The sequence below is a fragment of the Heterodontus francisci genome, unplaced genomic scaffold (genome assembly GCF_036365525.1).
Source record: "Heterodontus francisci isolate sHetFra1 unplaced genomic scaffold, sHetFra1.hap1 HAP1_SCAFFOLD_562, whole genome shotgun sequence".
Lineage (NCBI taxonomy): Eukaryota > Metazoa > Chordata > Chondrichthyes > Heterodontiformes > Heterodontidae > Heterodontus > Heterodontus francisci.
Window position 1 is genome coordinate 455,965 of NW_027140184.1, and position 288,358 is coordinate 744,322.

General features: G+C 38.2%; 1 protein-coding gene across 1 annotated transcript; it reads left to right on the top strand.

Annotated features, from left to right (window-relative positions):
- Positions 1-22,899: 22,899 nt before the first annotated feature.
- LOC137359048 (cytochrome P450 2K6-like) lies at positions 22,900-232,521 on the top strand. Its single transcript, XM_068025163.1, has 9 exons — positions 22,900-23,176; positions 31,470-31,632; positions 37,983-38,132; positions 42,525-42,685; positions 195,592-195,765; positions 196,978-197,119; positions 201,273-201,457; positions 222,288-222,429; positions 223,105-232,521. The coding sequence occupies exons 1-9, from the start codon at positions 22,979-22,981 to the stop codon at positions 223,284-223,286; spliced, it is 1,497 nt and encodes a 498-aa protein (XP_067881264.1). The 5' UTR covers positions 22,900-22,978; the 3' UTR covers positions 223,287-232,521.
- The last annotated feature ends 55,837 nt before the right edge of the window (positions 232,522-288,358 follow it).

A 288,358-nucleotide genomic window follows, 5' to 3' on the forward strand; every position in this document is an offset into this window, starting at 1 on the left:
CTGTTAGTGTAATGTCTCTTTGCACTGTGACATTGTCAGTTTAAGAGTCCCTTTATCCTGTGACACTGTCAGTTTAAAAGACCCTTTACACTGTTACACTTTTCGTGTCATGCCTCTTTACACTGTGACAGTGTCAGTTTAAGAATCCCTTTACACTGTTGCAATGTGAGTGTAATATCCCTTTACACTGTGACACTGTCAGTTTAAAAGTCCCTTTGCACTGTCACACTGTTAGTGTAATGTCTCTTTGCACTGTGACATTGTCAGTTTAAGAGTCCCTTTATCCTGTGACACTGTCAGTTTAAAAGACCCTTTACACTGTGACTTTGTCAGTTTAAAAGACCCTTTTCACTGTTACATCTTTCGTGTCATGCCTCTTTACACTGTGACAGTGTCAGTTTAAGAATCCCTTTACGCTGCTACACTGTGAGTGTAATCCCTCTTTACACTGTGACACTGTTAGTTTAAGAGTCACTTTAAACTCTGGCACTGTCAGTTTAAAAGCCCCTTTACACTGTTACACGATGAGTGTAATGTCTCTTTCCACTATGAATATATCAGTGTAAGAGTCCCTTTGCAATGTTAACACTGTGAGTGTAATGTCTCTTTGCACTGTGCCACTGTTAGTTTAAGAGTCTCTTTAAAGTGTGACACTATCAGTTTTAGAGTCCCTTTACACTTTTGCAATGTGAGTGTAAAATCTCTTTACACTGTGACACTGTCAGTTTAAAAGACCCTTTGCACTGTTACACTGTTAGTGTAATGTCTCTTTGCACTGTGACACTGTCAGTTTAAGAGTACCTTTACACTGTGACACTGTTAGTATCATGCCTCTTTACACTGTGCCACTATTAGTTTAACTGTCCCTTTACACAGTTACACTGTTAGTGTAATGCCTCTTTACACTGTGCCACTGTTAGTTTAAGAATCCCTTTACGCTGCTACACTGTGAGTGTAATGTCTCTTTACACTGTGACACTGTTAGTTTAAGAGTCCCTTTGCACTGTTACACTGTTAGTATCATGCCTCTTTACACTGTGCCACTATTAGTTTAACTGTCTCTTTACACAGTTACACTGTTAGTGTAATGCCTCTTTACACTGTGCCACTGTTAGTTTAACGGTCCCTTTACACTGTTACACAGTTAGTGTAATGCCTCTTTACACTGTGCCACTGTTAGTTTAACTGTCCCTTTACACTGTTACACTGTTAGTGTAATGCCTCTTTACACTGTGCCACTGTTAGTTTAACTGTCCCGTAACACTGTTACACTGTTAGTATCATGCCTCTTTACACTGTGCCACTGTTAGTTTAACTGTCCCTTTACACTGTTACACTGTTAGTATCATGCCTCTTTACACTGTGCCACTGTTAGTTTAACTGTCCCTTTACACTGTTACACTATTCGTGTAATGCCTCTTTACACTGTGCCACTGTTAGTTTAACTGTCCCTTTACACTGTTACACTGTTAGTATCATGCCTCTTTACACTGTGCCACTGTTAGTTTAACTGTCCCTTTACACTGTGCCACTGTTATTTCATGCCTCTTTACACTGTTACACTGTCAGTGTAATGCCTCTTTACACTGTGCCACTGTTAGTTTAACTGTCCCTTTACATTGTTACACTGTTAGTATCATGCCTCTTTACACTGTGCCACTGTTAGTTTAACTGTCCCTTTACACTGTGCCACTGTTATTTCATGCCTCTTTACACTGTTACACTGTCAGTGGAATGCCTCTTTACACTGTGCCACTGTTAGTTTAACTGTCCCTTTACACTGTTACACTGTTAGTGTAATGCCTCTTTACAGTGTGCCACTGTTAGTTTAACTGTCCCTTTACACTGTTACACTGTTAGTGTAATGCCTCTTTACACTGTGCCACTGTTAGTTTAACTGTCCCTTTACACTGTTACACTGTTAGTGTAATGCCTCTTTACACTGCGCCACTGTTAGTTTAACTGTCCCTTTAAACTGTTACACTGTTAGTATCCTGCCTCTTTACATTGTGACACTGTTAGTTTAACTGTCCCTTTACACTGTTACACTGTTAGTGTAATGCCTCTTTACACTGCGCCACTGTTAGTTTAACTGTCCCTTTAAACTGTTACACTGTTAGTATCCTGCCTCTTTACATTGTGCCACTGTTAGTTTAACTGTCCCTTTACACTGTTACACAGTTAGTGTAATGCCTCTTTACACTGTGCCACTGTTAGTTTAACTGTCCCTTTACACTGTTACACTGTTAGTGTAATGCCTCTTTACACTGTGCCACTGTTAGTTTAACTGTCCCTTTACGCTGTTACACTGTTAGTATCATGCCTCTTTACACTGTGCCACTGTTAGTTTAACTGTCCCTTTACACTGTTACACTGTTAGTGTAATGCCTCTTTACATTGTGCCACTGTTAGTTTAACTGTCCCTTTACACTGTTACACTGTTAGTGTAATGCCTCTTTACACTGTGCCACTGTTAGTTTAAGAATCCCTTTACGCTGCTACACTGTGAGTGTAATGTCTCTTTACACTGTGACACTGTTAGTTTAAGAGTCCCTTTACACTGTTACACTGTTAGTATCATGCCTCTTTACACTGTGCCACTATTAGTTTAACTGTCTCTTTACACAGTTACACTGTTAGTGTAATGCCTCTTTACACTGTGCCACTGTTAGTTTAACGGTCCCTTTACACTGTTACACAGTTAGTGTAATGCCTCTTTACACTGTGCCACTGTTAGTTTAACTGTCCCTTTACACTGTTACACTGTTAGTGTAATGCCTCTTTACACTGTGCCACTGTTAGTTTAACTGTCCCGTAACACTGTTACACTGTTAGTATCATGCCTCTTTACACTGTGCCACTGTTAGTTTAACTGTCCCTTTACACTGTTACACTGTTAGTATCATGCCTCTTTACACTGTGCCGCTGTTAGTTTAACTGTCCCTTTACACTGTTACACTATTCGTGTAATGCCTCTTTACACTGTGCCACTGTTAGTTTAACTGTCCCTTTACACTGTTACACTGTTAGTATCATGCCTCTTTACACTGTGCCACTGTTAGTTTAACTGTCCCTTTACACTGTGCCACTGTTATTTCATGCCTCTTTACACTGTTACACTGTCAGTGTAATGCCTCTTTACACTGTGCCACTGTTAGTTTAACTGTCCCTTTACATTGTTACACTGTTAGTATCATGCCTCTTTACACTGTGCCACTGTTAGTTTAACTGTCCCTTTACACTGTGCCACTGTTATTTCATGCCTCTTTACACTGTTACACTGTCAGTGGAATGCCTCTTTACACTGTACCACTGTTAGTTTAACTGTCCCTTTACACTGTTACACTGTTAGTGTAATGCCGCTTTACAGTGTGCCACTGTTAGTTTAACTGTCCCTTTACACTGTTACACTGTTAGTGTAATGCCTCTTTACACTGTGCCACTGTTAGTTTAACTGTCCCTTTACACTGTTACACTGTTAGTGTAATGCCTCTTTACACTGCGCCACTGTTAGTTTAACTGTCCCTTTAAACTGTTACACTGTTAGTATCCTGCCTCTTTACATTGTGACACTGTTAGTTTAACTGTCCCTTTACACTGTTACACTGTTAGTGTAATGCCTCTTTACACTGCGCCACTGTTAGTTTAACTGTCCCTTTAAACTGTTACACTGTTAGTATCCTGCCTCTTTACATTGTGCCACTGTTAGTTTAACTGTCCCTTTACACTGTTACACAGTTAGTGTAATGCCTCTTTACACTGTGCCACTGTTAGTTTAACTGTCCCTTTACACTGTTACACTGTTAGTGTAATGCCTCTTTACACTGTGCCACTGTTAGTTTAACTGTCCCTTTACACTGTTACACTGTTAGTGTAATGCCTCTTTACAGTGTGCCACTGTTAGTTTAACTGTCCCTTTACACTGTTACACTGTTAGTGTAATGCCTCTTTACACTGCGCCACTGTTAGTTTAACTGTCCCTTTAAACTGTTACACTGTTAGTATCCTGCCTCTTTACATTGTGACACTGTTAGTTTAACTGTCCCTTTACACTGTTACACTGTTAGTGTAATGCCTCTTTACACTGTGCCACTGTTAGTTTAACTGTCCCTTTACACTGTTACACTGTTAGTGTAATGCCTCTTTACACTGTGCCACTGTTAGTTTAACTGTCCCTTTACACTGTTACACTGTTAGTGTAATGCCTCTTTACACTGTGCCACTGTTAGTTTAACTGTCCCTTTACGCTGTTACACTGTTAGTATCATGCCTCTTTACACTGTGCCACTGTTAGTTTAACTGTCCCTTTACACTGTTACACTGTTAGTGTAATGCCTCTTTACATTGTGCCACTGTTAGTTTAACTGTCCCTTTACACTGTTACACTGTTAGTGTAATGCCTCTTTACACTGTGCCACTGTTTGTTTAAGAGTCCCTTTACACTGTGCCAATGTTAGTGTAATGCCTCTTTACACTGTGCCACTGTTAGTTTAACTGTCCCTTTACACTGTTACACTGTTAATATCATGCCTCTTTACACTGTGCCACTGTTAGTTTAACTGTCCCTTTGCACTGTTACACTGTCAGTGGAATGCCTCTTTCCATTGTGACACTGTTAGTTTGAGAGTCCCTTTGCACTGTTACACTGTTAGTGACATGCCTCTTTACACTGTGCCACTATTAGTTTAACTGTCCCTTTACACAGTTACACTGTTAGTGTAATGCCTCTTTACACTGTGCCACTGTTAGTTTCACGGTCCCTTTACACTGTTACACTGTTAGTGTAATGCCTCTTTACACTGTGCCACTGTTAGTTTAACTGTCCCTTTACACTGTTACACTGTTAGTGTAATGCCTCTTTACACTGTGCCACTGTTAGTTTAACTGTCCCTTTACGCTGTTACACTGTTAGTATCATGCCTCTTTACACTGTGCCACTGTTAGTTTAACTGTCCCTTTACACTGTTACACTGTTAGTGTAATGCCTCTTTACATTGTGCCACTGTTAGTTTAACTGTCCCTTTACACTGTTACACTGTTAGTGTAATGCCTCTTTACACTGTGCCACTGTTTGTTTAAGAGTCCCTTTACACTGTGCCAATGTTAGTGTAATGCCTCTTTACACTGTGCCACTGTTAGTTTAACTGTCCCTTTACACTGTTACACTGTTAATATCATGCCTCTTTACACTGTGCCACTGTTAGTTTAACTGTCGCTTTGCACTGTTACACTGTCAGTGGAATGCCTCTTTACATTGTGACACTGTTAGTTTGAGAGTCCCTTTGCACTGTTACACTGTTAGTGACATGCCTCTTTACACTGTGCCACTATTAGTTTAACTGTCCCTTTACACAGTTACACTGTTAGTGTAATGCCTCTTTACACTGTGCCACTGTTAGTTTAACTGTCCCTTTACACTGTTACACAGTTAGTGTAATGCCTCTTTACACTGTGCCACTGTTAGTTTAACTGTCCCTTTACACAGTTACACTGTTAGTGTAATGCCTCTTTACACTGTGCCACTGTTAGTTTAACTGTCCCGTAACACTGTTACACTGTTAGTATCATGCCTCTTTACACTGTGCCACTGTTAGTTTAACTGTCCCTTTACACTGTTACACTGTTAGTGTAATGCCTCGTTTCACTGTGCCACTGTTAGTTTAACTGTCCCTTTACACTGTTACACTGTTAGTATCATGCCTCTTTACACTGTGCCACTGTTAGTTTAACTGCCCCTTTACACTGTTACACTATTCGTGTAATGCCTCTTTACACTGTGCCACTGTTAGTTTAACTGTCCCTTTACACTGTTACACTGTTAGTATCATGCCTCTTTACACTGTGCCACTGTTAGTTTAACTGCCCCTTTACACTGTGCCACTGTTATTTCATGCCTCTTTACACTGTTACACTGTCAGTGGAATGCCTCTTTACACTGTGCCACTGTTAGTTTAACTGTCCCTTTACACTGTTACACTGTTAGTATCATGCCTCTTTACACTGTGCCACTGTTAGTTTAACTGTCCCTTTACACTGTGCCACTGTTATTTCATGCCTCTTTACACTGTTACACTGTCAGTGGAATGCCTCTTTACACTGTGCCACTGTTAGTTTAACTGTCCCTTTACACTGTTACACTGTTAGTATCATGCCTCTTTACACTGTGCCACTGTTAGTTTAAGAGTCCCTTTGCACTGTTACACTGTTAGTGGAATGCCTCTTTACATTGTGCCACTGTTAGTTTAACTGTCCCTTTACACTGTTACACTGTTAGTGTAATGCCTCTTTACACTGTGCCACTGTTAGTTTAACTGTCCCTTTACACTGTTACACTGTTAGTATCAGGCCTCTTTCCATTGTGACACTGTTAGTTTAAGAGTCCCTTTGCACTGTTACACTGTTAGTGGAATGCCTCTTTACATTGTGCCACTGTTAGTTTAACTGTCCCTTTACACTGTTACACTGTTAGTGTAATGCCTCTTTACACTGTGCCACTGTTAGTTTAACTGTCCCTTTACACTGTTACACTGTTAGTATCATGCCTCTTTACATTGTGACACTGTTAGTTTAAGAGTCCCTTTGCACTGTTACACTGTTAGTGTAATGCCTCTTTACACTGTGCCACTGTTAGTTTAACTGTCCCTTTACACTGTGCCACTGTTAGTGTCATGCCTCTTTACACTGTTACACTGTCAGTGGAATGCCTCTTTACACTGTGCCACTGTTAGTTTAACTGTCCCTTTACACTGTTACACTGTTAGTATCATGCCTCTTTACATTGTGACACTGTTAGTTTAAGAGTCCCTTTACACTGTTACACTGTTAGTGACATGCCTCTTTACACTGTAACGCTGTTAGTTTAACTGTCCCTTTGCACAGTTACACTGTCAGTGGAATGCCTCTTTACATTGTGACACTGTTAGTTTAAGAGTCCCTTTGCACTGTTACACTGTTAGTGACATGCCTCTTTACACTGTGCCACTGTTAGTTTAAGAGTCCCTTTGCACTGTTACACTGTTAGTGGAATGCCTCTTTACATTGTGCCACTGTTAGTTTAACTGTCCCTTTACACTGTTACACTGTTATTTCATGCCTCTTTACACTGTTACACTGTCAGTGGAATGCCTCTTTACACTGTGCCACTGTTAGTTTAACTGTCCCTTTACACTGTTACACTGTTAGTATCATGCCTCTTTACACTGTGCCACTGTTAGTTTAAGAGTCCCTTTGCACTGTTACACTGTTAGTGGAATGCCTCTTTACATTGTGCCACTGTTAGTTTAACTGTCCCTTTACACTGTTACACTGTCAGTGTAATGCCTCTTTACACTGTGCCACTGTTAGTTTAACTGTCCCTTTACACTGTTACACTGTTAGTATCAGGCCTCTTTCCATTGTGACACTGTTAGTTTAAGAGTCCCTTTGCACTGTTACACTGTTAGTGGAATGCCTCTTTACACTGTGCCACTGTTAGTTTAACTGTCCCTTTACACTGTTGCACTGTTAGTGTAATGCCTCTTTACACTGTGCCACTGTTAGTTTAACTGTCCCTTTACACTGTTACACTGTTAGTGTAATGCCTCTTTACATTGTGCCACTGTTAGTTTAACTGTCCCTTTACACTGTTGCACTGTTAGTGTAATGCCTCTTTACACTGTGCCACTGTTAGTTTAACTGTCCCTTTACACTGTTACACTGTTAGTATCATGCCTCTTTACATTGTGACACTGTTAGTTTAAGAGTCCCTTTGCACTGTTACACTGTTAGTGTAATGCCTCTTTACACTGTGCCACTGTTAGTTTAACTGTCCCTTTACACTGTGCCACTGTTAGTGTCATGCCTCTTTACACTGTTACACTGTCAGTGGAATGCCTCTTTACACTGTGCCACTGTTAGTTTAACTGTCCCTTTACACTGTTACACTGTTAGTATCATGCCTCTTTACATTGTGACACTGTTAGTTTAAGAGTCCCTTTACACTGTTACACTGTTAGTGACATGCCTCTTTACACTGTAACGCTGTTAGTTTAACTGTCCCTTTGCACAGTTACACTGTCAGTGGAATGCCTCTTTACATTGTGACACTGTTAGTTTAAGAGTCCCTTTGCACTGTTACACTGTTAGTGACATGCCTCTTTACACTGTTACACTGTCAGTGGAATGCCTCTTTACACTGTGACGCTGTTAGTTTAAGAGTCAATTTACACTATGACAGTGTCAGTTTAAGAATCCCTTCACACTGTTAGACTTTTACTGTAATGCCTCTTTACACTGTTACACTGTCAGTGTATTGCCTCTTTACATTGTGACACTGTTAGTTTAAGAGTCTCTTTACACAGTTACACTGTTACTGTAATGCCTCTTTACACTGTTACACTGTCAGTGTAATGCCTCTTTACACTGTGACAGTGTCAGTTTAAGAATCCCTTTACACTGTTGCATTGTTACTGTAATGCCTCTTTGCACTGTTACACTGTTCGTGTGTTGCCTCTTTACATTCTGACACTGTTAGTTTAAGAGTCTCTTTACACTGTTACACTGTCAGTGGAATGCCTCTTTCCACTGTGACTCTGTCAGTTTAAAAGTCCCTATAAGCTGTTACATTATCAGTGTTATGCCGCTTTACACTGTGACGGTGTTAGTTTAAGAGTCCATTTACACTGTGACCGTGTCAGTTTAAGAATCCCTTTACACTGTTACAGTGTTACTGTAATGCCTCTTTACACTGTGACACTGTTAGTTTAACTGTCCCTTTACACTGTTAGTGTCATGCCTCTTTACACTATGACACTGTTAGTTTAAGAGTCCCTTTATACTGTGACACTGTTACTTTAAGAGTACCTTTACACTGTGACACTGTTAGTTTAAGAGTCCCTGTGCACTGTTACACTGTTACTGTAATGCCTCTTTACACTGTTACACTGTCAGTGTATTGCCTCTTTACACTGTGACACTGTTAGTTTAACTGTCCCTTTATACTGTTACACTGTTAGTGTCATGCCTCTTTACATTGTGACACTGTTAGTTTAAAAGTCCCTTTGCACTGTTACACTGTTAGTGTAATGTCTCTTTGCACTGTGACACTGTCAGTTTAAGAGTCCCTTTATCCTGTGACACTGTCAGTTTAAAATTCCCTTTGCACTGTTCCACTGTTAGTGTAATGTCTCTTTGCACTGTGACACTGTCAGTTTCAGAGCCCCTTTATCCTGTAACACTGTCAGTTTAAAAGACCCTTTACACTGTGATATTGTCAGTTTAAAAGACCCTTTTCACTGTTACACTTTTCGTGTAATGCCTCTTTACACTGTGACACTGTCAGTTTAAAAGACCCTTTGCACTGTGACTTTGTCAGTTTAAAAGACCCTTTTCACTGTTACACTTTTCGTGTCATGCCTCTTTACACTGTGACAGTGTCAGTTTAAGAATCCCTTTACGCTGCTGCACTGTGAGTGTAATCCCTCTTTACACTGTGACACTGTTAGTTTAAGAGTCTCTTTAAACTCTGGCACTGTCAGTTGAAAAGCCCCTTTACACTGTGACACGATGAGTGTAATGTCTCTTTCCACTGTGAATCTATCAGTGTAAGAGTCCCTTTGCAATGTTAACACTGTGAGTGTAATGTCTCTTTGCACTGTGCCACTGTTAGTTTAAGAGTCTCCTTAAACTGTTGCACTGTGAGTGTAATGTCTCTTTACAATGTGACACTGTTAGTTTCAGAGGACTTTTAAACTGTAACACTGTCAGTGTGATGCCTCTTTACATTGTGACACTGTCAGTTTAAGAGTCCCTATAAGCTGTTACATTATCAGTGTAATGCCGCTTTACACGGTGACACTGTTAGTTTAAGAGTCCCTATAAATTGTTACACTGTCAGTTTAAGAGTCCCTTTACACTGTTTCACTGTTAGTGTAATGTCTCTTTACACTGTGACACTTTTAGTTTAAGATTCCCTTTATACTGTGACACTGTTACTTTAAGAGTACCTGTGCACTGTTACACTGTTACTGCAATGCCTCTTTACACTGTTACACTGTCAGTGTATTGCCTCTTTACACTGTGACACTGTTAGTTTAACTGTCCCTTTACACTGTTACACTGTTCGTGTCATGCCTCTTTACATTGTGACACTGTTAGTTTGAGAGTCCCTTTGCACTTTTACACTATTAGTGTCATGCCTCTTTACACTGTTTACATTGTTGGTTTAACTGTCCCTTTACACTGTTACAATGTTCGTGTCATGCCTCTTTACATTGTGACACTGTTAGTTTGAGAGTCCCTTTGCACTTTTGCACTATTAGTGTAATGCCTCTTTACACTGTTACACTGTTAGTGTAATGCCTCTTCACACTGTGACACTGTTAGTTTTAGGGCCCCTTTCCACTGTTACTCTGTTAGTTTAATGCCTCTTCACACTGTGACACTGTCAGTTTAAGAGTCCATTTACACTGTTACACTGTTAGTTTCAGAGGACCTTTAAACTGTAACACTGTCAGTGTGATGCCTCTTTACACTGTGACACTGTCAGTTTAAGAGTCCCTATAAGCTGTTACATTATCAGTGTAATGCCGCTTTTCACTGTGACACTGTTAGTTTAAGAGTCCCTTTACACTGTTACACTGTCAGTGTAATGCCTCTTTACACTGTGACACTGTCAGTTTAAGAGTCCCTATAAGCTGTTACATTATCAGTGTAATGCAGCTTTTCACTGTGACACTGTTAGTTTAACTGTCCCTTTACACTGTGACACTGTTAGTATCATGCCTCTTTTCACTGTGACACTGTTAGTTTAACTGTCCCTTTACACTGTGCCACTGTTCGTGTCATGCCTCTTTACACTGTTACACTGTCAGTGTAATGCCTCTTTACACTGTGCCACTGTTAGTTTAACTGTCCCTTTACACTGTTACACTGTTAGTATCATGCGGCTTTACATTGTGACACTGTTAGTTTAAGAATCCCTTCGACTGTTACACTGTTAGTGTCATGCCTCTTTACACTGTGCCACTGTTAGTTTAACTGTCCCTTTACACTGTTGCACTGTTAGTGTAATGCCTCTTTACACTGTGCCACTGTTAGTTTAACTGTCCCTTTACACTGTTACACTGTTAGTATCATGCCTCTTTGCACTGTGACACTGTTAGTTTAAGAGTCCATTTACACTGTTACACTGTTAGTGTAATGCCTCATTACACTGTGACACTGTTAGTTTAAGAGTCAATTCACACTGTTACACTGTTAGTGTAATGGCTCTTTACACGGTGACACTGTTTGTTTAAGAGAGCCTTTACACTGTTACACTGTTAGTGTAATGCCTCTTTACACGGTGACACTGTTAGTTTAAAAGTTCATTTACACTGTTACACTGTTAGTGTAATGCCTCTTTACACGGTGACACTGTTAGTTTAAGAGTCCATTTACACTGTTACACTGTTAGTGTAATGCCTCTTTACACGGTGACACTGTTTGTTTAAGAGAGCCTTTACACTGTTACACTGTTAGTGTCATGCCTCTTTACACAGTGACACTGTTAGTTTAAGGGTCCATTTACACTGTTACAGTATTAGTGCAATGCCTCTTTACACTGAGACGCTGTTAGTGTAATGCCTCTTTACACTGTGACACTTTTAGTTTAAGAGTCCCTATAAATTGTTACACTGTCAGTTTAAGAGTCCCTTTACACTGTTACACTGTTAGTGTAATGTCTCTTTACACTGTGACACTTTTAGTTTAAGATTCCCTTTAAATTGTTACACTGTCAGTTTAAGTGTCCCTTTACACTATTGCACTGTTAGTGTAATGTCTCTTTACACTATGACACTGTTAGTTTAAGATTCCCTGTGCACTGTTACACTCTTACTGTAATGCCTCTTTGCACGGTTACACTGTCAGTGTATTGCCTCTTTACACTGTGACACTGTTAGTTTAACTGTCCCTTTACACTGTTACACTGTTAGTGTAATGCCTCTTTACACTGTGACACTGTTAGTTTAAGAGTCCATTTACACTGTTACACTGTTAGTGTAATGCCCCTTTACATTGTTACACTTTGAGTTCCAGAACCCTTTATATTGTGACAGTTCGTGTTCAATATTGGGAAGCCATTGTTTTCATTCTCTGCTCGAAACTCTGCTTCCTACTTACCGACTCCAAGACTCCCCCTCGCAACATTCTGAGACTAAACCCGACTTTTTGGAACCTTGGTATCATATTCGACCCTGTGATGAGCTTCTGACCACATATCTATGCCAGCACTAAACCGCCTATTCCCCCCTCCATTACATCACCTGTCTTCGTCATACCTCAGCTCTGATGCTGAACCCCTCATTCTTGTCTTTGCTACTTCTTGACTTGACTATTCCTACACTGTCCTGGCTGGTCTCCCACATTCTACCCTTTGTAAACTTGAGGTTATCCAAAATTCTGCTGTCCATGTCTTAACTCACACCAAGTCCCGTTCACCTATCACCACGTGCTCGCTGACCTACACTGGCTGACAGTCACACAATGTCTTGATTTAAAAATTGGCACATGTATAAGACGTGCGACAATTAAAAAGTTATGGACAAAATCTGAAGAGTGATAAAAACTGACTGCCTTTTAAAAAAAATTGACCTTTCTTTTAAAAAGTGAACAATGTGCTCATGAAATAGCCACTGAAGGAAAAGGACTTAGTATTTGTATATTCAAATTGTCTGCCAGGGACAAAGGAAAATCTTCAAAGCAAAAAGGTGGCAATTGCACCCATCCCACACCCATGCTAAAATATTCCAGAATGAATTGGGTTCTTCTGAAACAAAGAATGTGTTCTGGATCAGAGCGGCAGCAGCAGTCGACGGGCTCTCTCTCTCTCTCTTTCTCTGTTCCAGTGTGTGCTGAGTTTCAAAGGAGGAAATAAAGATTTGCAGTGACATCAAGGGAAATCTGTAAGCGGATTGATTGGGTAAGTAACAGCTGTTAGTGCCTGTAAAGAGCTTTAAAAAATCAAGGGACAGAAAGTTATTTTTGAAAAAAACTCAAAACCTTCCTCATAAGTGAAATACTACCAAATTGTATTTTTGTTTTTAATTCTTGTAATTTATTGATAATTATGAGTAATTATGACCAAATGTTTTATATAGTAAGTAGTGTTTTTTAGGGAATCAAGGTCCCTAGTATAAATAATCTCAAATTTTTGAGTAAATTAAGGGTAGGTCATGGCAGGGCAGCTCGGCAGTATGGAGTGCTCCTCCTTTGCAATGTGGGAAGTCAGGGACACTTCCAGTGTCCAGGACAAACACGTATGCAGGAAGTGTCTCCAGCTGCAGTGACTCGAAATCCGTGTTTCAGATCTGGAGTGGCGGCTGGAGACACTGTGGAACATCTGTGAGGCTGAGATCATCGTGAAGAGCATGTACAGGGAGGTAGTCACACCGCAGGTGATGACAGCTCAGGCAGAAAGGTGACCGACAGACAGGGTAGAAGAACAAGGCAGGTAGTGCAGGAGTCCCCTGGGTCCATCTCCCTATCTAACAGATTTTCCACTTTGGATACTGTTGGGGGAGATAGCGTCTCAGGGGAATGCAGCAAGAGCCAAGTCTGAGGCACATGAGGGGAGGGAAACGCATGGAAGAGCTATCGTGATAGGGGATTCTATCGTCAGGGGTACAGATCGGTGTTTCTGTGGCCGCAAACGTGATACCAACATGGCATGTTTCCTCCCTGGTGCTAGGGTCAAGGATGTCACAGAGTGGCTGCAGGACATTCTGAAGGGGGAGGGTGAACAGTCAGAGGTTGTGATACACATTGGTACCAACGACATAGGTAGAAAGAGGGATGAGGTCCTACAACAAGAATTTAGGGAGCTCGGTAACAGATTAAAAAGCAGGACCTCAAAGGTTGGAATCTCTGGATTACTCCCAGTGCCACACGCTAATGAGTTTAGAAATAGGAGGATAGAGCAGATGAATGCATGGCTGAAGAGATGATGCAGGAGGGAGGGATTTGGTTTTCTGGATCACTGGGACTGTTTCTGGCAAAGGTGGGACCTGTACAAGTTGGACGTGTTGCACCTGAACCGGAACGGGACCAACATCCTTGCTGGGAGGTTTGCTAGTGCTGCTGGGTGAGGGGGGGTTGGTGGTTGAAACTAATTTGGTGGGAGAGGGGGGGGGGTGGATACAGAGTGGAGGTACAGTAGGGAGTGATGCACAGTCAAGTATCGAAGAGAAACTGAGTCGGTCTGGAAGGCAGAGCAAATATCGACCTGTTAAGGCACAAGTGAATAGTGCAAGACGAGATTGCATTTACTTTAATGGAAGGAGTATTACAAGTAAGGCAGATGAATTGAGGGCATTGATTAACACATGGAATTGTGATATTATTGCTATCACAGAGACATGGCTGAGGAAGGGATAGGACAAGCAACTCAATATTCCAGGGTACAGAATCTTCAGCTGTGATAGGGGAGGGGATAAAAGAGGAGGTGGTATTGCATTGTTGATTAAGGAGTCAATTACTGCAGTAAGGAGGGATGATATCTCAGAACGTTCTTCAAATGAGGCCATATGGGCAGAACATAAAAATACAAAACGGGGCAATCACTTGGCTGGGAGTGTACTACAGGCCTCCAAACAGTCAGGGAGAGATAGAGGAGCAGATATGTAGGCAAATCTCAGAGAGGTGTAAAAATAATAGGGTAATAATTGTAGGGGATTTCAACTTACCGAATAGTAACTGGGATAGTCTTAGTGCAAAAGGGTAAAAGGGGAAGGAATTCTTAAAATGCATACAGGAGAGATTTTTGAGCCAGTATGCAGAAAGTCCGACAAGAGAAGGGGCAGTACTGGACATAATCCTAGGAAATGAAGCCGGACAAGTGGTAGAAGTGTCAGTGGGGGCGCATTTCGGGGATAGTGACCATAACACTCAGATTTAAGGTAGTTATGGAAAAGGACAAAGAGAGACTGGAAATAAAGGTACTGAATTGGGGGAAGGCTGATTTCCATTTGATAAAACAGGATCTGGCCAAAGTGGACTGGGAGCTGCTACTTCTAGGAAAGTCTACATCAGACCAGTGGGAGTCATTCAAAGAGGAAATAGTGAGAATTCGGAGCCAACATGTACCAGTTAAGGTGAAGGGTAGGACCAACAAGTCCAGGAAACCCTGGATGTCAAGGGATATAGAGGATTGGATAAGGGAAAAAAAGGAGGCTGATGGCAGATTCAGAGTGCTGAAAACAGCGGAGGCACTAGAGGAGTATGGAAAGTGTCGAGGGGTACTTAAAAAAGTAATTAGGAGAGCGAAGAGGGGAGATAAGAAAACACTGGCGAGCAAGATAAATGAAAATCTAAGGCATTTTATAGTATATTACAGGCAAGAGGATAACCAGGGAAAGAGTAGGGCACATTACGGACCAAAGTGGCAATCTGTGTGTGGAGCCGGAGGACATAGGTGAGGTTTTAAATGATTACTTTTCATCTGTGTTCACTATGGAGAAGGATGATGCAGGTATAGAGATCAGGGAGGGGGATTGTGATATACTTGAACATATGAGCATTGAAAAGGAGGAAGTATTAGATGTTTTATCGGGCTTAAAAGTGGATAAATCCCCAGGCCCAGATGAGATGTATCCCAGGCTGTTATGTGAGGCAAGGGAGGAGATAGCAGGGGCTCTGACACAAATTTTCAGATCCTTTCTGGCCACAGGAGAGGTACCAGATGACTGGAGGATAGTGAATGTGGTACCATGATTCAAGAAGGGTAGTAGGGATAAACCAGGTAATCACAGGTCAGTGAGTCTCACATCAGTGGTGGGAAACTATTGGAAAAAATTCTGAGGGACAGGATTAATCTCCACTTGGAGAGACAGGGATTCATTGAGAATTGAGATCACGTCTATCAAATATGATTGATTTTTCGAGGAGTAGTTATTTGAGAAGCATTTAGATGAGCACTTGAAATGCCATAGCATACAAGGCTATGGGCCGAGAGCTGGAAAATGGGATTCAAATAGATAGCTACTTGATGGCCGGTACACAATGGGCCGAAGAGCCTGTTTCTCTACTGTATAACTGTATGACTCGATGAGGAGGTGACTAAGTATGTAGATGAGGATAAAGCAGTTGATGTAGTCTACATGGACTTCGGTACATATTTTGATAAAGTCCTGCATGGGAGATTGGTCAAGAAGGTAAGAGCCCATGGGATCCAGGGCAAATTGGCAAATTGGATTCAAAATTGGATTAGTGGCAGAAGGCAGAGGGTGATGGTCGAGGGTTGTTCTTACGAGTGGAAGCCTGTGACCAGTGGTGTACCAGGGATCGGTGCTGGGACCCTTACTGTCTGTAGTGTACATTAATGATTTAGACGTAAATATAGGAGGTATGATCAGTAAGTTCACAAATGACATGGAAATTGGTGGTGTTGTAAATACTGACGAGGAAAGCCTTAGATTACAGGACGATATAGATGGGCTGGTAAGATGGGCAGAGCAGTGGCAAATGGAATTTAATCCTGAGAAGTGTGAGGTGATGCATTTTGGGAGGAATACCAAGTCAAGGGAATATACAATGGATGGTAGGACCCTAGGAAATACAAAGGGTCACTTGGTGTACTTGTCCATAGATCACTGAAGGCAGCAACACAGGTAGATAAGGTGGTTAGGAAGGCATATGGGATACTTGCCTTTATTAGCCGAGGCATAGAATATAAGAGCAGAGAGGTTATGATGGAACTGTATAAAACACTAGTTAGGCCACAGCTGGAGTACTGTGTACGGTTCTGGTCACCACACTATAGGAAGGATGTGATTGCACTGGAGAGGGTGCAGAGGAGATTCACGAGGAGGGTGCCTGGGTTGGAGCATTTCAGCTATGAAGAGAGGCTGGAGAGGCTGGGGTTTGTTTCGATAATGTCCCAAATAAGAGATTCGCGTGCCAAATTAAAGGACATGGGATTGGGAGTAAGGTACTGAGATGGATAGAGAACTGGTTGGCAGACAGGAAACAAAGAGTAGCAATAAACAGATCTTTTTCCAGGTGGCAGGCAGTGACCAGTGGGGTACTGCAGGGATCAGTACTGGGACTCCAGCTATTCACAATATATATTAATGATATAGATGAGGGAATTAAATGTAATATATCCAAGTCTGCAGATGACACAAAGCTGGGTGGGAGTGTGAGCTGTGAGGAGGATGCAGAGAAGCTCCAGTGTGATTTGGACAGGTTGAGTGAGTGGGCAAATACATGGCAGATGCAGTCTAATGTGGATAAATGTGAGGTTATCCACTTTGGTGGCAAAAACAAAACAGCAGATTATTATCTGAACGGTGATAGATTGGGAAAGGGGGAGGTGCAACGAGACCTGGGTGCCCTTGTGCACCAGTCACTGAAAGTAAGCATGCAGGTGCAGCAGGCAGTTAAGAAGGCAAATGGTATGTTGGCCTTCATAGCGAGAGGATTCTAGGACAGGAGCAAGGATGTCTTGCTGCAATTATACAAGGCTTTGGTGAGACCACATCTGGAGTATTGTGTGTAATTTTGGTCTCCTTATCTGAGGAAGGATGTTCTTGCTATGGAGGGAGTACAGTGAAGGTTCACCAGACTGATTCCTGGGATGGCAGGACTGACATATGAAGAGAGTTTGGGTTAATTAGGCTTGTATTTGCGAGAGTTTAGAAGAATGAGAGGGGATCTCATAGAAACCTACAAAATTCTAACAGGATTGGACAGACTAGATGCAGGAAGGTCATTCCTGAAGGCGGGGGAGTCCAGGACAAGGGGTCACAGTCTAAGGATAAGGCATTTAGGACTGAGATGAGGAGGGAATTCTTCACCCAGAGAGTGGTGAACATGTGGAATACTCTACCACAGAAAACAGTTGAGGCCAAATCATTAAATATATTCAAGAAAATGTTAGATATAGAGTTCTTAGGGCTAAAGAAAAGTAGGGCTAAAGGGATCAAGGGAAACGGGGGGAAAGCGCAAACAGGGGACTGAGTTTGGACGATCAGCCTTGATCTATTTAATGGCGGTGCAGGCTCGAAGGGCCAAATGGCCGACTCCTGCTCCAATTCTTCGATGTTTCTATGTTTCATAATACCTCCACCCTTGGAGAAATGCATTAACTTTTCTGTAGTCTCTGCAAAGTCTAGTTTTAATGTCAAGCTTAGGCAGTAATACCACTGGTGAACTCCAGCTGCGTTGACTGGGTTCAATTAGGTGGTTTTCCAGCCTGTGTATTGGATTTCTGCTTTTACCTGGGCCTGTTTTTCCGGATTTAAATGATAAGGATGCTGTTTTATGGGAAAGGATTCCCCTATATCAATATTATGTGTGGTTAAGGTTGTACCTCCTGGCTTATCCCTACAGACAGTTTTAAATGCTATGAATAGACTTGATAGATCTTCTCATTGTTCTGCATCTAAATATGAAAGCACAGTGTCCAATCCCCCTAACAATTCAGTATTAACTAACCGGATAGTAGAAGGTTCAATTTGAGAATTATCGAGGCCTCCTTCTGCCTCATCCTCACTATCAGTTTCATTCTACACTGTCCCTACTACCTGACATACTTGTGATTGCTAATCCTCCTCCCGGCGATGATGTGGTAGTAACATATTGAAATGACACAGTCAATTCTTCTTCCGGCAATCTGGGGAGGTCAATCAAATAATTTACTTCCCCAATTCTCTTGACCAATTTATATGGACAACTGAATCATGCTTTCAGCGGTTCACCCTGTAAAGGCAGTAATATTAACACATCATCTCCTGGTTGAAAAAGTTCTGGTCTTAGCGTGCTTGTCTGCCCATTTCGTCATCATTGTTTGGGAAGCTTTAAGGTGTTCCTGAGCCACTTTGCAAGCTCTTGGGAGGCAAAGAAGAGAAATAAAAATACAGGACTATGGAGAAAGGGCAGGGGAGTGGGAGTAACTGATTTGTTCTTGCAGAAAGCCAGCATGAACATGACAGGCCAAATAGCCTCCTTCTGGGGTAACCATTCTATGATTCTATAATTGTATAACTATTTTTAAGCTTCCAGTTCTGATGAAGAATCGGTACCTGCTCCATTAACCTGCCCTGTTACAGATGTTAATGTCATTTTCTCTTTATTTGGGATTCCTATCGTCACAATTATATTTCTTTTCTATCCATCTCTGCAGTTTTTAAGTCATCTATTGAGAAATTACAGACAAGTAGATCAAGCAACAAGAACATTTATTGAAAGATAAAACTCACTTTTCTCTCCACCTGCTTCTGTGTCCCATGATCATCAAGGGATTTTTACACTCAGCAGTGATCTGACCATGATACCATCACCTGTCGACACCTGGCCTTCTCCCTCGTCTAGTTCGACTTGGTGAAAGATGTCCAACCCTGACCAGGAAGTTGTCTAAGAGAGGGAGAATAGGTCAGATGTGACAACAGTGTCATATATCAGGATGGTTTTGGGGTAGTCATGGTGGTGGTGTTGGTGTGGTGGGTGTTGGTGTGCATAGATGTGAGGCTCCCAGACTGTACAAAAGTAGCTCATTCCCTGATATCATTTCAGTGTTCAGATCATGTGGCATTACACTGCGAATGGAAGTAGGTGGTGTTGGCGAAAGAAAGGCTAGTTCTTTGTCTCAAACAGCCTTGAGCTTGGGTAAGATAAAAGGAAGCAGTAAGTCTTAGGCTTGGAAGTTTAGATAATCATTAGCAACAAGTGTCATATGAGTGAAAACTATGATAAGAACAAGTAACGGTTAAATCTTAAGACTAAATCTTGGGTAAGAATTAGCAACGAGAATACTCTGAGAGCTTAGATAAGAACAAGAAACCGTTAAATCTTATGACTAGAACTCAGGTCAGAATTTGCAACAAGGCCTCTTTGAGACCTTAGATAGATCTAGGAACCTTTAAATCTTATGACTAAATCTTGGGTAAGAATTAGCAATGAGGATCCTTTGAGAGCTTAGATAAGAACGAGGAACCGTTAAATCTTATGACTAAAACTCAGGTCAGAATTTGCAACAAGTTTATTATGCCTGAGGGCTTGGATTAGAATGAGAAAATGTTAAATCATTTGAGTGAGGATTGGATAAGAATTGGACACTAATATGTTGTATGCCCATGGGAATTGTGCAATGAGAGGTTTTCACTATGTTACTGTATAATGTACTATCTTGCTCAATGTCCCTCCTCTGACAGTTACAACAATAGAACATAGAACATAGAACAGTGCAGCACAGTACAGGCCCTTCGGCCCATGATGTTGTGCCGAACCTTTAACTTACTCTAAGATCAAACTACCTACATACCTTTCATTCTACTATTATCCATGTACCTATCCAAGAGTCGCTTAAATGTCCCTAATGTATCTGCTTCTACTCCCACCGCTGGCTGTGCATTCCACGCACCCACCACTCTCTGTGTAAAGAACCTACCTCTGACATCTCCCCGAAACCTTCCTCCAATCACCTTAAAATTATGCCCCCTGGTGATAGCCCTTTCCACCCTGGGAAAAAGTCTCTGGCTATCCACTCTATCTATGCCTCTCATCGTCTTGTACCCCTCTATCAAGTCACCTCTCATCCTTCTTCGCTCCAATGAGAAAAGCCCTAGCTCCCTCAACCTTTCTTCGTAAGACACGCCCTCCAGTCCAGGCAGCATCCTGGTAAATCTCCTCTGCACCCTCTCTAAATCTTCCAGATCATTTCTATAATGAGGCGACCAGAACTGAACACAATATTCCAAGTGTGGTCTAACCAGGGCTTTATAGAGCTGCAGCATAACCTCGCGGCTCTTAAACTCAATCCCCCTGTTCATGAAAGCCAACACACCATACGCTTTCTTAACAACCCTATCAACTTGGGTGGCAACTTTGAGCGATCTATGGACATGGACCCCAAGATCCCTCTGTTCCTCCACACTACCAAGAATCCTGTCTTTAAGCCTGTATTCTGCATTCAAATTCAACCTTCCAAAATGAATCACTTCACACTTTTCCGGGTTGAACTCCATCTGCCACTTCTCAGCCCAGCTCTGCATCCTGTCAATATCCCGTTGCAACCTACAACAGACTTCCACACTATCCACAACTCCAGCAACCTTTGTGTCATCGATAAACTTGCTAACCCAGCCTTCCACTTCCTCATCCAAGTCATTTATAAAAATCACAAAGAGCAGAAGTCCCAGAACAGATCCTTGTGGAACACCACTGGTCACCGAGCTCCAGGCTGAATACTTTCCATCTACTACCACCCTCTCTCTTCTATGGGCCAGCCAATTCTGTATCCAAACAGCCAACGTTCCCTATATCCCATGCCTCGTTACTTTCTGAATGAGCCTACCATGGGGAATTTTATCAAACGCCTTGCTAAAATCCATATACATCACAACCACTGCTCTTCCTTCATCAACGTGTTTTGTCACATCTTCAAAGAATTCAATAAGGCTTGTGAGGCATGACCTGCCCCTCACAAAGCCATGCTAACTATCTCTAAACAAAGTATGCTTTTCCAAATAATCATAAATCCTGTCTCTCAGAATCCTCTCCAATAATTTGCCCACTACCGACGTAAGACTGACTGGTCTATAATTCCCAGGGTTATCCCTATTCCCTTTCTTGAACAAGGGAATAACATTTGCCACCCTCCAATCATCTGGGACTGCTTCAGTGGACAGTGAGGACGCAAAGATCTTCACCAAAGGCGCAACAATCTCTTCCCTCGCTTCCCGTAATATCCTTGGGTATATCTCATCAGGCCCCGGGGACTTATCTGTCCTCATGTCTTTCAAAATTTCCAGCACATTCTCCCTCTTAACATCAACCTGTTCGAGCATATCAGCCTGTTTCACACTGTCCTCACAAACGACCAGGTCCCTCTCACTAGTGAATACTGAAGCAAAGTATTCATTTAGGACCTCATTTAGAAACAGATGTTCTCAGGGAACTGCACGACAGAAATGTGGAGGTTGTTTAGGGAGCACTTACTGCGACTGCTGGATCGGTTTGTCCCGATGAGGCAAGGAAGGGATGGTAGAGTGAAAGAACCTTGGATGACAAGAGATGTGGAACAGCTAGTCAAGAGGAAGAAGGAAGCTTACTTTAGGTGGAGGAAACAAGGATCAGACAGGGCTCTAGATGGTTACAAGGTAGCCAGGAAGGAACTGAAGAATGGAATTAGGAGAGCTAGAAGGGGACATGAAAAAGTCTTGGCGGGTAGGATTAAGGACCTGCTGAGTATTTCCAACACTATCTGTTTTTATTGCAAACCCAACTCTCGGGATCTTCTGACCTTCCCACAAACACATCATGACAACATTGCTTGTTAATGTATTTAGTGATTTGTCCAATCTCTGGCCAATTCCTGTTACTTCGGTCTAGAAGTTGGGGACTTGGAGAAACTCTCCCTAATTCACACAATTATACTTCAGCTCAGGAAACTGATTTTCTCAGCAATTGATAATATATAACATGACTTCTATTTGGAAAACCAAGGGAAGCAAGCTCGATTTCTGCTAAGTATAGCTAGTGATGAGACTCCATACAACAGTGGGGCCATTCCAAGTTAACCCGATATTTTTAGACAATGTAGTCATGGAATAAAATTATCCTGATTAAATTGTACACATTAGACAGTGTCACAGAAACTGTGTGTTTGTCAATAGCAAACACAAGGAAAAATTTTAATCATCTACTTTTCTGCTGCTGCTTTCAACCACCAGCTGTGTATCTCAGAAATTTTGGTCTCCAGTGATTTTCTGACCATCAAGTGTGCAATCAAATTGTTGATATGTGAGAATAGTTTTCACTGGCCATGAGGACTGGTAAAATTTCCCTCTAATCTTTGTTTGGTTTTGTTGGTGTAGAACAGGGTGTGAGTGAATGAGTGAACAAATGAGGAGAAAGAGGAGGATCCTGCTCTTTATAAAGCTGTGACCACTGAACTGGGCTGGCAAAAAGTGAAAGGGTAGCTGCAGGGTTTTTTCTGAAGTCGCAGGTTAGTTTATTCACAATGAATCTTTTGAACATCTTCCCTTTGAGCTCCAGCTCAATTTTGCTGCTGATCATTCTGGTTTTCCTTATAATTTTCTTCATCAATGGGTCGAGCACAAGATCTTCATTCAACGCTCCTCCCTCTCCAACTCCTCTTCCATTGATTGGGAATCTGCACCAACTGGACCTAAAGAACTTTTACAAATCTCTGGTGAAGGTAAGAGAGGATTGTCATTTACTGAATGGTGGTGCAAGAGTCTTATAAACAGGGAATGAATAGATAAACAATAATATTCAGTGAAGATTGTGGTGAAAGTCTGATTAAAATACAGAATAAATATAAAAAACCTAAAACTCAATATAGATTGATAAGTGTGAGTAACACCGAGTAAATATATAACCCATAATATTCACTGATTACTGCTGAGTGTCTCAGTAACAGTGTAAATATATAACCCACAAGATTCACTGAATATTGCTGTGGATTTCAGTAACAGAGTACGTATATGAACTGCGAGGAGGATAGTGCAGAACTGCAAAAGGACAAAGAGAAGTTGGTGCAATGGGCAGACAGGTGGCAGATGAAGTTCAATGCTGAGAAATGTGAAGTGATTCATTTTGGTCGGAAGAACGTGGAGAGACAATATAGAATAGAGGGTACAATTCTAAAGGGGGTGCAGGAGCAGAGGAGCCTGGGTGTATATGTGCATAGGTCATTGAAGGTGGCAGGACAGGTTGAGAGAGCGGTTAATAAAGTATACAGTATCCTGGGCTTTATTAATAGCGGCATAGAATACAAAAGCAATGATATTATGTTGAACTTGTATAAGGCACTCGTTCAGCCTCAGCTGGAGTATTGCGTCCAATTCTGGCCACTGCACTTTAGGAAAGACATGAGGGCATTGGAGAGAGTAGGGTTAGTATAAATGAATGGTTGATGGTTGGCACAGACTCGGTGGGCTGAAGGGCTTGTTTCAGTGCTGTATCTCTCTATGACTCAAAGTTAGGATTCTTTTCTTGGAGAAGGCTGAGAGGTGATTTGATGGAGGTATTCAAAATCATGAGGGGTCTGGACAGAGTAGATAGAGAGAACCTGTTCCTGCTCGTGAAAGGATCGAGGACAAGAGGGCACAGATTTAAAGCATTTGGTAAGAGAAGCAAAAGTGACATGAGGAAAAACTTTTTCACGCAGAGTGGTTAAGGTCTGGAATTCACTGCCTGAGAGTGTGGTGGAGGCCGGTTCAATTGAAACACTCAAAAGGGAATTAGATTGTAATCCGAAAAGGCAAAGTGTACAGGGTTACGGGGAGAGCTGGTGCAGACGCGATGGGCCAAATAGCCTCATTCTGCACTGTACCAATTCTGTGATACTGTGATTCTATATAACTCATAATATTCTCTGATTATTGCTCTATCATAGTAACAGAGTTAATATATGATGTATAATATTCACTGAAATTGCCAGTATCTATTTAGCAACAAATATTAAATCAGTCAAGAAACTATCCAAACTGTAAGGCTTGTGGTTGACAATAACTTTCTTCAGCCTCCTGATCAGAAAGATACCTTTATGTAGGTCAGGCAATGTGGCTGATTTCCACATGCAGCTCAACCAACAGTTACCTGTAGTGAAGATATTACAAGAAGCATGCTAATTATAATTGAAACCCAGTAACTTCTCAACACAGAGTTACTAATCAATTACATTCAAAGGTTCAGCATTGCACCTTGCTGAAGAAATTAATTGACAAAAAATATCTATATCTATGTTGGGTGTCATTTCTCCATGAATGCTTTTTTCAGTTTGGGAGCCCTGTCTGACAGATGTCATTCTGCTTGGAGTTCTCTCTGCTATGTTCATTTCCCCTATACATACCCAGTGTATATTGTCCGCCCAGGCCTTGTAGACTATGCAATGGTAGTTGTTGGTGTTGCCTGTGCCCATTACTTACCTTTTTCCTTCTGACAAACTAGTTCACTCAGTCATATCTTCCCAATGACAGTGGCTATACAACCCTGTATCACTGTTGTCTAGTGAGTGCGACCACTCCTCCGAGGAGCTTACTCTGAACAAAGAAAGAACAAAGAAAATTACAGCACAGGAACAGGCCCTTCGGCCCTCCAAGCCTACGCCGATCCAAATCCTCTATCTAAACCTGTCGCCCATTTTCTAAGGGTCTGTATCTCTTTACTTCCTGCCCATTCATGTATCTGTCTAGATACATCTTAAAAGACGCTATCGTGCCCGCGTCTACCACCTCCGCTGGTAATGCGTTCCATGCACCCACCACCCTCTGCGTAAAGAACTTTCCACGCATATCCCCCCTAAACCTTTCCCCTTTCACTTTGAACTCGTGTCCCCTTGTAATTGAATCCCCCACTCTGGGAAAAAGCTTCTTGCTACCCACCCTGTCTATACCTCTCATGATTTTGTACACCTCAATCAGGTCCCCCCTCAACCTCCGTCTTTCTAATGAAAATAATCCTAATCTACTCAACCTCTCTTCATATCTAGCGCCCTCCATACCAGGCAACATCCTGGTGAATCTCCTCTGCACCCTCTCCAAAGCATCCACATCCTTTTGGTAATGTGGCGACCAGAACTGCACGCAGTGTTCCAAATGTGGCCGAACCAAAGTCCTATACAACTGTAACATGACCTGCTAACTCTTGTACTCAATACCCCGTCCAATGAAGGAAAGCATGCCGTATGCCTTCTTGACCACTCTGTTGACCTGCGTTGCCACCTTCAGGGAACAATGGACCTGAACACCCAAATCTCTCTGTACATCAATGTTCCCCAGGACTTTTCCATTTACTGTATAGTCTGCTCCTAAGGAATCTGCAAACTATATGTTCCCCCTGCAGTGTATTTTTGACTGAAATACAGTGGAAACCTCGATTATGTGTGATTAGTCACCAAAATTATATGTGCTGATTGATCAAGCCTTAAAAAGCATTGCAGGCTTTATTAATAGTGGCCTAGAATACAAAAGTTAAAAAAATGTTAGGCCACAAGACGAATATTGTGTGTATTGTGGGCATCATTATAGAAACAAGACTAAAGTCATGGTGAGCGTACAGTGTGAAATTCCCCAGGATGAGGCGTGGGATGGGAAACTATATTTATCAGGAGACACTTGAGATACTGGGACTGTTTCAATTGGAGCAGAGAAGATGAAGCCAGGATCTGAGGGAGGTTTTCAATTTCTAAAGAAATTTGAATAATTGACTAGGGAAAGACCACTGGTTGGGGAGTTGAAATTTCAATAATTGAAATAAAAAGGATATAAGCACAAGCAGGACTTGAGGCATTAATTAAAATTCAATGTAACAATTAATTAATTATTTAATTAAAACACAATAGGCATGCAGGACAGGTGATGTGTTGCAGCTGTAGTATGTGGGAGCTGGTGGATGCCAGTGTGATCCACAACAAACACATCTGCAGTAAGTGTCTGTGGCTCGAGGAGCTTCAGCTCAGAGTTAATTAGCTGGAGGCCGAACTTCAGACACTGCGATGCATCAGGGAGGGAGAAAGTTTCATGGGCACTTTGTTCAAGAAGGCAGTCACAGCCCTTAGGCTAGGATCTTCCGATTTGGTCAGGGACAGGAGGGTGTGACTGCAAGTGTAGCAGAGAAGGGGATTCAGAAGGCAGAAGTGGAGGAACCTCAGCCCCTGCAGTTGTACAACAGTTTTGAGATTCTGTCATCTTGTATGGATGAGAGCGAGGGCTGCAGGGTGGATGAGCAGACTGATCATGGCACTGTGGTACAGGAAGCCATTCAAATAGAGAATAGGAACATAGTGGTAGTAGGAGATAGTACAGTCAGAGGGATAGGCACAGTTCTCTATGGCCAACAGAGAGAGTCCAGACGGCTGTGTTGTCTGTCCGGTGCCAGGGTTTGGGACATCTGCTTGGGGCTCGAGAGGAACTTGCAGCGGGAGGGGGAGGATCCAGTTGTCATTGTCCATGTAGGTACCAAAGACATAGATAGGACTAAGAAAGAGGTTCTGATGGGAATATGAACAGCTCGGGACTAAATTAAAAGGCAGAGCCACAAAGGTAATAATCTTTGGATTATTACCTGAACCATGAGCAAATTGGTGTCGGGTAAATAAGATTACAGTTAAATGCATGGTTCAAAGATTGGTGTTGGAGAAATGGGTTTCAATTCCTGGGGCACTGGCACCAGTACTGGGGAAAGTGGGAGCTGTACCATTGGGGCGGTCTTCACCTGAACCGTACTGGGACCAGTGTTCTGGTGAGTCATATAACTAGGGCAGTAGCGAGAGCCTTTTAACTAAATGACTGGGGGAAGGGATCATGTGAGAGGAGATGTGGTAAATTAAAGAGAAAGGACAAGGCAATAGAACAGGGTAGCGATATGGGAAATAATGACCAGAGTTTAATAGGAAGGGACAGAGTGAATAAACTGAAGAATGCATCAGCAGATAAGGCCAGAGTTTGCAAGAATGCTAAAAAGATGGAATTAAAGGCTCTGTACCTCAATGCGTGCAACATTTGTAACAAAATGAATGAATTGAGAGCACAAATAGAAATACATATGCATGACCTGATAGCCATTACAGAGACATGGTTGCAAGGTGACAAAGGCTTGGAACTAAACATTTAAGGGTATTTAACATTTCAGAAGGACAGGAATCTAGGAAATGGCAGTGGGGTAGCTCTGTTAATTTGAGATGATATTAGTGTAGTAGTGAGAGATGACCTTTGTTCAGAAGCTCAAGATGTAGATCAGCTTGGGTAAAGATAAGAACTAGCAAAAGTAAGAATCCACTTGTGTGAGTAGTTTCTAGGTAAGTTAAAAATAGCTACTCTGTAAGCAGAGTATACAGGAAAAAATAATGGGGGCTTGTTAAAAAGGGACTGCAATAGTTATGGGTGATTTTAATCTTCATATAGATTGGATGAATCAGATTGACAAAGGTAGCCTGAAAGATGAGTTCCTCGAGTGTATTCGGGCCAATTTCTTAAAGAAGTACATTCTAGCGCCAACGAGAGAGCAGGCTATTTTCCTGGTAATGTGAAATGAGACAGGATTAATTAATGATCTCATCGTAAAGGAGTCTCTAGGCAACAGTGATCATGACATGAGGGTACATAATGTGGGTCTAAGATTAGTTTCTTAAACTTAAATACGGCAATTATAAAGGTATGAGGACAAAGTTGGTGAAAGTAAACTGGGAAAATATGTTAGAAGGTAAGACAATAGAGAAGCAGCAGCAGATATTTAAGTAGATATTTCATAACTCGCAGCAAAGATATGCTCTATTGAGAAAAAAAGACTATGAGAACGATGTGTCATCTTTGGCTAACTAAGGAAGCTACGGATACTATCAAACTGAAAGAAAATTCATACAGTACTGCGAGGATAAGTGGTAGGTCAAAAGATTGGACAGATTTTAGAAACTAGCAAAGAATACTTAACAAAATAATAAGGAGGGAGAAATTAGAGCGTGAGTGAAAGCTAGCTAAAATATAAAAACAGATAATAAGAGGTTCCACAAGTATTTAATAAAGGAAAAGAGTAACTAAAGTGAGCGTTGGTCCCTTGCAAGGTGAAACTGGGAAATTAATAATAGCAAACAAAGAAATGTCAGAAGCCTTGAACAGATATTTTGTGTCTGTCTTCACTGACACAAAAAAAATCCCAAGAATAACAGAAAATAATGAAGTAAAAGAGAGGGAAGAACTTAAAGCAATCATAATCACCCAGGAAAAGGTACTGGCTGAAGGTACTGAACTCAAGGCTGACAAGTTCCCAGGACCTGATGAATTGCATCCTACTAGCTGCAGACTTAGTAGGTGCATGAGTAGTGATCTTCCAAAATCTCCTAGATTGTGGAAAGGTCCCAATGGATTGGAAAATCACAAATGTAATACCTCTCTTCAAGAAAGGAGGCAGACAGAAACTACTGGTCAGTTCGACTAGCATCTGTCAGTGGGAAAGTGCTGGAATCCATTATTAAGGAAGTAATAGCTGGACATTTGGAAAATCATAATACAATCAGGCACAGCCAACATGGTTGTGCTAAAGGGAAATCGTGTTTGACTAATCTATTAGAGTTCTTCGAGGAAGTAACACGTAAGGTGCATAAAGGGGAACCTATAAATGTGGCGTACTTGGATTTCCAAAAGGTATTTGACAAGGTGCCACATCAAAGGTTACTCATCAAAATAAGAGGTCATGGTGTTGGGTGGATGGATAGAGAATTAGCATGGATAGAGAATTGGTTAGCTAACAGGAAGCAGAGAATAGGGATAAATGGGTTACTTGTGGGTTGGCAAGCCGTTACTAGTAGATCAGGGATCAGTGCAGGGCCTCAACTATTTACAATCTATTTCAATGACTTAGATGAAGGGACTGAAGGTATGGTTGCTACATTTGCTGATGACACAAGGATAGGTAGGGAAGTGAGCTGTCAGGAGGACATGAAGAGTCTACAAATGGATTTCGATAGGTTAAGTGAGTGGGCATAAATTTGGCAGATGGAGTATAAATTAAAGGCCTGCTCGGGTCCACAAATGAGACCCAACCCGAGCCCGACAGAACCCCATCCGAACCTGAGCCTGACCCGACCCGAGTCCTTCCATCTTTTTCCCGCTCCCGACCCAACCCGACCATCAGTTAACCTACCTTCCATTTTTCACTTTGTTCCTTAGCTGCACAAGCTTCAAATAACTGTAACTAAAACCATCTTTAAAGTTCAAAAAATAAATTAACATTAAAGTCACTTACCTGATGTGGTGATAGAGTGTGTCTGATCGGGCCCGGCCCGACCTAAGCCCCAATGCCAGACCCGGACGTGCGACCTGACCCGACCTTTACCCGACACATGTCATCAGGTCCCGTTGGGTTCGGGTTGGGTATCAGGCCTTTAATGCAAGTGGAATCTTGGTATTTATTGAAAAGGGGGCTTGAGTATAAAAGTAGGGAAGTGTTGATACAGCTGTGTAGGGCCTGAGTTGGACCACATCTGGAATACTGTGGATAATTTTGGTCTCCTCACTTAAGAAAGAATATAGTTGCATTAAAAGCAGTTCAGAGAAGTTTCAGTCGACTGATTCCTGGGATGAAGGGGTTATCTTATGAGGAAAGGTTGGACAGGTTGTGCCTATACTACTGGAGTTTAGAAGAATGAAAGGTGATTGTATTAAAACGTATAAGATCCTGAGGAAAGTGGACAGGGTGAATGCTGAAAGGATATTTCCCCTTGTGGGGGAATCTAGAACTAGGGGACACAATTTAAAAATAAGGTGTCTCCCATTCAAGACATAGATGAAGAGAATTTCTTTCTCTCAGAGGGTTGTTAGTCTATGGAATTCTCTTCCCCAGACAGCAGCAGAGGCTCGGTCATTGAATATGTTCACGGCTGATTTAGACAGATGTTGGATCAACAAGGGAGTCAAGGATTATGGGGGGCAGACAGGAAAGTGAAGTTAAGGCCACTATCAGATCAGCCATGGTCGTATTGAATGGCAGAGCAGGCTCGAGGGGCTGAATGGTCTACTCCTGCTCTTATTTCTTATGTTCTTATGAATGTGTGTCGTCTGCCATGGGCTTAACAACCAACATTTTACTGAGAGAGTTCAGTTCATAGGATTTCAAAAGCCTTTTTACCATGTTTTCTGATAGGTATAAAAACACCACATTGTGAGAAGATATTATTCAGGTTAAAACAAAAAAATTGAATTTAATTTGTGAATGAGAATTATGTAGAAGGAAAATAATGAGAATGCTAGTCCATCTTAAAAAAAACCTCTATTCCCTTAGTGCAGCTCTCACACACTCAAAAACGGAGGCAGTAAATACAAGAAGCAGGCCAGTGCTAGAGAAATGGAGGGTTCATGGTGGGACATATTGAGGGAGAAGATCTGGATTTATGCAGAGGGTAATGGAATCGGGGCCATGGAGGGAGCTGAAGGTCAGGGAAATAATGTTAGATTTGATGCTCTCGGGTAGAGGGAGCCAGCGGAACTTGGAAAATGCAGATGTAATGGGATGAGAGGAACTTAGTATGGTTGAGAACATGGGCTCTGTTCAACTGCTTAGTGAATAACAGTGCAGTGAAGAAAGATTAGGTGTCTCTCTGTTGGACAAATTCAATTTCATTTTGTTGTGAAAGCAAGTCCACTTCATTTGACACAAAATACTGCAGCTGCTGAAAACCTGAAAATGCTGGAAATACTCAGGAGCTCAGGTAGTGTCTGTGGAGCAGAGTTAACCTTTCAGGTCGATGTTCTAAAGAAAAGTCATCGACGTCAAACGTTAACTCTGTTTCTCTCTCCACGGATGCTGATTGGCCTGCTGAATATTTCCAGCATCTTCTGTTTCGATTTCCCCTCATGTTATGTTCTTCTCACACAATTAATACAGAATACATTGCATGACCACCTGATGTACATCCTCCATATAAATTAACTAGGAAATCTCTCAATGATCAAGGAATGTTAATAATGTATTTTTTTCCACTTTGTGTTTAGCTGGCAGACAAATATGGCAGCATTTACACCTTGCATTTAGGATTGCAAAAATGCGTGGTACTGGCAGATTATAAGTCGATGAAGAATGCATTGGCTGATCAGGGTGACATATTTTGTGTAAGATATGCAACAGCATCCGACCAATCAGTCTCTGCAAAATTGGGTAAGTCCTTGATATTTTTGGCTCACTGTTCTATTTGTGTTTTATTGTGCCTTCCCCCAACTTACCAACATTCTACTCCTCTGTGTTTCTCATTTCATTGTCCCTGGGCTCTGCATAATGTTAGTCTTAACTTCCATTCAGATGTCTCCATTCAATGTACTGATTATTCCACAGGTTTTATACAGATAAATGTGTTCTCTAAAATAGGGAATAGAATAATGTCAGAGAAACATGTTCGGTGATAATATGCGGATATCCCACAGCAATTCCATGGCTAATGCTCTTATTCCAGGATTTTCCAACAGTAGCGTATCACCATTCACCAGGAACTAGTTGGATCAAGTCTTTTTCTATATGAACACTAGGCAGACAGTTACACTGCAGGCAACCTTTATAGCCGATAAATGCCAGTTTCTGACAATGAGCTGAATTCGACAAGGCCACGACAAAACAGCAGACAGTCCATTCGGACCACACGCCAAAGAGCTGCTGCAATTCCAAGCTGGCAGCTCATTTAAATAGCTGGGCAGGGCCCCAAACCCGATCGCGTAGAGGGGCAGGCTGTCTGTCCCCTGCCTTGGTGTCAGCTGTCTGTGCGCAGGTGCTGACGCCATTTTTAAAGGACTGTTTGCCCTGGCAACAAATTTAAATATTTAAAGTAAGATGAAATTAAATTAAATAAATACATCTCTCTTGCCCCTCTCCCACCGCACCCCCAATAGAGATTAAATTAAATATTTGCCCTTCCTCCCACAAAAACACTTCCCTTTACATCTGACCATCCCCCCCCACCAAACTGCACAAACTTTAAACTCTAACCCTTCCCACCATCCCATACACCCATGATACTAATTTGACCCCATTCCCAACCCTCCACAGCTCCGCACCAGAAAATGACCACCTTCCCACGCCACCAACTCATCCCCCCACCCCCCGCCCCCGCACCAGTATTCCAAAGGCACAGGAGTGCCGGGGTGAAGACCTGGCGGGACATCAGGTGTGACGGGAGAGTAATTAATGCAGGTATTTGAAGTTATTTAAATTGTGGTTCCTTTGCCCAGTGGCGGGGCCACCGCCCATGAGGCCTCACCATGGCAGGCAATATCAGGCTGGGCCCTGTCAGTGTCGAGGTCCGTGTCGGGCCCGTCTGGAGATTCGTGAATAACCAACCACCTCCACCGTTGCTGGGGATCCCTATATCGAGGGCTCTGTAGAATCCAGCCCAGTAACTTTCAAATGTTTAATCTGCTTGACTAACTTTTCATAACACACTCTAATGACTTTCCTTCATGTGCTTGTATGATCTCCCATAACAAGATTAAATGATATTCCTCAAAATGTTCCTCTATCCTTCCCAAACCTCTAATCTAGTGTTCATTGATGCACTTGGCATAACCCATTAAAACTTAGAATACAATCCTCAATATTGAGGGATGAAATTTACTGACTGATGTCAGTACAAATATGTTCATGTAATGATTATTCATGTTCCGATAATATTTCTGAACAGCCGGGATGGCATTCCTTAACATTCATGGATAACAGTCCCTTTCAATGTCACCTTAACATGCTGGGATAGCATGTTTTAATTTACTGAAATGTCATTCCTTAACATGTTGGGTGGTGTTTAACATCTGTTATCGGGAAATTGCTGGAGTCAATAAGTAATGTGACTGAACAGCTTGAACATTTTCAGTTGATCAGAGAGGGCCAACATGGATTTTTAAAGGGTAGATCATACTGATAAATCTGATTGACTTTTTTCAAGAGCTGACTAAAGTAGTTGACAGGAGAATGTCCATGGGTGTTATTTATTTGGACTTCCAGAAGGCGTTTGATAAAAGTCTCTCCTAAGAGATTGTTAGCTAAAGTTGAAACTCATGGAATTGAAGGCAAATTATTGACTGGGTTTGGAAATTCGGTTGAGCGGAAGGAGACAGGGAGCAGGGATAATGGTCAGGTACTCTAATTGGCAGGATGTGACCAGTAGATATCTCACAAGCATCTTTGTTGGGGCTCAACTATCCACTGTATTCATTAACGACCTTTGATGGTGGAACAGAAAACCACATATCCTAATTTCTTAACATACTGAGATTACATTCCTTAAAGCACAAAACTAACATTCTTAAGATTCTCGAATGTCATTTCTTAATTGTTACGATCGAGGTTGGAGGAGTGCGCTGTTTTTCTAGTTCCACTTCTCCACAGGTCACAGCATATATTTACATTTTTTCCCAGTTCCCGTTACGGTCCATCATTGACTCTAATTTAATCCCAGAATAAAATACACCAACCATGTTTTATTGAATAAACAACAAAATTGATCAGTTTATTATAAAATGAGACATAGCCAGTAATGAAGCAAAACATTAACACACAGAGTGAAATATGAAAGTTCCCTTTTACCTTAGCCCCTCACACACACACACACACACACACACATCGGTTAACCAAAAAATAAAACGGTTTTCTCTTTAGAGCTCGATTAAGAAAAATACTTTGGCCAAATACTTGCTAATATTTGAAGAATAAAGAGAAGATATGGAAAGATGTCAGATGTCCTTTGTTTCGATTTGGCATCTCAAATACACATAGATGGCTGTCACTGGGATCTTACCAGAACAGTTCTTTACAGACGGCGTTGAAGATGAGTTTGGGCTGTCTTTTCAGGAGAAATGTGGCAACAGTTTCAGTTTGTTTCTTCTGCTTGCTTCTCAGGGCTTCTTAAAGAGATGAAAAAAACAGGAAGGCTTTTCAAAGAAATGGGACAAGTTGAGCAGGGGTTTGCTCCCTTGGCAAGTTTTCTCCAACTGTCTTTTTAACACTGTCCATACTCAAAACACACAGTCTAAAGCGAAACCAAAAATAATGCGCTGGATTTTAAGGAGCCCTCGATGTCGAGATCTATGGTGGGGAGGTGACTGAAGATGGCTCAGGATGAGGCCCGCCAAGGACCTCGCTGGCAGGGCCCAGCCCGATATTACTCACGGCGGCCGGGGCCTCCCCCATCCCCCCCACCACCGCCCCCCACCGGCCGCTCGGCAACTGGACCACAATTTAAATATTTAAATTAACTCAAATACCTGAATTAATCTTATGTCACCTCCAGATGTCCCGCCAGGATGTTCACTCCGGCAGCCTGCACTGCCATGCCTTCAGATCCCCGTCTGGGGTAAGGAGGTGGGAAACTTGTAGGGAGGGGGTCGGTAAATGTATCAGTGTGGGAGGGGGGAATGGAGTCAAATTAGCACCATGGGTGCAGGGGATGGTGGAAAGGGTTGTAGATGAAAGATTGTGCAGCTTGCGGTGGAGGGGAGTGAGGGAAGGTCAAATGGTAAAGGTAAGTGTTTTGGGGAGAAAGGGCAAGTAATTAATTTAATTGCTATTGTGGGGGTGTGGGAGAGGGGCAAATGAGAATACTTAAATATTTTAATTTCCCAGTACAGCTGACTGTCCTTTAAAAATGGCGTCAGTGCCTGTACACAGGCAGCTGATGCCAATGCCAGGGACGGATAGTCTGCTCTCTCCATGTAATTGGATAGGGGGTGGCGTGGCTGCCTGCCCTGGCTTTTTAAATGAGCTGCCATGTTTGGAATGACAGCGGCTCTCTGGTGTTCTGCCCACATGAGCGGGCTGACATTCTTTTCGCCCGCCATCAATTTCAGCAGCGGGCTTATAAAATTCAAGCCTCGTCACCTCGAAAAGTCTTGACCTGTCAATTCTTTGTAAACATCTTTCCCCAAATCAAAAAAAACCCTCCCCAGCAATTATCTGAAGACAGGTGACTTCCAGTAAAGACTTCTTTTGAACCCCTTGCTTTTTCCAGTATTTGTTTTCAAACCAAGTCCAGAAGACCTTCCAATGACCTCGTTTTAAACAAAACATGAAGTCAAGCTGCTTCATCTGTAACTGAATTGTAGCTCGTCCAACTGCACTCACATCTGGTTTACCGCCTTCTTCCAATTTCAAATGGTACGCTATTACTTCAATTATGTCTGCTTTCTTAGCTCCTGGTATTAACGCCAACACCAACAGGTCTGCCAAATTCTTTAGTTTATTTTTTTTCAAATTTTTTTTTATTTAGAGATACAGCACTGAAACAGGCCCTTCGGTGCACCGAGTCTGTGCCAACCAACAACAACCCATTTATACTAACCCTACACTACCCCCATATTTTCTACCACATCCCCACCATTCTCCTACCACCTACCTGCACTGGGGGCAATTTATAATGGCCAATTAACCTATCAACCTGCAAGTCTTTGACATGTGGGAGGAAACCAGAGCACCCAGAGGAAACCCACGCAGACACAGGGAGAACTTGCAAACTCCACACAGGCAGTACCCAGAATCGAACCCGGTCGCTGGAGCTGTGGGGCTGTGGTGCTAACCACTGCGCCACTGTGCCGCCCATAACTTAGTTAAGTTTAACCTTGGTTAAGTTTCTCAAATCATTCAGGGATACATCCTCCTTCCCCAGAAAGGTTGCAACAACTAATAAAGACATTCTGGTCAAGTAAACTTTAATCAACTGCACACGAAACCTGTTTTTATTTTTATTTTTCTCTTTTCAATTATTATTACCCCACTTACAATTGTACATCCTCAGCATTGGGTTATCCTGCACAGAGCCCCCAATTATATGATACAACCAGGGCGGGAAGAGTGCACTGTTCATTTTAGTTCCATTTCTCTAGTAGCTAGTATGCAGGTACAGCAGGTAATAAGGAAGGCAAATGGAATGTTGGCATTTATTGCTAAAGGAATAGAGTATAAACGTAGGGAAGTGTTGCTGCAACTGTACAAGACATTAGTGAGACCGCACCTGGAGTATTGTGTACAGTTTTGGTCGCCTTAGTTGAGGAGGGATGTAGTTGCATTGGAGGCAGTTCAGAGGAGGTTCACTGGATTGATTCCAGGGATGAGGGGTTTGTCTTATGAAGAGAGATTGAGCAGTTCAGGCCTTTACTCTCTAGAGTTTCGAAGAATGAGAGGAGATCTAATTGAGGTATATAAGATGATTAAGGGGATTGACAAAGTAGACGTAGAGAGGATGTTTCCTCTTGTGGGGCAATCTAGAATGAGAGGTCATATTTTAGGATAAGGGGTAGCAGATTTAAAACAGCGATAAGGAGAAATTATTTCTCTCAAAGGGTCGTGAGTCTGTGGAATTCACTACCCCAGAGTGCGGTAGATGCCGGGGCATTTTGAGTAAATTTAAGGAGGCGATAGACAGATTTTTAACTAGTAATGGGTTGCAGGGTTGTGGAGAACGGGCACGAAAGTGGAGTTGAGGCTGAGATGAGATCAGCTATGATTGGTTCTTATGTTCTCCCCGGGTCACAACATATATTTAAATCTGTTCCACGGACCAATACGGTAAGCATTAACACACAGAGTGAAATATGAAAGTTCCCTTTTACCTTAGCCCCTCACACGTACACACAAACACGCACACACACATGCAAACACACGTACACTGGTTAACCCAAAAAATAAAGAGATTTTTCTCTTTAGAGCTTGATTGCAAAAAGAAACAAAAAAACCCCTCTTTGGCCAAATACTTGCTAATCCTCGAAGAAAAAAAATATGAAAATATGTCAGGTATCCTATGTTTTGTTTTGGCCTCCCAAGTACACATAGACAGCTGTCACTGGGATCCTCCAAGAACAGTTCTTTTCAGGCAATATTGCGGATCAGTTTTGCAGCCTTTCAGGAGAAATGCGACAACAGTTTCAGTCTGTTTCTTATACTTGCTTCTCAGGGCATCTTGAAGAGATGGAAAAACTGACAGGCTTTTCAAAGAGTTGGAAAGAGCTGAGCTGGGTTTTTTTTCCCTTGGCAAGTCTTTTTAACACTGCCCACACACACCCAACTCACTGTCCAAAGCAGAACCAAAAACAATGTCACAAGAGTCAAGCCTCCTGACCCCTATAAAACTTGATCTGTCACTTCTTTCCCCAAGTCAAACAACCCCTGCTGCATAATTATCTGAAGACAGGTGACTTCCAGTTTTGAGCACTCCTTGATTCTTCCAGTGACTGTTTGTTTTCAAACCAAGTCCAGAAGACCTTCCAATGAAATTTCTTTTAATACAAAGTCCAGCATCTATGGAATCCTTTTTAGTTTTATGACCCAAGTTCTCAAGAAAAAAAATAACAAACGAGATGGAAGCTCTCATAACATAATATACTTGGATTAAGTTTCTTAAGATGCTGGAGTAACAGTCCTTACTGAGGTCTGAGATAATGCAGAAAATCACACTGATAGGTTTGTTTTTTGATCTCTAAAGCGTGGGCTGTTATCTGAGCAACCAGATTAACCATTGATTTTTGGTACAATTATAGGCATGACTCTCAGTGAGGGTGAAATGTGGAAACAACTTCGCAGATTCACATTATCAACTTTTCGCGATCTCGGACTGGGCAAGAACTCGTTTGAAGAGAAAATAATTGAAGAAGCAGAATTCCTGGTCAATGTATTTAAATCTTACAATTGTGAGTTTAACCTCTTTTATTAGAAATATTCATTCATCCACATGTTTCAAATCTCACTCACCGGGATTGTGCTTTGTTTGATTTCAAACATTTTATAAACATTGAGTAACCAGATATGGGAGCAAGGCAGTTGGTTTAGGAAGCCAGGAATATTGATTAGGGTTAGGAGAGAAGGTGAGATGAAGCAGGAAGTTGGGTTAGGTCATGCAAACTGGGTTATAAATGTGAAGAGAGAGAAGAGGCTTCAGAAAACAAAGAATTCTAAGCTTTGAATCCCCGGGAAAAGAACAGAGTGGGAGAGCTGGCCCTGAGTCTCGATTTTTATAGAGAATGTCACAGCCATGCAATCTGAAGTTATGGATTCTAAAATAAACTAATGAAATAAACACAAAACAAACACTTTTCTTTTAAAGCAAAATGGAGTTAAGAGGTCAGGTGACCTTTCCTCTCCTGCCAATACACATATAATTGCAAGAACCATGAGCTAATTTGCATGTCTGGACAAGTCTTGGAAAAGTCATTAAAATACAACTGATCTCTCTGGACACATCTCTGGGAAATTATTAAAATACAAATGACCCTTTCTGTTGTAATGGCTGTTTTTTTCCAACTGATTGAGTTAACAATGCTGTCGCAGGCTTTTGACTCTGAACTCAAATCCCAACGAATTGGTGTGAAAAACCCTGCTTCATCGAGGTCAGATGAGGATGAATGATACCCGGACTCTATTGTCTAACAATGGCCTCACCATCAGAAATCATTTATGAAGGCCATGTGACAGAAACTAGGTTTCTGATGGGAGCTTTAATAAAGGTACATTCTGGGCAGACAACTGAGATCCATCAAGGCCATTGAAGAGAAAGGACCCTGCCTAAGATTCCCAGCATTGAACGACATGGAGACAGACTGGAGTTTGTAAAGAATTCTCTAACTGAAAGTTCATACCAGGACTTCGCCATTCACCTTTGGCTGGAATACAGCAAGAGCAGCCTGCAACAGCGCATCCGTCTTCCTGAATTTACCAAGTCTTTCTTCAGTGAACAAGGAAAATGTTTACAGGCCTGCACCGTTTCAAGTCTTCATCCTGGGGAAAAGTACGTTTAACTGACAGCTCCTTAAAATCATCAGACCATATTGACTATTGATCAAGGAGTCAATTACTGCAGTAAGGAGGGATGATATCTTCGAAGGTTCCTCGAATGAGGCTATATGGGTAGAACGTAAAAACAAAAAGGGGGCAATCACTTGGCTGGGAGTGTACTACAAGCCTCCAAACAGTCAGGGAGAGATAGAGGAGCAGATATGTAGGCAAATCTCAGAGAGGTGTAAAAATAATAGGGTAATAATAGTAGGGGATTTCAACTTCCCAAATAGTAACTGGGATAGTCTTAGTGCAAAAGGCTTAAAGGGGGTGGAATTCTTAAAATGCATACAGGAGAACTTTTTGAGCCATCATGTAGAAAGTCCGACAAGAGAAGGGGCAATACTGAACCTAATCTTCGGGAATAAAACCAGAAAAGTGGTAGATGTGTCAGTGTGGGAGCATTTTGGGGATAATAACCATAACCCTGGAAGATTTAAGGGAGTTATGGAAAAGGAAAAAGAGACACCAGAAACAAAGGTACTGAATTGGGGGAAGGCCAATTTCAATGTGATAAAACAGGTTCTAGCCAAAGTGCACTGGGAGCAGCTACTTGTCGGAAAGTCTACATCAGACCAATGAGAGTCATTCAAAAAGGAAATATTAAGAGTTCAGAGCCAACATGTACCCGTTAAGGTGAAGGGAAGGACTAACAAGTCCAGGGAACCCTGGATGTCAAAGGATATAGAGGATTGGATAAGGAAAGAAAAGAAGGCTGAAGGCAAATTCAGAGTGCTGAAAACAGCGGAGGCCCAAGAGGAGTATAGAAAGTGTGCATAGAACATAGAACATACAGCACAGTACAGGCCCTTCGGCCCACGATGTTGTGCCGAACCTTTAACCTACTCTAAGATCAAACTACCTACATACTCTTCATTCTACTATCATCCATGTACCTATCCAAGAGTCGCTTAAATGTCCCTAATGTATCTGCTTCTGCTACCACCGCTGGCAGTTCATTCCACGCACCCACCACTCTCTGTGTAAAGAACCTACCTCTGACATCTCCCCGAAACCTTCCTCCAATCACCTTAAAATTATGCCCCCTGGTGATAGCCCTTTCTGCCCTGGGAAAATGTCTCTGGCTATCCACTCTATTTATGCCTCTCATCATCTTGTACCCCTCTATCAAGTCACCTCTCATCCTTCTTCGTTCCAATGAGAAAAGCCCTAGCTCCCTCAACCTTTCTTCGGAAGACATGCCCTCCAGTCCAGGCAACATCCTGGTAAATCTCCTCTGCACCCTCTCTAAAGCTTCCACATCCTTCCTATAATGAGGCGGCCAGAACTGAACACAATATTCCAAGTGTGGTCGAACCAGGGCTTTATAGAGCTGCAGCATAACCTCTCGGCTCTTAAACTCAATCCCCCTGTTAAAGAAAGCCAACACACCATATGCCTTCTCAACAACCCTATCAACTTGGGTGGCAACTTTGAGCAATCTATGGACATGGAACCCAAGATCCCTCTGTTCCTCCACACTACCAAAAATCCTGTCTTTAAGCCTGTATTCTGCATTCAAATTCGACCTTCCATACTTAGAAAAGTAATTCGGAGAGCGAAGAGGGGGCATGAAAAAACACTGGCGAGCAAGATAAAGGAAAATCTGAAGGCACTTTATCAGTATATTAAGGGCAAGAAGATAACCAGGGAAAGAGTAGGGATACTTTTCTCAGTATCCATTAGGGACCAATGTGGCAATCTGTGTGTGGAGCCAGATTGCATAAGTGAGGTTTTAAATAATTACTTTTCATCTGTGTTCATTATCGAGAAACAGTATCAGAGAATTTGTAAATGGTGCTGAACATCATATAATCATCAGCGAACATCGCCACTTCTGGCCTTAACATGGAGGGAAGGTCATTGATGGAGCAGCTGAAGATGGTTGGGCCTAGACACTACCCTGAGGAAATCCTGCAGTGATGTCCTGGGGCTGAGATGGTTGACCTGCAACAACCACAACCATCTTCATTGTGCTCGTTTTGACTTCAACTCAATCAAATGCTGCCTTGATGTCAAGTGCAATCACACGCACCTAACCTCTGGAGTTCTGCTGTCTGTGTTTGGACCAAGGCTGTAATGAGGTCTGGAGCCGAGTGGGCCTGGCGGAACCCAAACTGAGCATCGGTGAGAGGTTTTTGCTGTTTAAGTGCCACTTGTTAGCACATTCATCACTTTGCTGATAATAGAGAATAGCCTGACGGAACAGTAACTGGATTGATTGGGTTTGTCCTGCTTTTTGTGTACAGGACATACCTGGGCAATTTTCCACATTGCTGGGTAGATGCCAGTGTTGTAGCTGTACTGGAACAGGGGTGCTCAGGGTGCAGCAAGTTCTGGAGCACAAGTCCTCAGTACTATTGCCGGAATGCTGTCAGGGCCCATAGCCTTTGCAGTATCCAGTATGTGTGGTCATTTCTTGATATCACGTGGGGTGAATCAAATTAACTGAAGACTGGCATCTATGATGCTGGGGACCTTGGGGAGACCGTGAGGATCATCCACTCAGCACTTCTGGCTGAAGATTGTTACAAATGGTTCAGCCTTTTACACTGATGTGCTTGGCTCCTCTATTAATGAGGATGAGGATATTTGTGGAGCCTCCTGCTCTGGGTAGTTGTTTAATTGTCCACCACCATTCATAACTGGATGTGGCAGGACTGCAGAGATTTGGTTTGTGGTTGAGAATTTCACATTCTAAGTACCGTTCAGGCGGATTTCCAATAGATGCTCTTGGTGGTCAGAATGTAGGTAAGGCCTTTAGCCGTGTAATAACTTGTCTAAAAGGAGGACCTCACGTTTCTGGGGCAAACAACACTGAACAAAGTTCCTCATCACCTTCACATATATCATTTCAGGGACTGCAAGAGCCCCTACACAGAGAGCACGAATGCAGGCCATACAAATACAAGGTGAACTGGGGGATTGAGTGACTGAAAGACCTCGTCCCAGATCTTACGACTCTGAACACTGGCTGAGTCCATAGAGTCCCATCATGTTAGAACAGAGAGCCAGGTTACACAGCCAGTGATTCCCTCCATGAGCCAGTGGGGATGAAATTCAATTACAGCAGAGGTGCAAACAGGTTGTTAATAGATCATCTGCCCATTATACAGCCCGTCTACTTCCCCTTCTCTTGACTCAATGGGTGTATCATGGGCAGCTGATCCACATGGTGGATAATCTATCTGTATCTGGACAGATGACAAAGCTCACAATTATTTATTCCAATAGCTGCTCTTGTTTTCCAGGTCAGCCTTTCCTACCGAACGAACACCTGGGTGTAGCCGCTTCTAATCTCATTGCCATGATGCTGTTTCAGCAACGATTTGAACATGAAGATGAAATATTCAAGCGGTTCTTCAAAGTACTGGAGAAATATAATGAAATCAATGCGACTGAGATGATTCAGGTAAGTCTGATATGTCAACATTTTTCAGCACAATACTGTACCTACCTGAACAAGTAGTAATGATGTTTACGTCACAGTGAAAGCAAAGATAGAGCAATTCAGACCTGCTCTGGTCCCACATTGATTTAAGCACCTTACTCAAATAAGATAATATAATGTGTATCAGGAACTTATTGAAAGGATATTACAATGGGATTGAGGTCCCAGTTAAAGGATAATACAATGGGTTTCACATCCTTGCACGAAGAGGATAACACAACAGGGATCAGGAACTAATAGGAGTGTTACAGTGGGATTCAGCATCTTATTCAAATACAGAAATATAATGTCAATCGGAATCTTATTCGAATACTGAAATATAATGTCAATCGGCAACTTATTCGAATACTGAAATATAATGTCAATCGGAATCTTATTCGAATACTGAAATATAATATCAATCGGCATCTTATTCAAATACTGAAATATAATGTCAATCGGCATCTTATTCGAAGACTGAAATATAATGTCAATCGGAATCTTATTCGAATACTGAAATATAATGTCAATCGGAATCTTATTCGAATACAGAAATATAATGTCAATCGGAATCTTATTCGAATACTGAAATATAATGTCAATCGGAATCTTATTCGAATACTGAAATATAATGTCAATCTGAATCTTATTCGAATACAGAAATATAATGTCAATCGGAATCTTATTCGAATACTGAAATATAATGTCAATCGGAATCTTATTCGAATACTGAAATATAATGTCAATCGGCATCTTATTCGAATACTGAAATATAATGTCAATCGGAATCTTATTCGAATACTGAAATAAAAAGTCAATCGGCATCTTATTCAAATACAGAAATATAATGTCAATCGGAATCTTATTCAAATACTGAAATATAATGTCAATCGGCATCTTATTCAAATACTGAAATATAAAGTCAATCGGCATCTTATTCAAATACAGAAATATAAAGTCAATCGGCATCTTATTCAAATACTGAAATATAAAGTCAATCGGAATCTTATTCGAATACTGAAATATAATGTCAATCGGAATCTTATTCGAATACTGAAATATAAAGTCAATCGGATTCCTATTCAAATACTGAAATATAATGTCAATCGGCATCGTATTCAAATACAGAAATATAATGTCAATTGGCATCTTATTCAAATACAGAAATATAATGACAATCGGCATCTTATTCAAATACTGAAATATTATGTCAATCGGAATCTTATTCGAATACTGAAATATAATGTCAATCGGCATCGTATTCAAATACAGAAATATAATGTCAATCGGCATCTTATTCAAATACTGAAATATTATGTCAATCGGAATCTTATTCGAATACAGAAATATAATGTCAATCGGAATCTTATTCGAATACTGAAATATAATGTCAATCGGCATCTTATTCAAAAACTGAAATATAATGTCAATCAGCATCTTATTCAAATACAGAAATATAATGTCAATCGGAATCTTATTCGAATACTGAAATATAATGTCAATCGGAATCTTATTCGAATACTGAAATATAATGTTAATCGGAATCTTATTCGAATACTGAAATATAATGTCAATCAGAATCTTATTCGAATACTGAAATATAGTGTCAATCGGAATCTTATTCAAATACTGAAATATAATGTCAATCGGAATCTTATTCAAATACTGAAATATAATGTCAATCGGCATCTTATTCAAATACTGAAATATAAAGTCAATCGGAATCTTATTCGAATACTGAAATATAATGTCAATCGGAATCTTATTCAAATACTGAAATATAATGTCAATCGGCATCTTATTCAAATACTGAAATATAATGTCAATCGGAATCTTATTCGAATACTGAAATATAAAGTCAATCGGCATCTTATTCAAATACAGAAATATAATGTCAATCGGAATCTTATTCAAATACTGAAATATAATGTCAATCGGAATCTTATTCGAATACTGAAATATAATGTCAATCGGCATCTTATTCAAATACTGAAATATAATGTCAATCGGAATCTTATTCGAATACTGAAATATAAAGTCAATCGGCATCTTATTCAAATACAGAAATATAATGTCAATCGGAATCTTATTCAAATACTGAAATATAATGTCAATCGGAATCTTATTCGAATACTGAAATATAAAGTCAATCGGCATCTTATTCAAATACAGAAATATAATGTCAATTGGCATCTTATTCAAGTACTGAAATATAATGTCAATCGGAATCTTATTCAAATACTGAAATACAAAGTCAATCGGCATCTTATTCAAATACAGAAATATAATGTCAAACGGCATCTTATTCGAATACTGAAATATAAAGTCAATCGGCATCTTATTCAAATACAGAAATATAATGTCAATCGGCATCTTATTCAAATACTGAAATATAATGTCAATCGGCATCTTATTCAAATACTGAAATATAAAGTCAATCGGAATCTTATTCGAATACTGAAATATAAAGTCAATCGGCATCTTATTCAAATACAGAAATATAATGTAAATCGGAATCTTATTCAAATACTGAAATACAAAGTCAATCGGCATCTTATTCAAATACAGAAATATAATGTCAAACGGCATCTTATTCAAATGCTGAAATATAATGTCAATCGGAATCTTATTCAAATACTGAAATACAAAGTCAATCGGCATCTTATTCAAATACTGAAATATAATGTCAATCGGAATCTTATTCAAATACTGAAATACAAAGTCAATCGGCATCTTATTCAAATACTGAAATATAATGTCAATCGGCATCTTATTCAAATACTGAAATACAAAGTCAATCGGCATCTTATTCAAATACTGAAATATAATGTCAATCGGAATCTTATTCAAATACTGAAATACAAAGTCAATCGGCATCTTATTCAAATACTGAAATATAATGTCAATCGGCATCTTATTCAAATACAGAAATATAAAGTCAATCGGAATCTTATTCGAATACTGAAAAATATAGTCAATCGGCATCTTATTCAAATACTGAAATATAATGTCAATCGGCATCTTATTCAAATACAGAAATATAAAGTCAATCGGAATCTTATTCGAATACTGAAATATAAAGTCAATCGGCATCTTATTCAAATACAGAAATATAATGTCAATCGGAATCTTATTCATATACTGAAATACAAAGTCAATCGGCATCTTATTCAAATACTGAAATATAATGTCAATCGGAATCTTATTCAAATACAGAAATATAAAGTCAATCGGAATCTTATTCGAATACTGAAATATAAAGTCAATCGGCATCTTATTCAAATACAGAAATATAATGTCAATCGGCATCTTATTCAAATACTGAAATATAAAGTCAATTGGAATCTTATTCGAATACTGAAATATAAAGTCAATCGGCATCTTATTCAAATACAGAAATATAATGTCAATCGGAATCTTATTCAAATACTGAAATACAAAGTCAATCGGCATCTTATGCAAATACTGAAATATAATGTCAAACGGCATCTTATTCAAATACTGAAATATAATGTCAATCGGAATCTTATTCAAATACTGAAATACAAAGTCAATCGGAATCTTATTCAAATACTGAAATATAATGTCAATCGGAATCTTATTCAAATACTGAAATACAAAGTCAATCGGCATCTTATTCAAATACTGAAATATAATGTCAATCGGAATCTTATTCAAATACTGAAATACAAAGTCAATCGGCATCTTATTCAAATACTGAAATATAATGTCAATCGGAATCTTATTCGAATACTGAAATACAAAGTCAATCGGCATCTTATTCAAATACTGAAATATAATGTCAATCGGAATCTTATTCAAATACTGAAATACAAAGTCAATCGGCATCTTATTCAAATACTGAAATATAATATCAATCGGAATCTTATTCAAATATTGAAATACAAAGTCAATCGGAATCTTATTCAAATACTGAAATACAAAGTCAATCGGCATCTTATTCAAATACTGAAATATAATGTCAATCGGCATCTTATTCAAATATTGAAATACAAAGTCAATCGGAATCTTATTCAAATACTGAAATACAAAGTCAATCGGCATCTTATTCAAATACTGAAATATAATGTCAATTGGCATCTTATTCAAATACTGAAATACAAAGTCAATCGGCATCTTATTCAAATACAGAAATATAATGTCAATCGGAATCTTATTCAAATACTGAAATACAAAGTCAATCGGCATCTTATTCAAATACTGAAATATAATGTCAATCGGCATCTTATTCAAATACTGAAATATAATGTCAATCGGCATCTTATTCAAATACAGAAATATAAAGTCAATCGGAATCTTATTCGAATACTGAAATATAAAGTCAATCGGCATCTTATTCAAATACAGAAATATAATGTCAATCGGCATCTTATTCAAATACTGAAATATAAAGTCAATTGGAATCTTATTCGAATACTGAAATATAAAGTCAATCGGCATCTTATTCAAATACAGAAATATAATGTCAATCGGAATCTTATTCAAATACTGAAATACAAAGTCAATCGGCATCTTATGCAAATACTGAAATATAATGTCAAACGGCATCTTATTCAAATACTGAAATATAATGTCAATCGGAATCTTATTCAAATACTGAAATACAAAGTCAATCGGCATCTTATTCAAATACTGAAATATAATGTCAATCGGAATCTTATTCAAATACTGAAATACAAAGTCAATCGGCATCTTATTCAAATACTGAAATATAATGTCAATCGGAATCTTATTCAAATACTGAAATACAAAGTCAATCGGCATCTTATTCAAATACTGAAATATAATGTCAATCGGAATCTTATTCGAATACTGAAATACAAAGTCAATCGGCATCTTATTCAAATACTGAAATATAATGTCAATCGGAATCTTATTCAAATACTGAAATACAAAGTCAATCGGCATCTTATTCAAATACTGAAATATAATGTCAATCGGAATCTTATTCAAATATTGATATACAAAGTCAATCGGAATCTTATTCAAATACTGAAATACAAAGTCAATCGGCATCTTATTCAAATACTGAAATATAATGTCAATCGGCATCTTATTCAAATATTGAAATACAAAGTCAATCGGAATCTTATTCAAATACTGAAATACAAAGTCAATCGGCATCTTATTCAAATACTGAAATATAATGTCAATCGGCATCTTATTCAAATACTGAAATACAAAGTCAATCGGCATCTTATTCAAATACAGAAATATAATGTCAATCGGAATCTTATTCAAATACTGAAATACAAAGTCAATCGGCATCTTATTCAAATACTGAAATATAATGTCAATCGGCATCTTATTCAAATACTGAAATATAATGTCAATCGGAATCTTATTCCAATACTGAAATACAAAGTAAATCGGCATCTTATTCAAATACAGAAATATAATGTCAAACGGCATCTTATTCGAATACTGAAATATAAAGTCAATCGGCATCTTATTCAAATACTGAAATATAATGTCAATCGGCATCTTATTCAAATACTGAAATATAAAGTCAATCGCTTCTTAATCAAATACAGAAATATAACGTCAATCGGCATCTTATTCAAATACTGAAATATAAAGTCAATCGGCTTCTTATTCAAATAAAGAAATATAATGTCAAACGGCATCTTATTCGAATACTGAAATATAAAGTCAATCGGCATCTTATTCAAATACTGAAATACAAAGTAAATCGGCATCTTATTCAAATACAGAAATATAATGTCAATCGGCATCTTATTCGAATACTGAAATATAATGTCAAACGGCATCTTATTCGAATACTGAAATATAATGTCAATCGGCATCTTATTCAAATACAGAAATATAAAGTCAATCGGCATCTTATTCAAATACTGAAATATAATGTCAATCGGCATCTTATTCAAATACTGAAATATAAAGTCAATCGCTTCTTAATCAAATACAGAAATATAACGTCAATCGGCATCTTATTCAAATACTGAAATATAAAGTCAATCGGCTTCTTATTCAAATAAAGAAATATAATGTCAAACGGCATCTTATTCGAATACTGAAATATAAAGTCAATCGGCATCTTATTCAAATACTGAAATATAAAGTCAATCGGCATCTTATTCAAATACTGAAATATAAAGTCAATCGGCATCTTATTCAAATACTGAAATATAAAGTCAATCGGCATCTTATTCAAATACAGAAATATAACGTCAATCGGCATCTTATTCAAATACAGAAATATAATGTCAATCGGCATCTTATTCAAATACTGAAATATAAAGTCAATCGGCTTCTTATTCAAATAAAGAAATATAATGTCAATCGGCATCTTATTCAAATACAGAAATATAATGTCAATCGGCATCTTATTCAAATACTGAAATATAAAGTCAATCGGCATCTTATTCAAATACTGAAATATAAAGTCAATCGGCATCTTATTCAAATACAGAAATATAATGTCAATCGGCATCTTATTCAAATACTGAAATATAAAGTCAATCGGCTTCTTATTCAAATAAAGAAATATAATGTCAATCGGCATCTTATTCAAATACAGAAATATAATGTCAATCGGCATCTTATTCAAATACTGAAATATAAAGTCAATCGCTTCTTATTCAAATACAGAAATATAACGTCAATCGGCATCTTATTCAAATACTGAAATATAAAGTCAATCGGCTTCTTATTCAAATAAAGAAATATAACGTCAATCAGCATCTTATTCAAATACTGAAATATAATGTCAATCGGCATCTTATTCAAATACTGAAATATAATGTCAATCGGCATCTTATTCAATAACAGAAATATAACGTCAATCGGCATCTTATTCAAATAAAGAAATATAATGTCAATCAGCATCTTATTCAAATACTGAAATATAATGTCAATCGGCATCTTATTCAAATACCGAAATATAAATCCAATCGCGATCTAATTCAAATACAGAAATATAAAGTCAATCGCGATCTAATACAAATACAGAAATATAAAGTCAATCGGCATCTTATTCAAATACTGAAATATAAAGTCATTCGGAATCTTATTCAAAATCAGAAATATAAAGTCAATCGGCATCTTATTCAAATACTGAAATATAAAGTCAATCGGAATCTTATTCAAATACAGAAATATAAAGTCAATCGACATCTTATTCAAATACAGAAATATAAAGTCAATCGGCATCTTATTCAAATACTGAAATATAAAGTCAATCGGCATCTTATTCAAATACAGAAATATAAAGTCAATCGGCATCTTATTCAAATACTGAAATATAAAGTCAATCGGAATCTTATTCAAATACTGAAATATAAAGTCAAGCGGCATCTTATTCAAATACTGAAATATAAAGTCAATCGGCATCTTATTCAAATACCGAAATATAAAGTCAATCGGCATCTTATTCAAATACAGAAATATAAAGTCAAACGGCATCTTATTCAAATAATGAAATATAATGTCAATCGGAATCTTATTCAAATACTGAAATACAAAGTCAATCGGCATCTTATTCAAATACTGAAATATAATGTCAATCGGAATCTTATTCAAATACTGAAATACAAAGTCAAGCGGCATCTTATTCAAATACTGAAATATAAAGTCAATCGGCATCTTATTCAAATACTGAAATATAATGTCAATCGGAATCTTATTCAAATACTGAAATACAAAGTCAAGCGGCATCTTATTCAAATACTGAAATATAAAGTCAATCGGCATCTTATTCAAATACCGAAATATAAAGTCAATCGGCATCTTATTCAAATACAGAAATATAAAGTCAAACGGCATCTTATTCAAATACTGAAATATAATGTCAATCGGCATCTTATTCAAATACTGAAATATAAAGTCAATCGGCATCTTATTCAAATACTGAAATATAATGTCAATCGGAATCTTATTCAAATACTGAAATACAAAGTCAATCGGCATCTTATTCAAATACTGAAATATAATGTCAATCGGAATCTTATTCAAATACTGAAATACAAAGTCAATCGGCATCTTATTCAAATACTGAAATATAATGTCAATCGGAATCTTATTCAAATACTGAAATACAAAGTCAATCGGCATCTTATTCAAATACTGAAATATAATGTCAATCGGAATCTTATTCAAATACTGAAATACAAAGTCAATCGGCATCTTATTCAAATACTGAAATATAATATCAATCGGAATCTTATTCAAATATTGAAATACAAAGTCAATCGGAATCTTATTCAAATACTGAAATACAAAGTCAATCGGCATCTTATTCAAATACTGAAATATAATGTCAATCGGCATCTTATTCAAATATTGAAATACAAAGTCAATCGGAATCTTATTCAAATACTGAAATACAAAGTCAATCGGCATCTTATTCAAATACTGAAATATAATGTCTATTGGCATCTTATTCAAATACTGAAATACAAAGTCAATCGGCATCTTATTCAAATACTGAAATATAAAGTCAATCGGAATCTTATTCGAATACTGAAATATAAAGTCAATCGGCATCTTATTCAAATACAGAAATATAATGTCAATCGGAATCTTATTCATATACTGAAATACAAAGTCAATCGGCATCTTATTCAAATACTGAAATATAATGTCAATCGGAATCTTATTCAAATACAGAAATATAAAGTCAATCGGAATCTTATTCGAATACTGAAATATAAAGTCAATCGGCATCTTATTCAAATACAGAAATATAATGTCAATCGGCATCTTATTCAAATACTGAAATATAAAGTCAATTGGAATCTTATTCGAATACTGAAATATAAAGTCAATCGGCATCTTATTCAAATACAGAAATATAATGTCAATCGGAATCTTATTCAAATACTGAAATACAAAGTCAATCGGCATCTTATGCAAATACTGAAATATAATGTCAAACGGCATCTTATTCAAATACTGAAATATAATGTCAATCGGAATCTTATTCAAATACTGAAATACAAAGTCAATCGGAATCTTATTCAAATACTGAAATATAATGTCAATCGGAATCTTATTCAAATACTGAAATACAAAGTCAATCGGCATCTTATTCAAATACTGAAATATAATGTCAATCGGAATCTTATTCAAATACTGAAATACAAAGTCAATCGGCATCTTATTCAAATACTGAAATATAATGTCAATCGGAATCTTATTCGAATACTGAAATACAAAGTCAATCGGCATCTTATTCAAATACTGAAATATAATGTCAATCGGAATCTTATTCAAATACTGAAATACAAAGTCAATCGGCATCTTATTCAAATACTGAAATATAATATCAATCGGAATCTTATTCAAATATTGAAATACAAAGTCAATCGGAATCTTATTCAAATACTGAAATACAAAGTCAATCGGCATCTTATTCAAATACTGAAATATAATGTCAATCGGCATCTTATTCAAATATTGAAATACAAAGTCAATCGGAATCTTATTCAAATACTGAAATACAAAGTCAATCGGCATCTTATTCAAATACTGAAATATAATGTCAATTGGCATCTTATTCAAATACTGAAATACAAAGTCAATCGGCATCTTATTCAAATACAGAAATATAATGTCAATCGGAATCTTATTCAAATACTGAAATACAAAGTCAATCGGCATCTTATTCAAATACTGAAATATAATGTCAATCGGCATCTTATTCAAATACTGAAATATAATGTCAATCGGCATCTTATTCAAATACAGAAATATAAAGTCAATCGGAATCTTATTCGAATACTGAAATATAAAGTCAATCGGCATCTTATTCAAATACAGAAATATAATGTCAATCGGCATCTTATTCAAATACTGAAATATAAAGTCAATTGGAATCTTATTCGAATACTGAAATATAAAGTCAATCGGCATCTTATTCAAATACAGAAATATAATGTCAATCGGAATCTTATTCAAATACTGAAATACAAAGTCAATCGGCATCTTATGCAAATACTGAAATATAATGTCAAACGGCATCTTATTCAAATACTGAAATATAATGTCAATCGGAATCTTATTCAAATACTGAAATACAAAGTCAATCGGCATCTTATTCAAATACTGAAATATAATGTCAATCGGAATCTTATTCAAATACTGAAATACAAAGTCAATCGGCATCTTATTCAAATACTGAAATATAATGTCAATCGGAATCTTATTCAAATACTGAAATACAAAGTCAATCGGCATCTTATTCAAATACTGAAATATAATGTCAATCGGAATCTTATTCGAATACTGAAATACAAAGTCAATCGGCATCTTATTCAAATACTGAAATATAATGTCAATCGGAATCTTATTCAAATACTGAAATACAAAGTCAATCGGCATCTTATTCAAATACTGAAATATAATGTCAATCGGAATCTTATTCAAATATTGATATACAAAGTCAATCGGAATCTTATTCAAATACTGAAATACAAAGTCAATCGGCATCTTATGCAAATACTGAAATATAATGTCAAACGGCATCTTATTCAAATACTGAAATATAATGTCAATCGGAATCTTATTCAAATACTGAAATACAAAGTCAATCGGAATCTTATTCAAATACTGAAATATAATGTCAATCGGAATCTTATTCAAATACTGAAATACAAAGTCAATCGGCATCTTATTCAAATACTGAAATATAATGTCAATCGGAATCTTATTCAAATACTGAAATACAAAGTCAATCGGCATCTTATTCAAATACTGAAATATAATGTCAATCGGAATCTTATTCGAATACTGAAATACAAAGTCAATCGGCATCTTATTCAAATACTGAAATATAATGTCAATCGGAATCTTATTCAAATACTGAAATACAAAGTCAATCGGCATCTTATTCAAATACTGAAATATAATATCAATCGGAATCTTATTCAAATATTGAAATACAAAGTCAATCGGAATCTTATTCAAATACTGAAATACAAAGTCAATCGGCATCTTATTCAAATACTGAAATATAATGTCAATCGGCATCTTATTCAAATATTGAAATACAAAGTCAATCGGAATCTTATTCAAATACTGAAATACAAAGTCAATCGGCATCTTATTCAAATACTGAAATATAATGTCAATTGGCATCTTATTCAAATACTGAAATACAAAGTCAATCGGCATCTTATTCAAATACAGAAATATAATGTCAATCGGAATCTTATTCAAATACTGAAATACAAAGTCAATCGGCATCTTATTCAAATACTGAAATATAATGTCAATCGGCATCTTATTCAAATACTGAAATATAATGTCAATCGGCATCTTATTCAAATACAGAAATATAAAGTCAATCGGAATCTTATTCGAATACTGAAATATAAAGTCAATCGGCATCTTATTCAAATACAGAAATATAATGTCAATCGGCATCTTATTCAAATACTGAAATATAAAGTCAATTGGAATCTTATTCGAATACTGAAATATAAAGTCAATCGGCATCTTATTCAAATACAGAAATATAATGTCAATCGGAATCTTATTCAAATACTGAAATACAAAGTCAATCGGCATCTTATGCAAATACTGAAATATAATGTCAAACGGCATCTTATTCAAATACTGAAATATAATGTCAATCGGAATCTTATTCAAATACTGAAATACAAAGTCAATCGGCATCTTATTCAAATACTGAAATATAATGTCAATCGGAATCTTATTCAAATACTGAAATACAAAGTCAATCGGCATCTTATTCAAATACTGAAATATAATGTCAATCGGAATCTTATTCAAATACTGAAATACAAAGTCAATCGGCATCTTATTCAAATACTGAAATATAATGTCAATCGGAATCTTATTCGAATACTGAAATACAAAGTCAATCGGCATCTTATTCAAATACTGAAATATAATGTCAATCGGAATCTTATTCAAATACTGAAATACAAAGTCAATCGGCATCTTATTCAAATACTGAAATATAATGTCAATCGGAATCTTATTCAAATATTGATATACAAAGTCAATCGGAATCTTATTCAAATACTGAAATACAAAGTCAATCGGCATCTTATTCAAATACTGAAATATAATGTCAATCGGCATCTTATTCAAATATTGAAATACAAAGTCAATCGGAATCTTATTCAAATACTGAAATACAAAGTCAATCGGCATCTTATTCAAATACTGAAATATAATGTCAATCGGCATCTTATTCAAATACTGAAATACAAAGTCAATCGGCATCTTATTCAAATACAGAAATATAATGTCAATCGGAATCTTATTCAAATACTGAAATACAAAGTCAATCGGCATCTTATTCAAATACTGAAATATAATGTCAATCGGCATCTTATTCAAATACTGAAATATAATGTCAATCGGAATCTTATTCCAATACTGAAATACAAAGTAAATCGGCATCTTATTCAAATACAGAAATATAATGTCAAACGGCATCTTATTCGAATACTGAAATATAAAGTCAATCGGCATCTTATTCAAATACTGAAATATAATGTCAATCGGCATCTTATTCAAATACTGAAATATAAAGTCAATCGCTTCTTAATCAAATACAGAAATATAACGTCAATCGGCATCTTATTCAAATACTGAAATATAAAGTCAATCGGCTTCTTATTCAAATAAAGAAATATAATGTCAAACGGCATCTTATTCGAATACTGAAATATAAAGTCAATCGGCATCTTATTCAAATACTGAAATACAAAGTAAATCGGCATCTTATTCAAATACAGAAATATAATGTCAATCGGCATCTTATTCGAATACTGAAATATAATGTCAAACGGCATCTTATTCGAATACTGAAATATAATGTCAATCGGCATCTTATTCAAATACAGAAATATAAAGTCAATCGGCATCTTATTCAAATACTGAAATATAATGTCAATCGGCATCTTATTCAAATACTGAAATATAAAGTCAATCGCTTCTTAATCAAATACAGAAATATAACGTCAATCGGCATCTTATTCAAATACTGAAATATAAAGTCAATCGGCTTCTTATTCAAATAAAGAAATATAATGTCAAACGGCATCTTATTCGAATACTGAAATATAAAGTCAATCGGCATCTTATTCAAATACTGAAATATAAAGTCAATCGGCATCTTATTCAAATACTGAAATATAAAGTCAATCGGCATCTTATTCAAATACTGAAATATAACGTCAATCGGCATCTTATTCAAATACAGAAATATAATGTCAATCGGCATCTTATTCAAATACTGAAATATAAAGTCAATCGGCTTCTTATTCAAATAAAGAAATATAATGTCAATCGGCATCTTATTCAAATACAGAAATATAATGTCAATCGGCATCTTATTCAAATACTGAAATATAAAGTCAATCGGCATCTTATTCAAATACTGAAATATAAAGTCAATCGGCATCTTATTCAAATACAGAAATATAATGTCAATCGGCATCTTATTCAAATACTGAAATATAAAGTCAATCGGCTTCTTATTCAAATAAAGAAATATAATGTCAATCGGCATCTTATTCAAATACAGAAATATAATGTCAATCGGCATCTTATTCAAATACTGAAATATAAAGTCAATCGCTTCTTATTCAAATACAGAAATATAACGTCAATCGGCATCTTATTCAAATACTGAAATATAAAGTCAATCGGCTTCTTATTCAAATAAAGAAATATAACGTCAATCAGCATCTTATTCAAATACTGAAATATAATGTCAATCGGCATCTTATTCAAATACTGAAATATAATGTCAATCGGCATCTTATTCAATAACAGAAATATAACGTCAATCGGCATCTTATTCAAATAAAGAAATATAATGTCAATCAGCATCTCATTCAAATACTGAAATATAATGTCAATCGGCATCTTATTCAAATACCGAAATATAAATCCAATCGCGATCTAATTCAAATACAGAAATATAAAGTCAATCGCGATCTAATACAAATACAGAAATATAAAGTCAATCGGCATCTTATTCAAATACTGAAATATAAAGTCATTCGGAATCTTATTCAAAATCAGAAATATAAAGTCAATCGGCATCTTATTCAAATACTGAAATATAAAGTCAATCGGAATCTTATTCAAATACAGAAATATAAAGTCAATCGACATCTTATTCAAATACAGAAATATAAAGTCAATCGGCATCTTATTCAAATACTGAAATATAAAGTCAATCGGCATCTTATTCAAATACAGAAATATAAAGTCAATCGGCATCTTATTCAAATACTGAAATATAAAGTCAATCGGAATCTTATTCAAATACTGAAATATAAAGTCAAGCGGCATCTTATTCAAATACTGAAATATAAAGTCAATCGGCATCTTATTCAAATACCGAAATATAAAGTCAATCGGCATCTTATTCAAATACAGAAATATAAAGTCAAACGGCATCTTATTCAAATACTGAAATATAATGTCAATCGGAATCTTATTCAAATACTGAAATACAAAGTCAATCGGCATCTTATTCAAATACTGAAATATAATGTCAATCGGAATCTTATTCAAATACTGAAATACAAAGTCAAGCGGCATCTTATTCAAATACTGAAATATAAAGTCAATCGGCATCTTATTCAAATACTGAAATATAATGTCAATCGGAATCTTATTCAAATACTGAAATACAAAGTCAAGCGGCATCTTATTCAAATACTGAAATATAAAGTCAATCGGCATCTTATTCAAATACCGAAATATAAAGTCAATCGGCATCTTATTCAAATACAGAAATATAAAGTCAAACGGCATCTTATTCAAATACTGAAATATAATGTCAATCGGCATCTTATTCAAATACTGAAATATAAAGTCAATCGGCATCTTATTCAAATACTGAAATATAATGTCAATCGGAATCTTATTCAAATACTGAAATACAAAGTCAATCGGCATCTTATTCAAATACTGAAATATAATGTCAATCGGAATCTTATTCAAATACTGAAATACAAAGTCAATCGGCATCTTATTCAAATACTGAAATATAATGTCAATCGGAATCTTATTCAAATACTGAAATACAAAGTCAATCGGCATCTTATTCAAATACTGAAATATAATGTCAATCGGAATCTTATTCAAATACTGAAATACAAAGTCAATCGGCATCTTATTCAAATACTGAAATATAATATCAATCGGAATCTTATTCAAATATTGAAATACAAAGTCAATCGGAATCTTATTCAAATACTGAAATACAAAGTCAATCGGCATCTTATTCAAATACTGAAATATAATGTCAATCGGCATCTTATTCAAATATTGAAATACAAAGTCAATCGGAATCTTATTCAAATACTGAAATACAAAGTCAATCGGCATCTTATTCAAATACTGAAATATAATGTCTATTGGCATCTTATTCAAATACTGAAATACAAAGTCAATCGGCATCTTATTCAAATACTGAAATATAAAGTCAATCGGAATCTTATTCGAATACTGAAATATAAAGTCAATCGGCATCTTATTCAAATACAGAAATATAATGTAAATCGGAATCTTATTCAAATACTGAAATACAAAGTCAATCGGCATCTTATTCAAATACAGAAATATAATGTCAAACGGCATCTTATTCAAATGCTGAAATATAATGTCAATCGGAATCTTATTCAAATACTGAAATACAAAGTCAATCGGCATCTTATTCAAATACTGAAATATAATGTCAATCGGAATCTTATTCAAATACTGAAATACAAAGTCAATCGGCATCTTATTCAAATACTGAAATATAATGTCAATCGGCATCTTATTCAAATACTGAAATACAAAGTCAATCGGCATCTTATTCAAATACTGAAATATAATGTCAATCGGAATCTTATTCAAATACTGAAATACAAAGTCAATCGGCATCTTATTCAAATACTGAAATATAATGTCAATCGGCATCTTATTCAAATACAGAAATATAAAGTCAATCGGAATCTTATTCGAATACTGAAAAATATAGTCAATCGGCATCTTATTCAAATACTGAAATATAATGTCAATCGGCATCTTATTCAAATACAGAAATATAAAGTCAATCGGAATCTTATTCGAATACTGAAATATAAAGTCAATCGGCATCTTATTCAAATACAGAAATATAATGTCAATCGGAATCTTATTCATATACTGAAATACAAAGTCAATCGGCATCTTATTCAAATACTGAAATATAATGTCAATCGGAATCTTATTCAAATACAGAAATATAAAGTCAATCGGAATCTTATTCGAATACTGAAATATAAAGTCAATCGGCATCTTATTCAAATACAGAAATATAATGTCAATCGGCATCTTATTCAAATACTGAAATATAAAGTCAATTGGAATCTTATTCGAATACTGAAATATAAAGTCAATCGGCATCTTATTCAAATACAGAAATATAATGTCAATCGGAATCTTATTCAAATACTGAAATACAAAGTCAATCGGCATCTTATGCAAATACTGAAATATAATGTCAAACGGCATCTTATTCAAATACTGAAATATAATGTCAATCGGAATCTTATTCAAATACTGAAATACAAAGTCAATCGGAATCTTATTCAAATACTGAAATATAATGTCAATCGGAATCTTATTCAAATACTGAAATACAAAGTCAATCGGCATCTTATTCAAATACTGAAATATAATGTCAATCGGAATCTTATTCAAATACTGAAATACAAAGTCAATCGGCATCTTATTCAAATACTGAAATATAATGTCAATCGGAATCTTATTCGAATACTGAAATACAAAGTCAATCGGCATCTTATTCAAATACTGAAATATAATGTCAATCGGAATCTTATTCAAATACTGAAATACAAAGTCAATCGGCATCTTATTCAAATACTGAAATATAATATCAATCGGAATCTTATTCAAATATTGAAATACAAAGTCAATCGGAATCTTATTCAAATACTGAAATACAAAGTCAATCGGCATCTTATTCAAATACTGAAATATAATGTCAATCGGCATCTTATTCAAATATTGAAATACAAAGTCAATCGGAATCTTATTCAAATACTGAAATACAAAGTCAATCGGCATCTTATTCAAATACTGAAATATAATGTCAATTGGCATCTTATTCAAATACTGAAATACAAAGTCAATCGGCATCTTATTCAAATACAGAAATATAATGTCAATCGGAATCTTATTCAAATACTGAAATACAAAGTCAATCGGCATCTTATTCAAATACTGAAATATAATGTCAATCGGCATCTTATTCAAATACTGAAATATAATGTCAATCGGCATCTTATTCAAATACAGAAATATAAAGTCAATCGGAATCTTATTCGAATACTGAAATATAAAGTCAATCGGCATCTTATTCAAATACAGAAATATAATGTCAATCGGCATCTTATTCAAATACTGAAATATAAAGTCAATTGGAATCTTATTCGAATACTGAAATATAAAGTCAATCGGCATCTTATTCAAATACAGAAATATAATGTCAATCGGAATCTTATTCAAATACTGAAATACAAAGTCAATCGGCATCTTATGCAAATACTGAAATATAATGTCAAACGGCATCTTATTCAAATACTGAAATATAATGTCAATCGGAATCTTATTCAAATACTGAAATACAAAGTCAATCGGCATCTTATTCAAATACTGAAATATAATGTCAATCGGAATCTTATTCAAATACTGAAATACAAAGTCAATCGGCATCTTATTCAAATACTGAAATATAATGTCAATCGGAATCTTATTCAAATACTGAAATACAAAGTCAATCGGCATCTTATTCAAATACTGAAATATAATGTCAATCGGAATCTTATTCGAATACTGAAATACAAAGTCAATCGGCATCTTATTCAAATACTGAAATATAATGTCAATCGGAATCTTATTCAAATACTGAAATACAAAGTCAATCGGCATCTTATTCAAATACTGAAATATAATGTCAATCGGAATCTTATTCAAATATTGATATACAAAGTCAATCGGAATCTTATTCAAATACTGAAATACAAAGTCAATCGGCATCTTATTCAAATACTGAAATATAATGTCAATCGGCATCTTATTCAAATATTGAAATACAAAGTCAATCGGAATCTTATTCAAATACTGAAATACAAAGTCAATCGGCATCTTATTCAAATACTGAAATATAATGTCAATCGGCATCTTATTCAAATACTGAAATACAAAGTCAATCGGCATCTTATTCAAATACAGAAATATAATGTCAATCGGAATCTTATTCAAATACTGAAATACAAAGTCAATCGGCATCTTATTCAAATACTGAAATATAATGTCAATCGGCATCTTATTCAAATACTGAAATATAATGTCAATCGGAATCTTATTCCAATACTGAAATACAAAGTAAATCGGCATCTTATTCAAATACAGAAATATAATGTCAAACGGCATCTTATTCAAATACAGAAATATAAAGTCAATCGGCATCTTATTCAAATACTGAAATATAATGTCAATCGGCATCTTATTCAAATACTGAAATATAAAGTCAATCGCTTCTTAATCAAATACAGAAATATAACGTCAATCGGCATCTTATTCAAATACTGAAATATAATGTCAATCGGCATCTTATTCAAATACTGAAATATAATGTCAATCGGCTTCTTATTCAAATAAAGAAATATAATGTCAAACGGCATCTTATTCGAATACTGAAATATAAAGTCAATCGGCATCTTATTCAAATACTGAAATACAAAGTAAATCGGCATCTTATTCAAATACAGAAATATAATGTCAAACGGCATCTTATTCGAATACTGAAATATAATGTCAATCGGCATCTTATTCAAATACAGAAATATAAAGTCAATCGGCATCTTATTCAAATACTGAAATATAATGTCAATCGGCATCTTATTCAAATACTGAAATATAAAGTCAATCGCTTCTTAATCAAATACAGAAATATAACGTCAATCGGCATCTTATTCAAATACTGAAATATAAAGTCAATCGGCTTCTTATTCAAATAAAGAAATATAATGTCAAACGGCATCTTATTCGAATACTGAAATATAAAGTCAATCGGCATCTTATTCAAATACTGAAATATAAAGTCAATCGGCATCTTATTCAAATACTGAAATATAATGTCAATCGGCATCTTATTCAAATACTGAAATATAATGTCAATCGGCATCTTATTCAAATACTGAAATATAGTGTCAATCGGCATCTTATTCAAATACTGAAATATAAAGTCAATCGGCTTCTTATTCAAATAAAGAAATATAATGTCAATCGGCATCTTATTCGAATACTGAAATATAAAGTCAATCGCTTCTTATTCAAATACAGAAATATAATGTCAATCGGCATCTTATTCAAATACTGAAATATAAAGTCAATCGGCATCTTATTCAAATACTGAAATATAATGTCAATCGGCATCTTATTCAAATACTGAAATATAATGTCAATCGGCATCTTATTCAAATACTGAAATATAAAGTCAATCGGCATCTTATTCAAATACAGAAATATAACGTCAATCGGCATCTTATTCAAATACTGAAATATAAAGTCAATCGGCTTCTTATTCAAATAAAGAAATATAATGTCAATCGGCATCTTATTCAAATACTGAAATATAAAGTCAATCGCTTCTTATTCAAAGACAGAAATATAAAGTCAATCGGCATCTTATTCAAATACTGAAATATAAAGTCAATCGGCATCTTATTCAAATACTGAAATATAATGTCAATCGGCATCTTATTCAGATACTGAAATATAAAGTCAATCGCTTCTTATTCAAATACAGAAATATAACGTCAATCGGCATCTTATACAAATACTGAAATATAATGTCAATCGGCATCTTATTCAAATACTGAAATATAATGTCAATCGGCATCTTATTCAGATACTGAAATATAAAGTCAATCGGCTTCTTATTCAAATAAAGAAATATAATGTCAATCGGCATCTTATTCAAATACTGAAATATAAAGTCAATCGCTTCTTATTCAAAGACAGAAATATAAAGTCAATCGGCATCTTATTCAAATACTGAAATATAAAGTCAATCGGCATCTTATTCAAATACTGAAATATAATGTCAATCGGCATCTTATTCAGATACTGAAATATAAAGTCAATCGCTTCTTATTCAAATACAGAAATATAACGTCAATCGGCATCTTATTCAAATACTGAAATATAAAGTCAATCGGCATCTTATTCAAATACTGAAATATAAAGTCAATCGGCTTCTTATTCAAATAAAGAAATATAATGTCAATCGGCATCTTATTCAAATACTGAAATATAAAGTCAATCGCTTCTTATTCAAATACAGAAATATAACGTCAATCGGCATCTTATTCAAATACTGAAATATAAAGTCAATCGGCTTCTTATTCAAATAAAGAAATATAACGTCAATCAGCATCTTATTCAAATACTGAAATATAATGTCAATCGGCATCTTATTCAAATACTGAAATATAATGTCAATCGGCATCTTATTCAATAACAGAAATATAACGTCAATCGGCATCTTATTCAAATAAAGAAATATAATGTCAATCAGCATCTTATTCAAATACTGAAATATAATGTCAATCGGCATCTTATTAAAATACCGAAATATAATGCCAATCGCGATCTAATTCAAATACAGAAATATAAAGTCAATCGCGATCTAATACAAATACAGAAATATAATGTCAATCGGCATCTTATTCAAATACTGAAATATAAAGTCAATCGGCATCTTATTCAATAACAGAAATATAAAGTCAATCGGCATCTTATTCAAATACTGAAATATAAAGTCATTCGGAATCTTATTCAAAATCAGAAATATAAAGTCAATCGGCATCTTATTCAAATACTGAAATATAAAGTCAAGCGGCATCTTATTCAAATACTGAAATATAAAGTCAATCGGCATCTTATTCAAATACCGAAATATAAAGTCAATCGGCATCTTATTCAAATACAGAAATATAATGTCAATCGGCATCTTATTCAAATACTGAAATATAAAGTCAAACGGCATCTTATTCAAATACTGAAATATAATGTCAATCGGAATCTTATTCAAATACTGAAATACAAAGTCAATCGGCATCTTATTCAAATACTGAAATATAATGTCAATCGGAATCTTATTCAAATACTGAAATACAAAGTCAATCGGCATCTTATTCAAATACTGAAATATAATGTCAATCGGAATCTTATTCAAATACTGAAATACAAAGTCAATCGGCATCTTATTCAAATACTGAAATATAATGTCAATCGGAATCTTATTCAAATACTGAAATACAAAGTCAATCGGCATCTTATTCAAATACTGAAATATAATATCAATCGGAATCTTATTCAAATATTGAAATACAAAGTCAATCGGAATCTTATTCAAATACTGAAATACAAAGTCAATCGGCATCTTATTCAAATACTGAAATATAATGTCAATCGGCATCTTATTCAAATATTGAAATACAAAGTCAATCGGAATCTTATTCAAATACTGAAATACAAAGTCAATCGGCATCTTATTCAAATACTGAAATATAATGTCTATTGGCATCTTATTCAAATACTGAAATACAAAGTCAATCGGCATCTTATTCAAATACAGAAATATAATGTCAATCGGAATCTTATTCAAATACTGAAATACAAAGTCAATCGGCATCTTATTCAAATACTGAAATATAATGTCAATCGGCATCTTATTCAAATACTGAAATATAATGTCAATCGGCATCTTATTCAAATACAGAAATATAAAGTCAATCGGAATCTTATTCGAATACTGAAATATAAAGTCAATCGGCATCTTATTCAAATACAGAAATATAATGTCAATCGGCATCTTATTCAAATACTGAAATATAAAGTCAATTGGAATCTTATTCGAATACTGAAATATAAAGTCAATCGGCATCTTATTCAAATACAGAAATATAATGTCAATCGGAATCTTATTCAAATACTGAAATACAAAGTCAATCGGCATCTTATGCAAATACTGAAATATAATGTCAAACGGCATCTTATTCAAATACTGAAATATAATGTCAATCGGAATCTTATTCAAATACTGAAATACAAAGTCAATCGGCATCTTATTCAAATACTGAAATATAATGTCAATCGGAATCTTATTCAAATACTGAAATACAAAGTCAATCGGCATCTTATTCAAATACTGAAATATAATGTCAATCGGAATCTTATTCAAATACTGAAATACAAAGTCAATCGGCATCTTATTCAAATACTGAAATATAATGTCAATCGGAATCTTATTCGAATACTGGAATACAAAGTCAATCGGCATCTTATTCAAATACTGAAATATAATGTCAATCGGAATCTTATTCAAATACTGAAATACAAAGTCAATCGGCATCTTATTCAAATACTGAAATATAATGTCAATCGGAATCTTATTCAAATATTGAAATACAAAGTCAATCGGAATCTTATTCAAATACTGAAATACAAAGTCAATCGGCATCTTATTCAAATACTGAAATATAATGTCAATCGGCATCTTATTCAAATATTGAAATACAAAGTCAATCGGAATCTTATTCAAATACTGAAATACAAAGTCAATCGGCATCTTATTCAAATACTGAAATATAATGTCAATCGGCATCTTATTCAAATACTGAAATACAAAGTCAATCGGCATCTTATTCAAATACTGAAATATAATGTCAATCGGAATCTTATTCAAATACTGAAATACAAAGTCAATCGGCATCTTATTCAAATACTGAAATATAATGTCAATCGGCATCTTATTCAAATACTGAAATATAATGTCAATCGGAATCTTATTCCAATACTGAAATACAAAGTAAATCGGCATCTTATTCAAATACAGAAATATAATGTCAAACGGCATCTTATTCGAATACTGAAATATAATGTCAATCGCTTCTTCATCAAATACAGAAATATAATGTCAATCGGCATCTTATTCAAATACTGAAATATAAAGTCAATCGCTTCTTCATCAAATACTGAAATATAAAGTCAATCGGCTTCTTATTCAAATAAAGAAATATAATGTCAATCGGCATCTTATTCAAATACTGAAATATAATGTCAATCGGCATCTTATTCAAATACTGAAATATAAAGTCAATCGCTTCTTCATCAAATACAGAAATATAATGTCAATCGGCATCTTATTCAAATACTGAAATATAAAGTCAATCGCTTCTTCATCAAATACTGAAATATAAAGTCAATCGGCTTCTTATTCAAATAAAGAAATATAATGTCAAACGGCATCTTATTCGAATACTGAAATATAAAGTCAATCGGCATCTTATTCAAATACTGAAATACAAAGTAAATCGGCATCTTATTCAAATACAGAAATATAATGTCAAACGGCATCTTATTCGAATACTGAAATATAATGTCAATCGGCATCTTATTCAAATACAGAAATATAAAGTCAATCGGCATCTTATTCAAATACTGAAATATAATGTCAATCGGCATCTTATTCAAATACTGAAATATAAAGTCAATCGCTTCTTAATCAAATACAGAAATATAACGTCAATCGGCATCTTATTCAAATACTGAAATATAAAGTCAATCGGCTTCTTATTCAAATAAAGAAATATAATGTCAAACGGCATCTTATTCGAATACTGAAATATAAAGTCAATCGGCATCTTATTCAAATACTGAAATATAATGTCAATCGGCATCTTATTCAAATACTGAAATATAAAGTCAATCGCTTCTTATTCAAATACAGAAATATAACGTCAATCGGCATCTTATTCAAATACTGAAATATAAAGTCAATCGGCTTCTTATTCAAATAAAGAAATATAATGTCAATCGGCATCTTATTCAAATACAGAAATATAATGTCAATCGGCATCTTATTCAAATACTGAAATATAAAGTCAATCGCTTCTTATTCAAATACAGAAATATAACGTCAATCGGCATCTTATTCAAATACTGAAATATAAAGTCAATCGGCTTCTTATTCAAATAAAGAAATATAATGTCAATCAGCATCTTATTCAAATACTGAAATATAATGTCAATCGGCATCTTATTCAAATACCGAAATATAATGCCAATCGCGATCTAATTCAAATACAGAAATATAAAGTCAATCGCGATCTAATACAAATACAGAAATATAATGTCAATCTGCATCTTATTCAAATACTGAAATATAAAGTCAATCGGCATCTTATTCAATAACAGAAATATAAAGTCAATCGGCATCTTATTCAAATACTGAAATATAAAGTCATTCGGAATCTTATTCAAAATCAGAAATATAAAGTCAATCGGCATCTTATTCAAATACAGAAATATAAAGTCAATCGACATCTTATTCAAATACTGAAATATAAAGTCAAGCGGCATCTTATTCAAATACTGAAATATAAAGTCAATCGGCATCTTATTCAAATACTGAAATATAAAGTCAATCGCTTCTTAATCAAATACAGAAATATAACGTCAATCGGCATCTTATTCAAATACTGAAATATAAAGTCAATCGGCTTCTTATTCAAATAAAGAAATATAATGTCAAACGGCATCTTATTCGAATACTGAAATATAAAGTCAATCGGCATCTTATTCAAATACTGAAATATAATGTCAATCGGCATCTTATTCAAATACTGAAATATAAAGTCAATCGCTTCTTATTCAAATACAGAAATATAACGTCAATCGGCATCTTATTCAAATACTGAAATATAAAGTCAATCGGCTTCTTATTCAAATAAAGAAATATAATGTCAATCGGCATCTTATTCAAATACAGAAATATAATGTCAATCGGCATCTTATTCAAATACTGAAATATAAAGTCAATCGCTTCTTATTCAAATACAGAAATATAACGTCAATCGGCATCTTATTCAAATACTGAAATATAAAGTCAATCGGCTTCTTATTCAAATAAAGAAATATAATGTCAATCAGCATCTTATTCAAATACTGAAATATAATGTCAATCGGCATCTTATTCAAATACCGAAATATAATGCCAATCGCGATCTAATTCAAATACAGAAATATAATGTCAATCTGCATCTTATTCAAATACTGAAATATAAAGTCAATCGGCATCTTATTCAATAACAGAAATATAAAGTCAATCGGCATCTTATTCAAATACTGAAATATAAAGTCATTCGGAATCTTATTCAAAATCAGAAATATAAAGTCAATCGGCATCTTATTCAAATACAGAAATATAAAGTCAATCGACATCTTATTCAAATACTGAAATATAAAGTCAAGCGGCATCTTATTCAAATACTGAAATATAAAGTCAATCGGCATCTTATTCAAATACCGAAATATAAAGTCAATCGGCATCTTATTCAAATACAGAAATATAATGTCAATCGGCATCTTATTCAAATACTGAAATATAAAGTCAATCGGCATCTTATTCAAATACTGAAATATAAAGTCAATCGGCATCTTATTCAAATACTGAAATGTAAAGTCAATCGGCATCTTATTCAAATACCGAAGTATAAAGTCAATCGGAATCTTATTCAAATACTGAAATATAAAGTCAATCGGCATCTTATTCAAATACAGAAATATAAAGTCAATCGGCATCTTATTCAAATACTGAAATATAAAGTCAATCGACATCTTATTCAAATACAGAAATATAAAGTCAATCGGCATCTTATTCAGATACTGAAATATAAAGTCAATCGGCATCTTATTCAAATACTGAAATATAAAGTCAATCGGCATCTTATTCAGATACTGAAATATAAAGTCAATCGGCATCTTATTCAAATACTGAAATATAAAGTCAATCGGCATCTTATTCAAATACAGAAATATAATGTCAATCGGCATCTTATTCAAATACTGAAATTTAAAGTCAATCGGCATCTTATTCAAATACTGAAATATAAAGTCAATCGGCATCTTATTCAAATACTGAAATATAAAGTCAATCGACATCTTATTCAAATACTGAAATATAATGTCAATCGGCATCTTATTCAAATACTGAAATATAAAGTAAATCGGAATCTTATTCAAATACTGAAATATAATGTCAATCGGCATCTTCTTCAAATACTGAAATATAATGTCAATCGGCATCTTCTTCAAATACTGAAATATAAAGTCAATCGGCATCTTATTCAAATACAGAAATATAATGTCAATCGGCATCTTATTCAAATACTGAAATATAAAGTCAATCGGCATCTTATTCAAATACTGAAATATAAAGTCAATCGGCATCTTATTCAAATACTGAAATATAAAGTCAATCGACATCTTATTCAAATACTGAAATATAATGTCAATCGGCATCTTATTCAAATACTGAAATATAATGTCAATCGGCATCTTATTCAAATACTGAAATATAAAGTCAATCGACATCTTATTCAAATACTGAAATATAAAGTCAATCGGCATCTTATTCAAATACTGAAATATAAAGTCAATCGGCATCTTATTCAAATACTGAAATATAAAGTCAATCGACATCTTATTCAAATACTGAAATATAAAGTCAATCGGCATCTTATTCAAATACTGAAATATAATGTCAATCGGCATCTTCTTCAAATACTGAAATATAAAGTCAATCGGCATCTTATTCAAATACAGAAATATAATGTCAATCGGCATCTTATTCAAATACTGAAATATAAAGTCAATCGGCATCTTATTCAAATACTGAAATATAAAGTCAATCGGCATCTTATTCAAATACTGAAATATAAAGTCAATCGACATCTTATTCAAATACTGAAATATAATGTCAATCGGCATCTTATTCAAATACTGAAATATAAAGTCAATCGGCATCTTATTCAAATACTGAAATATAAAGTCAATCGACATCTTATGCAAATACAGAAATATAAAGTCAATCGGCATCTTATTCAAATACTGAAATATAAAGTCAATCGGCATCTTATTCAAATACTGAAATATAAAGTCAATCGGCATCTTATTCAAATACTGAAATATAATGTCAATCGGCATCTTATTCAAATACAGAAATATAAAGTCAATCGGCATCTTATTCAAATACTGAAATTTAAAGTCAATCGGCATCTTATTCAAATACTGAAATATAATGTCAATCGGCATCTTCTTCAAATACTGAAATATAAAGTCAATCGGCATCTTATTCAAATACAGAAATATAATGTCAATCGGCATCTTATTCAAATACTGAAATATAAAGTCAATCGGCATCTTATTCAAATACTGAAATATAAAGTCAATCGGCATCTTATTCAAATACTGAAATATAAAGTCAATCGACATCTTATTCAAATACTGAAATATAATGTCAATCGGCATCTTATTCAAATACTGAAATATAAAGTCAATCGGCATCTTATTCAAATACTGAAATATAAAGTCAATCGACATCTTATGCAAATACAGAAATATAATGTCAATCGGCATCTTATTCAAATACTGAAATATAAATTCAATCGGCATCTTATTCAAATACTGAAATATAAAGTCAATCGACATCTTATTCAAATACAGAAATATAATGTCAATCGTCATCTTATTCAAATACTGAAATATAAAGTCAATCGGCATCTTATTCAAATACAGAAATATAATGTCAATAGACATCTTATTCAAATACAGAAATATAATGTCAATCGGCATCTTATTCAAATACTGAAATATAATGTCAATCGGCATCTTATTCAAATACAGAAATATAATGTCAATCGGCATCTTATTCAAGTACTGAAATATAATTTCAATCGGCATCTTATTCAAATACAGAAATATAATGTCAATCGGCATCTTATTCAAATACTGAAATATAAAGTCAATCGACATCTTATTCAAATACAGAAATATAATGTCAATCGGCATCTTATTCAAATACTGAAATATAAAGTCAATCGACATCTTATTCAAATACAGAAATATAATGTCAATCGGCATCTTATTCAAATACTGAAATATAAAGTCAATCGGCATCTTATTCAAATACTGAAATATAAAGTCAATCGTCATCTTATTCAAATACTGAAATATAAAGTCAATCGACATCTTATTCAAATACAGAAATATAAAGTCAATCGGCATCTTATTCAAATACTGAAATATAAAGTCAATCGGCATCTTATTCAAATACTGAAATATAAAGTCAATCGACATCTTATTCAAATACAGAAATATAATGTCAATCGGCATCTTATTCAAATACTGAAATATAAAGTCAATCGTCATCTTATTCAAATACTGAAATATAAAGTCAATCGACATCTTATTCAAATACAGAAATATAAAGTCAATCGGCATCTTATTCAAATACTGAAATATAAAGTCAATCGGCATCTTATTCAAATACTGAAATATAAAGTCAATCGACATCTTATTCAAATACAGAAATATAATGTCAATCGGCATCTTATTCAAATACTGAAATATAAAGTCAATCGGCATCTTATTCAAATACTGAAATATAAAGTCAATCGACATCTTATGCAAATACAGAAATATAAAGTCAATCGGCATCTTATTCAAATACTGAAATATAATGTCAATCGGCATCTTATTCATATACAGAAATATAATGTCAATCGGCATCTTATTCAAATACTGAAATATAAAGTCAATCGGCATCTTATTCAAATACTGAAATATAAAGTCAATCGACATCTTATGCAAATACAGAAATATAAAGTCAATCGGCATCTTATTCAAATACTGAAATATAATGTCAATCGGCATCTTATTCAAATACAGAAATATAATGTCAATCGGCATCTTATTCAAATACTGAAATATAAAGTCAATCGGCATCTTATTCAAATACTGAAATATAAAGTCAATCGACATCTTATTCAAATACTGAAATATAAAGTCAATCGGCATCTTATTCAAATACTGAAATATAATGTCAATCGGCATCTTCTTCAAATACTGAAATATAAAGTCAATCGGCATCTTATTCAAATACAGAAATATAATGTCAATCGGCATCTTATTCAAATACTGAAATATAAAGTCAATCGGCATCTTATTCAAATACTGAAATATAAAGTCAATCGGCATCTTATTCAAATACTGAAATATAAAGTCAATCGACATCTTATTCAAATACTGAAATATAATGTCAATCGGCATCTTATTCAAATACTGAAATATAAAGTCAATCGGCATCTTATTCAAATACTGAAATATAAAGTCAATCGACATCTTATGCAAATACAGAAATATAAAGTCAATCGGCATCTTATTCAAATACTGAAATATAAAGTCAATCGGCATCTTATTCAAATACTGAAATATAAAGTCAATCGGCATCTTATTCAAATACTGAAATATAATGTCAATCGGCATCTTATTCAAATACAGAAATATAAAGTCAATCGGCATCTTATTCAAATACTGAAATTTAAAGTCAATCGGCATCTTATTCAAATACTGAAATATAATGTCAATCGGCATCTTCTTCAAATACTGAAATATAAAGTCAATCGGCATCTTATTCAAATACAGAAATATAATGTCAATCGGCATCTTATTCAAATACTGAAATATAAAGTCAATCGGCATCTTATTCAAATACTGAAATATAAAGTCAATCGGCATCTTATTCAAATACTGAAATATAAAGTCAATCGACATCTTATTCAAATACTGAAATATAATGTCAATCGGCATCTTATTCAAATACTGAAATATAAAGTCAATCGGCATCTTATTCAAATACTGAAATATAAAGTCAATCGACATCTTATGCAAATACAGAAATATAATGTCAATCGGCATCTTATTCAAATACTGAAATATAAATTCAATCGGCATCTTATTCAAATACTGAAATATAAAGTCAATCGACATCTTATTCAAATACAGAAATATAATGTCAATCGTCATCTTATTCAAATACTGAAATATAAAGTCAATCGGCATCTTATTCAAATACAGAAATATAATGTCAATAGACATCTTATTCAAATACAGAAATATAATGTCAATCGGCATCTTATTCAAATACTGAAATATAATGTCAATCGGCATCTTATTCAAATACAGAAATATAATGTCAATCGGCATCTTATTCAAGTACTGAAATATAATTTCAATCGGCATCTTATTCAAATACAGAAATATAATGTCAATCGGCATCTTATTCAAATACTGAAATATAAAGTCAATCGACATCTTATTCAAATACAGAAATATAATGTCAATCGGCATCTTATTCAAATACTGAAATATAAAGTCAATCGACATCTTATTCAAATACAGAAATATAATGTCAATCGGCATCTTATTCAAATACTGAAATATAAAGTCAATCGGCATCTTATTCAAATACTGAAATATAAAGTCAATCGTCATCTTATTCAAATACTGAAATATAAAGTCAATCGACATCTTATTCAAATACAGAAATATAAAGTCAATCGGCATCTTATTCAAATACTGAAATATAAAGTCAATCGGCATCTTATTCAAATACTGAAATATAAAGTCAATCGACATCTTATTCAAATACAGAAATATAATGTCAATCGGCATCTTATTCAAATACTGAAATATAAAGTCAATCGTCATCTTATTCAAATACTGAAATATAAAGTCAATCGACATCTTATTCAAATACAGAAATATAAAGTCAATCGGCATCTTATTCAAATACTGAAATATAAAGTCAATCGGCATCTTATTCAAATACTGAAATATAAAGTCAATCGACATCTTATTCAAATACAGAAATATAATGTCAATCGGCATCTTATTCAAATACTGAAATATAAAGTCAATCGGCATCTTATTCAAATACTGAAATATAAAGTCAATCGACATCTTATGCAAATACAGAAATATAAAGTCAATCGGCATCTTATTCAAATACTGAAATATAATGTCAATCGGCATCTTATTCATATACAGAAATATAATGTCAATCGGCATCTTATTCAAATACTGAAATATAAAGTCAATCGGCATCTTATTCAAATACTGAAATATAAAGTCAATCGACATCTTATGCAAATACAGAAATATAAAGTCAATCGGCATCTTATTCAAATACTGAAATATAATGTCAATCGGCATCTTATTCAAATACAGAAATATAATGTCAATCGGCATCTTATTCAAATACTGAAATATAAAGTCAATCGGCATCTTATTCAAATACTGAAATATAAAGTCAATCGGCATCTTATTCAAATACTGAAATATAAAGTCAATCGACATCTTATTCAAATACAGAAATATAATGTCAATCGGCATCTTATTCAAATACTGAAATATAAAGTCAATCGACATCTTATTCAAATACAGAAATATAATGTCAATCGGCATCTTATTCAAATACTGAAATATAAAGTCAATCGGCATCTTATTCAAATACTGAAATATAATGTCAATCGGCATCTTATTCAAATACTGAAATATAAAGTCAATCGGCATCTTATTCAAATACTGAAATATAAAGTCAATCGGCATCTTATTCAAATACAGAAATATAAAGTCAATCGGCATCTTATTCAAATACTGAAATATAAAGTCAATCGGCATCTTATTCAAATACTGAAATATAAAGTCAATCGGCATCTTATTCAAATACAGAAATATAATGTCAATCGGCATCTTATTCAAATACTGAAATATAAAGTCAATCGGCATCTTATTCAAATACTGAAATATAAAGTCAATCGGCATCTTATTCAAATACAGAAATATAAAGTCAATCGGCATCTTATTCAAATACTGAAATATAAAGTCAATCGGCATCTTATTCAAATACTGAAATATAAAGTCAATCGGCATCTTATTCAAATACAGAAATATAATGTCAATCGGCATCTTATTCAAATACAGAAATATAATGTCAATCGGCATCTTATTCAAATACAGAAATATAAAGTCAATCGGCATCTTATTCAAATACTGAAATATAAAGTCAATCGGCATCTTATTCAAATACTGAAATGTAAAGTCAATCGGCATCCTATTCAAATACCGAAGTATAAAGTCAATCGGCATCTTATTCAAATACTGAAATATAAAGTCAATCGACATCTTATTCAAATACTGAAATATAAAGTCAATCGGCATCTTATTCAAATACTGAAATATAAAGTCAATCGGCATCTTATTCAAATACTGAAATATAAAGTCAATCGGCATCTTATTCAAATACAGAAATATAATGTCAATCGGCATCTTATTCAAATACTGAAATTTAAAGTCAATCGGCATCTTATTCAAATACTGAAATATAATGTCAATCGGCATCTTATTCAAATACTGAAATATAAAGTCAATCGGCATCTTATTCAAATAAAGAAATATAATGTCAATCGGCATCTTATTCAAATACTGAAATATAAAGTCAATCGGCATCTTATTCAAATACAGAAATATAATGTCAATCGGCATCTTATTCAAATACTGAAATATAATGTCAATCGGCATCTTATTCAAATACTGAAATATAATGTCAATCGGCATCTTATTCAAATACTGAAATTTAAAGTCAATCGGCATCTTATTCAAATACTGAAATATAATGTCAATCGGCATCTTATTCAAATACTGAAATTTAAAGTCAATCGGCATCTTATTCAAATGCAGAAATATAATGTCAATCGGCATCTTATTCAAATACTGAAATATAATGTCAATCGGCATCTTATTCAAATACAGAAATATAAAGTCAATCGGCATCTTATTCAAATACTGAAATATAAAGTCAATCGGCATCTTATTCAAATACTGAAATTTAAAGTCAATCGGCATCTTATTCAAATACAGAAATATAATGTCAATCGGCATCTTATTCAAATATTGAAATATAATGTCAATCGGCATCTTATTCAAATACAGAAATATAATGTCAATCGGCATCTTATTCAAATACTGAAATATAATGTCAATCGGCATCTTATTCAAATACAGAAATATAAAGTCAATCGGCATCTTATTCAAATACAGAAATATAAAGTCAATCGGCATCTTATTCAAATACTGAAATATAAAGTCAATCGGCATCTTATTCAAATACTGAAATTTAAAGTCAATCGGCATCTTATTCAAATACTGAAATATAATGTCAATCGGCATCTTATTCAAATACTGAAATATAATGTCAATCGGCATCTTATTCAAATACTGAAATTTAAAGTCAATCGGCATCTTATTCAAATACAGAAATATAATGTCAATCGGCATCTTATTCAAATACTGAAATATAAAGTCAATCGGCATCTTATTCAAATACTGAAATATAAAGTCAATCGGCATCTTATTCAAATACAGAAATATAATGTCAATCGGCATCTTATTCAAATACTGAAATATAATGTCAATCGGCATCTTATTCAAATACTGAAATATAATGTCAATCGGCATCTTATTCAAATAAAGAAATATAATGTCAATCGGCATCTTATTCAAATACTGAAATATAAAGTCAATCGGCATCTTATTCAAATACAGAAATATAAAGTCAATCGGCATCTTATTCAAATACAGAAATATAAAGTCAATCGGCATCTTATTCAAATACAGAAATATAATGTCAATCGGCATCTTATTCAAATACTGAAATATAATGTCAATCGGCATCTTATTCAAATAAAGAAATATAATGTCAATCGGCATCTTATTCAAATACTGAAATATAAAGTCAATCGGCATCTTATTCAAATACAGAAATATAAAGTCAATCGGCATCTTATTCAAATACTGAAATATAATGTCAATCGACATCTTATTCAAATACTGAAATATAATGTCAATCGGCATCTTATTCAAATACTGAAATATAATGTCAATCGGCATCTTATTCAAATACTGAAATGTAATGTCAATCGACATCTTATTCAAATACTGAAATATAATGTCAATCGGCATCTTATTCAAATACTGAAATATAATGTCAATCGGCATCTTATTCAAATACTGAAATATAATGTCAATCGGCATCTTATTCAAATACTGAAATTTAAAGTCAATCGGCATCTTATTCAAATACAGAAATATAAAGTCAATCGGCATGTTATTCAAATACTGAAATATAAAGTCAATCGGCATCTTATTCAAATACTGAAATATAAATTCAATCGGCATCTTATTCAAATACTGAAATATAAAGTCAATCGGCATCTTATTCAAATACTGAAATATAAATTCAATCGGCATCTTATTCAAATACTGAAATATAATGTCAATCGGCATCTTATTCAAATACTGAAATATAAATTCAATCGGCATCTTATTCAAATACTGAAATATAAAGTCAATCGGCATCTTATTCAAATACTGAAATATAAATTCAATCGGCATCTTATTCAAATACTGAAATATAATGTCAATCGGCATCTTATTCAAATACTGAAATATAAAGTCAATCGGCATCTTATTCAAATACTGAAATATAAAGTCAATCGGCATCTTATTCAAATACTGAAATATAAATTCAATCGGCATCTTATTCAAATACTGAAATATAAAGTCAATCGACATCTTATTCAAATACAGAAATATAATGTCAATCGTCATCTTATTCAAATACTGAAATATAAAGTCAATCGGCATCTTATTCAAATACAGAAATATAATGTCAATCGACATCTTATTCAAATACAGAAATATAATGTCAATCGGCATCTTATTCAAATACTGAAATATAAAGTCAATCGGCATCTTATTCAAATACTGAAATATAAAGTCAATCGACATCTTATTCAATTACAGAAATATAATGTCAATCGACATCTTATTCAAATACAGAAATATAATGTCAATCGGCATCTTATTCAAATACTGAAATATAAAGTCAATCGGCATCTTATTCAAATACTGAAATATAAAGTCAATCGGCATCTTATTCAAATACTGAAATATAAAGTCAATCGGCATCTTATTCAAATACAGAAATATAATGTCAATCGGCATCTTATTCAAATACTGAAATATAAAGTCAATCGGCATCTTATTCAAATACTGAAATATAAAGTCAATCGACATCTTATTCAAATACAGAAATATAATGTCAATCGGCATCTTATTCAAATACTGAAATATAAAGTCAATCGACATCTTATTCAAATACAGAAATATAATGTCAATCGGCATCTTATTCAAATACTGAAATATAAAGTCAATCGGCATCTTATTCAAATACTGAAATATAATGTCAATCGGCATCTTATTCAAATACTGAAATATAAAGTCAATCGGAATCTTATTCAAATACTGAAATATAAAGTCAATCGGCATCTTATTCAAATACAGAAATATAATGTCAATCGGCATCTTATTCAAATACTGAAATATAAAGTCAATCGGCATCTTATTCAAATACTGAAATATAAAGTCAATCGGCATCTTATTCAAATACTGAAATATAAAGTCAATCGGCATCTTATTCAAATACAGAAATATAAAGTCAATCGGCATCTTATTCAAATACTGAAATATAAAGTCAATCGGCATCTTATTCAAATACTGAAATATAAAGTCAATCGGCATCTTATTCAAATACAGAAATATAATGTCAATCGGCATCTTATTCAAATACAGAAATATAAAGTCAATCGGCATCTTATTCAAATACTGAAATATAAAGTCAATCGGCATCTTATTCAAATACTGAAATGTAAAGTCAATCGGCATCTTATTCAAATACCGAAGTATAAAGTCAATCGGCATCTTATTCAAATACTGAAATATAAAGTCAATCGACATCTTATTCAAATACAGAAATATAAAGTCAATCGGCATCTTATTCAAATACTGAAAAATAAAGTCAATCGGCATCTTATTCAAATACTGAAATATAAAGTCAATCGGCATCTTATTCAAATACAGAAATATAAAGTCAATCGGCATCTTATTCAAATACAGAAATATAATGTCAATCGGCATCTTATTCAAATACTGAAATATAATGTCAATCGGCATCTTATTCAAATACAGAAATATAATGTCAATCGGCATCTTATTCAAATACTGAAATATAAAGTCAATCGGCATCTTATTCAAATACAGAAACATAATGTCAATCGGCATCTTATTCAAATACTGAAATATAAAGTCAATCGGCATCTTATTCAAATACTGAAATATAAAGTCAATCGGCATCTTATTCAAATACTGAAATATAATGTCAATCGGCATCTTATTCAAATACTGAAATATAAAGTCAATCGGCATCTTATTCAAATACTGAAATATAAAGTCAATCGGCATCTTATTCAAATACTGAAATATAAAGTCAATCGACATCTTATTCAAATACAGAAATATAATGTCAATCGGCATCTTATTCAAATACTGAAATATAAAGTCAATCGACATCTTATTCAAATACAGAAATATAATGTCAATCGGCATCTTATTCAAATACTGAAATATAAAGTCAATCGGCATCTTATTCAAATACTGAAATATAATGTCAATCGGCATCTTATTCAAATACAGAAATATAAAGTCAATCGGCATCTTATTCAAATACTGAAATATAAAGTCAATCGGCATCTTATTCAAATACAGAAATATAAAGTCAATCGGCATCTTATTCAAATACTGAAATATAAAGTCAATCGGCATCTTATTCAAATACTGAAATATAAAGTCAATCGGCATCTTATTCAAATACAGAAATATAATGTCAATCGGCATCTTATTCAAATACAGAAATATAAAGTCAATCGGCATCTTATTCAAATACTGAAATATAAAGTCAATCGGCATCTTATTCAAATACTGAAATGTAAAGTCAATCGGCATCTTATTCAAATACCGAAGTATAAAGTCAATCGGCATCTTATTCAAATACTGAAATATAAAGTCAATCGACATCTTATTCAAATACAGAAATATAAAGTCAATCGGCATCTTATTCAAATACTGAAATATAAAGTCAATCGGCATCTTATTCAAATACTGAAATATAAAGTCAATCGGCATCTTATTCAAATACAGAAATATAATGTCAATCGGCATCTTATTCAAATACTGAAATATAATGTCAATCGGCATCTTATTCAAATACTGAAATTTAAAGTCAATCGGCATCTTATTCAAATACAGAAATATAATGTCAATCGGCATCTTATTCAAATACTGAAATATAAAGTCAATCGGCATCTTATTCAAATACAGAAATATAATGTCAATCGGCATCTTATTCAAATACTGAAATATAAAGTCAATCGGCATCTTATTCAAATACAGAAATATAATGTCAATCGGCATCTTATTCAAATACTGAAATATAATGTCAATCGGCATCTTATTCAAATACTGAAATATAATGTCAATCGGCATCTTATTCAAATACTGAAATTTAAAGTCAATCGGCATCTTATTCAAATACTGAAATATAATGTCAATCGGCATCTTATTCAAATACTGAAATTTAAAGTCAATCGGCATCTTATTCAAATACAGAAATATAATGTCAATCGGCATCTTATTCAAATACTGAAATATAAAGTCAATCGGCATCTTATTCAAATACAGAAATATAATGTCAATCGGCATCTTATTCAAATACTGAAATATAAAGTCAATCGGCATCTTATTCAAATACTGAAATATAAATTCAATCGGCATCTTATTCAAATACTGAAATATAAAGTCAATCGACATCTTATTCAAATACAGAAATATAATGTCAATCGTCATCTTATTCAAATACTGAAATATAAAGTCAATCGGCATCTTATTCAAATACAGAAATATAATGTCAATCGACATCTTATTCAAATACAGAAATATAATGTCAATCGGCATCTTATTCAAATACTGAAATATAAAGTCAATCGGCATCTTATTCAAATACTGAAATATAAAGTCAATCGACATCTTATTCAAATACAGAAATATAATGTCAATCGACATCTTATTCAAATACAGAAATATAATGTCAATCGGCATCTTATTCAAATACTGAAATATAAAGTCAATCGGCATCTTATTCAAATACTGAAATATAAAGTCAATCGGCATCTTATTCAAATACAGAAATATAATGTCAATCGGCATCTTATTCAAATACTGAAATATAAAGTCAATCGGCATCTTATTCAAATACTGAAATATAAAGTCAATCGACATCTTATTCAAATACAGAAATATAATGTCAATCGGCATCTTATTCAAATACTGAAATATAAAGTCAATCGACATCTTATTCAAATACAGAAATATAATGTCAATCGGCATCTTATTCAAATACTGAAATATAAAGTCAATCGGCATCTTATTCAAATACTGAAATATAATGTCAATCGGCATCTTATTCAAATACTGAAATATAAAGTCAATCGGAATCTTATTCAAATACTGAAATATAAAGTCAATCGGCATCTTATTCAAATACAGAAATATAAAGTCAATCGGCATCTTATTCAAATACTGAAATATAAAGTCAATCGGCATCTTATTCAAATACTGAAATATAAAGTCAATCGGCATCTTATTCAAATACAGAAATATAAAGTCAATCGGCATCTTATTCAAATACTGAAATATAAAGTCAATCGGCATCTTATTCAAATACTGAAATATAAAGTCAATCGGCATCTTATTCAAATACAGAAATATAATGTCAATCGGCATCTTATTCAAATACAGAAATATAAAGTCAATCGGCATCTTATTCAAATACTGAAATATAAAGTCAATCGGCATCTTATTCAAATACTGAAATGTAAAGTCAATCGGCATCTTATTCAAATACCGAAGTATAAAGTCAATCGGCATCTTATTCAAATACTGAAATATAAAGTCAATCGACATCTTATTCAAATACAGAAATATAAAGTCAATCGGCATCTTATTCAAATACTGAAAAATAAAGTCAATCGGCATCTTATTCAAATACTGAAATATAAAGTCAATCGGCATCTTATTCAAATACAGAAATATAATGTCAATCGGCATCTTATTCAAATACTGAAATATAATGTCAATCGGCATCTTATTCAAATACTGAAATTTAAAGTCAATCGGCATCTTATTCAAATACAGAAATATAATGTCAATCGGCATCTTATTCAAATACTGAAATATAAAGTCAATCGGCATCTTATTCAAAGACAGAAATATAATGTCAATCGGCATCTTATTCAAATACTGAAATATAAAGTCAATCGGCATCTTATTCAAATACTGAAATATAAAGTCAATCGGCATCTTATTCAAATACTGAAATATAATGTCAATCGGCATCTTATTCAAATACTGAAATATAAAGTCAATCGGCATCTAATTCAAATACTGAAATATAAAGTCAATCGGCATCTTATTCAAATACTGAAATATAAAGTCAATCGACATCTTATTCAAATACAGAAATATAATGTCAATCGGCATCTTATTCAAATACTGAAATATAAAGTCAATCGGCATCTTATTCAAATACTGAAATATAAAGTCAATCGACATCTTATTCAAATACAGAAATATAATGTCAATCGGCATCTTATTCAAATACTGAAATATAAAGTCAATCGGCATCTTATTCAAATACAGAAATATAATGTCAATCGACATCTTATTCAAAGACAGAAATATAATGTCAATCGGCATCTTATTCAAATACTGAAATATAAAGTCAATCGGCATCTTATTCAAATACTGAAATATAAAGTCAATCGACATCTTATTCAAATACTGAAATATAATGTCAATCGGCATCTTATTCAAATACTGAAATATAAAGTCAATCGGCATCTTATTCAAATACAGAAATATAATGTCAATCGGCATCTTATTCAAATACTGAAATATAAAGTCAATCGGCATCTTATTCAAATACAGAAATATAATGTCAATCGGCATCTTATTCAAATACTGAAATATAATGTCAATCGGCATCTTATTCAAATACTGAAATATAAAGTCAATCGGCATCTTATTCAAATACAGAAATATAATGTCAATCGGCATCTTATTCAAATACTGAAATATAAAGTCAATCGGCATCTTATTCAAATACAGAAATATAATGTCAATCGGCATCTTATTCAAATACTGAAATATAATGTCAATCGACATCTTATTCAAATACAGAAATATAACGTCAATCGGCATCTTATTCAAATACTGAAATATAAAGTCAATCGACACCTTATTCAAATACAGAAATATAATGTCAATCGGCATCTTATTCAAATACTGAAATATAAAGTCAATCGGCATCTTATTCAAATACTGAAATATAATGTCAATCGGCATCTTATTCAAATACTGAAATATAAAGTCAATCGGAATCTTATTCAAATACAGAAATATAAAGTCAATCGGCATCTTATTCAAATACAGAAATATAAAGTCAATCGGCATCTTATTCAAATACAGAAATATAAAGTCAATCGACATCTTATTCAAATACAGAAATATAAAGTCAATCGGCATCTTATTCAAATACTTAAATATAAAGTCAATCGGCATCTTATTCAAATACTGAAATATAAAGTCAATCGGCATCTTATTCAAATACTGAAATATAATGTCAATCGGCATCTTATTCAAATACTGAAATATAAAGTCAATCGGAATCTTATTCAAATACAATAATATAAAGTCAATCGGCATCTTATTCAAATACAGAAATATAATGTCAATCGGAATCTTATTCAAATACAGAAATATAATGTCAATCGGAATCTTATTCAAATACAGAAATATAAAGTCAATCGGCATCTTATTCAAATACCGAAGTATAAAGTCAATCGGCATCTTATTCAAATACCGAAATATAAAGTCAATCGACATCTTATTCAAATACAGAAATATAAAGTCAATCGGCATCTTATTCAAATACTGAAATATAAAGTCAATCGGCATCTTATTCAAATACTGAAATATAAAGTCAATCGGCATCTTATTCAAATACAGAAATATAATGTCAATCGGCATCTTATTCAAATACTGAAATATAATGTCAATCGGCATCTTATTCAAATACTGAAATTTAAAGTCAATCGGCATCTTATTCAAATACTGAAATATAAAGTCAATCGGCATCTTATTCAAATACAGAAATATAATGTCAATCGGCATCTTATTCAAATACTGAAATATAAAGTCAATCGGCATCTTATTCAAATACTGAAATATAAAGTCAATCGGCATCTTATTCAAATACTGAAATATAAAGTCAATCGACATCTTATTCAAATACTGAAATATAATGTCAATCGGCATCTTATTCAAATACTGAAATATAAAGTCAATCGGCATCTTATTCGAATACTGAAATATAAAGTCAATCGGCATCTTATTCGAATACTGAAATATAAAGTCAATCGACATCTTATTCAAATTCAGAAATATAATGTCAATCGGCATCTTATTCAAATACTGAAATATAAAGTCAATCGGCATCTTATTCAAATACTGAAATATAAAGTCAATCGACATCTTATTCAAATAGAGAAATATAATGTCAATCGGCATCTTATTCAAATACTGAAATATAAAGTCAATCGGCATCTTATTCAAATACAGAAATATAATGTCAATCGGCATCTTATTCAAATACAGAAATATAATGTCAATCGGCATCTTATTCAAATACTGAAATATAAAGTCAATCGACATCTTATTCAAATAGAGAAATATAATGTCAATCGGCATCTTTTTCAAATACTGAAATATAAAGTCAATCGGCATCTTATTCAAATACTGAAATATAAAGTCAATCGGCATCTAATTCAAATACTGAAATATAAAGTCAATCGGCATCTTATTCAAATACTGAAATATAAAGTCAATCGACATCTTATTCAAATACAGAAATATAATGTCAATCGGCATCTTATTCAAATACTGAAATATAAAGTCAATCGGCATCTTATTCAAATACTGAAATATAAAGTCAATCGACATCTTATTCAAATACAGAAATATAATGTCAATCGGCATCTTATTCAAATACTGAAATATAAAGTCAATCGGCATCTTATTCAAATACAGAAATATAATGTCAATCGACATCTTATTCAAAGACAGAAATATAATGTCAATCGGCATCTTATTCAAATACTGAAATATAAAGTCAATCGGCATCTTATTCAAATACTGAAATATAAAGTCAATCGACATCTTATTCAAATACTGAAATATAATGTCAATCGGCATCTTATTCAAATACTGAAATATAAAGTCAATCGGCATCTTATTCAAATACAGAAATATAATGTCAATCGGCATCTTATTCAAATACTGAAATATAAAGTCAATCGGCATCTTATTCAAATACAGAAATATAATGTCAATCGGCATCTTATTCAAATACTGAAATATAATGTCAATCGTCATCTTATTCAAATACTGAAATATAAAGTCAATCGGCATCTTATTCAAATACAGAAATATAATGTCAATCGGCATCTTATTCAAATACTGAAATATAAAGTCAATCGGCATCTTATTCAAATACAGAAATATAATGTCAATCGGCATCTTATTCAAATACTGAAATATAATGTCAATCGACATCTTATTCAAATACAGAAATATAACGTCAATCGGCATCTTATTCAAATACTGAAATATAAAGTCAATCGACACCTTATTCAAATACAGAAATATAATGTCAATCGGCATCTTATTCAAATACTGAAATATAAAGTCAATCGGCATCTTATTCAAATACTGAAATATAATGTCAATCGGCATCTTATTCAAATACTGAAATATAAAGTCAATCGGAATCTTATTCAAATACAGAAATATAAAGTCAATCGGCATCTTATTCAAATACAGAAATATAAAGTCAATCGGCATCTTATTCAAATACAGAAATATAAAGTCAATCGACATCTTATTCAAATACAGAAATATAAAGTCAATCGGCATCTTATTCAAATACTTAAATATAAAGTCAATCGGCATCTTATTCAAATACTGAAATATAAAGTCAATCGGCATCTTATTCAAATACTGAAATATAATGTCAATCGGCATCTTATTCAAATACTGAAATATAAAGTCAATCGGAATCTTATTCAAATACAATAATATAAAGTCAATCGGCATCTTATTCAAATACAGAAATATAATGTCAATCGGAATCTTATTCAAATACAGAAATATAATGTCAATCGGAATCTTATTCAAATACAGAAATATAAAGTCAATCGGCATCTTATTCAAATACCGAAGTATAAAGTCAATCGGCATCTTATTCAAATACCGAAATATAAAGTCAATCGACATCTTATTCAAATACAGAAATATAAAGTCAATCGGCATCTTATTCAAATACTGAAATATAAAGTCAATCGGCATCTTATTCAAATACTGAAATATAAAGTCAATCGGCATCTTATTCAAATACAGAAATATAATGTCAATCGGCATCTTATTCAAATACTGAAATATAATGTCAATCGGCATCTTATTCAAATACTGAAATTTAAAGTCAATCGGCATCTTATTCAAATACTGAAATATAAAGTCAATCGGCATCTTATTCAAATACAGAAATATAATGTCAATCGGCATCTTATTCAAATACTGAAATATAAAGTCAATCGGCATCTTATTCAAATACTGAAATATAAAGTCAATCGGCATCTTATTCAAATACTGAAATATAAAGTCAATCGACATCTTATTCAAATACTGAAATATAATGTCAATCGGCATCTTATTCAAATACTGAAATATAAAGTCAATCGGCATCTTATTCGAATACTGAAATATAAAGTCAATCGGCATCTTATTCGAATACTGAAATATAAAGTCAATCGACATCTTATTCAAATTCAGAAATATAATGTCAATCGGCATCTTATTCAAATACTGAAATATAAAGTCAATCGGCATCTTATTCAAATACTGAAATATAAAGTCAATCGACATCTTATTCAAATAGAGAAATATAATGTCAATCGGCATCTTATTCAAATACTGAAATATAAAGTCAATCGGCATCTTATTCAAATACAGAAATATAATGTCAATCGGCATCTTATTCAAATACAGAAATATAATGTCAATCGGCATCTTATTCAAATACTGAAATATAAAGTCAATCGACATCTTATTCAAATAGAGAAATATAATGTCAATCGGCATCTTTTTCAAATACTGAAATATAAAGTCAATCGGCATCTTATTCAAATACTGAAATATAATGTCAATCGGCATTTTATTCAAATACTGAAATATAAAGTCAATCGGCATCTTATTCAAATACTGAAATATAAAGTCAATCGACATCTTATTCAAATACAGAAATATAATGTTAATCGGCATCTTATTCAAATACTGAAATATAACGTCAATCGGCATCTTATTCAAATACAGAAATATAATGTCAATCGGCATCTTATTCAAATACTGAAATATAAAGTCAATCGGCATCTTATTCAAATACTGAAATATAAAGTCAATCGACATCTTATTCAAATACAGAAATATAATGTCAATCGGCATCTTATTCAAATACTGAAATATAAAGTCAATCGACATCTTATTCAAATACAGAAATATAATGTCAATCGGCATCTTATTCAAATACTGAAATATAAAGTCAATCGGCATCTTATTCAAATACTGAAATATAATGTCAATCGGCATCTTATTCAAATACTGAAATATAAAGTCAATCGGAATCTTATTCTAATACAGAAATATAAAGTCAGTCGGCATCTTATTCAAATACAGAAATATAAAGTCAATCGGCATCTTATTCAAATACTGAAATATAAAGTCAATCGGCATCTTATTCAAATACAGAAATATAAAGTCAATCGGCATCTTATTCAAATACTGAAATATAAAGTCAATCGGCATCTTATTCAAATACCGAAATATAAAGTCAATCGGCATCTTATTCAAATACTGAAATATAATGTCAATCGGCATCTTATTCAAATACTGAAATATAAAGTCAATCGGAATCTTATTCAAATACAGAAATATAATGTCAATCGGCATCTTATTCAAATACTGAAATATAAAGTCAATCGACATCTTATTCAAATACAGAAATATAATGTCAATCGGCATCTTATTCAAATACTGAAATATAAAGTCAATCGGCATCTTATTCAAATACTGAAATATAATGTCAATCGGCATCTTATTCAAATACTGAAATATAAAGTCAATCGGCATCTTATTCAAATACAGAAATATAATGTCAATCGGCATCTTATTCAAACACAGAAATATAAAGTCAATCGGCATCTTATTCAAATACTGAAATATAAAGTCAATCGGCATCTTATTCAAATACAGAAATATAAAGTCAATCGGCATCTTATTCAAATACTGAAATATAAAGTCAATCGGCATCTTATTCAAATACTGAAATATAAAGTCAATCGGCATCTTATTGAAATACTGAAATATAAAGTCAATCGGAATCTTATTCAAATACTGAAATATAAAGTCAATCGGCATCTTATTCAAATACTGAAATATAAAGTCAATCGGCATCTTATTCAAATACAGAAATATAATGTCAATCGGCATCTTATTCAAATACTGAAATATAAAGTCAATCGGCATCTTATTCAAATACTGAAATATAAATTCAATCGGCATCTTATTCAAATACTGAAATATAAAGTCAATCGACATCTTATTCAAATACAGAAATATAATGTCAATCGTCATCTTATTCAAATACTGAAATATAAAGTCAATCGGCATCTTATTCAAATACAGAAATATAATGTCAATCGACATCTTATTCAAATACAGAAATATAATGTCAATCGGCATCTTATTCAAATACTGAAATATAAAGTCAATCGGCATCTTATTCAAATACTGAAATATAAAGTCAATCGACATCTTATTCAAATACAGAAATATAATGTCAATCGACATCTTATTCAAATACAGAAATATAATGTCAATCGGCATCTTATTCAAATACTGAAATATAAAGTCAATCGGCATCTTATTCAAATACTGAAATATAAAGTCAATCGGCATCTTATTCAAATACTGAAATATAAAGTCAATCGACATCTTATTCAAAAACAGAAATATAATGTCAATCGTCATCTTATTCAAATACTGAAATATAAAGTCAATCGGCATCTTATTCAAATACTGAAATATAAAGCCAATCGGCATCTTATTCAAATACAGAAATATAAAGTCAATCGGCATCTTATTCAAATACTGAAATATAAAGTCAATCGGCATCTTATTCAAATACTGAAATATAAAGTCAATCGGCATCTTATTCAAATACTGAAATATAAAGTCAATCGACATCTTATTCAAATACAGAAATATAATGTCAATCGGCATCTTATTCAAATACTGAAATATAAAGTCAATCGACATCTTATTCAAATACTGAAATATAAAGTCAATCGGCATCTTATTCAAATACTGAAATATAAAGTCAATCGGCATCTTATTCAAATACTGAAATATAAAGTCAATCGACATCTTATTCAAATACAGAAATATAATGTCAATCGACATCTTATTCAAATACTGAAATATAATGTCAATCGGCATCTTATTCAAATACTGAAATATAAAGTCAATCGGCATCTTATTCAAATACTGAAATATAAAGTCAATCGACATCTTATTCAAATACAGAAATATAATGTCAATCGGCATCTTATTCAAATACTGAAATATAAAGTCAATCGACATCTTATTCAAATACAGAAATATAATGTCAATCGGCATCTTATTCAAATACTGAAATATAAAGTCATTCGGCATCTTATTCAAATACTGAAATATAATGTCAATCGGCATCTTATTCAAATACTGAAATATAAAGTCAATCGGAATCTTATTCAAATACTGAAATATAAAGTCAATCGGCATCTTATTCAAATACAGAAATATAAAGTCAATCGGCATCTTATTCAAATACTGAAATATAAAGTCAATCGGCATCTTATTCAAATACTGAAATATAAAGTCAATCGGCATCTTATTCAAATACTGAAATATAAAGTCAATCGGCATCTTATTCAAATACAGAAATATAAAGTCAATCGGCATCTTATTCAAATACTGAAATATAAAGTCAATCGGCATCTTATTCAAATACTGAAATATAAAGTCAATCGGCATCTTATTCAAATACAGAAATATAATGTCAATCGGCATCTTATTCAAATACAGAAATATAAAGTCAATCGGCATCTTATTCAAATACTGAAATATAAAGTCAATCGGCATCTTATTCAAATACTGAAATGTAAAGTCAATCGGCATCTTATTCAAATACCGAAGTATAAAGTCAATCGGCATCTTATTCAAATACTGAAATATAAAGTCAATCGACATCTTATTCAAATACAGAAATATAAAGTCAATCGGCATCTTATTCAAATACTGAAAAATAAAGTCAATCGGCATCTTATTCAAATACTGAAATATAAAGTCAATCGGCATCTTATTCAAATACAGAAATATAATTTCAATCGGCATCTTATTCAAATACTGAAATATAAAGTCAATCGGCATCTTATTCAAATACAGAAATATAATGTCAATCGGCATCTTATTCAAATACAGAAATATAAAGTCAATCGGCATCTTATTCAAATACTGAAATATAAAGTCAATCGGCATCTTATTCAAATACTGAAATGTAAAGTCAATCGGCATCTTATTCAAATACCGAAGTATAAAGTCAATCGGCATCTTATTCAAATACTGAAATATAAAGTCAATCGACATCTTATTCAAATACAGAAATATAAAGTCAATCGGCATCTTATTCAAATACTGAAAAATAAAGTCAATCGGCATCTTATTCAAATACTGAAATATAAAGTCAATCGGCATCTTATTCAAATACAGAAATATAATGTCAATCGGCATCTTATTCAAATACTGAAATATAATGTCAATCGGCATCTTATTCAAATACTGAAATTTAAAGTCAATCGGCATCTTATTCAAATACAGAAATATAATGTCAATCGGCATCTTATTCAAATACTGAAATATAAAGTCAATCGGCATCTTATTCAAAGACAGAAATATAATGTCAATCGGCATCTTATTCAAATACTGAAATATAAAGTCAATCGGCATCTTATTCAAATACTGAAATATAAAGTCAATCGGCATCTTATTCAAATACTGAAATATAATGTCAATCGGCATCTTATTCAAATACAGAAATATAAAGTCAATCGGCATCTAATTCAAATACTGAAATATAAAGTCAATCGGCATCTTATTCAAATACTGAAATATAAAGTCAATCGACATCTTATTCAAATACAGAAATATAATGTCAATCGGCATCTTATTCAAATACTGAAATATAAAGTCAATCGGCATCTTATTCAAATACTGAAATATAAAGTCAATCGACATCTTATTCAAATACAGAAATATAATGTCAATCGGCATCTTATTCAAATACTGAAATATAAAGTCAATCGGCATCTTATTCAAATACAGAAATATAATGTCAATCGACATCTTATTCAAAGACAGAAATATAATGTCAATCGGCATCTTATTCAAATACTGAAATATAAAGTCAATCGGCATCTTATTCAAATACTGAAATATAAAGTCAATCGACATCTTATTCAAATACTGAAATATAATGTCAATCGGCATCTTATTCAAATACTGAAATATAAAGTCAATCGGCATCTTATTCAAATACAGAAATATAATGTCAATCGGCATCTTATTCAAATACTGAAATATAAAGTCAATCGGCATCTTATTCAAATACAGAAATATAATGTCAATCGGCATCTTATTCAAATACTGAAATATAATGTCAATCGGCATCTTATTCAAATACTGAAATATAAAGTCAATCGGCATCTTATTCAAATACAGAAATATAATGTCAATCGGCATCTTATTCAAATACTGAAATATAAAGTCAATCGGCATCTTATTCAAATACAGAAATATAATGTCAATCGGCATCTTATTCAAATACTGAAATATAATGTCAATCGACATCTTATTCAAATACAGAAATATAACGTCAATCGGCATCTTATTCAAATACTGAAATATAAAGTCAATCGACACCTTATTCAAATACAGAAATATAATGTCAATCGGCATCTTATTCAAATACTGAAATATAAAGTCAATCGGCATCTTATTCAAATACTGAAATATAATGTCAATCGGCATCTTATTCAAATACTGAAATATAAAGTCAATCGGAATCTTATTCAAATACAGAAATATAAAGTCAATCGGCATCTTATTCAAATACAGAAATATAAAGTCAATCGGCATCTTATTCAAATACAGAAATATCAAGTCAATCGACATCTTATTCAAATACAGAAATATAAAGTCAATCGGCATCTTATTCAAATACTTAAATATAAAGTCAATCGGCATCTTATTCAAATACTGAAATATAAAGTCAATCGGCATCTTATTCAAATACTGAAATATAATGTCAATCGGCATCTTATTCAAATACTGAAATATAAAGTCAATCGGAATCTTATTCAAATACAATAATATAAAGTCAATCGGCATCTTATTCAAATACAGAAATATAATGTCAATCGGAATCTTATTCAAATACAGAAATATAATGTCAATCGGAATCTTATTCAAATACAGAAATATAAAGTCAATCGGCATCTTATTCAAATACCGAAGTATAAAGTCAATCGGCATCTTATTCAAATACCGAAATATAAAGTCAATCGACATCTTATTCAAATACAGAAATATAAAGTCAATCGGCATCTTATTCAAATACTGAAATATAAAGTCAATCGGCATCTTATTCAAATACTGAAATATAAAGTCAATCGGCATCTTATTCAAATACAGAAATATAATGTCAATCGGCATCTTATTCAAATACTGAAATATAATGTCAATCGGCATCTTATTCAAATACTGAAATTTAAAGTCAATCGGCATCTTATTCAAATACTGAAATATAAAGTCAATCGGCATCTTATTCAAATACAGAAATATAATGTCAATCGGCATCTTATTCAAATACTGAAATATAAAGTCAATCGGCATCTTATTCAAATACTGAAATATAAAGTCAATCGGCATCTTATTCAAATACTGAAATATAAAGTCAATCGACATCTTATTCAAATACTGAAATATAATGTCAATCGGCATCTTATTCAAATACTGAAATATAAAGTCAATCGGCATCTTATTCGAATACTGAAATATAAAGTCAATCGGCATCTTATTCGAATACTGAAATATAAAGTCAATCGACATCTTATTCAAATTCAGAAATATAATGTCAATCGGCATCTTATTCAAATACTGAAATATAAAGTCAATCGGCATCTTATTCAAATACTGAAATATAAAGTCAATCGACATCTTATTCAAATAGAGAAATATAATGTCAATCGGCATCTTATTCAAATACTGAAATATAAAGTCAATCGGCATCTTATTCAAATACAGAAATATAATGTCAATCGGCATCTTATTCAAATACAGAAATATAATGTCAATCGGCATCTTATTCAAATACTGAAATATAAAGTCAATCGACATCTTATTCAAATAGAGAAATATAATGTCAATCGGCATCTTTTTCAAATACTGAAATATAAAGTCAATCGGCATCTTATTCAAATACTGAAATATAAAGTCAATCGGCATCTAATTCAAATACTGAAATATAAAGTCAATCGGCATCTTATTCAAATACTGAAATATAAAGTCAATCGACATCTTATTCAAATACAGAAATATAATGTCAATCGGCATCTTATTCAAATACTGAAATATAAAGTCAATCGGCATCTTATTCAAATACTGAAATATAAAGTCAATCGACATCTTATTCAAATACAGAAATATAATGTCAATCGGCATCTTATTCAAATACTGAAATATAAAGTCAATCGGCATCTTATTCAAATACAGAAATATAATGTCAATCGACATCTTATTCAAAGACAGAAATATAATGTCAATCGGCATCTTATTCAAATACTGAAATATAAAGTCAATCGGCATCTTATTCAAATACTGAAATATAAAGTCAATCGACATCTTATTCAAATACTGAAATATAATGTCAATCGGCATCTTATTCAAATACTGAAATATAAAGTCAATCGGCATCTTATTCAAATACAGAAATATAATGTCAATCGGCATCTTATTCAAATACTGAAATATAATGTCAATCGGCATCTTATTCAAATACTGAAATTTAAAGTCAATCGGCATCTTATTCAAATACTGAAATATAAAGTCAATCGGCATCTTATTCAAATACAGAAATATAATGTCAATCGGCATCTTATTCAAATACTGAAATATAAAGTCAATCGGCATCTTATTCAAATACTGAAATATAAAGTCAATCGGCATCTTATTCAAATACTGAAATATAAAGTCAATCGACATCTTATTCAAATACTGAAATATAATGTCAATCGGCATCTTATTCAAATACTGAAATATAAAGTCAATCGGCATCTTATTCGAATACTGAAATATAAAGTCAATCGGCATCTTATTCGAATACTGAAATATAAAGTCAATCGACATCTTATTCAAATTCAGAAATATAATGTCAATCGGCATCTTATTCAAATACTGAAATATAAAGTCAATCGGCATCTTATTCAAATACTGAAATATAAAGTCAATCGACATCTTATTCAAATAGAGAAATATAATGTCAATCGGCATCTTATTCAAATACTGAAATATAAAGTCAATCGGCATCTTATTCAAATACAGAAATATAATGTCAATCGGCATCTTATTCAAATACAGAAATATAATGTCAATCGGCATCTTATTCAAATACTGAAATATAAAGTCAATCGACATCTTATTCAAATAGAGAAATATAATGTCAATCGGCATCTTTTTCAAATACTGAAATATAAAGTCAATCGGCATCTTATTCAAATACTGAAATATAATGTCAATCGGCATTTTATTCAAATACTGAAATATAAAGTCAATCGGCATCTTATTCAAATACTGAAATATAAAGTCAATCGACATCTTATTCAAATACAGAAATATAATGTTAATCGGCATCTTATTCAAATACTGAAATATAACGTCAATCGGCATCTTATTCAAATACAGAAATATAATGTCAATCGGCATCTTATTCAAATACTGAAATATAAAGTCAATCGGCATCTTATTCAAATACTGAAATATAAAGTCAATCGACATCTTATTCAAATACAGAAATATAATGTCAATCGGCATCTTATTCAAATACTGAAATATAAAGTCAATCGGCATCTTATTCAAATACTGAAATATAAAGTCAATCGACATCTTATTCAAATACTGAAATATAATGTCAATCGGCATCTTATTCAAATACTGAAATATAAAGTCAATCGGCATCTTATTCAAATACAGAAATATAATGTCAATCGGCATCTTATTCAAATACTGAAATATAATGTCAATCGGCATCTTATTCAAATACTGAAATTTAAAGTCAATCGGCATCTTATTCAAATACTGAAATATAAAGTCAATCGGCATCTTATTCAAATACAGAAATATAATGTCAATCGGCATCTTATTCAAATACTGAAATATAAAGTCAATCGGCATCTTATTCAAATACTGAAATATAAAGTCAATCGGCATCTTATTCAAATACTGAAATATAAAGTCAATCGACATCTTATTCAAATACTGAAATATAATGTCAATCGGCATCTTATTCAAATACTGAAATATAAAGTCAATCGGCATCTTATTCGAATACTGAAATATAAAGTCAATCGGCATCTTATTCGAATACTGAAATATAAAGTCAATCGACATCTTATTCAAATTCAGAAATATAATGTCAATCGGCATCTTATTCAAATACTGAAATATAAAGTCAATCGGCATCTTATTCAAATACTGAAATATAAAGTCAATCGACATCTTATTCAAATAGAGAAATATAATGTCAATCGGCATCTTATTCAAATACTGAAATATAAAGTCAATCGGCATCTTATTCAAATACAGAAATATAATGTCAATCGGCATCTTATTCAAATACAGAAATATAATGTCAATCGGCATCTTATTCAAATACTGAAATATAAAGTCAATCGACATCTTATTCAAATAGAGAAATATAATGTCAATCGGCATCTTTTTCAAATACTGAAATATAAAGTCAATCGGCATCTTATTCAAATACTGAAATATAAAGTCAATCGGCATCTAATTCAAATACTGAAATATAAAGTCAATCGGCATCTTATTCAAATACTGAAATATAAAGTCAATCGACATCTTATTCAAATACAGAAATATAATGTCAATCGGCATCTTATTCAAATACTGAAATATAAAGTCAATCGGCATCTTATTCAAATACTGAAATATAAAGTCAATCGACATCTTATTCAAATACAGAAATATAATGTCAATCGGCATCTTATTCAAATACTGAAATATAAAGTCAATCGGCATCTTATTCAAATACAGAAATATAATGTCAATCGACATCTTATTCAAAGACAGAAATATAATGTCAATCGGCATCTTATTCAAATACTGAAATATAAAGTCAATCGGCATCTTATTCAAATACTGAAATATAAAGTCAATCGACATCTTATTCAAATACTGAAATATAATGTCAATCGGCATCTTATTCAAATACTGAAATATAAAGTCAATCGGCATCTTATTCAAATACAGAAATATAATGTCAATCGGCATCTTATTCAAATACTGAAATATAAAGTCAATCGGCATCTTATTCAAATACAGAAATATAATGTCAATCGGCATCTTATTCAAATACTGAAATATAATGTCAATCGGCATCTTATTCAAATACTGAAATATAAAGTCAATCGGCATCTTATTCAAATACAGAAATATAATGTCAATCGGCATCTTATTCAAATACTGAAATATAAAGTCAATCGGCATCTTATTCAAATACAGAAATATAATGTCAATCGGCATCTTATTCAAATACTGAAATATAATGTCAATCGACATCTTATTCAAATACAGAAATATAACGTCAATCGGCATCTTATTCAAATACTGAAATATAAAGTCAATCGACACCTTATTCAAATACAGAAATATAATGTCAATCGGCATCTTATTCAAATACTGAAATATAAAGTCAATCGGCATCTTATTCAAATACTGAAATATAATGTCAATCGGCATCTTATTCAAATACTGAAATATAAAGTCAATCGGAATCTTATTCAAATACAGAAATATAAAGTCAATCGGCATCTTATTCAAATACAGAAATATAAAGTCAATCGGCATCTTATTCAAATACAGAAATATAAAGTCAATCGACATCTTATTCAAATACAGAAATATAAAGTCAATCGGCATCTTATTCAAATACTTAAATATAAAGTCAATCGGCATCTTATTCAAATACTGAAATATAAAGTCAATCGGCATCTTATTCAAATACTGAAATATAATGTCAATCGGCATCTTATTCAAATACTGAAATATAAAGTCAATCGGAATCTTATTCAAATACAATAATATAAAGTCAATCGGCATCTTATTCAAATACAGAAATATAATGTCAATCGGAATCTTATTCAAATACAGAAATATAATGTCAATCGGAATCTTATTCAAATACAGAAATATAAAGTCAATCGGCATCTTATTCAAATACCGAAGTATAAAGTCAATCGGCATCTTATTCAAATACCGAAATATAAAGTCAATCGACATCTTATTCAAATACAGAAATATAAAGTCAATCGGCATCTTATTCAAATACTGAAATATAAAGTCAATCGGCATCTTATTCAAATACTGAAATATAAAGTCAATCGGCATCTTATTCAAATACAGAAATATAATGTCAATCGGCATCTTATTCAAATACTGAAATATAATGTCAATCGGCATCTTATTCAAATACTGAAATTTAAAGTCAATCGGCATCTTATTCAAATACTGAAATATAAAGTCAATCGGCATCTTATTCAAATACAGAAATATAATGTCAATCGGCATCTTATTCAAATACTGAAATATAAAGTCAATCGGCATCTTATTCAAATACTGAAATATAAAGTCAATCGGCATCTTATTCAAATACTGAAATATAAAGTCAATCGACATCTTATTCAAATACTGAAATATAATGTCAATCGGCATCTTATTCAAATACTGAAATATAAAGTCAATCGGCATCTTATTCGAATACTGAAATATAAAGTCAATCGGCATCTTATTCGAATACTGAAATATAAAGTCAATCGACATCTTATTCAAATTCAGAAATATAATGTCAATCGGCATCTTATTCAAATACTGAAATATAAAGTCAATCGGCATCTTATTCAAATACTGAAATATAAAGTCAATCGACATCTTATTCAAATAGAGAAATATAATGTCAATCGGCATCTTATTCAAATACTGAAATATAAAGTCAATCGGCATCTTATTCAAATACAGAAATATAATGTCAATCGGCATCTTATTCAAATACAGAAATATAATGTCAATCGGCATCTTATTCAAATACTGAAATATAAAGTCAATCGACATCTTATTCAAATAGAGAAATATAATGTCAATCGGCATCTTTTTCAAATACTGAAATATAAAGTCAATCGGCATCTTATTCAAATACTGAAATATAATGTCAATCGGCATTTTATTCAAATACTGAAATATAAAGTCAATCGGCATCTTATTCAAATACTGAAATATAAAGTCAATCGACATCTTATTCAAATACAGAAATATAATGTTAATCGGCATCTTATTCAAATACTGAAATATAACGTCAATCGGCATCTTATTCAAATACAGAAATATAATGTCAATCGGCATCTTATTCAAATACTGAAATATAAAGTCAATCGGCATCTTATTCAAATACTGAAATATAAAGTCAATCGACATCTTATTCAAATACAGAAATATAATGTCAATCGGCATCTTATTCAAATACTGAAATATAAAGTCAATCGACATCTTATTCAAATACAGAAATATAATGTCAATCGGCATCTTATTCAAATACTGAAATATAAAGTCAATCGGCATCTTATTCAAATACTGAAATATAATGTCAATCGGCATCTTATTCAAATACTGAAATATAAAGTCAATCGGAATCTTATTCTAATACAGAAATATAAAGTCAGTCGGCATCTTATTCAAATACAGAAATATAAAGTCAATCGGCATCTTATTCAAATACTGAAATATAAAGTCAATCGGCATCTTATTCAAATACAGAAATATAAAGTCAATCGGCATCTTATTCAAATACTGAAATATAAAGTCAATCGGCATCTTATTCAAATACCGAAATATAAAGTCAATCGGCATCTTATTCAAATACTGAAATATAATGTCAATCGGCATCTTATTCAAATACTGAAATATAAAGTCAATCGGAATCTTATTCAAATACAGAAATATAATGTCAATCGGCATCTTATTCAAATACTGAAATATAAAGTCAATCGACATCTTATTCAAATACAGAAATATAATGTCAATCGGCATCTTATTCAAATACTGAAATATAAAGTCAATCGGCATCTTATTCAAATACTGAAATATAATGTCAATCGGCATCTTATTCAAATACTGAAATATAAAGTCAATCGGCATCTTATTCAAATACAGAAATATAATGTCAATCGGCATCTTATTCAAACACAGAAATATAAAGTCAATCGGCATCTTATTCAAATACTGAAATATAAAGTCAATCGGCATCTTATTCAAATACAGAAATATAAAGTCAATCGGCATCTTATTCAAATACTGAAATATAAAGTCAATCGGCATCTTATTCAAATACTGAAATATAAAGTCAATCGGCATCTTATTGAAATACTGAAATATAAAGTCAATCGGAATCTTATTCAAATACTGAAATATAAAGTCAATCGGCATCTTATTCAAATACTGAAATATAAAGTCAATCGGCATCTTATTCAAATACAGAAATATAATGTCAATCGGCATCTTATTCAAATACTGAAATATAAAGTCAATCGGCATCTTATTCAAATACTGAAATATAAATTCAATCGGCATCTTATTCAAATACTGAAATATAAAGTCAATCGACATCTTATTCAAATACAGAAATATAATGTCAATCGTCATCTTATTCAAATACTGAAATATAAAGTCAATCGGCATCTTATTCAAATACAGAAATATAATGTCAATCGACATCTTATTCAAATACAGAAATATAATGTCAATCGGCATCTTATTCAAATACTGAAATATAAAGTCAATCGGCATCTTATTCAAATACTGAAATATAAAGTCAATCGACATCTTATTCAAATACAGAAATATAATGTCAATCGACATCTTATTCAAATACAGAAATATAATGTCAATCGGCATCTTATTCAAATACTGAAATATAAAGTCAATCGGCATCTTATTCAAATACTGAAATATAAAGTCAATCGGCATCTTATTCAAATACTGAAATATAAAGTCAATCGACATCTTATTCAAAAACAGAAATATAATGTCAATCGTCATCTTATTCAAATACTGAAATATAAAGTCAATCGGCATCTTATTCAAATACTGAAATATAAAGCCAATCGGCATCTTATTCAAATACAGAAATATAAAGTCAATCGGCATCTTATTCAAATACTGAAATATAAAGTCAATCGGCATCTTATTCAAATACTGAAATATAAAGTCAATCGGCATCTTATTCAAATACTGAAATATAAAGTCAATCGACATCTTATTCAAATACAGAAATATAATGTCAATCGGCATCTTATTCAAATACTGAAATATAAAGTCAATCGACATCTTATTCAAATACTGAAATATAAAGTCAATCGGCATCTTATTCAAATACTGAAATATAAAGTCAATCGGCATCTTATTCAAATACTGAAATATAAAGTCAATCGACATCTTATTCAAATACAGAAATATAATGTCAATCGACATCTTATTCAAATACTGAAATATAATGTCAATCGGCATCTTATTCAAATACTGAAATATAAAGTCAATCGGCATCTTATTCAAATACTGAAATATAAAGTCAATCGACATCTTATTCAAATACAGAAATATAATGTCAATCGGCATCTTATTCAAATACTGAAATATAAAGTCAATCGACATCTTATTCAAATACAGAAATATAATGTCAATCGGCATCTTATTCAAATACTGAAATATAAAGTCATTCGGCATCTTATTCAAATACTGAAATATAATGTCAATCGGCATCTTATTCAAATACTGAAATATAAAGTCAATCGGAATCTTATTCAAATACTGAAATATAAAGTCAATCGGCATCTTATTCAAATACAGAAATATAAAGTCAATCGGCATCTTATTCAAATACTGAAATATAAAGTCAATCGGCATCTTATTCAAATACTGAAATATAAAGTCAATCGGCATCTTATTCAAATACTGAAATATAAAGTCAATCGGCATCTTATTCAAATACAGAAATATAAAGTCAATCGGCATCTTATTCAAATACTGAAATATAAAGTCAATCGGCATCTTATTCAAATACTGAAATATAAAGTCAATCGGCATCTTATTCAAATACAGAAATATAATGTCAATCGGCATCTTATTCAAATACAGAAATATAAAGTCAATCGGCATCTTATTCAAATACTGAAATATAAAGTCAATCGGCATCTTATTCAAATACTGAAATGTAAAGTCAATCGGCATCTTATTCAAATACCGAAGTATAAAGTCAATCGGCATCTTATTCAAATACTGAAATATAAAGTCAATCGACATCTTATTCAAATACAGAAATATAAAGTCAATCGGCATCTTATTCAAATACTGAAAAATAAAGTCAATCGGCATCTTATTCAAATACTGAAATATAAAGTCAATCGGCATCTTATTCAAATACAGAAATATAATTTCAATCGGCATCTTATTCAAATACTGAAATATAATGTCAATCGGCATCTTATTCAAATACTGAAATTTAAAGTCAATCGGCATCTTATTCAAATACAGAAATATAATGTCAATCGGCATCTTATTCAAATACTGAAATATAATGTCAATCGGCATCTTATTCAAATACTGAAATATAAAGTCAATCGGCATCTTATTCAAATACAGAAATATAATGTCAATCGGCATCTTATTCAAATACTGAAATATAAAGTCAATCGGCATCTTATTCAAATACTGAAATATAAAGTCAATCGGCATCTTATTCAAATACTGAAATATAAAGTCAATCGGCATCTTATTGAAATACTGAAATATAAAGTCAATCGGAATCTTATTCAAATACTGAAATATAATGTCAATCGGCATCTTATTCAAATACTGAAAGATAATGTCAATCGGCATCTTATTCAAATACTGAAATTTAAAGTCAATCGGCATCTTATTCCAATACTGAAATATAAAGTCAATCGACATCTTATTCAAATACAGAAATATAATGTCAATCGGCATCTTATTCAAATACTGAAATATAAAGTCAATCGGCATCTTATTCAAATACAGAAATATAATGTCAATCGGCATCTTATTCAAATACTGAAATATAAAGTCAATCGGCATCTTATTCAAATACAGAAATATAATGTCAATCGGCATCTTATTCAAATACTGAAATATAAAGTCAATCGGCATCTTATTCAAATACTGAAATATAAATTCAATCGGCATCTTATTCAAATACTGAAATATAAAGTCAATCGACATCTTATTCAAATACAGAAATATAATGTCAATCGGCATCTTATTCAAATACTGAAATATAAAGTCAATCGACATCTTATTCAAATACAGAAATATAATGTCAATCGGCATCTTATTCAAATACAGAAATATAAAGTCAATCGGCATCTTATACAAATACTGAAATATAATGTCAATCGGCATCTTATTCAAATACTGAAATATAAAGTCAATCGGAATCTTATTCTAATACAGAAATATAAAGTCAGTCGGCATCTTATTCAAATACAGAAATATAAAGTCAATCGGCATCTTATTCAAATACTGAAATATAAAGTCAATCGGCATCTTATTCAAATACAGAAATATAAAGTCAATCGGCATCTTATTCAAATACTGAAATATAAAGTCAATCGGCATCTTATTCAAATACCGAAATATAAAGTCAATCGGCATCTTATTCAAATACTGAAATATAATGTCAATCGGCATCTTATTCAAATACTGAAATATAAAGTCAATCGGAATCTTATTCAAATACAGAAATATAATGTCAATCGGCATCTTATTCAAATACTGAAATATAAAGTCAATCGACATCTTATTCAAATACAGAAATATAATGTCAATCGGCATCTTATTGAAATACTGAAATATAAAGTCAATCGGAATCTTATTCAAATACTGAAATATAATGTCAATCGGCATCTTATTCAAATACTGAAAGATAATGTCAATCGGCATCTTATTCAAATACTGAAATTTAAAGTCAATCGGCATCTTATTCAAATACAGAAATATAATGTCAATCGGCATCTTATTCAAATACTGAAATATAAAGTCAATCGGCATCTTATTCAAATACAGAAATATAATGTCAATCGGCATCTTATTCAAATACTGAAATATAAAGTCAATCGGCATCTTATTCAAATACTGAAATATAAATTCAATCGGCATCTTATTCAAATACTGAAATATAAAGTCAATCGACATCTTATTCAAATACAGAAATATAATGTCAATCGGCATCTTATTCAAATACTGAAATATAAAGTCAATCGACATCTTATTCAAATACAGAAATATAATGTCAATCGGCATCTTATTCAAATACTGAAATATAAAGTCAATCGGCATCTTATACAAATACTGAAATATAATGTCAATCGGCATCTTATTCAAATACTGAAATATAAAGTCAATCGGAATCTTATTCTAATACAGAAATATAAAGTCAGTCGGCATCTTATTCAAATACAGAAATATAAAGTCAATCGGCATCTTATTCAAATACTGAAATATAAAGTCAATCGGCATCTTATTCAAATACAGAAATATAAAGTCAATCGGCATCTTATTCAAATACTGAAATATAAAGTCAATCGGCATCTTATTCAAATACAGAAATATAAAGTCAATCGGCATCTTATTCAAATACTGAAATATAATGTCAATCGGCATCTTATTCAAATACTGAAATATAAAGTCAATCGGCATCTTATTCAAATACTGAAATATAATGTCAATCGGCATCTTATTCAAATACTGAAATATAAAGTCAATCGGCATCTTATTCAAATACAGAAATATAATGTCAATCGGCATCTTATTCAAACACAGAAATATAAAGTCAATCGGCATCTTATTCAAATACTGAAATATAAAGTCAATCGGCATCTTATTCAAATACAGAAATATAAAGTCAATCGGCATCTTATTCAAATACTGAAATATAAAGTCAATCGGCATCTTATTCAAATACTGAAATATAAAGTCAATCGGCATCTTATTGAAATACTGAAATATAAAGTCAATCGGAATCTTATTCAAATACTGAAATATAATGTCAATCGGCATCTTATTCAAATACTGAAAGATAATGTCAATCGGCATCTTATTCAAATACTGAAATTTAAAGTCAATCGGCATCTTATTCAAATACAGAAATATAATGTCAATCGGCATCTTATTCAAATACTGAAATATAAATTCAATCGGCATCTTATTCAAATACAGAAATATAATGTCAATCGGCATCTTATTCAAATACTGAAATATAAAGTCAATCGGCATCTTATTCAAATACTGAAATATAAATTCAATCGGCATCTTATTCAAATACTGAAATATAAAGTCAATCGACATCTTATTCAAATACAGAAATATAATGTCAATCGTCATCTTATTCAAATACTGAAATATAAAGTCAATCGGCATCTTATTCAAATACAGAAATATAATGTCAATCGACATCTTATTCAAATACAGAAATATAATGTCAATCGGCATCTTATTCAAATACTGAAATATAAAGTCAATCGGCATCTTATTCAAATACTGAAATATAAAGTCAATCGACATCTTATTCAAATACAGAAATATAATGTCAATCGACATCTTATTCAAATACAGAAATATAATGTCAATCGGCATCTTATTCAAATACTGAAATATAAAGTCAATCGGCATCTTATTCAAATACTGAAATATAAAGTCAATCGGCATCTTATTCAAATACTGAAATATAAAGTCAATCGACATCTTATTCAAAAACAGAAATATAATGTCAATCGTCATCTTATTCAAATACTGAAATATAAAGTCAATCGGCATCTTATTCAAATACTGAAATATAAAGCCAATCGGCATCTTATTCAAATACAGAAATATAATGTCAATCGGCATCTTATTCAAATACTGAAATATAAAGTCAATCGGCATCTTATTCAAATACTGAAATATAAAGTCAATCGACATCTTATTCAAATACAGAAATATAATGTCAATCGACATCTTATTCAAATACTGAAATATAATGTCAATCGGCATCTTATTCAAATACTGAAATATAAAGTCAATCGGCATCTTATTCAAATACTGAAATATAAAGTCAATCGACATCTTATTCAAATACAGAAATATAATGTCAATCGGCATCTTATTCAAATACTGAAATATAAAGTCAATCGACATCTTATTCAAATACAGAAATATAATGTCAATCGGCATCTTATTCAAATACTGAAATATAAAGTCATTCGGCATCTTATTCAAATACTGAAATATAATGTCAATCGGCATCTTATTCAAATACTGAAATATAAAGTCAATCGGAATCTTATTCAAATACTGAAATATAAAGTCAATCGGCATCTTATTCAAATACAGAAATATAAAGTCAATCGGCATCTTATTCAAATACTGAAATATAAAGTCAATCGGCATCTTATTCAAATACTGAAATATAAAGTCAATCGGCATCTTATTCAAATACTGAAATATAAAGTCAATCGGCATCTTATTCAAATACAGAAATATAAAGTCAATCGGCATCTTATTCAAATACTGAAATATAAAGTCAATCGGCATCTTATTCAAATACAGAAATATAATGTCAATCGGCATCTTATTCAAATACAGAAATATAAAGTCAATCGGCATCTTATTCAAATACTGAAATATAAAGTCAATCGGCATCTTATTCAAATACTGAAATGTAAAGTCAATCGGCATCTTATTCAAATACCGAAGTATAAAGTCAATCGGCATCTTATTCAAATACTGAAATATAAAGTCAATCGACATCTTATTCAAATACAGAAATATAAAGTCAATCGGCATCTTATTCAAATACTGAAAAATAAAGTCAATCGGCATCTTATTCAAATACTGAAATATAAAGTCAATCGGCATCTTATTCAAATACAGAAATATAATGTCAATCGGCATCTTATTCAAATACTGAAATATAATGTCAATCGGCATCTTATTCAAATACTGAAATTTAAAGTCAATCGGCATCTTATTCAAATACAGAAATATAATGTCAATCGGCATCTTATTCAAATACTGAAATATAAAGTCAATCGGCATCTTATTCAAATACAGAATTATAATGTCAATCGGCATCTTATTCAAATACTGAAATATAAAGTCAATCGGCATCTTATTCAAATACTGAAATATAAAGTCAATCGGCATCTTATTCAAATACTGAAATATAAAGTCAATCGGCATCTTATTGAAATACTGAAATATAAAGTCAATCGGAATCTTATTCAAATACTGAAATATAATGTCAATCGGCATCTTATTCAAATACTGAAAGATAATGTCAATCGGCATCTTATTCAAATACTGAAATTTAAAGTCAATCGGCATCTTATTCAAATACAGAAATATAATGTCAATCGGCATCTTATTCAAATACTGAAATATAAAGTCAATCGGCATCTTATTCAAATACAGAAATATAATGTCAATCGGCATCTTATTCAAATACTGAAATATAAAGTCAATCGGCATCTTATTCAAATACTGAAATATAAATTCAATCGGCATCTTATTCAAATACTGAAATATAAAGTCAATCGACATCTTATTCAAATACAGAAATATAATGTCAATCGGCATCTTATTCAAATACTGAAATATAAAGTCAATCGACATCTTATTCAAATACAGAAATATAATGTCAATCGGCATCTTATTCAAATACAGAAATATAAAGTCAATCGGCATCTTATACAAATACTGAAATATAATGTCAATCGGCATCTTATTCAAATACTGAAATATAAAGTCAATCGGAATCTTATTCTAATACAGAAATATAAAGTCAGTCGGCATCTTATTCAAATACAGAAATATAAAGTCAATCGGCATCTTATTCAAATACTGAAATATAAAGTCAATCGGCATCTTATTCAAATACAGAAATATAAAGTCAATCGGCATCTTATTCAAATACTGAAATATAAAGTCAATCGGCATCTTATTCAAATACCGAAATATAAAGTCAATCGGCATCTTATTCAAATACTGAAATATAATGTCAATCGGCATCTTATTCAAATACTGAAATATAAAGTCAATCGGCATCTTATTCAAATACTGAAATATAAAGTCAATCGGCATCTTATTCAAATACCGAAATATAAAGTCAATCGGCATCTTATTCAAATACAGAAATATAATGTCAATCGGCATCTTATTCAAATACTGAAATATAAAGTCAATCGGAATCTTATTCAAATACAGAAATATAATGTCAATCGGCATCTTATTCAAATACTGAAATATAAAGTCAATCGACATCTTATTCAAATACAGAAATATAATGTCAATCGGCATCTTATTGAAATACTGAAATATAAAGTCAATCGGAATCTTATTCAAATACTGAAATATAATGTCAATCGGCATCTTATTCAAATACTGAAAGATAATGTCAATCGGCATCTTATTCAAATACTGAAATTTAAAGTCAATCGGCATCTTATTCAAATACAGAAATATAATGTCAATCGGCATCTTATTCAAATACTGAAATATAAAGTCAATCGGCATCTTATTCAAATACAGAAATATAATGTCAATCGGCATCTTATTCAAATACTGAAATATAAAGTCAATCGGCATCTTATTCAAATACTGAAATATAAATTCAATCGGCATCTTATTCAAATACTGAAATATAAAGTCAATCGACATCTTATTCAAATACAGAAATATAATGTCAATCGGCATCTTATTCAAATACTGAAATATAAAGTCAATCGACATCTTATTCAAATACAGAAATATAATGTCAATCGGCATCTTATTCAAATACTGAAATATAAAGTCAATCGGCATCTTATACAAATACTGAAATATAATGTCAATCGGCATCTTATTCAAATACTGAAATATAAAGTCAATCGGAATCTTATTCTAATACAGAAATATAAAGTCAGTCGGCATCTTATTCAAATACAGAAATATAAAGTCAATCGGCATCTTATTCAAATACTGAAATATAAAGTCAATCGGCATCTTATTCAAATACAGAAATATAAAGTCAATCGGCATCTTATTCAAATACTGAAATATAAAGTCAATCGGCATCTTATTCAAATACAGAAATATAAAGTCAATCGGCATCTTATTCAAATACTGAAATATAAAGTCAATCGGCATCTTATTGAAATACTGAAATATAAAGTCAATCGGAATCTTATTCAAATACTGAAATATAATGTCAATCGGCATCTTATTCAAATACTGAAAGATAATGTCAATCGGCATCTTATTCAAATACAGAAATATAAAGTCAATCGGCATCTTATTCAAATACAGAAATATAATGTCAATCGGCATCTTATTCAAATACTGAAATATAAAGTCAATCGGCATCTTATTCAAATACAGAAATATAATGTCAATCGGCATCTTATTCAAATACTGAAATATAAAGTCAATCGGCATCTTATTCAAATACAGAAATATAATGTCAATCGGCATCTTATTCAAATACTGAAATATAAAGTCAATCGGCATCTTATTCAAATACTGAAATATAAATTCAATCGGCATCTTATTCAAATACTGAAATATAAAGTCAATCGACATCTTATTCAAATACAGAAATATAATGTCAATCGGCATCTTATTCAAATACTGAAATATAAAGTCAATCGACATCTTATTCAAATACAGAAATATAATGTCAATCGGCATCTTATTCAAATACTGAAATATAAAGTCAATCGGCATCTTATACAAATACTGAAATATAATGTCAATCGGCATCTTATTCAAATACTGAAATATAAAGTCAATCGGAATCTTATTCTAATACAGAAATATAAAGTCAGTAGGCATCTTATTCAAATACAGAAATATAAAGTCAATCGGCATCTTATTCAAATACTGAAATATAAAGTCAATCGGCATCTTATTCAAATACAGAAATATAAAGTCAATCGGCATCTTATTCAAATACTGAAATATAAAGTCAATCGGCATCTTATTCAAATACCGAAATATAAAGTCAATCGGCATCTTATTCAAATACTGAAATATAAAGTCAATCGGCATCTTATTCAAATACTGAAATATAATGTCAATCGGCATCTTATTCAAATACTGAAATATAATGTCAATCGGCATCTTATTCAAATACTGAAATTTAAAGTCAATCGGCATCTTATTCAAATACAGAAATATAATGTCAATCGGCATCTTATTCAAATACTGAAATATAAAGTCAATCGGCATCTTATTCAAATACAGAAATATAATGTCAATCGGCATCTTATTCAAATACTGAAATATAAAGTCAATCGGCATCTTATTCAAATACTGAAATATAAAGTCAATCGGCATCTTATTCAAATACTGAAATATAATGTCAATCGGCATCTTATTCAAATACTGAAATATAAAGTCAATCGGCATCTAATTCAAATACTGAAATATAAAGTCAATCGGCATCTTATTCAAATACTGAAATATAAAGTCAATCGACATCTTATTCAAATACAGAAATATAATGTCAATCGGCATCTTATTCAAATACTGAAATATAAAGTCAATCGGCATCTTATTCAAATACTGAAATATAAAGTCAATCGACATCTTATTCAAATACAGAAATATAATGTCAATCGGCATCTTATTCAAATACTGAAATATAAAGTCAATCGGCATCTTATTCAAATACAGAAATATAATGTCAATCGACATCTTATTCAAAGACAGAAATATAATGTCAATCGGCATCTTATTCAAATACTGAAATATAAAGTCAATCGGCATCTTATTCAAATACTGAAATATAAAGTCAATCGACATCTTATTCAAATACAGAAATATAATGTCAATCGGCATCTTATTCAAATACTGAAATATAAAGTCAATCGGCATCTTATTCAAATACAGAAATATAATGTCAATCGGCATCTTATTCAAATACTGAAATATAAAGTCAATCGGCATCTTAATCAAATACTGAAATATAATGTCAATCGACATCTTATTCAAATACAGAAATATAATGTCAATCGGCATCTTATTCAAATACTGAAATATAAAGTCAATCGACATCTTATTCAAATACAGAAATATAATGTCAATCGGCATCTTATTCAAATACTGAAATATAAAGTCAATCGGCATCTTATTCAAATACTGAAATATAATGTCAATCGGCATCTTATTCAAATACTGAAATATAAAGTCAATCGGAATCTTATTCAAATACAGAAATATAAAGTCAATCGGCATCTTATTCAAATACAGAAATATAAAGTCAATCGGCATCTTATTCAAATACTGAAATATAAAGTCAATCGACATCTTATTCAAATACTGAAATATAAAGTCAATCGGCATCTTATTCAAATACTTAAATATAAAGTCAATCGGCATCTTATTCAAATACAGAAATATAAAGTCAATCGGCATCTTATTCAAATACTGAAATATAATGTCAATCGGCATCTTATTCAAATACTGAAATATAAAGTCAATCGGAATCTTATTCAAATACAGTAATATAAAGTCAATCGGCATCTTATTCAAATACAGAAATATAATGTCAATCGGAATCTTATTCAAATACAGAAATATAATGTCAATCGGAATCTTATTCAAATACAGAAATATAAAGTCAATCGGCATCTTATTCAAATACCGAAGTATAAATTCAATCGGCATCTTATTCAAATACCGAAATATAAAGTCAATCGACATCTTATTCAAATACAGAAATATAAAGTCAATCGGCATCTTATTCAAATACTGAAATATAAAGTCAATCGGCATCTTATTCAAATACTGAAATATAAAGTCAATCGGCATCTTATTCAAATACAGAAATATAATGTCAATCGGCATCTTATTCAAATACTGAAATATAATGTCAATCGGCATCTTATTCAAATACTGAAATTTAAAGTCAATCGGCATCTTATTCAAATACTGAAATATAAAGTCAATCGGCATCTTATTCAAATACAGAAATATAATGTCAATCGGCATCTTATTCAAATACTGAAATATAAAGTCAATCGGCATCTTATTCAAATACTGAAATATAAAGTCAATCGGCATCTTATTCAAATACTGAAATATAAAGTCAATCGACATCTTATTCAAATACTGAAATATAATGTCAATCGGCATCTTATTCAAATACTGAAATATAAAGTCAATCGGCATCTTATTCAAATACTGAAATATAAAGTCAATCGGCATCTTATTCGAATACTGAAATATAAAGTCAATCGACATCTTATTCAAATACAGAAATATAATGTCAATCAGCATCTTATTCAAATACTGAAATATAAAGTCAATCGGCATCTTATTCAAATACTGAAATATAAAGTCAATCGACATCTTATTCAAATAGAGAAATATAATGTCAATCGGCATCTTATTCAAATACTGAAATATAAAGTCAATCGGCATCTTATTCAAATACAGAAATATAATGTCAATCGGCATCTTATTCAAATACAGAAATATAATGTCAATCGGCATCTTATTCAAATACTGAAATATAAAGTCAATCGACATCTTATTCAAATAGAGAAATATAATGTCAATCGGCATCTTATTCAAATACTGAAATATAAAGTCAATCGGCATCTTATTCAAATACAGAAATATAATGTCAATCGGCATCTTATTCAAATACTGAAATATAAAGTCAATCGGCATCTTATTCAAATACTGAAATATAAAGTCAATCGACATCTTATTCAAATACAGAAATATAATGTTAATCGGCATCTTATTCAAATACTGAAATATAACGTCAATCGGCATCTTATTCAAATACAGAAATATAAAGTCAATCGGCATCTTATTCAAATACTGAAATATAAAGTCAATCGGCATCTTATTCAAATACAGAAATATAATGTCAATCGGCATCTTATTCAAATACTGAAATATAAAGTCAGTCGACATCTTATTCAAATCCAGAAATATAATGTCAATCGTCATCTTATTCAAATACTGAAATATAATGTCAATCGGAATCTTATTCAAATACTGAAATATAATGTCAATCGGCATCTTATTCAAATACTGAAATATAAAGTCAATCGGAATCTTATTCTAATACAGAAAAATAAAGTCAGTCGGCATCTTATTCAAATACAGAAATATAAAGTCAATCGGCATCTTATTCAAATACTGAAATATAAATTCAATCGGCATCTTATTCAAATACAGAAATATAAAGTCAATCGGCATCATATTCAAATACTGAAATATAAAGTCAATCGGCATCTTATTCAAATACCGAAATATAAAGTCAATCGGCATCTTATTCAAATACTGAAATATAATGTCAATCGGCATCTTATTCAAATACTGAAATATAAAGTCAATCGGAATCTTATTCAAATACAGAAATATAATGTCAATCGGCATCTTATTCAAATACTGAAAAATAAAGTCAATCGACATCTTATTCAAATACAGAAATATAATGTCAATCGGCATCTTATTCAAATACTGAAATATAAAGTCAATCGGCATCTTATTCAAATACTGAAATATAATGTCAATCGGCATCTTATTCAAATACTGAAATATAAAGTCAATCGGCATCTTATTCAAACACAGAAATATAAAGTCAATCGGCATCTTATTCAAATACTGAAATATAAAGTCAATCGGCATCTTATTCAAATACAGAAATATAAAGTCAATCGGCATCTTATTCAAATACTGAAATATAAAGTCAATCGGCATCTTATTCAAATACTGAAATATAAAGTCAATCGGCATCTTATTCAAATACTGAAATATAATGTCAATCGGCATCTTATTCAAATACTGAAATATAAAGTCAATCGGAATCTTATTCAAATACAGAAATATAAAGTCAATCGGCATCTTATTCAAATACAGAAATATAATGTCAATCGGAATCTTATTCAAATACAGAAATATAAAGTCAATCGGAATCTTATTCAAATACAGAAATATAAAGTCAATCGGCATCTTATTCAAATACCGAAATATAATGTCAATCGGCATCTTATTCAAATACCGAAATATAATGTCAATCGGCATCTTATTCAAATACTGAAATACAATGTCATTCGGCATCTTATTCAAATACTGAAATATAAAGTCAATCGGAATCTTATTCAAATACAGAAATATAAAGTCAATCGGCATCTTATTCAAATACAGAAATATAAAGTCAATCGGAATCTTATTCAAATACTGAAATATAATGTCAATCGGCATCTTATTCAAATACTGAAATACAATGTCATTCGGCATCTTATTCAAATACTGAAATATAAAGTCAATCGGAATCTTATTCAAATACAGAAATATAAAGTCAATCGGCATCTTATTCAAATACTGAAATATAAAGTCAATCGGAATCTTATTCAAATACAGAAATATAAAGTCAATCGGCATCTTATTCAAATACTGAAATATAATGTCAATCGGAATCTTATTCAAATACTGAAATATAATGTCAATCGGCATCTTATTCAAATACTGAAATATAATGTCAATCGGCATCTTATTGAAATACTGAAATATAAAGTCAATCGGAATCTTATTCAAATACTGAAATATAATGTCAATCGGCATCTTATTCAAATATTGAAATATAATGTCAATCAGCATCTTATTCAAATACTGAAATATAAAGTCAATCGGAATCTTATTCAAATACAGAAATATACTGTCAATCGGCATCTTATTCAAATACTGAAATATAATGTCAATCGGCATCTTATTCAAATACTGAAATATAAAGTCAATCGGAATCTTATTCAAATACAGAAATATAATGTCAATCGGAATCTTATTCAAATTATGAAATATAAAGTCAATCGGCATCTTATTCAAATACTGAAAAATAAAGTCAATCGTCATCTTATTCAAATACAGAAATATAATGTCAATCGGCATCTTATTCAAATACTGAAATATAAAGTCAATCGGCATCTTATTCAAATACTGAAATATAACGTCAATCGTCATCTTATTCAAATACTGAAATATAAAGTCAATCGGAATCTTATTCAAATACAGAAATATAAAGTCAATCGGCATCTTATTCAAATACAGAAATATAAAGTCAATCGGCATCTTATTCAAATACAGAAATATAATGTCAATCGGCATCTTATTCAAATACTGAAATATAAAGTCAATCGGCATCTTATTCAAATACTGAAATATAAAGTCAATCGGCATCTTATTCAAATACTGAAATATAATGTCAATCGGCATCTTATTCAAATACTGAAATATAATGTCAATCGGCATCTTATTCAAATACAGAAATATAATGTCAATCGGCATCTTATTCAAATACTGAAATATAAAGTCAATCGGCATCTTATTCAAATACTGAAATATAAATTCAATCGGCATCTTATTCAAATACTGAAATATAAAGTCAATCGACATCTTATTCAAATACAGAAATATAATGTCAATCGTCATCTTATTCAAATACTGAAATATAAAGTCAATCGGCATCTTATTCAAATACAGAAATATAATGTCAATCGACATCTTATTCAAATACAGAAATATAATGTCAATCGGCATCTTATTCAAATACTGAAATATAAAGTCAATCGGCATCTTATTCAAATACTGAAATATAAAGTCAATCGACATCTTATTCAAATACAGAAATATAATGTCAATCGACATCTTATTCAAATACAGAAATATAATGTCAATCGGCATCTTATTCAAATACTGAAAGAAAAGTCAATCGGCATCTTATTCAAATACTGAAATATAAAGTCAATCGGCATCTTATTCAAATACTGAAATATAAAGTCAATCGGCATCTTATTCAAATACAGAAATATAATGTCAATCGGCATCTTATTCAAATACTGAAATATAAAGTCAATCGGCATCTTATTCAAATACTGAAATATAAAGTCAATCGACATCTTATTCAAATACGGAAATATAATGTCAATCGGCATCTTATTCAAATACTGAAATATAAAGTCAATCGACATCTTATTCAAATACAGAAATATAATGTCAATCGGCATCTTATTCAAATACTGAAATATAAAGTCAATCGGCATCTTATTCAAATACTGAAATATAATGTCAATCGGCATCTTATTCAAATACTGAAATATAAAGTCAATCGGAATCTTATTCAAATACTGAAATATAAAGTCAATCGGCATCTTATTCAAATACAGAAATATAAAGTCAATCGGCATCTTATTCAAATACTGAAATATAACGTCAATCGGCATCTGATTCAAATACTGAAATATAAAGTCAATCGGCATCTTATTCAAATACTGAAATATAAAGTCAATCGGCGTCTTATTCAAATACAGAAATATAAAGTCAATCGGCATCTTATTCAAATGCTGAAATATAAAGTCAATCGGCATCTTATTCAAATACTGAAATATAAAGTCAATCGGCATCTTATTCAAATACAGAAATATAATGTCAATCGGCATCTTATTCAAATACAGAAATATAAAGTCAATCGGCATCTTATTCAAATACTGAAATATAAAGTCAATCGGCATCTTATTCAAATACTGAAATGTAAAGTCAATCGGCATCTTATTCAAATACCGAAGTATAAAGTCAATCGGCATCTTATTCAAATACTGAAATATAAAGTCAATCGACATCTTATTCAAATACAGAAATATAAAGTCAATCGGCATCTTATTCAAATACTGAAAAATAAAGTCAATCGGCATCTTATTCAAATACTGAAATATAAAGTCAATCGGCATCTTATTCAAATACAGAAATATAATGTCAATCGGCATCTTATTCAAATACTGAAATATAATGTCAATCGGCATCTTATTCAAATACTGAAATTTAAAGTCAATCGGCATCTTATTCAAATACAGAAATATAATGTCAATCGGCATCTTATTCAAATACTGAAATATAAAGTCAATCGGCATCTTATTCAAATACAGAAATATAATGTCAATCGGCATCTTATTCAAATACTGAAATATAAAGTCAATCGGCATCTTATTCAAATACTGAAATATAATGTCAATCGGCATCTTATTCAAATACTGAAATATAAAGTCAATCGGCATCTAATTCAAATACTGAAATATAAAGTCAATCGGCATCTTATTCAAATACTGAAATATAAAGTCAATCGACATCTTATTCAAATACAGAAATATAATGTCAATCGGCATCTTATTCAAATACTGAAATATAAAGTCAATCGGCATCTTATTCAAATACTGAAATATAAAGTCAATCGACATCTTATTCAAATACAGAAATATAATGTCAATCGGCATCTTATTCAAATACTGAAATATAAAGTCAATCGGCATCTTATTCAAATACAGAAATATAATGTCAAGCGACATCTTATTCAAAGACAGAAATATAATGTCAATCGGCATCTTATTCAAATACTGAAATATAAAGTCAATCGGCATCTTATTCAAATACTGAAATATAAAGTCAATCGACATCTTATTCAAATACAGAAATATAATGTCAATCGGCATCTTATTCAAATACTGAAATATAAAGTCAATCGGCATCTTATTCAAATACAGAAATATAATGTCAATCGGCATCTTATTCAAATACTGAAATATAAAGTCAATCGGCATCTTATTCAAATACTGAAATATAATGTCAATCGACATCTTATTCAAATACAGAAATATAATGTCAATCGGCATCTTATTCAAATACTGAAATATAAAGTCAATCGACATCTTATTCAAATACAGAAATATAATGTCAATCGGCATCTTATTCAAATACTGAAATATAAAGTCAATCGGCATCTTATTGAAATACTGAAATATAAAGTCAATCGGCATCTTATTCAAATACTGAAATATAAAGTCAATCGGAATCTTATTCAAATACAGAAATATAAAGTCAATCGGCATCTTATTCAAATACTGAAATATAAAGTCAATCGACATCTTATTCAAATACAGAAATATAAAGTCAATCGGCATCTTATTCAAATACTTAAATATAAAGTCAATCGGCATCTTATTCAAATACTGAAATATAAAGTCAATCGGCATCTTATTCAAATACTGAAATATAATGTCAATCGGCATCTTATTCAAATACTGAAATATAAAGTCAATCGGAATCTTATTCAAATACAGTAATATAAAGTCAATCGGCATCTTATTCAAATACAGAAATATAATGTCAATCGGAATCTTATTCAAATACAGAAATATAATGTCAATCGGAATCTTATTCAAATACAGAAATCTAAAGTCAATCGGCATCTTATTCAAATACCGAAGTATAAAGTCAATCGGCATCTTATTCAAATACCGAAATATAAAGTCAATCGGCATCTTATTCAAATACAGAAATATAAAGTCAATCGGCATCTTATTCAAATACTGAAATATAAAGTCAATCGGCATCTTATTCAAATACTGAAATATAAAGTCAATCGGCATCTTATTCAAATACAGAAATATAATGTCAATCGGCATCTTATTCAAATACTGAAATATAATGTCAATCGACATCTTATTCAAATACTGAAATTTAAAGTCAATCGGCATCTTATTCAAATACTGAAATATAAAGTCAATCGGCATCTTATTCAAATACAGAAATATAATGTCAATCGGCATCTTATTCAAATACTGAAATATAAAGTCAATCGGCATCTTATTCAAATACTGAAATATAAAGTCAATCGACATCTTATTCAAATACTGAAATATAATGTCAATCGGCATCTTATTCAAATACTGAAATATAAAGTCAATCGGCATCTTATTCAAATACTGAAATATAAAGTCAATCGGCATCTTATTCGAATACTGAAATATAAAGTCAATCGACATCTTATTCAAACACAGAAATATAATGTCAATCGGCATCTTATTCAAATACTGAAATATAAAGTCAATCGGCATCTTATTCAAATACTGAAATATAAAGTCAATCGACATCTTATTCAAATAGAGAAATATAATGTCAATCGGCATCTTATTCAAATACTGAAATATAAAGTCAATCGGCATCTTATTCAAATACAGAAATATAATGTCAATCGGCATCTTATTCAAATACAGAAATATAATGTCAATCGGCATCTTATTCAAATACTGAAATATAAAGTCAATCGACATCTTATTCAAATAGAGAAATATAATGTCAATCGGCATCTTATTCAAATACTGAAATATAAAGTCAATCGGCATCTTATTCAAATACAGAAATATAATGTCAATCGGCATCTTATTCAAATACTGAAATATAAAGTCAATCGGCATCTTATTCAAATACTGAAATATAAAGTCAATCGACATCTTATTCAAATACAGAAATATAATGTTAATCGGCATCTTATTCAAATACTGAAATATAACGTCAATCGGCATCTTATTCAAATACAGAAATATAATGTCAATCGGCATCTTATTCAAATACTGAAATATAAAGTCAATCGGCATCTTATTCAAATACTGAAATATAAAGTCAATCGACATCTTATTCAAATACAGAAATATAATGTCAATCGGCATCTTATTCAAATACTGAAATATAAAGTCAATCGACATCTTATTCAAATACAGAAATATAATGTCAATCGGCATCTTATTCAAATACTGAAATATAAAGTCAATCGGCATCTTATACATATACTGAAATATAATGTCAATCGGCATCTTATTCAAATACTGAAATATAAAGTCAATCGGAATCTTATTCTAATACAGAAATATAAAGTCAGTCGGCATCTTATTCAAATACAGAAATATAAAGTCAATCGGCATCTTATTCAAATACTGAAATATAAAGTCAATCGGCATCTTATTCAAATACAGAAATATAAAGTCAATCGGCATCTTATTCAAATACTGAAATATAAAGTCAATCGGCATCTTATTCAAATACCGAAATATAAAGTCAATCGGCATCTTATTCAAATACTGAAATATAATGTCAATCGGCATCTTATTCAAATACTGAAATATAAAGTCAATCGGAATCTTATTCAAATACAGAAATATAATGTCAATCGGCATCTTATTCAAATACTGAAATATAAAGTCAATCGACATCTTATTCAAATACAGAAATAGAATGTCAATCGGCATCTTATTCAAATACTGAAATATAAAGTCAATCGGCATCTTATTCAAATACTGAAATATAATGTCAATCGGCATCTTATTCAAATACTGAAATATAAAGTCAATCGGCATCTTATTCAAACACAGAAATATAAAGTCAATCGGCATCTTATTCAAATACTGAAATATAAAGTCAATCGGCATCTTATTCAAATACAGAAATATAAAGTCAATCGGCATCTTATTCAAATACTGAAATATAAAGTCAATCGGCATCTTATTCAAATACTGAAATATAAAGTCAATCGGCATCTTATTCAAATACTGAAATATAATGTCAATCGGCATCTTATTCAAATACTGAAATTTAAAGTCAATCGGCATCTTATTCAAATACAGAAATATAATGTCAATCGGCATCTTATTCAAATACTGAAATATAAAGTCAATCGGCATCTTATTCAAATACAGAAATATAATGTCAATCGGCATCTTATTCAAATACTGAAATATAAAGTCAATCGGCATCTTATTCAAATACTGAAATATAATGTCAATCGGCATCTTATTCAAATACTGAAATATAAAGTCAATCGGCATCTAATTCAAATACTGAAATATAAAGTCAATCGGCATCTTATTCAAATACTGAAATATAAAGTCAATCGACATCTTATTCAAATACAGAAATATAAAGTCAATCGGCATCTTATTCAAATACTGAAATATAAAGTTAATCGGCATCTTATTCAAATACTGAAATATAAAGTCAATCGACATCTTATTCAAATACAGAAATATAATGTCAATCGGCATCTTATTCAAATACTGAAATATAAAGTCAATCGGCATCTTATTCAAATACAGAAATATAATGTCAATCGACATCTTATTCAAAGACAGAAATATAATTTCAATCGGCATCTTATTCAAATACTGAAATATAAAGTCAATCGGCATCTTATTCAAATACAGAAATATAATGTCAATCGGCATCTTATTCAAATACTGAAATATAAAGTCAATCGGCATCTTATTCAAATACTGAAATATAATGTCAATCGACATCTTATTCAAATACAGAAATATAATGTCAATCGGCATCTTATTCAAATACTGAAATATAAAGTCAATCGACATCTTATTCAAATACAGAAATATAATGTCAATCGGCATCTTATTCAAATACTGAAATATAAAGTCAATCGGCATCTTATTCAAATACTGAAATATAAAGTCAATCGGAATCTTATTCAAATACAGAAATATAAAGTCAATCGGCATCTTATTCAAATACAGAAATATAAAGTCAATCGGCATCTTATTCAAATACTGAAATATAAAGTCAATCGACATCTTATTCAAATACAGAAATATAAAGTCAATCGGCATCTTATTCAAATACTTAAATATAAAGTCAATCGGCATCTTATTCAAATACTGAAATATAAAGTCAATCGGCATCTTATTCAAATACTGAAATATAATGTCAATCGGCATCTTATTCAAATACTGAAATATAAAGTCAATCGGAATCTTATTCAAATACAGTAATATAAAGTCAATCGGCATCTTATTCAAATACAGAAATATAATGTCAATCGGAATCTTATTCAAATACTGAAATATAAAGTCAATCGGCATCTTATTCAAATACTGAAATATAAAGTCAATCGGCATCTTATACAAATACTGAAATATAATGTCAATCGGCATCTTATTCAAATACTGAAATATAAAGTCAATCGGAATCTTATTCTAATACAGAAATATAAAGTCAGTCGGCATCTTATTCAAATACAGAAATATAAAGTCAATCGTCATCTTATTCAAATACTGAAATATAAAGTCAATCGGCATCTTATTCAAATACAGAAATATAAAGTCAATCGGCATCTTATTCAAATACAGAAATATAAAGTCAATTGGCCTCTTATTCAAATTCCGAAATATAAAGTCAATCGGCATCTTATTCAAATACTGAAATATAATGTCAATCGGCATCTTATTCAAATACTGAAATATAAAGTCAATCGGAATCTTATTCAAATACAGAAATATAATGTCAATCGGCATCTTATTCAAATACTGAAATATAAAGTCAATAGACATCTTATTCAAATACAGAAATATAATGTCAATCGGCATCTTATTCAAATACTGAAATATAAAGTCAATCGGCATCTTATTCAAATACTGAAATATAATGTCAATCGGCATCTTATTCAAATACTGAAATATAAAGTCAATCGGCATCTTATTCAAACACAGAAATATAAAGTCAATCGGCATCTTATTCAAATACTGAAATATAAAGTCAATCGGCATCTTATTCAAATACAGAAATATAAAGTCAATCGGCATCTTATTCAAATACTGAAATATAAAGTCAATCGGCATCTTATTCAAATACTGAAATATAAAGTCAATCGGCATCTTATTCAAATACTGAAATATAATGTCAATCGGCATCTTATTCAAATACTGAAATATAAAGTCAATCGGAATCTTATTCAAATACAGAAATATAAAGTCAATCGGCATCTTATTCAAATACAGAAATATAATGTCAATCGGAATCTTATTCAAATACAGAAATATAATGTCAATCGGAATCTTATTCAAATACAGAAATATAAAGTCAATCGGCATCTTATTCAAATACCGAAATATAATGTCAATCGGCATCTTATTCAAATACCGAAATATAATGTCAAACGGCATCTTATTGAAATACTGAAATATAAAGTCAATCGGAATCTTATTCAAATACTGAAATATAATGTCAATCGGCATCTTATTCAAATACTGAAAGATAATGTCAATCGGCATCTTATTCAAATACTGAAATATAAAGTCAATTGGAATCTTATTCAAATACAGAAATATAAAGTCAATCGGCATCTTATTCAAATACTGAAATATAATGTCAATCGGAATCTTATTCAAATACTGAAATATAATGTCAATCGGCATCTTATTCAAATACTGAAATATAATGTCAATCGGCATCTTATTGAAATACTGAAATATAAAGTCAATCGGAATCTTATTCAAATACTGAAATATAATGTCAATCGGCATCTTATTCAAATACTGAAATATAATGTCAATCAGCATCTTATTCAAATACTGAAATATAAAGTCAATCGGAATCTTATTCAAATACAGAAATATAATGTCAATCGGCATCTTATTCAAATACTGAAATATAATGTCAATCGGCATCTTATTCAAATACTGAAATATAAAGTCAATCGGAATCTTATTCAAATACAGAAATATAATGTCAATCGGAATCTTATTCAAATTATGAAATATAAAGTCAATCGGCATCTTATTCAAATACTGAAAAATAAAGTCAATCGTCATCTTACTCAAATACAGAAATATAATGTCAATCGGCATCTTATTCAAATACTGAAATATAAAGTCAATCGGCATCTTATTCAAATACTGAAATATAACGTCAATCGTCATCTTATTCAAATACTGAAATATAAAGTCAATCGGAATCTTATTCAAATACAGAAATATAAAGTCAATCGGCATCTTATTCAAATACAGAAATATAAAGTCAATCGGCATCTTATTCAAATACAGAAATATAATGTCAATCGGAATCTTATTCAAATACTGAAATATAATGTCAATCGGCATCTTATTCAAATACAGAAATATAATGTCAATCGGCATCTTATTCAAATACTGAAATATAATGTCAATCGGCATCTTATTCAAATACTGAAATATAAAGTCAATCGGAATCTTATTCAAATACAGAAATATAAAGTCAATCGGCATCTTATTCAAATACAGAAATATAAAGTCAATCGGCATCTTATTCAAATAAAGAAATATAATGTCAATCGGCATCTTATTCAAATACTGAAATATAAAGTCAATCGGCATCTTATTCAAATACTGAAATGTAAAGTCAATCGGCATCTTATTCAAATACCGAAATATAAAGTCAATCGGCATCTGATTCAAATACTGAAATATCGAGTCAATCGGCATCTAATTCAAATACTGAAATATAAAGTCAATCGGCATCTTATTCAAATACTGAAATATAATGTCAATCGGCATCTTATTCAAATACTGAAATATAATGTCAATCGGCATCTTATTCAAATACTGAAATATAAAGTCAATCGGCATCTTATTCAAATACTGAAATATAATGTCAATCGGCATCTTATTCAAATACTGAAATATAATGTCAATCGGCATCTTATTCAAATACTGAAATATAATGTCAATCGGCATCTTATTCAAATTCTGAAATATAAAGTCAATCGGAATCTTATTCAAATACTGAAATCTAAAGTCAATCGGCATCTTATTCAAATACCGAAATATAATGTCAATCGGCATCTTATTCAAATACTGAAATATAAAGTCAATCGGAATCTTATTCAAATACTGAAATATAATGTCAATCGGCATCTTATTCAAATACTGAAATATCGAGTCAATCGGCATCTAATTCAAATACTGAAATATAAAGTCAATCGGCATCTTATTCAAATACTGAAATATAATGTCAATCGGCATCTTATTCAAATACTGAAATATAATGTCAATCGGCATCTTATTCAAATACTGAAATATAATGTCAATCGGCATCTTATTCAAATACTGAAATATAATGTCAATCGGCATCTTATTCAAATACTGAAATATAAAGTCAATCGGAATCTTATTCAAATACTGAAATCTAAAGTCAATCGGCATCTTATTCAAATACCGAAATATAATGTCAATCGGCATCTTATTCAAATACTGAAATATAAAGTCAATCGGAATCTTATTCAAATACTGAAATATAATGTCAATCGGCATCTTATTCAAATACTGAAATATAACGTCAATCGGCATCTTATTCAAATACTGAAATATAATGTCAATCGGCATCTTATTCAAATACTGAAATATAAAGTCAATCGGCATCTTATTCAAATACTGAAATATAAAGTCAATCGACATCTTATTCAAATACAGAAATATAATGTCAATCGGCATCTTATTCAAATACTGAAATATAAAGTCAATCGACATCTTATTCAAATACAGAAATATAATGTCAATCGGCATCTTATTCAAATACTGAAATATAAAGTCAATCGGAATCTTATTCAAATACTGAAATATAAAGTCAATCGGCATCTTATACAAATACTGAAATATAAAGTCAATCGGCATCTTATACAAATACTGAAATATAATGTCAATCGGCATCTTATTCAAATACTGAAATATAAAGTCAATCGGCATCTTATACAAATACTGAAATATAATGTCAATCGGCATCTTATTCAAATACTGAAATATAAAGTCAATCGGAATCTTATTCTAATACAGAAATATAAAGTCAGTCGGCATCTTATTCAAATACAGAAATATAAAGTCAATCGTCATCTTATTCAAATACTGAAATATAAAGTCAATCGGCATCTTATTCAAATACAGAAATATAAAGTCAATCGGCATCTTATTCAAATACAGAAATATAAAGTCAATTGGCCTCTTATTCAAATTCCGAAATATAAAGTCAATCGGCATCTTATTCAAATACTGAAATATAATGTCAATCGGCATCTTATTCAAATACTGAAATATAAAGTCAATCGGAATCTTATTCAAATACAGAAATATAATGTCAATCGGCATCTTATTCAAATACTGAAATATAAAGTCAATAGACATCTTATTCAAATACAGAAATATAATGTCAATCGGCATCTTATTCAAATACTGAAATATAAAGTCAATCGGCATCTTATTCAAATACTGAAATATAATGTCAATCGGCATCTTATTCAAATACTGAAATATAAAGTCAATCGGCATCTTATTCAAACACAGAAATATAAAGTCAATCGGCATCTTATTCAAATACTGAAATATAAAGTCAATCGGCATCTTATTCAAATACAGAAATATAAAGTCAATCGGCATCTTATTCAAATACTGAAATATAAAGTCAATCGGCATCTTATTCAAATACTGAAATATAAAGTCAATCGGCATCTTATTCAAATACTGAAATATAATGTCAATCGGCATCTTATTCAAATACTGAAATATAAAGTCAATCGGAATCTTATTCAAATACAGAAATATAAAGTCAATCGGCATCTTATTCAAATACAGAAATATAATGTCAATCGGAATCTTATTCAAATACAGAAATATAATGTCAATCGGAATCTTATTCAAATACAGAAATATAAAGTCAATCGGCATCTTATTCAAATACCGAAATATAATGTCAATCGGCATCTTATTCAAATACCGAAATATAATGTCAAACGGCATCTTATTGAAATACTGAAATATAAAGTCAATCGGAATCTTATTCAAATACTGAAATATAATGTCAATCGGCATCTTATTCAAATACTGAAAGATAATGTCAATCGGCATCTTATTCAAATACTGAAATATAAAGTCAATTGGAATCTTATTCAAATACAGAAATATAAAGTCAATCGGCATCTTATTCAAATACTGAAATATAATGTCAATCGGAATCTTATTCAAATACTGAAATATAATGTCAATCGGCATCTTATTCAAATACTGAAATATAATGTCAATCGGCATCTTATTGAAATACTGAAATATAAAGTCAATCGGAATCTTATTCAAATACTGAAATATAATGTCAATCGGCATCTTATTCAAATACTGAAATATAATGTCAATCAGCATCTTATTCAAATACTGAAATATAAAGTCAATCGGAATCTTATTCAAATACAGAAATATAATGTCAATCGGCATCTTATTCAAATACTGAAATATAATGTCAATCGGCATCTTATTCAAATACTGAAATATAAAGTCAATCGGAATCTTATTCAAATACAGAAATATAATGTCAATCGGAATCTTATTCAAATTATGAAATATAAAGTCAATCGGCATCTTATTCAAATACTGAAAAATAAAGTCAATCGTCATCTTACTCAAATACAGAAATATAATGTCAATCGGCATCTTATTCAAATACTGAAATATAAAGTCAATCGGCATCTTATTCAAATACTGAAATATAACGTCAATCGTCATCTTATTCAAATACTGAAATATAAAGTCAATCGGAATCTTATTCAAATACAGAAATATAAAGTCAATCGGCATCTTATTCAAATACAGAAATATAAAGTCAATCGGCATCTTATTCAAATACAGAAATATAATGTCAATCGGAATCTTATTCAAATACTGAAATATAATGTCAATCGGCATCTTATTCAAATACAGAAATATAATGTCAATCGGCATCTTATTCAAATACTGAAATATAATGTCAATCGGCATCTTATTCAAATACTGAAATATAAAGTCAATCGGAATCTTATTCAAATACAGAAATATAAAGTCAATCGGCATCTTATTCAAATACAGAAATATAAAGTCAATCGGCATCTTATTCAAATAAAGAAATATAATGTCAATCGGCATCTTATTCAAATACAGAAATATAATGTCAATCGGCATCTTATTCAAATACTGAAATATAAAGTCAATCGACATCTTATTCAAATACTGAAATATAATGTCAATCGGCATCTTATTCAAATACTGAAATATAAAGTCAATCGACATCTTATTCAAATACTGAAATATAAAGTCAATCGGCATCTTATTCAAATACTGAAATGTAAAGTCAATCGGCATCTTATTCAAATACCGAAATATAAAGTCAATCGGCATCTGATTCAAATACTGAAATATCGAGTCAATCGGCATCTAATTCAAATACTGAAATATAAAGTCAATCGGCATCTTATTCAAATACTGAAATATAATGTCAATCGGCATCTTATTCAAATACTGAAATATAAAGTCAATCGGAATCTTATTCAAATACAGAAATATAAAGTCAAACGGCATCTTATTCAAATACAGAAATATAATGTCAATCGGAATCTTATTCAAATACAGAAATATAATGTCAATCGGAATCTTATTCAAATACAGAAATATAAAGTCAATCGGCATCTTATTCAAATACAGAAATATAATGTCAATCGGAATCTTATTCAAATACAGAAATATAATGTCAATCGGAATCTTATTCAAATACAGAAATATAAAGTCAATCGGCATCTTATTCAAATACAGAAATATAATGTCAATCGGCATCTTATTCAAATACTGAAATATAATGTCAATCGGCATCTTATTGAAATACTGAAATATAAAGTCAATCGGAATCTAATTCAAATACTGAAATATAATGTCAATCGGCATCTTATTCAAATACTGAAATATAATGTCAATCGGCATCTTATTCAAATACTGAAATATAAAGTCAATCGGAATCTTATTCAAATGCAGAAATATAAAGTCAATCGGCATCTTATTCAAATACAGAAATATAAAGTCAATCGGCATCTTATTCAAATAAAGAAATATAATGTCAATCGGCATCTTATTCCAATACTGAAATATAAAGTCAATCGGCATCTTATTCAAATACTGAAATGTAAAGTCAATCGGCATCTTATTCAAATACCGAAATATAAAGTCAATCGGCATCTGATTCAAATACTGAAATATCGAGTCAATCGGCATCTAATTCAAATACTGAAATATAATGTCAATCGGAATCTTATTCAAATACAGAAATATAATGTCAATCGGAATCTTATTCAAATACAGAAATATAAAGTCAATCGGCATCTTATTCAAATACAGAAATATAATGTCAATCGGCATCTTATTCAAATACTGAAATATAATGTCAATCGGCATCTTATTGAAATACTGAAATATAAAGTCAATCGGAATCTTATTCAAATACTGAAATATAATGTCAATCGGCATCTTATTCAAATACTGAAATATAATGTCAATCGGCATCTTATTCAAATACTGAAATATAAAGTCAATCGGAATCTTATTCAAATACAGAAATATAATGTCAATCGGCATCTTATTCAAATACTGAAATATAATGTCAATCGGCATCTTATTCAAATACTGAAATATAAAGTCAATCGGAATCTTATTCAAATACTGAAATCTAAAGTCAATCGGCATCTTATTCAAATACCGAAATATAATGTCAATCGGCATCTTATTCAAATACTGAAATATAATGTCAATCGTCATCTTATTGAAATACTGAAATATAAAGTCAATCGGAATCTCATTCAAATACTGAAATATAATGTCAATCGGCATCTTATTCAAATACTGAAATATAATGTCAATCGGCATCTTATTCAAATACTGAAATATAAAGTCAATCGGAATCTTATTCAAATACAGAAATATAATGTCAATCGGCATCTTATTCAAATACTGAAATATAATGTCAATCGGCATCTTCTTCAAATACTGAAATATAAAGTCAATCGGAATCTAATTCAAATACAGAAATATAATGTCAATCGGAATCTTATTCAAATACTGAAATATAAAGTCAATCGGCATCTTATTCAAATACTGAAAAATAAAGTCAATCGGCATCTTATTCAAATACAGAAATATAATTTCAATCGGCATCTTATTCAAATACTGAAATATAAAGTCAATCGGCATCTTATTCAAATACTGAAATATAACGTCAATCGTCATCTTATTCAAATACTGAAATATAAAGTCAATCGGCATCTTATTCAAATACAGAAATATAATGTCAATCGGCATCTTATTCAAATACTGAAATATAAAGTCAATCGGCATCTTATTCAAATACTGAAATATAAAGTCAATCGGCATCTTATTCAAATACAGAAATATAATGTCAATCGGCATCTTATTCAAATACTGAAATATAAAGTCAATCGGCATCTTATTCAAATACAGAAATATAATGTCAATCGGCATCTTATTCAAATACTGAAATATAATGTCAATCGGCATCTTATTCAAATACTGAAATATAAAGTCAATCGGAATCTTATTCAAATACAGAAATCTAAAGTCAATCGGCATCTTATTCAAATACCGAAATATAATGTCAATCGGCATCTTATTCAAATACTGAAATATAATGTCAATCGGCATCTTATTGAAATACTGAAATATAAAGTCAATCGGAATCTCATTCAAATACTGAAATATAATGTCAATCGGCATCTTATTCAAATACTGAAATATAATGTCAAACGGCATCTTATTCAAATACTGAAATATAAAGTCAATCGGAATCTTATTCAAATACAGAAATATAATGTCAATCGGCATCTTATTCAAATACTGAAATATAAAGTCAATCGGAATCTTATTCAAATACTGAAATATAATGTCAATCGGAATCTTATTCAAATACTGAAATATAAAGTCAATCGGCATCTTATTCAAATACTGAAAAATAAAGTCAATCGGCATCTTATTCAAATACAGAAATATAATGTCAATCGGCATCTTATTCAAATACTGAAATATAAAGTCAATCGGCATCTTATTCAAATACTGAAATATAACGTCAATCGTCATCTTATTCAAATACTGAAATATAAAGTCAATCGGCATCTTATTCAAATACAGAAATATAATGTCAATCGGCATCTTATTCAAATACTGAAATATAAAGTCAATCGGCATCTTATTCAAATACTGAAATATAAAGTCAATCGGAATCTCATTCAAATACTGAAATATAATGTCAATCGGCATCTTATTCAAATACTGAAATATAATGTCAATCGGCATCTTATTCAAATACTGAAATATAAAGTCAATCGGAACCTTATTCAAATACAGAAATATAATGTCAATCGGCATCTTATTCAAATACTGTAATATAATGTCAATCGGCATCTTATTCAAATACTGAAATATAAAGTCAATCGGAATCTTATTCAAATACAGAAATATAATGTCTATCGGAATCTTATTCAAATACTGAAATATAAAGTCAATCGGCATCTTATTCAAATACTGAAAAATAAAGTCAATCGGCATCTTATTCAAATACAGAAATATAATGTCAATCGGCATCTTATTCAAATACTGAAATATAAAGTCAATCGGCATCTTATTCAAATACTGAAATATAACGTCAATCGTCATCTTATTCAAATACTGAAATATAAAGTCAATCGGCATCTTATTCAAATTCAGAAATATAATGTCAATCGGCATCTTATTCAAATACTGAAATATAAAGTCAATCGGCATCTTATTCAAATACTGAAATATAAAGTCAATCGGCATCTTATTCAAATACAGAAATATAATGTCAATCGGCATCTTATTCAAATACTGAAATATAAAGTCAATCGGCATCTTATTCAAATACAGAAATATAAAGTCAATCGGCATCTTATTCAAATACAGAAATATAATGTCAATCGGCATCTTATTCAAATACTGAAATATAATGCCAATCGGCATCTTATTCAAATACTGAAATATAAAGTCAATCGGCATCTTATTCAAATACTGAAATATAAAGTCAATCAGCATCTTATTCAAATACCGAAATATAAAGTCAATCGGCACCTTATTCAAATAAAGAAATATAATGTCAATCGGCATCTTATTCAAATACTGAAATATAAAGTCAATCGGCATCTTATTCAAATACTGAAATGTAAAGTCAATCGGCATCTTATTCAAATACCGAAATATAAAGTCAATCGGCATCTTATTCAAATACTGAAATATAGAGTCAATCGGCATCTTATTCAAATACTGAAATATAAAGTCAATCGGCATCTTATTCAAATACTGAAATATAATGTCAATCGGCATCTTATTCAAATACTGAAATATAAAGTCAATCGGAATCTTATTCAAATACAGAAATATAAAGTCAATCGGCATCTTATTCAAATACAGAAATATAATGTCAATCGGCATCTTATTCAAATACAGAAATATAATGTCAATCGGAATCTTATTCAAATACAGAAATATAATGTCAATCGGAATCTTATTCAAATACAGAAATATAAAGTCAATCGGCATCTTATTCAAATACAGAAATATAATGTCAATTGGCATCTTATTCAAATACTGAAATATAATGTCAATCGGCATCTTATTGAAATACTGAAATATAAAGTCAATCGGAATCTTATTCAAATACTGAAATATAATGTCAATCGGCATCTTATTCAAATACAGAAATATAATGTCAATCGGCATCTTATTCAAATACTGAAATATAAAGTCAATCGGCATCTTATTCAAATACTGAAATATAAAGTCAATCGGAATCTTATTCAAATACAGAAATATAATGTCAATCGGCATCTTATTCAAATACTGAAATATAATGTCAATCGGCATCTTATTCAAATACTGAAATATAAAGTCAATCGGCATCTTATTCAAATACAGAAATATAATGTCAATCGGCATCTTATTCAAATACTGAAATATAAAGTCAATCGGCATCTTATTCAAATACTGAAATATAAAGTCAATCGGAATCTCATTCAAATACTGAAATATAATGTCAATCGGCATCTTATTCAAATACTGAAATATAATGTCAATCGGCATCTTATTCAAATACTGAAATATAAAGTCAATCGGAACCTTATTCAAATACAGAAATATAATGTCAATCGGCATCTTATTCAAATACTGTAATATAATGTCAATCGGCATCTTATTCAAATACTGAAATATAAAGTCAATCGGAATCTTATTCAAATACAGAAATATAATGTCTATCGGAATCTTATTCAAATACTGAAATATAAAGTCAATCGGCATCTTATTCAAATACTGAAAAATAAAGTCAATCGGCATCTTATTCAAATACAGAAATATAATGTCAATCGGCATCTTATTCAAATACTGAAATATAAAGTCAATCGGCATCTTATTCAAATACTGAAATATAACGTCAATCGTCATCTTATTCAAATACTGAAATATAAAGTCAATCGGCATCTTATTCAAATTCAGAAATATAATGTCAATCGGCATCTTATTCAAATACTGAAATATAAAGTCAATCGGCATCTTATTCAAATACTGAAATATAAAGTCAATCGGCATCTTATTCAAATACAGAAATATAATGTCAATCGGCATCTTATTCAAATACTGAAATATAAAGTCAATCGGCATCTTATTCAAATACAGAAATATAAAGTCAATCGGCATCTTATTCAAATACAGAAATATAATGTCAATCGGCATCTTATTCAAATACTGAAATATAAAGTCAATCGGCATCTTATTCAAATACTGAAATATAAAGTCAATCAGCATCTTATTCAAATACCGAAATATAAAGTCAATCGGCATCTTATTCAAATAAAGAAATATAATGTCAATCGGCATCTTATTCAAATACAGAAATATAAAGTCAATCGGCATCTTATTCAAATACAGAAATATAATGTCAATCGGCATCTTATTCAAATACTGAAATATAAAGTCAATCGGCATCTTATTCAAATACTGAAATATAAAGTCAATCAGCATCTTATTCAAATACCGAAATATAAAGTCAATCGGCATCTTATTCAAATAAAGAAATATAATGTCAATCGGCATCTTATTCAAATACTGAAATATAAAGTCAATCGGCATCTTATTCAAATACTGAAATGTAAAGTCAATCGGCATCTTATTCAAATACCGAAATATAAAGTCAATCGGCATCTTATTCAAATACTGAAATATAGAGTCAATCGGCATCTTATTCAAATACTGAAATATAAAGTCAATCGGCATCTTATTCAAATACTGAAATATAATGTCAATCGGCATCTTATTCAAATACTGAAATATAAAGTCAATCGGAATCTTATTCAAATACAGAAATATAAAGTCAATCGGCATCTTATTCAAATACAGAAATATAATGTCAATCGGCATCTTATTCAAATACAGAAATATAATGTCAATCGGAATCTTATTCAAATACAGAAATATAATGTCAATCGGAATCTTATTCAAATACAGAAATATAAAGTCAATCGGCATCTTATTCAAATACAGAAATATAATGTCAATCGGCATCTTATTCAAATACTGAAATATAATGTCAATCGGCATCTTATTGAAATACTGAAATATAAAGTCAATCGGAATCTTATTCAAATACTGAAATATAATGTCAATCGGCATCTTATTCAAATACAGAAATATAATGTCAATCGGCATCTTATTCAAATACTGAAATATAAAGTCAATCGGCATCTTATTCAAATACTGAAATATAAAGTCAATCGGAATCTTATTCAAATACAGAAATATAATGTCAATCGGCATCTTATTCAAATACTGAAATATAATGTCAATCGGCATCTTATTCAAATACTGAAATATAAAGTCAATCGGAATCTTATTCAAATACAGAAATATCATGTCAATCGGAATCTTATTCAAATACAGATATATAAAGTCAATCGGCATCTTATTCAAATACAGAAATATAATGTCAATCGGCATCTTTTTCAAATACCGAAATATAAAGTCAATCGGCATCTTATTCAAATGCAGAAATATAATGTCAATCGGCATCTTTTTCAAATACCGAAATATAAAGTCAATCGGAATCTTATTCAAATACTGAAATATAATGTCAATCGGCATCTTATTCAAATACCGAAATATAAAGCCAATCGGAATCTTATTCAAATACTGAAATATAATGTCAATCGGCATCATTTTCAAATACCGAAATATAAAGTCAATCGGCATCTTATTCAAATACTGAAATATAATGTCAATCGGCATCTTATTCAAATACCGAAATATAAAGCCAATCGGAATCTTATTCAAATACTGAAATATAATGTCAATCGGCATCATTTTCAAATACCGAAATATAAAGTCAATCGGAATCTTTTTCAAATACCGAAATATAATGTCAATCGGAATCTTATTCAAATACTGAAATATAAAGTCAATCAGCATCTTATTCAAATACAGAAATATAATGTCAATCGGCATCTTATTCAAATACTGAAATATAAAGTCAATCGGAATCTCATTCAAATACTGAAATATAATGTCAATCGGCATCTTATTCAAATACTGAAATATAAAGTCAATCGGAACCTTATTCAAATACAGAAATATAATGTCAATCGGCATCTTATTCAAATACTGTAATATAATGTCAATCGGCATCTTATTCAAATACTGAAATATAAAGTCAATCGGAATCTTATTCAAATACAGAAATATAATGTCTATCGGAATCTTATTCAAATACTGAAATATAAAGTCAATCGGCATCTTATTCAAATACTGAAAAATAAAGTCAATCGGCATCTTATTCAAATACAGAAATATAATGTCAATCGGCATCTTATTCAAATACTGAAATATAAAGTCAATCGGCATCTTATTCAAATACTGAAATATAACGTCAATCGTCATCTTATTCAAATACTGAAATATAAAGTCAATCGGCATCTTATTCAAATTCAGAAATATAATGTCAATCGGCATCTTATTCAAATACTGAAATATAAAGTCAATCGGCATCTTATTCAAATACTGAAATATAAAGTCAATCGGCATCTTATTCAAATACTGAAATATAAAGTCAATCGGCATCTTATTCAAATACTGAAATATAAAGTCAATCGGCATCTTATTCAAATACTGAAATATAAAGTCAATCGGCATCTTATTCAAATACCGAAATATAAAGTCAATCGGCATCTTATTCAAATACTGAAATATAAGGTCAATCGACATCTTATTCAAATACTGAAATATAAAGTCAATCGGCATCTTATTCAAATACTGAAATATAAAGTCAATCGGCATCTTATTCAAATACTGAAATATAAAGTCAATCGGCATCTTATTCAAATACCGAAATATAAAGTCAATCGGCATCTTATTCAAATAAAGAAATATAATGTCAATCGGCATCTTATTCAAATACTGAAATATAAAGTCAATCGGCATCTTATTCAAATACTGAAATGTAAAGTCAATCGGCATCTTATTCAAATACCGAAATATAAAGTCAATCGGCATCTTATTCAAATACTGAAATATAGAGTCAATCGGCATCTTATTCAAATACTGAAATATAAAGTCAATCGGCATCTTATTCAAATACTGAAATATAATGTCAATCGGCATCTTATTCAAATACTGAAATATAAAGTCAATCGGAATCTTATTCAAATACAGAAATATAAAGTCAATCGGCATCTTATTCAAATACAGAAATATAATGTCAATCGGCATCTTATTCAAATACAGAAATATAATGTCAATCGGAATCTTATTCAAATACAGAAATATAATGTCAATCGGAATCTTATTCAAATACAGAAATATAAAGTCAATCGGCATCTTATTCAAATACTGAAATATAATGTCAATCGGCATCTTATTGAAATACTGAAATATAAAGTCAATCGGAATCTTATTCAAATACTGAAATATAATGTCAATCGGCATCTTATTGAAATACTGAAATATAAAGTCAATCGGAATCTTATTCAAATACTGAAATATAATGTCAATCGGCATCTTATTCAAATACAGAAATATAATGTCAATCGGCATCTTATTCAAATACTGAAATATAAAGTCAATCGGCATCTTATTCAAATACTGAAATATAAAGTCAATCGGAATCTTATTCAAATACAGAAATATAATGTCAATCGGCATCTTATTCAAATACTGAAATATAATGTCAATCGGCATCTTATTCAAATACTGAAATATAAAGTCAATCGGAATCTTATTCAAATACAGAAATATCATGTCAATCGGAATCTTATTCAAATACAGATATATAAAGTCAATCGGCATCTTATTCAAATACAGAAATATAATGTCAATCGGCATCTTTTTCAAATACCGAAATATAAAGTCAATCGGCATCTTATTCAAATGCAGAAATATAATGTCAATCGGCATCTTTTTCAAATACCGAAATATAAAGCCAATCGGAATCTTATTCAAATACTGAAATATAATGTCAATCGGCATCATTTTCAAATACCGAAATATAAAGTCAATCGGCATCTTATTCAAATACTGAAATATAATGTCAATCGGAATCTTTTTCAAATACCGAAATATAATGTCAATCGGAATCTTATTCAAATACTGAAATATAAAGTCAATCAGCATCTTATTCAAATACTGAAAAATAAAGTCAATCGGCATCTTATTCAAATACTGAAATATAACGTCAATCGGCATCTTATTCAAATACTGAAATATAAAGTCAATCGGCATCTTATTCAAATACTGAAATATAAAGTCAATCGGCATCTTATTCAAATACTGAAATATAATGTCAATCGGCATCTTATTCAAATACTGAAATATAATGTCAATCGGCATCTTATTCAAATACTGAAATATAATGTCAATCGGCATCTTATTCAAATACTGAAATATAAAGTCAATCGGAATCTTATTCAAATACAGAAATATAATGTCAATCGGCATCTTATTCAAATACTGAAATATAATGTCAAGCGGCATCTTATTCAAATACTGAAATATAAAGTCAATCGGAATCTTATTCAAATACAGAAATATAATGTCAATCGGAATCTTATTCAAATACTGAAATATAAAGTCAATCGGCATCTTATTCAAATACTGAAAAATAAAGTCAATCGGCATCTTATTCAAATACAGAAATATAATGTCAATCGGCATCTTATTCAAATACTGAAATATAAAGTCAATCGGCATCTTATTCAAATACTGAAATATAACGTCAATCGTCATCTTATTCAAATACTGAAATATAAAGTCAATCGGCATCTTATTCAAATACAGAAATATAATGTCAATCGGCATCTTATTCAAATACTGAAATATAAAGTCAATCGGCATCTTATTCAAATACTGAAATATAAAGTCAATCGGCTTCTTATTCAAATACAGAAATATAATGTCAATCGGCATCTTATTCAAATACTGAAATATAAAGTCAATCGGCATCTTATTCAAATACTGAAATATAAAGTCAATCCGCATCTTATTCAAATACCGAAATATAAAGTCAATCGGCATCTTATTCAAATACAGAAATATAATGTCAATCGGCATCTTATTCAAATACTGAAATATAAAGTCAATCGGCATCTTATTCAAATACTGAAATATAAAGTCAATCGGCATCTTATTCAAATACTGAAATGTAAAGTCAATCGGGATCTTATTCAAATACCGAAATGTAATGTCAATCGGCATCTTATTCAAATACAGAAATATAAAGTCAATCGGCATCTTATTCAAATACAGAAATATAATGTCAATCGGCATCTTATTCAAATACAGAAATATAATGTCAATCGGAATCTTATTCAAATACAGAAATATAATGTCAATCGGAATCTTATTCAAATACAGAAATATAAAGTGAATCGGCATCTTATTCAAATACAGAAATATAATGTCAATCGGCATCTTATTCAAATACTGAAATATAATGTCAATCGCATCTTATTGAAATACTGAAATATAAAGTCAATCGGAATCTTATTCAAATACAGAAATATAAAGTCAATCGGCATCTTATTCAAATACAGAAATATAAAGTCAATCGGCATCTTATTCAAATACTGAAATATAAAGTCAATCGGCATCTTATTCAAATACTGAAATATAAAGTCAATCGGCATCTTATTCAAATACTGAAATATAAAGTCAATCGGCATCTTATTCAAATACTGAAATATAATGTCAATCGGCATCTTATTCAAATACTGAAATATAAAGTCAATCGGCATCTTATTCAAATACAGAAATATAATGTCAATCGGCATCTTATTCAAATACTGAAATATAAAGTCAATCGGCATCTTATTCAAATACTGAAATATAATGTCAATCGGCATCTTATTCAAATACTGAAATATAAAGTCAATCGGCATCTTATTCAAATACAGAAATATAATGTCAATCGGCATCTTATTCAAATACTGAAATATAATCTCAATCGGCATCTTATTCAAATACTGAAATATAATGTCAATCGGCATCTTATTCAAATACTGAAATATAAAGTCAATCGGAATCTTATTCAAATACAGAAATATAAAGTCAATCGGCATCTTATTCAAATACAGAAATATAATGTCAATCGGAATCTTATTCAAATACAGAAATATAATGTCAATCGGAATCTTATTCAAATACAGAAATATAAAGTCAATCGGCATCTTATTCAAATACAGAAATATAATGTCAATCGGAATCTTATTCAAATACAGAAATATAATGTCTATCGGAATCTTATTCAAATACAGAAATATAAAGTCAATCGGCATCTTATTCAAATACAGAAATATAATCTCAATCGGCATCTTATTCAAATACTGAAATATAATGTCAATCGGCATCTTATTGAAATACTGAAATATAAAGTCAATCGGAATCCTATTCAAATACTGAAATATAATGTCAATCGGCATCTTATTCAAATACTGAAATATAATGTCAATCGGCATCTTATTCAAATACTGAAATATAAAGTCAATCGGAATCTTATTCAAATACAGAAATATAATGTCAATCGGCATCTTATTCAAATACTGAAATATAATGTCAATCGGCATCTTATTCAAATACTGAAATATAAAGTCGATCGGTATCTTATTCAAATACAGAAATCTAAAGTCAATCGGCATCTTATTCAAATACCGAAATATAATGTCAATCGGCATCTTATTCAAATACTGAAATATAATGTCAATCGGCATCTTATTGAAATACTGAAATATAAAGTCAATCGGAATCTCATTCAAATACTGAAATATAATGTCCATCGGCATCTTATTCAAATACAGAAATATAATGTCAATCGGCATCTTATTCAAATACTGAAATATAATGTCAATCGGCATCTTATTGAAATACTGAAATATAAAGTCAATCGGAATCTTATTCAAATACTGAAATATAATGTCAATCGGCATCTTATTCAAATACAGAAATATAATGTCAATCGGCATCTTATTCAAGTACTGAAATATAAAGTCAATCGGCATCTTATTCAAATACTGAAATATAAAGTCAATCGGAATCTTATTCATATACAGAAATATAATGTCAATCGGCATCTTATTCAAATACTGAAATATAAAGTCAATCGGAATCTTATTCAAATACTGAAATATAATGTCAATCGGAATCTTATTCAAATACAGAAATATCATGTCAATCGGAATCTTATTCAAATACAGATATATAAAGTCAATCGGCATCTTATTCAAATACAGAAATATAATGTCAATCGGAATCTTATTCAAATACAGAAATATCATGTCAATCGGAATCTTATTCAAATACAGATATATAAAGTCAATCGGCATCTTATTCAAATACAGAAATATAATGTCAATCGGCATCTTATTCAAATACTGAAATATAAAGTCAATCGGAATCTTATTCAAATACAGAAATATCATGTCAATCGGAATCTTATTCAAATACAGATATATAAAGTCAATCGGCATCTTATTCAAATACAGAAATATAATGTCAATCGGCATCTTTTTCAAATACCGAAATATAAAGTCAATCGGCATCTTATTCAAATACTGAAATATAAAGTCAATCGGCATCTTATTCAAATACTGAAATATAACGTCAATCGGCATCTTATTCAAATACTGAAATATAAAGTCAATCGGCATCTTATTCAAATACTGAAATATAAAGTCAATCGGCATCTTATTCAAATACTGAAATATAATGTCAATCGGCATCTTATTCAAATACTGAAATATAATGTCAATCGGCATCTTATTCAAATACTGAAATATAATGTCAATCGGCATCTTATTCAAATACTGAAATATAAAGTCAATCGGAATCTTATTCAAATACAGAAATATAATGTCAAGCGGCATCTTATTCAAATACTGAAATATAAAGTCAATCGGCATCTTATTCAAATACTGAAATATAAAGTCAATCGGCATCTTATTCAAATACTGAAATATAATGTCAATCGGCATCTTATTCAAATACTGAAATATAATGTCAATCGGCATCTTATTCAAATACTGAAATATAATGTCAATCGGCATCTTATTCAAATACTGAAATATAAAGTCAATCGGAATCTTATTCAAATACAGAAATATAATGTCAATCGGCATCTTATTCAAATACTGAAATATAATGTCAATCGGCATCTTATTCAAATACTGAAATATAAAGTCAATCGGCATCTTATTCAAATACTGAAATATAAAGTCAATCGGCATCTTATTCAAATACTGAAATATAAAGTCAATCGGCATCTTATTCAAATACTGAAATATAATGTCAATCGGCATCTTATTCAAATACTGAAATATAATGTCAATCGGCATCTTATTCAAATACTGAAATATAAAGTCAATCGGCATCTTATTCAAATACTGAAATATAATGTCAATCGGCATCTTATTCAAATACTGAAATATAATGTCAATCGGCATCTTATTCAAATACTGAAATATAATGTCAATCGGCATCTTATTCAAATACTGAAATATAATGTCAATCGGCATCTTATTCAAATACTGAAATATAATGTCAATCGGCATCTTATTCAAATACTGAAATATAATGTCAATCGGCATCTTATTCAAATACTGAAATATAAAGTCAATCGGAATCTTATTCAAATACAGAAATATAATGTCAATCGGAATCTTATTCAAATACTGAAATATAAAGTCAATCGGCATCTTATTCAAATACTGAAAAATAAAGTCAATCGGCATCTTATTCAAATACAGAAATATAATGTCAATCGGCATCTTATTCAAATACTGAAATATAAAGTCAATCGGCATCTTATTCAAATACTGAAATATAACGTCAATCGTCATCTTATTCAAATACTGAAATATAAAGTCAATCGGCATCTTATTCAAATACAGAAATATAATGTCAATCGGCATCTTATTCAAATACTGAAATATAAAGTCAATCGGCATCTTATTCAAATACTGAAATATAAAGTCAATCGGCTTCTTATTCAAATACAGAAATATAATGTCAATCGGCATCTTATTCAAATACTGAAATATAAAGTCAATCGGCATCTTATTCAAATACTGAAATATAAAGTCAATCCGCATCTTATTCAAATACCGAAATATAAAGTCAATCGGCATCTTATTCAAATACAGAAATATAATGTCAATCGGCATCTTATTCAAATACTGAAATATAAAGTCAATCGGCATCTTATTCAAATACTGAAATATAAAGTCAATCGGCATCTTATTCAAATACTGAAATGTAAAGTCAATCGGGATCTTATTCAAATACTGAAATGTAATGTCAATCGGCATCTTATTCAAATACAGAAATATAAAGTCAATCGGCATCTTATTCAAATACTGAAATATAAAGTCAATCGGCATCTTATTCAAATACTGAAATATAAAGTCAATCGGCATCTTATTCAAATACTGAAATATAATGTCAATCGGCATCTTATTCAAATACTGAAATATAATGTCAATCGGCATCTTATTCAAATACTGAAATATAAAGTCAATCGGCATCTTATTCAAATACAGAAATATAATGTCAATCGGCATCTTATTCAAATACTGAAATATAAAGTCAATCGGCATCTTATTCAAATACTGAAATATAATGTCAATCGGCATCTTATTCAAATACTGAAATATGAAGTCAATCGGCATCTTATTCAAATACAGAAATATAATGTCAATCGGCATCTTATTCAAATACTGAAATATAATGTCAATCGGCATCTTATTCAAATACTGAAATATAAAGTCAATCGGAATCTTATTCAAATACAGAAATATAAAGTCAATCGGCATCTTATTCAAATACAGAAATATAATGTCAATCGGAATCTTATTCAAATACAGAAATATAATGTCAATCGGAATCTTATTCAAATACAGAAATATAAAGTCAATCGGCATCTTATTCAAATACAGAAATATAATGTCAATCGGAATCTTATTCAAATACAGAAATATAATGTCAATCGGAATCTTATTCAAATACAGAAATATAAAGTCAATCGGCATCTTATTCAAATACAGAAATATAATCTCAATCGGCATCTTATTCAAATACTGAAATATAATGTCAATCGGCATCTTATTGAAATACTGAAATATAAAGTCAATCGGAATCCTATTCAAATACTGAAATATAATGTCAATCGGCATCTTATTCAAATACTGAAATATAATGTCAATCGGCATCTTATTCAAATACTGAAATATAAAGTCAATCGGAATCTTATTCAAATACAGAAATATAATGTCAATCGGCATCTTATTCAAATACTGAAATATAATGTCAATCGGCATCTTATTCAAATACTGAAATATAAAGTCGATCGGTATCTTATTCAAATACAGAAATCTAAAGTCAATCGGCATCTTATTCAAATACCGAAATATAATGTCAATCGGCATCTTATTCAAATACTGAAATATAATGTCAATCGGCATCTTATTGAAATACTGAAATATAAAGTCAATCGGAATCTCATTCAAATACTGAAATATAATGTCCATCGGCATCTTATTCAAATACAGAAATATAATGTCAATCGGCATCTTATTCAAATACTGAAATATAATGTCAATCGGCATCTTATTGAAATACTGAAATATAAAGTCAATCGGAATCTTATTCAAATACTGAAATATAATGTCAATCGGCATCTTATTCAAATACAGAAATATAATGTCAATCGGCATCTTATTCAAGTACTGAAATATAAAGTCAATCGGCATCTTATTCAAATACTGAAATATAAAGTCAATCGGAATCTTATTCATATACAGAAATATAATGTCAATCGGCATCTTATTCAAATACTGAAATATAAAGTCAATCGGAATCTTATTCAAATACTGAAATATAATGTCAATCGGAATCTTATTCAAATACAGAAATATCATGTCAATCGGAATCTTATTCAAATACAGATATATAAAGTCAATCGGCATCTTATTCAAATACAGAAATATAATGTCAATCGGAATCTTATTCAAATACAGAAATATCATGTCAATCGGAATCTTATTCAAATACAGATATATAAAGTCAATCGGCATCTTATTCAAATACAGAAATATAATGTCAATCGGCATCTTATTCAAATACTGAAATATAAAGTCAATCGGAATCTTATTCAAATACAGAAATATCATGTCAATCGGAATCTTATTCAAATACAGATATATAAAGTCAATCGGCATCTTATTCAAATACAGAAATATAATGTCAATCGGCATCTTTTTCAAATACCGAAATATAAAGTCAATCGGCATCTTATTCAAATGCAGAAATATAATGTCAATCGGCATCTTTTTCAAATACCGAAATATAAAGTCAATCGGAATCTTATTCAAATACTGAAATATAATGTCAATCGGCATCATTTTCAAATACCGAAATATAAAGTCAATCGGCATCTTATTCAAATACTGAAATATAATGTCAATCGGAATCTTTTTCAAATACCGAAATATAATGTCAATCGGAATCTTATTCAAATACTGAAATATAAAGTCAATCGGCATCTTATTCAAATACTGAAAAATAAAGTCAATCGGCATCTTATTCAAATACAGAAATATAATGTCAATCGGCATCTTATTCAAATACTGAAATATAAAGTCAATCGGCATCTTATTCAAATACTGAAATATAACGTCAATCGGCATCTTATTCAAATACTGAAATATAAAGTCAATCGGCATCTTATTCAAATACTGAAATATAATGTCAATCGGCATCTTATTCAAATACCGAAATATAATGTCAATCGGCATCTTATTCAAATACTGAAATATAATGTCAATCGGCATCTTATTGAAATACTGAAATATAAAGTCAATCGGAATCTCATTCAAATACTGAAATATAATGTCAATCGGCATCTTATTCAAATACTGAAATATAATGTCAATCGGCATCTTATTCAAATACTGAAATATAAAGTCAATCGGAATCTTATTCAAATACAGAAATATAATGTCAATCGGCATCTTATTCAAATACTGAAATATAATGTCAATCGGCATCTTATTCAAATACTGAAATATAAAGTCAATCGGAATCTTATTCAAATACAGAAATATAATGTCAATCGGAATCTTATTCAAATACTGAAATATAAAGTCAATCGGCATCTTATTCAAATACTGAAAAATAAAGTCAATCGGCATCTTATTCAAATACAGAAATATAATGTCAATCGGCATCTTATTCAAATACTGAAATATAAAGTCAATCGGCATCTTATTCAAATACTGAAATATAACGTCAATCGTCATCTTATTCAAATACTGAAATATAAAGTCAATCGGCATCTTATTCAAATACAGAAATATAATGTCAATCGGCATCTTATTCAAATACTGAAATATAAAGTCAATCGGCATCTTATTCAAATACTGAAATATAAAGTCAATCGGCTTCTTATTCAAATACAGAAATATAATGTCAATCGGCAACTTATTCAAATACTGAAATATAAAGTCAATCGGCATCTTATTCAAATACTGAAATATAAAGTCAATCCGCATCTTATTCAAATACCGAAATATAAAGTCAATCGGCATCTTATTCAAATACAGAAATATAATGTCAATCGGCATCTTATTCAAATACTGAAATATAAAGTCAATCGGCATCTTATTCAAATACTGAAATATAAAGTCAATCGGCATCTTATTCAAATACTGAAATGTAAAGTCAATCGGCATCTTATTCAAATACCGAAATGTAAAGTCAATCGGCATCTTATTCAAATACTGAAATATAGAGTCAATCGGCATCTTATTCAAATACTGAAATATAAAGTCAATCGGCATCTTATTCAAATACAGAAATATAATGTCAATCGGCATCTTATTCAAATACTGAAATATAAAGTCAATCGCAATCTTATTCAAATACAGAAATATAAATTCAATCGGCATCTTATTCAAATACAGAAATATAATGTCAATCGGCATCTTATTCAAATACAGAAATATAATGTCAATCGGCATCTTATTCAAATACTGAAATATAAAGTCAATCGGAATCTTATTCAAATACAGAAATATAAAGTCAATCGGCATCTTATTCAAATACAGAAATATAATGTCAATCGGCATCTTATTCAAATACAGAAATATAATGTCAATCGGCATCTTATTCAAATACTGAAATATAAAGTCAATCGGAATCTTATTCAAATACAGAAATATAATGTCAATCGGAATCTTATTCAAATACAGAAATATAATGTCAATCGGAATCTTATTCAAATACAGAAATATAAAGTCAATCGGCATCTTATTCAAATACAGAAATATAATGTCAATCGGAATCTTATTCAAATACAGAAATATAATGTCAATCGGAATCTTATTCAAATACAGAAATATAAAGTCAATCGGCATCTTATTCAAATACAGAAATATAATCTCAATCGGCATCTTATTCAAATACTGAAATATAATGTCAATCGGCATCTTATTGAAAAACTGAAATATAAAGTCAATCGGAATCCTATTCAAATACTGAAATATAATGTCAATCGGCATCTTATTCAAATACTGAAATATAATGTCAATCGGCATCTTATTCAAATACTGAAATATAAAGTCAATCGGAATCTTATTCAAATACAGAAATATAATGTCAATCGGCATCTTATTCAAATACTGAAATATAATGTCAATCGGCATCTTATTCAAATACTGAAATATAAAGTCGATCGGAATCTTATTCAAATACAGAAATCTAAAGTCAATCGGCATCTTATTCAAATACCGAAATATAATGTCAATCGGCATCTTATTCAAATACTGAAATATAATGTCAATCGGCATCTTATTGAAATACTGAAATATAAAGTCAATCGGAATCTCATTCAAATACTGAAATATAATGTCCATCGGCATCTTATTCAAATACAGAAATATAATGTCAATCGGCATCTTATTCAAATACTGAAATATAATGTCAATCGGCATCTTATTGAAATACTGAAATATAAAGTCAATCGGAATCTTATTCAAATACTGAAATATAATGTCAATCGGCATCTTATTCAAATACAGAAATATAATGTCAATCGGCATCTTATTCATGTACTGAAATATAAAGTCAATCGGCATCTTATTCAAATACTGAAATATAAAGTCAATCGGAATCTTATTCATATACAGAAATATATTGTCAATCGGCATCTTATTCAAATACTGAAATATAATGTCAATCGGCATCTTATTCAAATACTGAAATATAAAGTCAATCGGAATCTTATTCAAATACAGAAATATCATGTCAATCGGAATCTTATTCAAATACAGATATATAAAGTCAATCGGCATCTTATTCAAATACAGAAATATAATGTCAATCGGCATCTTTTTCAAATACCGAAATATAAAGTCAATCGGCATCTTATTCAAATGCAGAAATATAATGTCAATCGGCATCTTTTTCAAATACCGAAATATAAAGTCAATCGGAATCTTATTCAAATACTGAAATATAATGTCAATCGGCATCATTTTCAAATACCGAAATATAAAGTCAATCGGAATCTTATTCAAATACTGAAATATAAAGTCAATCGGCATCTTATTCAAATACTGAAAAATAAAGTCAATCGGCATCTTATTCAAATACAGAAATATAATGTCAATCGGCATCTTATTCAAATACTGAAATATAAAGTCAATCGGCATCTTATTCAAATACTGAAATATAACGTCAATCGGCATCTTATTCAAATACTGAAATATAAAGTCAATCGGCATCTTATTCAAATACTGAAATATAACGTCAATCGGCATCTTATTCAAATACCGAAATATAATGTCAATCGGCATCTTATTCAAATACTGAAATATAATGTCAATCGGCATCTTATTGAAATACTGAAATATAAAGTCAATCGGAATCTCATTCAAATACTGAAATATAATGTCAATCGGCATCTTATTCAAATACTGAAATATAATGTCAATCGGCATCTTATTCAAATACTGAAATATAAAGTCAATCGGAATCTTATTCAAATACAGAAATATAATGTCAATCGGCATCTTATTCAAATACTGAAATATAATGTCAATCGGCATCTTATTCAAATACTGAAATATAAAGTCAATCGGAATCTTATTCAAATACAGAAATATAATGTCAATCGGAATCTTATTCAAATACTGAAATATAAATTCAATCGGCATCTTATTCAAATACTGAAAAATAAAGTCAATCGGCATCTTATTCAAATACAGAAATATAATGTCAATCGGCATCTTATTCAAATACTGAAATATAAAGTCAATCGGCATCTTATTCAAATACTGAAATATAACGTCAATCGTCATCTTATTCAAATACTGAAATATAAAGTCAATCGGCATCTTATTCAAATACAGAAATATAATGTCAATCGGCATCTTATTCAAATACTGAAATATAAAGTCAATCGGCATCTTATTCAAATACTGAAATATAAAGTCAATCGGCTTCTTATTCAAATACAGAAATATAATGTCAATCGGCAACTTATTCAAATACTGAAATATAAAGTCAATCGGCATCTTATTCAAATACTGAAATGTAAAGTCAATCGGCATCTTATTCAAATACCGAAATATAAAGTCAATCGGCATCTTATTCAAATACTGAAATATAAAGTCAATCGGCATCTTATTCAAATACTGAAATATAATGTCAATCGGCATCTTATTCAAATACTGAAATGTAAAGTCAATCGGCATCTTATTCAAATACCGAAATATAAAGTCAATCGGCATCTTATTCAAATACTGAAATATCGAGTCAATCGGCATCTTATTCAAATACTGAAATATAAAGTCAATCGGCATCTTATTCAAATACTGAAATATAATGTCAATCGGCATCTTATTCAAATACTGAAATATAATGTCAATCGGCATCTTATTCAAATACTGAAATATAAAGTCAATCGACATCGTATTCAAATACAGAAATATAAAGTCAATCGGCATCTAATTCAAATACTGAAATATAATGTCAATCAGCATCTTATTCAGATATTTAAATATAAAGTCAATCGGCATCTTATTCAAATACAGAAATATAAAGTCAATCGACATCGTATTCAAATACTGAAATATAATGTCAATCGGCATCTTCTTCAAATACTGAAATATAAAGTCAATCGACATCTTATTCAAATACAGAAATATAAAGTCAATCGACATCGTATTCAAATACTGAAATATAATGTCATTCGGCATCTTATTCAAATACAGAAATATAAAGTCAATCGACATCGTATTCAAATACAGAAATATAAAGTCAATCGACATCGTATTCAAATACTGAAATATAATGTCAATCGGCATCTTATTCAAATACTGAAATATAAAGTCAATCGACATCTTATTCAAATACAGAAATATAAAGTCAATCGACATCGTATTCAAATACTGAAATATAAAGTCAATCGACATCTTATTCAAATACAGAAATATAAAGTCAATCGACATCGTATTCAAATACAGAAATATAAAGTCAATCGGCATCTTATTCAAATACTGAAATATAATGTCAATCGGCATCTTATTCAGATACTGAAATATAAAGTCAATCGGCATCTTATTCAAATACAGAAATATAAAGTCAATCGACATCGTATTCAAATACTGAAATATAATGTCAATCGGCATCTTATTCAAATACTGAAATATAAAGTCAATCGACATCTTATTCAAATACAGAAATATAAAGTCAATCGGCATCTTATTCAAATACAGAAATATAAAGTCAATCGACATCTTATTCAAATACTGAAATATAAAGTCATTCGGCATCTTATTCAAATACAGAAATATAAAGTCAATCGACATCGTATTCAAATACTGAAATATAATGTCATTCGGCATCTTATTCAAATACAGAAATATAATGTCAATCGGCATCTTATTCAAATACTGAAATATAAAGTCATTCGGGATCTTATTCAAATACAGAAATATAAAGTCAATCGACATCGTATTCAAATACTGAAATATAATGTCAATCGGCATCTTATTCAAATACTGAAATATAAAGTCATTCGGCATCTTATTCAAATACAGAAATATAATGTCAATCGGCATCTTATTCAAATACTGAAATATAAAGTCAATCGACATCGTATTCAATTACAGAAATATAAAGTCAATCGGCATCTTATTCAAATACTGAAATATAATGTCAATCAGCATCTTATTCAGATACTGAAATATAAAGTCAATCGGCATCTTATTCAAATACAGAAATATAAAGTCAATCGACATCGTATTCAAATACTGAAATATAAAGTCAATCGACATCGTATTCAAATACTGAAATATAATGTCAATCGGCATCTTATTCAAATACTGAAATATAATGTCAATCGGCATCTTATTCAAATACTGAAATATAAAGTCATTCGGCATCTTATTCAAATACAGAAATATAAAGTCAATCGACATCGTATTCAAATACAGAAATATAAAGTCAATCGGCATCTTATTCAAATACAGAAATATAATGTCAATCGGCATCTTATTCAAATACTGAAATATAAAGTCAATCGACATCGTATTCAAATACAGAAATATAAAGTCAATCGACATCGTATTCAAATACAGAAATATAAAGTCAATCGGCATCTTATTCAAATACAGAAATATAAAGTCAATCGACATCGTATTCAAATACAGAAATATAAAGTCAATCGGCATCTTATTCAAATACAGAAATATAAAGTCAATCGGCATCTTATTCAAATACTGAAATATAATGTCAATCGGCATCTTATTCAAATACTGAAATATAAAGTCAATCGACATCTTATTCAAATACAGAAATATAAAGTCAATCGACATCGTATTCAAATACTGAAATATAAAGTCAATCGGCATCTTATTCAAATACTGAAATATAAAGTCATTCGGCATCTTATTCAAATACAGAAATATAAAGTCAATCGACATCGTATTCAAATACAAAAATATAAAGTCAATCGGCATCTTATTCAAATACAGAAATATAATGTCAATCGGCATCTTATTCAAATACAGAGATATAAAGTCAATTGGCATCTTATTCAAATACAGAAATATAATGTCAATCGGCATCTTATTCAAATACTGAAATATAATGTCAATCAGCATCTTATTCAAATACTGAAATATAAAGTCAATCGACATCTTATTCAAATACAGAAATATAAAGTCAATCGACATCGTATTCAAATACTGAAATATAAAGTCAATCGGCATCTTATTCAAATACTGAAATATAAAGTCAATCGGCATCTTATTCAAATACTGAAATATAATGTCAATCGGCATCTTATTCAGATACTGAAATATAAAGTCAATCGGCATCTTATTCAAATACAGAAATATAAAGTCAATCGGCATCTTATTCAAATACTGAAATATAAAGTCAATCGACATCTTATTCAAATACAGAAATATAATGTCAATCGGCATCTTATTCAAATACTGAAATATAATGTCAATCGACATCGTATTCAAATACTGAAATATAATGTCAATCGGCATCTTATTCAAATACTGAAATATAATGTCAATCGACATCGTATTCAAATACTGAAATATAATGTCAATCGGCATCTTATTCAAATACTGAAATATAATGTCAATCGACATCTTATTCAAATACAGAAATATAATGTCAATCGACATCGTATTCAAATACTGAAATATAATGTCAATCGGCATCTTATTCAAATACTGAAATATAAAGTCATTCGGCATCTTATTCAAATACAGAAATATAAAGTCAATCGACATCGTATTCAAATACTGAAATATAATGTCATTCGGCATCTTATTCAAATACAGAAATATAAAGTCAATCGGCATCTTATTCAAATACTGAAATATAAAGTCATTCGGCATCTTATTCAAATACAGAAATATAAAGTCAATCGACATCGTATTGAAATACTGAAATATAATGTCAATCGGCATCTTATTCAAATACTGAAATATAAAGTCATTCGGCATCTTATTCAAATACAGAAATATAATGTCAATCGACATCTTATTCAAATACTGAAATATAAAGTCAATCGGCATCTTATTCAAATACTGAAATATAAAGTCATTCGGCATCTTATTCAAATACAGAAATATAAGGTCAATCGACATCGTATTCAAATACAGAAATATAAAGTCAATCGGCATCTTATTCAAATACAGAAATATAATGTCAATCGGCATCTTATTCAAATACTGAAATATAATGTCAATCGGCATCTTATTCAAATACAGAAATATAAAGTCAATCGGCATCTTATTCAAATACAGAAATATAATGTCAATCGGCATCTTATTCAAATACTGAAATATAATGTCAATCGGCATCTTATTCAAATACAGAAATATAAAGTCAATCGGCATCTTATTCAAATACAGAAATATAATGTCAATCGGCATCTTATTCAAATACTGAAATATAATGTCAATCGGCATCTTATTCAAATACAGAAATATAAAGTCAATCGGCATCTTATTCAAATACAGAAATATAATGTCAATCGGCATCTTATTCAAATACTGAAATATAATGTCAATCGGCATCTTATTCAAATACAGAAATATAAAGTCAATCGGCAACTTATTCAAATACAGAAATATAATGTCAATCGGCATCTTATTCAAATACTGAAATATAATGTCAATCGGCATCTTATTCAAATACAGAAATATAAAGTCAATCGGCATCTTATTCAAATACAGAAATATAAAGTCAATCGGCAACTTATTCAAATACAGAAATATAATGTCAATCGGCATCTTATTCAAATACTGAAATATAATGTCAATCGGCATCTTATTCAAATACTGAAATATAATGTCAATCGGCATCTTATTCAAATACTGAAATATAATGTCAATCGGCATCTTATTCAAATACTGAAATATAATGTCAATCGGCATCTTATTCAAATACAGAAATATAATGTCTATCGGCATCTTATTCAAATACTGAAATATAATGTCAATCGGCATCTTATTCAAATACTGAAATATAAAGTCAATCGGCATCTTATTCAAATACTGAAATATAATGTCAATCGGTATCTTATTCAAATACAGAAATATAATGTCAATCGGCATCTTATTCAAATACTGAAATATAATGTCAATCGGCATCATATTCAAATACTGAAATATAATGTCAATCGGCATCTGTTTCAAATACTGAAATATAAAGTCAATCGGCATCTTATTCAAATACTGAAATATAATGTCAATCGGCAACTTATTCAAATACAGAAATATAATGTCAATCGGCATCTTATTCAAATACTGAAATATAATGTCAATCGGCATCTTATTCAAATACAGAAATATAAAGTCAATCGGCATCTTATTCAAATACAGAAATATAAAGTCAATCGGCAACTTATTCAAATACAGAAATATAATGTCAATCGGCATCTTATTCAAATACTGAAATATAAAGTCAATCGACATCTTATTCAAATACAGAAATATAAAGTCAATCGGCAACTTATTCAAATACAGAAATATAATGTCAATCGGCATCTTATTCAAATACAGAAATATAAAGTCAATCGGCAACTTATTCAAATACAGAAATATAAATTCAATCGGCATCTTATTCAAATACAGAAATATAAAGTCAATCGGCATCTTATTCAAATACAGAAATATAATGTCTATCGGCATCTTATTCTAATACTGAAATATAATGTCAATCGGCATCTTATTCAAATACTGAAATATAAAGTCAATCGGCATCTTATTCAAATACTGAAATATAATGTCAATCGGCATCTTATTCAAATACAGAAATATAATGTCAATCGGCATCTTATTCAAATACAGAAATATAATGTCAATCGGCATCTTATTCAAATACAGAAATATAATGTCAATCGGCATCTTATTCAAATACTGAAATATAATGTCAATCGGCATCATATTCAAATACTGATATATAATGTCAATCGGCATCTTATTCAAATACTGAAATATAAAGTCAATCGGCATCTTATTCAAATACTGAAATATAATGTCAATCGGCATCTTATTCAAATACAGAAATATAATGTCAATCGGCATCTTATTCAAATACTGAAATATAATGTCAATCGGCATCATATTCAAATACTGAAATATAAAGTCAATCGGCATCATATTCAAATACTGAAATATAATGTCAATCGGCATCTTATTCAAATACTGAAATATAATGTCAATCGGCATCTTATTCAAATACTGAAATATAAAGTCAATCGGCATCTTATTCAAATACTGAAATATAATGTCAATCGGCATCTTATTCAAATACAGAAATATAATGTCAATCGGCATCTTATTCAAATACTGAAATATAAAGTCAATCGGCATCATATTCAAATACTGAAATATAAAGTCAATCGGCATCATATTCAAATACTGAAATATAATGTCAATCGGCATCTTATTCAAATACTGAAATATAATGTCAATCGGCATCTTATTCAAATACAGAAATATAAAGTCAATCGGAATCTTATTCAAATACAGAAATATAAAGTCAAACGGCATCTTATTCAAATACAGAAATATAATGTCAATCGGCATCTTATTCAAATACTGAAATATAAAGTCAATCGGCATCTTATTCAAATACTGAAATATAATGTCAATCGGAATCTTTTTCAAATACCGAAATATAATGTCAATCGGAATCTTATTCAAATACTGAAATATAAAGTCAATCGGCATCTTATTCAAATACTGAAAAATAAAGTCAATCGGCATCTTATTCAAATACAGAAATATAATGTCAATCGGCATCTTATTCAAATACTGAAATATAAAGTCAATCGGCATCTTATTCAAATACTGAAATATAACGTCAATCGGCATCTTATTCAAATACTGAAATATAATGTCAATCGGCATCTTATTCAAATACTGAAATATAAAGTCAATCGGCATCTTATTCAAATACAGAAATATAAAGTCAATCGGCATCTTATTCAAATACTGAAATATAATGTCAATCGGCATCTTATTCAAATACTGAAATATAAAGTCAATCGGCATCTTATTCAAATACCGATATATAAAGTCAATCGGCATCTTATTCAAATACAGAAATATAAAGTCAATCGGCATCTTATTCAAATACTGAAATATAATGTCAATCGGCATCTTATTCAAATACTGAAATATAATGTCAATCGGCATCTTATTCAAATTCTGAAATATAAAGTCAATCGGCATCTTATTCAAATACTGAAATATAAAGTCAATCGGCATCTTATTCAAATAACGAAATATAAAGTCAATCGGCATCTTATTCAAATACTGAAATATAAAGTCAATCGGCATCTTATTCAAATACTGAAATATAATGTCAATCGGCATCTTATTCAAATACTGAAATATAAAGTCAATCGGCATCTTATTCAAATACTGAAATATAATGTCAATCGTCATCTTATTCAAATACTGAAATATAAAGTCAATCGGCATCTTATTCAAATACTGAAATATAAAGTCAATCGGCATCTTATTCAAATACTGAAATATAACGTCAATCGGCATCTTATTCAAATACTGAAATATAATGTCAATCGGCATCTTATTCAAATACTGAAATATAATGTCAATCGGCATCTTATTCAAATACTGAAATATAAAGTCAATCGGCATCTTATTCAAATTCTGAAATATAACGTCAATCGGCATCTTATTCAATTACTGAAATATAAAGTCAATCGGCATCTTATTCAAATACCGAAATATAAAGTCAATCGGCATCTTATTCAAATACTGAAATATAAAGTCAATCGGCATCTTATTCAAATACTGAAATATAATGTCAATCGGCATCTTATTCAAATACAGAAATATAAAGTCAATCGGCATCTTATTCAAATACTGAAATATAAAGTCAATCGGCATCTTATTCAAATACTGAAATATAATGTCAATCGGCATCTTATTCAAATACAGAAATATAAAGTCAATCGGCATCTTATTCAAATACTGAAATATAAAGTCAATCGGCATCTTATTCAAATACTGAAATATAATGTCAATCGGCATCTTATTCAAATACTGAAATATAAAGTCAATCGGCATCTTATTCAAATACTGAAATATAAAGTCAATCGGCATCTTATTCAAATACTGAAATATAATGTCAATCGGCATCTTATTCAAATACTGAAATATAATGTCAATCGGCATCTTATTCAAATACAGAAATATAATGTCTATCGGCATCTTATTCAAATACTGAAATATAATGTCAATCGGCATCTTATTCAAATACTGAAATATAAAGTCAATCGGCATCTTATTCAAATACTGAAATATAATGTCAATCGGTATCTTATTCAAATACAGAAATATAATGTCAATCGGCATCTTATTCAAATACTGAAATATAATGTCAATCGGCATCATATTCAAATACTGAAATATAATGTCAATCGGCATCTGTTTCAAATACTGAAATATAAAGTCAATCGGCATCTTATTCAAATACTGAAATATAATGTCAATCGGCAACTTATTCAAATACAGAAATATAATGTCAATCGGCATCTTATTCAAATACTGAAATATAATGTCAATCGGCATCTTATTCAAATACAGAAATATAAAGTCAATCGGCATCTTATTCAAATACAGAAATATAAAGTCAATCGGCAACTTATTCAAATACAGAAATATAATGTCAATCGGCATCTTATTCAAATACTGAAATATAAAGTCAATCGACATCTTATTCAAATACAGAAATATAAAGTCAATCGGCAACTTATTCAAATACAGAAATATAATGTCAATCGGCATCTTATTCAAATACAGAAATATAAAGTCAATCGGCAACTTATTCAAATACAGAAATATAAATTCAATCGGCATCTTATTCAAATACAGAAATATAAAGTCAATCGGCATCTTATTCAAATACAGAAATATAATGTCTATCGGCATCTTATTCTAATACTGAAATATAATGTCAATCGGCATCTTATTCAAATACTGAAATATAAAGTCAATCGGCATCTTATTCAAATACTGAAATATAATGTCAATCGGCATCTTATTCAAATACAGAAATATAATGTCAATCGGCATCTTATTCAAATACAGAAATATAATGTCAATCGGCATCTTATTCAAATACAGAAATATAATGTCAATCGGCATCTTATTCAAATACTGAAATATAATGTCAATCGGCATCATATTCAAATACTGATATATAATGTCAATCGGCATCTTATTCAAATACTGAAATATAAAGTCAATCGGCATCTTATTCAAATACTGAAATATAATGTCAATCGGCATCTTATTCAAATACAGAAATATAATGTCAATCGGCATCTTATTCAAATACTGAAATATAATGTCAATCGGCATCATATTCAAATACTGAAATATAAAGTCAATCGGCATCATATTCAAATACTGAAATATAATGTCAATCGGCATCTTATTCAAATACTGAAATATAATGTCAATCGGCATCTTATTCAAATACTGAAATATAAAGTCAATCGGCATCTTATTCAAATACTGAAATATAATGTCAATCGGCATCTTATTCAAATACAGAAATATAATGTCAATCGGCATCTTATTCAAATACTGAAATATAAAGTCAATCGGCATCATATTCAAATACTGAAATATAAAGTCAATCGGCATCATATTCAAATACTGAAATATAATGTCAATCGGCATCTTATTCAAATACTGAAATATAATGTCAATCGGCATCTTATTCAAATACAGAAATATAAAGTCAATCGGAATCTTATTCAAATACAGAAATATAAAGTCAAACGGCATCTTATTCAAATACAGAAATATAATGTCAATCGGCATCTTATTCAAATACTGAAATATAAAGTCAATCGGCATCTTATTCAAATACTGAAATATAATGTCAATCGGAATCTTTTTCAAATACCGAAATATAATGTCAATCGGAATCTTATTCAAATACTGAAATATAAAGTCAATCGGCATCTTATTCAAATACTGAAAAATAAAGTCAATCGGCATCTTATTCAAATACAGAAATATAATGTCAATCGGCATCTTATTCAAATACTGAAATATAAAGTCAATCGGCATCTTATTCAAATACTGAAATATAACGTCAATCGGCATCTTATTCAAATACTGAAATATAATGTCAATCGGCATCTTATTCAAATACTGAAATATAAAGTCAATCGGCATCTTATTCAAATACAGAAATATAAAGTCAATCGGCATCTTATTCAAATACTGAAATATAATGTCAATCGGCATCTTATTCAAATACTGAAATATAAAGTCAATCGGCATCTTATTCAAATACCGATATATAAAGTCAATCGGCATCTTATTCAAATACAGAAATATAAAGTCAATCGGCATCTTATTCAAATACTGAAATATAATGTCAATCGGCATCTTATTCAAATACTGAAATATAATGTCAATCGGCATCTTATTCAAATTCTGAAATATAAAGTCAATCGGCATCTTATTCAAATACTGAAATATAAAGTCAATCGGCATCTTATTCAAATAACGAAATATAAAGTCAATCGGCATCTTATTCAAATACTGAAATATAAAGTCAATCGGCATCTTATTCAAATACTGAAATATAATGTCAATCGGCATCTTATTCAAATACTGAAATATAAAGTCAATCGGCATCTTATTCAAATACTGAAATATAATGTCAATCGTCATCTTATTCAAATACTGAAATATAAAGTCAATCGGCATCTTATTCAAATACTGAAATATAAAGTCAATCGGCATCTTATTCAAATACTGAAATATAACGTCAATCGGCATCTTATTCAAATACTGAAATATAATGTCAATCGGCATCTTATTCAAATACTGAAATATAATGTCAATCGGCATCTTATTCAAATACTGAAATATAAAGTCAATCGGCATCTTATTCAAATTCTGAAATATAACGTCAATCGGCATCTTATTCAATTACTGAAATATAAAGTCAATCGGCATCTTATTCAAATACCGAAATATAAAGTCAATCGGCATCTTATTCAAATACTGAAATATAAAGTCAATCGGCATCTTATTCAAATACTGAAATATAATGTCAATCGGCATCTTATTCAAATACAGAAATATAAAGTCAATCGGCATCTTATTCAAATACTGAAATATAAAGTCAATCGGCATCTTATTCAAATACTGAAATATAATGTCAATCGGCATCTTATTCAAATACAGAAATATAAAGTCAATCGGCATCTTATTCAAATACTGAAATATAAAGTCAATCGGCATCTTATTCAAATACTGAAATATAATGTCAATCGGCATCTTATTCAAATACTGAAATATAAAGTCAATCGGCATCTTATTCAAATACTGAAATATAAAGTCAATCGGCATCTTATTCAAATACTGAAATATAATGTCAATCGGCATCTTATTCAAATACTGAAATATAAAGTCAATCGGCATCTTATTCAAATACTGAAATATAACGTCAATCGGCATCTTATTCAAATACTGAAATATAAACTCAATCGGCATCTTATTCAAATACCGAAATATAAAGTCAATCGGCATCTTATTCAAATACTGAAATATAAAGTCAATCGGCATCTTATTCAAATACTGAAATATAATGTCAATCGGCATCTTATTCAAATACAGAAATATAAAGTCAATCGGCATCTTATTCAAATACTGAAATATAAAGTCAATCGGCATCTTATTCAAATACTGAAATATAATGTCAATCGGCATCTTATTCAAATACAGAAATATAAAGTCAATCGGCATCTTATTCAAATACTGAAATATAAAGTCAATCGGCATCTTATTCAAATACTGAAATATAATGTCAATCGGCATCTTATTCAAATACTGAAATATAAAGTCAATCGACATCGTATTCAAATACAGAAATATAAAGTCAATCGGCATCTTATTCAAATACTGAAATATAATGTCAATCAGCATCTTATTCAGATATTTAAATATAAAGTCAATCGGCATCTTATTCAAATACAGAAATATAAAGTCAATCGACATCGTATTCAAATACTGAAATATAATGTCAATCGGCATCTTATTCAAATACTGAAATATAAAGTCAATCGACATCTTATTCAAATACAGAAATATAAAGTCAATCGACATCGTATTCAAATACTGAAATATAATGTCATTCGGCATCTTATTCAAATTCAGAAATATAAAGTCAATCGACATCGTATTCAAATACAGAAATATAAAGTCAATCGGCATCTTATTCAAATACTGAAATATAATGTCAATCAGCATCTTATTCAGATATTTAAATATAAAGTCAATCGGCATCTTATTCAAATACTGAAATATAATGTCAATCGGCATCTTATTCAAATACTGAAATATAAAGTCAATCGACATCGTATTCAAATACAGAAATATAAAGTCAATCGGCATCTTATTCAAATACTGAAATATAATGTCAATCAGCATCTTATTCAGATATTTAAATATAAAGTCAATCGGCATCTTATTCAAATACAGAAATATAAAGTCAATCGACATCGTATTCAAATACTGAAATATAATGTCAATCGGCATCTTATTCAAATAGTGAAATATAATGTCAATCGGAATCTTTTTCAAATACCGAAATATAATGTCAATCGGAATCTTATTCAAATACTGAAATATAAAGTCAATCGGCATCTTATTCAAATACTGAAAAATAAAGTCAATCGGCATCTTATTCAAATACAGAAATATAATGTCAATCGGCATCTTATTCAAATACTGAAATATAATGTCAATCGGAATCTTTTTCAAATACCGAAATATAATGTCAATCGGAATCTTATTCAAATACTGAAATATAAAGTCAATCGGCATCTTATTCAAATACTGAAAAATAAAGTCAATCGGCATCTTATTCAAATACAGAAATATAATGTCAATCGGCATCTTATTCAAATACTGAAATATAAAGTCAATCGGCATCTTATTCAAATACTGAAATATAACGTCAATCGGCATCTTATTCAAATACTGAAATATAAAGTCAATCGGCATCTTATTCAAATACTGAAATATAATGTCAATCGGCATCTTATTCAAATACTGAAATATAATGTCAATCGGCATCTTATTCAAATACTGAAATATAAAGTCAATCGGCATCTTATTCAAATACCGATATATAAAGTCAATCGGCATCTTATTCAAATACAGAAATATAAAGTCAATCGGCATCTTATTCAAATACTGAAATATAATGTCAATCGGCATCTTATTCAAATACTGAAATATAATGTCAATCGGCATCTTATTCAAATTCTGAAATATAAAGTCAATCGGCATCTTATTCAAATACTGAAATATAATGTCAATCGGCATCTTATTCAAATACTGAAATATAAAGTCAATCGGCATCTTATTCAAATAACGAAATATAAAGTCAATCGGCATCTTATTCAAATACTGAAATATAAAGTCAATCGGCATCTTATTCAAATACTTAAATATAATGTCAATCGGCATCTTATTCAAATACTGAAATATAAAGTCAATCGGCATCTTATTCAAATACTGAAATATAATGTCAATCGTCATCTTATTCAAATACTGAAATATAAAGTCAATCGGCATCTTATTCAAATACTGAAATATAAAGTCAATCGGCATCTTATTCAAATACTGAAATATAACGTCAATCGGCATCTTATTCAAATACTGAAATATAAAGTCAATCGGCATCTTATTCAAATACTGAAATATAAAGTCAATCGGCATCTTATTCAAATACTGAAATATAAAGTCAATCGGCATCTTATTCAAATACTGAAATATAATGTCAATCGTCATCTTATTCAAATACTGAAATATAAAGTCAATCGGCATCTTATTCAAATACTGAAATATAACGTCAATCGGCATCTTATTCAAATACTGAAATATAAAGTCAAACGGCATCTTATTCAAATACCGAAATATAAAGTCAATCGGCATCTTATTCAAATACTGAAATATAAAGTCAATCGGCATCTTATTCAAATACTGAAATATAATGTCAATCGGCATCTTATTCAAATACAGAAATATAAAGTCAATCGGCATCTTATTCAAATACTGAAATATAAAGTCAATCGGCATCTTATTCAAATACTGAAATATAATGTCAATCGGCATCTTATTCAAATACAGAAATATAAAGTCAATCGGCATCTTATTCAAATACTGAAATATAAAGTCAATCGGCATCTTATTCAAATACTGAAATATAATGTCAATCGGCATCTTATTCAAATACTGAAATATAAAGTCAATCGACATCGTATTCAAATACAGAAATATAAAGTCAATCGGCATCTTATTCAAATACTGAAATATAATGTCAATCAGCATCTTATTCAGATATTTAAATATAAAGTCAATCGGCATCTTATTCAAATACAGAAATATAAAGTCAATCGACATCGTATTCAAATACTGAAATATAATGTCAATCGGCATCTTATTCAAATACTGAAATATAAAGTCAATCGACATCTTATTCAAATACAGAAATATAAAGTCAATCGACATCGTATTCAAATACTGAAATATAATGTCATTCGGCATCTTATTCAAATTCAGAAATATAAAGTCAATCGACATCGTATTCAAATACAGAAATATAAAGTCAATCGGCATCTTATTCAAATACTGAAATATAATGTCAATCAGCATCTTATTCAGATATTTAAATATAAAGTCAATCGGCATCTTATTCAAATACTGAAATATAATGTCAATCGGCATCTTATTCAAATACTGAAATATAAAGTCAATCGACATCGTATTCAAATACAGAAATATAAAGTCAATCGGCATCTTATTCAAATACTGAAATATAATGTCAATCGGCATCTTATTCAGATATTTAAATATAAAGTCAATCGGCATCTTATTCAAATACAGAAATATAAAGTCAATCAGCATCTTATTCAGATACTGAAATATAAAGTCAATCGGCATCTTATTCAAATACAGAAATATAAAGTCAATCGACATCGTATTCAAATACTGAAATATAATGTCAATCGGCATCTTATTCAAATACTGAAATATAAAGTCAATCGACATCGTATTGAAATACTGAAATATAATGTCAATCGGCATCTTATTCAAATACTGAAATATAAAGTCAATCGACATCGTATTCAAATACTGAAATATAATGTCAATCGGCATCTTATTCAAAAACTGAAATATAAAGTCATTCGGCATCTTATTCAAATACAGAAATATAAAGTCAATCGACATCGTATTCAAATACTGAAATATAAAGTCAATCGGCATCTTATTCAAATACTGAAATATAAAGTCATTCGGCATCTTATTCAAATACAGAAATATAAAGTCAATCGACATCGTATTCAAATACAGAAATATAAAGTCAATCGGCATCTTATTCAAACACAGAAATATAAAGTCAATCGGCATCTTATTCAAATACAGAAATATAATGTCAATCGGCATCTTATTCAAATACAGAAATATAAAGTCAATTGGCATCTTATTCAAATACAGAAATATAATGTCAATCGGCATCTTATTCAAATACTGAAATATAATGTCAATCGGCATCTTATTCAAATACTGAAATATAAAGTCAATCGACATCTTATTTAAATACTGAAATATAAAGTCAATCGACATCGTATTCAAATACTGAAATATAAAGTCAATCGGCATCTTATTCAAATACTGAAATATAAAGTCAATCGGCATCTTATTCAAATACTGAAATATAATGTCAATCGGCATCTTATTCAAATACTGAAATATAAAGTCAATCGACATCGTATTCAAATACAGAAATATAAAGTCAATCGGCATCTTATTCAAATACTGAAATATAATGTCAATCAGCATCTTATTCAGATATTTAAATATAAAGTCAATCGGCATCTTATTCAAATACAGAAATATAAAGTCAATCGACATCGTATTCAAATACTGAAATATAATGTCAATCGGCATCTTATTCAAATACTGAAATATAAAGTCAATCGACATCTTATTCAAATACAGAAATATAAAGTCAATCGACATCGTATTCAAATACTGAAATATAATGTCATTCGGCATCTTATTCAAATTCAGAAATATAAAGTCAATCGACATCGTATTCAAATACAGAAATATAAAGTCAATCGGCATCTTATTCAAATACTGAAATATAATGTCAATCAGCATCTTATTCAGATATTTAAATATAAAGTCAATCGGCATCTTATTCAAATACTGAAATATAATGTCAATCGGCATCTTATTCAAATACTGAAATATAAAGTCAATCGACATCGTATTCAAATACAGAAATATAAAGTCAATCGGCATCTTATTCAAATACTGAAATATAATGTCAATCAGCATCTTATTCAGATATTTAAATATAAAGTCAATCGGCATCTTATTCAAATACAGAAATATAAAGTCAATCAGCATCTTATTCAGATACTGAAATATAAAGTCAATCGGCATCTTATTCAAATACAGAAATATAAAGTCAATCGAAATCGTATTCAAATACTGAAATATAATGTCAATCGGCATCTTATTCAAATACTGAAATATAAAGTCAATCGACATCGTATTGAAATACTGAAATATAATGTCAATCGGCATCTTATTCAAATACTGAAATATAAAGTCAATCGACATCGTATTCAAATACTGAAATATAATGTCAATCGGCATCTTATTCAAAAACTGAAATATAAAGTCATTCGGCATCTTATTCAAATACAGAAATATAAAGTCAATCGACATCGTATTCAAATACTGAAATATAAAGTCAATCGGCATCTTATTCAAATACTGAAATATAAAGTCATTCGGCATCTTATTCAAATACAGAAATATAAAGTCAATCGACATCGTATTCAAATACAGAAATATAAAGTCAATCGGCATCTTATTCAAACACAGAAATATAAAGTCAATCGGCATCTTATTCAAATACAGAAATATAATGTCAATCGGCATCTTATTCAAATACAGAAATATAAAGTCAATTGGCATCTTATTCAAATACAGAAATATAATGTCAATCGGCATCTTATTCAAATACTGAAATATAATGTCAATCGGCATCTTATTCAAATACTGAAATATAATGTCAATCGGCATCTTATTCAAATACTGAAATATAAAGTCAATCGACATCTTATTTAAATACTGAAATATAAAGTCAATCGACATCGTATTCAAATACTGAAATATAAAGTCAATCGGCATCTTATTCAAATACTGAAATATAAAGTCAATCGGCATCTTATTCAAATACTGAAATATAATGTCAATCGGCATCTTATTCAAATACTGAAATATAAAGTCAATCGGCATCTTATTCAAATACTGAAATATAATGTCAATCGGCATCTTATTCAAATACTGAAATATGAAGTCAATCGACATCTTATTTAAATACTGAAATATAAAGTCAATCGACATCGTATTCAAATACTGAAATATAAAGTCAATCGGCATCTTATTCAAATACTGAAATATAAAGTCAATCGGCATCTTATTCAAATACTGAAATATAAAGTCAATCGGCATCTTATTCAAATACAGAAATATAAAGTCAATCGGCATCTTATTCAAATACTGAAATATAAAGTCAATCGACATCTTATTCAAATACAGAAATATAATGTCAATCGGCATCTTATTCAAATACTGAAATATAATGTCAATCGACATCGTATTCAAATACTGAAATATAATGTCAATCGGCATCTTATTCAAATACTGAAATATAATGTCAATCGACATCTTATTCAAATACAGAAATATAATGTCAATCGACATCGTATTCAAATACTGAAATATAATGTCAATCGGCATCTTATTCAAATACTGAAATATAAAGTCATTCGGCATCTTATTCAAATACAGAAATATAAAGTCAATCGACATCGTATTCAAATACTGAAATATAATGTCATTCGGCATCTTATTCAAATACAGAAATATAAAGTCAATCGGCATCTTATTCAAATACTGAAATATAAAGTCATTCGGCATCTTATTCAAATACAGAAATATAAAGTCAATCGACATCGTATTCAAATACTGAAATATAATGTCAATCGGCATCTTATTCAAATACTGAAATATAAAGTCATTCGGCATCTTATTCAAATACAGAAATATAATGTCAATCGGCATCTTATTCAAATACTGAAATATAATGTCAATCGGCATCTTATTCAAATACTGAAATATAAGGTCAATCGACATCGTATTCAAATACAGAAATATAAAGTCAATCGGCATCTTATTCAAATACTGAAATATAATGTCAATCAGCATCTTATTCAGATACTGAAATATAAAGTCAATCGGCATCTTATTCAAATACAGAAATATAAAGTCAATCGACATCGTATTCAAATACTGAAATATAAAGTGAATCGGCATCTTATTCAAATACAGAAATATAATGTCAATCGGCATCTTATTCAAATACTGAAATATAAAGTCAATCGACATCGTATTCAAATACTGAAATATAATGTCAATCGGCATCTTATTCAAATACTGAAATATAAAGTCAATCGGCATCTTATTCAAATACTGAAATATAAAGTCAATTGGCATCTTATTCAAATACTGAAATATAAAGTCATTCGGCATCTTATTCAAATACAGAAATATAAAGTCAATCGACATCGTATTCAAATACAGAAATATAAAGTCAATCGGCATCTTATTCAAATACAGAAATATAATGTCAATCGGCATCTTATTCAAATACTGAAATATAATGTCAATCGGCATCTTATTCAAATACAGAAATATAAAGTCAATCGGCATCTTATTCAAATACAGAAATATAATGTCAATCGGCATCTTATTCAAATACTGAAATATAATGTCAATCGGCATCTTATTCAAATACTGAAATATAATGTCAATCGGCATCTTATTCAAATACAGAAATATAAAGTCAATCGGCATCTTATTCAAATACTGAAATATAATGTCAATCGGCATCTTATTCAAATACAGAAATATAAAGTCAATCGGCAACTTATTCAAATACAGAAATATAATGTCAATCGGCATCTTATTCAAATACTGAAATATAATGTCAATCGGCATCTTATTCAAATACAGAAATATAAAGTCAATCGGCATCTTATTCAAATACAGAAATATAAAGTCAATCGGCAACTTATTCAAATACAGAAATATAATGTCAATCGGCATCTTATTCAAATACTGAAATATAATGTCAATCGGCATCTTATTCAAATACAGAAATATAAAGTCAATCGGCATCTTATTCAAATACAGAAATATAATGTCTATCGGCATCTTATTCAAATACTGAAATATAATGTCAATCGGCATCTTATTCAAATACAGAAATATAAAGTCAATCGGCATCTTATTCAAATACTGAAATATAATGTCAATCGGCATCATATTCAAATACTGAAATATAAAGTCAATCGGCATCTTATTCAAATACTGAAATATAAAGTCAATCGGCATCTTATTCAAATACAGAAATATAATGTCAATCGGCATCATATTCAAATACTGAAATATAAAGTCAATCGGCATCTTATTCAAATACAGAAATATAATGTCAATCGGCATCATATTCAAATACTGAAATATAATGTCAATCGGCATCTTATTCAAATACTGAAATATAAAGTCAATCGGCATCATATTCAAATACAGAAATATAATGTCAATCGGCATCTTATTCAAATACTGAAATATAAAGTCAATCGGCATCTTATTCAAATACAGAAATATAATGTCAATCAGCATCTTATTCAAATACTGAAATATAATGTCAATCGGCATCTTATTCAAATACAGAAATATAATGTCAATCGGCATCTTATTCAAATACAGAAATATAAAGTCAATCGGCATCTTATTCAAATACAGAAATATAAAGTCAATCGGAATCTTATTCAAATACAGAAATATAAAGTCAATCGGAATCTTATTCAAATACAGAAATATAATGTCAATCGACATCGTATTCAAATACTGAAATATAAAGTCAATCGGCATCTTATTCAAATACTGAAATATAATGTCAATCGGCATCTTTTTCAAATACAGAAATATAAAGTCAATCGGAATCTTATTCAAATACAGAAATATAAAGTCAATCGGAATCTTATTCAAATACAGAAATATAATGTCAATCGACATCGTATTCAAATACTGAAATATAAAGTCAATCGGCATCTTATTCAAATACAGAAATATAATGTCAATCGGAATCTTATTCAAATACAGAAATATAATGTCAATCGGCATCTTATTCAAATACTGAAATATAACGTCAATCGGCATCGTATTCAAATACAGAACTATAAAGTCAATCGGCATCTTATTGAAATACTGAAATATAAAGTCAATCGGCATCTTATTCAAATACTGAAATATAAAGTCAATCGGCATCTTATTCAAATACAGAAATATAAAGTCAATCGGCATCTTATTCAAATACTGAAATATAATGTCAATCAGCATCTTATTCAAATACTGAAATATAAAGTCAATCGGCATCTTATTCAAATACTGAAATATAAAGTCAATCGGCATCTTATTCAAATACAGAAATATAAAGTCAATCGGCATCTTATTCAAATACTGAAATATAATGTCAATCAGCATCTTATTCAAATACTGAAATATAAAGTCAATCGGCATCTTATTCAAATACTGAAATATAAAGTCAATCGGCATCTTATTCAAATACTGAAATATAAAGTCAATCGGCATCTTATTCAAATACTGAAATATAATGTCAATCGGCATCTTATTCAAATACAGAAATATAAAGTCAATCGGAATCTTATTCAAATACAGAAATATAATGTCAATCGACATCGTATTCAAATACTGAAATATAATGTCAATCGGAATCTTATTCAAATACAGAAATATGATGTCAATCGGCATCTTATTCAAATACTGAAATATAATGTCAATCGGCATCTTATTCAAATACTGAAATATAAAGTCAATCGGCATCTTATTCAAATACAGAAATATGATGTCAATCGGAATCTTATTCAAATCTGAAATATAATGTCAATCGACATCTTATTCAAATACTGAAATATAAAGTCAATCGACATCGTATTCAAATACTGAAATATAATGTCAATCAGCATCTTATTCAAATACAGAAATATGATGTCAATCGGCATCTTATTCAAATACAGAAATATAATGTCAATCGACATCTTATTCAAATACTGAAATATAAAGTCAATCGGCATCTTATTCAAATACTGAAATATAATGTCAATCAGCATCTTATTCAAATACAGAAATATAAAGTCAATCGGCATCTTATTCAAATAGAGAAATATCATGTCAATCGGCATCTTATTCAAATACAGAAATATAATGTCAATCGGCATCTTATTCAAATACTGAAATATAAAGTCAATCGGCATCTTATTCAAATACAGAAATATAATGTCAATCGGCATCTTATTCAAATACAGAAATATAATGTCAATCGGCATCTTATTCAAATACAGAAATATAATGTCAATCGGCATCGTATTCAAATACAGAAATATAATGTCAATCAGCATCTTATTCAAATACAGAAATATAATGTCAATCGGCATCATATTCAAATACTGAAATATAAAGTCAATCGGCATCTTATTCAAATACTGAAATATAAAGTCAATCGGCATCTTATTCAAATACTGAAATATAAAGTCAATCGGCATCTTATTCAAATACTGAAATATAAAGTCAATCGGCATCTTATTCAAATACAGAAATATAATGTCAATCGGCATCGTATTCAAATACAGAAATATAATGTCAATCGGCATCTTATTCAAATACAGAAATATAATGTCAATCGGAATCTTATTCAAATACTGAAATATAATGTCAATCGGCATCTTATTCAAATGCTGAAATATAAAGTCAATCGACATCGTATTCAAATACTGAAATATAAAGTCAATCGGCATCTTATTCAAATACTGAAATATAATGTCAATTGGCACCTTATTCAAATACTGAAATATAAAGTCAATCGGCATCTTATTCAAATACTGAAATATAAAGTCAATCGTCATCTTATTCAAATACTGAAATATAATGTCAATCGGAATCTTATTCAAATACAGAAATATAATGTCAATTGGCATCTTATTCAAATCTTTTTTTTTTATTCATTCATGGGATGGGGGTGTCGCTTGCCACACCAGCATTTATTGCCCATGCCTAATTGTCCTTGAGAAGATGCTGGTGATCTGCCTTCTTGAACCGCTGACGTCTGTTTTGCGTGGGTACCCCCACAGTGCTGTTAGGAAGGGAGTTCCAGGATTTTGACCCTGCGACAGTGAACCAACGGCGATATGGTTCCAGGTCAGGTTGGTGTGTGACTTGGAGGGGAACTTGCAGGTTGTTGTGTTCCCATGTATTTGCTGCCCTTGTCCTTCTCATTGGTTGTAGTAGCGGGTTTGGAAGGTGCTGTCTGAGGTGCCTTGGTGCATTGCTGCAGTGCATCTTGTGGACGGTAAACACTGCTGCTACTGTGCATCGGTGGTTGAGGGAGTGAATGTTTGTAGATGGGGTGCCAATCAAGCGGCTGCTTTGTCCTGGATGGTGTCGAGCTTCTTGAGTGTTGTTGGAGCTGCACCCATCCAAGCAAGTGGATTGTATTCAATTACACTCCTGACCTGTGCCTTGTAGATGGTGGAGGGTCTTTGGGGAGTCAGGAGGTGAGTTACTCGCCTCAGGATTCCTCGCCTCTGATCTGCTCTTGTAGCCACGGTATTTATATGGCTACTCCAGTTCAGTTTCCGGTCAATAGTAACCCCCGGGATGTTGATAGTGGGGGATTCAGCGATGGTAATGCCATTGAATGTCAAGGGGAGATGGTCTGATTCTCTTTTGTTGGAGATGGTCATTGCCTCTGCACTTGTGTGGCGCGAATGTTACTTGCCACTTATCAGCCCAAGGCTGGATATTGTCCAGGTCTTGCTGCATTTCGACACGAACTGCTTCAGGATCTGAGGAGTCACGAATGGTGCTGAACATTGTGCAATCATCTGCGAACATCCCCACTTCTGACCTTATGATTGAAGGAAGATCATTGATGAAGCAGCTGAAGATGGTTGGGCCTAGGACACTACCCTGAGGAACTCCTGCAGTGATGTGCTGGAGCTCAGATGATTGACCTCCAACAACCACAACCATCTTCCTTTGCTCTAGGTATGACTCCAGCCAGTGGAGGGTTTTCCCCCTGATTCTCATTGATCTCAGTTTTGCTAGGGCTCCTTGATGCCATACTCGGTCAAATCCTGCCTTGATGTCAAGGGTAGTCGCTCTCACCTCACCTCTTGAGTTCAGCTCTTTTGTCCATGTTTGAACCAAGGCAATAATGAGGTCAGGAGCTGAGTGGCCCTGGCGGAACCCAAACTGAGCGTCACTGAGCAGGTTATTGCTAAGCAAATGCTGCTTGATGTCACTGTTGATGACACCTTCCATCACTTTACTGATGATCGAGAGTCAGCTGATGGCGTGGTAATTGGCTGGGTTGGATTTGTCCTGCTTTTTGTGTCCAGGACATACCTGGGCTATTTTCCACATTGCAGGGTAGATGCCAATGTTGTAGCTGTACTGGAACAGCTTGGCTAGGGGCGCGGCATGTTCTGGAGCACAGGTCTTCAGTTCTATTGCTGGAATATTTTCAGTGCCCATAGCTTTTGCAGTATCCAGTGCCTTCAGTCATTTCTTGATATCACGTGGAGTGAATCGAATTGGCTGAAGTCTGGCATCTGATACTGGAGACTTCAGGAGGAGGCCGAGATGGATCATCAACTCGGCACTTCTAGCTGAAGATTGTTGCAAATGCTTCAGCCTTATCTTTTGCACTGATGTGCTGGGCTCCCTCATCATTGAGGATGGGGATATTTGTGGAGCCACCTCCTCCAGTTAGATTTTTAGATTTTAGATTTAGAAATACAGCACTGCAATAACCAATCCTACACGAATCCCATATTCCTACGACATTCTCACCTGTCCCTATATTCCCCTATCACCTACCTATCCTAGGGGCAATTTATAATGGCCAATTTACCTGCCAACCTGCAAGTCTTTGGCTTGTGGGAGGAAACCAGAGCACCCAGAGGAAACCCACGCAGACACAGGGAGAACTTGCAAACTCCACACAGGCAGTACCCAGAATTGAACCCGGGTCGCTGGAGCTGTGAGGCTGTGGTGCTAACCACTGCGCCACTGCACCATTCACGGCTGGATGTGGCAGGACTGCAGAGCTTAGATCTGACCCGTTGGTTATGGGATCGCTTAGCTTTGTATATCGCATGCTGCTTATGCAGGTTGGCACGCAGATAGTCCTGTGTTGTAGCTTCACCAGGTTGACACCTCTTTTTGAGGTATGCCTGGTGCTGCTCCTGGCATGCCCTCCTGCACTGTTTATTTAACCAGGGTTGGTCTCCTGACTTGATGGCAATGGTAGAGTGGTGGATATGCCGGGCCATGAGGTTACAGATTGTGGTTGAGTGCTGCTGATGGCCCACAGCACCTCATGGATGTCCAGTTTTGCATTGCTAGATCTGTTCGAAATATATCACATTTAGCATGGCGATAGGGCCAAATAACATGATGGACGGTATCCTCAATGTGAAGGCGGGAACTCGTCTGAAACATAATGTCAGGTGGCATCTTATTCAAATACAGGAATATAATGTAAATCAGCATCTCAAAGAACAAAGAACAAAGAAAAAAGAACAGTACAGCACAGGAACAGGCCATTTGGCCCTCCAAGCCTGCGCCGATCTTGATGCCTGTCTAAACTAAAACCTTCTGCAGTTCCGAGGACCGTATCCCTCTATTCCTATCTTATTCATGTATTTGTCAAAATGCCTCTTAAACGTCGCTATCGTACCTGCTTCCACCACCTCCCCCGGCAGCACGTTCCAGGTACTCACCACTCTCTGTGTAAAGAACTTGCCTCGCACATCCCTTCTTATCTTTGCCCCTCTCACCTTAAACCTATGTCCCCTAGTAACTGACTCTTCCACCCTGGGAAAAAGCTTCTGACTATCCACTCTGTCCATGCCACTCATAACTTTGTAAACCTCTATCATGTCGCCCCTCCACCTCCGTCGTTCCAGTGAAAATAATTCGAGCTTATCCAACCTCTCCTCATAGCTAATGCCCTCCAGACCAGGCAACATCCTGGTAAACCTCTTCTGTACCCTCTCCAAAGCCTCCACGTCCTTCTGGTAGTGTGGCGACCAGAATTGCACGCAATATTCTAAGTGTGGCCTAACTAAAGTTCTGTACAGCTGCAGCATGACTTGCCAATTTTTATACTCTATGCCCCAACCGATGAAGGCAAGCATGCCGTATGCCTTCTTGACTACATTATCCACCTGCGTTGCCACTTTCAGTGACCTGTGGACCTGTACGCCCTGATCTCTCTGCCTGTCAATACTCCTAACGGTTCTGCCATTTACTGTATACTTCCCACCTGTATTAGATCTTCCAAAATGCATTACCTCACATTTGTCCAGATTAAACTCCATCTGCCATTTCTGCGCCCAAATCTCCAACTGATCTCTTTCCTGCTGTATCCTCTGACAATCCTCATCACTATCCGCAACTCCACCAAACTTTGTGTCATCCGCAAACCTACTAATCAGACATTTTCATCCAAATCATTTATATATACTACAAACAGCAAAGGTCCCAGCACTGATCCCTGCGGAACACCACTAGTCACATCCATCCATTCAGAAAAGCACCCTTCCACTGCTCCCCCCTGTCTTCAATGACTGAGCCAGTTCTGTATCCATCTTGCCAGCTCACCTCTGATCCCGTGTGACTTCACCTTCTGCACCAGTCTGCCATGCGGGACCTTGTCAAAGGCTTTACTAAAGTCCATATAGACAACATCCACCGCCCTTCCCTCATCAATCATCTTCGTCACTTCCTCAAAAAACTCACTCATATTAGTGAGATACGACCTCGCCTTCACAAAAACATGCTGCCTCTTGCTAATAAGTTTGTTTGTTTCCAAATGGGAGTAAATCCTGTCCCGAAGAATCCTCTCTAATTTCCCTACCACTGACGTAAGGCTCACTGGCCGATAATTTCCTGGATTATCCTTGCCACCCTTCTTAAACAAAGGAACAACATTGGCTATTCTCCAGTCCTCTGGGACCTCACCTGTAGCCAATGAGGATGCAAAGATTTCTGTCAAGGCCCCAGCAATTTCTTCCCTTGCCTCCCTCAGTATTCTGGGGTAGATCCCATCAGGCCCTGGGGACTTATCTACCTTAATGCTTTGCAAGACACCCAACACCTCCTCCTTTTTGATAATGAGATGACTGAGACTATCTGCACTCCCTTCCCTAGGCTCATCATCCACCAAGTCCTTCTCTTTGGTGAATACTGATGCAAAACAGTAATTTAGTACCTCACCCATTTCCACTGGCTCCACACATAGATTCCCTTCTCTGTCCTTGAGTGGGCCAACCCTTTCCCTCGTTACCCTCTTGGCTTTATAAACGTATAAAAAGCCTTAGGATTTTCCTTAATCCTGTTTACCAATGACTTCTCATAACTCCTTTTAGCCCTCTTGGCTCCTTGTGAAAATTCCTTCCTACTGTCTTTATATTCCTCAAGGGATTCGTCTGTTCCCAGCCTTCCAGCCCTTACGAATGCTTCCTTTTTCTTTTTGACGAGCTCACAATATCCCGCGTTATCCAAGGTTCCAGAAACATGCCAGACCTATCCTTCTTCCTCACAGGACCATGCTGGTCCTAGATTCTAATCAACTGACGTTTGAAAGACTCCCACATGTCAGATGTTGATTTACCCACAAATAGCCGCCCCCAAGCTAAATTCTTCAGTTCCTGCCTAATATTGTAATAATTAGCCTTCCCCCAATTTAGCACCTTCACCCGAGGACTACTCTTATCCTTAACCACAAGTACCTTAAAACTTATGGAATTATGGTCACTGTTCCCGAAATGCTCCCCTACTGAAACTTCGACCACCTGGCCGGGCTCATTCCCCAGGACCAGGTCCAGAATGGCCCCATCCCTAGTTGGACTATCTATATACTGTTTCAAGAAGCCCTCCTGGATGCTCCTTACAAATTCTGCTCCATCCAAGCCCCTAGCACTAAGTGAGTCCCAGTCAATATAGGGGAAGTTAAAATCACCCACCACTACAACTCTGTTACCTTTACATCTTTCCAAAATCTGTCTGCATATCTGCTCCTCTACCCCCCACTGGCTGTTGGGAAACCTATAGTAAACCCCCAACATCGTGACTGCACCCTTCCTATTCCTGAGCTCCACCCATATTACCTCGCTGCATGACCCCTCCCGAATGTCCTCCCGCAGTACAGCTGTGATATTCTCCTTAACCAGTAATGCAACTCCCCCACCCCTTTTACATCCCCCTCTATCCCGCCTGAAGCTTCTAAAGCCCGGAACATTTAGCTGCCAGTCCTGTCCTTCCCTCAACCAAGTCTCTGTAATAGCAACAACATCATAGTTCCAAGTCCTAATCCAAGCTCTCAGTTCATGTGCCTTACCTGTTATACTTCTCGCATTGAAACAAATGCACTTCAGACCACCAGTCCCGCTGTGCTCAGCAACATCTCCCTGCCTGCTCTTCCTCTTAGTCTTACTGGCCTTATTTACCAGTTCCCCCTCATTTATTTCACTTGCTGTCCTTCTGCTCTGGTTCCCACCCCCCTGCCACACTAGTTTAAAACTTCCAGAGTGATGCTAGCAAACCTCGCAGCCAGGATATTTGTGCCCCTCCAGTTTAGATACAACCCGTCCTTCTTGTACAGGTCCCACCTGTCCCTGAAGAGATCCCAATGATCCAGATATCTGAAACCCTCCCTCCTACACCAGCTGTTCAGCCATGTGTTTAGCTGCACTATCTTCCTATTTCTAGCCTCACTGGCACGTGGCACAGGGAGTAATCCCGAGATTACAACCCGAGAGGTCCTGTTTTTTAACTTTCTACCTAACTCCCTAAACTCCCCCTGCAGGACCCCATCACTCTTCCTGCCTATGTCGTTGGTACCGATGTGTACCACAACCTCTGACTGTTCACCCTCCCCCTTCAGAATGCCCTCTGTCTGTTCAGAGACATCCTTGACCCTGGCACCAGGGAGGCAACATACCATCCTGGAGTCTCTTTCACGTCCACAGAAGCACCTATCTGTGTCCCTGACTATAGATTCCCCTATAACTATTGCTCTTCTGCGCTTTGTCCCTCCCTGCTGAACAACAGTGCCAGCCGTGGTGCCACTGCTCTGGCTGCTGCTGTTTTCCCCTGATAGGCCATCCCCCCCAACAGTATTCAAAACGGTATTCTTGTTGGAGAGGGGGATAGCCACAAGGAATTCCTGCACTGACTGTCTGCCCCTTCTAGCGGTCACCCATCTATCTGCCTGCACCTTGGGTGTAACCACGTCTCTAAAACTCCTGTCTATGATGCTTTCTGCCACCTGCATGCTCCTACGTGCATCCAGTTGCCGCTCCAACCGATTCATGCGGTCTGTGAGGAGCTGCAACTGGGTACACTTCCTGCAGATGTCGTTGTCCGGAATGGTGGAAGCGTCACGGACCTCCCACATCTCACAGGAAGCACTTCACCCCTCTAACTGGTATTTGGGGCGGCACAGTGGCGCATTGGTTAGCACCGCAGCCTCACAGCTCCAGCGACCGGGGTTCGTTTTTGGGTACTGCCTGTGCGGAGTTTGCAAGTTCTCCCTGTGACTGTGTGGGTTTTCGTCAGGTGCTCTGGTTTCTTCCCACTGCCAAAGACTTGCAGATGATAGGTACTTTGGCTGTTGTAAATTGCCCTTAGTGTAGGTAGGTGGTGGAGAATATGGGATTACCGTAGGGTTAGTATAAATAGGTGGTTGCTGGTAGGCGCAGATTCGATGGGCCGAAGGGCCTCTTTCAGTGCTGCATTTCTAATTAAGTTTCTAGCATAAATTAATTTAAAATGAATACTTATTAAATCCTTACTAAATTGCTATAATTAACTGTATGGTCCCTCATGCTAGATTCCTACTATAAATATTAAATCTCCTCCCTCTGGTTTATTTACTTTACGTATTTATTAGTTAATTAGGATTTTAATCAATTTTTATCAATGGTTTATTTTCAAATTCAGTAAAAAAAATCCCTCCCAGCCAATCAGATCACAGCTTTCCTGTGACGTCACTTTCAGTTTTATTGACCAGAGGTACGTTTTTTATACTTACCTGTCCGGAACTCCGCCCTCCGAGTCTTCTCCCAGTCAGCTGCGCTCTTTGGAAGCTCTCGGCTCCCCTCACTCTGAGGACAGGTCGGAAATGAAAGGAGCTCCTCGCTCCCTCCTCACCGAACTTCCTCGGTTACCAAACTTCCACTATAGCACTCTAATGCAACCCAAGTCAGCAATCTAGTGCAAACAAAGTCAGCACTGTAAGATGGCTTACTTTTATACTGACTGACTCTAGCCCCTGAAAACTGGTTTCAGCCAATTCTCTAATTAACAAGGCGCAGCTGCAAGCAGAGCCAGAGTGAACTCTGTTTAAAGCTGGTCGAAAACTCACCTTCTCCAACCCAAACAGCAACTGTTAAGTTAATCTGCTAAATAAAAGACAGATTAGTTTGAAGATAAAATTAACCCTTAATTATCCTCAGTTACCAAACTTCCACTATAGCACTCTAATGCAACCCAAGTCAACAATCCAGTGCAAACAAAAACAGATTTTATTATTTCTTCATGGGATGTGGGCATCGCGGACTATGCCAGGATTTATTGCTTATGCCTAATTTCCCTCGAGAAGGTGGTGGTGAGCTGCCTTCATGAACCTCTGTAGTCCATGTGGGTAGGTATACCCTCAGTACTATTAGCAAGGGAATTCCAGGATTTTAAACCAGTAACAGTGAAGGAATGGTGATATAATTCCAAGTCAGGATGGTCTATGACTTGGAGGGGAGCTTTCAGGTGGTGGTGTTCCCATGCATTTGTTGCCCTTGTCCTTATAGTTGGTAGAGGTATTGGATTTGGAAGGTGCTGTCCACGGAGACTTGGTGCTTTGCTGCAGTCTATCTTGGAGATGGTACACACTGCTGCAACTGTGCATTGGTTGTGGAGGGAGTGGATAGTGTGCCAATCAAGTGGGCTGCTTTGTCCTGGATGGTGTCGAGCTTCTTGAGTGTTGTTGGAGCTGCAGTCATCCAGACAGTATTCCATCACACTCCTGACTTGTGCCTTGTAGATGGTGGACAGGCTTTGTGGAGTCAGGAGCTGAGTTCCTCGCCGCAGGATTCCGGGCCTCTGACCTGCTCTTGTAGTCACGGTATTGATATGGCAACTCCAATTCAGTTTCTGATCAACGGTAGCCCCTAGGATGTTGATAGTGGGGGATTCAGCAATGGTAATGCCATTGAATGTCAAGGGGAGATGGTTAGATTCTCTCTTGTTGGAAATGGTCATTGTCTGGCACTTGTGTGACGCAAATGTTACTTGCCACTTATCAGCCCAAGCCTGGATATTGTCCAGGTCTTGCTGCATTTCTGCACGGACTGTTTCAGTATCGGAGGAGTCACGAATGCTGCTGAACATTGTGCAATCATCAGCGAACATCCCCACTTCTCACTTTATGATTGAAGGAAGGTCATTGATGAAGCAGCTGAAGATGGTTGGGCCTAGGACACTACCCTGAGGAACTCCTGCAGTGATGTGCTGGAGCTCAGATGATTGACCTCCAACAACCACAACCATCTTCCTTTGCGTTATATATGACTCCAGCCAGTGGAGAGTTTTCTCCCTGATTCCCATTGACTCCAGGTTTGCTAGGGCTCCTTAATGCCGCATTCAGTCAATTGCCGCCTTGATGTCAATGGTAGTCATTCTCACCTCACCTCTTGAGTTCAGCTCTTTTGTCCATGTTTGAACGAAGACTGTAACGGGGGCAGGAGTTGATTGGTCCTGGCTGAACTCAAACTGAGCATCACTGAGCAGATTATTGCGAAGCAAGTGCCGCTTGATGGCAGTGTTGATGACACCTTCCATCACTTTACTGATGATTGAGAGTAGGCTGTTGGAGCGGTAATTGGCCGGGTAGGACTTGTCCTGCTGTGTGGATAGGGCATGCCTGGGCAATTTTCCACATTGCCGGGTGGATGCCTGTGTTGTAACTGTACTGGAACAGCTTGGCTAGGGGCACGACAAGTTTTGGAGCACAAGTCTTCAGTACTATTGCTGAAATATTGTCAGGGCCCATTGCTTTTGCAGTATTCAGTGCCTTCAGTCATTTCTTGATACCATGCGCAGTGAATTGAATTGGCTGAAGTCTGGCATCTGTGATGCTGGGGACTACAGGAGGAGGTCGAGCTGGGTCATCTACTTGGCCCTTCTGGCTGAAGATTGTTGCAAATACTTCAACCTTATCTTTTGCAGTGATGTACTTGGCTATCCCATCATTGAGGATAAGGATATTTGTGGAGCCACCACCTCCAGTTAGTTGTTTCATTGTCCACCACCATTCCTGACTGGATGTGGCAGGACTGCAGAGCTTAGATCTGATCCATTGATTATGGCATCATTCAACTCTGTCTATCACATGCTGCTTACGCACTTTGGCACGCAGATAATCCGGTGTTGTAGCTTCACCACGTTGACATCTCATTTTGAGGTATGCCACGTGCTGCTCCTGCACTCTTCTTTGAACCAGGGTTGGTCTCCTGGCTTGATGGTAATGGCAGAGTGGGGGATATTCTGGGCCATGACGTCACAGATTGTGGTTGAGTACAATTCTGCTGCTGCTGATGGCCCACAGCGCCTCATGAATGACCAGTTTTGCACTGCTCGATCTGTTTGAAATCTATCCCATTTAGCATGGTGGGAGTGCCACACAACATGATGGAGGTTGCCCTCAATGTGAAGGTGGGACTTTGTCTCCACAAGTTCTGTGCAGTGGTCATTCCTGCCAATACTGTCATGGGCAGATGCATCTACTGCAGGCAGATTGGTGACAACAAGGTCAAGTATGTTTTTCCCTCTTGTTGGTTCCCTCACCGCCTGCTGCAGACCCAGTCTAGCAGCTATGTCCTTTAGGACTCGGCCAGCTCGGTCATTACTGGTGCTTCCGAACCCCTCTTAGTGATGGACATTGAAGTCCCCCACCCATGTACATTTTGTGCCCTTGCCACTCTCAGTGCTTCATCCAAGTGGTGTTCAACATGGAGGAGTACTGACTCATCAGCTGAGGGAGGGTGGTAGGTGGTAATCAGCAGGAGGTTTCCTTGCCCATGCTGTCATGACACTTCATTGGGTCCAGCGTCAATGTTGAGGACTCCCAGGACAACTCCCTCCCGACTGTATACCACTGTGCCACCACCTCTGCTGGGTCTGTCCTGCCGGTGGGACAAGACATACCCAGGGATGTTGATGGCAGTGTCTGGGCATTGTCTGTCTGACAGGTATGATTCCGTGAGTATGACTATGTCAGGCTGTTGCTTGACTAGTCTGTGGGACCCATCCTCCAATGTTGACACAAGCCCGCAGATGTTAATAAGGAAGACTTTGCAGGGTCCACAGGGCTGTGTGTGCCAATGTCGTTTCCGGTGCCTCAGTCGATGCTGTTGGTCCGTCCAATTCCATTCTTTTTTAAGTGACTTTGTAGCTGTTCGATACAACTTGCGAGACCATTTCAGAAGGCATGTAAGAATGAATCACATGTAGGCCAGACCAGGTCTGGACAGCAGATTTCCTTCCCTAAAGGACATTAGTGAACACAATGGGTTTTTACGACAATCGACAATGGTTTTATCGACAAGCTTTTAATTCCTGATTGATGAATTGACTTCAAATTCCACCTTCTGCTGTGGTGGGATTTGAACCCATGTCCCCAGAGCAATACCCTGGGTCTCTGGGTTACTAGTCCAGTGACAATGCCACTACGTCACCACCTCCCCAATATAAGATCATTCAGCATCTTATTCAAATACAGGAGTTTTTTTCCCAAATATATACTTTATTCAGAAAAATCTGTAAAAAATATATCACAAAGCAGTTCAAAACAGCACCAAGTTGATCTTCCAAAAAATGCAAAGGAAATCAGTTTTCTTCAATACAGGAGGGAGTTGCCTCACAACCATTCCATTCCATTTTACATTCCATGTACATTTTGCAGCTCAATCATATTTGGTGCAGACAGCCCGAAGGGTTTTCCATGGATCCAGCCCTTCAGTTCACTACGGCATGAGGACCTTACACAGTGGTCTTTCCCCATTGAGCCTTTGCAGAGGCTGCCCCAAACTTTAATGCATCCCTCAGCACATAGTCCGGGACTTGGAATGTTCCAATCTGCAACACTCGGTCGTGGACAACTCTTTGCGCTGGAAGACTAGCAAGTTTCGGGCAGACCAAAGAGCGTCTTTCACCGAATTGATGGTCCTCCAGCAGCAGTTAATGTTTATCTCGGTGTGCGTCCCTGGGAACAGCCTGCAGAGCACAGACTGCTGTGTTACAGAGCTGCTTGGGCTGAACCTCGACAAAAAAATCACTGCATCTCTTTCCAAACCTGCTTTGCAAAGACACATTCCAGAAGGAGGTGGCCAAACATCTCTTCCCCATCACAGCCACCTCTAGGGTAGTGTGCGGAGGGCGTGAGACTGTGGACGTGCAGGAAGGATCTGACGGGGAGGGCCCTTCTCACCACCAGCCAAGCTACGTCTTGGTGCTTGTTTGAAAGCTCTGGTGATGAGGCATTCCGCCAAATGGCTTTGGCAGTCTACTTGGGGAACCATCCGACCGGATCCACCATCTCCTTTTCCCGTCGGGCCTTGAGGACATTCCGTGTTGACCACTGCCTGATGGATTGGTGGTCATAGATGTTTGTCCACTCAAACTTTCCCACGAAGGATAGGTGGTACAGCATGATCCAAATAGATGGGACGTTCCGCGGCAATGTGACCAGATCCATCCTTCGTAACACCGGGGACAGATAGAACGTTAGCACATAGTGACACTTGGTGTTTGCATACTGTGGCTGGAGAGGAATGTGGACTGGGAGGGGAGGATCCAACTATTGTGGTCAAACAAGGAACCAACAACATAGGTAGAACTAGCAATGATGTTCTGCTGAGAGAGTTTGAAACATTAGGGTCAAAATTAAAACAGAACCGCAGAGGTAATAATCTTTGGATTGTTACTTCAGCCACTCACCACTTGGCATCAGGTTAAGCAGTTCAAAGAATTAAACATATTGCTCAAAGAATGGCTTGGGAAGAAGGGGTTTTGATTCATGAGGCACTGACACCAATACTGGAGAAAGAGGGAGCTGTTCCAATGGGATGGGCTCCACTTGAGATCAGTGGTTATACCATTGGGCAGAATATGAAGCAAAAAATAATTGGAGCTCAGAACAAAGGGAACGTAATAATCGTGAGGGACTTCAATGTTCATATAGACTGGACAAATCAAATCAGCAAAGGTCATCTGGAAGATGAGTTTGTCGAATGCTTTTGTGACAGTTTCCTGGAATAATATGTTGTGGAACCAAGTAGGGATAAAGCTGTTTTAGATCTAGTATTGTGCAATAAGGCGGGTTTATTATTAATTTCATAGCAAATGATCCTCCGGGAAAAAGTGATCATAATACAATTAAATTCCATATTAAGTTTGAGAGTGATACATTTGAGTGAAAAACAAGAATCTTAAATTAAATAAAGCTAATTACATAGATATGAGGGGAGAGCTAGCTAAGGTTGTTTGGGTGAACAGACTAAAATAAGCAGTTGGAAACATTTAAAAAATGATTCAAAATTTTCAACAAAAATACATTCCATTGAAAAAACAAAAGCTCAGTCAGAAAGATCTATTCATGCCTTACAAGGGAAGTCAAAGATAGTATTAGATTAAAAGAAGAGGCTTTAACTTTGCGAAGAATGGAAGTAAACCTGAGATGTGAAAGAGTTTTAGAAACCAAAAAAGGGCAACCAAAAACTTGATAAAAAGGGAAAAAAATGAAATGAGAGTAAATTACTCAGGAATATAAAAACAGATTTTTACAAGTATGTAAAAAGGAGAGTAGCAAAAATAAACGTTGGTTCCTTAGAGGTAGAGAAAGGAGAAATTGTCACAAGGAATGAGGGAATGAGGTTGCACAAATATTTTGTCTCTATTTTCACAGTGGAAGATACAAATTACATCCCAGAAATAAGGGGTAACCAAGGAGCTAAAAGAGGAGGAACTTAAAGTAATTAATGTCAGCAGAGAAAAAGTATTAGAGAAGGGACTAAATTCCAAAGATTCCCCAGTACCTGATATCCAACATCCTCGGGTTCTAAAACAGCTCTGATTTGCCAAAATTCCCTAGGTTCTAGTAGGATTCCAGCAAATTGGAAGCTAGCAAATGCAACACCACTATTCAAGAAAGGAGAGAGAGAGAAAAAGCAAACTACAGGCCAGTTCTCCTGATATTAGTCATGGGCAAAATGCTGGAATCTATTACTGAGGAAGCCCCAACAATGTACTTGGAAAATCATAGTGTGATCACACAGAATCAACCTGCGTGTACGAAAGGGAAATTGTGTTTGACAAATTAATCGAGTTGTTTGAGATTGGAACTAAGAGGAAGATAAAGGGAAACCAGTTGATGTAGTATACCTGGATTTCCAAAAAGCATCTGATAAGGTGCCAAACAAAAGGTTTAAATGCAAGATAACAGCTCATGGTTCAATGAGGAGTGTAAGAGAGCATGGCAGAAGCAGCACCAGGCATATCTAGGTGCGAACCTGGTGAAGCTACAACATAGAACTACATACATGCTAAACAGCAGAAGCAGCATGCATTAGACAGAGGAGAGCGATCCCACAAATCAGATCAAAACTCTGCAATCCTGCAACATCCAGCAGTGAACTAAGGTACGCAATTAAAGAACAAAGAAAATTACAGGACAGGAACAGGCCCTTCGGCCCCCCAAGCCTGCGCCGATCCAGATCCTCTATCTAAACATATCGCCTATTTTCTAAGGGTCTGTATCTCTTTACTTCCTGCCCATTCATGTATCTGTCTAGATACAACTTAAAAGACGCTATCGTGCGCACGTCTACCACCTCCGCTGGCAACGCGTTCCAGGCACCCACCACCCTCTGCGTAAAGAACTTTCCACGCATATCCCCCCTAAACTTTTCCCCTTTCACTTTGAACTCGTGTCCCCTAGTAATTGAATCCCCCACTCTGGGAAAAAGCTTCTTGCTATCCAACCTGTCTATACCTCTCATGATTTTGTAAACCTCAATCAGGTCCCCCCATAACCTCTGTCTTTCTAATGAAAATAATCCTAATCTACTCAACCTCTCTTCATAGCTAGCGCCCTCCATACCAGGCAACATCCTGGTGAACCTCCTCTGCACCCTCTCCAAAGCATCCACATCCTTTTGGTAATGTGGCGACCAGAACTGCACGCAGTATTCCAAATGTGGCCGAACCAAAGTCCTATACAACTGTAACATGACCTGCCAACTCTTGTACTCAATACCCCGTCCAACGAAGGAAAGCATGCCGTATGCCGTCTTGACCACTCTATTGACCTGCGTTGCCACCTTCAGGGAACAATGGACCTGAACACCCTGAACACCTGAACACTAATGAGAATAGGCGGCTCCACAAACATCCCCAACCCCAATGATGGGGGAACCCAGAACATCAAAGCAATCGAAAAAAGCTGAACCATTTGCGACCATCTTCACCCAGAAGTGCCCAGAGGATAATCCATCTTCACCTCTTCCTGAGATCCCCAGCATCACAGATTCCAGTCTTCAGTCAATTTGATTCACCCCACATGATATGAAGAAACGGCTGAAGGCACTGGATACTGCAAAGGCTATTGACAAATGCGATTTAATTAAAGAAAGCCACCATGGATTTCTTCAGGTAAAATCTTGTTTAACTAATTTGCTGAAGATTTTTGAGGAGGTAACAGAGAGGGTTGATGAGGGAAATGCTGTTGATGTGGTAATGCAGTGTACATGGACGTTCAAAACCCATTTGATACAGTGCCACACAACAGACTCGTGAGCAAACTTATAGCTCATGGAATAAAAGGGACAATAGCAACATGGATAGGAAATTGGCTGAGTGACAGGGACAATGAGTAGTGGTTAGTGAATGTTTTTCAGGCTGGAGGAAGGTTTATATTGGCTTTCCCCAGTGTTGGGACCCTTGCTTTTCCTGATATCTATTAATGACCTCGACCTTGGTGTACAGGGAACAACTTCAAAGTTTGCAGATGATACAAAACTTGGAAACATTGTGAACTGTGAGGAAGATAGTGTAGAACTACAAAATGACATAGACAAGTTGGTGGAATGGGCAGACAGGTGGCAGATGAAGTTCAATGTGGAAAAATGTGAAGTGATTCATTTTGGGAGAAAGAACATGAAGAGACAATATAGAATAGAGGGTACACTTCTAAAGGGGGTGCAGGAGCAGGGGGACCTGGGTGTATAAGTGCATAGGTCAATGAAGGTGGCAGAACAGGTTGAGACAGCATTTAATAAAGCATACAGTATCCATGGCTTTATTAATTGGGGCATAGAATACAAGAGCAAGGAAGTTATGTTGAACTTGAATCAGACACTAGTTCGACGTCAGCTGGAGTATTACGTCCAGTTCTGCGCACCGCACTTGAGGAAAGGTGTGAGGGCATTGGAGAAAGTACAGAAAAGATTCATGAGAATGGTTCCAGGGATGAGGAATTTCAGTAATGAGGATAGATTGGAGAAGTTAAGAATGTTTTCCCTGGAGAAGAGAAGCTGAGAGGTGATTTGATGGAGGTATTCAAAATCATGAGGGGTCCAGACAGAGTAGATAGAGAGAAACTGTTCCCACTTGTGAAAGGATGGAGAACGAAATTTAAAGAATTTGGTAAAAGAAGCAAAGTGACATGAGGAAAAACTTTTTTCAGGCAACGAGTGGTTAAGGTCTCGAATGCACTGCCTGAGAACATGGTGGACGCAGGTTGAGTTGAAACATTCAGTAGGGAATTAGACTGCTAAATGAAAAGGAAGAATGTTATGAAGTTTATGGGGAGAAGACAAGAGAATGGAATTGAGTGAACTTCTCTTTCGGAGAACCAGTGCAGACGCATGGGCTGAATGGCCTCCTTCTTCACTGTAATGATTCTGTGATCCGTGATATCATTCCGCAATAGTACTGAAGACTTGTGCTCCAGAACTAGCTGCACCCCTAGCCAAGCTGTTCCAGTACAGCTACAACACTGGCATCAACCAGGCAATGTGGACAATTGCCCAGGTATGTCCTAACCACAAAAAGCAGGACAAATCCAACTTGGCCAATTACCATCCCATCAGTCCACTCTCAATCATTAGCAAAGTGATGGAAGGTATCGTTGACAGTACCATCAAGCAGCACTTAAACAGCAACAACCTGCTCAGTGATGCTCAGTTTGGGTTCCGCCAGGGTCACCCTGCTCCAGACCTCATTACAGCCTTGGTCCAAACACAGATAAAAAGAGCTGAACTCAAGAGATGAGGTGAGAGTGATTGCCCTTGACATCTAGGCAGCATTTGATTCAGTGTGGCATCAAGGAACCCAAGCAAAATTGAAGTCAATGGAAATCAGTGGAAAAACTCTCCGCTGATTGGAGTTGTATCTAGCACAAAGAAAGATAGTTTTGGTTGTTGGAGGTCAATCATAGGATTCTTAAGGGGGAGGGGGAGCAGCCAGAGGTCGTGGTACATATCGGTACCAATGACGTAGCTAGGAAAAGGGATGAGGACCTGAAAAGCGAATATAGGGAGTGAGGTTGGAAGCTGAAAGGCAGGACGAGCAGAGTAGTAATCTCAGGATTGATACCGGTGCCAAGTGCTAGTGAGGCTAGAAACAGGGAGCGAGTGCAGTTGAACACGTGGCTACAGAACTGGTGGAGGAGGGAGGAATTCAGATATGTGGATCATTGGGATACCTTCTGGGGAAGGTGGGACCTGTACAAGAAGGATGGGTTGCATTTGAACTGGTGGGGCACCAATATCCTGGGCAGGAGGTTTGCTAGAGCTCTTCGGGAGGGTTTAAACTAGTTTGGCAGGGGGATGGGAACCGGTGCCACGGATGGGGTAGCTGTTCAACAGGCAGATACAGAGTGCAGAGAGTCTGTGAGGAAGGTTGGACAGTTGACAGGGCAAAGTTGCAGCCAGTATGATGGGTTGAAGTGTGTCTATTTTAACGCAAGAAGTGTCAAGAATAAGGGTGATGAACTTAGAACATGGATCAGGAATTGGAGCTACGATGTTGTGGCCATTACGGAGACGTGGATATCACAGGGGCAGGAATGGATGTTGGATGTTCCGGGGTTTAGATGTTTCAAAAGGAATAGGGAGGGAGGTAAAAGAGGTGGGGGAGTGGCATTGCTAATCAGGGATAGTATCACAGCTGCAGAAAGGGAGGTCGTCGAGGAGGGTTTGTCTACTGAGTCATTATGGGTGGAAGTCAGAAACAGGAAAGGAGCAGTCACTTTATTGGAAGTTTTCTATAGACCCCCCAATGGCAGCAGAGACACGGAGGAACAGATTGGGAGGCAGATTTTGGAAAGGTGCAGAAGTAACAGGGTTGTTGTCATGGGTGACTGCAACTTCCCTAATATTGATTGGAATCTCCTTAGTGCAAATAGTTTGGATGGAGCAGTTTTTATCAGGTGTGTCCAGGAAGGTTTCCTGACTCAATATGTAGATAGGCCGACTGGAGGGGAGATTATGTTGGACTTGGTGCTTGGCAACGAACCAGGCTAGGTGGCAAGTCTGTCGGTGGGAGAGCATTTCGGTGATAGTGATCACAACTCCCTGACCTTTACTGTAGTCATGGAGAGGGACAGGAGCAGACGGGATGGGAAAATATTTAATTGGGGGAGGGGGAATTACAATGCTATTAGGCAGGAACTGGGGAGCATAAATTGGGAACAGATGTTCTCAGGGAAATGCACGACAGAAATGTGGAGGTTGTTTCGGGAGCACTTGCTGCGACTGCTGGATAGGTTTGTCCCGATGAGGCAGGGAAGGGATGGTAGGGTGAAGGAACCTTGGATGACAAGAGATGTGGAACAGCTAGTCAAGAGGAAGAAGGAAGCTTACTTAAGGTTGAGGAAGCAAGGATCAGACAAGGCTCTAGAGGGTTACAAGGTAGCCAGGGAGGAATTGAAGAATGGACTTAGGAGAACTAGAAGGGGACATGAAAAAGTCTTGGCGGGTAGGATTAAGGAAAATCCCAAGGCGTTCTACACTTATGTGAGGAACAAGAGGATGGCCAGAGTGAGGGTAGGGCCGATCAGGGATAGTGGAGGGAACTTGTGCCTGGAGTCGGAGGAGGTAGGGGAGGTCCTAAATGAATACTTTGCTTCAGTATTCACTAGTAAGAGGAACCTTGTCGTTTGTGAGGACAGCGTGGAATAGGCTGATATGCTCGAACAGGTTGATGTTAAGAGGGAGATGTGCTGGAAATTTTGAATGATATGAGGACAGATAAGTCCCCGGGGCCAGACGGGATATACCCAAGGATATTACGGGAAGCGAGGGAAGAGATTGATGCGCCTTTGGCGATGATCTTTGCGTCTTCACTGTCCACTGGAGTAGTACCGGATGATTGGAGGGTGGCAAATGTTGTTCCCTTGTTCAAGAAAGGGAATAGGGATAACCCTGGGAATTATAGACCAGTCAGTCTTACGTCGGTAGTGGGCAAATTATTGGAGAGGATTCTGAGAGACAGGATTTATGATTACTTGGAAAAGCATTGTTTGATTAGAGACAGTCAGCATGGCTTTGTGAGGGGCAGGTCATGCCTCACAAGCCTTATTGAATTCTTTGAAGATGTGACAAAACACGTTGATGAAGGAAGAGCAGTGAATGTGGTGTATATGGATTTTAGCAAGGCGTTTGATAAGGTTCCCCATGGTAGGCTCATTCAGAAAGTAAGGAGGCATGGGATACAGGGAAGGTTGGCTGTCTGGATACAAAATTGGCTGGCCCATAGAAGTCAGAGGGTGGTAGTAGATGGAAAGTATTCAGCATGGAGCTCGGTGACCAGTGGTGTTCCACAAGGATCTGTTCTGGGACCTCTGCTCTTTGTGATTTTTATAAATGACTTGGATGAGGAAGTGGAAGGCTGGGTTAGCAAGTTTGCCGATGACATGAAGGTTGCTGGAGTTGGGGATAGTGTGGAAGGCTGTTGTAGGTTGCAACGGGACATTGACAGGATGCGGAGCTGGGCTGAGAAGTGGCAGATGGAGTTCAACCTGGAAAAGTGTGAAGTGATTCATTTTGGAAGGTCGAATTTGAATGCAGAATACAGGCTTAAAGACAGGATTCTTGGTAGTGTGGAGGAACAGAGGGATCTTGGGGTCCATGTCCATAGATCGCTCAAAGTTGCCACCCAAGTTGATAGGGTTGTTAAGAAGGCGTATGGTGTGTTGGCTTTCATTAACAGGGGGATTGAGTTTAAGAGCCGAGAGGTTATGCTGCAGCTCTATAAAGCCCTGGTTCGACCACACTTGGAATATTGTGTTCAGTTCTGGTCGCCTCATTATAGGAAGGATGTGGAAGCTTTAGAGAGGGTGCAGTGGAGATTTACCAGGATGCTGCCTGGACTGGAGGGTATGTCCTACAAAGAAAGATTGAGGGAGCTAGGGCTTTTCTCAGTGGAACGAAGAAGGATGAGAGGTGACTTGATAGAGGGGTACAAGATGATGAGAGGCATAGATAGAGTGGATAGTCAGAGACTTTTTCCCAGGGTGGAAAGGGCTATCACCAGGGGGCATAATTTTAAGGTGATTGGAGGAAGGTTTCGGGGAGATGTCAGGAGTAGGTTCTTTACACAGAGAGTGGTGGGTGCGTGGAATGCGCTACCAGCGGTGGTAGTAGAAGCAGATACATTAGGGGCATTTAAGCGACTCTTGGATAGGTACATGGATGATGGTAGAATGAAGGGTAAGTAGTTACTTAGATCTTAGAGTAGGTTAAAGGTTCGGCACAACATCGTGTGCCGAAGGGCCTGTACTGTGCTGTACTGTTCTATGTTCTATGTTCAACTCCAGTACATCACTGCAGGAGTTCCTCAGGGTAATGTTCTCGGCGCAACCATCTTCAGTTGGTTCATCAATGACCTTCCTTCAATCATAAGGTCAGAATATTTGATGATTGCAGTGCTCAGTGCCTTTCATGGTTCCACTCATACTGAAGCAGTTCATGTCTGCATGCAGCAAGTCCTGGACAAGGTCAGTCTTTATTGCCCAGGTCTAATTGTCCTTCAGAAGTTCATGCCTGGCAAGTCTAGGCTTGTGTTGATAAGTGGCAAGCAAACTTTGCATCCCACCTAAGTGCTAGGCAATGACTATCTCAAACAGTAGAGATTCTAACCACCTCCCCTTGACTTTCAATGGCATTACCAACACTGAATTTTCAACAATCAACATCTTGTGGGTTAGCATTAATCAGAAACTCGACTATACCTATCATATAAATACTGTGGCTTCAAGAGCAGGTCAGAGGCTGGGAATTCTGCGACGAGTAACTCACCTCCTGGCTCCCCAATGCCCGTCCACCATCTGCAAGGCACAAGTCAGGAGTGTGATGGAATACTCTCCACTTCCCTGGATGGGTGCAGTTCCAACAACACTCAAGAATCTCAACACCATCCAGGACAAAGCAGCCCGCTTGATTGGCGCCCCATCCACAAACATTCAGTCTCTTCACCATCAACGCATAGTGGAAGATGCACTGCAGCAACTCACCAAGTCTCCTTCGACAGCACCTTCCAAACCCGCAAACTCTACCACCTGGAAGGACAAGGGCAGCAGATGCATGGGTACACCACCACCTGCAAGTTCCCCTCCAAGCCACACACCATCCTGACTGGGAACTATATCGTTTTTCCTTCACTGTCACTGGGTCAAAATCCTGGAACTCCCTTCCTAACAATACTGTGGATGTACCTACCTCACACGGACTGCAGAGGTTCAAGAAGGCAGCTCACCAGTCCTCTCCCAGAGGCAAACAGGAATGACAATGAATGCTGGTCTCGCCAGTGATGTCAACATCGCGTGAATGAATAAAGAACAATTAAAACGTAATGACATTCAGCATCTTATTCAAGGATGATAATATAATGGCATTCAACATCTTATTTAAATGGTGTAATCGCATTCAAAAGCTTACTCAAACTCAGTAATATACTGACATTCAGCATCCACTACTACTCGCAGTGCACTATCGACCCCCGAATAATGAGAGGGACATAGAAAAACAAATATGTAGGCAAATTTCTGAATGCAAAAACCACAGGGCAATGATAGTTGGGGATTTACACTATCCCAATACCAAGGAGGCCAAAGAATATCAACTGGGATACAAACCATGTGAAGGGCACAGAGGGGACAAAATTCTTCAACTGCATTCAGGAGAACTTTTTTTAGCTAGCATATAACAAGCCCAACGACAAGGGGCGCAATTCGAGATTTAGTCTTAAGAAGTGAAGGTGAGTAAGTGGATGAAGTAGCAGTGGGTGACCATTTTGGAGATAGTGACCATAATGCAGTTAGATTTAGCATAATCATGGAAAAGGACTAAGATAAAACAGGAGTAAAAGTTCTAAATTGGGGGAAGGCAAATTTTACAAAGCTGAGAGGTGACCTGGCGAAAGTGGACTAGATACAGCTACTTGAAGGAAAACGAGTGGCAAATCAGTGGGAGGCATTCAAAAGCGAGTTTCTACGGGCACAGTGCAGGCATGATCCCACAAAGAAAAAGGGTGTTATTGCCAAAGCTAGAGCCCTCTGGTTATCTAGAAGCATACAGGATAAGATAAAGCAGAAAATTAAAGCTTATGACAGTCACACAAAACTGAATACTAGATATAGGTGACGTACCAGACGATTGAAGGTCTGCGAAGGTTGTACTGTTGTTTACTTAAGGCTGCAAGGGAATGGCCTAATAATTATAGGCCGGTCAGTCTGACCTCAGTGGTGGGTAAATCTTGAGAATCAATTCTGAGGGACAAGATAAACTGTCACTTAGAAAGGCACGTATTAATCAGGGATAGTCAGCATGGATTAGTTTGGGAAGGTCCTGTCTTACTAACTTAATTGAGTCTTTAGAGGAAGTAACAAGGAGGATTGATAAGGGCAGTGCAATGGATGTGGTCTACATGGATTTTATTAAGGCATTTGACAAGGTGCCGCATGGCAAACTGGTCAGTAAAATGAAAGCCCATGGGATACAGGGGAATGTGACAGTTTGGATCCAGAATTGGCTCAGGGACAGGAAACAAAGGGTAGTAGGTGACGATAATAAAAACAATAAATGCTGGAAATACTCAGCAGGTCTGGCAGCATCTGTGCAGAGAGAAGCAGAGTTAATGTTTCAGGTCTGTGACCCTTTATCTAGTAGTCGACAGATGTTTTTGTGAATGGAAAGCAGTTTCCAGTGGCATTCCACAGGGCTCAGTGTTGGGTCCCTTGCTGTTTGTGGTATATATTAATAATTTGGACTTAAATGTGGGAGGCATGAGCGGGAAATTTGCTGATGACACAAAAATTGGCCATGTAGTTGATTGTGAAGAGGATAGCTTTGGACTTCAGAATAATATCAATGGTTTTTGTTGAGTGGGTGGAAAAGTGGCAAATGAAATTCAATCCAGAGAATGTGTGAGATAATTACTGCATCTGGGGAGGGCAGAAAAAGCGAGGGGAATGCACAATAAATGGGAGGATATTGAGAGGGGACCTTGTCCACAGGTTCCTGAAGGTAGCAGGACAGGCAGATAAAGTGGTGAAGAAGACATATGAAATGTTTTAAAAGCAAAATACCGCAGATGCTGGAAATCTGAAATAAAAACAAGAAATGCTGGATTCACTCAGCAGGTCTGGCAGCATCTGTGGAAAGAGAAGCAGAGTTAATGTATCGGGTCAGTGACCCTTCTTCGGAACTGAATATGGAATGTTTTCCTTTATTGGCCGATGTATAGAACACAAAAGCAGGAACTGTATAAAATGTTGGTTAGGCCACAGCTGGAGTATTGCATACAGTTCTGGTCACATTACAGAAAGGAAATAATTGCTCCAGAGAGAGCACAGAGGAGATTTGCAGGAGTGTCAGCATCGTTGAATCATAGAAAGTTTAAGCACAGAAAGAGGCCACTTGGCCCATCATGTCTGTGCCGGCAGAAAAACGATCCACCTATTCTAATCCCATCTACCAGCATTTGGTCATTAGCCCTGCAGATTAGAGCACTTGAGGTGCATATCCAGACTCCATTGAATGAATTGAGGGTCTCTGCCTCAACTACCCTTTCAGGCAGTGAATTCCAGACCATCACGACCCTCTGGGTGAAAATGTTTTTCCTCATCTCCCCTCTAATTTTTTTACCAATCACTTTAAATCTATGCCCCCTCATCACTGACATCTCTGCAAAGGTGAATAGGCCCTTCACCTCCACTCTATCCAGGCCCTTCAAAATTTTGTACATTTCAATCAGATCTCCCCTCAGCCTTCTCTGTTCCAAGGAGGACAACCCCAGCCTATCCAATCTTTCCCCATAGCTGCATGTTTCCAGTCCTGGCAACATGCTCGTAAATCTCCTCTGTACCCTCTCTAGTGCAATTACATCCTTTCTGTAACAAGGTGACCAGAACTGCACACAGTCCTCAAGTTGTGGCCTAGCCAATGAGTTATAGAGCTCCAGAATAACCTCCCTCCTCTTATATTCTATACCTCGGCTAATTCTTAGTTTCTTAGTGATACAGCACTGAAACAGGCCCTTCGGCCCACCAAGTCTGTGCCGACCATTAAATCACCCATTTATACTAATCCCATATCCCTACAACATCCCCATCTGTCCCTTTATTACCCTACCACCTACCTCTACTAGGGGCAATTTATAATGGCCAATTTACCTATCAACTGCAAGTCTTTTTGGTGGTGGGAGGAAACCGGAGCACCCGGCGAAAACCCACGCAGACACAGGGAGAACTTGCAAACTCCACACAGACAGGACCCAGAATTGAACCCGGGTTGCTGGAGCTGTGAGGCTGCGGTGCTAACCACTGCGCCACTGTGCCTTCTTAACCACCTTTTCGACCTGTTCTGCTACCTTCAGGGATCTGTGGACATTCACTCCAAGGTCCCTCATGTCCTCTACACTTCTCAATATTTTTCCATTAATCGTGTATTTCTTTGCCTTGTTTGACCTCCCCAAATGCATCACCTCACACTTCTCCAAGTTGAATTCCATTTGCCACTTTTCTGCCCATCTGACCAGATCATCAATATCTTCCTGCAGCCAACAGCTATCCTCCTCGCCGTCTACCACATGGACAATCATCTGCAAACTTCTTGATTATGCCCCCTACATTTATGTCCAAGTCATTTATATACGCCACAAAAAATGTTGCCAGGGTTTGAAATTTGCAGCTATAAGGAAAGACTGGATCAGCCAGGGTTGTTTTCCTGAGAACAGAGGTGGCTGAAGGGTGACTTAATTGAGGTGTACAAAATTCTGAGGGCTCTAGATAGAGTAGACAAGAAGGACCTGCTTCCCCTAGCAGAGAGGTCAATTACCAGGGAGCACAGATTTAAGGTGATTGGTCAAAGGAATAGAGGGGAGATGAGGCAAAACTTTTTCACCCAGAAAGTGGTGGGTGTCTGGAATTCACTGCCAGGAATGGTGGTGGAGGTAGAAACCCTCAATTCTTAGAAAAGGTACCTGGACCTGCACTTGATGTTCTGTAACCGGCAAGGCTATGGACCAGGTGCTGGAAGGTGGGATTATATTGGGCAGCTAGTTTTTTTTGGCCGGCATGGACACGACAGGCTGAATGGCCTCCTTCTGTACCGTAATTTTTCTATGGTGCTATAGTTCTGTGGTTCTATCATATACCATTACAGTAAGATAAATAGTAAAAAAAAGTTAGTCGAAGGATGGGCGTGGCTATTTGGAAATAGAAAGGAGATATTCTTGTTGAAGTAGAGGGCCTGGCTGAGACACTAAATGAGCATCTTATTTAAAAACAGTAATTTGATCAAGTGGAGACTCTATTAGCAAGTTCACCATCTGAGAGGACATAGAGCTAAAAATTCATCTTGGGCAATAGAGCAAAACGTTCAGCAAAACGACACGGGATGTCTGGTAAATTTTCAGCTCAGTATTCAGTTCCATTGAAGTTTGATGTTGATGCAATACTGCCTGCTTGCACTTGTGTCAAAGTTTAATTTATATCTATATATATATATAGATGCATTCATGGGATGTGGGTGTCGCTGGCTAGGCCAGCATTTATTGCCCATCCCTAATTGCCCTTGAGAAGGTGGTGGTGAACTGCCTTCTTGAACTGCTGCAGTCCATGTGGGGTAGGTACACCCACAGTGCTGTTAGGAGGGGAGTTCCAGGAGTTTAACCCAGTGACAGTGAAGGAACAGTGATATAGTTCCAAGTCAGGATGGTGTGTGGCTTGGAGGGGAACTTGCAGGTGGTGGTATTCCATGCATCTGCTGCCCTTGTCCTTCTAGGTGGTAGAGTTCGCGAGTTTGGGATGTGCTGCAGATGGTACACACTGTTGCCACTGTGCGTCGGTGTTGGAGGGAGTGAATGTTTGTGGATGGGCTTCCAATCAAGCGGGTTGCTTTGTCCTGGATGGTATCGAGATTCTTGAGTTTTATTGGAGCTGAACCCATCCAGGCAAGTGGAGAGTATTCCATCACACTCCTGGTTTGTGCCTTGTACATGGTGAACAGGCATTGTGGAGTCAGGAGGTGAGATAAGCGCTGCAGAATTCTCAGCCTCTGACCTGCTCTTGCATCCACAATATTTATGTCACTGGTCCACTTAATTTTCTGATCAATGGTGAGTCCCAGGATGTTAATGTTGGGGATTCCATTAAATGTTAATACCCTCTAGTGTCCTCTTGCAGTAGAACTAACACAGTAGAGTAAAAGACACCAGTTACCATGGATCCAGGAGAGGGCGTACAAAATTCAGGATTGAATTTTCAGTCACTTTTGTCAGTAAGAATTGATTACTTTTTACCTTTAAATAATTCTGGAGTTTCGTTTGGAATATCTCTCACTGCTGTGTGTAAATCTGCACAAACTCATCCTTTTGAGAAGCAACATCAAGCTTGACTTCAACAACTGAAACGTGGAATTGTGAATGATGGAGAAACAGTGTGGCTGCTGGGCTAATTGAAATATTTGATTGCATTTTACAGATACTGAATGCATTCCCTTTTCTGAAACATCTACCTGGAAATCACAAGGAGTTCATTGAACTGCACAATGAAATGAACACTCTTATTCAGCCTTTAATTGCAAAGATTCTTGAACAGCTGACCGAAGGTGATGTGAGGAACTACGTTGAGGCATTTCTGGTCAAACAGAAAGAGGTATCATCATTTTTCAGACCTCTATTGGAAACAGTACTGAATGATATATTGGGATCCCTTTCCAGTACACATGGATTTGAACGTCTGTAACTGGAATTGTCAGGTCAATGTGCGCTCCCTCCCCAAAGGAAACTTGATATTGTTCAAATATTAGAGTGTGTTAACTTTCCCCCAGTGTTTACCCACTTCCTAAACTTCTCCCATTATATAAAAACTGGTAATGTACAATGTTTCCCAATTTCCAATGTTTGCATTGATTTTATTGCAGGCTCTATAAGACACAATAATGTACCTGCCTAGAGACAGTAGAATGCTCCTGTCTTATACAAACATCTCACCCCATGTCCTGGGCAGAACACCACGTCTGATCTATTATAACATTGAAGGAGCAATTTTAACTCCGTCCGTTCAGTGGAGATGTTTTGAATCATCCGTGAGACTCACCCATCAATGTCCTACATCAATCTCGCAAGTTACAATAAGAACTGCTATTGTCACTCTTGACCTGAGCAGGGAAGTGACTTTACTGTGAGATTCACCCAGGGGGAAGAGGAGTCAGCGCCAGAAAAGACCCAGAATATGTCTTTTGACTTCCCCTTAGTGGCCTGGGGGAGTAGGAGAAAACCGCTGGGCCCCACAAGGGAAATTTCGATCTCCCGAGCCCTGGGATGTCCCACCCTACTGAGTTAAAATTGACATTTTTCTGTTGCCCAAATTGCCAGATGGTGACATCAAAGCCACGTGTTTCTCAATCTGATAAACACTGCATACTATTCCACAAATATCTATTAATACGGCCATGTTATCTCAAGATAAACTTTGATGGGAACTCACATGACCTCTCCTTCTGTAATTGTTTCTTTAAACATTGATTCTTGGGCTGTCATTGGCAAGGCTGAAATTCATTGCCCATTCCTAAGTCTTCCTAAGAAGGTGCCTTCTATAACCATTAATAGCAAGTTTAATAACACTGACTGACTTGCTGGGCCACTTCAGAGAGAAATTATGCATCAACCATGTTGGTCTGGGACTGGAGTCACATGTAGTCCAGACTGGGTAGGAACAGCAGATTTCCTTCTCCAAATGATGTGATTGAACCTGTTGGGTTTTTCTTACAATCGAATATAGTCAGGGTCACATTTACTGATGTCAGCTGTTTAAAGAGCAATTTTGTTTAAATCCTGTTATTCACCTTTCAATTCTTCTCTGCAGGAAGCGGGAAATCCAGGATCTTATTTCCATGACAAAAATTTGTCTCGGCTGATATTAGAAATGTTTGCAGGTGGAACAGAAACCACTGCAGTCAACCTTCAGTGGAGTCTGCTTCTCATGGTGAAATACCCAGAGATTCAGAGTAAGTAGGCAAGACGTTTCACTCATTTATTTATTGGAGCAATTACTTCAGTATTGAGGAGGAAACTTATAGATTTGACTAAAAGCTTAGGGGAAATTTCACTTCTTGTGGTGGGAGAAAGGGCTGGGTCAAACAGGCAGGATGAGGGGGTGGAATACATCCCCTCTCACAATCACAATCCCCATCCCGACTGTCCCTTCCCTCGCCTGGTCACCTCCTCCCCAATCATCCACCTCTTATGGTTTCCTGTTTGGCACCTCTCCCAAATACTCCCCACTCTAGATCACCATCCTCTCCAGTCAGACCATCCCATGATCAATTCTGTCCTGACCACCACTCCCGATTGCCCCCTCCTGATCACCTTCTCTCCTATTTGCTCCCATTAACCTTTTCCAGTCACCTCCTTTTCCCAGTCACCACCCCCCCCCCCCCCACCCTTTGCAGGCTTCCCCCATTCCCTGAATCACTGCTCTCCATATTGTCCCCTCCTCTGATCACACCCTCTCCTGATAATCCTCCTCTCCCAATTTACCCCACTCTTAATTACCCCTCCCATGATTTCCACCTTCCTGATCGCCCTCCTCTCGATTGTGCTCCTCTCCCAATTCCTCTCCTCTCCTGGTCTCTTCACCCTCTTTCCCCCCATCTCTCGGTAATGCCCATTTGTCATGTCTGACTGAAGTTGAATTTTACCCCCACCTTACCCTCTCGGAAAATGCACAGGATGCGAGGATGCTGCGAGTCAGCTGAAATGTTCAAGACTGTGATCAATAAGGTTCTGTTGGATCAAGGTATCAAGGGCTAAGAAGCAAGGACAGGTAATTGAAGTTGATGTACAGATAGCCATGATCTAATTGACAGGTTGAACATGCTAGAGGGGCTGAATGGCCCCCTCTTGGTCCTGTGCTCCAGTGAGAAAGAACCAGGCTCTAGAGTTTGTCACCTCCTGGACCTCATCCTCACCAATCTGTATGTTGCAGATACAGCTGTCCATGACAGTATTGGTAAGTGTGACCACAACACAGTCCCTGTGAAAATGATGTCCCGTCTTCACATTGTGTTGTGTGGCACTACCACTGAGCTTTGTGGCATTTTTTCAGAACAGATCTGGGAGCTCAAAACCTGCCAAAACTGGGAATCCATGAGGCGCTTTGGGCCATGAACAGCAGCAGAATTGTACTCAACCACAATCTGTAACCTCATGACCCAGCATTGCCCACTCTACCATTACCATCAAGCCGGAGGGTCAACCCTGGTTCAATGAAGAGTGCAGGAGGGCATGCCAGGAGCAGCACCATGCATACCTCAAAATGAGGTGTCAACCTGGTGAAGCTACAACCCAGGACTACTTGCATGCCAAACAGTGTAAGCAGCATGTGATAGACAGAGCTAAGCTATCCCAGAACCAACGGATCAGATCTAAGGTCTGCAGTCCTGCCACATCCAGCAGTGAATGGTGGTGGACAATTAAACAACTAACTGGAGGAGGAGGCTCCATAAATATCCCCATCCTCAATGATGGGGGACCCCAGCATGTCAGTACGAAAGAGAAGACTGAAGCATTTACAACAATCTTCAGCCAGATGTGCCCAGTTGATGATCCATCTCAGCCTCCTCCTGAAGTCTCCAGCATCACAGAATTCAATTCACTCCGCATGATATCAAGAAATGATTGAAGGCACTGGATACTGCAAAGGCTATGGGCCCCGACAACATTTCAGCAATAGTACTGAAGACTTGTGCTCCAGAACTTGCTGCGCCCCTAGCCAAGCTGTTCCAGTACAGCTACAACACAAGCATCTCCCCGGCAATGTGGAAAATTGCCCAGGTATGTCCTGTACATAAAAAGCAGGACAAGCCCAACCCGGCCAATTACCGCCCCATCAATTTACTCTCGATCATCAGTAAAGTGATGGAAGGTGTCATTGACATTGTCATCAAGTGGTACTTGCTTATCAATAACCGGCTCAGTGACGCTCAGTTTGGGTTCCGCCAGGTCCACTCAGCTCCTCACCTCATTACAGCCCTGGTTCAAACATAGACAAAAGAGCTGAACTCAAGAGGTGAGGTGAGAGTGACTGCGCTTGACATCAAGGCAGCATTTGACCTAGTATGGCATCAAGGAGCCCTAGAAAAACTGAAGTCGGGAATCAGAGGGAACACTCTCCGCTGGTTGGAGTCAAACCTAGCTCAAAGGAAGATGGTCGTTGTTGTTGGAGGTCAATCATCTAAGCTCCAGGACATCACTGCAGGAGTTCCTCAGGGTTGTGTCCTAGGCTCAACCATCTTCAGCTTCTTCATCAATGACCTTCCTTCAATCATAAGGTCAGAAATGGGGATGTGATTGCACAATGTTCAGCACCATTCATGACTCCTCAGATCCTGAGGCAGTCCGTGTAGAAGTGCAGCAAGACTTGGACAATATCCAGGCTTGGGCTGATAAGTGGCAAGTAAGTGCCAACAAGTGCCAGGCAATGACCATGTCCAACAAGAGAGAATCTAACCATCACCCCTTGATGTTCAGTGGTGAATCCCGCACTATCAACATCCTTGAGCAGCCATATAAATATAAGAACAAGTCAGAGGCTGGGAATTCTCTAGTGATTAACCCACCTTCCCAAAGCCTGTCCACCATCTACAAGGCACAAATCGGGAGTGTGATGGAATACTCTCCACTTGCCTGGATGGGTGCAGCTCCAAAAACACTCAAGAAGCTCGACACCATCCAGGACAAAGCAGCCCGCTTGATTGGCACCCCATCTACAAACATTCACTCCCTCCACCACCGACACACAGTGGCAGCAGTGTGTACCATCTGCAAGATGCACTGCAGCAATGCACCAAGGCTCCTTAGACAGCACTCATCCACCTGCTCCAACAAACACACACGTACACACACACACACGTACACACACACTTACACATATATACACAAGCACACGTATACATACACATACATGTACACACAAACACTTGCACACACATACACTCACACTGACACACACACTCATACACACATAGACATACACACTTACACACATACACACACAGTCTCTCACACACACACGTACACACACACTCACACACACGTACACGCAGACATACACATACACACTCTCACACACACTCTCACATGCACACTCACACACACATACACATTCACACATATACACTGATGCACACACACTCACTCACATACACATACACACACACTCACACACACACACATACACTCTCACACACACGCACTCACACACACATACACAGAGTTACACACATACACACACATAGTCACAAACACACTCACACTCACAAACACACTTACACACTTATACACACACACTCACACAAACACAGATACACAAGCACACGCATACACACACATACACACATGTACACACACACACTTGCACAAATTTACACACACACACATACACATGCACACACACTCACACACATATACATGTACACACACACTCACACACACACTCACACACACTGACACACACTGACACACACGCTAACACACTCACGCATGCACACACTCACACACAGACACACATACATACACACACATACATACACACACACATACACATTACAGTTATACACATCATCCTGTTCTCCCCACTCATTCTATCTTTCTTTTGCTCAGAATCACTCACCTCAGCCAGGCAGCCACGATGCTATCACTGAATAATAACAGGTTAGGTCAAATACTCTTGGCTACAGGTTATGTAAAATATAACACTGCAGAAACCCACCAAGGCTCCTTCAACAGCACCTTCTAAACCCGCAACCTCTGCCACCTAGAAGGACAAGGGCAGCAGATGCACGGGAACACCACCACCTGCAAGTTCCCCTCCAAGTCACACACCATCCTGACTTGGAACTATATCGCCATTCCTTCACTGTCGCTGGGTCAAAATCCTGGAACTTCTTTCCAACAGCACTGTTGCTGTATGCGCACCAGATGGACTGCAGTGGTTCAAGAAGGCAGCTCACCACCACTTTCTCAAGAGCAATTAGGGATGGGCAATAAATGCTGGCCTTGCCATCAATGCCCACATCCCATAAAACAAAAAAAAAACACTTTTATTTGCTGTTGTTTAGGTTGTGATGTGACAACAATTGTTCCTGCTTTGCCTTTTAGAGAGAGTTCAGGAAGAAATCGATCAGGAGATTGGAACCGAACGCGCTCCGAGAATGGAAGATCGAAAGAAGCTGCCCTACACCAATGCTGTGATACACGAGGCCGTGAGGTTTGCCAATGTCATTCCAATAATTCAGCGCTCAAATATTGGTGACACATACCTCGGAGGATATTTCATTCCCAAGGTAAAACTGCAGGTGGTGAGCGTGAGAGTGTGGAATGGATGTTTGTTAGAGGTTTGTAACTCTCAGCAATTAAGGAGGTTTGCTGTTTCATTTTCAATTCAACCAGTTTTGATAAACCTTTAGTAAGGAGGGTAAAATTGGTGACAATTTTTGACAACATTTGTCTTTAAACCGGGTGCTCCGGTTTCCTCCCACTGCCAAAGACTTGCAGGTTGATAGGTAAATTGGCCATTGTAAAATTGCCCCTAGTGTAGGCAGGGAATATGGGATTAATGTAGGATTAGTATAAATGGGTGGTTGATGGTCGGCACAGACACGGTGGGCCGAAGGACCTGTTTCAGTGCTGTATCTCTCCATGACTCTATAATATACTAAGCACTTCCTTGTCATGCACTACTTCCTGTTGCCACAACTTAAGCAAACATCTGGACCTGGTAATCCTGAACATGACAGGTTTAATGTGTTCAGTGTAAAACAATTTCTGGTTTCGGTCCTGAAATTAGACCCACCTTTTTGTGCTTTCAAGGAGACTAAAGCCTATTATAGATGGCTTTCTCCGGGTATGCCTCGACAACACCAAGTACAATATGATATTGGATGTATATCTGACATTATTTAGGTGCTGGAGGCTGACCAGGGACAACTCTCAATCATCAGCAAACTAATGGAAGGTCACATTGACAGTGCTATCAAGCGGCACTTACTTAGCAATAACCTGCTCACCAATGCTGGGTTTGGGTTCTGACAAGACCATTCAGCTCCAGACTTCATTACAGCCTTGGTTCAAACATGGATGAAAGAGCTGACTTCCAGGGGTGAGGTAACAATGACTGGCCTTGACATCAAGGCAGTATTTGACCAAGTGTGGATTAAGGAGTGTCACAAAATGTTTTATTGTACTAAAATCTGGGACTTCTATATGCCTGACTGTCATTGAATCGTGCTGGGGGTGGGGGCTCTGAAAGGCCTCTTTTGCGGCCTGGAGCTGGGAGCCCCATTGCCAATTTCAGTCCTCCCATGAGCAGGAAGTGTCGCCAGCTACAGCAGTTTGAGCTCCAGGTTTCAGTGCTTGAGCAGCAGCTGGAGTCACTGCGGAGCATCCACAAGTCTGAGGGTTTTGTGGATAGCAGGATTCCTGATGTGGTCACCATGCAGCTTAAGGGTATGCAGTCAAAGTGGGAATGGGCGACGATTGGGCAATCACGAAGGACCAGGCAGGAAGTGCAGGAGTGCAGGTAGTGGTGTTCCCATGCATCTGCTGCCCTGCTGTGATCTTAGCCCATGGCACCATGGCTGGCGAAGCTGTACTGGGTGGGGGGTGGGGGGGGGGGTTGTGGGGTGGAGGAACAGGAAGACTGGGAAAGCAATAGTGATGGGGGATTCAATAATGAGGGGAACAGGCAGGCTTTTCTGTGGCCACAGATGTGAATCCAGGATAGTATGTTTCCTCTAAAATAAAAGCAAAGTACTGCAGATGCTGGAAATCTGAAATAAAAACAGAAAGTGCTGAATATACTCAGCAGGCCTGGCAGCATCTGTGGAGAGAGAAGCAGAGTTAATGTTTCAGGTCTGTGACCTTTCAAGAGAACTGGCAAAGGTTAGAAATGTAGTAGGTTTTAAGCAGGTAAAGCAGGGGTGGGGGGTAAGAAAACAAAAGGGAAGGTGTGTAATAGGACAGAGGGCCAGAGAGATTAACTGACAAAGACAAAGAGAGCGTACTAATGGTGCGGTGAAAGACAAAGCATTAGTGGAGAAAGAGTGTTAATGACAGAACAATGAACAGCCCTAGCCAAAAGCACAAGCATGAAAAATGCATTTTAGGACACACATGGTTAAAAAAATGATAAAACAAAATGAAATAATAATAAAAAAAGGGTCAGTTGTGCTCTGAAATTATTGAACTCAATGTTCAGTCTGGCACACTGTAGAGTACCTCATCAGAAAGATCAGGTGCTGTTACTTGAGCTTGCGTTGATGTTCACTGGAACACAGCAGTAGGCCAAGGACAGAAATGTGGGCATGAGAGCAGTGGATGTGTTGAAATGGCAAGCAACCGGAAGCTCAGGGTCATGCTTTCTGAATGAGCGGAGGTGTTCCACAAAGCAGTCACCCAATCTACATTTGGTCTCCCAACGTAGAGGAGACTGCATTGTGAGCAGTGAATGTGGTTGCCTCGACTGCGTAGGACAAAGCCCCCAATCAAAATGTATGATTCTGATCATGGTGGGAGCAACGCACTGTCAATTCAGTCCCGTCGCTACACAGGTCGCATCATATTTCTTTAAGCTTTCCAAATCAAATAAAAAGGAGCTGAATTGAACAATCTCGTAACCCCCGAACGAAGCAAACCAATCCAGGTATCTTTAGATATCAAAAAATTAACTATTAATTTGAAAAAAACTAAAATCTTATACACGACTAAGATAAACCAATACATAAAGACCTTATAACTTTTTATTTAAAAATCTAACTCCCGTATTCATATACATATGCTTGAACTAACAGTAGTTTGGTTTTTAATTTGCTGCCCAAAAACATATAAAAATAAGGACTTTGCAAGTTACGTTCCTGATGAATGGAGTTTTCCAATACAACACAGTCAAAGTTCACTTGCAGTCTTCCAAGGTCTGATGAAACAGAAGGTCCTTCCAAAGATAAGAATTCAGCAGTTCAGTTCAGCAGTTGTAGCATTAACTGTCCCTTCAGTGATAAACACAGCAATACTGATACTTTGTTAAGAAAGAAAAGATTTTCTCGTTTTACTAAGGGAATTAATTCATCTTGTTGCTTTGTAAAATTTTCTTCAGAGAGAAATTGCACAGCTCTTTGCCCTTCAGTTTAAATTTTCTCTCAGAGAGCTCTTAACTGACTGCTCAAACCAGTTTTTGCCAGCTAGTTTTCAAAGTCAAACCTGCAACATTGAATCCGGTGTTCTCTCTCTCTCGCTGTGGCTGTTGCTTGGCAATTAGAATGCACCTTGCCTCACTGTCTCTGGAGAGTTCTTAAAGGTGCACTGTTCACTTTACACTCTTAAATCACTCTTTACACTCTTAATATTACCAAGGAGAGAAAAAGAAACACAGCACCGTGAAGCAGTGTACTAAATTGAAAGAAGTACAAGTAAACCGCTGCTTCACCTGAAAGGAGTGTTTGTGGTCTTGGATGGTGAGGAGAGAGGAGGTAAAAGGGCAGGTACTACAGCTCCTGTGATTGCATGGCAAGGAACCATGGGCAGGGGACGAGGTTTTGGGTGTAATGGAGGAGTGGATCAGGGTGTCCTTTGGAATGCTCCCAGGGGAGGGGAGGGGCAGATGCATTTGGTGGTGGCATCACGCTGGAGGTGGCGGAAATGGTGGAGGATGATCCTTTGGATGTGGAGGCTGGTGGGGTGGAAAATGAAGAAAAGAGGAACCCTGTCACAGGTCTGGGAGGGATAAATGGGTCATTTTCAGGTTGGCAAACTTTAACTCGTGGAGTCCCACAGGAATCAGTGATGGAGCCTCAACTATTTATGACCTATATTAATGACTGGGACAGCTATGATCATTTTAAATGGCAGAGTAGGGTTCAGGGGCCGAATGGCCGACTCTGCTTCTTTTTTCTTAGGTTCTTATGTTTGTGTATGTGGGGGTCTGTTTGTCTGTCTGTTTGTAAGTGTACTGTGTGTGTGTAACTGTATATTTGTGTTTACCTGTGTATTTGTGTGAATGTATGTATGTGTATTTTTTGTGTGTATGTAACTGTATGTAAGTGTTTTTCTGTGTATTCACCTGGCCCTCATCTTCGGGGGCCTGTGCAGCTCCTTTCCGTACACTGGAGGCTTATTTCCAGTCGGCCAGGATGTACTGTGGAGTAGGCTGCAGGAGCAGGCTAGCGGCTCCCCGATTCCCAGCAGCGGGAGTTGCTCCCGCAGGCTCCGGGCTGCTCCTGCCTCCTCCGCCGCCGCCGAGCAAGTTCACTGCATCCTCCGGGAGCTGGGCAACAGCTTCGAGTGCCAGTACCAGCACGAATTCGCCGACATTGTGCTGCAGATGTGCTTCGAGCTGGAAACCGCCTGCGGACGCTTTGAAACTGTGGCCTATGGTGGGAGCTGATGAAATATTTTATTACCTGCACCCCCCCTTCCTCCCCCCTCCCCCCCCCCCACTCCCCCTTCCCAGCTCACTCCCCTCGTACTCCCTTCCCCCCACCCCCTCGCACCGCACTTCCCAGCTCCCCCCTCTCACCATCTTCCCCTCCTCTACACCCCCTGCAGCCCCCTTCCCAGCTCCCCCTCGCACCCCATTCCCTCCACCCCTTCCCACTGCACCCCTCCCCCTCGCACCCCCTCTCCCCCTCGCACCCCATCCCCCCGCACCCCATCCCCCCCCACACCCCCTTCCCCCCACCTCCTGCCACCGGCATCCACCTATCCCTGAGCAGGGGCTCTAACAACCCCACTGCCTTGTGGGCGTCTCGGGAGAGACCAAGGCTAAGGGAGTAAACCCTAACAGAAAATACGGAAGGGAACCCCGAAGACGGTCATGTGTCACCTTTGGCATGTTTCCGGCAGTTCCTGCAGCCATACCGGTGCCAAATGTCATGCTCCGCTCTCCTTTGGACCCCACCAGGAAGGCCGAGAGGGGGGTTTTGATGCTTGGGCAACTCACAACCTCTATACATCCGCCCAGGCATGCGCCACGGAGAGGTCACTCCATAGTCGCCTCACAGCGACCAAAACAACACGGAAGGCAGCAGTTATGGGTTATAAGTCCACCTCAATTGGCGTAGAGATTGGCGCCACGGGTTGCCTTTGTCAGTGAGAGAGGTCATCACATCTCACTGGACAGCTACCGCCTGCCTCAAACCGGGCAGCCCCCGATCAGTAAAGTTCTGTCCCGCCACAGTCTGCCTGCTTCAATGGGTGCTTGGAGCTGAAGGTCATTGCCTGAAAAGTGGACTGTAACACCGCACCAAACAGCACGACAAAAAAAGGAAATAAGGTACCAGCCCTTCGTTTTGCAAGCTGGAACGTCAGAACTATGTGTCCTGGCCTATCGGAAGACCCTAGACAAATCAATGATTCTCAGAAGACGGCCATCATTAACAACAAGCTCAATAGACTCAATGTGGACATTGCAACACTTCAGGAGACTCGCCTCCCTGCGAGTGTTTCTCTAAGAGAGCAAGACTACACCTTCTTCTGGCAGGGCAGGGATCCTGAAAAACCAAGACAGCATGGAGTGGGCTTCGCCATCAGAAACTCCTTGCTCAGCATGATCAAGCCACCTTCAAATGGCTCGGAACGCATACTGTCCATCCGACTGCTCGTAGCCTCTGGTCCAGTACACCTACTCAGCATCTATGCTCCAACACTCTGCTCCCCACCTGAAGCTAAAGACCAGTTCTACAAGGAACTCCATCATGTCATTAGTAGCATCTCCAATACCGAACATTTGTTCCTGCTGGGGGACTTTAATGCCAGGGTTGGGGCCGACCATGACTCATGGCCCTCCTGCCTTGGGCGCTATGGGATTGGAAGGATGAATGAGAATGGACAGCGACTGCTTGAGTTGTGTACCTATCATAACCTCTGCATCACCAACTCGTTCTTTCACACTAAACCCTGTCATCAGGGTTCATGGAGACACCTAAGATCACGTCGTTGGCACCAGCTGGACCTCATCGTCACAAGGTGAGCCTCCTTAAGCAGTGTTCAAATCACACGCAGCTTCCACAGTGCGGACTGCGACACCGACCACTCCCTGGTGTGCAGCATGGTTAGACTCCGACCAAAGAAGTTGCATCACTCCAAGCAGAAGGGCCGCCCACGCATCAACACTGGCAGAATTTCTTATCTACAGCTGTTACAAAAATTTCTAAATTCACTTGTAACAGCCCTTCAAAACACTCCCACAGGGGATGCTGAGACCAAGTGGGCCCACATCAGAGACACCATCTATGACTCAGCAATGACCACCTATGGAAAATGTGTGAAGCAGAATGCAGACTGGTTTCAATCTCACTTTGAAGAGCTGGAACCTGTCATAGCTGCTAAGCGCATTGCACTGTTGAACTACAAGAAAGCCCCCAGCAAGCTATCATCCGTAGCACTTAAAGCAGCCAGAAGCGCTGCACAAAGAACAACCAGGTGCTGTGCAAATGACTATTGGCAACACCTATGCAGTCATATTCAGCTGGCCTCAGACACCGGAAACATCAAAGGAATGTATGATGGCATTAAGAGAGTTTTTGGGCCAACCATCAAGAAGATCGCCCCCCTCAAATCTAAATCAGGGGACGTAATCACTGACCAACGCAAGCAAATGGACCGCTGGGTTGAGCACTACCTAGAACTATAGTCCAGGGAAAATGTTGTCACTGAGATTGCCCGCAATGCAGCCCAGCCTCTACCAGTCATGGATGAGCTGGACGTACAGCCAACAAAATCGGATCTCAGTGATGCCATTGATTCTTTAGCCAGCGGAAAAGCCCCTGGGAAGGACGGCATTACCCCTGAAATAATCAAGAGTGCCAAGTCTGCTATACTTTCAGCACTACATGAACTGCTTTGCCTGTGCTGGGACGAGGGAGCAGTACCCCAGGACATGCGCAATGCTGATATCATCACCCTCTATAAGAACAAGGGTGACCACAGTGACTGCAACAACTACCGTGGAATCTCCCTGCTCAGCATAGTGGGGAAAGTCTTCACTCGAGTCGCTTTTAACAGGCTCCAGAATCTAGCTGAGCCTGTCTACCCTGAGGCACAGTGTGGTTTTCGAACAGAGAGATCCATCATTGGATCTCCCTTCACCAGCCACAGGAGAAATGCCGTGAACAACAGATGCCCCTCTACATTGCTTTCAATGATCTCACCAAAGCCTTTGACCTCGTCAGCAGACGTGGTCTCTTCAGACTACTAGAAAAGATCAGATGTCCACCAAAGCTACTAAGTATCATCACCTCATTCCATGACAATATGAAAGGTACAATTCAGCATAGCTGCACCTCATCAGACCCCTTTCCTATACTGAGTGGCGTGAAACAGGGCTGTGTTCTCGCACCTGCACTGTTTGGGATTTTCTTCTCCCTGCTGCTCTCACATGCATTCAAGTCTCCAGAAGAAGGAATTTTCCTCCACACAAGATCAGGGGGAAGATTGTTCAACCTTGCCCGTCTAAGAGCAAAGACCAAAGTACGGAAAGTCCTCATCAGGGAACTCCTCTTTGCTGACATGCTGCTTTAACATCTCACACTGAAGATTGTCTGCAGAGACTCATCGACAGGATTGTGGCTGCCTGCAATGAATTTGGCCTAACCATCAGCCTCAAGAAAACAAACTTCATGGGACAAGACGTCAGTAATGCTCCATCCATCAATATCGGCGACCACGCTCTGGAAGTGGTTCAAGAGTTCACCTACCTCAGCTCAACTATCACCAGTAACCTGTCTCTCGATGCAGAAATCAACAAGCGCATGGGAATGGCTTCCACTGCTATGTCCAGACTGGCCAAGAGAGTGTGGGAAAATGGCGCACTGACACGGAACACAAAAGTCCGAGTATATCAAGCCTGTGTCCGCACTGCAGCAGCGAGGCCTGGACAATGTATGTCAACAAAGAGCGACGTCTCAATTTATTCCATCTTCGCTGCCTCTGGAGAATCCTTGGCATCAGGTGGCAGGACCATATCTCCAACTCAGAAGTCCTCAAGGAGGCCAACATCCCTAGCATATACACCCTACTGAGCCAGCAGCGCTTGAGATGGCTTGGCTATGTGAGCCGCATGGAAGATGGCAGGATTCCCAACGACACATTGTACAGCGAGCTCGCCACTGGTATCAGACAGATCGGCCGTCCATGTCTCCACTTTAAAAACGTGACATGAAGTCCTATGTCATTGATCTCAAGTCGTGGGAGTCAGTTGTCAGTGATCGCCAGACCTGGCGGGCAGCCATAAATGCGGGGCGAAAGTGTGACAAGTCGAAGAGACTTAGCAGTTGGCAGGAAAAAAGACAGAAGCGCAAGAGGAGAGCCAACTGTGTAACAGCCCCGACAACCAATTTTATCAGCAGTACCTGTGGAAGAATCTGTCACTCTAGAATTGGCCTTTATAGCCACTCCAGGTGCTGCTCTACAAACCACTGACCACCTCCAGTCTCTTACCCATTGTGTCTCGAGACAAGGAGGCCAAAGGTGTGTTTGTCTGTGTATTTTTATGTCTGTATGTATGTGCAGCTTTAATTGTGTGTGTTCCTGTATATATGTGTTTGTCTGTGTATTTGTACGTCTGTATGTAAGTGTATCTTTTTGTGTTATGTGTAACTATATATATGCATTTGTCTGTGTATTTGGATGTCTGTATGTAGGTGTATCTTTGTGTGTGTGTAACTGTATGTAGGTGTTTGTCTGATTATTTGTATGGCTATATGTAAGAGTATCTTTGTGTTTGTGTGTGTGTGTATTTGTCTGTATGTATGTGTTTGTCAGCATATTTGTATTTCTGTATTTAAGTATATCTTTGTGTATGTGTATCTGTCACTGTATGTATGTGTTTGTCTAAGTATTTGTATGTCTGTATTTAAGTTTATCTTTGTGTGTGTAACTGTATATATGCATTTGTCTGTGTATTTCTATGTCTGTATGTAAGTGTATCTTTGTTTGTGTATAACTGTATGTATTTGTTTGTCTGTGTTTTTACATATCTGTATGTAAGTATAATGTTTTGTTTGTGTGTCACCTGTATATATGTGTTTTTCTGTGTATTTGTATGCCTGTATGAAAGCGTATGTTTGTGTGTATGTGCGTGACTATGTGTGTGCGTGTTTGTCTGTGTATTTGTAAGTAAGTCGATCTGTGTTTGTGTGTATGTGTGTAACTTTATGTATGTGTTTGAGTAGTTGTATGTCTGTATGTAAGTGTATATTGTGTGTGTGTATTTAGCTGTATGTAGGTGTTTTTCTGTGTATTTGCATGTCTATATGGAAGTATATTTTCATGTGTGTGTATAACTGTTTTTATGTGTTTGTCTGTGTATTTGTATGTCTGTATATAAATGAATTTGTGTGAGCTTAACTGTATATATGTGTTTGTCTTTGTATGTCTGTATTTAACTGTAGCTTTAATTGTATGTGTACCTGTATATGTGTTTGTGTATTTGTATGTCTTTATGTAAGTGTATCTTTGGGTGCGTGTCTACTGTATATATGTCTTTGTCTGTATATCTTTGGGTGTATGTATATTGTATATATGTCTTTGTCTGTGTATTTGTATTTCTGTATGTGAGTGTAGCTTTAAGCGTGTGTGTACATGTATATATCTGTTTGTGTATGTTTATGTCTGTATTTAAGTTTATCCTTGTGTGTGAGTGTGTAACTGTGTATTTGTATGTCAGTATATCTTTGTGTGTGTGTATGCATGTATATGTTTGTCTGTGTATTTGCATGTCTGTATGTAAGTGCATCGTTGTATGTGTGTTTAACTATATCTGTGTATTTGTATGTCTGCATGTACGTGTCACTATATGTGTGTGTTTAACTGTATGGTATCTGTTTGTCTGTGTATGTCTGTATGTAAGTACATTTTGTTTGTGTGTAACTGTATATATGCATTTGTATATATTTTTTAATTTTTTAGAGATACAGCACTGAAACAGGCCCTTCGGCCCACCGAGTCTGTGCCAACCAACAACCACCCATTTCTACTAATCCTACATTTAACCCCATATTCCCGACCACATCCCCACTATTCTGCTACCACCTACCTACACTAGGGGAAATTTACAATGGCCAATTTACCGATCAACCTGCAAATCTTTGGCTGTGGGAGGAAACGGAGTATCCAGTGGAAACTCACGTGGTCACAGTGAGAACTTGCAAACTCCGCACAGGCAGTACCCAGAACTGAACCCGGGTCGCTAGAGCTGTGAGGCTACGGTGCTAACCACTGCGCCACTGTGCCACCCCCAGCTTACATGTCTGCCCTTACATCTCTATGTAAGTATATCTTTGTGTGTGTATAACTGTTTGTATGTGTTTGTGTATTTGTATGTATGTATGCAAATGTTTCGTTGTGTGTGTGTGTAACTATATCTATGTGTTATCCTCTGCATTTGTATGCCTGCATGTAAATGTATTTGTTGATGTGTTATTGTATATATGTGTTTGTCTGTGTATTAATATGTCGGTATGTAAGAGTATCTTTGTGTGTGTATATGTCTGTGTAATTTTGTATATCTGTTTGTCTGTGTATTTGTATGTCTGTATGAAAGTGTATCTTTGTGTGTGTATGTGTGTAACTGTATGTACGTGTTTGTCTGTTTATTTGTATGTCTGTATGTAAGAGTATCTTTGTGTTTGTGTGTGTGTGTATTTGTCTGTATGTATGTGTTTGCCTGCCTATTTGTATTTCTGTATTTAAGTATATCTTTGTGTGTGTATGTGTCACTGAATGTATGTGTTTGTCTAATTATTTGTATGTCTGTATGTAAGTGTATTTTATGTGTGTAACTGTATATATGTGTTTTTCTGTGTATTTGTACATCTGTATGTATGTGTATCTTTGTGTGTGTGTTCGTAACTATATGTATGTATTTGTTTTTCTGTGTATTTGTATGTCTGTATGTAAATGTATCTTTGTGTGTGCCTGTGTGTAACTGTATATATGTGTATGACTGTGTATTTGTATGTCTGTATGTATGTGTATCCTTCTGTGCGTGTTTGTAACTATATGCATGTGTTTTCTCTCTATTTGTATGTCTGTATATAAGTTTATGCTTGTGTGTATAACTATATATGCATTTGTCTGCGTATTTGTGTGTTTGTGTGTGTGTATTTTACTGTATGTATGTGTTCATCTGCATATTCATATGTCTGTATTTAAGTATTTCTTTGTGTGTGTGTGTGTAACTGTATATTTGTGTTTGTGTATTTGTATGTCTGTATGTAAGTGTATCTTTGTGTGTGTGCGTTTGTAACTGCATGTATGTGTTTGTGTATTGGTATGTCTGTATGTAAGTGTATCATTGTGTGTGTGTCTATGTGCAACTCTATGTATGTGTTTGTCTCCGCATTTGTATGCCTGTATGTAAATATATTTGTGTATGTGCAATTGTATATATGTGCTTATCTGTGTATTTGTATGTCTGTATGAAAGTGTAGCTTTTTGTGTGTGTGTATGTATCTATATATATGTGTAATTTTATGTCTATATGTAAGTGTATCTTTGTGTGTCTGTGTGTATCTGTATGTATTTGTTTGTCTGTGTATTTGTGTGCCTGTATGAAAGTGTATCTTTGTGTGTGTGTGTGACCATATGTATGTGTTTGTCTGTGTATTTCTATGTCAGTATGTAAGTGTATCTTCATTTGTGCATAACTTTATGTATGTTTGTCTGTGTGTTTACATATCTGTATGCAAGTATAACTTTTTGTTTGTGTGTCACCTGTATGTACGTGTTTTTCTGTGTATTTGTATGTCTGTAATAAAGGGTATGTTTGTGTGTATGTGTGTAACTTTATGTATGTGTTTGTCTGTATTTGTATGTCTGTATGTAAGTGTATCGTTTTGTGTGTGTGTGTAATTGTATGCATGTGTTTGTCTGTGTATTTTGTATGTCTGTATGTAAGTCTATCTTGTGTGTGTGTGTGTAACTTTATGTATGCGTTTGTCTGTGTATTTGTATGTATCTATGTAAGTGTATCATTGCATTTGTGTTTAACTGTATATATGTGTTTGTCTGTGTATTTTTATGTCTGCATGTAAGTGTAACTTTCTGTGTGTGTAACTGTATGTATGTGTTTAGCTGCATAATTGCATGTCTGTATGTTAATTTTTCTTTGTGTGTGTGTGTGAAACTGTATGTATGTGTTTCTCTGTGCATTTGTATGTCTGTTTGTAACTGTATCTTTGAGTGTGTAACTGTATATATTTGTTTGTGTACTTGTATGTCTGTATGTATGTGTATATTTGTGTGTGTGTTTGTAACTATATGTATGTGTTTTTCTCTGTATTTGTATGCCTGTATGTATGTTTATCTTTGTGTGCTTGTGTATGTATATGTGTATTTAACTGTATGTATGTGTTCGTCTGCATATTTGGATGTCTGCATTTAAGTATGTCTGTGTATTTGTATGTCTGTATGTAAGTGTATCTTTGGGTGTTTGTGTGTTTTAACTGTCTGTATGTGTTTTCTGTGTATTTGTATGTTTGTATGTAAGTGTACCTTTGTGTGTGTGTGTGTTTGTGTAACTGCACAGTGGCGCAGTGGTTAGCACTGCAGCCTCACAGCTCCAGCGACCCGGGTTCAATTCTGGGTACTGCCTGTGTGGAGTTTTCAAGTTCTCCCTGTGTCTGCATGGGTTTCCTCTGGGTGCTCCGGTTTCCCCCCACATGTCCAAGACTTGCAGGTTAATAGGTAAATTGGCTATTAGCAATTGCCCCTAGTATAGGTAGGTGGTAGGGAAATATAGGGACAGGTGGGGATGTGGTAGGAATATGGAATTAGTGTAGGATTAGTATAAATGGGTGTTTGATGATCGACACAGACTCGGTGGGCCGAAGGGCCTGTTTCAGTGCTGTATCTCTAAACTAAACTAAACTATATATGTATTTGTCTGTGTATTTCCATGTCTACAAGGAAGTGTATCTTTGTGTGTGTAACTGTATATATGTGTTTGTGTATTTGTATGTCTGCATGTAAGTTTGTGCTTGTGTATGTGTATTTAACTGTATGTATGTGCTCGTCTGCATATTTATATGTCTGTATTTAAGTATATCTGTGTATGTGTGTAGCTATGCGTTTGTCTGTGTATTTGTATGTCTGCATGAAAGTGTATATTTTTGTGTGTGTGTATGTATCTGTATGTATGTGTAATTTTATGTCTGTATGTAAGTGTATCTTTGTGTGTCTGTGTGTATCTGTATGTATTTGTTTGTCTGTGTATTTGTGTGCCTGTATGAAAGTGTATCTTTGTGTGTGTGTGTGAAACTGTATGTATGTGTTTCTCTGTGCATTTGTATGTCTGTTTGTAAGTGTATCTTTGTGTGTGTAACTGTATATGTGTTTGTGTACTTGTATGTCTATATGTATGTGTATCTTTGTGTGTGTGTTTGTAACTATATGTATGTGTTTTTCTCTGTATTTATATGTCTGTATGTAAGTTTATCTTTGTGTGCTTGTGTATGTGTATTTAACTGTATGTATGTGTTCGCCTGCATATTAGTATGTCTGTATTTAAGTATATGTGTGTGTGTGTGTGATTGTATATATGCGTTTGTCTGTGTATTTGTATGTCTGTATGGAAATGTATCTTTGGGTGTTTGTGTATTTTAAATGTATGTATGTGTTTGTCTGTGTATTTCAATGTCAGTATGTAAGTGTATCTTCATTTGTGCATAGCTTTAAGTATTTGTTTGTCTGTGTGTTTACATATCTGTATGCAAGTATAACTTTTTGTTTGTGTGTCACCTGTATGTATGTGTTTTTCTGTGTATTTGTATGTTTGTATGTAAGTGTACCTTTGTGTGTGTGTATGTTTGTGAAACTGTATGTATGTGTTTGTATGTGTATTTCCATGTCTGTAAGGAAATGTATCTTTGTGTGTGTGTGTGTGTGTGTAACTGTATGTATGTGTTTGTCTGTGTATTTCTATGTCTGTATGTTTGTGTATTTGTGGTGGATAACTGTATATATGAGTTTGTCTTTGTATTTGTATGTCTGTGTGTAAGTGTATTTTTGTATGTGTGTGTAACTGTATATATGTGTTTGCGCATTTGTATCTCTGGATGTAAGTGTATCTTTGTGTGTGTAACTGTATGTATTAGTTTTTGTATTTCTATGTCTGTATTTAAGTATATGATTGTGTATGTGTGTTTGTATCAGTATGTATATGTTTGTCTTTGTATTTGTATGTCTATATGGAAGTGCATCTTTGTGTGTGTTTGTAACATTATGTGTGGGTTTGTCTGTGTATTTGTATGTCTGTATGTAAGCATATCTTTGTGTGTCTGTTTGTAACAGTATGTATATCTGTCTATTTGTATGTCTGTATATAAGTGTATCTTTGTGTGTTTGTGTGTGTATTTTACTGTAAGTGTGTGTTCATCTGCATATTTGTGTGTCTGTATTTAAGTATATCTTTGTGTGTGTGTATGTGTAACTGTATATATGTGTTTGTGTATTGGTATGTCTGTATGTAAGTGTATCATTGTGTCTGTGTCTATGTGCAACTCTATGTATGTGTTTGTCTGCACATTTGTATGCCTGTATGTAAATGTATTTGTGTAAGTGTAATTGTATATATGTGCCTATCTGTGTATTTGTATGTCTGTATGTAAGTGTATCTTTGTGTGTGTGTGCAACTCTATATATGCATTTATCTGTGTATTTCTATTTCAGTATCTATGTGTATCTTTGTTTGTGTATAACTTTATGTATTTGTTTGTCTGTGTATCTACATATCTGTATGTAAGTATAACTTTTTGTTTGTGTGTAACTGTATGCATGTGTTTGTTCATTTGTATGTCTGTATGTAAGTCTATCTTTGTATGTGTGTGTGTGTGTGTGTGTGTGTGTGTGTGTATCTTTATATATGTTTTTTTTAATTCATTCATGGGATGTGGGCATCGCAGGCCAGGCCAGCATTTATTGCCCATCCCTAATTGCCCTTGAACTGAGTGGCTTTCTAGGCCATGTCTGTATATTTGTATGTCTGTATGTAAGATTATCTTTGTGTGTGTGTAACTGTATGCATGTGTTTGTCTGTTCATTTGTATGTCTGTATGTAAGTGTATCATTGTGTGTGTGTGTTTAGCTGTATATTTGTGTTTGTGAATTTTTATGTCTGTATGTAAGTGTATCTTTCTGTGTGTGTGTGTTACTGTATGTATGTGTTTATCTGTGTAATTGTATGTCCGTATGTTCATTTTTCTTTGTGTGTGTGTGTGTGTAACTATGTATGTTTTTGTCTGTATATTTGTATGTCTGTATGTAAGTGTAGATTTATGTGCACGTGTACCTGTATATGTGTGTGTTCTAGGTATTTGCATGCCTGTATTTAAGTATATCTTTTTGTGTAACTGTATGTATTAGATTTTCTGTGTATCTGAATGTCGGTATGTAAGTGTAGCTTCATGGTTCTATGTCACCTGTATGTATGTGTTTGTCTGTGTATTTGCATGTCTGTATGCAAGAGTTTCATTGTGTGTGTGTGTCTAACTGTATATATGTGCTTGTCTGTGTATTTGTATATCTGTATGTAAGTGTATATTTTTGTTTATGTAACTGTATGGACCTGTATTTGTATGGCTGTATGTAAGTGCATCTTTCAGTGTGTGTGTGTAACACTATGTATGCATTTGTCTGTATATTTCTTTGTCTGTATGTAAGTATATCTTTGTGTGTGCTTGGGACTATATATATATATGTGTTTGTATATTTGTATGTCTGTATGTAAGTGTGCCATTGTGTGTGTGTGTGTAAATGTATACATTTGTTTGTCTGTGTGACTGTGTGTGTGTGTTTTTGTATGTGTGTGTAACTATATATATGTGTTTCAAAAACAAGAAATGCTGGATTCACTCAGCAGGTCTGGCAGCATCTGTGGAAAGAGAAGCAGAGTTAACGTTTCGGGTCAGTGACCCTTCTTCGGAACTGACAAATATTAGAAAAGTCACAGATTATAAACAAGTGAGGTGGGGGTTGGGCAAGAGATAACAAAGGAGAAGGTGTAGATTGGACCAGGCCACATAGCTGACCAAAAGGTCACGGAGCAAAGGCAAACAATATGTTAATGGTGTGTTGAAAGACAAAGCATTAGTACAGATTAGGTGTGAATATACTGAATATTGAACAGCAGCAAGTGCAAACCTGAAGAAAAACAACCTGAAAAAACAATGGGTAAGCAAACTGAACAAACTAAGATGAAATGAAATAAATGCAAAAAAAGATTGTAAAAAATGTAAAATGGAATGTAAAAAAAAAAGAAGGAAGAAAAAATAACTAAAATTGACTAAAAATGAAAGTAAAGTGGGGGGCTGTCATGCTCTGAAATTATTGAACTCAATGTTCAGTCCGGCAGGCTGTAGTGTGCCTAATCGGTAGATGAGATGCTGTTCCTCGAGCTTGCGTTGATGTTCACTGACCCGAAACGTTAACTCTGCTTCTCTTTCCACACATGCTGCCTGACCTGCTGAGTGAATCCAGCATTTCTTGTTTTTGTTTCAGATTTCCAGCATCCGCAGTATTTTGCTTTTATATATATATGTGTTTGTCTGTGTATTTCCATGTCTTTATGAAAGTGTATCTTTGTGTGTGTGTAATCTATGAGTTTTTCTGTCTATTTTATGTCTGTATGTAAGTGTATCTTTGTTGGGTGTGTATAACTGTATATATGGATATGTCTGTGTATTTGTATACCTGTATGTAATTGCATCTTTGTGTGTGTGTGTAACTCTATATGTGTTTATTCGGTCTCTGTTATGTCTGTATGTAAGTGTATCTTTGTGTGTTTGTGTGTAACTGTATGTACGTGTTTTTTCTGTCTAGTTGTATGCCTGTATCTAAGTGCATCTTTGTGTGTGTGTTTGTAACTGTATATATGAATATGGCTGTGTATTTGTATGCCTGTATCTAAGTGCATCTTTGTGTGTGTGTTTGTAACTGTATATATGAATATGGCTGTGTATTTGTATGTCTGTATGTATTTGCATCTTTGTGAGTGTGTAGGTAACTGTATATGTGCATTTGTATGTCTGCATGTAAGTGTATCTTTGTGTGTGTGCGTGTAACTGTATATATGGGTTTGTCCGTGTATTTTTATGTCTGTATGAAGGTTTATCTATGTGTACGTGTGTGTGCGCAACTGTATGTATGTGTTTGTCTGTTTATTTGAAAGTCTGTATGTAAGTGTTTCTTTGTGTCTCTGTAACTCTATGTATGCCTTTGTCTGTATATTTGTCTGTCTTTATGTAAGTGTATTTAGTTTTTTAGTTTAGTTTAGAGATACAGCACTGAAACAGGCCCTTCAGCCCACCGAGTCTGTGCCGACATCTACCACCCATTTATACTAATCCTACACTAATCCCATATTCCTCCTTCCTAGGACTTTGGTTCGGCCACATTTGGAATACTGCGTACAGTTCTGGTCGCCACATTACCAAAAGGATGTGGATGCTTTGGAGAGGGTGCAGAGGAGGTTCACCAGGATGTTGCCTGGTATGGAGGGCGCTAGCTATGAAGAGAGGTTAAGTAGATTAGGATTATTTTCATTAGAAAGACGGAGGTTGAGGGGGGACCTGATTGAGGTGTACAAAATCATGAGAGGTATAGACAGGGTGGATAGCAAGAGGCTTTTTCCCCAGAGTGGGGGATTCAATTACTAGAGGACACGAGTTCAAAGTGAAAGGGGAAAAGTTTAGGGGGGATATGCGTGGAAAGTTCTTTACGCAGAGGGTGGTGGGTGCCTGGAACGCGTTGCCAGCGGAAGTGGTAGATGCGGGCACGATGGCGTCTTTTAAGATGTATCTAGACAGATACATGAATGGGCAGGAAGAAAAGAGATACAGACCCTTAGAAAATAGGCGACATGTTTAGATAGAGGATATGGATCGGCACAGGCTTGGAGGGCCGAAGGGCCTGTTCCTGTGCTGTAATTTTCTTTGTTCTTTGTTATCCCCACCTGTCCCTATATTTCCCTACCACCTACCTATACTAGGGGCAATTTATAATGGCCAATTAACCTATCAACCTGCAAGTCTTTGGCATGTGGGAGGAAACCGGAGCACCCGGAGGAAACCCACGCAGACACAGGGAGAACTTGCAAACTCCACACAGGCAGTACCCAGAATTGAACCCGGGTCGCTTGAGCTGTGAGGCTGCGGTGCTAACCACTGCGCCACTGTGCCACCCTATTGTGTGTGTGTGTGTAACTGTATGTATGTGTTTGCCTGTGTATTTATATGACTCTATGTAAGTGTATCTTTGTGTGTTAGTGTGTAATTGTATGTAGGTGTTGGTCAGTGTATTTGTATGCCTGTATGTAAGTGTATTTTTATGTGTGTGTGTAACAGTATATGTGTTTGCCTGTGTATTTGTATGTCTGTATGTTAGTGTATCTTTGTGTGTCTTTATCTCTATGTATGCGTTTGTCTATGTATATTTATGTCTTTATGTAAGTGTATTGTTTTGTGTGTGTGTAACTGTATGTATGTGTTTGTCTGTGTATTTTTATGTCTGTATGTCAGTGTTTCTTTTTGTGTGTCTGTGTAACTGTATATATATGTTCGTCTGTGTATTTGTATGCCTGCATGTAAGTGTATCTTTGTGTGTATGTGTTTGTGTGTGTGTGTGGCTGTGTATATATGGTTGTCTGTGTATTTGTATGTCTATATGAAAGCATATGTTTGTGTGTGTGGAACTGAATATATGTATTTGTCTGTGTATTTGTATGTCAGTATGTAAGTGCATCTGTGTGTGCGTAACTGTATGCATATGTTTGTCTGTGTATTTGTATGTCTGTCTGTATGTTTATTTTTGTCTGTGTGTGTAACTGCATTTATGTGTTTTTGTCTATTTTTATGTTTGTATGTAAGTGTATCTTTGTGTGTGTCTAACTATATATATGTGTTTCTCTGTGTGTCTGTATGAAAGTGCATCTTTATGTGTGTGTTTAACTGTATATATGTGTTTGTCTGTGTATTTGTATGTCTGTATGCAAGTATATCTTTGTGTATGTGTGTGTTTAACTGTATGTATGTGTTCTTCAGTGTATTTTTCTATCTGATTGTAAATGTATCTTTGTGAGTGTGTAACTGTTTATATGTGTTTGTCTGTGTATTTGTATGTCTGTATGTAAGTGTGTCTTTGTGTGTGTGTGTGTGTAACTGAATATATGTGTTTGTCTGTGCATTTATATGACTGTATTAAGTATATCTTAGTGTGTTAGTGTGTAACTGTTTGTATGTGTTTGTCTGTGTATTTGCATATCTGTATGTAGTTGTATTTTTGTGTGTCTCTGTATATATGTGTTTGTCAGTTGTATTTGTATGTCTGTATGTATTTGTAGCTTTAATTCTGTGTGTACCTGTATATATGAGCTTGTCTGTGTATTTGTATGTCTGTATGTAAGTGTATGTGTGTGTGTTACTGTACTTATGTGTTTTTCTGTGTTTTTGTATGTCTGTATGTAAATGTATCTTTATGTGTGTGTGTGCAAAACTGTATATATGTATTTGCCTGTGTATATGTATGTCTGTGTATAAGTGTATCTTTGTGTGAGTAGCTTTATCCATGTGTTTGTCTGTGTATTTGGATGTCTGTGTATAAGTGTATCTTTGTGTGTGTAACTGTATATATGTTTGTCTGTGTATTTGTATGTCTGTATCTATGTGTATCTTTGTGTGTTTATGTGTAACTGTATGTATGTGTTTTTCTGTATATTTGTATGTCTGTATGTAAGTGTATGTTTGTGTGTGAGTGTAACTTTGTATATGTGTTTGCGTATTTGTATGTCTGTATGTAAGTGTAAAATGTGTCTGTGTGTGTCTAACTGTATGTGTGTTTGTCTGTGTATTTGAATGTCTGTATGTAAGTATATCTTTGTGTTTGTGTAACTGTAGATATGTGTTTTTTGTGTATTTGTCTGTGTCTATGTAAGTCTATCTTTGTATGTGTGTTTGTCACTACATGTTTTGAATTGTTGCAGCAAATCTGCTTCATGGATTCCTTACAACTCTTCATCTTCCCCAGCCTATCTACTTCACGGAGGCAGGAATATACATGGAGAGAGAGAGAGATACAGAGAGAGAGACCAAGATAAAGAGAGAACAGGAGAGGTATAGATTCACTATGAGACAGGGAGACAAAGGCAGGCAGACAGAGATACTCTGTCAGAAACAGTCAGAGAGAGAGGTAGAGAGTGACAGTAGGGGCAAGAGACAGATACGATGATAGATGCAGAGACAGGTTGAGAGAGTGGTTAATAAAACATACAGTATCCTGGGCTTCATTAATAGGGGCATAGAGTACAAGAGCAAGGATGTTATGTTGAACTTGTATAAGACACTAGTTCGGCCTGAGCTGTAGTATTGTGTCCAGTTCTGGACTCCACACTTTAATAAAGATGTGAAAGCCTTGGAGAGAGTACTGAAAAGATTCACGAGAATGGTTCCAGGGATGAAGTTCATTTATGAAGATAGATTGGAGAAGTTAGGACTGTTTATCTTGGAGAAGAGAAGGCTGAGTGGTGATTTGATAGAAGTATTCAAAATCATGAGGGGTCTGGACAGGGTAAATAGAGAGAAACTGTTCCCACTCATGAAAGGATGGAGAACGAGAGGGCACAGATTTAGAATGATTGGCAAAAGAAGCAATGGCGACATGAGAAAAAACGTCTTCACAGAGTGAGTGGTGAGGTTCTGGAATGCACTGCCTGAAGGTATGTTGGAGGCAGGTTCAATCAAGGCTTTCGAAAGGGAATTAGAGTGTTATCTGAAAAGGAAGAATGTGCAGGGTTTACAGGGAGAAGGCAGGGGAATGGCATTATGTGAATTGCTCATTCAGAGAGCTGCTACAGACAAGATGGGCCAAATGGCCTCCTTCTGTGTAACAGTTCTGTGGTTCTGAATGACACTGGTGTTTGTGAACATGAATGAAGTTGAAGTCCCACACACAGGCTATAATCAGCAAAGTTCTTCAGCAGAAAACACAGGGACAAAGTTAAACTTAGTGAAATAAGTGGTTTGAAAATGTTTCTGATCCACCACAGTGACTTGGTTCTGTAACATTAATATTTCAAGAGTAAATTGAACCACATGTCAACTGTTGCTGACCGTGTTTGTTATTCTGTTCCAGAGAACTTGGGTTATGACTTTGCTCTGGTCGGTGCTGCGGGACAAAACTCAATGGGAGAAGCCGGATGAGTTCAATCCATCCCACTTTCTGAACTCTGAGGGGAGATTTGTTAAGAGAGATGCTTTCCTGCCTTTCGGTGCAGGTACTAATTGGCCCTGGAAACGTGTTATTGTGGGTTCTTAATGTTTATAGATTTCATTGATTCAACGGGCCAACTCTTCAGTAGTGTCACTCATAATGGCCGTGGGTTAGATCTGTGACTCTGTTTCTCCTGGTGACTGGGCATTGGAGGAGAGTCAATCCTCAACAGTTACCTGATCTGAGGGGCCGTATGGTTGAGTTAAACCCAGATCAAAGAGCAAATTGCACCAGAGGACACTGATTGAATCTTGCCGTGAAACTGTATCCTGTTGATTTGTATATTACATAATAAATAGACCAGTTTTGTTTTGCTTTCTAAGAAGATTCATCTCATCAAAGTGCTTTTGATTCTGCCCTCCAAAGAATAGGAGTGATGCACGTGGTGACCACATGCACAATCGACAAACCCGATAAACACAATGAGGAATCTTACTGTTCCAACTCTGGGACACACTATTGTGTAATTAGATATTGGGTAGAAAAGGTATTTTCCAGAATATAGCGAACAAGGAGTTCACTGACAGGAGAGGCAGGTGGCGTTGAAAATATCCAGTGGACACAATAATTAATAACTGGTCATACTGCTGGTACAATGTGTCATTAAGAAGAATATTCTGTTTGGTAAATCTGAACATTTACACCATCACTTAAAGCCTCTTTTTATTTTCTTCCCCAGGTCGTAGAATTTGTCCTGGGCAGTCTATTGCCATGATGGAGCTCTTCCTGTTTTTCACAACTTTGTTGCAGAAGTTTAAGCTTCAGGCACCAGCGCATGTGACTGATCTGGACATCACCCATGGAACGGGCAGAATATTAGCTCCGAAACCGTATAAACTGTGTGCTGTACCCCGGCAATAGGAAACCTGGTGAACAATCGGACCTCCCAAGTATTTTGCTTTCTGGGTAGTCTCCTGAAGATATTTGCTTAAATATAATCACAGCTCATTTAATGCTAAAAGTGCCTGCTTGTAAAGTCTTCAGTCTTTTGTAAAATTGGTTGTGAGGAAATGGCCATTCCCATATCCCTCTGGATACTCGAATTCCTGATTTCATGCCAGTGAGAGAGATTTACATTCAACTAATGGGGCTGCAATCACACTGTGCATTTAAACAAATGGTTTAATACTGTAGTTAGTACAGCTGAGCAAGGAATTGTATCTGAATATTTGTTCCCATAGTTATAGAACAAAGAACAAAGAATTAAGAACAGTACAACACATGAACAGGCCATTCGGCCCTCCAAGCCTGCGCCGATCTTGATGCCTGCCTAAACACCTTCTGCACTTCCGGGGCCCATATCCCGATATTCCCTTCCTATTCATGTATTTGTCAAGTTGTGTCTTAAATGTCGCTATCATATCTGCTTCCACCACCTCCCCTGGTAGCAAGTTCCAGGCACTCACCACCCTCTGTGTAAAAAACTTGCCTCGCACATGCCCTCTAAACTTTGCCCCTCGCACCTCAAACCTATGTCCCGTAGTAACCGACTCTTCCACCCTGGGAAAAAGCTTCTGACTATCCACTCTGTCCATGCCGCTCATAACTTTGTAAACCTCTATCATGTCGCCCCTCCACCTCCGTCGTTCCAGTGAAATTTCACTGTGAGATTTCAGTTCCAAACTGGAGAGAATTTCCTATTGTTAATGTAACAGGGGATTTCCCCTTACAGTGACTGCAGCCAAATTATGAACATGATCTTTCATCCCCTGTATCTTCTTTTAACTAGAGCTACATATGAACATACAAATTAAGAGCAGGAGTAGGCCACTCGGCCCTTCAAGCCTGCCCTGCTATTCAACAAGATCATGGCTGATCTGATTGTAAGCTCAACTCCACATTCCCGCCTACCCCCGATAACCTTTCACCCCCTCCTTGCTTATCAAGATTCTATCTACCACTGCTTTAAAAATATTCAAAGACTCTGCTTCCACTGCCTTTTGAGGAAGAGTTCCAAAGACTCACAACCCTCTGAGAGGAAAACAAACTCCTCATCTCTGTCTGAAATGGGTGACCCCTTATTTTTTAAACAGTGACCCCTACTTCTAGATTCTCCTACAAGAGGGGACATCCTTTCCACATTCACCCTGTCAAGCCCCCTCAGGGTTAAGTTACCTCTTACTTTTCTAAACTCCAGTGGATACAAGCTGAGCCTGTCCAACCTTTCTTCATAAGACAGCCTGCCCATTCCAGTTATTAGTTATAGAGTGTTACAACACTGATACAGGCCCTTCGGCCCACTGAGTCAGTGATCACCCATTTATACTAATCCTACATTAATCCCATATTTCCTACCACATCCCCACAATTCTCCTATCACCTATTTACAATGGCCAATTTACCTATCAACCTGCAGGTCTTTGGCTGTGGGAGGAAACCTGAGCACCTGACAGAAACCCACACAGTCACAGGGAGAACTTGCAAACTCCACACAGGCGGTACCCAGAACTGAACCTGGGTCGCTGGAGCTGTGAGGCTGCAGTGCTAACCACTGCGCCACTGTGCTGCTCCCATTGTGTAAACCTTCTCTGAACTGCTTCCAACACATTTACATCCTTCCTTAGATAAGGAGACCAATACTGTACTCAGTACTCCAGAGGTGATCTCACCAATGCCCTGTGTAACTGAAGCATAACCTCCCTACGTTTGTATTCAATTCCCCGTCATGATAAATGATAGCATTGTATTAGCTTTCCAAACTATTTGCTGTACCTGCATGCTAACCTTTTTCGATTCATGCACTAGGACACCCAGATTCCTCTGCATCTCAGAGCTCTGCAATCTCTCACCAATTAGATAATATGCTTCTCTTTTATTCTCCCTGTCAAAATGGACAATTTCCCACTTTCCCACATTATACTCCATTTGCCCAATCTTTGCCCACTCACTTAACCTATCTATATCTCTTTCAAGCCTCCTTATGTCCTCTTTCCAACTTAATTTCCAACCTATATTTGTGTCATCAGCAAATTTAGCAACTATATCTTCAGTCCCTTTATCTAAGTCATTTATATAAATTGTAAAAAGTTGAGGCTCCACAGATCGGGACTGTGGAGTTGAGCTTCTCATCAGATCAGCCATGATCTTGTTGAATAGCAGAGCAGGCTTGAAGGGCCGAGTGGCCTACTCCTGCTCTTAATTTGTATGTTCATATGTATCTTTAGTTAAAAGCAGATACAGGGGATAAAAAATCATGTTCATAATTTTGCAAATGGAGTATAATGTATAAGACCACTCGTTACATCTTGCCAATCTGAAAATTACCCATTTATGCCTACTCTCTGTTTCCTGTTCACTAGCCAATCTTCTATCCATGCTAATATGTTACCCCCTACAACGTGAGATTTTATTTTCCACAATAACCTGTGATGTGGCACCTTGTCAAATGCTTTCTGGAAATCTAAGTACAGTAGATCCACCAGTTCCCCTTTATCCACAGCACATGTTACTTCTTCAATTAATTGGTTAACATGGTTTCCCTTTCACAAAACCATGTTGACTCCGCTTGATTATCTTGAATTTTTCTAAATGCCCTGCTAGAACATCTTTAATAAAAGCTTCTAACATTTTCCCTATGACAGCTGTTAAGCTAACTGGCCTGTAGTTTCCTGCTTTCTGTCTCTCTCCCTTTTTGAATAAAGGAGTTACATTTGCTATTTTCCAATCTCATGGAACCTTCCCTGAATCTCGGGAATTTTGGAAAATTAAAACCAACGCATCAACTATCTCAATAGTCACTTCATTTAAGACCCTAATGAAGTCCATGTGGGCCCGGGGACTTGTCAACCTACAGCTCCAACAATTTGTTCAGTACCACTTCCCTGGTGATTGTAATTTTCTTGAGTTCCTCCCTCCCTTCCATTTCCTGATTTACAGCTATTTCTTGGATGTTACTTGTATCCTCTATAGTAAAGATTGATGCAAAATACCTGTTCAATTCATCTGGCATCTCCTTATTTTTCATTATTAATTCCACAGACTCACTTTCTATAGGACCAATGTTCACTTTGTGAACTCTTTTCTTTTTAAATTATCGATAGAAACTCTTACCAAATGTTTTTATATTTCTAGCTATCTTTCTCTCGTACTATAATTTTTCTCTCCTTATTAATCTCTTAGTCATTCTTTTTTGTTTTTTATATTATGTCCAATCTTCTGACCTGCCACTCATCTTCGCACAATTATATGCTTTTTCTTTAAGTTTGACACTATCTTTAACATTTTTTAGTTAACCATGGATCCTCCCTTGGAATTTTTCTTTCTCGGGGTGTAACTATTCTGTGTATTCTGAAATATCCACTTAAATGTCTGCCACTACATCTCAATTGACCTAACCTTTAACAAATTTGCCAGTTCACTTTAGCTAGCTCTGCTTTCATGCCCTCATCATTGTCCTTATTTAAGTTTAAAATATTAGTCTAGGACCCACTCTTCTCTCCCTCAAACTGAATTTAAAATTCTGACATATTATGATCGCTGCTGCCTAGTGAGGTTATTAATTAATCCTATCTTGTTGCACAATACCAGGTCCAGCAAAATAAAAGCAAAATACTGTGGATGCTGGAAATCTGAAATAAAAACAGAAAGTGCTGAAAATGCTCAGCAAGTCTGGCAGCATCTGTGGAGAGAGAAGCACAGTTAACATTGCAGGTCTGGAAACTTTCAGCGGAACAGTTCCGATGAAAGGTCACAGACTTGAAATGTTAACTCTGCTTCTCCCTCCACAGATGCTGCCAGCTCTCTGGTTGGCTCCAGAACATGCTGTTCTAAGAAACTATCCCGAAAACATTCTGTGAACTCCTCATCTGGGCTACCTTTGCCCACCTGATTTTTCCAGTTTATATATAGATTAAAAGCCCCCATGATTATCGCCATAACTTTCTGACAAGCTCCCATTATATCTTCCTTTATACCCCATCCTACCATGTTGTTACTGTACACCACTCTCACAAGTGACTTTTTGCCTTGATCTTTTCACATCTCAACCCAAACCGCTTCTACATCCTGGTTTCCTGAACTTAGGTCATCCCTTTCTATTGTGCTAATACCATCATTAATTAACAAAGCCTCCCCTCCACCTTTTCCTCGCTTCCTGTTCTTCCTAAATGTCATGTACCCTTCAATATTCAGGTCCTAATCTATGCCATCCTGCAGTCAAGCCTCTGTAATGACTATCAGATCATACTTATTTATTTCTATTTGTGCTATAAGTTCATTTGTTTTGTTTCGAATGCTACATGCATTCAGATACTGAGCCTTTAGTTTTTTCCTTTTATTATTTTAGTAACCTCTAGCCTTATCTGCTGGTTTACTCTTAGATTTGTACTCTCTGACCCTTCCTGTTTATCATTTCCCATATCAATACCTTTCTCTCTTGCCTGGTCTCTATTCTTTGATTTACCACATCATCCCAAATTTGATCCTTTGCCCCCACAGAGAGGCTTTAAAACCCTCTATACTTCACTCGTTATGCCGTTCGCTAGAACACAAAAAATAGGAGCAGGAGTAGACCTTATGGCCCATTGAGCCTTCAAAAAGATTATGGATGATCTGAGGATTCAACTCCAGGTTCCCGCTCGCTCTCCATACCCCATGAGTGCCTGAGAGACCAAACAGCTGTATATCCCAGCCTTAAATGTATTCAATGATAGAGCATCCACAACACTCTGGGGTTGAGAATTCCAAAGATTCACAACCCTTTGCATGAAGTAATTTCTCCTCATCTCAGTCCTAAATGATTGGCCCCTTATCCTGAGACGGTGCCCCCATATTTTGGATTCCCCGAGCAGCAGAAATAATCTCGGTGTCTACCCTAATCAGCCCCTTTACAATCTTACACGTTTCAATGAGAAATAGAACAATAAAACACTGGTCCCAGCATGGTTTAGGTGAAGACAGTCCCAATGCTACACGCCCCGCTTTCCCCAGTACTGGTGCCAGTGCCCCACAAACTGGAACCCACTTTGACCACACCAGTCTTTGAGCCAAGCATTCATTTCTCTAATCTTATTTGCCATATGCCAATTTGTGTGGCTCAGGTAATAATACAGAGATTATTACCTTTGAGATTCTGCTTCTTAATTTAGTGCCTAGTTCCTCATACTGACTACGCAGAACCTCGTTCATTGTCCTGCCTCTCAAGGAAATAAACCAATTTCTGAAATTTTTCCAGACTATTAGGGAAAGGGCATTTAGGCCCATATGTCTGTGTCAGTATGATTGGGGAGAAGAGAGTGCCAGTATGAACTGGGGGGAGAGAGTGTCAGTATGAACTGGGGGAGAGAGAGTGCCAGTATGAACTGGGGGGAGAGAGTGTCAGTATGAACTGGGGGAGAGAGAGTGTTAGTATGAACTGGGGGGAGAGAGTGTCAGTATGAACTGGGGGTGAGAGTGTTAGTATGAACTGGAGAGAGGGAGTGTCAGTATGAACTGGGGATGAGAGTGTCAGTATGAACTGGGAGAAGAGAGTGTAAGTATGAACTGGGGGGTGAGAGTGTCAGTATGAACTGGGGGGAGAGAGTGTTAGTATGAACTGGAGAGAGGGAGTGTCAGTATGAACTGGGGATGAGAGTGTCAGTATGAACTGGGAGAAGAGAGTGTAAGTATGAACTGGGGGGTGAGAGTGTCAGTATGAATTGGGGGTGAGAGTGTCAGTATGAACTGGGGGGAGAGAGTGTTAGTATGAACTGGGGGGTGAGAGTGTCAGTATGAACTGGGGGGAGAGAGTGTCAGTATGAACTGGGGGGAGAGAGTGTTAGTATGAACTGGAGAGAGGGAGTGTCAGTATGAACTGGGGATGAGAGTGTCAGTATGAACTGGGAGAAGAGAGTGTAAGTATGAACTGGGGGGTGAGAGTGTCAGTATGAATTGGGGGTGAGAGTGTCAGTATGAACTGGGGGGAGAGAGTGTTAGTATGAACTGGGGGGTGAGAGTGTCAGTATGAACTGGGGGGAGAGAGTGTCAGTATGAACTGGGGGGAGAGAGTGTTAGTATGAACTGGAGAGAGGGAGTGTCAGTATGAACTGGGGATGAGAGTGTCAGTATGAACTGGGAGAAGAGAGTGTAAGTATGAACTGGGGGGTGAGAGTGTCAGTATGAATTGGGGGTGAGAGTGTCAGTATGAACTGGGGGGAGAGAGTGTTAGTATGAACTGGGGGGTGAGAGTGTCAGTATGAACTGGGGGGAGAGAGTGTTAGTATGAACTGGGGGGTGAGAGTGTCAGTATGAACTGGGGGGAGAGAGTGTTAGTATGAACTGGGGGAGAGAGTGTAAGTATGAACTGGGGGGTGAGAGTGTCAGTATGAACTGGGGGGTGAGAGTGTTAGTATGAACTGGGGGAGAGAGTGTAAGTATGAACTGGGGGCAGAGAGTGTTAGTATGAACTGGGGGGTGAGAGTGTCAGTATGAACTGGGGGGTGAGACTGTAAGTATGAACTGGGAGAAGAGAGTGTTAGTATGAACTGGGGGGTGAGAGTGTCAGTATGAACTGGGGGGAGAGAGTGTCAGTATGAACTGGGGGTGAGAGTGTCAGTATGAACTGGGGGGAGAGATTGTTAGTATGAACTGGGGGGAGAGAGTGTCAGTATGAACTGGGGGGAGAGAGTGTTAGTATGAACTGGGGGGTGAGAGTGTCAGTATGAACTGGGGGGAGAGAGTGTTAGTATGAACTGGGGGGTGAGAGTGTCAGTATGAACTGGGGGCAGAGAGTGTTAGTATGAACTGGGGAGAGAGAGTGTCAGTATGAACTGGGGGGAGAGAGTGTCAGTGTGAACTGGGGGGAGAGAGTGTCAGTATGAACTGGGGGTGAGAGTGTCAGTATGAACTGGGGGGAGAGATTGTTAGTATGAACTGGGGGGAGAGAGTGTCAGTATGAACTGGGGGGAGAGAGTGTTAGTATGAACTGGGTGTGAGAGTGTTAGTATGAACTGGGGGGAGAGAGTGTCAGTATGAACTGGGGGTGAGAGTGTCAGTATGAACTGTGGGGAGAGAGTGCCAGTATGAACTGGGGGAGAGAGAGTGTCAGTATGAACTGTGGGGAGAGAGTGCCAATATGAACTGGGGGAGAGAGAGTGTCAGTATGAACTGTGGGGAGAGAGTGCCAGTATGAACTGGGGGAGAGAGAGTGTCAGTATGAACTGGGGGGAGAGAGAGTGTCAGTATGAACTGTGGGGAGAGAGTGCCAGTATGAACTGGGGGAGAGAGAGTGCCAGTATGAACTGGGGGAGAGAGAGTGTCAGTATGAACTGGGGGGAGAGAGTGTCAGTATGAACTGTGGGGAGAGAGTGCCAATATGAACTGGGGGAGAGAGAGTGTCAGTATGAACTGGGGGGAGAGAGTGTCAGTATGAACTGGGGGGAGAGAGTGTCAGTATGAATTGGGGGTGAGAGTGTTAGTATGAATTGGGGTGTGAGAGTGTTAGTATGAACTGGGTGTGAGAGTGTTAGTATGAATTGGGGGTGAGCGTGTTAGTATGAATTGGGGGGTGAGAGTGTCAGTATGAACTGGGGGGAGAGAGTGTTAGTATGAATTGGGGGTGAGAGTGTTAGTATGAACTGGGGGAGAGAGAGTGTCAGTATGAACTGGGGGGAGAGAGTGTCAGTATGAACTGGGGGGAGAGAGTGTTAGTATGAACTGGGGAGAGAGAGTGTCAGTATGAACTGGGGGGAGAGAGTGTCAGTATGAACTGGGGGGAGAGAATGTCAGTATGAACTGGGGGAAAGAGAGTGTCAGTATGAACTGGGGGGAGAGAGTGCCAGTATGAACTGGGGGGAGAGAGTGCCAGTATGAACTGGGGGGAGAGAGTGTCAGTATGAACTGGGGGGAGAGAGTGTCAGTATGAACTGGGGATGAGAGTGTCAGTATGAACTGGGGGGAGAGAGTGCCAGTATAAACTGGGGGAAAGAGAGTGTCAGTATGAACTGGGGGGAGAGAGTGCCAGTATGAACTGCGGGGAGAGAGTGTCAGTATGAACTGGGGGGAGAGAGAGTGTTAGTATGAACTGGGGATGAGAGTGTCAGTATGAACTGGGGGGAGAGATTGTTAGTATGAACTGGGGGAGAGAGAGTGTCAGTATGAACTGGGGGAGAGAGAGTGTCGGTATGAACTGGGGGAGAGAGAGTGTCAGTATGAACTGGGTGTGAGAGTGTCGGTATGAACTGGGGGATAGAGAGTGTCAGTATGAACTGGGGGAGAGAGTGTCAGCATGAACTGGGGATGGGTAGGCTATTGGTCTTTATGTTATGGGATTGAAATTCCTCACACCACTATTAAATAGAACATTTAGCTTTGAGTTCCTCTCTTTGCTGTTTTTGTAAACCTGTTAGTGACTGTGCATAACTGCCCACTAGCTCTTATTGAAGCTAATTTTAACTGGCGTAATTAAACTGGCGACTGATTGTTTTACACTCTTGTAGATAGGATTTTGACTGAAAGGATTTAGCCTGTGCTGTGTTGGTTCTGTAATCAAGCTATTCTGTTTTTGATAATCATGTTTCAAATATATTATCCTTTCTGAATGAACTCGTGATATGAGGAAGTCAAACTGTCCGTTGTTATTAGATCTGAGGTGAGCTATGAGTTTAATAATACCTCATCTCGTGTTATACTGTTTATATAGGTTTGTCCACAATGAAAGATCATTGAACTACGGAACTTTATTTTGACTATAGCCACCAGCATTTGTTCATTAGATTGACCTTATGTGAGCACAGCAGTTCTCTCAGGATATGTGCAGAAACCAGTGTTCTTCGTTGGTTTGCTCACTCAGTGTGGATATATTTGTTGTTTGTGGCAGAAAGAATAGCTTAGTCCTGATAACAAGGTAATGAGTGTAAAGCAGAGTGAATTTTATTGGAGAGCAGCTGAATTGTATCCAATTGGTTACAGTGGAGGAACGCAGGGATGGTTCCAATTCATCACTGAGAAATCGATTAACAGTAATAATTCTGCCTGGTATTAAGTGTGAAGTAGACTGAACTGGTCACAGAGTTTTACACGAGGCCAAGGGATGAGAAAACCCTTAGACGTCACATGTGCTCCAGGTTAGTTAATGTCATCTCGAATTTGATCTGTTGCAAATAAATTCTGTTGAATTAAACTTTTCTATGAGTGTGTTTATTTTTGGTGTCTCAGTAACACTTTCCTCAAACAAGAACTAGGACAATGAAACAGGCAGAGAGTCATAACAACACAGAAGGAGACCATTTGGCCCATCGAGTCCGTGCTTGCTCTCTGTAGAACAGTCCAGTCAGTCCCACTCGTTCACTCTATCCCCAAAGCCCTGCAAGTTTATTTCCCTCAAGTACCCATCCAATTTCCATTTTAATTCAAAAAGGTGCAAAGGCTGGCCATGTTCCTTTTGCCAACAGAGGACAGCTCCCTGCATATGTAGCTTTGAGCAAGCTTAAGTGAGCCACATTGGGAGCCTGACTGATAATCTTAAATTAGTTGTTAGTGTAATTCTTAGCACGCTTGATGTTGTTCAGCAAGTGCTGTCCAATTGTGGAATCACATCTCATATTAGACATTGTGTTCTGAGTTTTGCAAGAACGGTCTAGTTAAGTGCCGTCAGTACTTTTTTTTATTCATTCATGGGATGTGGGCATCGCTGGCTAGGCCAGCATTTAATGCCAATCCCTAATTGCCCTTGAGAAAGTGGTGGTGAGCTGCCTTCTTAAACCACTGCAGTCCATGTGGGGTAGGCACACCCACAGTGCTGTTAGAAAGGAAGTTCCAGGATTTTGACCCAGCGACAGTGAAGGAACGGCGATGTCGTTCCAAGTCTGGAGTCAATGGGAATCAGGAGGAAATCTCTCTGCTGGTAGGAGTCATACCTAGCGCAAAGGAAGATGGTTGTGGTTGTTGGAGGTCAATCATCTCAGCTCCAGGACATCACTGCAGGAGTTCCTCAGGGTAGTGTCCTAGGCCCAACCATCTTCAGCTGCTTCATCAATGACCTTCCTTCAATCATAAGGTTCGCTGATGATTACACAATATTCAGCACCTTTCGCAACTCCTCAAATACTGAGGCAGTCCATGTAGAAATGCAGCAAGACCTGGACAATATCCAGGCTTAGGCTGATAAGTGGCAAGTAACATTCGAGCCACACAAGTGCCAGGCAATGACCATCACCAACAAGAGAGAATCTAAATATCATGCTTTGACATTCAATGGCTTTATCGTCGCTGAATCCCCCACTATCAACATCCTAGGGGCTACCATTGACCAGAAAATGAACTGGAATAGCCATATAAATACCGTGGCAACAAGAGCAGGTCAGAGGCTGGGAATCCTGTGGCGAGTAACTCATCTCCTGACTCCCCAAAGCCTGCCCGCCATCTACAAGGCACAAGTCAGGAGTGTGATGGAATACTCTCCACTTGCCTGGATGGGTGCAGCTCCAACAACACTCAAGAAGATAGATACAATCCAGAATAAAGCAGCCCGCTTGATTGGCACCTCATGCTCAAGCATTCACTCCCTCCTCCACCACCGATGCACATAGAACATAGAACATAGAACAGTACATACAGTACAGGCCCTTCGGCCCACAATGTTGTGCCGAACCTTTAACCTACTCGAAGATCAAACTACCTACATACCCTTCATTCTACGATCATCCATGTACCTATCCAAGAGTCGCTAAAATGTCCCTAATGTACCTGCTTCTACTCCCACCGCTGGCTGTGCATTCCACGCACCCACCACTCTCTGTGTAAAGAACCTACCTCTGACATCTCCCCTAAACCGTCCTCCAATCACCTTAAAATTATGCCCCCTGGTGATAGCCCTTACCGCCCTGGGAAAAAGTCTCTGGCTATCCACTCTATCTATGCCTCTCATCATCTTGTGCACCTCTATCAAGTCACCTCTCATCCTTCTTCGCTCCAATGAGAAAAGCCCTAGCTCCCTCAATCTTTCTTCATAAGACATGCCCTCCAGTCCAGGCAGTATCCTGGGAAATCTCCTCTGCATCCTCTCTAAAGCTTCCACATCCTTCCTATAATGAGGAGACCAGAACTGAGCACAATATTCCAAGTGTGGTCTAACCAGGGCTTTATAGAACTGCAGCATAAGCTCGTGGCTCTTAAACTCAATCCCCCTGTTAATGAAAGCCAACACCCCATACGCCTTCTTAACAACCATATCAACTTGGGTGGCAACTTTGAGGGATCTATGGACGTGGACCCCAAGATCCCTCTGTTCCTCCACACTGCCAAGAATCCTGTCTTTAAGCCTGTTTTCTGAATTCAAATTCGACCTTCCAAAATATCACACTTATCCAGGTTGAACTCCATCTGCCACTTCTCAGCCCAGCTCTGCATCCTGTCAATGTCCCGTTGCAACCTACAACAGCCCTCCACAACTCCAGCAACCTTTGTGTCATCGGCAAACTTGCTAACCTAGCCTTCCACTTCCTCATCCAAATCATTTATAAAAATCACAAAGAGCAGAGTTCCCAGAACAGATCCCTGCAGAACACCACTGGTCACCGAGCTCCAGGCTGAATACTTTCCATCTACCTTCTGTCTTCTATGGGCCAGCCAATTCTGTGTCCAGACAGCTGAATTTTCCTGCATCCCATGCCTCCTTACTTTCTGAATGAACCTACCATGGGGAACCTTATCAAACGCCTTGCTAAAATCCATATACACCACATCCACTGCTCTTCCTTCATCAATGTGTTTTGTCACATCTTCAAAGAATTCAATAAGGCTTGTGAGGCATGACCTGCCCCTCACAAAGCCATACTGACTGTCTCTAATCAAACCATGCTTTTCCAAATAATCATAAATCCTGTCTCTCAGAATCCTCTCCAATAATTTGCCCACCACCGACGTAAGACTGACTGGTCTGTAATTCCCAGGGTTATCCCTATTCCCTTTCTTGAACAAGGGAATAACATTTGCCACCCTCCAATCGTCTGGTACTACTTCAGGTGTATTACTACTACAATGATCATCGCCAAAGGCGCAGCAATCTCTTCCCTCGCATCCCGTAACAACCTTGGGTATATCCCGTCTGACCCCGGGGATTTATCTATCCTCATGTCTTTCAAAATTTCCAGCACATCCTCCTTCTTAACATCAACCTGTTCGAGCACATCAGCCTGTTCCACGCTGTCCTCACAAACGACAAGGTCCCTCTCACTAGTGAATACTGAAGCAAAGTATTCATTAAGGACCTCCCCTACCTCCTCCAACTCCAGGCACAAGTTCCCTCCACTATCCCTGATCAGCCCTACCCTCACTCTGGCCATCCTCTTGTTGCTCACACAAATGCAGAATGCCTTGGGATTTTCCTTAATCCTACCCACCAAGACTTTTTCATGTCCCCTTCTAGCTCACCTAAGTCCATTCTTCAGTTCCTTCCTGGCTACCTTGTAACCCTCTGGAGCCCTTTCTGATCCTTGTTTCCTCAACCTTAAGTAAGCTTCCTTCTTCCTCTTGACTAGCTGTTCCACATCTCTTGTCATCCAAGGTTCCTTCACCCTACCATCCCTTCCTTACCTCATCGGGACAAACCTATCCAGCAGTCACAGCAAGTGCTCCCTAAACAACCCCCACATTTCTGTCGTGCATTTCCCTGAGAACATCTGTTCCCAATTTATGCTCCCCAGTTCCTGCCTAATAGCATTGTAATTCCCCCTCTCCCAATTAAATATTTTCCCATCCCGTCTGCTCCTATCCCTATCCATGACTATGGTAAAGGTCAGGGAGTTGTGATCACTATCACCGAAATGCTCTCCCACCGAGAGATCTGCCACCTGGCCTGGTTCGTTGCCAAGCACCAAATCCAACATAGCCTCCCCTCTAATATAAAAGCAAAATACTGCGGATGCTGGAAATCTGAAACAAAAACAAGAAATGCTGGATTCACTCAGCAGGTCTGGCAGCATCTGTGGAAAGAGAAGCAGTGTTAACGTTTCGGGTCAGTGACCCTTCTTCGGAACTCCCCTCTAGTCGGCCTATCTACATATTGAGTCAGGAAACCTTCCTGGACACACCTGACAAATCTGCTCATTCCAAACTATTTGCACTAAGGAGATTCCAATCAATATTAGGGAAGTTGAAGTGACCCATGACAACAACCCTGTTACTTCTGCACCTTTCCAAAATCTGCCTCCCAATCTGTTCCTCCGTGTCTCTGCTGCTATTGGGGGGTCTATAGAAAACTCCCAACAAAGTGACTGCTCCTTTCCTCTTTCTGAACTCCACCCATAATGACTCAGTAGACAAACCCTCCTCGACGACCTCCCTTTCTGCAGCTGTGATACTATCCCTGATTAGCAATGCCACTCCCCCACCTCTTTTACCTCCCTCCCTATTCCTTTTGAAACATCTAAACCCCGGAACATCCAACATCCATTCCTGCCCCTGTGATATCCACGTCTCCGTAATGGCCACAACATCGTAGCTCCAAATACTGATCCATGCTCTAAGTTCATCACCCTTATTCCTGACACTTCTTGCGTTAAAATAGACACACTTCAACCTATCATACTGGCTGCAACTTTGTCGTGTCAATTGTCTAACCTTTCTCACAGACTCTCTGCACTCGGTATCTGCCTGTTCAACAGCTACCCCATCCACTGATCCATAGCTCCGGTTCCCATCCCCCTGCCAAACTAGTTTAAACCCTCCCGAAAGAATCCAGCAAACCTCCCACCCAGGATATTGGTGCCTCTCCAGTTCAGATGCAACCCGTCCTTCTTGTACAGGTCCCACCTTCCCCAGAAGGTATCCCAATGATGCACATATCTGAAGTCCTCCCTCCTACACCAGCTCTGTAGCCACGTGTTCAGCTGCACTCGCTCCCTGTTTCTAGCCTCACTAGCTCGTGGCACTGGTATCAATCCTGTGGTTACTACTCTGCTCGTCCTGCCTTTTAGCTTCCAACCTAACTCCCTATATTCGCTTTTCAGGTCCTCACCCTTTTCCTAGCTATGTCATTGGTACCGATGTGTACCACGACCTCTGGCTGCTCCCCCTCCCCCTTAAGAATCCTGTAGACTCAATCCGAGACACATCCGGGAGGCAACATACCATCCGGGAGTCTCGTTCGCGACCACAGAATCTCCTGTCTGTTCCTCTTACCATTGAATCTCCTATCACTTTCGCTCTCCTATTCTCCCCCCTTCCCTTCTGAGCCACAGAGCCAGGCTCAGTGCCAGTGGCGCAGTGGTGAGCACTGCAGCCTCACAGCTACAATGACCCTGGTTCAATTCTGGGTAGTGCCTGTGCGGAGTTAGCAAGTTCTCCCTGTGTACCGCGTGCGCCGATTTCCTCCCAAAGCCAAAGACTTGCAGGTTGATACGTAAATTGGCCATTATCAATTGATCCCAGTATAGGTAGGTGGTAGGGAAATATAGGAAAGATGGGGATGTGGTCGGAATATGGGATGAGTGTAGGGTTAGTATAAATGGGTGGTTGATGGTTGGCACAGACTCGGTGGGCCGAACGGCCTGTTTCAGTGCTATATCTCTAAAATAAAATAAAAATGCACTGCAACAATACACCAAGGCTCCTTAGACAGCACCTTCCAAACCCGTGACCTCTACCACCTAGGTTGACCAACCAGAACTCCTATCTCCCGACAGGTACCCGTTTTTGAGATCCACAATCACTTGGTTTGCTAACATAAAGTCGGCACCAAGGACTCCGGAATGTGGCTGTTCCCACTTTAAAAGGATGCACTTTCACCCGATGTGTAGGTCTCCTCGGCAGATTGTGAAGGGTGTGGAGATTGCTCCAACCTGCTCATCTCCGGAAAAGTCCACCAGACTGTCTGGGACCCCGCTAGACCAAGGGGAGGTGGTCAGGTTATCCATGCTGACCACCATGCTGGACACCCCAGTGTCCACTGAGAACTTCCCGACTGTATTCTCCACCTCAACCATAACTGTGGGTCTACTCCATTCATCATAGATAGGTTTACTCAGGAGTACAGGTGGGGCTTGCTCTAGTCAGGAGGTTTTCTGGGCTGGGGACCATGCTGGAACTTTCTAGGTCCAGTTTTCCCTTGTCCGGCCTCTCCATAACCAACTGCATTGCCTGGACCATGCGGATGAAATCCTCACCCTCCGCTACTGCTGCCGCAGAACTTTTCCCTGTGGAAAAGGTGTGAGGTTGCGGCTTCCCTGTTCCGGGACAGTTCCTTCTATAGTGGCTTGCCTTCCCACAACCAAAACAGATTAGCATTCTCTCACCCTCTCCCCCCTCATGGTGCCATTCTTTTTGATAGGGAACAGTTTTTTTCGGCTCACTTGCCTTTTTGTGCTTATGAGCGGGCTCGGGTTTCCTGCCGGGCTGGGACTCATTTCCTCGTACCTCGTGCAGTTTACCCTTGGGGTGGACCGCAGCTTCCTCAGACTGGCCTTTTTTAAAAACGAGCATCAGTTTCCTTTACATTCCGGTCTCGGTGCTGGTATAGTCCTTAAGGTCGAACCAGAGACTAATGGTGTCCCGGATCCTTGGCAGGCTGTTTTCCACTGGATACCATAACCAGTGGTTTAACAGGTCCCCCTGTAACTGAGCTCTCACTACGCGCCCCGCAGGGAGCTTGGCATAAACTGGCCAAAGCCTGTCTGCAAACGCTGCCAGGCTCTCGTTGGCCGTCTGTCAGGTTTTTTCGATCTGGGCGAAAGGGCTCCTCTGATTATACCCCATCGCTCCCGTAATCAATTCCTTTAGTCCCTCTGTAGTGCCTTCCCCCATTTTACAGTCTGCGCAAAGGCTCTGTTACAATTGGTCATCCAGGGACGTGAGGGGAAGCTTGTTCATTTCCAATTCACATTGGTTGACCTTCCCCACCTGCTCGATCGTGTGAAGTGCAGGGAGGGATCCCCATCCTTCCTCACCTTGTCTCCCCGCTATCAATTTCTGGAGTTGGGGCAAGTCATATGGGACTACATTGTCGTTCTGCAGAGGACCCCGGCCCCCACCCGCAGGTGGCAGAACAAATTTCTGTTGCCACATTTGACACAAGGGATTCCCTCGGCCCCTCCGGCCTTCTATCCCCATGTCCTGGGTGGGTAGTGTCGGGTACAATTGATTCCCTCGACCATCCTGGTCTTCAATCCTCCTGTCTCAAAGACCCCGAGGTCCGGTAGTTCCCCAGACTTCCTCTTCTCCATTACCCTCAAGGGTGGGCTCCCCCTCACTGAACCTCAACTGAGGCTCAGTGTTACAATTACAGGTAGGATAAGGCACATTGGGAGGAATCCGAATCTACTCTCTCTGAATCTCCTCTCTCTGAATCTCCTCTCTCTGAATCTCCTCTCCTGAATCTACTCTCCTGAATCTACTCTCCTGAATCTCCTCTCTCTGAGTCTCCTCTCTCTGAGTCTCCTCTCCTGAATCTCCTCTCTTGAATCTACTCTCCTGAATCTACTCTCCTGAATCTCCTCTCTCTGCATCTCCTCTCTCGGAGTCTCCTCTCTCTGAATCTACTCTCCTGAATCTCCTCTCTCTGAATCTCCTCCCCTGAATCTCCTCTCTCTGAGTCTCCTCTCCTGAAAATCCCCTCCTGAATCTCCTCTCCTCAATCTACTCTCCTGAATCTACTCTCCTGAATCTACTCTCCTGAATCTCCTATGTCTGAATATTCTCTCCTGAATCTCCTGTCTTCTCCTGCTGCTTCTCTCTGAATCTCCAATGATCATCTGCTTTTTAACTCGTCTCGTCTCCCGCTGCTTCTCTCCAAACTTTCGAGGTTTTGCTTCCAACTGTCGTCCTTGACCCTCGCCCCAGGGAGACACCGTACCATTCTGGAATCACGTCTGCGTCCGCAGGAATGCCTGCTTGTGACCCAACTATAGAATCCCCTATCTATCACGATTTCTTTCCCAATCTTCCTCCTGAAGAGCAGAGCAAACTGTGGTGCCATGAATTGGCTCTGGTTGTACTGCTGAGAGAATCCATTACCATCATCATTATTCACAATACCAGACGAAAAGCTTCGACAACATGTCTCGATTTTCAGCAATATGAAAGCTACAGATACTTCTTGAGTTTCTTTTTTCAAAGTTAGTTATCAGGAAATGGCTGTCACTGGAAAAAAACATTTATTGCTCATCCCTAGTTGCCATATTGTAATATAACAGATGTGATAGAGTCATAGAACTGGACAGCAAGGAGACCAGTCAGCCCATCATACTGGATCTTTGCTAGAGCTATCCAATTAATCCCACTTCCATGCTCTTTCCTCATCTCCCTGTACGATTTCCCTTCAAATACTCAGCCAATTCTCTTTCGAAAGTTACCATTGAATCTGCTTCCACTGACCTTTCAGGTAGTGCATTCCAGATCACAACAACTCACTGTATATAAAACATGTTTCCTCATGTCACCTCTGGTTCTTTCACCTTAAACCTGGGCCCCTTGTTACCGACCCACCTACCACTGGAAACTGTTTTGTTTTATTTATTCTATCAAAACCATCCATGGTTTTGAACACCTCTATTAAATTTCCCCTTAAGTTTTTCTGCTCTGAGGAGATCAATCCCATCTTCCAGTCTCGCCACGTAATTAAAGTCCCTCATCCCTGGTAAATCTATTCTGCACCTTCTGCAAGGCTGTGACTTTCTCTGTGCTGGACAGGATTGAACACAATGCTCCAGCTGAGGCCGATCCAATGTTTTATAAACATTTAGCAGAACTTCCTTGCTTTTACACTGTCTCTATCAGGATCTACAAGCTTTCCATTTTTTAAATGGGGGCGGCACAGTGGTGCAGTGGTTGGCACAGTGGTGCAGTGGTTAGCACTGCAGCCTCACAGCTCCAGGGACCTGGGTTCGATTCTGGGTACTGCCTGTGCGGAGTTTGCAAGTTCTCCCTGTGTCTGCGTGGGTTTCCTCCGGGTGCTCTGGTTTCCTCCCACATGCCAAAAGACTTGCAGGTTGATAGGTTAATTGGCCATTATAAATTTCCCCTAGTATAGGTAGGTGGTAGGGAAATAATATATAGGGACATGTGGGGATGTGATAGGAATATGGGATTAGTGTAGGATTAGTATGAATGGGTGGTTGATGGTCGGCACAGACTCGGTGGGCCGAAGGGCCTGTTTCAGTGCTGTATCTCTAAACTAAACTAAACTAAACTAAACAGCCTTCTGAACTTGTCCTTTCACCTTCAAGGATTTATGTACAGACACAGCTGCAAACTTTGAAATGATACTGCTTATATTCAAATTCAGGTCATGAACAGATATCAAAAAGAGCAATGATTCTAATACTGCACCCTCGGGAACATCACTGTAAACTTCACTCCAGCCTGAAAAAACAACCACTTACAGCCACTTATCCTGGCTTTCTATCCATTAGTGGATTTTGTATCCACTGCCCCTCCTTTAATCCCATTGGCTTTAATTTTACTAACAAGTCTATAATGCAGTACTTTGCAAAATCCTTTTTACACGTCAACCACATTACCCCCATTAGCCCTTTCAGTTACTTCATCAAAGAACTCGATCAAGTTAGTCAAACATGATTTACCTTTAACAAATCCATGATGAATTTGATTGATTGGTCCACACTTTATCAAATAGTCTCTAAAAGTCAACCCACCACTGACTGGCCTGTAATTGCTGGGTGTATCCCTCTCCCCTTTTCTGAACCGGGACATAACATTTGAAAATCTCCGGCAATCCCTCCATATCCAAGGAAGATGTCTTGCTCAGCCACTTCAGAGGACAGTTAAGAGTTAACCATGTTGGTCTGGGACTGGAATCACATATAGACCAGACTGGGTAAGGATGGCAAATTTCCATCTCCAGGTGACATGAATGATTCAGTTGGGCTTTTATGACAATTCAATATTCCCAGGGTCACTTTTACTTCTGTCAGCTGTATAAAGAACAGTTCTATTGAAATGTCATTATTCATCTTGTAATTCTCACCTGAAAGAAGCAGAAATCGGGAATCTGACTTCCATGTCAGAAATGTGTTCACGGTGCCATTGGAACTGTTTGGTGCTGGGACAAACACCAGCCTTCAATGGAGTCTGCTGCTCATGGTGAAATACCCAGAGATTCAGAGTAAGTATTTAACAACTTTTACTTCACTTATTTATTGAAACACTTACTTCAGAATCAAGGAGGAAAGTTATAGATTTGAAGAAAAACATTAGGGGGATTTTAACTTCCGAGAGGGTGATCTGGTGGAATGAGGGGGTGGGATGAGAGAACGAGTGGATGGTTGGTACACCAAGCCAGCCAGCAGCACTCCCAAAACAGGCTTCTGGTGGCAGCCCAGAGCAAGTCAGTCACAGGTCAGATGTTTTTATGAGTTTGAAAAGCTGCCTGTTGCAGATAATGTCTCCCTTCCAGATCACCACCCCTCCCAATCGTAACTCCCCTCACCTCCCCTTCCCCCTCTCCCCACGCCCTCGATTGGTCCCCTCTGCTTATCACTGCTCTCATGATCATTCCTCCTCTCCCAGTTCCTCTTCTCCTCATTGCCTCACCCTCTCCATTGCCACCTGTCCTGGTCACCCACCATCTCCCAATTGCCCATCTGACGATCCCCCTTCTCCCAAACTCACACTCTTCCAAATGCCCCTCCCATGATCAGCCCCTCCTCCCCATCAACCTCTCTCCTGATGGCCACTTGAAATACAGCCCCTTTCCTAATTGTGCCCCCCATCTGAATACCCCACTCCCACATTTGCCCCCTCTCCTATTCCCCACATCTCGGGCTGGAATTTATGCCCCCCCCACCCCCTCAAGGTGGTATTGGAAGTGGAGGGGCTGGGGGCAGCTGGGAGGCTGGGGGCAGAGGGCCCATTTCCTCACCGCCACCAAGTAATGTTGTTGGAGGCGGGCAAGTCTGATGACAGCCTTCCTGCCCAGCGGTCAACTGAGGCCCTTAAGTGGCCTGTTAATGACCAGTTAAGGGTCTCTTACCCGCCGCTGGGATTTAACCAGTGGAGGATGCACACTGGGAAAAATCCTAACCCCTTGGACCCTCCTCCCCCTTCACTAAATGCCCAGCCAACACCCTTCGCCCTGCCCAGCCAGGGTATTCCAGACGGTCACGGAGACGCCGCCTTTCTAAGCAGAGGTCTGTGTCTCCAGCACAGGGCCAGGGTTCAAGGCCTCTCCAGTATCAGGAGTGGTGCCAGTCCTGTCTGTTTTCTCTCCCACTTGCCCCCTCTCCTTTGCCTCCATCTTCCAGTAATGCTCATTCGACAGCCCCACTGGCATTGAATTCTACCCATCCTGTATCTGAAGACTGGTCAGGCTCCCACCAAAAGGATCAATGAAAATGTTTGTTTCTGTTGTCTAAGGGCATCAATATATATGGAGTAAAGGTGGGTGAATGAAGTTGAGGTGTCGATTAACCATGATCTAATTAACATCAGAAAGAGGCTAACCATAACTCTGCACAAAGATATATTCCATTCAGAAAGAAAGTCTTACAAGGAGGATGAATTATCTGTGACTAAGGAAGTTAAAGATGGTATCAAATTGAAAGAAAAGGCGTACAGTGTTGAGAAGATTAATGGTAGGCTTGAAGATTGGGAAACATTTAGAAACTAGCAAAGGATGACTAAAAATGGGAGAAATTGGAATATGGGAGTAAACTAGCAATATAAAGACAGACAGTAAGAGCTTCGACAAATATGTAAAAAAGAAAAGAGTAGCTAAAGTAAACGCTGGTCCCTTAGAGGCTGAGACTGGGGAATTAATCATGGGAAACAAGTGTATTGTATCTGTCTTCCCAGTAGGTGATAGTAAAAGCATCTCAATAATACTAGAAAATTCTGACGCAAAAGGGAGGGTCAGCCGTGGGATCCTTCCCAGGGTCAGCTGTGGGATCCTTCCCAGGGTCAGCCATGGGATCCTTCACAGGTTCAGCTGTGGGATCTACCAATGGTCAGCTGTGGGATCCTTCCCAGGGTCAGCTGTGGGATCCCACATAACAGATTTAAGGTTTCAATTCAATATCCTTTCATGGGAAATGGGGTAAATTAGAGATGGGAAAGGTTTTAAACAAGTACCGAGGCAGGAAAATGATAAAATGGAAGGTGTGTGATGGGGGGAAGCAGGAGTGAACACAGTAAAAGAAACAAATGGAAAATCCAGTCCCTGAGGCTTCACTCCTGCCCGGGGCTAGGTCGTAAGAGGGGGTGGGTTTGTGGGGGGACAGCCTCACAAGCAGTGATTGGCAGTACCAGGGTCATGTGTTGGGTGTGAGCAGTGATTGGCAGTGCCAGGGTCATGTGTTGGGTGCGAGCAGTGATTGGCAGTGCCAGGGTCACGTGTTGGGTGTGAGCAGTGATTGGCAGTGCCAGGGTCACGTGTTGGGTGTGAGCAGTGATTGACAGTGCCAGGGTAACGTGTTGGGTGTGAGCAGTGATTGGCAGTGCCAGGGTCACGTGTTGGGTGTGAGCAGTGATTGGCAGTGCCAGGGTCACGTGTTAGGTGTGAGCGGTGATTGGCAGTGCCAGGGTCACGTGTTAGGTGTGAGCGGTGATTGGCAGTACCGGGGTCACGTGTTGGGTGTGAGCAGTGATTGGCAGTGCCAGGGTCACGTGTTGGGTGTGAGCAGTGATTGGCAGTGCCAGGGTCACGTGTTGGGTGTAAGCAGTGATTGGCAGTGCCAGGGTCACGTGTTGGGTGTGAGCAGTGATTGGCAGTGCCAGGGTCACGTGTTGGGTGCGAGCAGTGATTGGCAGTGCCAGGGCCATGTGTTGGGTGTGAGCAGTGATTGGCAGTGCCAGGGTCATGTGTTAGGTGAGAGCGGTGATTGGCAGTGCCAGGGTCACGTGTTGGGTGTGAGCAGTGATTGGCAGTGCCAGGGTCATGTGTTGGGTGTGAGCAGTGATTGGCAGTGCCAGGGTCACGTGTTGGGTGCGAGCAGTGATTGGCAGTGCCAGGGTCATGTGTTGGGTGTGAGCAATGATTGGCAGTGCCAGGGTCATGTGTTAGGTGTGAGCAGTGATTGCAGTGCCAGGGTCATATGTTGGGTGCGAGCGTGGGTGGTTCAGAGTGATGGTGTCGCTTGCATGGCACGGGTAGTGAATGGCGGTACCGGAGTCACATGTTCAGCAGTGCAGGCAGTGAATGGTGGTGCCGGAGTCACGTGTTCGGTAGTGCAGGCAGTGATTGGCAGTGCCGGGGTCACGTGTTCGACTGTGCAGGCAGTGATTGGTGGTCCCGGGTCACATGTTCAGCTGTGCAGTCAGTGATTGGCGGTGCCAGGGTCATGTGTTGAGCAATGAAGCCCCGGCAGCTGGGGTGTGAAGTGACGCGAGGCAGTCAGGGACCAGTGAAGAGTGATGGAGGGCCGTCAGAACTTGCCAGTGGTGTGGGAACAAGGAGGTAATATCAGAGAGGTACACCAAGGTACAGGAATTGTGAGAGAGACGAATAGCACTAGCAGAGGGAATAGTAAATTATTAGGTGGGTTCAGAGTCAGGGAGAAAGTAATATGTCTAAAGTCTGAATCAGGGTTAATGTGCATGTATGTGAATGCACAGAGTGTGGTTAATAAAACTGGTGAGGTACAGGCACAGATTGCACTGTGGAAATATGATGTTGTGGTTATAACAGAGACCTGGCTCAAAGAAGGGCAGGACTGGGTGTTAAATATTCCTGGATGCAAGGTGTTCAGGAAAGATAGGAAAGCAAGGAAAATGTGGAGGGGTGGTGGTATTGATTAAGGAGAGCATTACAGTGCTGGAGAGACAGGATGTCCCAGAGGGGCTGTAAGATTTGTGATAAGATAAGGATGTTTTATTCCCCCTTCTAAGGTGGGAACAGACTTGGCAGCAAACAGCTTGTTGTGAATCGACTTTATTGAGATAAAGGTAAGGACAAGTTTGTTAAGTTTTCTGATAAACCATAGTCACAAACTCAGGCAGTAATTAACAGTCTCACCCGTATTTGAGACTGGACGACAGACCACATGACACTCCTTCTTGCAGCTTGTGGTCTTCAAGCTTCTCTCTCTCTCTCTCTCTCATAGCTTCTTGTTGTTGTTCAAATTCTCTGCTGCATAGTGGCAAAGTTAGGATTCAATTTATTCCAGCAGTATTCCAGTTAACCCTCCCTCATACCAATCAGTGATCAGTCTTGTATTAAAGGATGCCTTTCTTAAACAACCAAGCATTGTTTTGGGATGGTTGCTAACCTTTTTGCATTTACACTAGTCGGACATAGAAAGAATCTTTGTGTTAACCCCCTTATCTCGATGCTTGTACTTTTTCGAGGATGCCTTATCTCACTATGAGGCAAATCAATGCAGAAGCTGTTTTCCCTGTCTGCTCTCAAGGTCGAACATTTTTACTGCAAGTAAGCATTTTAAAACTTGGCGTAATCTCCCAGAATCCCTCTGCTTTGACATCCTGTCCATACTGTCCCCTATTTCCTAAGGTTTCCCACTTTATCATATTACAAAGAAGGGTTCCAATCAAGCTAAGTGTTTGAGACCCACACTTCAGTGCATTTCACCATGCGTTTTGCATGTTGGTTGCTCTACATGTAACAAATCACATCTGCACAGTTACACCGGTATCCAAATATCATGCCACACATTCTCAACTCTCAGGTGATCTTATCAAAAGATCAAAAAGGTTGAGGTGGTGATGGTGGTCTCTCTGAGATCTTTGCTGCCCTCCCTTTGCATGGACCTGGTGTCTCGGGTAGTAGGCAGACTATCAAATGTTGCTCTCTTTAAAATAAAAACTCATAGGCAAGGATATGAATATCTCCAAGAGAAAACTATCAAATTATTTATACTTTCCTGACTTTCACTGGAAAGTTCTAGACTTCCTGGAAGTTCTACACTATATTAATTTAACGGTTTGAATTCTTTTATTAGCTCTTGCATCAGCCAGATCTGATTACTAATTCCCATTAATTATAATTCTATTTCATTTTGAGCCCTGGAGAAACTTTACTGTCCAATATTCATAATATCTTGAAAACAGAAATCAAACATTCCCATTTGATTCCAGGCATTACCATATTTTGTTTGTTTTTTCTCTATCTTCGATGACATTTTAATTTCTTAAAAGTAACTCGCTAAATTACACTGGATTTTTGACGTCTTAAAAAATTGCAAATTCAAATAAGAGTGTTGCTGGGGGTGACAGGTCTTGTTAATGTTCTATTTAATTTCTCCTCAAAATACAAACTTTGTTTTTTTTTATATACTTAGGAACCACCTGGACTGTGTTTTTCATCATATTTTGTTGAATGAAATTTTGATTATCCCCTTAAATGCCAAATAAATTCTCCTTTGAATGCTAGAAATCGCTACTCATATCAGTTTAATTTTGTTTATCGATTCCAATTTCTTATGCCCAGGCTTGGTGATATTGCAGGGTATTTTACATTAAAGACAGAAGTGTTTACAGCTCCTCTCCTTCTCCCTGTGTCCTTGTCTTGGAAGACAACAAATAATAAAAGGTTTTTGAAAAGACAAAGCCTTTAGTTCAAAGTGTGACTATGCTGTGACATTTGATGTCTGCAGTTAAATTCTTAAACTCTTAAAGCTGCCTGATCTCTTGCTGTGGCATCAGTTCTCATGTGACCCTGGAAACTGTCGTCACCTGTTTAGAAAAAAATCTCACAAAGAATTCATTGTGGCTTTGTCCCTGAGCCCAAATATATCTGTCAATTTAGAAATTTGAAGTTTTATAATGTCCAATATATCTCCAACACAGAAGTCCTCGAGGCGGCCAACATCCCCAGCTTATACACACTACTGAGTCAGCGGCACTTGAGATGGCTTGGCCATGTGAGCCGCATGGAAGATGGCAGCATCCCCAAGGACACATTGTACAGCGAGCTCGTCACTGGTATCAGACCCACCGGCCGTCCATGTCTCCGCTTCAAAGACGTCTGCAAACGCGACATGAAGTCCTGTGACATTGATCACAAGTCGTGGGAGTCAGTTGCCAGCGTTCGCCAGAGCTGGCGGACAGCCATAAAGGCGGGGCTAAAGTGTGGCGAGTCGAAGAGACTTAGCAGTTGGCAGGAAAAAAGACAGAAGCACAAAGGAAGAGCCAACTGTGTAACAGCCCTGACAACCAATTTTATCTGCAACACCTGTGGAAGAGCCTGTCACTCTAGAATTGGCCTTTATAGCCACTCCAGGTGCTGCTCCACACACCACTGACCACCTCCAGGTGCTTACCCATTGTCTCTCGAGATAAGGAGGCCAAAGAACAAGAACCATATACTACTCTCATCAATGTAAAAAGTTGTGCGGTGAATTAAATGGAAAAACAACAGCTGCAAGTGGGGTTAATTCTTTGCTTGTCTCCAAGGGGGCGGAACAAAACATTCTCAGATGTGTCACTTTACATAGCGTTTTTAGAAAATAACTTTCCCAATCGAAAAAGAAGTAAACTCCATTTTAAACTGTTTTTTTTTTGATTCTTTTAGTATCCTTAGGGTTTGAAAACAACAAAATCATTCGGAACATTATCAACTTCAAAGGAAAACATCCCCATCAGGAAAGATAGCATTTTAGATTAAACTCCAATTGTTTCCAAACTTTTTAGAATCTTTTGTAAGAGGTTTCTAATCCAAGCATTTTTTTTTGATACAACAAAGCTGATTCCAAATTCCAATTCAAGGCAATAAACATTTAAAATTCAAAACTGCTGATCTTGTATGAGCAAACCTTATACCTGGAATTAAAGCCTCTCTCATACCATGACATAATATACTTCAAAGTTCATTGTGGCCACCAATGAAATTCCAGTTTTTCCCACTTAACAGGTCAGTTAACCTTAATAGTATAAATTTAATTCAGGCTTATTAACTTCTAATACTTATTAAGTGCACACAGAACAGAATAGCACGTGCTTTGTTTTGAAAGAAAAGGTAAATTATGTCATTTTTTCTTGTTCTTTCTTCAGGCACCTTTTCAAATGACTGTAATAAAACCAAACCGAAAGGAAAAAAAGTTTTTTAACATTCTTAAAACAAAAGATTTAACACCAGCTTCTTAAACAAACTTTAAACAGAGAGAATTTTTCCCATATCTCCTTTGTTTATCCTTCTCTCCCTTAAACCAATATCCAATTCCTGACATTTGCTACTTAAAAACTGTCAGTAAAACATGTATTTAATTTAAACTGCAAAAAAAAAACAAGATCAGATTTAAAACTTTGGTCCAATTAAAACAATGTTTTAAACTTCAAATTGGATTTCTGCCAGACATCTTCAGACCTTCAAGGATGAAGCTTACCTCTAACACAATTGTTCAGTGCCTTTTCACAGTTGCAAAACCAACTCTTAAAATAAAAATGAAAGCTTAAATTTAAAATATAATTCAATTTTTATATCCCATTTCTGGGTGCACACTCTTGAATTGAAATAAACACACTCATTACTTTCACACTTACTTAATTCCTAGCAACTTAGAAAAATTGATTCCTGTAATGAATTATGAATTCAAAGTACCAAAAATCTGTGTTAAATTCCCTGTCCCGAGCCCAAGGAACACACACAGATTCAACTAGTTCACAACCAATACATGACTCAAGGTTCTCGCAATATATACAAGCATAAATATAGAACAAGTAACAGAATCATGCTTTTAACATTTAAGCTGGATTACAAAGGGTTAATGACTGGCTTTACTGAACACAAGCTGCACAGATAAGGACATCCATTCATTCGTGGAAGCTTCCAACATTCGCACAATCGAATCAAAAGACACAGTAACTTTATTTTGCTCACTTGAAATTTCATTAAAAACGTCTTAAGTTGCCCCTCTTTCCTCATTCTGATAACAATCACTTTCCCACTCCAGCCTGCCTAATCTATGTTCTAACCACCATCCTCACAGGAGACTGAGATAACGCCCCCCACAGTTACTGCAGACACAATTGCTCGTTGTCTCCCCAATTTTCTCTGCAGTTCCAAACTGTTCCTGAAGCATTCATTCTCCTCCTCCTGTTGTTACAACTGACTGTTATTTTCCGGAGTGTTAACCGTGGCAGTGCTAGTGTTCCGATTAGAGACATGCTGCTGCTGTTGTAACAGAGCGGTCGTAGGCTTGTAGCACAGCTCCAAATCTCAACCCCCACTGGCTCAGTCACTCAAACTCTTTATCTGTCTGAGTGCTGCAAGCCAGAAAGTTATTTTGCCTTCTCCATCTTTAACGTCTTCCGGGCTATCTTATCTCGAATGACTTTCTGCTTGAAGACCCGTTTAACATCTTTAGACAACATGACTTTGTTATTCTCTTTATATGTTCGTGTTTAGGTGCCTTTGGATCAGTGGCGGGTCCTTTACGGTTGCCACAGACCACAAAAGGGTTTCCCCTCCCAAGAGGCATGTTTGTCCAGTCTTGCGAGCTTGATATCCTTCCTCACTGTCAAAAAGCATTCACAACGTGCCACTTCCCATCTGGGCCGCCACTTTGTAAGATTTGTGATAAGATAAGGATGTTTTATTCCCCCTTCTAAGGTGGGAACAGACTTGGCAGCAAACAACTTGTTGTGAATCGACTTTATTGAGATAAAGGTAAAGACAAGTTTGTTAAGTTTTCTGATAAACGATAGTCACAAACTCAGGCAGTAATTAACAGTCTCACCCGTATGACTCTCTTTCTTGCAGCTTGTGGTCTTCAAGCTTCTCAGCGTTTTTCTCTCTCTCTCTCTCTCTCTCTCGTAGCTTCTTGTTGTTGTTCAAATTCTCTGCCGCATAGTGGCAAAGTCAGGATTCAATTTGTTCTGGCATTCTTCCAGTTAACACGAGTTAATTAAGGAAAGCCAGCATGGATTTGTAAAGGGAAAATCTTGTTCAACTAGCATGCTGGAGTTTTTTGAGGAGGTAAAAGAGAGGATTGATGAGGGCAATGCTGTTGATGTGGTGTACATGGATTTCCAAAAGGCATTTGATACAGTGTGACACAACAGACTAGCGAGCAAACTTGTAGCTCATGGAATAATAGGGACAGCAGCAACATGGATATGAAATTGGCTGAGTGACAGGAAACAATGAGCAGTGGTTAGTGGATGTTTTTTGGGCTGGAGGAAGGTTTGTAGTGGAGTTTCCCAGGGATCAGTGATGGGACACTTGCTTTTCCTGATATAGATAAATGACCTAGACCTTGGTGTACAGGGCACAGTTTCAAAGTTTGCAGTTGATACAAAACTTGGAAGCAGAGTGAACTGTGAGGAGGATAGTGTAGAACTTTAAAAGGACATAGACAAGTTGGTGGAATGGGCAGACAGGTGGCAGATGAGGTCCAATGCAGAGAAACGTGAAGTGATTCATTTTGGTAGGAACAGACAATATAGAATAGAGGGTACAATTCTAAAGGGGGTGCAGGAGGAGAGGGACCTCGGTTTATATGTGCATAGGTCATTGAAGGTGGCAGGACAGGTTGAGAGAGCAGTTAATAAAACATACAGTATCCTGGGCTTTATTAATACAAAGTGACTCCGGACGACACAGTCCAAGCACTGACTTTATCAGTGTGTTCCCAGCTACTCACATACATAGGACAGTTTCTTCCTGTCAGTGTGATCCTGGACATTGACAGCCTGTATCAGCACGTGGCTTAACAGGAATAATTCAACCATCCAAACAAACACATCATTAACTCAAGTGGGAGGCAATGGGGGGGAAAAGCAAGAGGGAGTGGGGGGGAGAAGCGGGAGGGAGTGAGGGGGAGAAATGGGAGGGAGTGAGGGGTGGAAGGGGGAGGGAGTGAGGGGGAGAAGTGGGAGGGAGTGAGGGGGAGAAATGGGAGGGAGTGAGGGGTGGAAGGGGGAGGGAGTGAGGGGGAGAAGGGGGAGAGAGTGGGGGGAGAAGTGGGAGGAAGTGGGGGGAGAAGTGGGAGGGAGTGAGGGGGAGAAGGGGGAAGGAGTGGGGGGTGGAAGGGGAGAGTGGGGAGGGAGAAGGGGGAGGGCGTTGGGAGGGAGAAGGGGGAGGAAGTGGGGGGAGAAGTGTGAGGGAGTGAGGGGGAGAAGGGGGAGGGAGTGGGGGGGAGAAGTGGGAGGGAGTGAGGGGGAGAAGGGGGGAGTGGGGAGGGAGAAATGGGAGGGAGTGGGGAGGAGAAGGGGGAGGAAGTGGGGGGAGAAGTGTGAGGGAGTGAGGGGGAGAAGGGGGAGGGAGTGGGGGGGAGAAGTGGGAGGGAGTGAGGGGGAGAAGGGGGGAGTGGGGGGGGAGAAGTGGGAGGGACTGAGAGGGAGAAGTGGGAGGGAGTGAGGGTTGGAAGGGGGAGGCAGTGAGGGGGAGAAGGGGGAGGGAGTGTGGAGGAGAAGGGGGAGGGAGTGGGGGGAAAAGTGGGAGGGAGTGGGGGGGAAAAGTGGGAGGGAGTGGGGGGGAGAAGGTGGTTTGAGTGATGGGGAGAAGCGGGAGGGTGTGGGGAGGAGAAGGGGGAGCGAGTGGGGGGTAGAAGTGAGAGGGATTGGGGGGGGGAGAAGTGGGAGGGAGTGAGGGGGAGATGTGGCAGGGAGTGGGGGGGGCGGTGAAGGGGGAGGGAGTGAGTGGGAGAAGGGGAAGGGAGTGGGGAGGAGAAGTGGGAGGGAGTGGGGGGTAGAAGTGGGAGGGAGTGGGGGGGAGAAGTGGGAGGGAGTAAGGGGGAGAAGGGAGAGGGAGTGAGGGGGTGAAGGGGGAGGGAGTGGTGGGGAGAAGTGGGAGGGAGTGGTGGGGAGAAGTGGGAGAGAGTGATGGGGAGAAGGGGGAGGGAGTGGGGGGGAGAAATGGGAGGGAGTGGGGGTAGAAGTGGGGGGAAATGGGGGGAGAAGTGGGGGGAATGGGGGGAGAAGAGGGATGGTGTGAGGGGGAGAAGTGGGAGGGAGTGGGTGGGAGAAGTGAGAAGGAGTGAGGGGGAGAAGTGGGAGGGAGTGGGGGGTAGAAGGGGGAGGGAGTGGGGAGGAGAAGTGGGAGAGAGTGTTGGGTCGAAGTGGGAGGGAGTGGGGGGGAGATGTGGGCGGGAATGGGGGGGGAGAAGGGGAGGGGGTGGTGGGGAGAAGGGGGAGGGAGTGGAGGGGTGAAGGGGGTGGGAGTGGGGGGGAGAAGGGGAGGGAGTGGGGAGGAGAAGTGGGAGGGAGTGGGGAGAAGAAGTGGGAGGGAGTGGGGGTTAGAAGTGAGAGGGATTGGGGAGGAGAAGTGGGAGGGATTGGGGAGGAGAAGTGGGAGGAGAAGGGGAGGGAGTCTGGGGGGGAGTAATTGGAGGGAGAAGGGGGAGAAGGGGAGAGGGAGGTGTTGTGAAGGGGGAGGGAGTGGGGGGGGAGAAGAGGGTGGGAGTGGGGGGGGAGAAGGGGAGGGAGTGGGGAGGGGAAGGGGGAGGGAGTGGGGAGGAGACGTGGGAGGGAGTGGGGGTTAGAAGTGGGAGGAACTGGGGGGGAGAAGTGGGAGGGAGTGGGGGGGGAGGAGGGGAGGGTGTGGGGGGGAGAAGGGGGAGGTAGTGGGGGGAGCAGGGGGTGGGAGTGGGAGGGAGAAGGGGAGGGAGTGGGGAGGAGAAGGGGGAGGGAGTGGGGAGGAGAGGTGGGAGGGAGTGGGGCGAGAAGGGGAGGGAGTGGGGGATAGAAGTGGGAGCGAGTGGGGAGGAGAAGTGGGAGGGGGTGAGGGGGAGAAGTGGGAGGGAGTGTGGGGGGAGAAGGGGAGGGAGTGAGGGGGAGAAGTGGGAGGGAGTGGGGTATAGAAGTGGGTCGGAGTGTGGTTAGAGGAGTGGGGGGGAAAGGGGAGGAAGTGGGGGGAGAAGGGGGTGGGAGTGGGGGGGAGAAGGGAAGGGATTGGGGAGGAGAAGTGGGAGTGAGTGGGGGGGTAGAAGTAGGAGGTACTGGGGGGGAGAAATGGGAGGGAGTTGGGGGGAGAAGGGGAGGGAGTGGGGGTTAGAAGTGAGAGGGATTGGGGGGGAGAAGTGGGAGGGAGTGGGGGGGCGGAGAAGGGGAGAAGGGGAGGGAGTGGGAAGGAGAAGGGGGAGGGAGTGGGGAGGAGAAGTGGGAGGGAGTCGGGGGGGAGATGGGGAGGGAGTGGGGGATAGAAGTGGGAGGTACTGGGGGGGAGAAGTGGGAGGGAGTTGGTGGGAGCAGGGGAGGAAGTGGGGGGGAGAAGGGTGCGGGAATGGGGGGGAGAAGGGGGAGGGAGTGGGGAGGAGAAGGGGGAGGGAGTGGGGAGGAGAAATGGGAGGGAGTGGGGGGGAGAAGGGCAGGGAGTGGGGGGGAGACGTGGGAGCGAGTGGGGGGGAGAAGGGGACGAAGTGGGGGGGAGAAGTGGGAGGAAGTGGGGGGAGAAGTAGGAGGGAGTGGGGGGAAGAAGTGGGATGGAGTGGGGGGGGAAAGTGGGAGGGAGTGGGGGGGAGAAGGTGGTGGGAGTGATGGGGAGAAGCGGGAGGGAGTGCGGAGGAGAAGGGGGAGGGAATGGGGAGGAGAAGTGGGAGGGAGTGGGGGTGGAGAAGGGGGAGGGAGTGGGGGGGAGAAGGGGGTGGGAGTAAGGGGGAGAAGGGGAAGGGAGTGGGGAGGAGAAGTGGGAGGGAGTGAGTGGGAGAAGGGGAGGGAGTGGGGCGGAGAATTTGGAGGGAGTGGGGGGGGAGATAGAAGAGGGAGTGAGGGGGTGAAGGGGGAGGGAGTCAGGGGTTAATGGGGGGGAGTGAGGGGGAGAAGTGGGAGTGAGTGAGGGGGAAGGAATGGGTGGGAGAAGTGGGAGGGATTGGGGGGAGAGTTGGGAGAAAGTGAGGGGATAAAGCGGGGCGAGTGAGGGGGAGAAAGTGGGGAAGGGAGGGGGTGAAGGGTTTGAGTGAGGGAGTGAAGAGGGGGGAGTGAGGGTTTGAAGGGGCAGAGTGAGGGTTTAAAAGGGGTGAGTGAGGGTTTAAAAGGGGGGAGAGGGGGAGAAAGGGGGGAGTGAGGGGGGAAGGGGGAGTGAGGGGGGAATGGGGGAGTGAGGGGATGAAGGGGGGGGCGGTAATGGGGTGAAGGGTGGGAGAGTGTGGGAGTAAGGGGGGGTAGTGAGGCGGTGAAGGGGGGAGTGAGGGGGTGAAGGGGGGAGAGTGAGGGGGTGAAGGGGTGATTGAGGGGTGAAGGGGGAGTGAGGGGGAGAAAGGGAGGGAGTGAGGGGGTAAAGGGTGGGGAGTGAGGGGGAAGGGGGGAGTGAGGGGCTGAAGGGGGAGAGTGAGGGGGGAAGGGGAAGTAAGGGGGTGAAGGGTGGGAGACTGACGGGGTAAAGGGGGGGAGTGAGGGGGTGAAGGGGGAGTGAGGGTGTGAAGGGGGGAGAGTGAGGGGGAGAAAGGGAGGGAGTGAGGGGGTAAAGAGGGGCAGTGAGGGGAAGGGGGAGTGAGTGGGTGAAGGGGTAAGAGTGAGGGGGAGAAAGGGAGGGTATGAAGGGGTAAAGAGGGGCATTGGGGGGAAGGGGGGAGTGAGTGGGTGAAGTGGGGAGAGTGAGGGGATGAAGGGTGGGAGAGTGAGGGGGTAAAGGGGGGGGAGTGAGGGGGTGAAGGGGAGGGAGTGAGGGGGTGAACGGGGGCAGAGTGAGGGCGTGAAGGGGGGATGTGAGGGGTTGAAGAGGGGGAGTGAGGAGGAGAAAGGGAGGGAATGAGGGGGTAAAGGGGGGCGAGTGAAGGGGACAATGTGGGGAAGTGAGGGGGTGAAGGAGGGGAGAGTGAGGGGGCGAAAGGGGTGAGTGAGGGGGTGAAGAGGGGGGAGTGTGAGGGAGAAGGGGCGGCGTCAGGGGTTAAAAGGGGGGCGAGTGAGGGAGAGAAAGGGGGGAGTGAGGGGGAAAGGGGGGGAGTGAGTAGGTGAAGGGGGGAGAGTGAGGGGTAAGGGAGGGAGTGTGGGGGTGAAGGGTGGGAGAGTGAGGGGGTGAAGGGGGGGAGTGAGGGGGTGAAGGGGAGGGAGTGAGGGGGTGAAGGGGGGGAGTGAGGGGGAGAAAGGGAGGGAGTGAGGGGGTAAAGGGTGGGGGTGAGGGGGTGAAGGAGGGAGAGTGAGGGGGTGAAGGGGGAGTGATGGAGTGAAGGGGGGAGAGTGAGGAGGTAAAGGGGGGAGAGTGAGGGGGTGAAGTGGGGAGTGAGGGGGTGAAGGGGGAGAAAGAGGGGGTGAAGGGGGGGAGTGAGGGGTTGAATGGGGGAGTGTGGGCGAGAAAGGGAGTGAGTGATCGGGTAAAGGGGGGGAGTGAGGAGGTAAAGGGGGGAGTGAGGGGGGTGAAGGGAGAAGAGTGAGGGGGTGAAGGGGGGGAGTGAGGGGGTGAAGGGGGGAGTGAGGGGGTGAAGGGGGAGAAAGAGGGGGTGAAGGGGGGGAGTGAGGGGTTGAATGGGGGAGTGTGGGCGAGAAAGGGAGTGAGTGATCGGGTAAAGGGGGGGAGTGAGGAGGTAAAGGGGGGAGTGAGGGGGGTGAAGGGAGAAGAGTGAGGGGGTGAAGGGGGGGAGTGAGGGGGTGAAGGGGGGAGTGAGGGGGTGAAGGGGGGGAGTGAGGGATTAAAGGGGGGAATGAGGGGGTGAAGGGGAGGGAGTAAGGGGTTAAAGGGGGGAAGTGAGGGGGTGAAGGGGGAGGGAGTGAGGGGGTGAATGGCGGGGAGGGAGGGGGTGAAGGGGGGCAGTGGAAACGAAGCTGCATGAAATGTAATCCTCTTTGAGGTGTAGAGTTTTCTCTTCTTTACAAAGCTGCTTGTTTAATAGCTTTAGATTTACATTTGTTTCCCCTTTTTCCCTTTTATTTTCATTCCTCAAATCAAGACACCGAGATTGAGAAACATGATGGAGCGAAATCCTCGAGTATGGCAGGAATGAAATGGACACGCGTTATAAACAGGAAGGGGACAATCTTGGTTCAGGCAAAAAAAGGAATCTAGGATCTCTACCTCGATCCACCTCGGCCTCCTCCTGAAGTAACAACATCACAGAAACCTGTATTCATCTTTATTACCAGCAGCTGTCTGAGACGTCACAGACGGTGACCTTTCACTCGGCACCGTCTATATTACTGGCAGCTGTCTGACACGTCGCAGACGGTGACCTTTCACTCGGCCCAGTCTTTATTACCGGCAGCTGTCTGAGACGTCGCAGACGGTGACCTTTCACTCGGCCCAGTCTTTATTTCCGGCAGCTGTCTGAGACGTCACAGACGGTGACCTTTCACACGGCCCAGTCTTTATTACCGGCAGCTGTCTGAGACGTCACAGACGGTGACCTTTCACACGGCCCACTCTTTATTACCGGCAGCTGTCTGAGACGTCGCAGACGGTGACCTTTCACACGGCCCAGTCTTTATTACCGGCAGCTGTCTGAGACGTCGCAGACGGTGACCTTTCACTCGGCCCAGTCTATATTTCCGGCAGCTGTCTGAGACGTCGCAGACGGTGACCTTTCACTCGGCCCAGTCTTTATTACTGGCAGCTGTCTGAGACGTCGCAGACGGTGACCTTTCACTCACACCGTCTATATTACCGGCAGCTGTCTGAGACGTCGCAGACGGTGACTTTTCACTCGGCCCAGTCTTTATTACCGGCAGCTGTCTGAGACTTCACAGACGGTGACCTTTCACATGGCCCAGTCTTTATTACCGGCAGCTGTCTGTGACGTCACAGACGGTGACCTTTCACTCGGCCCAGTCTGTATTACCGGCAGCTGTCTGAGACGTCACAGACGGTGACCTTTCACTCGGCCCAGTCTGTATTACCGGCAGCTGTCTGAGACGTCGCAGACGGTGACCTTTCACTCGGCCCAGTCTATATTACCGGCAGCTGTCTGAGACGTCGCAGACGGTGACTTTTCACTCGGCCCAGTCTTTATTACCGGCAGCTGTCTGAGACGTCGCAGACGGTGACCTTTCACTCGGCCCAGTCTTTATTACCGGCAGCTGTCTGAGATGTCACAGACGGTGACCTTTCACTCAGCACCGTCTATATTACCGGCAGCTGTCTGAGACATCGCTGACGGTGACCTTTCACTCGGCCCAGTCTGTATTACCGGCAGCTGTCTGAGACGTCACAGACGGTGACCTTTCACTCGGCACAGTCTTTATTACCGGCAGCTGTCTGAGACGTCACAGACGGTGACCTTTCACACGGCCCAGTCTTTATTACCGGCAGCTGTCTGAGACGTCGCAGACGGTTACCTTTCACTCGGCCCAGTCTATATTTCCGGCAGCTGTCTGAGACGTCGCAGACGGTGACCTTTCACTCGGCCCAGTTTTATTACCGGCAGCTGTCTGAGACGTCGCAGACGGTGACCTTTCACTCGGCCCAGTCTATATTACCGGCAGCTGTCTGAGACGTCGCAGACGGTGACCTTTCACTCGGACCAGTCTGTATTACCGGCAGCTGTCTGAGACGTCGCAGACGGTGACCTTTCACTCGGCCCAGTCTTTATTACCGGCAGCTGTCTGAGATGTCACAGACGGTGACCTTTCACTCGGCCCAGTCTTTATTACCGGCAGCTGTATGAGACGTCGCAGACGGTGACCTTTCACTCGGCCCAGTCTTTATTACCGGCAGCTGTCTGAGACGTCGCAGACGGTGACCTTTCACACGGCCCAGTCTTTAAAACCGGCAGCTGTCTGAGACGTCGCAGACGGTGACCTTTCACTCGGCCCAGTCTATATTACCGGCAGCTGTCTGAGACGTCGCAGACGGTGACTTTTCACTCGGCCCAGTCTTTATTACCGGCAGCTGTCTGAGACGTCGCAGACGGTGACCTTTCACTCGGCCCAGTCTTTATTTCCGGCAGCTGTCTGAGACGTCACAGACGGTGACCTTTCACACGGCCCAGTCTTTATTACCGGCAGCTGTCTGAGACGTCACAGACGGTGACCTTTCACACGGCCCACTCTTTATTACCGGCAGCTGTCTGAGACGTCGCAGACGGTGACCTTTCACACGGCCCAGTCTTTATTACCGGCAGCTGTCTGAGACGTCGCAGACGGTGACCTTTCACTCGGCCCAGTCTATATTTCCGGCAGCTGTCTGAGACGTCGCAGACGGTGACCTTTCACTCGGCCCAGTCTTTATTACTGGCAGCTGTCTGAGACGTCGCAGACGGTGACCTTTCACTCACACCGTCTATATTACCGGCAGCTGTCTGAGACGTCGCAGACGGTGACTTTTCACTCGGCCCAGTCTTTATTACCGGCAGCTGACTGAGACTTCACAGACGGTGACCTTTCACATGGCCCAGTCTTTATTACCGGCAGCTGTCTGTGACGTCACAGACGGTGACCTTTCACTCGGCCCAGTCTGTATTACCGGCAGCTGTCTGAGACGTCACAGACGGTGACCTTTCACTCGGCCCAGTCTGTATTACCGGCAGCTGTCTGAGACGTCGCAGACGGTGACCTTTCACTCGGCCCAGTCTATATTACCGGCAGCTGTCTGAGACGTCGCAGACGGTGACTTTTCACTCGGCCCAGTCTTTATTACCGGCAGCTGTCTGAGACGTCGCAGACGGTGACCTTTCACTCGGCCCAGTCTTTATTACCGGCAGCTGTCTGAGATGTCACAGACGGTGACCTTTCACTCAGCACCGTCTATATTACCGGCAGCTGTCTGAGACATCGCTGACGGTGACCTTTCACTCGGCCCAGTCTGTATTACCGGCAGCTGTCTGAGACGTCACAGACGGTGACCTTTCACTCGGCACAGTCTTTATTACCGGCAGCTGTCTGAGACGTCACAGACGGTGACCTTTCACACGGCCCAGTCTTTATTACCGGCAGCTGTCTGAGACGTCGCAGACGGTTACCTTTCACTCGGCCCAGTCTATATTTCCGGCAGCTGTCTGAGACGTCGCAGACGGTGACCTTTCACTCGGCCCAGTTTTATTACCGGCAGCTGTCTGAGACGTCGCAGACGGTGACCTTTCACTCGGCCCAGTCTATATTACCGGCAGCTGTCTGAGACGTCGCAGACGGTGACCTTTCACTCGGACCAGTCTGTATTACCGGCAGCTGTCTGAGACGTCGCAGACGGTGACCTTTCACTCGGCCCAGTCTTTATTACCGGCAGCTGTCTGAGATGTCACAGACGGTGACCTTTCACTCGGCCCAGTCTTTATTACCGGCAGCTGTATGAGACGTCGCAGACGGTGACCTTTCACTCGGCCCAGTCTTTATTACCGGCAGCTGTCTGAGACGTCGCAGACGGTGACCTTTCACACGGCCCAGTCTTTAAAACCGGCAGCTGTCTGAGACGTCGCAGACGGTGACCTTTCACTCGGCCCAGTCTATATTACCGGCAGCTGTCTGAGACGTCGCAGACGGTGACTTTTCACTCGGCCCAGTCTTTATTACCGGCAGCTGTCTGAGACGTCGCAGACGGTGACCTTTCACTCGGCCCAGTCTATATTACCGGCAGCTGTCTGAGACGTCGCAGACGGTGACTTTTCACTCGGCCCAGTCTTTATTACCGGCAGCTGTCTGAGACGTCGCAGACGGTGACCTATCACTCCACCCAGTCTTTATTACCGGCAGCTGTCTGAGACGTCGCAGACGGTGACCTTTCACTCAGCACCGTCTATATTACCGGCAGCTGTCTGAGACGTCGCAGACGGTGACCTTTCACTCGGCCCAGTCTGTATTACCGGCAGCTGTCTGAGACGTCACAGACGGTGACCTTTCACTCGGCACAGTCTTTATTACCGGCAGCTGTCTGAGACGTCACAGACGGTGACCTTTCACACGGCCCAGTCTTTATTACCGGCAGCTGTCTGAGACGTCGCAGACGGTTACCTTTCACTCGGCCCAGTCTATATTTCCGGCAGCTGTCTGAGACGTCGCAGACGGTGACCTTTCACTCGGCCCAGTTTTATTACCGGCAGCTGTCTGAGACGTCGCAGACGGTGACCTTTCACTCGGCCCAGTCTATATTACCGGCAGCTGTCTGAGACGTCGCAGACGGTGACCTTTCACTCGGACCAGTCTGTATTACCGGCAGCTGTCTGAGACGTCGCAGACGGTGACCTTTCACTCGGCCCAGTCTTTATTACCGGCAGCTGTCTGAGATGTCACAAACGGTGACCTTTCACTCGGCCCAGTCTTTATTACCGGCAGCTGTATGAGACGTCGCAGACGGTGACCTTTCACTCGGCCCAGTCTTTATTACCGGCAGCTGTCTGAGACGTCGCAGACGGTGACCTTTCACACGGCCCAGTCTTTAAAACCGGCAGCTGTCTGAGACGTCGCAGACGGTGACCTTTCACTTGGCCCAGTCTTTATTACCGGCAGCTGTCTGAGACGTCACAGACGGTGACCTTTCACACGGCCCAGTCTATATTACCGGCAGCTGTCTGAGACGTCGCAGACGGTGACCTTTCACTCGGCCCAGTCTATATTACCGGCAGCTGTCTGAGACGTCGCTGACGGTGACCTTTCACTCGGCCCAGTCCTTATTTCCGGCAGCTGTCTGAGACGTCACAGACGGTGACCTTTCACTCGGCCCAGTCTTTATTACCGGCAGCTGTCTGAGACGTCGCAGACGGTGAACTTTCACTCGGCCCAGTCTTTATTACCGGCAGCTGTCTGAGACGTCTCAGACGGTGACCTTTCACTCGGCCCAGTCTTTATTACCGGCAGCTGTCTGAGACGTCGCAGACGGTGACCTTTCACTCGGCTCCGTCTTTATTACCAGCAGCTGTCTGAGACGTCGCAGACGGTGACCTTTCACTCGGCCCAGTCATTATTTCCGGCAGCTTTCTGAGACGTCGCAGACGGTGACCTTTCACTCGGCCCAGTCTTTATTACTGGCAGCTGTCTGAGACGTCACAGACGGTGACCTTTCACTCGGCCCAGTCTTTATTACCGGCAGCTGTCTGAGACGTCGCAGACGGTGACCTTTCACTCGGCCCAGTCTTTATTACTGGCAGCTGTCTGAGACGTCGCAGACGGTGACCTTTCACTCGGCCCAGTCTTTATTACCGGCAGCTGTCTGAGAAGTCGCAGACGGTGACCTTTCACTCGGCCCAGTCTTTATTTCCGGCAGCTGTCTCAGACGTCACAGACGGTGACCTTTCACTCGGCCCAGTCTTTATCACCGGCAGCTGTCTGAGACGTCGCAGACGGTGACCTTTCACTCGGCCCAGTCTTTATTACCGGCAGCTGTCTGAGACGTCGCAGACGGTGACCTTTCACTCGGCCCAGACTTTATTACCGGCAGCTGTCTGAGACGTCGCAGACGGTGACCTTTCACTCGGCTCCGTCTGCATTACCGGCAGCTGTCTGAGATGTCAAAAACGGTGACATTTCACTCGGCCCAGTCTTTATTACCGGCAGCTGTCTGAGACGTCGCAGACGGTGACCTTTCACTCGGCCCAGTCTTTATCACCGGCAGCTGTCTGAGACGTCGCAGACGGTGACCTTTCACTCGGCCCAGTCTTTATTACCGGCAGCTGTCTGAGACGTCGCAGACGGTGACCTTTCACTCAGCCTAGTCTTTATTACCGGCAGCTGTCTGAGACGTCGCAGACGGTGACCTTTCACTCGGCTCCGTCTGCATTACCGGCAGCTGTCTGAGATGTCAAAGACGGTGACCTTTCACTCGGCCCAGTCTTTATTACCGGCAGCTGTCTGAGACGTCACAGACGGTGACCTTTCACTCGGCCCAGTCTTTATTACCGGCAGCTGTCTGAGACGTCACAGACGGTGACATTTCACTCGGCCCAGTCTTTTAAACCGGCAGCTGTCTGAGACGTCACAGACGGTGACCTTTCACTCGGCCCAGTCTTTATTGCCGACAGCTGTCTGAGACGTCGCAGACGGTGACCTTTCACTCGGCCCAGTCTTTATTACCGGCAGCCGTCTGAGACGTCACAGACGGTGACCTTTCACTCGGCCCCGTCTGTATTACCGGCAGCTGTCTGAGACGTCGCAGACGGTGACCTTTCACTCGGCCCAGTCTTTATTACCGGCAGCTATCTGAGACGTCGCAGACGGTGACTTTTCACTCGGCCCCGTCTGTATTACCGGCAGCTGTCTGAGACGTCGCAGACGGTGACCATTCACTCGGCCCAGTCTGTATTACCGGCAGCTGTCTGAGACGTCGCAGACGGTGACATTTCACACGGCCCAGTCTTTATTACCGGCAGCTGTCTGAGACGTCGCAGACGGTGACCTTTCACACGGCCCAGTCTTTAAAACCGGCAGCTGTCTGAGACGTCGCAGACGGTGACCTTTCACTTGGCCCAGTCTTTATTACCGGCAGCTGTCTGAGACGTCACAGACGGTGACCTTTCACACGGCCCAGTCTATATTACCGGCAGCTGTCTGAGACGTCGCAGACGGTGACCTTTCACTCGGCCCAGTCTATATTACCGGCAGCTGTCTGAGACGTCGCTGACGGTGACCTTTCACTCGGCCCAGTCCTTATTTCCGGCAGCTGTCTGAGACGTCACAGACGGTGACCTTTCACTCGGCCCAGTCTTTATTACCGGCAGCTGTCTGAGACGTCGCAGACGGTGAACTTTCACTCGGCCCAGTCTTTATTACCGGCAGCTGTCTGAGACGTCTCAGACGGTGACCTTTCACTCGGCCCAGTCTTTATTACCGGCAGCTGTCTGAGACGTCGCAGACGGTGACCTTTCACTCGGCTCCGTCTTTATTACCAGCAGCTGTCTGAGACGTCGCAGACGGTGACCTTTCACTCGGCCCAGTCATTATTTCCGGCAGCTTTCTGAGACGTCGCAGACGGTGACCTTTCACTCGGCCCAGTCTTTATTACTGGCAGCTGTCTGAGACGTCACAGACGGTGACCTTTCACTCGGCCCAGTCTTTATTACCGGCAGCTGTCTGAGACGTCGCAGACGGTGACCTTTCACTCGGCCCAGTCTTTATTACTGGCAGCTGTCTGAGACGTCGCAGACGGTGACCTTTCACTCGGCCCAGTCTTTATTACCGGCAGCTGTCTGAGAAGTCGCAGACGGTGACCTTTCACTCGGCCCAGTCTTTATTTCCGGCAGCTGTCTCAGACGTCACAGACGGTGACCTTTCACTCGGCCCAGTCTTTATCACCGGCAGCTGTCTGAGACGTCGCAGACGGTGACCTTTCACTCGGCCCAGTCTTTATTACCGGCAGCTGTCTGAGACGTCGCAGACGGTGACCTTTCACTCGGCCCAGACTTTATTACCGGCAGCTGTCTGAGACGTCGCAGACGGTGACCTTTCACTCGGCTCCGTCTGCATTACCGGCAGCTGTCTGAGATGTCAAAAACGGTGACATTTCACTCGGCCCAGTCTTTATTACCGGCAGCTGTCTGAGACGTCGCAGACGGTGACCTTTCACTCGGCCCAGTCTTTATCACCGGCAGCTGTCTGAGACGTCGCAGACGGTGACCTTTCACTCGGCCCAGTCTTTATTACCGGCAGCTGTCTGAGACGTCGCAGACGGTGACCTTTCACTCAGCCTAGTCTTTATTACCGGCAGCTGTCTGAGACGTCGCAGACGGTGACCTTTCACTCGGCTCCGTCTGCATTACCGGCAGCTGTCTGAGATGTCAAAGACGGTGACCTTTCACTCGGCCCAGTCTTTATTACCGGCAGCTGTCTGAGACGTCACAGACGGTGACCTTTCACTCGGCCCAGTCTTTATTACCGGCAGCTGTCTGAGACGTCACAGACGGTGACATTTCACTCGGCCCAGTCTTTTAAACCGGCAGCTGTCTGAGACGTCACAGACGGTGACCTTTCACTCGGCCCAGTCTTTATTGCCGACAGCTGTCTGAGACGTCGCAGACGGTGACCTTTCACTCGGCCCAGTCTTTATTACCGGCAGCCGTCTGAGACGTCACAGACGGTGACCTTTCACTCGGCCCCGTCTGTATTACCGGCAGCTGTCTGAGACGTCGTAGACGGTGACCTTTCACTCGGCCCAGTCTTTATTACCGGCAGCTATCTGAGACGTCGCAGACGGTGACTTTTCACTCGGCCCCGTCTGTATTACCGGCAGCTGTCTGAGACGTCGCAGACGGTGACCATTCACTCGGCCCAGTCTGTATTACCGGCAGCTGTCTGAGACGTCGCAGACGGTGACATTTCACACGGCCCAGTCTTTATTACCGACAGCTGTCTGAGACGTCGCAGACGGTGACCTTTCACTCGGCCCAGTCTTTATTACCGGCAGCCGTCTGAGACGTCACAGACGGTGACCTTTCACTCGGCTCCATCTTTATTACCGGCAGCTGTCTGAGACGTCGCAGACGGTGACCTTTCACTCGGCACCGTCTTTATTACCGGCAGCTGTCTGAGATGTCACAGACGGCAACCTATCACTCCACCCAGTCTTTATTACCGGCAGCTGTCTGAGACGTCGCAGACGGTGACCTTTCACTCAGCACCGTCTATATTACCGGCAGCTGTCTGAGACGTCGCAGACGGTGACCTTTCACTCGGCACCGTCTTTATTACCGGCAGCTGTCTGAGACGTCACCGACGGTGACCTTTCACTCGGCCCAGTCTGTATTACCGACAGCTGTCTGAGACGTCACAGACGGTGACCTTTCACTCGGCACAGTCTTTATTTCCGGCAGCTGTCTGAGACATCACAGACGGTGACCTTTCACACGGCCCAGTCTTTATTACCGGCAGCTGTCTGAGACGTCGCAGACGGTTACCTTTCACTCGGCCCAGTCTATATTTCCGGCAGCTGTCTGAGACGTCACAGACGGTGACCTTTCACACGGCCCAGTCTTTATTACCGGCAGCTGTCTGAGACGTCGCAGACGGTTACCTTTCACTCGGCCCAGTCTATATTTCCGGCAGCTGTCTGAGACGTCGCAGACGGTGACCTTTCACTCGGCCCAGTTTTATTACCGGCAGCTGTCTGAGACGTCGCAGACGGTGACCTTTCACTCGGCCCAGTCTATATTACCGGCAGCTGTCTGAGACGTCGCAGACGGTGACCTTTCACTCGGACCAGTCTGTATTACCGGCAGCTGTCTGAGACGTCGCAGACGGTGACCTTTCACTCGGCCCAGTCTTTATTACCGGCAGCTGTCTGAGATGTCACAAACGGTGACCTTTCACTCGGCCCAGTCTTTATTACCGGCAGCTGTATGAGACGTCGCAGACGGTGACCTTTCACTCGGCCCAGTCTTTATTACCGGCAGCTGTCTGAGACGTCGCAGACGGTGACCTTTCACACGGCCCAGTCTTTAAAACCGGCAGCTGTCTGAGACGTCGCAGACGGTGACCTTTCACTTGGCCCAGTCTTTATTACCGGCAGCTGTCTGAGACGTCACAGACGGTGACCTTTCACACGGCCCAGTCTATATTACCGGCAGCTTTCTGAGACGTCGCAGACGGTGACCTTTCACTCGGCCCAGTCTATATTACCGGCAGCTGTCTGAGACGTCGCTGACGGTGACCTTTCACTCGGCCCAGTCCTTATTTCCGGCAGCTGTCTGAGACGTCACAGACGGTGACCTTTCACTCGGCCCAGTCTTTATTACCGGCAGCTGTCTGAGACGTCGCAGACGGTGAACTTTCACTCGGCCCAGTCTTTATTACCGGCAGCTGTCTGAGACGTCTCAGACGGTGACCTTTCACTCGGCCCAGTCTTTATTACCGGCAGCTGTCTGAGACGTCGCAGACGGTGACCTTTCACTCGGCTCCGTCTTTATTACCAGCAGCTGTCTGAGACGTCGCAGACGGTGACCTTTCACTCGGCCCAGTCATTATTTCCGGCAGCTTTCTGAGACGTCGCAGACGGTGACCTTTCACTCGGCCCAGTCTTTATTACTGGCAGCTGTCTGAGACGTCACAGACGGTGACCTTTCACTCGGCCCAGTCTTTATTACCGGCAGCTGTCTGAGACGTCGCAGACGGTGACCTTTCACTCGGCCCAGTCTTTATTACTGGCAGCTGTCTGAGACGTCGCAGACGGTGACCTTTCACTCGGCCCAGTCTTTATTACCGGCAGCTGTCTGAGAAGTCGCAGACGGTGACCTTTCACTCGGCCCAGTCTTTATTTCCGGCAGCTGTCTCAGACGTCACAGACGGTGACCTTTCACTCGGCCCAGTCTTTATCACCGGCAGCTGTCTGAGACGTCGCAGACGGTGACCTTTCACTCGGCCCAGTCTTTATTACCGGAAGCTGTCTGAGACGTCGCAGACGGTGACCTTTCACTCGGCCCAGTCTTTATTACCGGCAGCTGTCTGAGACGTCGCAGACGGTGACCTTTCACTCGGCTCCGTCTGCATTACCGGCAGCTGTCTGAGATGTCAAAAACGGTGACATTTCACTCGGCCCAGTCTTTATTACCGGCAGCTGTCTGAGACGTCGCAGACGGTGACCTTTCACTCGGCCCAGTCTTTATCACCGGCAGCTGTCTGAGACGTCGCAGACGGTGACCTTTCACTTGGCCCAGTCTTTATTACCGGCAGCTGTCTGAGACGTCACAGACGGTGACCTTTCACACGGCCCAGTCTATATTACCGGCAGCTTTCTGAGACGTCGCAGACGGTGACCTTTCACTCGGCCCAGTCTATATTACCGGCAGCTGTCTGAGACGTCTCTGACGGTGACCTTTCACTCGGCCCAGTCCTTATTTCCGGCAGCTGTCTGAGACGTCACAGACGGTGACCTTTCACTCGGCCCAGTCTTTATTACCGGCAGCTGTCTGAGACGTCGCAGACGGTGAACTTTCACTCGGCCCAGTCTTTATTACCGGCAGCTGTCTGAGACGTCTCAGACGGTGACCTTTCACTCGGCCCAGTCTTTATTACCGGCAGCTGTCTGAGACGTCGCAGACGGTGACCTTTCACTCGGCTCCGTCTTTATTACCAGCAGCTGTCTGAGACGTCGCAGACGGTGACCTTTCACTCGGCCCAGTCATTATTTCCGGCAGCTTTCTGAGACGTCGCAGACGGTGACCTTTCACTCGGCCCAGTCTTTATTACTGGCAGCTGTCTGAGACGTCACAGACGGTGACCTTTCACTCGGCCCAGTCTTTATTACCGGCAGCTGTCTGAGACGTCGCAGACGGTGACCTTTCACTCGGCCCAGTCTTTATTACTGGCAGCTGTCTGAGACGTCGCAGACGGTGACCTTTCACTCGGCCCAGTCTTTATTACCGGCAGCTGTCTGAGAAGTCGCAGACGGTGACCTTTCACTCGGCCCAGTCTTTATTTCCGGCAGCTGTCTCAGACGTCACAGACGGTGACCTTTCACTCGGCCCAGTCTTTATCACCGGCAGCTGTCTGAGACGTCGCAGACGGTGACCTTTCACTCGGCCCAGTCTTTATTACCGGCAGCTGTCTGAGACGTCGCAGACGGTGACCTTTCACTCGGCCCAGTCTTTATTACCGGCAGCTGTCTGAGACGTCGCAGACGGTGACCTTTCACTCGGCTCCGTCTGCATTACCGGCAGCTGTCTGAGATGTCAAAAACGGTGACATTTCACTCGGCCCAGTCTTTATTACCGGCAGCTGTCTGAGACGTCGCAGACGGTGACCTTTCACTCGGCCCAGTCTTTATCACCGGCAGCTGTCTGAGACGTCGCAGACGGTGACCTTTCACTCGGCCCAGTCTTTATTACCGGCAGCTGTCTGAGACGTCGCAGACGGTGACCTTTCACTCAGCCTAGTCTTTATTACCGGCAGCTGTCTGAGACGTCGCAGACGGTGACCTTTCACTCGGCTCCGTCTGCATTACCGGCAGCTGTCTGAGATGTCAAAGACGGTGACCTTTCACTCGGCCCAGTCTTTATTACCGGCAGCTGTCTGAGACGTCACAGACGGTGACCTTTCACTCGGCCCAGTCTTTATTACCGGCAGCTGTCTGAGACGTCACAGACGGTGACATTTCACTCGGCCCAGTCTTTTAAACCGGCAGCTGTCTGAGACGTCGCAGACGGTGACCTTTCACTCGGCCCAGTCTTTATTACCGACAGCTGTCTGAGACGTCGCAGACGGTGACCTTTCACTCGGCCCAGTCTTTATTACCGGCAGCCGTCTGAGACGTCACAGACGGTGACCTTTCACTCGGCCCCGTCTGTATTACCGGCAGCTGTCTGAGACGTCGCAGACGGTGACCTTTCACTCGGCCCAGTCTTTATTACCGGCAGCTATCTGCGACGTCGCAGACGGTGACTTTTCACTCGGCCCCGTCTGTATTACCGGCAGCTGTCTGAGACGTCGCAGACGGTGACCATTCACTCGGCCCAGTCTGTATTACCGGCAGCTGTCTGAGACGTCGCAGACGGTGACATTTCACACGGCCCAGTCTTTATTACCGACAGCTGTCTGAGACGTCGCAGACGGTGACCTTTCACTCGGCCCAGTCTTTATTACCGGCAGCCGTCTGAGACGTCACAGACGGTGACCTTTCACTCGGCTCCATCTTTATTACCGGCAGCTGTCTGAGACGTCGCAGACGGTGACCTTTCACTCGGCACCGTCTTTATTACCGGCAGCTGTCTGAGATGTCACAGACGGCAACCTATCACTCCACCCAGTCTTTATTACCGGCAGCTGTCTGAGACGTCGCAGACGGTGACCTTTCACTCAGCACCGTCTATATTACCGGCAGCTGTCTGAGACGTCGCAGACGGTGACCTTTCACTCGGCACCGTCTTTATTACCGGCAGCTGTCTGAGACGTCACCGACGGTGACCTTTCACTCGGCCCAGTCTGTATTACCGACAGCTGTCTGAGACGTCACAGACGGTGACCTTTCACTCGGCACAGTCTTTATTTCCGGCAGCTGTCTGAGACATCACAGACGGTGACCTTTCACACGGCCCAGTCTTTATTACCGGCAGCTGTCTGAGACGTCGCAGACGGTTACCTTTCACTCGGCCCAGTCTATATTTCCGGCAGCTGTCTGAGACGTCGCAGACGGTGACCTTTCACTCGGCCCAGTTTTATTACCGGCAGCTGTCTGAGACGTCGCAGACGGTGACCTTTCACTCGGCCCAGTCTATATTACCGGCAGCTGTCTGAGACGTCGCAGACGGTGACCTTTCACTCGGACCAGTCTGTATTACCGGCAGCTGTCTGAGACGTCGCAGACGGTGACCTTTCACTCGGCCCAGTCTTTATTACCGGCAGCTGTCTGAGATGTCACAGACGGTGACTTTTCACTCGGCCCAGTCTTTATTACCGGCAGCTGTATGAGACGTCGCAGACGGTGACCTTTCACTCGGCTCCGTCTTTATTACCGGCAGCTGTCTGAGACGTCGCAGACGGTGACCTTTCACACGGCCCAGTCATTATTTCTGGCAGCTTTCTGAGAGGTCGCAGACGGTGACCTTTCACTCGGCCCAGTCTTTATTACTGGCAGCTGTCTGAGACGTCACAGATGGTGACCTTTCACTCGGCCCAGTCTTTATTACCGGCAGCTGTCTGAGACGTCGCAGACGGTGACCTTTCACTCGGCCCAGTCTTTATTACTGGCAGCTGTCTGAGACGTCGCAGACGGTGACCTTTCACTCGGCCCAGTCTTTATTACCGGCAGCTGTCTGAGAAGTCGCAGACGGTGACCTTTCACTCGGCCCAGTCTTTATTTCCGGCAGCTGTCTCAGACGTCACAGACGGTGACCTTTCACTCGGCCCAGTCTTTATTACCGGCAGCTGTCTGAGACGTCGCAGACGGTGACCTTTCACTCGGCCCAGTCTTTATTACCGGCAGCTGTCTGAGACGTCGCAGACGGTGACCTTTCACTCGGCCCAGTCTTTATTACCGGCAGCTGTCTGAGACGTCGCAGACGGTGACCTTTCACTCGGCTCCGTCTGCATTACCGGCAGCTGTCTGAGATGTCAAAAACGGTGACATTTCACTCGGCCCAGTCTTTATTACCGGCAGCTGTCTGAGACGTCGCAGACGGTGACCTTTCACTCGGCCCAGTCTTTATCACCGGCAGCTGTCTGAGACGTCGCAGACGGTGACCTTTCAATCGGCCCAGTCTTTATTACCGGCAGCTGTCTGAGACGTCGCAGACGGTGACCTTTCACTCAGCCTAGTCTTTATTACCGGCAGCTGTCTGAGACGTCGCAGACGGTGACCTTTCACTCGGCTCCGTCTGCATTACCGGCAGCTGTCTGAGATGTCAAAGACGGTGACATTTCACTCGGCCCAGTCTTTATTACCGGCAGCTGTATGAGACGTCACAGACGGTGACCTTTCACTCGGCCCAGTCTTTATTACCGGCAGCTGTCTGAGACGTCACAGACGGTGACCTTTCACTCGGCCCAGTCTTTATTACCGGCAGCTGTCTGAGACGTCACAGACGGTGACCTTTCACTCGGCCCAGTCTTTATTACCGGCAGCTGTCTGAGACGTCACAGACGGTGACATTTCACTCGGCCCAGTCTTTTAAACCGGCAGCTGTCTGAGACGTCACAGACGGTGACCTTTCACTCGGCCCAGTCTTTATTACCGACAGCTGTCTGAGACGTCGCAGACGGTGACCTTTCACTCGGCCCAGTCTTTATTACCGGCAGCCGTCTGAGACGTCACAGACGGTGACCTTTCACTCGGCCCCGTCTGTATTACCGGCAGCTGTCTGAGACGTCGCAGACGGTGACCTTTCACTCGGCCCAGTCTTTATTACCGGCAGCTATCTGAGACGTCGCAGACGGTGACTTTTCACTCGGCCCCGTCTGTATTACCGGCAGCTGTCTGAGACGTCGCAGACGGTGACCATTCACTCGGCCCAGTCTGTATTACCGGCAGCTGTCTGAGACGTCGCAGACGGTGACCATTCACTCGGCCCAGTCTGTATTACCGGCAGCTGTCTGAGACGTCGCAGACGGTGACCATTCACTCGGCCCAGTCTGTATTACCGGCAGCTGTCTGAGACGTCGCAGACGGTGACCATTCACTCGGCCCAGTCTGTATTACCGGCAGCTGTCTGAGACGTCGCAGACGGTGACCTTTCACTCGGCCCAGTCTGTATTACCGGCAGCTGTCTGAGATGTCACAGACGGCAACCTATCACTCGGCCCAGTCTGTATTACCGGCAGCTGTCTGAGACGTCGCAGACGGTGACCTTTCACTCCACCCAGTCTTTATTACCGGCAGCTGTCTGAGACGTCGCAGACGGTGACCTTTCACTCGGCACCGTCTTTATTACCGGCAGCTGTCTGAGACGTCACCGACGGTGACCTTTCACTCGGCCCAGTCTGTATTACCGACAGCTGTCTGAGACGTCACAGACGGTGACCTTTCACTCGGCACAGTCTTTATTACCGGCAGCTGTCTGAGACATCACAGACGGTGACCTTTCACACGGCCCAGTCTTTAAAACCGGCAGCTGTCTGAGACGTCGCAGACGGTTACCTTTCACTCGGCCCAGTCTATATTTCCGGCAGCTGTCTGAGACGTCGCAGACGGTGACCTTTCACTCGGCCCAGTTTTATTACCGGCAGCTGTCTGAGACGTCGCAGACGGTGACCTTTCACTCGGCCCAGTCTATATTACCGGCAGCTGTCTGAGACGTCGCAGACGGTGAACTTTTACTCGGACCAGTCTGTATTAAAGGCAGCTGTCTGAGACGTCGCAGACGGTGACCTTTCACTCGGCCCAGTCTTTATTACCGGCAGCTGTCTGAGATGTCACAGACGGTGACCTTTCACTCGGCCCAGTCTTTATTACCGGCAGCTGTATGAGACGTCGCAGACGGTGACCTTTCACTCGGCCCAGTCTTTATTACCGGCAGCTGTCTGAGACGTCGCAGACGGTGACCTTTCACACGGCCCAGTCTTTAAAACCGGCAGCTGTCTGAGACGTCGCAGACGGTGACCTTTCACTTGGCCCAGTCTTTATTACCGGCAGCTGTCTGAGACGTCACAGACTGTGACCTTTCACTCGGCCCAGTCCTTATTTCCGGCAGCTGTCTGAGACGTCACAGACGGTGACCTTTCACTCTGCCCAGTCTTTATTACCGGCAGCTGTCTGAGACGTCGCAGACAGTGACCTTTCACTCGGCCCAGTCTTTATTACCGGCAGCTGTCTGAGACGTCTCAGACGGTGACCTTTCACTCGGCCCAGTCTTTATTACCGGCAGCTGTCTGAGACGTCGCAGACGGTGACCTTTCACTCGGCTCCGTCTTTATTACCAGCAGCTGTCTGAGACGTCGCAGACGGTGACCTTTCACTCGGCCCAGTCATTATTTCCGGCAGCTTTCTGAGACGTCGCAGACGGTGACCTTTCACTCGGCCCAGTCTTTATTACTGGCAGCTGTCTGAGACGTCACAGACGGTGACCTTTCACTCGGCCCAGTCTTTATTCCCGGCAGCTGTCTGAGACGTCGCAGACGGTGACCTTTCACTCGGCCCAGTCTTTATTACCGGCAGCTGTCTGAGACGTCGCAGACGGTGACCTTTCACTCGGCCCAGTCTTTATTACCGGCAGCTGTCTGAGAAGTCGCAGACGGTGACCTTTCACTCGGCCCAGTCTTTATTTCCGGCAGCTGTCTCAGACGTCACAGACGGTGACCTTTCACTCGGCCCAGTCTTTATTACCGGCAGCTGTCTGAGACGTCGCAGACGGTGACCTTTCACTCGGCCCAGTCTTTATTACCGGCAGCTGTCTGAGACGTCGCAGACGGTGACCTTTCACTCGGCCCAGTCTTTATTACCGGCAGCTGTCTGAAACGTCGCAGACGGTGACCTTTCACTCGGCTCCGTCTGCATTACCGGCAGCTGTCTGAGATGTCAAAAACGGTGACATTTCACTCGGCCCAGTCTTTATTACCGGCAGCTGTCTGAGACGTCGCAGACGGTGACCTTTCACTCGGCCCAGTCTTTATCACCGGCAGCTGTCTGAGACGTCGCAGACGGTGACCTTTCACTCGGCCCAGTCTTTATTACCGGCAGCTGTCTGAGACGTCGCAGACGGTGACCTTTCACTCAGCCTAGTCTTTATTACCGGCAGCTGTCTGAGACGTCGCAGACGGTGACCTTTCACTCGGCTCCGTCTGCATTACCGGCAGCTGTCTGAGATGTCAAAGACGGTGACATTTCACTCGGCCCAGTCTTTATTACCGGCAGCTGTCTGAGACGTCACAGACGGTGACCTTTCACTCGGCCCAGTCTTTATTACCGGCAGCTGTCTGAGACGTCACAGACGGTGACCTTTCACTCGGCCCAGTCTTTATTACCGGCAGCTGTCTAAGACGTCACAGACGGTGACCTTTCACTCGGCCCAGTCTTTATTACCGGCAGCTGTCTGAGACGTCACAGACGGTGACATTTCACTCGGCCCAGTCTTTAAAACCGGCAGCTGTCTGAGACGTCGCAGACGGTGACTTTTCACTCGGCCCCGTCTGTATTACCGGCAGCTGTCTGAGACGTCGCAGACGGTGACCTTTCACTCGGCCCAGTCTTTATTACCGGCAGCTATCTGAGACGTCGCAGACGGTGACTTTTCACTCGGCCCCGTCTGTATTACCGGCAGCTGTCTGAGACGTCGCAGACGGTGACCATTCACTCGGCCCAGTCTGTATTACCGGCAGCTGTCTGAGACGTCGCAGACGGTGACATTTCACACGGCCCAGTCTTTATTACCGACAGCTGTCTGAGACGTCGCAGACGGTGACCTTTCACTCGGCCCAGTCTTTATTACCGGCAGCCGTCTGAGACGTCACAGACGGTGACCTTTCACTCGGCTCCATCTTTATTACCGGCAGCTGTCTGAGAGGTCGCAGACGGTGACCTTTCACTCGGCCCAGTCTATATTACCGGCAGCTGTCAGAGACGTCACTGACGGTGACATTTCACTCGGCCCAGTCTTTATTAGCGGCAGCTGTCTGAGACGTCACAGACGGTGACCTTTCACTCGGCCCAGTCTTTATTACCGGCAGCTGTCTGAGACGTCACAGACGGTGACCTTTCACTCGGCCCAGTCTTTATTACCGGCAGCTGTCTGAGACGTCGCAGACGGTGACCTTTCACTCGGCCCAGTCTTTATTTCCGGCAGCTGTCTGAGACGTCACAGACGGTGAGTTTTCACTCGGCCCAGTCTTTATTTCCGGCAGCTGTCTGAGACGTCACAGACGGTGAGTTTTCACTCGGCCCAGTCTTTATTACCGGCAGCTGTCTGAGACGTCACAGACGGTGACCTTTCACTCGGCCCAGTCTTTATTACCGGCAGCTGTCTGAGACGTCGCAGACGGTGACCTTTCACTCGTCCCAGTCTTTATTACCGGCAGCTGTCTGAGACGTCGCAGACGGTGACCTTTCACTCGGCTCCGTCTGCATTACCGGCAGCTGTCTGAGATGTCAAAAATGGTGACATTTCACTCGGCCCAGTCTTTATTACCGGCAGCTGTCTGAGACTTCGCAGACGGTGACCTTTCACTCGGCCCAGTCATTATTACCGACAGCTGTCTGAGACGTCGCAGACGGTGACCTTTCACTCGGCCCAGTCTTTATTACCGGCAGCTGTCTGAGACGTCGCAGACGGTGACATTTCACTCGGCCCAGTCTTTATTGCTGGCAGCTGTCTGAGACGTCGCAGACGGTGACCTTTCACTCGGCTCCGTCTGCATTCCCGGCAGCTGTCTGAGATGTCAAAGACGGTGACATTTCACTCGGCCCAGTCTTTATTACCGGCAGCTGTCTGAGACGTCACAGACGGTGACCTTTCACTCGGCCCAGTCTTTATTACCGGCAGCTGTCTGAGACGTCACAGACGGTGACCTTTCACTCGGCCCAGTCTGTATTACCGGCAGCTGTCTGAGACGTCACAGACGGTGACCTTTCACTCGGCCCAGTCTATATTACCGGTAGCTGTCTGAGACGTCGCAGACGGTGACTTTTCACTCGGCCCAGTCTTTATTACCGGCAGCTGTCTGAGACGTCACAGACGGTGACCTTTCACTCGGCCCAGTCTGTATTACCGGCAGCTGGCTGAGACGTCACAGACGGTGACCTTTCACTCGGCCCAGTCTTTATTACCGGCAGCTGTCTGAGACGTCGCAGACGGTGACCTTTCACTCGGCCCAGTCTGTATTACCGGCAGCTGGCTGAGACGTCACAGACGGTGACCTTTCACTCGGCCCAGTCTTTATTACCGGCAGCTGTCTGAGACGTCGCAGACGGTGACCTTTCACTCGGCACCGTCTTTATTACCGGCAGCTGTCTGAGACGTCACCGACGGTGACCTTTCACACGGCCCAGTCTGTATTACCGGCAGCTGTCTGAGACGTCACAGACGGTGACCTTTCACTCGGCACAGTCTTTATTACCGGCAGCTGTCTGAGACGTCACAGACGGTGACCTTTCACACGGCCCAGTCTTTATTACCGGCAGCTGTCTGAGACGTCGCAGACGGTGACCTTTCACTCGGCCCAGTCTATATTTCCGGCAGCTGTCAGAGACGTCACTGACGGTGACATTTCACTCGGCCCAGTCTTTATTACCGGCAGCTGTCTGAGACGTCACAGACGGTGACCTTTCACTCGGCCCAGTCTTTATTACCGGCAGCTGTCTGAGACGTCACAGACGGTGACCTTTCACTCGGCCCAGTCTTTATTTCCGGCAGCTGTCTGAGACGTCACAGACGGTGAGTTTTCACTCGGCCCAGTCTTTATTTCCGGCAGCTGTCTGAGACGTCGCAGACGGTGACTTTTCACTCGGCCCAGTCTTTATTACCGGCAGCTGTCTGAGACGTCACAGACGGTGACCTTTCACTCGGCCCAGTCTGTATTACCGGCAGCTGGCTGAGACGTCACAGACGGTGACCTTTCACTCGGCCCAGTCTTTATTACCGGCAGCTGTCTGAGACGTCGCAGACGGTGACCTTTCACTCGGCCCAGTCTGTATTACCGGCAGCTGGCTGAGACGTCACAGACGGTGACCTTTCACTCGGCCCAGTCTTTATTACCGGCAGCTGTCTGAGACGTCGCAGACGGTGACCTTTCACTCGGCACCGTCTTTATTACCGGCAGCTGTCTGAGACGTCACCGACGGTGACCTTTCACACGGCCCAGTCTGTATTACCGGCAGCTGTCTGAGACGTCACAGACGGTGACCTTTCACTCGGCACAGTCTTTATTACCGGCAGCTGTCTGAGACGTCACAGACGGTGACCTTTCACACGGCCCAGTCTTTATTACCGGCAGCTGTCTGAGACGTCGCAGACGGTGACCTTTCACTCGGCCCAGTCTATATTTCCGGCAGCTGTCAGAGACGTCACTGACGGTGACATTTCACTCGGCCCAGTCTTTATTACCGGCAGCTGTCTGAGACGTCACAGACGGTGACCTTTCACTCGGCCCAGTCTTTATTACCGGCAGCTGTCTGAGACGTCACAGACGGTGACCTTTCACTCGGCCCAGTCTTTATTTCCGGCAGCTGTCTGAGACGTCACAGACGGTGAGTTTTCACTCGGCCCAGTCTTTATTTCCGGCAGCTGTCTGAGACGTCACAGACGGTGAGTTTTCACTCGGCCCAGTCTTTATTACCGGCAGCTGTCTGAGACGTCACAGACGGTGACCTTTCACTCGGCCCAGTCTTTATTACCGGCAGCTGTCTGAGACGTCGCAGACGGTGACCTTTCACTCGTCCCAGTCTTTATTACCGGCAGCTGTCTGAGACGTCGCAGACGGTGACCTTTCACTCGGCTCCGTCTGCATTACCGGCAGCTGTCTGAGATGTCAAAAATGGTGACATTTCACTCGGCCCAGTCTTTATTACCGGCAGCTGTCTGAGACTTCGCAGACGGTGACCTTTCACTCGGCCCAGTCATTATTACCGACAGCTGTCTGAGACGTCGCAGACGGTGACCTTTCACTCGGCCCAGTCTTTATTACCGGCAGCTGTCTGAGACGTCGCAGACGGTGACATTTCACTCGGCCCAGTCTTTATTGCTGGCAGCTGTCTGAGACGTCGCAGACGGTGACCTTTCACTCGGCTCCGTCTGCATTCCCGGCAGCTGTCTGAGATGTCAAAGACGGTGACATTTCACTCGGCCCAGTCTTTATTACCGGCAGCTGTCTGAGACGTCACAGACGGTGACCTTTCACTCGGCCCAGTCTTTATTACCGGCAGCTGTCTGAGACGTCACAGACGGTGACCTTTCACTCGGCCCAGTCTGTATTACCGGCAGCTGTCTGAGACGTCACAGACGGTGACCTTTCACTCGGCCCAGTCTATATTACCGGTAGCTGTCTGAGACGTCGCAGACGGTGACTTTTCACTCGGCCCAGTCTTTATTACCGGCAGCTGTCTGAGACGTCACAGACGGTGACCTTTCACTCGGCCCAGTCTGTATTACCGGCAGCTGGCTGAGACGTCACAGACGGTGACCTTTCACTCGGCCCAGTCTTTATTACCGGCAGCTGTCTGAGACGTCGCAGACGGTGACCTTTCACTCGGCCCAGTCTGTATTACCGGCAGCTGGCTGAGACGTCACAGACGGTGACCTTTCACTCGGCCCAGTCTTTATTACCGGCAGCTGTCTGAGACGTCGCAGACGGTGACCTTTCACTCGGCACCGTCTTTATTACCGGCAGCTGTCTGAGACGTCACCGACGGTGACCTTTCACACGGCCCAGTCTGTATTACCGGCAGCTGTCTGAGACGTCACAGACGGTGACCTTTCACTCGGCACAGTCTTTATTACCGGCAGCTGTCTGAGACGTCACAGACGGTGACCTATCACACGGCCCAGTCTTTATTACCGGCAGCTGTCTGAGACGTCGCAGACGGTGACCTTTCACTCGGCCCAGTCTATATTTCCGGCAGCTGTCAGAGACGTCACTGACGGTGACATTTCACTCGGCCCAGTCTTTATTACCGGCAGCTGTCTGAGACGTCACAGACGGTGACCTTTCACTCGGCCCAGTCTTTATTACCGGCAGCTGTCTGAGACGTCACAGACGGTGACCTTTCACTCGGCCCAGTCTTTATTACCGGCAGCTGTCTGAGACGTCGCAGACAGTGACCTTTCACTCGGCCCAGTCTTTATTTCCGGCAGCTGTCTGAGACGTCACAGACGGTGACTTTTCACTCGGCCCAGTCTTTATTACCGGCAGCTGTCTGAGACGTCACAGACGGTGACCTTTCACTCGGCCCAGTCTTTATTACCGGCAGCTGTCTGAGACGTCGCAGACGGTGACCTTTCACTCGGCCCAGTCTTTATTACCGGCAGCTGTCTGAGACATCGCAGACGGTGACCTTTCACTCGGCCCAGTCTATATTTCCGGCAGCTGTCTGAGACGTCGCAGACGGTGACCTTTCACTCGGCCCAGTTTTATTACCGGCAGCTGTCTGAGACGTCGCAGACGGTGACCTTTCACTCGGGCCAGTCTATATTACCGGCAGCTGTCTGAGACGTCGCAGACGGTGACCTTTCACTCGGACCAGTCTGTATTACCGGCAGCTTTCTGAGACGTCGCAGACGGTGACCTTTCACTCGGCCCAGTCTTTATTACCGGCAGCTGTCTGAGACGTCACAGACGGTGACCTTTCACTCGGCCCAGTCTTTATTACCGGCAGCTGTATGAGACGTCGCAGACGGTGACCTTTCACTCGGCCCAGTCTTTATTACCGGCAGCTGTCTGAGACGTCATAGACGGTGACCTTTCACACGGCCCAGTCTTTAAAACCGGCAGCTGTCTGAGACTTCACAGACGGTGACCTTTCACTCGGCCCAGTCTTTATTACCGGCAGCTGTCTGAGACGTCGCAGAGGGTGACCTTTCACACGGCCCAGTCTATATTACCGGCAGCTGTCTGAGACGTCGCAGACGGTGACTTTTCACTCGGCCCAGTCTTTATTACCGGCAGCTGTCTGAGACGTCGCAGACGGTGACCTTTCACTCGGCTCCGTCTGCATTACCGGCAGCTGTCTGAGATGTCAAAAACGGTGACATTTCACTCGGCCCAGTCTTTATTACCGGCAGCTGTCTGAGACGTCGCAGACGGTGACCTTTCACTCGGCCCAGTCTTTATCACCGGCAGCTGTCTGAGACGTCGCAGACGGTGACCTTTCACTCGGCCCAGTCTTTATTACCGGCAGCTGTCTGAGACGTCGCAGACGGTGACCTTTCACTCAGCCTAGTCTTTATTACCGGCAGCTGTCTGAGACGTCGCAGACGGTGACCTTTCACTCGGCCCAGTCTTTATTACCGGCAGCTGTCTGAGACGTCGCAGACGGTGACCTTTCACTCGGCCCAGTCTTTATCACCGGCAGCTGTCTGAGACGTCGCAGACGGTGACTTTTCACTCGGCCCCGTCTGTATTACCGGCAGCTGTCTGAGACGTCGCAGACGGTGACCTTTCACTCGGCCCAGTCTTTATTACCGGCAGCTATCTGAGACGTCGCAGACGGTGACTTTTCACTCGGCCCCGTCTGTATTACCGGCAGCTGTCTGAGACGTCGCAGACGGTGACCATTCACTCGGCCCAGTCTGTATTACCGGCAGCTGTCTGAGACGTCGCAGACGGTGACATTTCACACGGCCCAGTCTTTATTACCGACAGCTGTCTGAGACGTCGCAGACGGTGACCTTTCACTCGGCCCAGTCTTTATTACCGGCAGCCGTCTGAGACGTCACAGACGGTGACCTTTCACTCGGCTCCATCTTTATTACCGGCAGCTGTCTGAGAGGTCGCAGACGGTGACCTTTCACTCGGCCCAGTCTATATTACCGGCAGCTGTCAGAGACGTCACTGACGGTGACATTTCACTCGGCCCAGTCTTTATTAGCGGCAGCTGTCTGAGACGTCACAGACGGTGACCTTTCACTCGGCCCAGTCTTTATTACCGGCAGCTGTCTGAGACGTCACAGACGGTGACCTTTCACTCGGCCCAGTCTTTATTACCGGCAGCTGTCTGAGACGTCGCAGACGGTGACCTTTCACTCGGCCCAGTCTTTATTTCCGGCAGCTGTCTGAGACGTCACAGACGGTGAGTTTTCACTCGGCCCAGTCTTTATTTCCGGCAGCTGTCTGAGACGTCACAGACGGTGAGTTTTCACTCGGCCCAGTCTTTATTACCGGCAGCTGTCTGAGACGTCACAGACGGTGACCTTTCACTCGGCCCAGTCTTTATTACCGGCAGCTGTCTGAGACGTCGCAGACGGTGACCTTTCACTCGTCCCAGTCTTTATTACCGGCAGCTGTCTGAGACGTCGCAGACGGTGACCTTTCACTCGGCTCCGTCTGCATTACCGGCAGCTGTCTGAGATGTCAAAAATGGTGACATTTCACTCGGCCCAGTCTTTATTACCGGCAGCTGTCTGAGACTTCGCAGACGGTGACCTTTCACTCGGCCCAGTCATTATTACCGACAGCTGTCTGAGACGTCGCAGACGGTGACCTTTCACTCGGCCCAGTCTTTATTACCGGCAGCTGTCTGAGACGTCGCAGACGGTGACATTTCACTCGGCCCAGTCTTTATTGCTGGCAGCTGTCTGAGACGTCGCAGACGGTGACCTTTCACTCGGCTCCGTCTGCATTCCCGGCAGCTGTCTGAGATGTCAAAGACGGTGACATTTCACTCGGCCCAGTCTTTATTACCGGCAGCTGTCTGAGACGTCACAGACGGTGACCTTTCACTCGGCCCAGTCTTTATTACCGGCAGCTGTCTGAGACGTCACAGACGGTGACCTTTCACTCGGCCCAGTCTGTATTACCGGCAGCTGTCTGAGACGTCACAGACGGTGACCTTTCACTCGGCCCAGTCTATATTACCGGTAGCTGTCTGAGACGTCGCAGACGGTGACTTTTCACTCGGCCCAGTCTTTATTACCGGCAGCTGTCTGAGACGTCACAGACGGTGACCTTTCACTCGGCCCAGTCTGTATTACCGGCAGCTGGCTGAGACGTCACAGACGGTGACCTTTCACTCGGCCCAGTCTTTATTACCGGCAGCTGTCTGAGACGTCGCAGACGGTGACCTTTCACTCGGCCCAGTCTGTATTACCGGCAGCTGGCTGAGACGTCACAGACGGTGACCTTTCACTCGGCCCAGTCTTTATTACCGGCAGCTGTCTGAGACGTCGCAGACGGTGACCTTTCACTCGGCACCGTCTTTATTACCGGCAGCTGTCTGAGACGTCACCGACGGTGACCTTTCACACGGCCCAGTCTGTATTACCGGCAGCTGTCTGAGACGTCACAGACGGTGACCTTTCACTCGGCACAGTCTTTATTACCGGCAGCTGTCTGAGACGTCACAGACGGTGACCTTTCACACGGCCCAGTCTTTATTACCGGCAGCTGTCTGAGACGTCGCAGACGGTGACCTTTCACTCGGCCCAGTCTATATTTCCGGCAGCTGTCAGAGACGTCACTGACGGTGACATTTCACTCGGCCCAGTCTTTATTACCGGCAGCTGTCTGAGACGTCACAGACGGTGACCTTTCACTCGGCCCAGTCTTTATTACCGGCAGCTGTCTGAGACGTCACAGACGGTGACCTTTCACTCGGCCCAGTCTTTATTACCGGCAGCTGTCTGAGACGTCGCAGACAGTGACCTTTCACTCGGCCCAGTCTTTATTTCCGGCAGCTGTCTGAGACGTCACAGACGGTGACTTTTCACTCGGCCCAGTCTTTATTACCGGCAGCTGTCTGAGACGTCACAGACGGTGACCTTTCACTCGGCCCAGTCTTTATTACCGGCAGCTGTCTGAGACGTCGCAGACGGTGACCTTTCACTCGGCCCAGTCTTTATTACCGGCAGCTGTCTGAGACATCGCAGACGGTGACCTTTCACTCGGCCCAGTCTATATTTCCGGCAGCTGTCTGAGACGTCGCAGACGGTGACCTTTCACTCGGCCCAGTTTTATTACCGGCAGCTGTCTGAGACGTCGCAGACGGTGACCTTTCACTCGGGCCAGTCTATATTACCGGCAGCTGTCTGAGACGTCGCAGACGGTGACCTTTCACTCGGACCAGTCTGTATTACCGGCAGCTTTCTGAGACGTCGCAGACGGTGACCTTTCACTCGGCCCAGTCTTTATTACCGGCAGCTGTCTGAGACGTCACAGACGGTGACCTTTCACTCGGCCCAGTCTTTATTACCGGCAGCTGTATGAGACGTCGCAGACGGTGACCTTTCACTCGGCCCAGTCTTTATTACCGGCAGCTGTCTGAGACGTCATAGACGGTGACCTTTCACACGGCCCAGTCTTTAAAACCGGCAGCTGTCTGAGACTTCACAGACGGTGACCTTTCACTCGGCCCAGTCTTTATTACCGGCAGCTGTCTGAGACGTCGCAGAGGGTGACCTTTCACACGGCCCAGTCTATATTACCGGCAGCTGTCTGAGACGTCGCAGACGGTGACTTTTCACTCGGCCCAGTCTTTATTACCGGCAGCTGTCTGAGACGTCGCAGACGGTGACCTTTCACTCGGCTCCGTCTGCATTACCGGCAGCTGTCTGAGATGTCAAAAACGGTGACATTTCACTCGGCCCAGTCTTTATTACCGGCAGCTGTCTGAGACGTCGCAGACGGTGACCTTTCACTCGGCCCAGTCTTTATCACCGGCAGCTGTCTGAGACGTCGCAGACGGTGACCTTTCACTCGGCCCAGTCTTTATTACCGGCAGCTGTCTGAGACGTCGCAGACGGTGACCTTTCACTCAGCCTAGTCTTTATTACCGGCAGCTGTCTGAGACGTCGCAGACGGTGACCTTTCACTCGGCTCCGTCTGCATTACCGGCAGCTGTCTGAGATGTCAAAGACGGTGACATTTCACTCGGCCCAGTCTTTATTACCGGCAGCTGTCTGAGACGTCATAGACGGTGACCTTTCACACGGCCCAGTCTTTAAAACCGGCAGCTGTCTGAGACGTCACAGACGGTGACCTTTCACTCGGCCCAGTCTTTATTACCGGCAGCTGTCTGAGACGTCGCAGAGGGTGACCTTTCACACGGCCCAGTCTATATTACCGGCAGCTGTCTGAGACGTCGCAGACGGTGACTTTTCACTCGGCCCAGTCTTTATTACCGGCAGCTGTCTGAGACGTCGCAGACGGTGACCTTTTACTCGGCTCCGTCTGCATTACCGGCAGCTGTCTGAGATGTCAAAAACGGTGACATTTCACTCGGCCCAGTCTTTATTACCGGCAGCTGTCTGAGACGTCGCAGACGGTGACCTTTCACTCGGCCCAGTCTTTATCACCGGCAGCTGTCTGAGACGTCGCAGACGGTGACCTTTCACTCGGCCCAGTCTTTATTACCGGCAGCTGTCTGAGACGTCGCAGACGGTGACCTTTCACTCAGCCTAGTCTTTATTACCGGCAGCTGTCTGAGACGTCGCAGACGGTGACCTTTCACTCGGCTCCGTCTGCATTACCGGCAGCTGTCTGAGATGTCAAAGACGGTGACATTTCACTCGGCCCAGTCTTTATTACCAGCAGCTGTCTGAGACGTCACAGACGGTGACCTTTCACTCGGCCCAGTCTTTATTACTGGCAGCTGTCTGAGACGTCACAGACGGTGACCTTTCACTCGGCCCAGTCTTTATTACCGGCAGCTGTCTGAGACGTCGCAGACGGTGACCTTTCACTCGGCCCAGTCTTTATTACTGGCAGCTGTCTGAGACGTCGCAGACGGTGACCTTTCACTCGGCCCAGTCTTTATTACCGGCAGCTGTCTGAGAAGTCGCAGACGGTGACCTTTCACTCGGCCCAGTCTTTATTTCCGGCAGCTGTCTCAGACGTCACAGACGGTGACCTTTCACTCGGCCCAGTCTTTATTACCGGCAGCTGTCTGAGACGTCGCAGACGGTGACCTTTCACTCGGCCCAGTCTTTATTACCGGCAGCTGTCTGAGACGTCGCAGACGGTGACCTTTCACTCAGCCTAGTCTTTATTACCGGCAGCTGTCTGAGACGTCGCAGACGGTGACCTTTCACTCGGCTCCGTCTGCATTACCGGCAGCTGTCTGAGACGTCAAAGACGGTGACATTTCACTCGGCCCAGTCTTTATTACCGGCAGCTGTCTGAGACGTCACAGACGGTGACCTTTCACTCGGCCCAGTCTTTATTACCGGCAGCTGTCTGAGACGTCACAGACGGTGACCTTTCACTCGGCCCAGTCTTTATTACCGGCAGCTGTCTAAGACGTCACAGACGGTGACCTTTCACTCGGCCCAGTCTTTATTACCGGCAGCTGTCTGAGACGTCACAGACGGTGACATTTCACTCGGCCCAGTCTTTAAAACCGGCAGCTGTCTGAGACGTCGCAGACGGTGACTTTTCACTCGGCCCCGTCTTTATTACCGGCAGCTATCTGAGACGTCGCAGACGGTGACTTTTCACTCGGCCCCGTCTTTATTACCGGCAGCTATCTGAGACGTCGCAGACGGTGACTTTTCACTCGGACCCATCTTTATTACCGGCAGCTGTCTGAGACGTCACCGACGGTGACCTTTCACACGGCCCAGTCTGTATTACCGGCAGCTGTCTGAGACGTCACAGACGGTGACCTTTCACTCGGCACAGTCTTTATTACCGGCAGCTGTCTGAGACGTCACAGACGGTGACCTTTCACACGGCCCAGTCTTTATTACCGGCAGCTGTCTGAGACGTCGCAGACGGTGACCTTTCACTCGGCCCAGTCTATATTTCCGGCAGCTGTCAGAGACGTCACTGACGGTGACATTTCACTCGGCCCAGTCTTTATTACCGGCAGCTGTCTGAGACGTCACAGACGGTGACCTTTCACTCGGCCCAGTCTTTATTACCGGCAGCTGTCTGAGACGTCACAGACGGTGACCTTTCACTCGGCCCAGTCTTTATTACCGGCAGCTGTCTGAGACGTCGCAGACAGTGACCTTTCACTCGGCCCAGTCTTTATTTCCGGCAGCTGTCTGAGACGTCACAGACGGTGACTTTTCACTCGGCCCAGTCTTTATTACCGGCAGCTGTCTGAGACGTCACAGACGGTGACCTTTCACTCGGCCCAGTCTTTATTACCGGCAGCTGTCTGAGACGTCGCAGACGGTGACCTTTCACTCGGCCCAGTCTTTATTACCGGCAGCTGTCTGAGACATCGCAGACGGTGACCTTTCACTCGGCCCAGTCTATATTTCCGGCAGCTGTCTGAGACGTCGCAGACGGTGACCTTTCACTCGGCCCAGTTTTATTACCGGCAGCTGTCTGAGACGTCGCAGACGGTGACCTTTCACTCGGGCCAGTCTATATTACCGGCAGCTGTCTGAGACGTCGCAGACGGTGACCTTTCACTCGGACCAGTCTGTATTACCGGCAGCTTTCTGAGACGTCGCAGACGGTGACCTTTCACTCGGCCCAGTCTTTATTACCGGCAGCTGTCTGAGACGTCACAGACGGTGACCTTTCACTCGGCCCAGTCTTTATTACCGGCAGCTGTATGAGACGTCGCAGACGGTGACCTTTCACTCGGCCCAGTCTTTATTACCGGCAGCTGTCTGAGACGTCATAGACGGTGACCTTTCACACGGCCCAGTCTTTAAAACCGGCAGCTGTCTGAGACTTCACAGACGGTGACCTTTCACTCGGCCCAGTCTTTATTACCGGCAGCTGTCTGAGACGTCGCAGAGGGTGACCTTTCACACGGCCCAGTCTATATTACCGGCAGCTGTCTGAGACGTCGCAGACGGTGACTTTTCACTCGGCCCAGTCTTTATTACCGGCAGCTGTCTGAGACGTCGCAGACGGTGACCTTTCACTCGGCTCCGTCTGCATTACCGGCAGCTGTCTGAGATGTCAAAAACGGTGACATTTCACTCGGCCCAGTCTTTATTACCGGCAGCTGTCTGAGACGTCGCAGACGGTGACCTTTCACTCGGCCCAGTCTTTATCACCGGCAGCTGTCTGAGACGTCGCAGACGGTGACCTTTCACTCGGCCCAGTCTTTATTATCGGCAGCTGTCTGAGACGTCGCAGACGGTGACCTTTCACTCAGCCTAGTCTTTATTACCGGCAGCTGTCTGAGACGTCGCAGACGGTGACCTTTCACTCGGCTCCGTCTGCATTACCGGCAGCTGTCTGAGATGTCAAAGACGGTGACATTTCACTCGGCCCAGTCTTTATTACCGGCAGCTGTCTGAGACGTCATAGACGGTGACCTTTCACACGGCCCAGTCTTTAAAACCGGCAGCTGTCTGAGACGTCACAGACGGTGACCTTTCACTCGGCCCAGTCTTTATTACCGGCAGCTGTCTGAGACGTCGCAGAGGGTGACCTTTCACACGGCCCAGTCTATATTACCGGCAGCTGTCTGAGACGTCGCAGACGGTGACTTTTCACTCGGCCCAGTCTTTATTACCGGCAGCTGTCTGAGACGTCGCAGACGGTGACCTTTTACTCGGCTCCGTCTGCATTACCGGCAGCTGTCTGAGATGTCAAAAACGGTGACATTTCACTCGGCCCAGTCTTTATTACCGGCAGCTGTCTGAGACGTCGCAGACGGTGACCTTTCACTCGGCCCAGTCTTTATCACCGGCAGCTGTCTGAGACGTCGCAGACGGTGACCTTTCACTCGGCCCAGTCTTTATTACCGGCAGCTGTCTGAGACGTCGCAGACGGTGACCTTTCACTCAGCCTAGTCTTTATTACCGGCAGCTGTCTGAGACGTCGCAGACGGTGACCTTTCACTCGGCTCCGTCTGCATTACCGGCAGCTGTCTGAGATGTCAAAGACGGTGACATTTCACTCGGCCCAGTCTTTATTACCAGCAGCTGTCTGAGACGTCACAGACGGTGACCTTTCACTCGGCCCAGTCTTTATTACTGGCAGCTGTCTGAGACGTCACAGACGGTGACCTTTCACTCGGCCCAGTCTTTATTACCGGCAGCTGTCTGAGACGTCGCAGACGGTGACCTTTCACTCGGCCCAGTCTTTATTACTGGCAGCTGTCTGAGACGTCGCAGACGGTGACCTTTCACTCGGCCCAGTCTTTATTACCGGCAGCTGTCTGAGAAGTCGCAGACGGTGACCTTTCACTCGGCCCAGTCTTTATTTCCGGCAGCTGTCTCAGACGTCACAGACGGTGACCTTTCACTCGGCCCAGTCTTTATTACCGGCAGCTGTCTGAGACGTCGCAGACGGTGACCTTTCACTCGGCCCAGTCTTTATTACCGGCAGCTGTCTGAGACGTCGCA

Bases quoted from the DNA above. Each gene is read 5' to 3' on its own strand.
- LOC137359048 (XM_068025163.1), top strand. From the start codon at position 22,979: ATGAATCTTTTGAACATCTTCCCTTTGAGCTCCAGCTCAATTTTGCTG. The intron at 31,633-37,982 runs GTAAGTCCTTGA...GTACAATTATAG, and splicing joins ATCAGTCTCTGCAAAATTGG to GCATGACTCTCAGTGAGGGT. The intron at 222,430-223,104 runs GTACTAATTGGC...TTTCTTCCCCAG, and splicing joins TTTCCTGCCTTTCGGTGCAG to GTCGTAGAATTTGTCCTGGG.